Source organism: Rhopalosiphum maidis, chromosome 1 (assembly GCF_003676215.2).
Source record: "Rhopalosiphum maidis isolate BTI-1 chromosome 1, ASM367621v3, whole genome shotgun sequence".
NCBI lineage: Eukaryota > Metazoa > Arthropoda > Insecta > Hemiptera > Aphididae > Rhopalosiphum > Rhopalosiphum maidis.
Genome location: NC_040877.1, coordinates 7,880,015 through 8,107,354, shown reverse-complemented (window position 1 = coordinate 8,107,354; position 227,340 = coordinate 7,880,015). Strand labels below are relative to the sequence as shown.

Genomic DNA, 227,340 nt, shown 5'->3' with positions numbered 1-227,340 from the left:
TTAAAAAATTAACAGATATTTCTATGAACAAAATACTAATATACTAATAGTCCACAATACTCATGGAAAAAATTAAATAATTATTTTCCAAAATAGTCAAATTCGTATTAATATGTCTTGGCTTGACAAAAAAATACTATTACACCATTATAACAGATATAAAAACATCAATTAGTATTAAAATTGAAATATTTCTAAATAAGCAATTAACACATATGTATCCTTTATTCAATAAAATATTTAAATATACGATAATAAAAATTAAAAAATAAACTACAAAATTGTAATGCATTACATTTTTTATAAAATTGATGTTTCATAAAAATTATTTATGTCATTAGTAGGAAAAATAAAATTATATGGTTCATTAATTACACATCATGTTCTACTCTTAATCCAGCACAATAATTTAATAACAGTTGGCTATTTGAATCTTTATTAAAAAAATCTTTTAGACCTGAAACATTTCAATTCGGCAATATTAAAATCAATCATTTATTAAGGAGTTATTATGATTTGAATTTATAAATGCACAGTAATATAATTTACCTAGCAAAATACTAATAATCTCTTGAGTTTTTTTTGGAAATAACTTGTCTAGATTTTCAATTAATTCATTACAATTTTTTTCTGTCATATATTTTTTAACAATACTGACAAACTTTGTGTATGTATCATTTTCTTTTAGTACAGTTCGAACCTATATGTAACAAAAAATAAAAATAACACAATTATATAATCTGTTAAATTAAAATTTGGTTTAAAAAGTTGTTAACTAAAAACAAATACTTACTTTTGTCATAAAATTAATAGTTTTATTTTTTGAGTCCACTATTGTTTTGGGATACTCAATTTTATTGGGTATTATTTTTAATTTACGCTTTTTAACTACAGGTTTTAAATCAGATGTTACATCAATTTTTAAAGGCTGACTTTCTGAAATGGTGTTGATTATTGTTTGCTCTTCAAAGATATCAACAAACTCTAAAATGCTATTAGAACTACTAGAGATGATCGATGTACTTTTTTTTTCTATTTTTTTATTATCTTTACTACAGTAACTTTCATAAAGTTTTATAGTGTCATCTTCCAATGCTTTTCGTTTAACTGATTCAATCGATCTCAATACAGTAGCTTGAGCAGGCTCATCGAATGTAGCATTTGAAAATAAAACTGCAGAAGGCATCTAAAACATTATTCACAGATTATCAACTATTCTTACATAGTTATCTATTATAATATTAAAGTATATAAATAATTACTGTTGCACCAGAGTTTTTGAAAAATTTCATGTTTTCTCTGTAAGCCATTGAAAACTGATCATATATTTTTAGATGAGGTTGTAACCAGGCAGAGAGTTGTGATTTAATATTAAAACTCGCATAACGTTCGTCACAAAATATAATAGAACCCCAATCACCAATATGTCTAATTACACGTCCCATTGCTTGATTCACAGCTTTAATAGCTTCCAACTTGTACCATTCTTGACCAGATAAACACTAAAATAATTATAACAAAGATAAAAAAAAAAACATAATAAATATTAAATAAATAAATAACAATAAAACTCATTTTTAATTTTTACCTGTGCATTTTCTTTTCTCATTTCATCCAAATATTCTCTTTTCATCACTACCCGTGGATCTTGGTAAGGAGGATAAGGTAGTCCTAATATAATTACAGCTCTAGCTTTCCAATCAGAAAAGTCAAGACCTTCGGAAACTTTTCCTCTATAAACTGCTAACAACATAGCACCCTTGTTTTCTTGAATAGCTTTATAATAATCTTCAATTACAATGTTTAACACATCTTTATTTTTTGGTTCAACAAATATAGACTAGAATAAAATAATATTAATGACAACACTTTATTTCAAATATATATATTTATATTACTTTATTCTTAGTGATTGATGCCCATATATTACAACCCTGCCAATGATTAACACACTGGTCTAAAAATGGGTATGAAGGGAAAAAAACCAAAGTACCTCCAGGTATAATGCGTGAAAAATTTACTAGAGTTTGGCCCAAACTTACAAGAAAATCAGAATTATTCCTAAAAAAAAAAGTAATAATGCCATTAACTAATTAGTAGATCAAAATTAATTTTATTTTATTAAAAACAAATTTAAAAGATTGATTTGATAAACTTTAATAAACAATAATTTTCGATAATTTAAAAATATTTTATTTACCGGCTACTGTAGTTGCATATAAGTGGTTTGTTACTTGGTCCAGATTTTATGACTGATACACATACCTTAAATACAAACAATGTATAAAATAATATTATGATAAATTAATAGTTATTAGTTTAACTAACTTGAGTATTTTTAATGACATGAGCATTTTGCAATTGTACTTTAACTGGAATTCCAATTTCAGAAATAGTTGCAGCTAAAGGAGACAATGTACCACTTGTAAGTATTATACAATGAACATTTCGATTCAATAAGTCTCTCATCCTGTGGAAGTCAACAATTAATTATTCAGAAATTATGCATATTATTATTAAAAATATATACTTTTTTTCCAAAATTTATTAAATCTATCAAAAAACCAATAATTCATTAAATTAATTAAATTTATAACACATTCATATACACATAACAAATACAATAAATTAAGCAATTAGTTACATGACTATTATTCTGAAAACATTTTTTGAGGCATGAAAAACTTTAATGAACACTTTTCTAAAAGTTCTAAGATTATGGACATAATAAGAAGGATAAGCACAATATTTTCAAATTTACATGTAAAGCTAACAGATTTATAAAAATAAAATTATTACATTTTTAAACATAAATATGAATTATTAATTAATTATTTGTATTTTTTTTAAAGCTAGGAATAATTATGTGTGGTGTGTGATATAATTATAATACTATAATAGCCTTTCAAATAAAGTTAGGAAATAAGGGCTGTGTAATGTCTTTATGCAATTACCACTTTTTATTTCATATAATATTTTAAAGATCCTGTAGTAGAACCTACTGCACTTTGCTATACTGAATATAAAGAAAATGCATACCCAAATCCAGGACTAAAGCACCAAAAATTCAAAGTCTTGCCTTTTTTGAGATCTTTTAATTTAACTGTATCATTCTTTGGCTTATATTTACTCTGCTCCAATTGTATGTATGTCTACAAATATAGTTTAAAATGTATTGTAAAAAATATTCGAAACATATTATATAACATAAATAATTAAAAACAAATCAATTATTAAACAATGAATAATAAAAATAAATATAAACAATTTAGATAAATTCTATAATAATTCTTACTCTAAAATATTTGTCTGTATTCTTAGAGTCTCCATTAGTTCCTAAACTTTGTAAAACACATTCTAAAAATTGTTGAAATTTATATAAACATGCTTCTTTAGCTTGATGAGGAGCATTGCTATTAGATGACGACAAATATAACGAAACAGAACTTAAAAAGCTAATAAATTTAGACATGTTTGAAGGTGTTATCTAAAAAAAAAAAAATGACTAGATCAGATTTTAGTTTTCAGAATAGTTACATATTTATATATATATATATGGTAAATACTAACGTCCGCGCCTTGAAGCAGTTTAAATATATACGATCCTTCCATTTTCTTATCGTTGGTACTGTTTGTAAGCTCAATACCATCAATAACTTTTTCTATTTCTAAAAATAATGCTTTTAAAACACATATAGTCATCATCAGAAAATTCTCTAGGTTTTAACTGTATTGGTTCTGTAGAAAATTCTGTATTTTTTTCATCATACAATTGTTTCATAATCTAAATGGATAATAGAAGCTAAATTATATTATAGGGTAGTTCTTAATTCCAATTAATTAATTATTAGGTATGATAATTTATCTTATATTAGTTATAAACAATTACAATTAAGAATATATCTTACATCAGTCACAGCATCAATGCAAAGAGCAATGTCAGTGCTGCTTATTTCTACGGAACAAGATTCTTCACACATCTTTTCAACATTATGTCCTTCGTCAAGAATGATAACATCATCCTAATATAATTACTATTATTAACTTTGGTTAATTCTATGATAAATTGCTTAATAAATAAAAGTGATGAAAGTAATGAATACCTACACTAAATTGGATGTCTTGGGCTTTTCTTGTCCTTGGATCAATAATGTAATTGTATGGAGTGAATAGTATGTCAACATCTTTTTGTAATTCTCTAGACCCATAATATGGACAGCAGTTAAATTTTTTGCCTTTGTTTACTAAATCTTCTATATCTGCAATTCCGTTTTCTACAAATGCTTCTTGAGATTTAAGCTCAACATTATTGTAAAATTGGCATGTGCGAGTGCTTACTTTAGCACGGCATAATGCAATTTTAACAGAAGAAGTTGCTTCTTTCATAACTTCTGGATGAATACACAACTGGTCTCTTGAACCAATTATACCGACTTTCATGTGTTTGTAATTAGTCCGACGAAGTTCTTTCATCACTTGATTAAGCTGAGTGTGAGTTCGTGAGCCATAAATAATACGTGGCGGTCGAATCACTCCATCTAACAAAGGTTAAAGAAAAATAATGGATATTTAAATTTAAAATGTTGGATAAGTTGCTCTTCTATATATTATAGTAGTTGTTGAGTGTATTCAGTCATTGAGACTACTAAAATAAATACATTCAATTCAAATTCAATGGTGACTGATAAATGATTGCAATTAAAAAGCGATTCTGAACAGTCTGTCTAGTGGCGTTTATTTCTAAAAATATTTTAAATATTGTAATTAATTTAAATTTCCTACTAAAGGACTACTACTTATAAGTAATATGGTAAGTTGAACTTATTTTTGTCAAATCAATCACATAGTTCATACCTGCATGTTATATAAATTACTATTAATTTTTATTTCTTTTTTTCGAGTTTATCCCGATTATTTTATAGTGTGTGATTTTAATCCAAAATTGAAGATTGCAACATATTACTCCTGTAAGACTAACACATTTATAGCACTGTTCAAAACCTAAAATACCTAAACTACTACTAAAAAATTTGAAAGCTTACTCCAAGCACTGCCTGGATTCTTGTCAACGCCAGCTGCTGTATTGACCGACATAGATATGCTACTCTCCGTCGGACACATTCGATTGGCTTGAATCGCTGCTTTTTTGGCCATCAGCCAGGCCAAAGACGAACACAACAAAGACAGAGTTTTTCCAGTCCCAGTGGGTGACTCCAGAACACCATTGTGTCCCTGAAAACGTAAAACTCAACGTACACACACTGATTAAATAAACGAAACCAATAACGATGCACTGCTTACGTTTTGCAAACATTCCAGAACCTTTTCGATGTATTGTTTCTGAACTTCGTACGGTTCGTAGGGAAAATCTACCAACACTCCTTTGCATTCAAACGACGTCATTTTTTACTCGTACCCGAAAAATACGCTTAGGAAACTCTCAAATACATTATGCGTATGACAATCAATAGACGGTGGTGCCACAAACCTTAAACGGTTACGGCTGAAAAATTCAATTTACTTAATGCGAAAATCCGGTACTCAGTAATAGCACTCGTCAAAAACTCTGAAACGAGTTAAGTACTATAGGTAGAAATATATAGGTATAATTCTAAATTATTAAATCGAATGACTTCGACGTTATCAACTATGATTGAATTATTCAAAAACCATTATCGCTCTTTTTGTGCTATAAAAGCGCGGGATTTTTATCGATAATACAGACATCTTTGTTATCTATTAATCTTGTACGATAAGGGGGTGAAAGGGTTAAGCTTAAGATTTTCGTACTCTCGTCAGTAGTAGTGTTCTTAGTTCTAGCCGTTCTAGGTCAGTGGTTCCAAATTGGCAGTGGTCCGCGGACCCCCTGGGGTCTTCGTGTTGATGTTGGAGGGGGGGGGTCCGTGGTTGTGTAGATATATAATAGGATTTAATCGTGTGTAGTACTGAAGTGATATTTTTATTTTATTTTAGTAGAATTATTAAATTCGTAATGGTTTGAAATTCCAGGTATTTTGAAAAGTTTTGAACTATCTCTATTCTCTATTGAAACTCTATTATCGCGAAAAAGGTCGACAATACATTTATTATAAATGTATATCATTTTCATAATTAAACAAAATTGAAAAATAAGTACTTAAAATATGTAGAAATAAGGGTCATTGGCGGAAATCGGGGGAGCTTACCAAGCCCCCTCAAACATTCTTGTAAACATAAAAATTTTGTAGTTTCATTTTCATATATTATATTCTTAAAAAACAAGAAATATAACACATAATAATTTTTATATTTTGTTAGTATAATATTTTACATAATATTTTATACGAAAATTAAAATTATAAGTTGGAACACTGTTCTATAGTGATTTGTTTCATCATCGTCTGCCGAATAAAACAAAATATATAAAATTATATTAATTTAGAAATACAATATACAGTGATTTTTTTTATCATAAAACACTCATTATTTCAATAAGTATTCATGTTTTTGAAAACATTTTTTTACATAGTTTCAAGTTGTTAAAAAAACAACGTTTTTATTAAAAAATTACATTTTTAAATATTTTTTTAAACATGAATGTGTTGTCATCTTTTTGAATGACAACATAGAGTTTTAATTTCATAATCCAAATCAGAATAATTTTCTGAGTATTTTGATACATAAAAATCGAATATAAGGCGAGTAGTTAATGAGTTAAACGTATTTAAAGTTTAGACAAGCGGAGTAGTGCACAAACATTTTGCAGGGTAACCCCATACAAATCTAAACTTTAAATCTATCTCACTAAATGAAAACGAAAATAAAATCCATTAGGTATACATACGTAATGCATACAATTAATAAATTTCTAACGGTTTTGGTTTATGAGAAAAATCGTAGCCCCCTCTCCCAACTTTTTCAATGGATTTCCGCCTATGATAAGGGGTCCGTGACATCATACTAAATGGGAAGCACTGTTCTAGGTAAATGCTAAACAAGCCTCGGGAAAAAAAAAGGCTAGGAATAAAATACTTGGAACCCACCTCGGGGAAACCATTATTAACGTCGCTTGAAAAATAAATTTAAATATCTTATCGATGGCAATAAATTTACTTATTTTATGATAAAAAAAAAGTTAACGAAAGACAGTTCACAATGTTCCCATTTAATGGTTTGGGTAAAAAAAAATGGCGGTATCGGGTCTTTTTCCAGGGCGGGCTAAAAGGAGGCCGACATCAATTAGGGCAGGCACAGTCACACGATTGTGACACAAATGATGACCGGCGTGGTGGGGCCATGGGGGGAACAGCAATGCCATAATGGACCTACGGTCTCCCCGACCTCGACCTTCTCGATGTTGACGCTGTTGGCTGACTATTATACACAGCCAATTTAATAATACCAATCGTTCTGTATACACGTAATTCCGGACCATCCAATAACAAACTTACCTACTGTCCACGTTAAACACGCGTGTATAGATGTACGTTGTACAGCGTAAGGTATACGAATAGAGTTCTACCCAACGTAAACGAAAAACAAACTTAGCTAAACGTATTTATTATACCAATAATATACGTATGACGTATGTCGTTACGATGAACCTCATTGGTTACGATATCACCACTTCGCAAAGCTAATAATTTAGTTCTTATTGTGCATATTTTTGCACTTTTTAAAAAATTTTACTTTGAATGCACTTTTTACTGTTCTGAGGACGTTCCTCTAGTTTTTAGACAATTATTCATATTTATTCATTAACTCTTATCTTAAATAGGTATTAGGCGATTTGCTCACGCGTTTCGGTAAAATCCACTAAAGTTTTTAAATATCAAACCATTTTGTTATTTATTAGATTCGTTTATGGATGTGCCATGAGCCGATAACGTTTACGATGCTAGCCGCTAGGTATTGAACTCGACTATATGAACAACTCGTGAACTGTTCATAATCAATATCTATGGAGTCGAGCCTCGCAAGTTGAATAGAACTCACAAATCGGGAGTTGGTGGGTCGACCCATTATAGTGAGCCGAGTTGAATGATTCAGTTCACCAGAGTAAGTCGAAATTCCCATCCCTAAATTGTCGTATACTCTGTCCACGGCTGTCCAGCGATAGAACGCCCCGCAGACCGACCAAAATCAGTTTTTCTGCGCATACCCAGCCATAAGTGAACAATGGACCAGTTCTTATGGCATAATGGTGACGCAGGGGGTTGCGCAGGATCGGCGCGTTCTCTCGCTGGACAGATTATGGGACATAGGTAGGTATATTAACAAAGTATATGCATGTACTAAAAGTACCCTTATTTTAAACGTAGATTATACGTATTATTATCATGTTTACTGGGATATGGTAATTTTTCAGAATCGTCTAAAATTAGATTTATATTATGATAACCATATAACCATTTCCGTGAACAACACAAAACAACGTAATTCGTAAATAACCTACAGTTATGTTTGTGTAACTGTACGTGTGAAATAGAAAGACCAGACCCCGGAATTACACATTTATTTTTATAACTATAGCTACGTAACAACTAATAATATTTGAGAAAATACAAATTCAAATTTGTGTGTAAAATCAGAGCCGTGCCGTGGGGGGGGGCACAAGGGGCACGGTCTAAAGGTACGCCAAAAAAATTGAAATGCATAATGATAAGAAATCGTTAGAAAATAAGGCACGGCTCTGTGTAAAATCAAGAATAATTTCGAGGTGGGGTCCGTCTTTGACGCCGCAATTGCTACGAGTGTATAAAACGAGTTCTAAAGATATTCTAAGATAAATTGCGTGTGTATAAGATATAACGCATGTAACCTATTGATTGCATTTTTTTCTTCTTGTTATTGCTGAATGCATTATCTGCCAAGCTCATTGAAAGCCAATTGTATGTGGTCTGCTGCCGAGTGCTACAGCAAAATTTCGTATCTAATTTTAGTGTGGAACATAAATAATAATTTCCAATTTTACGAATTATTCAAGTTGAGATTTTATACATTTTTCGCGACTTTGTATCTGTTCTCCAAAATATTGTACATCGCGAGTCGATAAAGCCTTATATTATAGGTATCAATGCACTATAATAAATTGTATCATGTTGTAATCGATGACATAATGAATATCGAATTGTTGATCACTGATGTCAGATTAATGGTTGTCTATTGCGTCATAAATTCTACTATTTTAAGAATTTTAATATAAACCACAAGTCGGTACAAGGCATAGCTAAATATATATTTAGCCATGAGTACAACCTTTATAGCATAGTATAGTACACTGTATATATGATGTAGCCCATAATTTTTAAACTTTTAATTGAGTGTCACATTAAAACACTAATCAGATACGTGTTAAATTGCATCTTAGTTATCCCATAGAACTCATAGAAGACATTTACAGGAAAAAATAATATTACAAATTCCAAATACCACTAACATCATATGCCTATGCATAACTAGTCTTTTAAGTTATGGGGGGAGGGGGCTGGATTCTTATTAAAGTTTTATAGCAAAGTTTTTCTAATTAGATTATTATTTATTGTTTCTAACGTTTATATTGGTGTTCACAGCCGATTTGAATGATTATTCGTTAATATGAAAACATTATACATATTTTACACTGTGGGCCAAAATAAAGTCAATACTAATATGCCTATAAGCACATTGCACATACATTTACCCAAAAATTCCGGAGGTGCTGAAACCCTCCTTGGTTACACCTATGAATTCATATGAGTGACCACACTGTCCAGACTTATTTTTATTCAATACCAGAATCAAAAATATAATAACATACTTCAAACTCTGAAATACAAAAGCATGATTTTAAATAAATGGCATGCTGAACTGCCATAGTAAAAATTAGTAGGAAAAAAGGTTGCAAATACCTGATATAAGTCATTCAAATTGTAGACTGAGGACATAAATCTTACGTTTAAATAGTTCAATGCAATTATCATGGGTTAATATCCTTATTTAAATAATTCATATTTTTAAATTTGTTGATATGTTCAGGGATTATGGATATGTGATATTGGTTTAACATACTATCAATCTAGGAAACCATATTTTTATTTCAAATACTAGTAGTTAACTATAATGACATGTTTTTTTTTTAAGTTATATAACTCTTAAAACTATTAAAAATATAATATTAATTGATATTACTCAATCATTTAACAAATACAAGTTGTACTATTATTTTATTAATATTCATTCACAAAAATTATAATACGGCCAGTCCTTTGGGTGCTAAAAACTAAACGTCTGATTGTACAAATATTTTGTTTAAAATTACATAACATTTAACGCACTATGTTTCGTATTAAAATATTTATGTATAATTTTGTTTCATTTTCAACTCATGCTCTAAAAATTAACATCATCCTCTAAAGTACTGGATGGACTAGTGTGTTACATGAAATTGTTATTTACATCATTAGTGTTCCAATTATGTATTAGACATTAGTATATCATAGCATATTATATATATATAAAAAAAAACTTATATAAATACAAAAATGACTTGGGATTTATATAGGGAAATTATATTACTTTTTATCTACAAGAGATAATTATAAAAAGGAAAAAAAATGTTAAGTAAAATATAATATTATGACACAAACAATTTAAAATATTTTCCCAGTGCTATTATGTACACAATTATTATTATTATTAATATTAATTTATTGCCAAAAAACAAATGATGTGTGAGAACCAAAGTAAAATAAAGTATAAATAAAACAATGCTCAAGAAAATACTAGTGCTTGGATTTGGGACTTAATGGTGGGGAGCCACTACTTGGGTAGTTTATTGATTTTGCAGCTGAAGGTTTAGAACATTGTACTTGTAATTCTTTCCAAGTACGGTCTTCGCCTAGGAAACAAACTATTACAACTGTCATATTGTCACACCCAAGACCTCCCATTTGACCATTGGGTGCTAGACACCTTGTCATTAAATCTTCACATATATCCTCAGGCTCCATGCCATTGCTGACACGGAAACGTACAAACTCTACAACTTCCTAAAACATAAAAAAAAAAATGTAAAAAGAATATTTTATGATATTATACAAAGATTAAGTGATATTATAGTACATTAAATTAAAACATTTACACTACCATAAATATTATAATCCATTATATTTTTAACAATATAATTCTTAATATTTAATATTATTTTAACTGTTTATAAATTAAATGAACAAATATCAGAATTAAATTTCATTAAAAGATAAAAAAAAAAAAAAGAAGACAAGTAGCTATCACTTTGCTGTAAATTAGTTGTCAAATGGGTCACTACATGGGTGTGTTAAATTTGAATTCAATGATATATCATTGTACATGGAAAAGTACTTTGATTGGGGACGGTCTTTCAGTCTATATAACTAAGTATATTATGTTATATGTTTTTTTGATATAGCTATTAACCCTTCATTGGTCACGTGGAGAGAGAATCTCTCACCACGATCATATTTTTGTCACCACTGCCTTTGACCTCAGTTTATTGACTATTAGTTATACTATTACCTTATCAGATACTCCTCATAATATTAGAACTCTACAAAGAATTTTGTAATACTAAAACATGGTGTAAAAATGTAGCAAAAAAATGCTAAACTGCGATTCCTGTATATGTAATACGCAAATTCAAGAATAAAACATTTTTTCCTTTTTTTTTTTATATTAACAATAATATGTTAATGCACGATTATTTAAATTGTAATGTGTAATGTATATATTTTTAAGTAGCTTATTTACATAATAAATGTGTTTTGGTAGTTTAAAACATTATATGACATTTAAAGAAGGTGAGAGAACCTCTCACCATGCGACCAAAGAAGTAAAACAAAAAAGACACGACCAACGATGGGTTAATGTCATTTATTTCACTTGATATAATTTTTTCTTGGATAACGTAGTACTTGATTAAATATTATTTAAATAATAAACATTTATACCACCATATTAAAACAATTTATAAAAATTAAATTTTATGTTTCTATAAATACCCTGTAAAACAGCAAAACTAGATGATTCATGACATAAATAAACATTAAATATATAAGATTTTAAAGTAAATCAAGTCATTGTAAACAATAAAAATTTCATAATAATAAAAGATACATACAAGTTACATATCCTAACCTTCTGTTACCACAAAAATTTTTAAAATTATAACAAAGTAAAATTAACATCGTTATTTATTATTTAAATAGATAATTTCGTCAAAATTTGAACTTAAGATGTTTATAAAAAATTCTTAATAAGATTTTTAAATATTTTGGTTCTAGTATACTTCTACTTTTGTAGGATCTTGTTATAAATGTTTAAGAATTTTTACCCAGTGTATAAGAAAAAAATATTCATAAAATATAAAAAAAAACTAAAAGAAATTGAAAATGTCACATTTCTAAAAATAGCTCAAAAAAGTTAAAAACTTTAAAATTGTATCATTAAATGAAAATGATAATATTGGTAAAAGTTTCAAGGATCGATAGTAATTTTTATTTTGATCTTTCTAAAGTATAAACTAGATACAACTTTTCTATCCAAGACCAACTCTATTTTTGAAAATAAATAACACATTGTAAAATCTTGTCACATCAATACAATCACTTCATCAATTTAAAATATATTATTTTATAATATTATGATTATATATATCACACTATTACACTTTACTTAAAATATGTCTTACTTCATTAGTCATTACATCCCAAATGCCATCACATGCTAAGACAATGAATTCTAAGTCCTTTGTAACTGATTTTACTTCGATATCAGGCCAGGCTAGAAATTAAATTTAATGATGTATTTAAAACATTTTATTTCATTACATATTTTATATTATATAAGTACAATTATATATTTTTACTTTTCGAATGTTATGAAAGTTTAACAGAATTATATTTAATAAAATCATAGTAAATAACTCACCAATAACAATTTGTTCATCTAATTTCTTTTGGTCATTTTTTTTGAATATGTAATCACCTAGAGCTCTGGATAGAGCTAAGTTGCCATTCACCCTGTTAAACATGACCCAACCACCAGCTGCTTCAATCCTTTTAGTTTCTAACTCATTATTTGGTTTGTGGTCATATGATAATGGTTCAACTTTACCACATACTGATGCAATCGCTCTTGAATCTCCAACATTTGCCTAGATATTAAGAAAAATATGAATTAGAAAGCATCAGATAAATAAATTAACCATTATTTTTCCTTACACAATACATTTTTTTATCTTTAACTAAAACAACTACAGCAGTTGACCCAGCGAGCTCGTCTTTTAACACTTCGTCTTCAGCCATAGCAGTATCCATATCCATAAAACCCTAAAATGATAATTCAAGGTACTATAAATGCTATATTGGAACATTTAATAGTACTGTATTACCAATTGTAAGGCATCACTAATTTTATTTTCTTCATATTCTGGCCTCTTGGTAATAAATTTATGTAAATTCTTGCCAGCATACTGCGCTATTCTTGCTCCTAAAATAAAATAGTGATAAGAATAGAATAATTAAAATTTAAAAGGACATAATTTTTATCTTGTTAGTTTTATAGATAAAATTATGCCCTTAAAAGCATGTTTAATTTTGAGAAACTTAACTTAGAAAGGCAATAAATAAAGTTTTAAGGTGTTGGATTATTAATAATATAAATAAAAATAAAAAATAACATTATAAAAACTTTGAAACTCATTATTAAATTGTAATTAATATTACTTTTTTTATGTAATTTATCATATTCCAATAGCTACAAATTCAATAGTACAACTGATAAAGGATTAATTTCAATATTTAATTAAGAATGAGTAAATATATCTATGATACCTAAAATTGGTCTTACACAAATCAAGTAAGTATAAATAGCACAATAACCAAATTGTAAAACTAATAAAAAAATTAAGTAAATAATAGGTATTGCGGATTCAACATTGAAAAACATATAATAAGAAAGAACTATTACAGGTCAGCAAAAAATAAACCCTAAAAAAATACTATGTAAAAAAAAAAAATCAATTATTGGAAAAAAGTTGCTTCAAGTTTTTAAGGCATAAAACCACTTATAGGGTTTATAGTTAGAGGGTACTAAACAAATAATGTGACTAAAGGGTGGAATAATTGTTTTGCATAACTATTTGGACTTAAGTATCTAATTAATTATAAAAATGAAAATATCTATGGATGAAATAAAATTGATATTAAATGTTGAAGGAGATTAAGTAGAAAAAAGCAAAGACAAACTTGTATCGTAGAAAAATGTTTACAAATTGTAAATAAGTATATTAAAGATATACAACCAGACAAAATTGGTATGTATTAGGTTTTTTAACACCTGAAAGTCATAGACAATGTTTTTAATTGTATAAGCTATGGACTGTATTCTACAGGTATTTCTTCATTTAACAATATGCATTTAATATGTGTTTCTAATTTTTAAAAGCTAAATTCTATTGTTATTTTATTATTTATATAATGGATTAAGTATTATGATCATATACTATACCTATATATTAACCATTGACCTTTTTTTTTCTAGATTCATTATAATGTGCATCAACGATTTTTTAAAATAAAAACCGGTGCAAGTGTTTTTTTTTATGACATGTTAAATTTGTAGTTTCTATTCTCTTAAAATAATTATTACCACCATGACCATCATAAACTCCAAAAAATGCAGCTTTCGGATCATCCGGAAGTGCCAGTATATGAGTGTGGGAATCTTCCATGTTGATTCTCCATCCTTGCATAGAGCTGGAACCAACTTTTAAATACTGATTCTGACAACTTTCCGTATGTTTTGTAGTCACCGGTTCTGATAATGTCTGACCCATAGTAGTGCTCTGATAAACTAAAACAATCACAATATGTATAAGCTAGCATAGTAGCATCACTTTGGAAACGGGTAGACGACGACCGACATTGTCACTCAAGCTACATGGTGGTGGCTGATGACAGTCGTCGAGCAGTGGAACAATGGATTGGCGAATCATTTATTTTTGACTTTCCCATTACTTCACCAAAGGGATCAGCAGTTGGGCGAATTTTGTTCATGAAAATTACTACAACCAGTCTAAAAATGACCTACTTACACTTTTATTAATTTTACGATTCAATAAAAACGACAAACTGTGTGTCTAATCTTCCATCTCATGGCGCATATCATCGGGATCGGATATAATTGGTTTTACGTTGCTCGTTCGATTAAGTTTCCTATCGGACTTTGACAAAACCTGTAATGAACAACGGACAGAGACGGCGACGACGATGATGTGACGGGTGGACGTGAAGACGATATTATCGTGTTGTACGAACGACGGTGATGTGCGACGTGCGACGATATCGGATATTGTTTCAGCGAAATTACAATGTAGATTTTTGCTTTTTATTTTTATTTTTATTTTATTTTATTTACTCGTTCAGTCATTCAGATAATACAATACGAGAAAATGTACAACTGAAGTTGGGAACGCGGTTACGTGGTATACGGTAATGCCGCATAATATTTATGTAGCGCAGATTTGGACGAGAAAAACAAAATGCGACTTCACTCATTCGCCCCCTCAAACACTCGATCGGTGTAAATTCATCAGATTCAGAATTAAACGCATTAATAATATCTCAGGATTTACACTCACAAACGAAGTATAGCGAGCAATAATTATAGTTCGATGCTGTCGGGGGGAACACCGCGCTCAAAAAGTTTTGATAACAAATAACAATAATCGTTGTCAATAATTATTTTTAGTGTTCATCTACGACACTATCAGATATCCTTTCTAGTTTCGACCGCCACCGCCTTGTTGAGGTTAGGAAACGGTTTCGTTTCGCGATCAAAACACAACACATCGCACCACCGCCGACGTCGTCTAGTTCTAGTGTCCACGGTCCACTGTCCGTCGCGACAACGACCACTAAAAGTAATAAAATAAATTCGTGTTCACTGTTGCAAGCCCTACACACGATGGCAGGTCCTCCAACGTTTATCGAGCTGACGCGCGAAGAACAGGTAAGCGAAACAATTTAAGTGTTCAGATCCGCCTAAACGGTATCGAAAGGAATTTAAAACGAAAAGAATTACTTTCACATACATACTGGTCAGGCTTTCTGCAGTTACGTTAGGAATTCTCGGATTCAAATAATGCCTACCTGCGATCGGAGTCAATCAGGCTCGTGTCAATTTTCTTAGTTAGCGTTAGGTTTGGTTTAAAAAATACAAGACTGTTCAGATAGACCCTACCTACAACAGTCAACAATTATTGAGAAGTTTAATTGTTTCAATACATCTGCGCGATATCGTAATCACTATGGCGTATTGTGTGTGTATATTACTTTCAGTGTTGGATTTCTTTGCGGATAGAAATTTGCTCATCGTTTTAATGAAATACCAGCACTTCTTCATTTGTCGCCAGACATCCCCCAAAAAGCATGATTTAATTAAACAAATTTTGGAAAAGTTAAAATGTTTTTTAATTTTATTTATAGTTTGCCTTAGCAACGACCAATCTCCCTAACTTAAATAGATTATTTAGGTATAGTTGTTATTAAGCCAAATTCAAGAATCAATATTTGTCCATAAATTTAAGAAACTGAAAGTATCAAATATTGCAGTGGCTTACAATTTTATAAAAAATATCTAATAAATACACACATGCATGTATAATATAATAATCTAAATTGATAACAACCTAATTTAACTGTTGTAACAATTGTTGATTTGGTATTAATTATAACTTGTGAGTAATAATATTTGTTGATTTTATACTTAAGCAAAACCGTTTTTTATGAGAGGTTTCTCTTTTGTTTTGGCTCTCACTCTAATCTCTTAATCCAAAGCATATTAACTAATACAATTCTTGTTTTTCTTCCCATGACCCATGAATATTAAATTGTGTAGACTTACTAAACTAATTTATTGCTTCTTTCATTAAGATATTCTTGTAAATTTTTACTTAGTTATACTAGTATTGTTTCTACAGATATAAATTGTGGAGGTATTTATATAAAAAATAAATGTAAGTCTTTATGGACTTTATAAAATTTTATAATTTATTATCACTGATTGAGAATATATTATTATTAGCCATAGGTATTAATTATCTACTATTAAGGTATGATTTTTATAGCGTTTATTCATTGATTTTGATTTTTCATCCATTAGAATCAATTGAAATACAAATAATATCTAATAATATGCTATTTTGTTTGTAGGCTTTAGAGTTAAGGTCATATCTGCGCAGCATTGGCGCTACTTTACAAGAGAAGGCAACAGATAACATTGAAGAAGATATGAAAGAAATCATATCTAAGTGTGATGCTTGTTTAAAAACAGACTTGTCAGATGCTGATATTGAAAGCTTTTTATGTTCTATTGTATCAGTGATTATTGGAATTGGTACTTTAGATGTGGAGAGCAACCTTGTTACTGCATTTAGTCAAAAACTTTCTAAGTATGAAGAAGAACGTTTCAGCAATACCATACTTAAGACGTAAGTGAGATTACATAATAAATTCAAATAATTTTTTTTTTTAAATCTACTAATATATATTTTTTATCTCAGTTTATGGCTATTGCACGGTACAGTTGACCCAAAACTACCAGCTCGTTTTCAGTTGTATTCTGATATAATTGATGTAGCGAAACGAAACAAGCAGCTTTTATTGGTGTATGGAGGAATAGATAGTTTAAACAAATCATTACTTTCAATCAGTCATTCCAAAAAACAAAAGCAGTCTCTCCTAAGACAGTTGCATGGTGCACTGATTGAAAATGGACACAGGTTAGATTTCTCTGTTGGTTATTTGTATAAATATTTTTTATTAATTTTGAAACCAAAATAAAATATATCTACTTTTTTTTTTTTAGTGAATTGGCTGCAGAAGTTATGATTGAACTTCTCCGCAATTACACAGCTGATGATGGAAAACAGGCTAAAGATGATGCGAAGAGGTGTATTATCTCTGCTATTGCTGATCCTAAGACATTCTTGTTCGAACCGTTGTTGAGTTTGACTCCTGTTATATCTCTACAAAACTCACCTTTGCACGAGCTCTTGGTTATATTTGTCTCTGGAAATCTTACCAACTATTTAGATTTCTACAAAGGTCACAAGGATTTAATCAAATCTTTAGGTACTAAATTATTATTTATAAAATCTTACATTAATGGTTAAATGTCGGCTACATTTTTCTTTATTCAAAATTAAGAAAGTTAATTAAGAAGATGTCATCCTTATGTGTTGTCTCCGTTTTACAAATATATAACATAGCAAATGTACGTTCAGCAAAATAAATGTTATGCTGTTAGCATCAATGATAGAGTCAATTTGCTTATTAACAAACTTAAAAGTAATACTATTATCTTGAGCATTTATTTTCATAGGCTTTTATTGAGATTTTAATTTTAAAGTGAGTTACAAGCATTTTTAAGTTATAATGTTTTACATAATTATAACTAACTATAATATTATAATATCAATTAAAGCTTATAGCATATAATTGATTCCACTGAACACAAATTGACTATGTTTTACGTTTGTGTTAGACAAAGACAACACGTGCGGATATGTCATCTTATAAAAATAAGTAAATATAGTTAACTGTATATTTTATCCAACATAAGAAGATTTCATTGAAAGATAAATATTGATTTGGAAATTTAATAAAGTTACATTTAGTAAAAACAAAATGATTGTATTATAATATTATCGATTAATATTATATTGTAATTATTAAGCTGTAATGCTAAATTATTCATATTATATTAATAATAAAAAATTATGTTAAATTAGAGGGAGGATTGAACCCTTAAACCCTTGGCACTAATATAGCCTTATATTTTAGTATACTGTATTAAAAACTAGACTTCATTATGATAACAATATCACTGAATAAATTTAAATGATTCCATACTACCACTAAGTTATTAACAAAAACAATATTTCAGTAGTTGAAGCGTATTTTTAAATAGGATAAAATAAATTATAATTGATAGCTTATTTTTTAGCAAATTGTTTAGAAATATACCATGATCTATAATTTCTTAAATGTAACTACATTTCATACTTAATTTTCTTAATTTATATCTTAAATCTCTCTTAGTAAATATTTACTATGTATTATTATTTAGTAAGAATATGTTAACAAAAGTTTGTTCCATTTATAAACAAAATCTCTAGGATTTTAGATATAAATATTAAACATGTAACATTAAATATATAATATAATGTGTCATTTATATTTATTTATCAGCATTAGATCATCAAGCAAATATACACAAGATGAAACTACTGACAGTCATGAGTTTGGCTGAGGACTCTAGCATCATAACATTTGAAACGATACAGCAACAAGTGCAAATAACCGCTGATCAAGTGGAACCATTTTTACTTGAACGTAAGATGATCTGAATTGATTTTTCACTATTTACTAAATTTTTTTATTTTTGTAGTTTTTGGTACTAAATTTGTACGTGGCCGTATGGACCAGGCAGCAAAAAAAGTGAACATTTCAAGCACAATGTACAGGACATTCAGCAAACAGCGCTGGCAAATGTTGAGAAACTCGTTCTTCAGTTGGCGATCATGTCTTAGTGTTATCGAAGAAGGAATGAAAACTGTTGTGTCGAATACTCAAACATCAATTTAAAAATATATATATGTAAGACATGTCAATTAAATCGACATATTTATTAAAACATTTTTTGGAATAAAGAAAGTTTACTTAGTAAAAACCATTGAAAATATTTGTGTTTCAGTCACAATACAATACACATAGTAATATAATTATAGTAATAAAAATTTCCATTATGAATTATACACCAATGATATGAAGTGATATAAATTTATCACAAAAATAAAATTTTAAACTTAGATAATTAAATATTTGAAAAGATTATCTAATAATAATAATAATAATAATAAAAAAGTATTTATAAAATAATGGGCCAAACATTTAGGGGGGATCAAATGAAACTAAATTTATCTGGAAATTTAAGGAAAAATTTGTACTCAAATTAAATTCATGATAATATTGAGATCACATAAACTTCAGTGATGTGAATGTATTGAAGTTAGCATACTGGTTTACGGAAACAAGTATGCATGTATGTTCTTTGGTAACTCTGCTTTTTTTTATATGTGCGCATTAACAAATGATCTTTAGGCCCAATTACATAACAAAAAGCAATAACAAATATAAATTAAAAACAAAATGCACTTGTCCTAGTAAGTAGGATAAAGTTTTTATCTAGTCAAAACTATCATGGTAATAGTTCAACGTAGTTTTCTGGTACCAGGCCAGTCTTGCCGTTCAGCGTGCCCTCCAACCAGCCAGGTTCACACGAAGATCGCACTGTGAACAAATAGAGATTCTTCATAATTAACAATACACAATATAATAATGAACAAATTTCACTGAAATATCCAATAGGTAACAGTATTATTTAAACAAAAACAATTAGAAGTACCGTTTGTAATTATTTGGTTTGGCTCAAATGACAGTTCGCCATCATTTTCTCCGAGACATGCATACAAAGTACGAACTCTTCTACAAACATAAAACAAGCACAATGTTGCAGTGTAAAAATTAGAAATACAAAATAAGTAGATACTTTGGTGGTATAAAAATTGTCACATATTAGTAAGCTTTGTACAAGGAATGAAAAAAGAAAAGCAAATAGAATGTGGAAAAAAAGCTATTGTTAACATTTGTCAAATTTTTAAAGATATGTTCAAACCATTGGAAATTTATATTTCCAAAGCATACTTATGCAATTCAGCGTGTATTTCTAATTATTATAACATTATAAAATTGTTAGTGGGTTAGTTTGTTAGTTTACAATGATTTAGTTATTAATATGAAAAACACAATGATAGCATGACTGAAGTTCATTTACGGCGATGAGGGGCAGATTAATGATAATATTCCACAAGAACATCACAAAGTTCAATTTTACTATTTGCTTGAAATAACTTGATATACAAGGTGATTTTTTAAGCATCCTTACCCCATTATTAAGCTTAAATTATGCATATATTCAAATTTTGATTTTAACAGTTTCAAGTTGTTAAAAAAGAACGTTTTTATTAAAAAATTATATTTTTTTAAATTTTTGAATGATTACATAATTTTAATTTCATATTCCAAAGCAGAATAATTTTTTTAGTATTTTGATACATAAAAATCGAATTTAGGGCGATTAGTTTATGAATTATAATTATTTAAAGTTTAGATGCGCAAAGTGGAGTGGTAGGGGGTTATCCGGCAAAATGTTTGTCTACTATAATTATGTATAACTCATAAACTAATCGCCCTAAATTCGATTTTTATGTATCAAAATACTGAGAAAAATATTTTGCTTTGGAATATAAAATTAAAATTATGTTATTCAAAAAAGTAAAAAACTTAAAAAAATATAAGGATAAAAATATTTAAAAATACAATTTTTTAATAAAAACATTCTTTTTTAACAACTTGAAACTATGTAAAAATCAGAATTTGAATATATACCTAATTTAAGTATAAAATAGGGTTAGCATGTTTAAAAAATCACCTTGTATATTATGATAAATGATAAATGATACAACACAACAGTTTCCTTAATCCCTTGCAAAGCAATGCTAAATAGTTGAGTATAATTTACAGCCACCAAAGATGTTAATGTATGTAAAAAAAAACAAATTAAACATAGTGTTAACCTTAATGTTAAGTGTGACGGAGGACTAATACGACAACCAACTAATGACGCCAGGTATGAGCCACTTATTCCAACACCAAAAAAAAAAAATACATAGTAATGCGATTATTGTTATATTAGTGATTTAAAATAAAGTGTTAGTGCTTAAATACATTGTTATTGATGCATACATAATATAATATTGAGACACTTATAAAAAGAAGGGCCAGACTTTGTTATTTTAAAAATACATTTGATAAGAACAAATCTTATGAACAAAATTTGTTTTTAAATCGATCATGCTAGCTCATTCTGAGTTACTAAATTATTAATAAGTATTAGTATTAGAAATGCAAGAGATAACGAGGAATATTTATTAGAGAATTGTCCTCGTTGGAAAAGACATTATGAATACATATTTTGGATTAAAGTCAAGAGGTCGTTATACCGGTTTCTGTTTTACCAATACACGACAGACAATTTTATTGTTCAGAAGAATCTGCTATTAAAAAATATTCTTGCCTCTAAATTATATAATGATCAAGTCACTAATATTAAAACTACAACAGTAATTACAATACTATAAATACAACAGTATTTTTCTTAAGATAAAACTTGATTTTATGCATTAATAAAAAAACAAGCTAGTATAACGTTCTCTTAATGAATATTATAATCATACATTATTTATGCACGATCATAGTAAACATAGCAGAGTATAAAAAAAAGCATCCTAAAAATTACAGACGGACCTCAGCTAGAAATATGATCAACATCATGTTTAATTATCTTAAGTTTTTTCTGAGCCCTAAAAAAAGTGAAAATTAGAATTGAACCCTTGTTCTCATAACTGTCTCAATAATATTATGACAAGTGAGATGATGAAATTAGTTTAGTCTAAATTAATTATTACATTTGAATAAAAAAATAATATTTGTTTCATGTTTTATCATTTCAATAAACTGTAACTATTGATGAAATGAAACAAAAAAATAATAAACAAATATTATTTTCATTGTTAGTAGAAACATTTAGACATTATTGCAGTTAGTTTACCCAACAACCTCTGTAATATTATTTTGTGATCAAAATACATGCAACCAAGCTGTTGTTCCCCCAAAAAAAACCTACACAGTATCTTGAGGCCTGTAACTTGTTGCATAATGTACACCCATTTTAATACTTCTTTTGGTTTTCTGTGGTGCCCTAGACGGTTGCATTTGTGGATTTTCTAACGAAAATACCGAACAAACAGATTCGTTTGAACTACTAGAACTAGTGTTAGTAGCATTCTGTGAGGAGTCCACAGAATAGTAATAACTTTTATTGGGACTTGCTGCATGCGTCGAAGGTTTACTGTATGCGTTCAAATTATGGAGATTCGATTCTGATAGTGCACTTGAAGTAGACGATGTGAGACTCAACTAAAAAAAGACAAAATGTATGCATTTGAGTGATTTAAAATTGGCATCAACTTATACAAATTACATAAGCTTGATCTTTATTAATCAAACTATTAAAAACAATATTATTAAATGATTTACATAGATTAGTATTATAATTATTTATACTTTTGTACTATATTGTTACTAAAAAAAGTTATTAAAAAATGTAATTCTATTTAATACAAATAATTTAAATTTACCCTGTTTGAATTTGCAATGGGTATTGAATGTGACGGAATATTAGGAGGTATTGCACCTACATTATGCAAACTAGTACTTAGCATTGGTCCATCATAGTATGACTTTATAATTGCCTGAACAAAACAAAGATTATAAATTCACTGATGGAAGATTAAACTCAAATTTAATTGGCATACATGGGTTACAGCTGGAGTAACGGGCGAATATTTCATTTTTTGTGATGAGGTAGTAGGCTGTTGCGGTCCTGGAGTGGGTTCATATTCTACTTCTAGGTCAGGCTCAGTTTTGAAAACCTAAGTGAAATTGCTTATTCAGTGAAATGAATAAAATAGTTTAATATTATCATAAATATTACTTTTGTATAGTTCTCAATTAATATTTCAACCACTACATTACAAAATTTAATATCCATTATAGCCGCAACTGTTTCACGTTCAGGTCTCATAAGTGTTGGGCCAAAACATACGGCTATATTGCTAACTGTCATGAGATTCTGTTCACTATGAGTCACAACACTACAACACAACATTTAAAGAGAGTCAGTTTGATATACATTGAAAAAAAAAGTCATCACATACTTGCATAAGTGTTTGACTAACAGTTCCAACATATTGAAATTTTGTTTAGGAATTTTGTGTAGAAGAATGTGTACGTCATTTATACGCCTCAATCTTATTTCTTGTTCTAAAATGGAATATACAAATAAGATGGATAAGATTAGCAATGATAAAAATAAACATTATGTAAATAATAAATCAGGTCTTACTGGCAGCTGATATAAAAGCATTATGATACTTAAATGTCATTAACGGTTCAGGCAAGTTTCTTAAATATAACTTTAAAGCACTAGTAATTGTTTTAGTCTCCCATTCAATACAGTCGTCAAGAAAGCTTAGCGAGTTTAGCCCATTAGTTGTTTTTCGACGATCCAAACCCATCGCTAAGAGTTTAGTTATTTTAGAACTTACACCTCCAACTCGGTACAACCCTTGTTCATCTAAACCTGTTAATAATAAAAAAATATTCAACATATTAAACTTTTTTATAGTAAAACAATTGTTGTATTGATAAATACCTCGCGATTCAACTGTTTGAATACATTTAGTCACAAAATTGAAACCAGCATCATCCAGAAATATATTATTATCATTATTTAATGTTGGTGCAGATGGTACACCATACTCCTATTAAAAAAAAATCAATATTAAAAATGGAACACGGAAAATTTGAATATGTTCAATTACTGGTTCTTTGCCATCCATAACATCCATCCAAAGTTTACGATCTTCTTCAGATAATGCTTGAAAAGTATATATAACTCCAGGCCTTAGAAACAAAATAAAAATAAATTAACTTACACATAAAGCAGAATTACCTCAATAATAAATTAATAATTATACCTATCATCACTAGTGAGATCGAAACAAAATCGTTTGTCAATCGAATCAGACATTCGACGAATACATGATGAAATTATCATTTTTTCGGAAGTATTCTAAAAAAAAAATCAATTGAATAATAATAACTTTTTTTTTAAAAATAAAGGTATAACACAATAAACAACATCAAAAACTTACAAATTTTCCAATCATTTGATTAAAAGTAATCATTTCAAATTCTTTAGTCTCTCTTCTATATATACAATAGTGTTTAGTCCATGTAGTTGTACTAAGTGCATCTGAAATCATGAAGAAAATGATTATCATAGAAACAATACTCTATAAAAAAAGCTTTATACCTCCTAATGATTTATTTTGTAACCATTTGGTTGCTTGTCCAGTATTTTTAAATCCTGGAAGTTCTAAAAAAATAATAATAATAATATTATAAACATATGAATAATAGTATTTTTGAGTTAATTTAATGATTATACTTCTTTCTAGAAGAAATAGATATCCTTCTCTTGTAACTTTCTGATTATTGATGTTAGTTTCCAAAGATTTCTAAAAAGAAAACATTAATAAGCCAATATTAATGCCAAAACAAGCAAATAATGGTGTAATTAACTATACAATATCCTACCGACTGTCTCATTTCCAGCATTTTTCTCATTAAAGATTCTGTTTTGTCACGAGTCTCGTTAAAATTGTCTCTAGTCTAACATTAGCATTAACATATACACAAGCAAACATGTTAATATATTATGTCAAATTCCAAAGACAACATTGTCAATGCTATTAAATACTTACTTTTTGTATTCTAAATTGTAATTCACGCATATAAGGTTTGAAGTCTTCATTAACTTCATGTCCTTGATGGTAAAATGTCAACCAACTGAACATAAAACCTAACATCTAAAAACAAAAATTATTATCACTTAAATCCATACACAAAAATCATATTCGTATAAATCATAACTACCCTCCTGATGTATTGTAGCTGAATAAATACAGTTTATTTTATATCATTGAAAAATGTATTATCATAAACTCATAAGTAGATAAAGTTTTAATATCCCTCATGACAGATAATGGCGTAATATATAATAATTTCGTGTGTGGACAGGTTTCAAATTTTAATATTAAAATGATTTTTCTACCGTGTTTAAAGGAGTGTGTGAATAAGGAAATGTTTACTACTCAAATTATTTATTAATTATAAATCTATTCATTTAAATATTATATAACAATTTTTGGAGTTGTTTAGATATGTAAAATTATTAACAATTTTTATCATTAAATTAATATTATTCATAATACAACAAGCATAACTTTAAGTGTAACTATACAATATAAATATTTTAAAGACTAATTAGTAATTACATATAAACATTAAACAGACAAAGTAAAATTGTGTTAAATAAGCTCAAGCCGAGTCAAGCCTAATAGTTTTAAAAACAGTGTGTTGTAATAATTAACAATAAAGAGCTTAAACCAGGTGGGGGAATGAAATAATATCTACCATACCTACAAATTAAATAGGTACCACACAAAAGAAGAACTACTGTACCTAAATTGAAGTTTTTTTATCCCTACATAGAACTAAATAATATATTAATTTTAAACTTTCATTGACATTATATAATAATATAATAGCTTATTCTTTAATGATATTTCTTAGATAAAAAAAAAATACTGTTTTATTTTTTTTTCAAACTAGTTAATTTAATTGAACTAGATATATCAAACTCTAAATACTAAAAATTAAATAACTTACAGTTTCAACAAACTCAAATTTTTTTCTTTCTTGAACTTCTTGTAGTAAAAACACATACTCAAGACTAGCTTGACAAAAATGCCGTTGTTCCATTTCCAAAGTTGCATCAGCCTAGAAATATCAAATTATACATTAAATCAGTAAAAAAAAAAGAATAAAATATATCTCTATCGACATAAAGTAATAGTAAAAACAAACTTCTTGAAGTACTGAATCTTGTTTTTTAGTTGACAGATTTAAATAACGTTCTTGGCTCTGACAAAATTTAGTAGTCTGTTTTTCAAATTTCTTTTTTCCTTCCTAGAATACAATATATAGCATATAATAAATAAATAACCTACATAAATTTAAATTCTGTATTTTTAAAAAAAAATAATTAAGTTAAAATATAAAAATTAAATTTAAAGGAATTTCAAAAAATATGTTATTCCTTGGAATACATTGTTATTCTAATTTTAAATTTCTGGAATATGTTGATGAACTAATCAACTAAATATCTATATAAGTCTCTTTAATTAAGTGCAATAGTTGAAATAATAATAATGGATAGTATATGTTTAACCTTGAATTATAGGTATGTAGCTATTTTAAAAATAAAAATTTAAAGTTTTTTTTGAACTGGACAAACAATAACAAAAATTTACATTTTTAACAAAAATATTTTTTTTTCTATTCAACAGAAAAACTAGGTTACCTATTTAGTTTAGGTCATTAGTATATCCAATTATGATAGGTCTAACCAGTTAGTAGTGGCGCCGAACTTATAAATTAAAATACAACGGTTCTTAGCCCCCTAACCGATGTACTCAATACTCACTAACCACAAATCTACACATTTCTATTTCATATAGAAAAGCCATTAGTAAAAGTCTTATTTATTCAATTTTCAAAGGAAACATCAATAATATTATGCATCGTAATTTATTATACGTAATTTAATTCACTTAGACAAATAAGCCGATGGTAATAATTTTAATAATAATTATTAGTTTATCACTATTTCTGTGGTGAATTTTAAGCAATAGCCGAGCCGTTTGATCAAATCCCGGCCACCGACTATACTTAAAAAAAAAAATCACCCCTAATCTAAAACATAGGATTTAGTGCCACTGACCTGAATCCCCAAAACTTTGTTATCAGTCAAACCCAAACATTACGCATCAATCATATCAACAGCGATTAACGGCAATAGGAAACCGAATGGCGAATACCGATGACTATACGACGTACGACGGAACAATAATGTCAACAAGGAAAAAATAAGCAAAGCACGTACTTTCCTTGTACTAGTCGGGATATATATTATATATCTAAAATAGGCAGTAAAGACTTAGCTAGTTGCCTCTATTTGGTCCGTCTTGCGTACATTGTAATATAGTTGCTGGCAAAACTGTTAACTATGCTTTCTTTATTAGGTCAAGTATCTGATAATTTGTTACATTCTATGTATTCTGTATATTTTGAAAAAAAAATGGTCTTTATTTTGACAGGCATTTAATGTAAATAACCCAAAAAAAGGCATGCCAATTAATCAATGATCATTAGATTTTTTTACAAAATAGAAACACTGTATTCGGTTACCACTGTTCATCAACCTTTATATTTAGTTAAATTGTGTGTACTAGATTAGATATATTGAAAAAATAGGCAGTAAAAGTAAAGATTATAATACGTTTTATAAAGGTAAAAGAATAATTAAATTTAAAAAAAGTGGAGTGTGTGCTTCACTAAAGACTACAAAAATTCTAATAAGAGATATTGGTTGAAAGAAGAATTAAATGTTCTTAGGTATAGTAAAAGAATGTATTTAATAAGGATAAAATTTAGTCTGGAAAAGATGCGTAAAACACATGACTTAAGTTAAATGATTTTAATAGGGATTATATAATCAGAAACCAACTTGACTATAAAAGTGAGAAAGTTTTGGAAGATTCGTTTAGGAAATTCAGCGGTAAAATATTCTATTAAACGGTGCTGATGCTCTAAATTAGTAGGTGATCGGGGTTAAGAAATTGAGAAAGGAAATAAAAAACTGTTAGACAAAATTGTCTTATTGTGTTTTTACTATTTAAATCGTTACTGCGACGTTACTATATTTGCTTTATAGTTATCAACTTATTACTATATAAGCAGTATTAATCTATCAATTAATATATTATAATATGACGAAATTAATAGGTACGAATGGTATGATCACAAATTAATGATACGCAATATTGGGAAAAGGTATGAGTCTTCCACTACGTTTTATGGATATTTGAATGCTATGATAATATATTATTAAAATAATACCTAAGCCGATCAATAGGTGCAGAAGTCTCCTACCCTTTTTGCGCGCAACTGAACAAAATTCATTTAAAATTGTGATCACACCTATTTGTTTCGTCATGTAATAAAAGTTATAACGAAAATATATTACAACATTATTATGATCGTTCTAAGGTTTGGTTGGTCGTGTTTTTTTTTGTCAGTAAAATATTTACTACTACACATACATCTTCTCTCAATCACTGAACAATTACAATTATTATATTTATCACAAATATTATAGTTTTTCGACGACACGCACATTTAAGTAGGTATACTTTAAAATAAAAATAAAAATTCGTGAATCGACGACCGTTAGACATCATCAATCATTATTATAGTTATTGTGTTATTACACGTACTTGATAATTATTCCGGTACATTGAATAATAAAACATCATAATCTAAAATCGTTTTCCTAATTTCATTGTTATTAATATATTCATGTACATATTTTAATAAGCCATTGGTTACATTTTATTAGACCTGCCTAATTGCCAACCCGCAGCTATATCCGCAAAACGAATACATCATGTTCTGCACGCATATGATTATGATATAAGTTTAGATGTTTAGGTGTATAATTTAGTAGTTGTAGGTATGATGGCGGCGTGTGTGATCGACAAAATCTTTAGGATAAGATAGGTATCTATAGATACATGTCTAACATATTATATTTTTAATTCAATACTAGACTAATTTATACACGCTAATGGCTAATATAATAGAAACTAATAAAGGTTAGAATTATTTTGCGTACTACGTGCTTGTCGGCAGTACTTTTTTCATAACGCTATTCTATGTAATATGCATAATAATATATATTAAATAGATATTATTTTTGTATGATGATGCAAAATTGTGCGAATAATTTATAGTAGTATGGTAGTATATATATACATAACAAATAAGATAAAATAATAGTATACCTATAGGTAACAAAAAACTATCCTAATGACAAAAATGTATTAAATTACAAAAGGTACACATTATTAATAAAAATAAAATGGTAGTTTTTCCTTGTTATGAACTCGCTTACTCCAAGCACAAACTTCTCTTTTTAGAGAGGTTTTTATCATATATAAAATTAATTTGTATATTTATTAATTTATTATATTTATTGTTGTATGATGATAACATATAGATTATCATCATCTAAGTTAAAACGTGTGTTAAATTATTCATGACGAGTTCAACTTACAATATAAATACATTTATATGCAATACTTAGGGCTGTTCTTACCAAGTGAGAGTTAATTTTTTTAACCTGATGGTTACCCTAACCTATAGGTTGGGTCAACTAGAGTATAAACCTACCACTTAAACTAATATCTTTCTCACAAACTTTTTAAACCTTCATGTTTGGGCAACCTCTAGATTAACACCGAAATTTTAGTATTGATGTTAATAACTATGTTTGTTATCATTTATTTATTTATAAAATTTCGAGTATTTATTAGATATTCGAGGATACTTAAAAACTGTTTTTAATTTTAATATTGACAATATAGTTCAAATTTATTTTCATTTAATTAAATAAAAAGAAAAAATATTTATTTTAATTTAAATTCTAAAATATATATTATTTAAATTATGAATAAAAGAACAAGAGGACCTAAGTATGACGAAAGTCATCTGGTGAGCCATCATTTGGTCCGGTACCTATATAATAACCGGTGATCATTAATCCGCGACATTTGATCTGGTTCAAAATAATCGGTACCAAAAATATCCTGCTAAAAAAAGGTGCGGTAACAAATAAATATAAAATACAAATATATAGAAATTATAATTATAATTTTAGAAAAATAATCTGTAATATTGTAGAATATTAAAGAATGTAATAAGCGGATAGTTCACCTTACATAAACATTACTTTATATACAGAAAACGGTCGAAAAAGCCACGAATAAACGAATCTAATCAGCTCTCAACAGTTTATCAGATATAAATTATTATTATAATGAAGATAGTGTAATATCCATTTTTTCGATTTTAGTACAGGTGTACCTAGCTGTATGCGAACGTGTATATTGTATAAGTAACGTTAACGCCACATAATTATGTATATAATAATGCCACATACATTCATAAAAAGCCAAAATGTCATTAATATATTTATAAATAGAGGATTTTTTATATAATATTCATGATGACTATACGAAACAAAAGTAGTATGGTGTTGTATCGAGTATTAAAAGTTGTCATGTAAAAGTTGATGTCACACAACAACAAAATATGAAACGAGTATGTGCTTAAATCAGTATAACAAATTAATAGAAGCAGGAACAGGGTCTCCAAGAAGCAAAACTCGAAATTAATATTCTGGGTGAAAATAACCATATAAAAAAGAAAATATAAAAACATAGACCAACGTCTAAAAGATAAAGCAGAAAACTATGAAACTAAAAATATCAATACATATTTGAAAGGTATCGCTCATAATTATAATATCTAAATATTTGTATTCTATATTACTTTTATAATTCCACTACATTATTTTATATTATTACTCCTTAAACAATAATTCATAATTTATTTATTAATAACTGATTATTATTATTTTTACCTGACGTTTTTATAAATTATGAAAATAAAATAATAATTCTAATTTCTAAATATTTTTATTTTATATTTATTTGTTATCTGACGTTTTTTAGCGGGATATTTTTGGTACAGGTTCTTTTTGAACCGGATCAAATATTGCGGATCAACTGCCACCAGATATGATTTACCAGACGAAATGACGTGCAACCGTCAGTACTACCAGTTGAAGAAATAAGGTCGACAATATTTTGAATTTCCGTGTTAATTTTAAGAAAGTTTGTAGGTAAACGAATATACAACACAACAAAAAATATGAAAATAAAATGTGATTACTTATACAAAACGTATTACAATAGTTATAATAATAATTAACCATGTAGTTTGCAACTAAACGGTAGGAACAACTAGCTGTTAAAATAACCTGGAGGATTAGACAAAAAACCTATAGGTTTATTATACATCAACCTAAGGGTATATTTTAACCGTGAAATGGTAAAAACGGCCCTTAACCATTTTTAATTTGTTGATTGAATTGCATTGTATTTTTATATAATTATTTGTTTGTTAATATCTAATCATAGTATTTATATGAGAATAATTATTGAGTAAGTAAAATAAAATCCAATTTATTTTTACCCTTAAAACATTGTTCAAGTTTTTTTTACACGAACGAAACAACAATATTTAAATATTTAAAAAATGGTGGTATTAACATTTTGACAACGTTGGGTCCTGTGTAGCGCGCATTCATTTGTGTTGTAATTGAGGAACACTCTTTTGTTATTAATATACCTATTATACGTATTCGTATTTCTAAAACAGTAAATCATAAGGTGCATGTATTTAATATTGGATATTCGTATTACCTTAACGCCACCAATGTGTTCTTTTCTGAAGTTTTCCAAAGGGATTATGAACTGGTCGTAAGCTCTGGCTAACTGTAAAGATAAAAATAAAGTGAGTTTTTATTTTTTTAAATTTATTATTACACGTACTAATCATTATCTTAAATGGTAAGTAATTGCTAATACAAATTAGGATTTATGAAGAAAAAACAACATTTAGATATTTAATATTGTTGATAATAATCAAAATATTATTATATAGTAATTAGCAAATTGTAATTACTTATTGATAATATATTTTTGAATAAGTTCACCTATAATAAGTTAACTGCACCAGAATATATCATAGTATTAAATATAATTGTATAATCTGGTGTTGGTATCTTATATAACATTTAACTCATGTTTAAAGTAATAATAAACAAATAAAGCTTAAGAGGATGCCAGCGTAGTATTTGTTATCTCTCTCTAACCCACGCGCAACACATGGACAACTTTACATTCACAAAAATTACTATAACCATATTAATTTTTCAAATTTGAGAAAATGACCTTAAATTACATTAATATGGTTATATTAATTTTTGTGAATGTAAAAATTTCTATGTTGCGCGTGGGTTAGAGAGAGAGATAACAAATACTACGCTGGCATTTTCCCTTAACCTTTTGAAACAATTATTAAGTTTTTTTACCTATATATTTATAGGTAGTTATTACCTATATATTATATAAATTTATTTATATGAAGTTGGACAGAACGACTATGTAATTACCTATTCATAAAATCAAAAATCAAATAAATGACAGAATAAAAGAATTGAACAAAATATAATATTAAATAGTTAGGAATAATCTTAACGAAGGAAAATTACGTCATAACCCGTTAAAAAATATTACTTTTTAATTACATAAATCTTTATAATATTTTATATTTATACATTTTGTAATCATGATAAATTATTTTTATTGAAAACGCTATGGTATGTAGTCTATAGAAATTATCAACAAAGAAAAAATATTTTAAATAAAAAATATTGTAAAGCAGATATACCAATTAAGTTTTACGATTGCGTTGTTTAAAAAAATACTTTTTTATTAAAACCTAAAGAAACTAGGTACATGTACAATTGTTTAAGAGCCGAGAAATTTGAAAACCAAAATTACAGTTTTATATGGACCAACTAGGAATATAAACTTTGAAATTCAACTTCGGAAAAAAAGTATAGATTATTTTACGAAGGTACATATAGTATCAAAAACTATAATGCAATTATTAATACGTCATAATATTATCTTTTACTAGTATTGGTGGTATATATAATTTAATTTTTTTTTTCAAAAATAATTCGATAGAACGCAATATTATATTGTATACGGCGTACGTTAAACTCTATCGGACTGCCGATTTGTCATGCTCCTCGTCACACTTTCACTGACACACAAGGTTAGTAACTGGGCCTACAGAGCATACGCGTATACAACCTGCAGAGAAAAATGTGTATGTATAAGTACGTCTTCTTGGGTACGATATTTTATATACACATAATATACGTCAACGCGTTCGTCGATAGGTATAATATACTTACTATAAACACATTTATATTATATAAACTAAGACTAACCATTCTGTCTCTTTCATCTTCAATGGATGAGATGAGGCGACCGAATTCGGCTAACGATCGAGTTATCACCAACTCGTCATCCGTCTGCGTTGTACCGATGCATTCGAAATCGAATTGCTGCAATGAACTGGACACCATGCGCTGGGCTCGAGACAGATCTTTAACAAATTCGTAAAAATAAGACGATAATTACTTTCGTAAAACATATATATATATATTATACGTTTGGTTAAACAAATTGTCAACAACTCGTCATTAAAAAATGATTTTAGCTGTAATCATCACTATAATAAATATTTATATTACCTAAATAAAATCCATATTATTTATACATATACTATATACATATGTAGGTATATAAAATAATATTATATTATATAATGAATGTATGAGTAAATATGACGAATAACGAAAAAAAAACAAATATTATAATATTTTATTCATAATAATATTTAGGTATAGGTACTATGTAATTGTAATACATAGTATGTATATTACATAAGGTGTATCAGTTAAATCATGACAATTTTACTCTGAAATCACATTTGAATATGTCAAATTATCGAACTACACCCTGTATAAGATAATGCGCACTTATTTTAATATTATTGAACGACAACAAAATTCTTGTATTATAATTTATAACCATATAAGTATAAAACATTTATTTTTTATGAGTTATGACTTACGACTGTCATTACATACTAATACTTCCAATTTTTTTTTACACAATATATAATGAAGCCAATTGGTACGTCACATTTTTATGTGATGAGTAATTTTTTAAAACGTACGAATAAAGAGTAATCAGATATTGAGAAGTCATATAAAAAAAAAGTAAGTAGTTTCAATAATGTTGAAGCCACGACTTCTTACATTTTTGCTGGCGCCAGCGTCGTACTCCAATATATAAATCCAAGTCTACTTATGGGTATTTTAATGATAAGTAACCTTAAAATTTAATCGGTGATAGTTTAAACTTACCAGTTTTCTTATGAATGATAAATTATTACGGTCATATTATTATCATACATTTACAGTCATCGATGTTATGTCGGAATTAATAACGTTATAGCACTATATCATTAACAATTATACAAGATACAATAAAATAATAAATAATAATCTATTTATTTGTTAATAATATTTTTTAACGTATTTATGAAACCGGAAGTACTTATAGAGTTGTATATAATTAATAGCTATAATAGGTATACCCATATATACCCATTGACCATTACTCATACTCGCATTACAATTAAGAACGGTATTCCTGCGATACTACAATATTGAAATAGGTGCAACGTGCATGTATATAAAACTTGCATACTCTCATTTACGGTATATTATGTATATAATGGATAAACATAGTGAAAATTAATAGGCCTAGGACAATGGACGCATAATAAATGTAAAGAAAAGATCAACGGACCATCTAGCTTTGCTCTATAGTATATATTATATTATTATATAGTTGTCAAATTTCAGCGATTAATACTTTTGGATAGAAACAAAATAATTAAATCACTTTAGCACAAATCGTTATTATGAGTTTGAATAACCAACATTATGGTAAAAAGTTAAATTTTAATTACTGATAAAAAATGATGTGGCTATACGTAAAACCTTTTGATTTAACTACTAATAATAAAAATTTATCAGGAATTTTGTATTAAATTGTTAAAAGTTATGTGTTGAAGTTAAATATTTTATACAATAGTTTTATAAAGATTTAAAGTTTAAGCGTAAAAAAAAACTGCAACTTAATTTGTGATATTTTTAATTAAGGTATGAGCAACTATAAGAATTTAAAAATATTAAAATGGGAGTGAACGTGTCTGGTAATTGCTAGATACCAGAAAAGCCAAAATATTTTGAAAATTATTCAAATAAGGTTCCCACAAAGATGTATTAAATAAATTTGAATTCTAGTTGTCTAATAATATAATATTTTCTTATGTCTATTATTTACGGAAATGTAAATAATAACAACTAGGTACAAAATATTAATTACCGATAGAATTAAAATAAAAATGAAATGCACTAACATTTTCAATTATATATATATCTACCTAGTAAATATATATGGTCCATATAAAGCGTATATAAAATATGAAAATACAAATAGTATTAAAAATTAAAATCTAGGTGCTAATTAGGTCATGCTAGCATATAGGTATACTTCTTGAAATAATCAGGAATCGGTAACTAATAGGTACCTATACTGTATAGCATAGGCGCAATTTGGATAAAATTTATGGGGGTTCTAGATTTAAGTTCATAGTTATATAGAATATAGATCATAATTCATATAAAGTAGTTTATAATTAATAACCAATAAAAATTGATGAGGTTATTCAAAATTTGGATGCGCTAATATGAAATTTGAGGGTGTCATGCACCCCACCCTAAATTGCGCCTATGCTTTTTGGATGGAACACAAATACTATACTGTCTATAGTTAATATCACACAATTAAATTAATATATAAACTATTAATTTATTTAAAAATAGCAACTGTTCACAAAATGGTGTAGAATTCTCAAAAAATAAAAATGACTATTGTAAAAAAAAAACAACCGGATAGGTTTATATAGGTACACAATGACAATATCTAGTTTTTACTATGGACTAGTTCATACATAAATTCTAAACAAATCACTAATAATAGTGCTGAATATGCTTAATAGCAATTAGCCAACCAAGTGTCTATTATCAAGAGATGGCTACCAAAACTAATAAATATTGAAAAAAAATTATTAATAATGCGTAAATTATAAAAATAAATTTTAAATAGTATTATAATAATAATCATCTATATAATTTACTTTCAATATTGTCGATGTATTGCAAACACGTGTCATGTACACAATTTTTTCTAAATTCAATTTGTTTAATTTGTATAATTATAAATTCAATGTTGATTTTACAATATAATATATATATATGTTTATTTCTGACTAATAAACCATAAATGTTTTTAGTCAAAATTGCGTATTAAATTATTCATAACGATAACATACACAATAATTGTTAAGTTAGACTATCTGAAAGTATACAACTAATATTAATTCGACCTCTATAGTTTAAAATCTGACTAAAACATAGTCTGAATTATACGAACAACAATCATCTGCAGTCTTCGGACACTTAATCATTAAGCACACATAATAAGTTTGAATACGCGTAACTATATAAATCAAAACTATTTTCATAAATTAAGTAAAATTTAAAACGATAACTCATGTAATAATACAACAATTTAGGTTAACCCCAAATTTAAATTGTTCATTGTTAGCAATAATATTAAATTATTCAAAATTAAACTATAATAACGAAATTTAATTTCAATGTGAATAGCTAAAATTCATATCATACAATACAAAGGTGACAACGCCTATAGTGTCTTGAAGCGTAGACAATATTATTTAACTAAAATAAATACTCTAAAAAAATATAGGTATTTGTACTCAAAGAAACGAGCCGCGCGATTCAGTCTTACAATAAGTAACATATCTAAGGCGATCTTTAAACGACACGGTAAATAATCCGTGACGTGCATAATGTAATTAACATAAGAAGAATTGAACTTAGATTGACAATAATGCAATTTGTACGAATTGCAGAGACACTAGATACTTGATTATGCATTTTAAATGAGTATGCTAGGTACGTGCTGATAGCATTCTTTTTCACAGTTATTACGAGGATTCATGCCAATAGGTAAAAAAGTGACTATAGCGTACCTAGTTGGCAAAATAACAATATATATATTGCTACTAAAATCTATGTAGGTACTTATTTTGTGCCAAAAGTATAAAACGATATGCTCGGACATGTTTAACAATAAAATTTGTAAAAGCATATACATAATATAATAATTTTAGAAAAAAATATTTAAATTATATAGATGTAAATGTAACATTAAATATATAATCATAATAGATTTAGAACCAAAATTAGTACATAGGTATGTAATACCCAAAACAATATTCTCAATTATTGTTATAAATAGTATATTTTTTGTTTATGTTTTGACACATATAATTTAATTTTTATTTGAGTCATTCAACTATGTGTATAATATTCTTAGTAAAATTAACCAAAAAGATAGAAATTGAAATTAACAGTCTTCAGCAACTTTAGTGGAGAGACTATTCAGTAATGGAACTCTGGTAGATAGAATTTATGTAAGACATACAAGTTGTAGGTTTAGAAATAATATTATTACAAAGTCAAAAAGTATTTAAAAGATTTAACATGGTAGCTACACTTTACGAGTAGTTTTTAATTATATAAATTAAATATAATAATAATATTAATAAATTACATATTAATAGTTTTAATTATTGTAAAAAGTAAAGATCTTTCTAATTATTTAAAATTTTTAACTGAAATTGCTTTTTTATATTAAACATGTTAATTGAATGATAAATTTAAATAAAAATATATTAAAATTGATAATTATGATTAATGTTTTAAGTTGTATTTATAATAACAAATTCTGTTTAATGATATTAAAAACTCCTATAATAGGTTTTGTTGGATTTGGATATATTATAATGTTTATCAAGAAAACTAAATAGAATGCCTGGAATTTAATAAAATTCTTTTAGTTTTTCTTAAACATTGATCATAATTTTTCCAAACATAATACATTTCAAAAATTGGCTGCCACTGTTTCTGAAATAATTTATTATAGTGATAATAAAATAAAACTGTTTAAAGTATAAACTATAATGTGAAAATGCGATTGTTATTGCACAAAATATATTACCTAAAGACTAATATAATTTATGCACACTTACTGAATTTATTGTTTAAAAACATAAATTGTTATCTCAATATTTTATTTAAATGATATATTTATGACTATATACTTAAACATTTAGAATTAATACAGAATTATTATATAAACATATAAATTATATACATGTACAATCCATATGTCAACTATTTATGAATACATAGAATGTTAGATGGAATTAATCAAAAATCAATAATTTATAAAATACTGTTATAATATTTAATTAAAAATTGTCCCTTGACAATAGATAAAGGTACCATCTATCGCAAAAGTATGTAGGTTACTTATCTGTGTTGTTTATAATTTTATACATTAAAAAAGTTTTCAATACACCCAGTGAATTAAACATGAATAGGATATAAAACAATATAATTATAACACTGTTTTTAAATTAAAACTTGAAAAATATCATATTATATTTGAAATAAAACAGTTTATGTAAAACAACCAAAATTAAAAATAAAATTATTATCCAAGAAGATAATATGATTCATGTAAGTTAAATACTTTTACATATATTAAATTATTTAGTATGAAATTCAGTAATTTCCACATAATATATTATATTAGTTTTCTAAGATTTTATTTAATGTGTTCCTGAAACACTGAATTACACAAAATATGAAATTTAAATGCTTTGTAATATATTTAATAGAATATTTACATTGAATTGTTAGTATTTTACATGATATATAAAAAGTAAAATCATCTTATTAAAAATAAGTACCTATACTACTTTATTTAATTTAATGTTACATGGTACATTTTAATCTTTAGATAATATCCAGTGGAACATTCATTCATACGGTAGACAGGATAGTTATAACTATTGTTTTTATGAGCTGAGATTACAAAAATAATACTAAAATAAATGAACATTATACTGGTAACCATTAACTAATGTTTAAACTGAAAATATCAATAGACAGTTGCACCAACATCCCTGACAATATAAAAATAACTATATAGTAAGCTCAAAACATAAGTTGAAAAAATTTAAGAATTTCTAAACTCATAACTCTTGATACAGCACATACATGATCCCAAAACACAGACCAAATCAATTTTATATGCTTTTTAGTTTTGAAATATATTATAAATTAGTTTTATTTTTCTGCCTAATTACATTTTAATGTATTAAGAAATAATAGATCACTTATTAACATTTATTTATGTGTTTTGATATATTATCAAATAAATGAATAGAATATTAATTTGTCCTAAATGACAAACAATTGCGTATAACTGTACCATAGTTATGAATTAATCATTAAAACCAAATACAAATAATATTCATTAATCAACATTTAACTATTTAATTTTAAAAACATACCTATCAATACCCATTTAAACCTACCTATAGAATAAAATAAATATTTATTTTTGGATATTGTAACTGAAATAAAAAATAGATGCCTACCTAGGTAATTGATTTTAAGACATAATTTTTTTTTTTGTATGTAATTTAATGAATTTGTTTTAATCTATAATTATATTAATTATTCATTGATTAACTCACTTTTAGCAGCATTTAGCAAATCTTTTAGTTCCTTTATTAATCGCTTGATTTGTTGATTAGTTTTTTGCAATTCTTTTTCATGATCATGAAGTTTTTGACGGAAATGTGGGCTGTCTGTAATACAGTCAGAAAATTCTAAAGGCTGTAATCCAATCACCATTTTTGTCGATAAAAATCATCCTAAAATAAATAAAACAAATATAATTAATATGATTACAATGGAAAATAAACAAGTAATTTAATAATCATTAATTATTGTTTATATTTACCAACTTACCAATTGTAAAATAATATAAAAATAAGATAAACAATATTAGGAACTTGGATACGAAATTTGTTATATTTTTTTATTTTTAAATACAATATACAAATGTAAAAACTTTTTAGGAAACTAGCAAAGCAAACAACTTCTTGGCGTTATCGTGTCCAAATAGGAATTAAAAACAAGAGAGACTGATAACCTATTAACCTAAAATGCATATTAGTGTTGGTACAATCGGTATCAACGGTTACCTTATTGTGAATAATGAATGATAAATAAACACGGATACCAGTGCTGCAACTGCAACTGAATTGATTAAATTTCTGTTTTCTGTGTAATGTTGCTAGCAAATGTGATAGTAATATAGTTAGATAACTCTTAACAGATATTTCATTATTTATCATTTGTACCACGATACTATCTTTATTCGTGATTTGTACACATCATAATTTGACAATTTAAATTTTTTTTAATAAATACATTAAATTCCTGTGATTATGAGTTACCCGAAGACATAATTTTAAGAATATTGTGCAATTATAAGTTTCAAAAAATAAATAAACAGTATGTTTATAGAAAATATACTACTAATACATCTTAATTTTACCAAATAACAAAACAATACTGATTTCAGCTATGGATTTTCGTACATTAGAAAACGAAAATCTGCCGCCTCTGTCGAATACACCTACTGAAGTACCATTGCCCAAGTACCCAATCTGGACCGTTGAGTATTTTCAAAAGTATTTTGATGTCACTTCGGAAGATGTATTCGAACGTATTAAAGGAGCATTGATCCCTACTTACGGAGTCAACTACTTACAACGGTACATCAGAGCAAAACCAGATGTATATGGTCCGTTTTGGATATGTTTGACTCTAGTGTTTTCTATAGCTATCAGTGGAAATGTTGCAAATTACATACAAGTAGCTGCTGATCATGACTATCATTGGAAATATAATTTCCACGCTGTATCCTCAGCAGCCACAGCAATATTTTTATATGCTTGGTTATTACCTCTAATGCTATGGGCTTTTGTCAAATATAAAGAACCACAGGTAAGGATGACAATCATACAATTGAACTGTTTATTTAATGTTGTGATAGCATAATGATAGCTCAAAGAAAAGATCATAAAAGTATACAAAATAAGTTTTAATTTTTATGTTGTATAATATTATGATTATTATGTATTACCTTCATAAATATTTTTTATAATTTATATTGTTAACTATATTTATTAAGTATTTATATATTTATTTGTTTAGTTTAATCTAAGCTATTTGGAACTGCTGTGTTTGTATGGATACTCGCTATCAATATTTGTGCCAATTTCAATTCTGTGGGTAATTCAAATCAGTTGGTTGCAGTGGCTTTTGGTCGCAGCTGGCACACTAGTGTCCGGTTATGTAATTGTATTTTCACTCATGCCTTCATTAGGACAGAAACCATTTGCATTTATATTCTTGATAACTATTTTACACTTGTTTATGGGAATGGGATTCATGCTATATTTTTTTCATGTCCCACCAATACAGAAGTCTTGAAAAAAAACTAATCATATTTTTATGTTCATGTATAATATAATAATAATAATAATAGTAATAATAATTATGTATAAATATTTAAAATACTTATATAATATATAAATGATAAATTGAAATACATATTACAAAATAGTATGTGCCCATTTCAAAATGGAACAACTAAATCACCCTTGTGTTCCACACTCATCATAGATAAGTGTCTTTGTATATCATTTACACAAACCATTATGTGGCGATAGTTTTCTGGTAGTCCTATATTTCTTGACAATACCTTCTCTGGACCAGGAACATCTTTCAGTAGGCACACAGGCATTTGTCTTAAACTAACAATAGTATTAGCTACAGATGAAAGGGGTACAATTTGCAGTTTAGCACAATAAAGGTTTTGACGTTCTATCACCTCTTGTTGGTCAATACAATTGTGTAATTGACCAACATCAATGACATTTCTGAAAAAAAAAATTATATAAGTGACTGACAAATAATGATAATTGATGGTAATAATTAAAATAAGATTCCTATATTATTATGATTATTGTTAAATTTGATTAGTATTTGTCAACCTCATTCTTAATATTTTTGCTCCATTATCTTTATATTTTATAATAAATATATTATCTTTCAATAACTATTATCATCCAACGTATCTAATAAAAGATGACACTATTTTGGTAACATTTATTATTTCTGTTTTTCCGAAAGGCTACATAAAAAAAGTTTTATTTATAAGTAGATGTTTTCACTGTAGTGGAAATGGAGTTAAAAATAGTTTTTAATTCACTTAGTATTCGTTCAAAAATAAAAAACTTAATCCATAATCGTATGATAGTTACATTTTAAACCCAAGTAAGTATAAGAAACTTTGTGATATTTATTATATTTTACAATTCTCTTTCAACTTGATTGTAAGTGATCTAATTTAAATCAAATTTGAAGAAAAACTACAGAGCAACATTTGTTAAATATTGGCTATTATATAATAAGCATGTCTTCATAGCATTATAAAATTACACATATTAAGTACAAGTAGGTTATGATAGTAAATAAAAAAAATATTTTAAGAATAAAGTTAGGTTGAAGCTGTGACATTAAAGGTGTTATATCTAAAACATAAAGTAGGCATAATTATGCCAAAAAATGAAAGACTCACGATGATATCTCTTCTAATATGCGATTTAATCCAGCTTGCTCTTCAGATTCTTTGGGTAGTGATCCATAATGATAGTCTTCTGGAATACCACCACGTTGAACGCTTGTATTGCTACAATCTGGATCAATCAGCAAATGAGTTCGTTCTTGATCGACAGCCTATGTAAAATAATAATAATAACTCAAATTCTCATGGTTTTGCTGTGTAAAATTAACAATTCTCATGAACTCTTACAGCGTACGCATCTTCTTCCTTGCACCAACTACAGCACGCTCCCATGGCCAATGGGTGTGAGCACAACAAACTCCAACGACAAAGCAAATGGAACGTTATACTTTAGCACTGCACAACAATCGTATTGGACATATTCGTACAATCAGATGTGAGAAGCGGAACGGTACAAATATTATTTCACGGAAAACATAATATTACTAGTTATTACACCGGGAAAGTTAAGATTATTTACGAAGATGATGTACGTACTTTTCAAGTAAAGAGACATTAAAATAATTCGACTAATGAACATTGATAATCAAAGTTTAAACATTGGGATATAACATGACGACGACGGTTGATAAGAAAATGTGATAAATGATAACTGATTAGGTACTTCGTGTCACAACAATGGAGTATGAACAGAGTTTAGTTCGAAATTCAAATTTAAATTGATTTTTTTTCAAAGTCGATACGAATCATAATTGTTAATGTTTCATATTTTTTTTATTTAACTGCATGATGGTCGTGTGAAATACGCAATTTTTCGTACGAATTGAGGCGTAAAAGGTAGTGGTCGTGCGATTATATAATTTATACACCATAATAACTAAAATATGTTGAACCGGTGTGATTAAGACGGAACTATTATGTATACGTTGCTTCACGGGTTCTACAAGTACTTGACGCAGAAAGATGAATTTTGGGTTCTCATACTCGGTTTGGACAATGCTGGTAAAACGGTAACAAACTCTCCAATTGTTAACTCAAGCACGTTACCGTTAATTGCTGATATTGTTTTTTTTCCAGACATATTTAGAATGTTCAAAAACGAAATTCAAGAAAAACTACAAGGGTATCAACCCTAGTAAAATCACTACTACTGTTGGTTTGAACATTGGTAACATCGACATAAACAGAGTGAGCTTGAACTTCTGGGATTTAGGTGGTCAGTCAGAACTACAGTCACTTTGGGACAAAGTATGAGTTTAGATGTATTTTATATTCTTATACGCGATTTATTTGCATTAAAATGATTTTGTTTCCGTGACACGGAGTAACATGACTACAACTTATCCTTAAAAAATTCATTGTATTTTTTATACCTGTTTATTTTTAGTATTATGCTGAATGCCATGCAATTATATATATTGTGGATTCATCTGACCGAGAGCGTATGGATGAATCAAAAAAAACATTTGGTATGCATTTAAAATATACCTTCATCAGTTTAAGTTAGATTTTGGATTATTATATTTTTAATATAACTGTTAAAATTGACTAATCTATATTTTCCATTCTGTTTTAATACTAAAAATCCACAAAATACAATTAAAATATTTATTATAAATATTATGGTATAATATTTTATTTGCATTCTGAAACAAAAATTTGAATATAGTATTAATATTATTTATAAACTTGTTTCATATTTTTATAATATTTTATGTTAGTCTCAATGTTTCAAATTTTTAATTTATTTTATTAAATTTAAATAGAAAAGATGATATGCAACGAAAACCTAGGGGGCATACCACTTTTGATATTAGCAAATAAACAAGATATACCTGACTGTATGGGTGTCCGAGAAGTAAAACCAATTTTTAATCAGAATGCTCATTTGATTGGAAGAAGAGATTTTATGGTTATGCCAATATCTGCATTGACTGGGTATTTATTTATTAATTTTTTGTTAAGAACTTTGTTTTTTTTTTTTTTAATATTTCTGATACAATCTGTTACAGCGATGGTATTGATGAAGGAATACAGTGGTTAGTACAATCAATTCAAAGAAATATAGAAGTTCGGCCACCAAAGAATGCTGAAGATTATTAAGCCTGTGATTAAAATATTTAAACTATAAATCTTAAGTTAGTGATTAAGTTATTTTTTTGTAAAACAAAATTTAATGTTTTTTTTAATAAATTGTATTATTTAATTATAATAATATTAGGTATTTGTATTGTTATGTATTTGATAATATTTAATTTTGTTGAGGAGAAAAATAATTATTGGTTCTTAGAAGATTATTTTACATATTTAGGTGTATATTGGAGATTAAAAAACATTCAGCCTAAAATCCATGCTGATGAATATAATAATGTATTGTCCATTAAAAAAGTCATATTTGATCATTTCTCACAATATTTAAAATGTGACTGAATTTAAATAATTTATCAAAGTAAAGGTGTGCAACTATTATTTTGAATGTTAAACAGTAAATTACTACATGATGGATTTTAAATAGTAAACATTTATTAAGTGTATTGTAAGCTTAAACTATTATGCATAGATTTGTTTCTTAATTCTTATTGTAATTTGTGTATACATTTTTAAATTATTTGAAGTAAAGATAAACATTTTTTATCAGTTTAAAGGTTATTAAGGGAATATAAGTTTTTTTTTAGTATATTATAAATTAAATTTTAAACTTTTAAAAACATGGGAATCTGCTTTGTGAAGATTGATCTGTGCACCTTTTTAATACAATAATTAATAATGGTTTTAAAATATTTTTCAAATAGTCATTACTCATTTATTTAATAAAAATCCAAGTATTTTTATATTCAATTAAATATTTAATTATTTTTAATTTTTATTGTTTGCATCAATCATTAATAAACAGAAAATATATAAATTAATATGGGGATATATAGGTGACAAAAATTTCAATGCCTGCTTATTTTCCATTTTTTTATTTTAATGTTGGGCCCCATTTAAAAATAGACACTAGTCAAGAAAATGTAATACACACCATCTTACGAAGTTACGTCCTCTAATGTCACGACGTAGATTACAATAAATTATATTGCCCAATATGGTATATGATTTTAATTTGAGAATATTAGTCACCTAATAATAAAAGAAAATTAATTTTTTTTTTAATAATGTTTATGTCTTAAGTGGGACGGCTGTATGAATATTTTATATTAATGAAAACAAATTGTTTTTATTTGTAAGTATTATGCATTGTAGATTATAATTTGTTATGAGAAAATTCCGGATATCTCATTTTATCAATCGGATAAAAATTATTGTTATGTTAAAATATACAAACTTAACATGTACGAAATATCGATAAAAAAAAAAAACTTTCTAAAAATATTAAATTTATTAGCGTTTAAAAGTTAAAAGTCATCATGATATTATAATGTAATTGTTTAAATTTTGAATTGATACCTAGTATAAAAAATTATAATTACTATATTTATTTGGCTACAATACGATTGAGCGTTCTCAATTGCAATATTCAAAAGGGTTTAAAAAAGGTATCCACTACCGCAATGACCGTTCTCAATCGTATTTTTGAGTTGTTGAAATTATTTTAATGACAATAGTTGTATAATTATCAAGTTTAAAAGTCTTTATTTAATTCATTACAACTGTATAATACAATTTTTTAATTATTATATGTAATAGAAAACAAATTTTGCCCTGTTCACCACTGCAGGGGTAGACTTCTTATTGATGTTACAGGAGAAACTAATTAGAACTTTTAGCAAACAAAATTTTCTTTTAAACTAATAATATAATATGTAAAACTGAGTGAAAAAAATCAATTAGACGTTAGTGTATACATATTTTTTTAGACGTGTACTTACTCGAATTCTTTTTCCATCTAAATAACTAATTTTTAACTTTAAACTCGCTTCCGGCGAGTAATAATACAAAGTACCTATTATAGGTACCAGCTGAGAATTCGGCGCTTCCGCATAGTCTCATTAGCCTCCGAGATAATCATTGTAGTGTCGTACCGTATTCGCAAACTAAGGATAATATGGATTAAAGCTTTCGAGGAGTCTTCCACAGTGAACGCAGGCGACCTCGTCATGTATATTATATGCAAAGTTTATGCGTCACTGCCGATTTCGTAGGTCAATATAAGTTTAGATTGACATCTTCTGTGGTGTAACGAGACGCGCATGTATAGCTATAGCCTATCGGATTACTTGCAAATCTGGAAGTTAACAAAACCACCGGCCCGTCGGCCGTCACTTGACCGCCCGTAATATCACGATTTAACGATGAATGAAACAGTCGTTTAGGTATACTCGGCAAACGACGCTATAGGGTGGAAATGTAAAATTGATAGCAGAATATCTGAATATGGCTGTGTGTAAGATTTGAAATCAATTAAAGAACGTGAACGTAACGATTTTGAACATTTATAAACTTTTATCGAATGTACATACCTAATTTTAAATAACGTTTGCAGTTTCTTTTTAACTCTGTTCTTTTATGTTTAGATATGAACCTCCTATTCACAGTTAAAAATTCAATTGGATTTCAAGTATGACAATGGCATATTATATTGTGCAGGTGTTATTAAATATTGTAATTTACCAGTATATTTATATATTATATAATTACTTACGCATATTAATGTATAATCAGACCCGGATTAAGGCGTAATTTGAGTTTTAAATTACAATTATTATAATTTGCATGAATACTGTGTATATGCTCCTCGAGATATATAAAGGTGGAAGAGGATATAAACAAACCATTTGGGGGGGGATATGATTGATTTTGAGGGGCTTAGCTCCCCCCCCAAAACCCCTCAAATTACGCTTATGCAAAGTACATATTCACGAATTATTAGGAGTACCACATACTGTCCTGATATATTATTTTTTTTATGAAAATTTATGAAATTTGAAATATTAAATCAAATATACCGGATATTGGGCGGCGTCACTTGTAGAGGAGTGTATTCTTTTCCACGGATACAAATGTAAAATCTGTTCTCTCTATGTGTACGTTTATCAGTATCAAAACCAAAGAACTAGAATGTATGTTTCCAAATTTAGAAATAATTATGTGTACGTATCTTATACTTAGTATACCTACAACAATTTCAAACTGCTCAGTTGAGAGGGCTTTTTCCGTTCTTAAGAGTAAAATTCTAAAAGAGGTCAACCATAAAGGAAGAAAGGTTGAATAATGCATTAGCAATATTTATTCTATTTAGTATTGAACAGACATAATTGGTTAAAAATTAGATTTTAATGATACTATTTTAACACAAAAATCAAGAAAAAGAAAAAGGAAAAGTATAAATAATAGTTGGTGTTTTTATTAATTATTTTATAATAATATGCTTGTTTTATATTTTTTATATATCTAAAATAAACATATATTGTTCAAAAGACGTTGACTGCCACGTGCCCGCCGGAGGGCATTTGACAATCTTTCTCTGATGCACACAGCCTTTTTAGAGAGTTATTCTTAGTATGTTTATTCAATATTTCCAAAACTAATCATCAGAAATTAATGATACCGATACCAGATTCTTATTTTGGTCTAGCCAATAAGATTATGGTATTAGATTAAATAAGTGTAAATCGGCGGTCATTTGGCGTAGTTTTTATATCTTAAAAATATTCAATCGAGGTGAAAAATATACCTTTCGATGCGAAATCGTTCTCTATGCAATGGCTATATCAAACGTATCATTACTTCAGACTTCGGTACCAGCACAACCAGTGGCGTCATTTGTGGGATGCAAGGGTGCACAAATGCATCCCACGAACAAGACTATTGTTATTTGTTTTATGTTATAATTTCTATAAAATGATCTATATTTACAGAAAAAAGTGTGTTGAAAAAAAATCATGGGATGACTCGACCATGCGAGTGACTGGTATTGCTTTGATAAATTTTCAATATTGGTTTTGCGTCCCATGAAAAAATGTGAAATGACGCCCCTGAGCACAACAAAGCTTGTTTGAAAATACATGGGAATATAACAGCCCTCGGTGACTTCTTATTGGCGTACCTGCAGTAGCCTATAGGTAATATAATGGTAGCGAGACAGCCGGCGACCACATTGTCAGTGTTATCACCGCAGCAACCAGATGCCCGCCGACGGGCACTTGGCGGTCAACGTGTTTGTGTTTTTACTTATTCGCTCGGACGTGTTGATATGGTCAATAAAGCCAAAGCCTTTTTTTTTTTATTATCTATTCAATAATCAACTAATCAAGTATATATACTTACTCTATAGAGCAGCAGTGGCGGATTAAGCATATTTGTCGCCTACAAGCAGGACATTTGCCGCCGTCTCAAATTGTAATATAATAATATTATAAATACATTTTATTTTTCAAGTGCATCAAATTTGCCGCTCCAATCACCTGATTATCTTGCCTGTTTAGGGTAACCCAACGCTGTAGGGGTGGCCAAATTGCGGCTCTCTTCATCGACGCATGCGGCTCGTGGTCTTATTTACAAAAACCAAAATTTTAATTTTTTTTGCATACATTTATAAAAAAAAAATTATTAAGTATTATTATTATTTTATAATTTCATATTTCGCATTTTGATATGTTTATCGGACGTTAGCTATCTTTGTTATTTTTGTGGTATAAAAGTACAGATTAGATATAATTCGACTCTTGATATAATTGCATTAATATATGTGGCTCGCGTACATAGTCATGTTGCTACAGAGTAATGATGAGTTATTAATTGAAAAATTTAAAAAATATCTATAATATATTCTTACAAAAGCCAAAGGGTTAGTAAAATAGGGACACCAAACTTTTTACAGCCTGCGGCCACTGCATATTGATCTTAATCTGGGCTTGTGTACATTGTTATATGAATTCGTAGCGCATAAGAACCAATTTCGAATACACTAGAACTACCTGGCGACACCTACGTCTATTACCTATAACACGCGCGTCCACGTTTCAGTCAAGACAAATACGAATTATATATAGTGAAGAAAAATGTTTATACATTATATAATATAATTAAATGATGCGGGCTGCCATCGTCTGTATAGCTAGTATATTATATAGAAATATGTACAGTATAACACGCCGCAGTAAAATAAATCATACTCATAATGAAAATAAAATATTTCTTGATTTGTTATTATAAACATTTGGTGCTCACAAAGAAATCCTATCTACTATATTTCTTCGCCCTTCAGTCACAACTATGTATGGCCATGTGGGGTAGGTCACCCTATTCTTATATACCTTCATAGGGATCCGTCAAAGCAATCCTTTAATACCGTACTGATAAATATTATATGTGTTTTGTTTTGATAAACAATCATCATCACATTCGTATACACTGACAAGAACAGCAGATGTGTTTCTCACGAAGTTACTATAAAAGCCGACGATTTCTAACTATCCGTCGATGTCGCCGCGTAGTAGTGTATGATTATATGTGCAATAAAAAATATTCATGATGTATACGGTATACCTCAAGCGCGGCCGGGGATGTATAGTGGTTATAGATCCCCACACCACGATGGCCATTTTTCATTTTTTTTTTTTAATATACGTATTTTATAAAATAATGTTTTTTTGAAAAACCTTAAAGATATGACATATTGTAGTTTTTATACTCAAAAAGTTTTAGTAAAATTTGATTGTTTTATTGCTATACACAGGTATATGTATAGCCGCGCTGATCTTACCATCGTTATTGTTAAGCTTATAGTCCATTGCGCAAAATGCGATAATAAAATATATTATATAATATTGCATATTCAATCGTGACAGCTAAAATAACCTGTTATAGAATTATACACTTACAAATTAAACATATAAGCCTAACTATGTATAATAACCCTATACTATGAACAGGGTCGGCGCTACATTTCGCGAGGTCCTGGGAAAAACTTAATTAACCAATAACCATAGTCACCTATAGCCTATAGAACGTATAGGTTATATGTGTAATTAAAGTCACGGAATCCTGGACAAATGTCCCGCTTTGCCTCCTGGCCCTGATTATATATGAACTGCTTTTGGCTGCAAGATAGGTTACATACAAATATATAATATGTGCAATAACCCGATTAATCGTAGATATATATAATATAATATAAAGGGCCACTAAATATCCATTTAAAACGATATTGTGAAACCAACAGTGCACAAAAAAGTACAATGTAATATAGCAGCAGGTACCACATTATAATATATGCATATATAATATTTACCTTTATCTACGGATATATCATACAAAATGATCAATATAAATGTCTATGTAAATAAATATTCATTAACAGTTAACAATTTTCGAAAATATAATTTTTACATGTCATTGTAAAAACAATATTTTTGAATTTTTTTTTACCTTATTTTCACTTACTTTTTACAGGTTAAAAATAGAAACTGCAAAGCACTGATTACTGCTGCAGAAATGTTTGATGACACGACTGAACACGCAAGTTGTGATATAATATGGTGTTTTTTTTTTGTGGTTTAAATATGTGTAATATATTTATATTTGAAAAAGGACACGTGTCTTCGCGTTCATTATAGACTATATAGTACGGAAGATTTTGAATTGGAAATGTTGGATGCTGAGTTGAAAATTATTGGTGTTCTCTTTGTATATATCTATAAGTGCAGTTATATATGAATGCCTTTGATATAAGTCCAGCAAAAATTGATTAACCTTCACATACATTACTGAACAATAATGTACACATATGTATATACTATACATTAATTATACATGTATATATACGCAGGATACGCAAAAATCAAGATGCTTATACAATAAAGTATAAATCTTGTGATACATATTATTAATGATGCACATAATTTGAATGTTCCATAAGTATATAATATATACATAGGTAAGCGAAATCCCGGGAAAAGGTCTGAATGAAATTATATATTATAATGAATAAACAACAAATAAATGTAAGTTATTAAATTTTAGCCATTTATGTATACACATTACATATTTATAATTTTTCCATGTATAATACATTATGCATATATTATTATAACATAAACCTATTTATAAATCCGAACATATATATTATGTACGGGTAACTACATTAAATTATATATTTATTATGTATAAATTGTATTGTATATACATTGAAATATATATATATAAATTTTTTTTAAATAAAATATTAAAAATCATATTAATTTTATAATAGGTATATAGGTATTTGCCTATATACGTTAAATTGAAAAATCTTTGAAAAATGTAAAATAAAATTATCGAAAAAAAATCACAATAACCAAAATAAACTAAATAACCAAAAAACATAGAAGATACCGTAAAAAAAGCGTACATCATAAAATATCATATATTAACTTAAAAAAAAAAGAAAATATATATAATAATAAAACACATTGCACAAAATAAAAGTCGAAAAAAAAATTTACGGAAAACGCGTACTTATTACACGAATTAAGTTATATAATGTAAAACAATTTTACGAATGCTTAAGATTAAACATATATTTCCTTAATTATCTTTGGTCACTCTAGCCCAATTTTTAAAACTAAAAAAAAAATTGTATTTTCTACACACAAACCTTAAATGTATATATATAATTATATAATTTTATTTACAACTTTTTTTTTTCGCTCACGGCGTATTTTATAAATATTTATATCATATAATAAATTAATAAAATACTGAAAAATATAATTATTTAGGCACGTTGAATTCACATAATTTGTCGGTTAAAAAAAAAATGAATCATTTTTCTCACCGATCAAATATAATAATAATTCTAATAATAATAATAATAATAATAATAATCATCGACCCTTAGCAAAAAAAAAAATAGTCCCACAAAACTCGCATTAAAATGGCGTAAAATACATGCATATATATATATATATATATATAAGCACAGGCTTTAGCAGAAATGAATGTGTGTGTGCATATACATAACAACACAATATCCAATACTGCCGCCGTCGTTGTTTGAAATGGATAATATAATACTGTAGCTTATAGTGTATATATATGATATCATAATAATAATAGTAATAATGTAACGCGGGACTGCATGTAAGTACAAACGAAAATTTCGGAAAACGATCGAAATACGCGTGGTGTATATACAATGTGTGATAGGTAATATGTTTATAAACAGATTGTTATGCGTCCATCGACATTCGAAAAAAAAAATCATAATAATTGTACATAATTTGAAATCAGCGAGGAGGGGGTGTCGTGAGTGATTGGTGTTTTTTATATATTGTATATATACGCGATAAATAAAACCTTTTATATATTATTAAAACATTATAACTATAGAGGGGATTAAGTCGATCCAACAAATTTATAATACTATTTATATACCTATACAATAATAATATAATATATGTAGGTACTACACTTTTAATACCAATGAATAAATATCGAACAAAATGTAACGGACGATTGCTAACGATACTATATAATATAATATGTATATATATATATATGTAAGCGGGAAATGTTAAATGTTATTTTTTTGTTTTTTGTTTTTTTTTTGTGTTTTTTGCTTTTGACAAACGATTTACAAATCTAATAATAAGGTGTATAGTAAAAATCGGCGCTGATTCTTTTAGCTCGCGTATATATAAATATTTGAATCAATAACAATATACTGCATTGTACGTGATCGAGAATCGAAAGTCAGTTATTATTATACATAATATATACATTATACATAACACATATAGAAGAATATGTTTTGTAGAATATGCAATATATATATATATTATAAATCGATTTTTTTTTCAAAATTTTTTTGTTATTAATTATTTGTATATTATATGATTTTTATAGTAATAATAATAAGATTTTTTTATACATAAATATATTAATATTTCATGGAAAAACACACACACTAGAAAACGGGCTTATTTACAAAGTTGAAAAATTATTTCATTATTTTACTTTAGTTATTGTCTCTCATGGTATCATTAATTATTATACATATTATATATACTTATTTATAATTTATTTTTTTTTGGCAAACTTTATACAATATTTATACTATATAATTAACATTTATATAAAAATATAAATTCAGAATGATAACGGCTAAAACACATCACTTTATATAATACATATATTAATGTGTATATATATACATATATATATATCAGTGCGGAGTGTGTCGAACAACCCGAAAAATTATTGTCTCGATTATTATATACATATATATATATATATATATTCATTTATATTTTTCACATTTTATATATATATATATATATACATTGACCCTTTTTAAATACATATTGCGTTAAAGTTTTTTTTCTTTTTTTTACAATGTTTTTTTATTGTTTTCAAAACGAATAAAAAAGGGGATGGGCGTTACAAAAAAAAACCTAAGAATATTGGAAAAAAAAACGAAAAACAAAAACCATCAAAAATCGAGGCGAATGGTAGAAATAGTAATAATAATAAAATAGTAGTAGTAGTAGTAGTAGTAGTAGTAGTAGTAATATAGTAGTTATTATTATATTATAATTATATTAGATAATAATAAAGCGGTATAGAGACGGTGACAATATATACACCATACACATATTATATATACTGTCGGTTTTGAGTAGATCTATCGAATTTACTCTCTGTACGGTTTGCAGTACGAGAATCGGTGGTTCATGTGCTGGCTGTACGAACCCGAATGCGAGAACCGTTTCATGCATTTGGAACACTGGAACGGCTTCTCACCACTGTGCAGCCTCTTGTGTTCGGTCAGATGGTGTTTGTGTTTGAACGCTTTTGGGCAAACGTCGCACTTGTGCGGTCTTTGATCTGCAACGACAAAATTATTGATCAATATATATATATATTACCTAGGTATATAATATGTTTATTATGATTTATGACTGTGGCAGGTGCCTCTAAACATGCGCTAAAGTAATACTGTTTTCGCGTTATTATATGCATAGTGAAATTGATATAGTTTAGGTGAGTGTATGATGTGGTCATATAAGTTTCAGGCAATGGGAGTTATATCCAAGACTTGTAGAATAAGTGGGGGTGTGAATAGTTTAAAATCCACATGTTTATTTAGTACTTACATAGGGGATAAAATTATTGGTTCAACATCCCTTCTCACAACACCATCATTATCAGTGTTGAAAGTACCAATTAATAATACTGAATTATACTCAAATTTTGAATGGTTAAAATTGAAAAATTGTCTTTGTTTTATTGAATATTTCTGAACACCGGCATCCTGGTCAATCCCTCCTTTTTCTCACCAGTTAATGGAACCAATATTTAAATTTAAATATATTTACCATCAGTGTAAATAACAACATACTATTTTCTCACATTATTTTGTATATATACGGTATACTACGTAAAACAATTAGGCGTACGCTCGAAGTCTGCATGGCGCTATTGTTAGTGGCGTCGTTTAACGTCGTACTGCGATTAAATTTATTTTGCAGTTACATGTATATATATATATATTGATTACAGCAAACAATTTAATAATAATGTATCTCCTACAAACATGGATCTCACAGATATAGTAATGAATTATTGAAGCATTAAAATCGAATATAAACATCATCAGCTGCATAGAGCCGGTTAGGGAAGTATAGCAAATATTATTTATATAAAAGTAGAGAGTAAAAGAAATAACTAATAAACACAAATAACTAATCATAATACCTATTAATATAACTTTCGTAAAGCTTCCATTAAATAAATGTTTTTTTTTTAAATATAATTTACCATTTATGTATATACATAAATTATTACATTTTGAAAATAATAATTAGAATAAAAGTTGTTATATTGTTAGTTGATTACATATGTCATCAGTTATTTTTTTTAAATCTTGTATTTATAAAAATATATCTTAACATGTATAGTTATTATAAATGCATTGCAGCATACCTGGTACTTCAGTAGATTCCACGGATGAAGGCTTTGATTTTTTGCTGGGCGAACCAACCGCGGCCGCCATTGCGCTATTACTAGTGTTGTGGTTGTTGTTTTTGTTGTTGTTATTGTTGTTGTTGTGCAAAGCGCCTGCACCGGCTCCAGTGGACACCGCATCGTCAGGGTCTTGAGAAGTACACCCCGAGTCTTCGGCTTCGTCCGTCATGTCGCTCCAGTCTCCGTATTCCTATAAATTTACAGGGAAAAAAGAAATTGTTAGTAAATATAACTCGGTCGCACGTATAGCGATGTCTAAATTTAGCGTTGACGATACGCGAGTACATCGCAAAGCGAATTTTATTACTACCGCAGCAGGCAGAAATATAATATATATATAGGATAACGCGCACCGTCAAAACGTTAATTAAGTTAACGAGGTAAAATTGAGTGCAATTATGAGAGGTATGTCACACATGCGAATGTATATAATATAAACAATATTTAAAAACACGTCACACCGTTAAATGATATACGTAGGTAGAGGTATATATAATATTATACTACGCATATAATCATGTTGCAAACCGATCTATGCAGTTTTTTTACTCCGATCAACCGTGACAGTTTTTGAAAAATAATTAAAAAATTGTAAATGAAAAATACTGAGCAGCATACACTACAATATATATATATATATATTAAACTGCAAGCAAATAGTATTATAATAACATAAAAAAGCAATCGCACGATGATGTCATGCTGATATACAGCATAGTTTTCGTGTACGTGTAGATACTATTGGAGCCTATATAACTTAACACAACATGTGTTAAATACGTATTTATGCAGTCTATCGATATCAGATTTTTTTAAGCTAAGGGTAAAGTCGATGTAGGTTATATAATATAATTCGAAAATTTCTTAAAGAAACATGCCTTTTTTAAATTCCATAGTAGAAAATTTATAATAATCAATTCACTCAAATACAAGCCATTTTATATACATGTCACATCAGTTATATCGCGAAGAGTGGAGAGTGTGTATAACATATATGCGTATAATTATGTCGGGTTTCGGTATAGGTTTTTCGATATCGCGGTACACGGATCTGACGAAATAAAATATCGACAAAATACCGGAAGCGATGTCGGCACAACACTAAAATCGCGTATTATAATATTATATAGTTGTAAATAGTACTCACTCTCTTCCACGAACGTTTCTCGGACGCAGGGCTCAAGCTGCCGTTGTGCCGGAGCGCGACGGCCGGTATGGGCGAATGAGACGCTGGATGGTGCAGTTGGGACGAAGGCGGCGGCGGGGGCGGTGCCGCGCAGGCAGGTGACGGCGGCGGGTACGCGCCTCCCAGAAACGTCTTGCGGCAATGCTGTTGCATCGGCTGCAACATGGACGCGGGCGGCGATGAACTGCAATCATCTCGGTTGTTGGCGGTCCAACACTTGAACTGTATGGTACACTTGTTGGTCAGCGTAACGTTGCAGACGGAACTGCGGCCGCTGTTGCACTCGTCGTCGCGGCGTCCCCGCTTCGTGGACAGGTCGAGCGGCTGTTCGGCGCTCGACGCGGGTGCGGCGTGGGCGGCGGCGGACGCGGGCGAGTACGGCATGTGCACCAGGCGGCCCTCGCGCCTGTCGCGGGCCCGGTTGTTCTGGAACCACACCTGGACGACGCGCACGTTGAAGCCGATCCGGTCGGCGATCCGGCTCAGTTCCTCGCGCTTTGGCCGCGGGTTGGCCGCGTAGCACTCTTTGAGCACGGCCAGCTGGTCGTCGGCTATCTGCGACCGGACGCGTATCTTCCGGCCGTCCTGGTCTACGGAGTCTTCCTCTTCGGTGGTGCACGGCCTGTGCTCGTCGTCGGTGTAACAGTCGCTGCCCGCGTCGTAACCGTTGTTTATATTGTTGTTGTTGATGGTCGTCTTGCAGGCCCCGGAACTACCGCCCGCCGAGTATTCCGCCTTGACGACCAGCCCTTCGGCTCTGTGATGGTTGTTGAGGAGGTGGTGATGGTTGTTGTGATTGGGGTACAAGCTGTAGCCGTGGTGATACGGCGGCGAATCGCTCGTCACGCTGGGGCAACCGCCCGACGAGCCGCAAGACGGCGGCGGCTGGTGCTGCTGGTGGTGCAGGGCAGCCGCTGCGACGGCCGCGGCGTTGGCCATCATCAGCTGTTTGGTGACCGCTGACACGTTGACCGTCTCCAAGAGTTTCTTGACAGCAGCGTCTGTTTCGCCAGCTGTGTCCTCGTCCGCACCACCGCCGTCTTCACATTCCTTCTTCACCACGCTCACTACGTCTATCACGTTGTCGTACTTGTCGTCGTCATCGTCATCGGCCTCTTCATCTTCGTTGAAGTCTTCACCGCCACTCTCGCGCTCCTTCTGGTCGTCGTCTGTCGTCTTATTCTTGTCGTCACCATTACAGCAATCGTCTTGCTGTTGTTTTTGATCTTCTTGTTCTTGTTCCTGTTCCTGTTCTTGGGCTTGCTTAACCATCGCCGACTGCATCAACGACGGCTGCAGGAGATCGTGTATGTTGAACTTGCTCTGAGTGTTGAACAGTCCTGGGAAATAAATTGCGGCCGCGGAGGCTTTTGGTTGTGTGTGATAGAATGACTGTGGTGTAAGCGATTGCGCTTGTGTTGGACTCGGCTGTGCCACTTGCATGTCGTACTTGGACGCTGAAGACGGCAATAGGGGCGAGAACGTATTGCCACCGGCACCAATGCTGTTGTTGTTGTGGTTGCTGCTGTTGTTGTTGGTTATATTGTTGTTGTTGTTAGGGACTGGACGCTTGCTTGGATAACCGTTGTTCGGTTGATGGTGAGCGGCGTTACGGTTGTTGGCTTGCGACCCACGGCCTCCCATTTTTAGATTTATGATCAGACATTTCTTAGAGGTCATGTGACTAGAATATGAACCGGAATGCGAGAACCGTTTACCGCAGTTGGAACACTCGAACGGTTTTTCTCCACTATGGATGCGAATGTGTTCCTATGAAAATAAATTCCAACATTTGTTTAGTTTCAAAAATCAAATATAATGACACATTTAAATTGGAATTATTATTATGTACAACCAAAAAAATAACTCTTATTATATTACGCCGAGAAAATCAGAAAACAAATAATATAAATAATATATATGCAGATACTATAGTACATTATTATTATTTTTATTTGATATACATAATTTAAATGAGAGTAGTTACCTTGAGATGATGTTTAAACTTGAACGCTTTTTCGCACTCGGGACATTTGAACTTGCGCAGCACTGCGCTCTCATCGTGACTTATCATGTGCCTTTGGAGACGGTAAACATTGGCGAACGTCTTGTTGCACACCTTACAAGACTACAGGCGAGACAAAACAAAAAAAAACACGTGCGTGTTATTAAGAAGAGTAGCTATTATTTTATGAAGGTTAACGGGATACACATCGTATGGGCTGCAGGGATATAAGTATATAACGTATAAGGACAGGGTCGGGCTGCGTATAGGTAGACGAAAGAAAGAAAGACCATATAAATAAGGAAAGAAAAAACCGTGGCGCGTAAAATCTCACGACCAAAAAAATCTTCGTAGGAGTCCTAAAAATCCCATGCCCGGCGACGACGACGCCTTATTAAAAATAATAATCAAACGAAAAAAGCGCCGTTTAGAGAGAGACCGTCGACTTGCGGTTATAGTATAGACAAAAAAAACTAGAGAGTATATTATTATATAGAATGAAATACGACGAACGTCGTAAAGGTATGACGTCAACAACGTGTCACCATGTGTTAGAACGTGTAGTGTATGTGTGTGTGTGTGTGTGTGTGTATATATATTATAATGTTATGTTTTTACACATACATACATGTATGTGTGCGCGTGTGTGTGTACCGTGTTGTATAATATACAGGCACACAGTGCATTGCAGTAATCGTGAGAAACCCTAATGGCGACAGGTTATACGAAAATCGTTATATAATTCCATGTGCCGCCGCCACACCATGATAACATGACGATCGGTTAATTTAACTGCGCCTCCCACACATGTACATATAATATTAAACATACATGTATGTATAATAGCAGTCGGCATCGTCTTTACCTCATCTCTCGTCCTCCCTTGCAGCCATTATCCCGTTGGTATACCTATATGTTAGACTGTACATATTCGAGATACGTATATGGTCTATTATATTATACATATATATTTTTATTAAGTGTAATAATTATTACATTTCGGGTCACACACACACACACACACAAGCGCGCGCGCCCGCATTTTCTGGCAACACCTCTTTTTTATGTCTTTTATCAAACACAGGCGGAAAAAAATAACCGACAAAACATAAAATAATAATTGTTATCAGCTGAGGCAGACGTGACAACGCGATTATCAGTGGATGGATTGTATTATAATATTTTATGTACCTAATGGTTCAAGCCGCAGTGCGGGACCGGACTTAATTTTATGCGATGATAGTATATTATATTATTGTACAGCACATAAATATTAATATTATCTCTCTATCGACATGTTGTACAGATGATAATAATGCACGACTGTATGTGGTTTTATATATATATACATAATCTTTTTTTTGTAAAGGCCATGTGGTCCTGCATGTGTTTTGCACTGCCGTGTGTAAAATATAATAATAATGAAATAATAATATATGGATGTTATATATATATAGTACACGTCCGACTCGTACATTATAGCTGATATCCGGTGAGGCTGTGTCTCCGCCCCCGAACGAGCGATAATCCATTATACAAACGTGTCAAGCATATATATATAGTACCTGTTAGTATACGATTGCAATAACATTTATTGTGCATGGAGTATAAGAAGAGAGGTCGATCGACTATATAGGGGTAGGTATACATACCATATACGTGATCATGTGGGTGATTCGTTTCGGAGGAAAGGAAATGAAGAAGAAAAAACGACCGTCATGGCGAGATTTTAATGGCCATCGTCGGTCTTCGTCGGGTAGGTAATATATATATGAAATAAGTACCAACGCGTTATAGGTATACATAATATGGTGACGGTGATGCAGGCGAGAAGGACGTTTCGTCGTGGCCCGGCGTGCACGTCGAATCCCTTTGTGAACGGGTCGGGTTTTAAGTATATATGCACGTTTCCACGAACGGCGGGAGGTAACAATAATATATATATTATACATGACGAGGGACCGGAGACCTGCACATCTGGACGAACCCCGAAGAGTTGCATCTCGCAAGTATAGACTGTGCGAGGCGTGGTGGTTGAGGGATGGGTTTTTTTTTCGAGATTATATAGAAAATAACACCTTGCGGTGGATCCTCCCGAGTCAAGGTCGGGTTTACTGCTGCATCAGCACCATTACATGATTATATTATGATTATTATATTACTATGCTGCAAGACGCGCTCGTATTTTTCTTTTGACCCCCCAAAAATATTTTCTGTTCTTTTGTCCGAAAATATATTTTATACGAACTTACGTTGAAACCCGTCACCGGACCACACACACGCGCGATGGCCCCGAAAAACACACGGAGAATGTGTTCAATTGTGTACGAGTCGGTCACACATATAATACTCGCACGCACGCGCACCGGATTTTAGGTGTGTTTATTTTATTTTTTGTATATATGTGCGTGTGTGTGAAGATATGTACGTTCTCAGAGACGGGTCGTTTAAAGTATATTATATTAAACACACAAATACATATATAAAGGTTATTCGGGCCCGCAGAGCTACTTTCATGGCGTTCTATAGTCATCGCGCATGTACGGAGGTGCGCCAGGGCGAGGTCACCACGAGCGTACATGTATATATAATATAAGATAAATAAATCATTCGGAATATAATGGAAATAAATAAATAAAATATACCTCCGCGGAGGCCAACCAAACCATGCGGCGTAATTATATGTGGCACGGTGCATGTCGATTATATTATTACTGCTTGCTTTTACAGAATTCTGTTAAATCGTAAAAAACGTTGTATCTATATGTAATATAATACGCGTGTTATTCACCTGCAGCTTAATACGACGCATAACAATTTAGAATTTTAATTATATTCTATAATGTATTTATATTTTATAATATTTATTATATATTTTTTATTATTCAAAAGGATTGCGTGTTAATAAATATTTATTAAATATTATATATGTATCTATATTGTAAATTTAATAGCAGGTAATTATTGAGAATGGTATAGAATAATAAATTATAAGTGCTTACCACTTGGGCGTTGGGCGAGTGGAGCAGTTCGTGTTTCTCGAGGAGATCACGATTGCCAAAAGCAGCGTTACACTGCAAGCACCCATATTGGCCGGCGATTGCAACCGTGGTTGAAGGCGGCGAAGACGGCCGGGCTCGGCATCCGCCATCTAAGTGTTCTTTTAGCGATCCCAAGTCAAACGATTCCCGACAAAACGGGCAGTACTGTAAATGTTGTTGCTGCTGCTGTTGCTGTTGGTGATGTAAGTCTTGATAGTCCTTGAGAAGACCCTCCAGACTCATCCCGGGCAACGGAACTGTGTGCAAAAAAATGTCAAAAATGAAAATACATAAAAACCGATCGGAATACACAAAAAATATAACATTAAATATGCAGGAAGGTATACCGAATATAATAAAATTCGAGCCTATATACTATTTATAATAATAAAATGTAATATAATATTTATAATATACAATTGTATATTGCGGCCATTTATGTGCCGTAAATTCGGTCAACGAGTGGTTGCAGGTATACAATATATGTATGTACCTGTTGTTCGTGAATACGCATTGTTCGTCGCACCAATGACACGAGGCGGCGCGAGGAAAGGGCGTGATAATCGCACCTGCCCAGCGGTCCGTGGGGGGTCCTGCGCGCAGGTAACGTAACCTCCTATAAACCAATCAAGTGTGTTCACCGACCTATCTATTGTTATACATATTGTCGTCCATCTTCTTATTTATATCCTTATTTTCAAAAATTTTAAATTTTTCAATTATTGCACAAACAAATGCTAGAGTCCGGACAACTATATTATCTATATCTCTCCCGAAATGTACAATATATATATAATTGCACGCACAGTAGAATATATAAAATTATATTTTATACATCGAATTTTCAACAGATACTCACAGATCAACATGCATATATATATTTATATATATATACATCGATACATCTTATACTCGTATAATATATATATAATACATTAGGTATAATATGAAAGCGTGTACTGCGGGTGGTTAATGTGTTTTAGGTTCGACCGGATGGAATCCGGTCACGGCGTTTTAACGATCTTTCGGAGATGTGTATATATATATATATATACAAAAGTGTATATTTATGATCATTGGGCTAAATCGTTCGCGGGTTTGTTGTATATTTTTCTGTTATACACGTGTAAAAAAGTGACTATATGTATATACATCGTACGACTGTACGAGTTGAATTCTTAGTTTTAGTATTATATAGTAATAATGTAAAGCAATGAAGTATATAGGTACCTAAGTATATACTATATACATAGTACAGCTGATCAAATCAAACGGTGTGTGTGCTGATGTGTGTATAGTATTATATATATACACACACACACACACACAGAAATACGTTTAATATATTTCTACTATTAAATTATTTATGTATATATAATTTAATATGCCACAGTGGTGAGTGAACGTCGTTTTCTCAACGCACATACACACACATATTATATTTATATATATATATAATATATATATTATTTAGTTCTCGGACACGTTTATTGCGTGGCATCTGGCAAATCGTGTGGTCCACAAACACACGTCATATCATTATAACGCACAATATATACCTATACCATTAGGTATAATATTATTTTAATATACCATGTATAATACCTATTACCTAATATAGCCAATATAGGTACATAATATTATATATTAAATACGTTTATATTACATGTGTTTAGCTAAATTATTTATGTGTGTTAAATATGATATATTATAATGTCAATTATTCGCCAATTTTATAGTCACGTATTTAATTGTATAGATAATATATTTTTAGGTTATATTATAATATATACAGTCTATGTAGATTATAGGTATACGCACTTTCGTACGCAGTCATTTATACGTGAATCATACTTACATATTACAATACGTTGATATGTGCGAATAATTTATACCAAATATTTTATTTTACAACCTTTAACAGATGTACTTTATGTAGACGGTATGTATATTTTGAGTGCAAAACACGTTAAGTTGAAATAAATAAAAACAGGAAAATTTGTTAGAAAATAATACAAAATAATAAGGTCCATTATTCCATATTATTTATACCTAATAAATAATATAATAAGAGTCCATATATTAAGTTTCTACACTCATTATAATATATTACAAAAATATTATTTTTACATAACTGACTCAAAGTACTCATAAAGTATCTATTAAAATTTGATGAGCGGATGAGTATACCGATCAAAATAAGATGCTGATCCACTATATATATAATATCTATACACCACTTTCCATCTAAACTTTAAATACTTATAACTTATTGACTATATAGCTAGTTCAAAATTTGATTTTTATATATTAAAATATACTACTAAATATATTTTGTAGCGAAATATAAAATTAAAAAAGTAATTAATTTAGCGATAAAAAATATAAGTAAAACCTAATAAAGTTAAAAATGATAAAAACAAACTGTATTTTTTTTTCAATAATATTGAGAAATGATGTGAAAATAATTATTTCAAATAAGTTAAAACATCAAAATATTTAGTGTGAAATTAAATGGAACACAATATTATATTGAAATCAATCTATATTGACGTTAATTTTTTTATGTATAAACGCCGGTGAGGGCAATATATCTATATGTAAAATAAATCATGTATTTTATCAGTTCGAAGAATTCATAATTTTATATAACGATGATGATATTCCAAGGAATCTGCACGTAAAAGTTTCCAGTTAATCGTGTACAGAAAAAAAGACTATACGAAGGTCTTATTGCATGTAAATTGTTCATTATCGGTAGTACATATATACGTATTATATTAATTTATTTTTTATTTGTACTATGTATATTATTAATTTCTTATAGGTATTTATATAAGTATAAATTATTTGCATACATTATTATATTAAGTAAGTATCAAGCTATACTCTATAAGGCCTATACATAGTCGTAAGGACTCTATTTCTAACAATGTATATGCTGCAGATGACGACAAAAATCATGTAATATCGTCGTCCTACATATATAAGTATACATATTTATATAGTGTTCATCGAAAAAATATTATTTTTAGTTTACTGCACGTTACAATAAATAGTATTACACGCGCGGAGAATATATGTGTATAATATTGCGTGGAACTCGAGTGTATGCCAATATGTGTTTAAACCATTACTAAACAGTATCATTACTTGGGTAATTTTATTCTAAAAATGAAAACGTGCAAATAGCTAAATTTATTTAAAAGTATAATTTACTATTCGTTTTAAATAATATTTTCCACATTTAAATATCTACAGACTTTTGACGTTAACGATTCCAATATACATAATACATATATTACACCTAACTTGAAATATACCTATACTCTATATACATAGTGCATATGTATACTGCAGCTACTACTAACAGTACTATGATGTAAATTAAATTTATATCCACTAGCGGTTTGCTGCTACAGCAGTTCGACGCACGTATGCATATCTGTATACGTAAAAGTTTTTACGAGGTACAAGTATATAGTTTTAATTAAAAATATGTGCGTTCAAAAAGTGTATAAATTTAGATTACATGATTTACGAGGACGCGTCGGCGATTAAAATTTTAGCGTCGTCGGATAAACGTCAACAAAACAATATTGAAAAGTAAATGTATACATTAAAATAAATATAACATCGATATTGAGAGTATATATATAGTATAATACACCGATAAAAAAAATTAAAAACTTGAATTTAATGACGATCTATAATAATATACAAACGACCCATCGCGGCATATATAGAGATACGTATTCTACGTAGAAAATGTAATAACAATTATTATGATATGATAATAATCTTCCTATAATAGGTATATGAAATCTGTAGTACAATATTATTACATATTATATTATAATACGATTTAGTTGTATGATAACTTACGTGCATAGTTTCCGTAGGGAAAGGCGTTTTGGAACAGACCGATGACTTGTGCGGCCGTATACATGACGACGAATTTTACGAGTACCAGGCCGAGCAGTGCAATATAGATAGTCGAGAGCGCGCACGAGAAAAAAATTCCAAATGGACACGATCTAAAATTGTTTTTTCATATAAAAAAATTAACTCGACCATGCACGGGCTGGCTGCAGGTGTACAAACGAAATTATAACGACAGTCGAACTCGACGACTACCCGATGACTGACTGCTGTGCATATACGTTCCGGTCCTGAGCGCGGTGCATAGGTATACAATACGGAAAGGGACGTGCGCACCGGACGGTCGGCAGGTACAAAATGATGATCCTAGGAGCGCAGTGCCGGCACACCGCGCACGCACACACACGCACACGCACCAGCACACGTACACTTACACGCACACGCACGATAGCGACCGGGTGGTTAGGTACATATATATATATAAAAAATGTAATATGTATTTTTTCCCGTATAGTTTCCTCCGCCTCCTTTTATATTATAATATATATGTATATATATATATATATATATACCATTGCCGTCGCCCGACACTTGGTGATTACGTGGGGGTCGGTGGGGGGTCGAGTATCGGTGGGGGAGCAGAGGGCCGAAAATCGATCGGTGGCCGTCGCCGCCGCCGTCGGTGCCTCGACAGAGATAATATATCTATCGCTATATATATGGGTTAATGTGGGTGGTAGCGGGTGCACAGACGGGCTTTGCGAGCAATCTCGCGTCGTAGTCGTCGTCAACGCCCGACCGTATTTTCCATGGTATAGGTGTATAATATACAACATATTATATACCTATACGCTACAACGATTGCGACCGAAGACGAAAGGTCGATATTGCAAATATCGTGATATAATAAATATATTACTCACGCCTATACCTAAATATACCAGCTGCAGTCACGATGTAGAGAAGATCTTCTCTATACACATCATGACTACAGCATCTACCAAGTGCGTCTATAGGTATTTTTCTAAGCATAATTCTTAAACAAAAAACATATGTACATAAATATTTCGAAATTATGCGAATTATGCGATATCAAAAATATACTTATAAATTAAAATACACCTATATGAAAAATTCTTGTTCGAGTTTTTCGATCGATATTACGTGAAATAAAAATAATTTCGACGCCCGTTTGATCGAGTATTATTTCGATCAACTTACACACGTATACACATTGTAGGTTCAATAAAAATTCCAATTTTCTAGGGGCGGGGCTGCGATAAACAAGGACGTGCGAGTTTTTTCGACGGCATATATAATATTATATAAGCGGACTTTCGATGGTGTTGGGGGGAGGGGGATTGGAAAGGGGAAACGGACGACAAGAATGTATTCGCGCCGAGCGGTGCGCAGGTGTGCGCGTTGCAGCACCGCCAACACAGGTGGGCGTGTACAATGGAGCGCCCGCGTTGAGTGTCTACCTGCCCGCGGCGCCCAGGTGGGACGTTCCCGAGCCGCCTATTGGACGGCTCACCTGTGCCGAATACATTTTCGCCAGCGCGCGCGCAAAATACGCTACCGACGCGGTCGATGTGACGCCGCGGCAGTAACTGCACGCACGCGAAATACATTTTATTTATGCCACGCACACGCGTTATGAATAGAACATAAACGCATACATAATAATATATATTACATGATAAATGTAATACAAATGTAGGTACCGTACGTTATACATATAAATAGGTAGGTACGCTTGAATCTACCGTTCATCTCAAGTCAAGAAAAAGAATTTTTTGAAAAAAAGGTACAAATATGGGACATTTATACGTATAAATAAAGCATGTGTCAAAATTATCACTGTGGAAAATAATTCTTTCAGTCACAGTGTTATTTGATATGAATTACTTTTAATTTTTAAGTTTATATTTACTTTGGAAATAATGAGCTAAATCGTAATAATTGTTTATAATATATTAGAACACTTTTCCCAAAAATTATGATGTACACCAATAAAAAATATATAAATATTATCTAAAAATATCTGATAAAATCGATTTGAAATTCTGAGCGGAGCGATATAAATGTAGGTATAGATTTTATGATGATGGGTATTTATTTTTATATTTTTATGTCTGAAAACACTTTTTGTAGAAGACAAATAAAATTCCCAGTAATTGTAACTTAACCGAGTAATTCAGAATTATAAAAAGAAAACATCGGAACATTTGTTAAAAAATTAATATTATTATTGAAATACTTAATTCTTTAATAATAATGGCTATCCGTATTTGCTCGACGGCTCAGAATCATTTTTTGTACACGGTGATTCATTAAATTCATATATTTTAACACATCCATTTCAGAGACTCAATCAATGACGAGGTTCACTCGACACCTACTATAGGTCTGTAGTATACCTATACCTTTATACAGAGACGTGCCGTTAAGATTTGGCGCCCAGGGCAAAATTAAAAATATTCGTCCCCTATTTTATTTATCATTAAGCATTTCAATTTTTTTGGCGCCCCTTTAAACCATGCGCCCGGAGCGCATGCCCCCAGCCCCCCCCCCACGGCACGGCTCTGCCCATATAACTATAGAGTAGTTAGTTTTTACTTTCTCGCTTTTTTTATTTATAAATATAGGTATATACTTATATATATATGTATTTATATAATACATCTATCTACTTGTGAGGTACGTATTGCATCTTCTTCACAGATAATATGTATAATATATTATTTTAATATACGCTATTATAATTTATTTATGTGTATTGTCGTAGTCGACGTCGAGCGCGTGTGCGTATGTGAGTAATGATAAATAATCGTTTCGCGCCAGCGGGTCAATTGAACGTCTCGGCCGCCGTTCCCGCATCAATTAACCTTTGCGGGCCGCACGGTTAATTGGCCAAGTCGCGTTATACGCATACACAAAGTACATTTACATACACGTTATACACAGTAAACTCCATCATTATTACTATCATTATTAATACCAAACATTAGTTACTCCGCGCGAGCGCGCGTGTGTTTATAATTGTTTATGATAATCAGCGTTTTAATTTTCGTCGTCGCGTCCGTACGTATACAACAATATTTATAGTCGGACCGAAGAAAGTCAAATATCAATTGACCTCCCCTGGTGGCAATGTAGCCATATATATGTATGGGGAAAAAAATTATACTATTCTTATGAAATACGCGCGCCGCCCGTATTATACGATATTTACATATTATTTTAAAGTATACTCGAGTACGTACGTACATGTATGTCGAGAGACCCTTTTCAATAAAAAGAAATAAAAATATCGAAAAACATTAGGGTCGACGCAGACCAATTGCGCGACAATTATTATTATTACATGCGCGACGATCACGAGCTCGCATCGTAATATATTGTTATAGTATACTTAATTTATACATCATAATATTAAATTCTTTATATATAGGCCTACTTGCAGATAATGTTATAATAGTTTAATGGTTCTGGGGGACTACCTGCTGTGTATATTATCAGCAAGGATTTATTTTTATTCTTCATTTCATAATTTTATTATATGTGTATAATACTTATAGCGTGTATTGTGTTTTATTAATAGATATTCTATATTTTGTAAATTATGAGTGTTATGACATTTTTCAATATACATCTTATCTATAAATATTTTTATACATGTATACGACAATTTTATAGTTCATAGTTTGTATACATTTTATTTTAAGTGTTTTTAATTTTTATAAAATATACCGCATAATTCTTATACCTACAAAATATTATATTTTTTAATAGTAGTCATGTGATTCTAATTAAATTCGTATTCTAATTTTAACTTCTAACATACATGTTTTATTTTGTTTTAAATTTGAAATATATTAATTTAATGTTTTTGCTCGGATAGAAAATGTGGAAATTTTTCTAAATGGTAAAGCACAACGCTAGTTACTTTCGCAGACTACATAATTTATAATGATATTTTACTTATATATTATTATAACATTTATAACAGTTTTATGTAAAAAGATAACGCCCAAAAATACATTGAAAACAATAATACATCAAAACGTGCGCTAACCCATAATAATAATAATAAAATATCAATAAGTATTACCTATCTAAAAAAAAAATTCGATGTCAGTATGAGTATACCGAGGCGTATACGATGAAATATTAAAATACGTATTTTGTTATTTTGGAGGACTATAAAACATGATATACATTAACATGGTCATATGATTTGATGGCTATGAACTATTGTAATGCAATACATACGCTTTATATATATATATATATATATTAAATGGCGATATACTAAGATTGATATTAGTAGTTATACTATATTTATTATCAAATAATACTCATATATATATGCTATACTGTGTACTATATAGTATATATATTATCTATGTAAACGCACAATGATGTGAGTATGATATAAACATTTGTTTCCAAATTAAACCCGACGAAAAATGGTGAATTGATATGATATGAAGTTAATATCGGCCATCAAACACAGTTATTTAAAATACATATATTATAATGGAATCTATGCGATATAATGATCGTTATTATCATTGGTTTTGAACACATTTATATTGTCCTAAAGGTTAATGCATCAATTATTATGATTAAAAAAAAACATCCTGTTGTCAACCATGTATATTATATTAATTTCTCAATCTATAATTTTCGAAACATTTTTATATATACTATTATACCTATCTAGTATCTATATTATATACGAGGTGATCGACATAACGTAAGACTTCCACGTCACAAATGTGCAGTCACTCTCGATTTGATGAGTATATCTTACTTTAAATCAATCACTGAATCACTCCATATTATTTAGTTAACACTATTAGTATAGTAGGTACTAATATAGTTATTACTAAAAACTATACCGTATAATATACTAAAGAAGTAATTGGTGTGGGTGAATATATACCATATACTATAATATATATGTAGGTATTAGATTTGCGAAGATCCGACGATGCCCATATCAATATACATTACTATATAACATTTAACGAAGCGTCCATAGTTTTTTTTTTATATTCTGTATCGACCGCAATTTGTTTATAATTCATATACTAATATAAAACGTTATAAAAGTGTGTACTCTCGACCGCGGCGCTTTTCAGAAGAAATAACACACAACAGTGGGTTTTATTTTTTTTTAGGAGAAAAAAAAACAACTATACCACACAATAATTGACCATTGTGCAAGAGAAATAATAATATTATAATATAGAATAATAACAACGGAGCTCAATGGAATAATCCAATAGCCGCTAATATATACGGTGGCGGTGGTCCGACCAAAAGGAAATCATCACGGGACGCGTGGTGTTATATACACGGATGATAGAAACACATAATGACTATACAATATATATAATAATATAATGTGTTATGTGTAACATTATTATAATATAATATATATTGTTTACTAACAGAATTTGTATACACATAATATTGTAGATATTAAAATGGAACATGCATTGAAAAACTACGGTTTTGTGTGTGTGTTATGTGATGTGTATGTGCACCTAAATAAGATCTATACGGCATAATATACTATATTATGTATACACAATCTTAGAAATCAGCTGATATATTATAATGTTATTTAGTCATATTTACGTTATCTAATTATAAGACGCAGTCATTGTTCTCTGTCACGTCGATTTATAATATATATATATATATATATATTATATTATGTACGTATACTCCGACGGTGATTTTTTTTCACCACAATATTATATTAAATGTACACATTTTCTATAATGTCGACAATAATTTTAAACGTGAGTATAATGTAAAATAATGTTTGGACCACGTGTGTGGCGAAAAAGGGATGACGGCGTCCAACGCAGTCTGTTTATTGTATATAAATAAATGAGAACGAATGTTATAAGGATCATTCCTCGCTGAAGAACTAACGATAAGATTAGAACGTTGTATTAAATTTTATTAAGTACTACATATGTATTCAACATATCTACATTTAATTAGACATAGATCGCATTTTTAATAAGGTAAACGGGACACGATATAATACCAGGTATTGTTGATTTTTTTCTTTCAGAGAAAACGTGAACATGTAATAAACTCATCTATAGACAACTTATATATATATATATATACGTGTACGTATTAATTTTTATGTTCTGATTAAATTGATTAGTTCGTTTTTGCGATAAAAGCAATGTCGTATTTAAAGAAAGGTCCCATAACCTTTTGATTGTGCGGGTGCTCTTTTACTATGTATAATACATATATATTATATATTATACGTAACGTAATTTTATTGTTATACATGTATTTATATAAATTTACGTGTACACGCAGACCCAAAGTATAGAATCGTTTATCAGTCATTATAATTTACCGACAATAATAATTATTTTTTTAATGATTTAGTTGACGATTTTTTCCCTATATACAACCTATCGGCGATGAAATACGTAAAATGTTATCAACAAAAAAAATAAATAATAATAATTAATAATGTTATAAAACGATAAAATTGTATTTTATTAAATTTATTTTCATTACTTCAGTATTAAAGTATGAACTTGTAAATAATTTACAGTAAATAAATCAATTAAAAAATATAAAAAATACACAAATTACCCATGACAAATTAGCATATTTTAATTATAATTATTGTTATAATAAATTCGTTTGGATATTATTATTTATTTATTTTAGTATTACACACTATTTTGATATATACACACTTTTACGTTTCGGTACCTTAAGCCTACTACGTTATAATAATATTATTATTTTGGAAAACGTCATTAATATAATAGAATAAACAAAAATATTATTATTATATTATTGTTTTAACTGCAGTTTTTGGAAGTAAGTATTACCTCGAACACCTAAACCGAAAAAAAATAATTATAGAAAAAAATGTTACTATAAAAAACTACATATACATAATATACGTATAGCATATAGTATAAAATACGGTAAACGTTATAAAATACGCGCGTATAAACGTGTTTATATTAAAAATAGGATATCAATTGACACACACCGACACGTTTGATTTGTGCGATGTCCGTGACAAATGTATATTTTATTGCATGGTACGTAAAAAATACCAAAGGGGAGCAAACATCAAACGTGAAAAACGATAATTGTTTTATGCATTTATTTGTTGTAAAAAGAATTATTTCTAAAATAAAGATTTTTTATGAATAAAATATATTTATATATATATTATTATGTACATCATCTTTTTTATAAATATTTTATTTTGTAAATGTTTATTATAGGATTTACCTATATAGTAATAATTGGATAGCAGGTTACCACTTCAACGAAGTAAAATTGTTTTTTATTTTACATTCATTCAATTTTGTGAATATAGATAACCGTTGAGTGTCCATTTAAAACAACTCTAAAAGTTGATACTATTAAATAGCATCTCCAAAAATTAAGGATTTCCCATTTTGATTTCTTATTTATTAGATAACAGTATACCCTATCTCGCTATAGAAGGGGAATTAACTTTTTTCACATGAAATAGGTATTATTTTATCATACTTGTGATAAAAATAAACATCGCGTATAAATATATACATAAATTCATGCAATTGTAATAGCAACTCATAATATATTTAGAAGTTTAATTTTCATAATCTTTACATTACAATTATGATTTATGATTTAATAATAATAATATTGCATGTACACACTTTATTTTTGAACCCAATTAATCAAGACGTGTAAGTACAGGAAGATTCGTAAATTATTGAATCGCTGCAAGTAATTTTAAGAAAATTTAATACGATATAATTTCGAATAAAAAATAACTGCAGTTTGTGTGTACAAGGTCGTGTGTATGTATTTTAAGATAGTGAGACTAATCCCAAGTGCTAACGATGGCACGAACGTATACAATAAGATGCATAATATACGTATTACGAATAAGAGGTAAAACAATCACTATAGATTTTTTTTTTCTGAAAATACATTGGACATTAACTAGGCGAATACACCATAGGATTATAGGCAAAGGATTTTAGGATTTCAAAAAATGTACATACAGCTAACAAGACTGAATCATACAACCACCGAATGGTTGCTATTCGAAAGAAATATATAAGTAAGTACAATATAATAGAACCATAACCATACGGGTATAATAGGTATATATCGTATATATTATAAATAGTATTAAAATTATAGAGTGGATATTTTAATATATTATTATTCAGACTTACGATTGCAGCTCCACACGTTGGCCAAACACCACAGACGGTACGAGTAGCTACTGTCGAAAAGTGATCCGTTGGCCCCGCCGGTGGCCGCTGCAGCTGCGGCCGCGGCGGCGGCGGCTCCAGCGGAATACATGATCGGGTGCAGCGTGCGCGCGCGAGAGTGACAGATAACGAGCAAGCCGATATAGTGTAATTACGAATAACGTCGCCGATGTGATGGGAAAAAAGCGAATTATTTTAGGTAGGACACCGAATCGACGTGTTGAACGGTATTATATACGCGCGGGCGGCTGCTGGTGATGTGATAGTGGCGGACAAACGACGCAAGTGCGACTGTTGCAGGAGTGGAGTCGTCGGCTTGGCGTGACGGCTGCGTCCGGACTACTGCTGGTCGCGGGCGTCAAGCGCAAAGCATGGCGGCATACTGGCGGGCAAAATTCGACGAGCCCGCGCCTACGCCCGCCGCCGCCGCCACCGTCGGCGATCCGTGCCACCGCACGCACGCGTCACCGGCGGCAGCGGCCGCCTGGCCCCGAGCCCCGCCGACCGACGCCGATCACTCTTGAAGCGCGGGGCGGCGGCGGTAGCGGTAAGTACGGTGCGCGGCGCTTTTGGGGCGGCCGCCTCCCATATAACATCCCGGCCGCCGCCTCCTGTCCGTCGGCGACGGATCTTCTTCTTCGCTGGCGACGGTGGCCGCCCGCAGACGCGGATAATTATAATTATTATTATCATCATCATCGTCGTCGTCGTTGTTATCATTATATTGTCGTCTGCCGTGATCGACGTGATCGTCATATTATTCGCGGGCGCGCGAGTCTTATAACAAGTGGCCGCGCGACTTACTGTACTAAGACGGCGGACGTGGTCACGCAGAGAACATAATGCAATTTTGATTTTTACCCCAGGTATTATTTACCTATAGGTACGTTTTACGTTTGTATGACATGTGCCGAGCTCTGGCAAAACGGAGCCAACTCTTATTAAAATGATCCGACGAATAGTGCAGCTGTAATGGTATATGATAGTGGGCCAATTAGTTCGTGACAAGATTGCAGACCTTTTAATAGCTATATAAATATATAAATTGTACACATTATACAAATGTATAACATACATGTACTGTACTACCGAATGAGCGGCGTTGTTAATAATCACATACGTACACTCAGCTGTTAAAAAACGGTAAAAACGTAATGTTTATTTCGCGCCATGCATAGAAACAGGAGTTTTTTAAATGGTTTTTATTCTATATTCACCGTATGCGTTAGAAATGTGAATATAAGAATATTATTCGGTAAACAAGCGAATTGACGTCATATTTACTATTTATGATGCCATCTTAAATTTAGGTACTCGTTAACGTTGCGTTTTAGATGATTTTTAACACAAAATGCACGCAAATAAAAACAACGCTGTTTTATATTATAGTTCTATACGTTTATATATTTTACGCGAATAAAAAAACGTTATGACTATGTTATAGACATTTAAGTGCGTGAAAAAAGTTTAAATCGGTCAACAGCCGACACACGTTCGTTATTGCAGTGTATAGGTAAAATAAACAGTTATGAATCAGAATAATCTAAATTCTAAATATAAATAAATTTATAAGAGAATAACTAATGGATAATATAATGTTAATGAGAGATGACTCATACAAACTACAGTTCTGATTTTTGATTATTTAGGTATTCGTAGAAGAACCTCATTGTAAAAAACATTCCGACGTCGACATATAGGTTGTATATTTTTTTTAATGGGTACATTTTGTCATCGTCGCCGTAGTGATTAAATTTGATAAGATTATTACAATCAGCGGAATGATTATCTTATTGTCATAGACCCGATTCCCGTTCGCGTCGAATACCTATTATATAGAATACAGTACATTTTATTAATCTTATAAAACACTGAGTAATCTACGTTCAATTTCTCAATTTAATAATGATTAATAACATTAAATATATATACTCGTATTATACATACATGATCGTCTCAATTGCGTCTTGTTTAGCAGACGAACTATATAGAGGTGTGTTTGAAAAATGAAAAATGTTTTTACATACATACGAGTATATTACATAAATATATCGCATGGATAATATTATATACACACACGTATATATAATGTATATATTTATATGTCTATTCGGTTTTTGTCCCTCGGGCTAGTAACTGCACAATATAATGACGACGATCATAATAATAATAAATACGTGTATATACCGTCGGCTTAGGTCCGGGAAATATAATAATTTGATCCGGTGCGGACATTATATACGTATTATATATTAATAATAATATGTATAAGTATAAATATTATAATACTTTTACTGACACGCGTGTGCAGGAGAGGAGACGCGGTGACGACTTTTTTCCTCGTAATATAATGTCGGTTAATGCAATTATATTAAAAACCTTCAACCGATATATATATATAAAAATATATATTATTTAATACGTTTTTGTACGAAAAGAAGACTCGCGTGTTTGCGTTCGTGTATGTGAGCGTGCAAGCGGGTGGTGTGTACGGGAAAAATCCCTTTTTACATATTATTATTTTGCGAGATCGTTGTCGTGGACCGCGGTATCTGTCGCGGTGATCTCTAGGACGATTTCACTCCGCGTACATGTATACGACACCGCCACAGTAATATACACGAAAGAGCGCGATCGGAGATAAAAACCGGATGTAAAAACTGTACGGCGTATATGTATATATATATATATATATATATATACGCACACAAATGCACGTACAATATACCGCACAATGGGCGCGCACGACAATCATTCGGAAAATTGGACCTCTTTTATATGTGCAGTGTATGTACGTCGTACACACATATATCTGTATATATGCGCTAGGAGCACGGCGGCGATAGATATCTTTTTTGGTTTCCTTTTTCTTTATTCAAAGTCTATACATAAATATATATATATATTTGAAGAATGTAAAAAATAAAACCACCCCGTAGAATCTATTAAATTAATTATATTATTATCGTCCGGGATACTGTATAATATGTATATAATATACATCATATACCGGACGACGATGCGACGACAGAATTTGAAAAAATTAAACCCATCTGCTGCAACATAATATTATATTATAGTTGAAATTATTTTAAAATACAATATTGGTTTATACATGGATATGCAGGTATACTACAGGAAGTCAAGTCTAAATTAATGGTGGCTAAACCACCACCTATCAGTAATATATATTTGATTCATAGTTAATTTGTTTTAATTGGAATTGGAAACTCAAAAATATTTTAATTAATAGTGTTGCGTAGTTGCATAAAGTACATAAATTAATTTAGAAAGATAGCGTGAATGCGTGATGATGTGGTGATAGTGAATATAAGTGACCCACATAAATGTAATAAACGATTATTTAAATAAGTGCCTAAATTATTAATATGCGGATAATTAAAACATTTTTTGTAATTACATAGAATTTTTTGTCAACATCCTTTTTTGTACTTTTTACGAAAATGAATAATGTAAAATAAATAAGAGATATTGTCTTCTCTGACGTATAAAATAACAAGATATATTAAATCGTACTTTTCATATAGTATAGTTAGATTGATAAAATTTTAATCGATTTCGGTATAATAAATTTACCGGTTGTGTTTGCGATGTATATTTTCGATATAATTATAATATCATCGATTTCTATAATGTATACAATAACGACGACCGCAGTGAAAAAAATCCTATCCCTTTGGCCATTTACTTCTCGTTAACGTACCCTATAGCTTTATAACATATACATATATAATGTGCGCGCACCTATATAATATATTATATTTGTTATAATGTCCGTGGCGGCAGTGAACTTAAAAAAATACGACCGCGGCCAATAACCCTTCCTCTTTTCGGAGGGTCTCCTCGTCGTCCGCTCGTACACATATAATAATAATAATAATAATAATAATATATTATAATACTCGCGTATACACGTATATACGCACGGTTGTCCCCCTCCTACCGTTTTGCATGCGTGCGTGAGTGCGCGTGTGTGTCTATATAAACGATTAATCGTTTTGTCAACCGTAAAACAAAATTATGCCGGTGTCGCGGGAGGGGTCGGCGGATGGCCGGGCGGAAAGTACGGACGGGGCGATGATTCATGCGCGCGCGTATATAATAATACCGTTGCCGTCGCCGCTGCACCCTTCTTTCGGCGGGACACGGCGACGTGCAGGAAACGTCGCCGTCGTCTCGTCATCGTCACTGACCCGGCCGTCACGAGGCGTAGTTTTTCTCCGGCCGCCGCGAGGTGAAAAGAATGAGCGAAGTGACTCGATGACGACGGATCGAGCTCCGGCCGAACCGCCGATGACGCTCTCGAAAAGAGAGAGAGAACAGCATTGAATGGCAGCGGTGGCGGTTAAAATGGGTTGGTGGGGGGGGGGGGCGGCGATTAATTGTCGGAAAAGGTGCGCGTTATTAATCACGACGACGACGACGACGATGACGACGGTGACGGAGTTGGTGGCGCGCGGTGACAGTGGTGACGGAGAGCCGACGAACGAGCGCGCGTGAAAAAGGATAATACAATAATTCCTTGTCGTCATACGGCAACGGTACAACTGTCGTATATATTATATTATAAAAGAAAACTGTGCGGCGAAAAACTGGCTATACGAAACACGACGATGATCATGTCGGGTGATATTAATTCGACGCGAAGCGCGGTGCGGGCGAACAACAAAAACCGTCTCTCTCACCTCTCGTGTCGACATCATAATATTATATATACGTAATAAATATTATTACTCGTCACCATTCATCATCGTCGGTCGCGACCGCAACAATCACACAATAATAATGACGATAATAATAATATTTCGAACCGTCGCGCCGACGCCGCGATGTGTCGTGTAATAATATAGTGTATACACAATTTTATTATTATTATTATAAATTATAATATTCAAAACGACTCGAAGGAAAGGCGGCGGCGTACAGGCCGAGAGAGGTGGTGCAGAATAGGTTTATATTCGCGTGAAAGGAAAACACCGCGAAATAAATGCAGATTAAAACGTATAATATACATAAAACACACGGTGTTATTATGAGGTGGGATCTGATGAGTGGTGAGGTGGAGGTATCGCCACCGGAAGTGGTTTTCGTTAATAAAAGATGGATATTTATGCGCTGAAACACCGCCATATATATATATATATATGCGCGTGCCGTTTTGCGTCAGCCCATTGCGAAGAAGGTTAGGTATATATACCATATAGTAATAATATTGTACCACACAGATAGATGGTAAGCGCGGAAACAATAATGTAAATAAAGGTCGAACCGAGTGGCGTGTATATGTATATATTAAATTATATATATATAATATGTACCATCATGCCGCGTGCTTTTTGTTATGTATATATTATATGGGCAAAATAAACACGCGGCGGCAAAAACTTTGTTGTTTTATTACTGCCGGATTTATTACGATGTATAATATATATATATATATATATACTACATGCGAGATATCCAATTGCGCTGATATTATAATAATAATAATTATTATGTCTGCGCGAGACCTGCTCCGCGCGAGCGTATCTATCCCTCGGGGATTTTAAGCCCCCGCGGATGTAGGTATACGTGTCCGCGCTTTCCACCGGACTTTCTCTTAGTATTCCAAGCACGCTGCAGCTTGCAGGTCGAGTCACTATGTATAAATGTATTATTATATGATACAGTCCAGTAACGACTCGGCTGTCTCTGCGATGCTTGTACTCTTATTCTAGAAAAAAATTTTTTAGGTGCAAAAGTCGACGAGTATATTATTATATTGTTGTAAACACTACATCACAGCAAAGGCTCGCAAATATTTTTTTGACGGGAGAGTGGGTATACCGTGTTATTGTTACAATTAATTGGCCAGAATATCGTGTATAATATGTTACACCAACTCGCAACAGTTATGAAACCACGTACGTTTTTCTGTAGTCCGGACTACAGACAGCCGTCGTTAAAAATATAAAACGGCTTGCGGCGGTATATTCGTTCGAATTTAAAACAAACGATAACGAACTACTTAAAAAATAGTAAAAAATACATAATATACATTATACATGCATATCTCGACCGCGGTTGAAATCAAATATAAACCGCACGGACAGAAACGAAATCTTCCAACGCACTAATAACACGCACTTAAATATAAATACGTTTTTTTATACAATTTTTGATTGAAATTATATATTTCTCGTCACATTTTGATTCGTGAAATCCTTTGATCATATAGTTTTCTAGTACAGCCATATAATTCTCAGCAAAATGTTATGTGCGGAAAAATATTTTTAAAAGAAATAAGAGAGCTGCAAGACATATACAATACGTAAAAAATAGGGAAAAAATGAAAAAGAAACGAGCGCTTCATTTAGTCGTATTTTTTTTTTTTTTTTGAATAGGTAAAACAAAGGCGTCAAAGCTATGGTTGAGATTTGGCGGACATTGCACAAAAGACACCTTGATTGCACAACCCTCGGGCGATCGCTTCTCGGTATAAATATACATTTTTTTTAATCCCGCACTTCGCCTTTTGCCGCGTATATACATTATACACGTTGCTGTCGTCGTCGTATCCACGTTTATTAATTTCGCGAACATATTATAATAAAAGAAAAATGTACGCAAGAAAACAAGAATATCGGAGAAGAGAAAAGAAGAGAACTAAACCACCTCGATCGATAAAATTAATAATTATAATAATATATACGCTCTTTCATTCGGTGTTCGCGCGGCGGCAGATGAACTGTTTTAATTTTTCGACTGGCGTGGTATGCAAATGTTGTATCAACGTGCCGTTGAGGAAATCCTTTGAATAAACCAAAGACCCCTTTTTACTTCTTACAATTCGTTTACCTTTATATATATATATATATATTTAAAAATATACAAAACGAACAAGATGGACGGTGTGTGCGATCGTTAAATTATTATATTGTGTAATAATAATAATAATAATAATATAATATGCATACATGTATATATAAGGAGACGTGCCACCCTGGCAAGGAGATAAGGTGTATTGGCCCATAGTCATTTCCGCGGCAAAAGACCATATTATATATGATATATATATATATATATATAATACAAGGCGGGCATCTCTTCTTAGGTTTTTTATTATTATTATTTTGCCCCGCACATAACGTGCACTATGTTGTTTTTTCGATGGCTCTCCTCTGCTGCAGCTCCCGCATGTCATCCCTACAACGCGCGCGCACCTCCCCCGCCGTTACGACGTGTGTTGTATATCTGACCTAAAACAACGGTTTTTTTCCTGTTCCTGCTTTCTTCGCCCGCGCCTGCTACCGCCGCCGCCAGGGGACGTTTGCCGATATACGCACAGATTCACGTCCCACGAGACTTTATAGCCCGTGGCCGTCACGTCTAACACGGTTATTTTTATCGTCCGATTTCACCAGCGGACCATTTTTCTTCATTTTATCTCAACGGACGTTCAATTTTGAACTTTGCTATTTTTTTTTTGTTTTCATCCGTTCCATTTTTATTTATGTGAACGGTCGCTGCTGTACACACACACGCACTCATACGAAGACGCCACTGCAGTGCGCTATCGGCTTTGCCGCCGCTATAACGGTTATACGACAATATATACGCGGCAGTGACGCTTTATAGCGTACCGCACCGTAAACCGTTTTCCCGGAGGCGTTAAAATCGTCGACATTCACCTCCTTTCCCTTCCATCACTAACTATACCACATGAATTGCGCCACTGCCTTTTCCTGCGCCGAAGACACCCGGCAATTGCGTAACTACATTGTTATGATATAGTATTAATTTTCACAGAATTTAGTTTTTGAATTTGACTACATAGACATGCACAGAAAGGATATGAGGTATTCGAGAACAATAATTATATTATAACATATAAAGAGTATAAGCCAGACCAAATGAACAAGTAACTAAGGACAGTATATATAGCTATTCTATATTAGTATTTATAATAGATATATAATATAATATAATATATAAAAAAAATAATACATTTTTTTATAGTTACAATAGAAGAGGAAAGATCAAGAAAAATACTAATAATTGGACAACGTATATACATAGATATTAAATATTTATGTATTATATATTATTATTTATTAGTTGACGAAGATTAAAGGATATAAATCAGTATGAGCACATAGAGGGGATCGTCAATTATATGTTATATAAGTATAAAAGGTGTATAGCTCCTACACTGCACATACGTGTGCAACCGTCAACCGTCATATATGTATATAATAGATACACTATACCCAAGAGCCGTATTGCAGGACACTAACAATGCCAGGGCAAAATAAATATACACACCACGTGATAGCAGCGGTGGCGAAGAGAGAGTTTTTAAAAGTGTCGTCTTTTCTGGGGTAAACAGCAGGTCCGAAAGGAAAACTAAAGTGTTTTTACTTTTATACGTTACCCGCCACCACCGCATAGCGCCCACCGAAAAAGCCTCTGCCGGACTCAGCGGCGACAGCGATGGCAGCAGCTTCTGTCCTGAAGCATACTGCGCTGCTATTGTTCCCCTCCGGAAAACACGGAATGTCAATATACCTTTTATTCTGTGTACACACCCCCGCAGTCGCCGGCAAAGCCACCGGGCCTGGAGACTTTATCAAAACAATATTTTCTTAATAAACAATATTTTTTTCTCTACTCTCATTGTATATATTATTATATACCCTTATTCTTTGTCTGTGCCAAAAACGACGATGAAGACCACCAATACCAAAAATAAAAACAAAAATCCAACTATCAGTGATGTTAAAAACTGCATTGGCATTTTTGTTTTTATGTATGCAAAGCAACCGCTGTCAAATTGCCGTAAACGAAGAGTTTTTCTGGATTTTTGTTTTTATATTTATTTTGAAAAATTATACAAAATGATTCACCAACCATGCTCACTCTTAATTTTTCTTTTATATGATTTATATTCATATACTCAAGTTCGGATCCATGGAATTTTCAAATTTAAGGCCATATTTTAAAATACTTGAAATTGTTTGTACTACTTAAAGAGTGTCCATTGATAAAACTTTATTAAAACTTACTTTCTCGTAGTCCAAAACGATCAAAATAAATATTTTTATTTATTATCATATTATAAAAGCTAAAAACTAAATTGTATTGAATAATTTTTTCGAACATTTTAAGGTTCCTTATTCAAAATAGTTTTTCAGTTATTGCAATTTTTATACTGAGTCCTTAAAAATATGAAAATAGATTTAATTTTATATTTAGTATTTATTATACATGGAACATTTAAAAATTACAAATGTCAATATATTAATTTTTATTATTAACATTTTTAAATTATCATAACATATTTATTTCTTCAAAGCCCAATATCTAAGAACCTGTGTGGCTGTGTTATCTTTATATATACACAAAGTTAAATAAATTAAAATCACTGGTTTGAATTTTGATTTATTTGATACGTCAACTTTTTTCCACTAATTAATTTACAATAGAAGTGGGGGTGGGTAAATTTAAAAACATACATTTTTATCTATACGTGGTATTCCTTATAAGTTAATATAATATCTTAACAATTTTAAAATACAGTTATTACGTAAATTTCAAAATAAAAAAAAATGAGGTAATCATACCAGATTAATCCACTCCGTATAAAATAAGGAAAAATCAATTATTGTTTATTATGTGAAAATTTAATGTTACATGATTATTGATTAATGATTACTGTTTAAAAAATCGCATAATAAACCAGTAGTCATTATTATCATTAATCCATCACCACTGCAGGCTATCGTGTTACATATACGAGTATATATGAACTCATATGGTTTTTTTGTCAAAAAATGTAATCTTTAAAATTGTAATTATTATTGACTCACTGCGGTGTTTGATGTTATTTTTTTTATTATCATATTAACATATTAATTTATTTTAATTGGATTTTCTTAAAAGAGATTACGACCAATGACTCAACGGCCAAAGCTGCAAACCTACTATTTAACCTACAATAGGTAGTATGATCCACATTCTTTGTCTGAAAAAAAACTTTCTGTTAAAAAATGCTGTATATTTATGGTCGTTATCGTATATAGATTACAAATTAATTAATCATAATACACATCTAATGAAAAATAAGCAAATAACCATATAATATTGTTATGCATATATGTATATGCATAACAATAGGAATTCAAAATACGACACATAAAAGAATGATAACGAGTGTATAAATTAATGTATATTTGAACAGCTACAAAGATTATAGATAATTAATTAATGATCGATTGTCATAATAATTATAGTTTATAATATAATATTAATTAACGATTAATAAAGTATAACAACTGTAGGAGAAAAATTTACTTTTAAACGACACATTTATTTTATTTCAACTATATGAATTATTAAACCGTAGTTAAAAGCTGTAATATCTAATATTTTTTAAACAAATATTCAAAAAGCTCTAAAATGTTTTTCACGATTTTTATAGACCTATATATAATTTAGTTAAAAAATAGTACAACATGATAAATTATATTTAAATATATTTATAATTAATATAGTATATTTATGTAAATTTTAATTATTATTATATAGTTATGTATAATATACTGTATATATTTTACATTTGTAACTTTTTACGAAAAAATAACAAACACTGTTTTTAGCAGCATTGACTACAGAAACACCCTTTTCACAACATTGTACCTATACATACTTTGATGTGACGCTTTCGCGAGGGCTCTCAAAATAAATCATGCATATAATAATATATTTAACACCGAGATAACGACTGCAGCGGCGGCATATATATCACCCGTATAGCCGCCGCCCTCTTGTTTGTCATCAGGTGAACAGTTGGCGTTTCCTACAGCGATGTACTGCTCCGCACCTATAGGACCACGCCAAAAGGTATATATCCAACGGTGGTGTTGTTTTTAATGTCCCCCTTAAAGAAAAAGAAAGTAGCGGAGGTGGTTGTATTATACGCGCGTGCAGCGGGGTGCAGACAGCTGTGTCAACAGCAGAATTTTCCGGAAACAGCAAATTAAGACTAAAATAAATTTTCCTCGTTTCAACGTCACTACAAGATATAATGTTGCAAACTAAAAGCAAAATATAGAGTTTTACAGTTTTTAATTCTTGTCCAACGACCCCAATGTAAATACACAAATTAATCGCGATGTATACTAATATTATACAAATGTGCAGTAATGATATTATCGGACAATCCGGCAGTGTGTGTGGTAACTGGAAAACGAACAAGTGAGGGTGGTAGATGAGGTTAAAAACGCGCTGCGATGGATTTACGGCAAATGTTGGCGCAATATTTTTATATAATATAATATGTGTGTATATATATATATATGTAATGTGAATGAGAGACAAGCGAACTGTCCTGTGACAAACACATTGCCACTGTATTGGTGTGGTGGCAGCAAAATGGGTGTATTTTTTGGTGTGCGGCCTCGGTGAGGGCAGACACCGGTATGTGTGGTATAGTAATCATAACTCAGACCGCTACTGCGGGACAGCGAGCCGGTCTGCTTTTTGCCCGATGCCGTTATGTGATATGAAATATATCAGTAACAGATTTTTACACCCACTGGGACTCCATAAATTATGTGATGTGTACACGTACAAAAAGCGGGCGGTCGCGTTGTTTTTTCAGCGGCGGCGGCGTGAGTGAAAAAAAACGAAAAAAGATTACCGGTGATGTTGGTATAGGAAAAAAAATCCTTTTTTAATTTATATATAATTTTTTACACAACAGCAGCCGTGTGCTGCGTGAATACAAAATACAAATAATGATAATAAAAAAAAGTGTTTTGCCGGCGGTTTTTTTTTCACATTTTTAACACCGGCAATAGTAGTCCCGAAGGACTGTTTGCAAAACAATTTAATAACATTTGTATTTTCGCCCTCCGCTCGATCGCCGCAACGAAACAATAGAAAGACGCGCGACGAGTAGCATCGTCGTTTCCCACCGTTTGTAACTATACATATTACATATAATAGGTAGGTACATGAAACGTAGTACACAGAACTCACAAAATATGCTTTTTTATGTTCAGTTTTTAACGGAATAAATTTCTACTTAATATAATATATTATGTACATATTATACCCTAGTTGTTTGGTGTACGTTTATTTTTTTTAATTTACGGAGTTTTTTTATTGGTCATTCTTTTAACATTTCAATCACTGCAATATGTATACATATATTATGTTTACCCTTCTCGGTAAAGAATTTTTCCCTATCGCACAACTCAATTATAATCTTAATAATAATAGTAATAATAATTATTATATTACCCGTCAATATTAGGTATACTCAACACACGCGCGTGGCAGTCGGTCGTCTCGGAAACAATTTTCCGGGAGCGGACTGATGCCATCACCAAGGATATTTGATTAATTTTACCCTATTATTATTATTATTTTTTTTAAACTTTCGAGTAATACCTTGGAGCCAATGAAAATCACGTCTCATAGCTACTGAGGAATGTTGTACAATATTAATATTGTGTCCACCCCTATCCCCGCACCATCATATTCTCTTGTTGAAGGATTTTCTTTCAAATTAAAAAAAAAAGAAGAGTATATACACTATCAGAAAATCTCGGGGCGCTCTGACATGCCAAAGATACTTACGTGCGTATTTATTATCAAACTTATTGCAAAAACTACAGTACATAATATTATTTTATTTTATATACATTATAAAATGACGGTATACAGATGCATTGTATATTATATAAAAAGAATAGTTTCTTACAGTGGAATAAAACTGCATTAGAATGGTCTGTTTTTTTTAATTAAAATGTCCCGATTTTTATTTACCGAAATTAATTATTAATTTATTTTTTGTTCATTTTTTTGTCCTATTGTTATTTATGGTTATTTATCATCGGATATTTTTTCAAAATAATATACGATGTCGCCGCATATTTGGCTCTACTGCTGCGACCGCCATCACCGCCGGCGCCACCACCGCCTCCAAATTCTCACGCGCGCGTTTGTGGATCTCAATTAGCGCGGAAAATTCAAATTTTTTTTCTTGGTTCGTATAATAATTAACAGCCCCTCACGACCATTATGTTATTATTATAATGCCTATACGGGCAGCGTGATGATGGTACAACGGTCGTATAGTTGTCGTTGTCGTCGTCGTATATATAATACTGTCGCCACGCCAATTATACACGGATCGGTGTGCATTCTGCGGGATTTTATTTCCGATCGTTAATACAATGTGTACGACGACGACGATGACGGTAAGCATATACACACGACTAAAAATATAATGATAATCATAATAATATACACTGTAGTAACAATAATAACAATAATAATAATAATAATAATCGGTGCGGGGGATGGCGAAAAGTTCCTTCGGGGAATATTATTCACTGTACATTATACGCGGCGCATTTTCTCAAGCAGTTTTTAACTACACTCCGCGCTAGCTATGTATATACTTATTATTAAAATGTATACATAACCATTACGCGTCATTTAATCGAATGGGCTAAATCCCGCGCGCGCCCCTTCGTCGACCGACAACGTAATTAATACGCGCGCGACATCAGCAGCCGCCGCCGTCGCGGGCCCACTTTTATTATTCGAATCCCCGAGTGCTATATGGGGGTCGATTTTTACCGATTTTCACTGCGTATAGTAAATATATACATATAATGTATAAATATATTTTAGTAGTAGTAATATAGTGTACAGCAGTCGTTAAAAGTTATCGCACTTATTTTCTCGTTGAAATTGTAGAATCGATAGAGTTTCAATGTGCAATAATATATATATTTATGTAGATTATATACCATATAATTTTTTGAACCTTCAAACATTTATTTAAAAATTTCTTATTTTTCGTTCGATTGAACTATATTGCATCGTCGAATATCGATTACAAAAATTGTATTAGTCAGAAACATGACCTATAAGTATATATTTTTAGCCTACAACAATATTTCGAAAACATGAGACCAAAAATCGATCAAGTTTAAACCTCATAGGTATATAAAATACTAAACAGTAATCTAATAGTTTAATGCTATACAATTTTATAAGTTATCAAAAAATATAAATATTTCGCACTTTTTTAACGACAAAAATTTCCCTTTTGTAGTACAACAGTTACGTTATCCTTAATTTTTAACACAGCAGAGGAAAAGTGTCATTTTTTGAATAAATACTAATTTATATATACATTTTTTTTACTATTAGATTTTTTATCATTTTATACTTACAATTTTAGTCTAGTAGTCTAGTTCCGTATACTTTAAATTATTGAAAATTGCATAGGTAGTCAGTTAGTACAATAAAATTAAAATTTATTTGTAGGTTGCATATGGGATCGTCGCTAAATTTCTAATTCAAATACATACGTGGTTTTTGTTTTGATTTAACACTACAGACTAATTTACAACGAATTAAATTAATAACAAAATGTCACTAACACGTCATTACTAGCATTTAATATATCAAAATCAAAAATACTATGCTACAGCTGCAGCAGTGTTCGCACAACCACTCTTATAATATAAGTATATTATTTTACACATTAAAGAAATCGAATTTCGAACGCCAACCAACAAAACCCACAAATCCAATATCTATATATAATACTATACAGATATAGTACTAACTGCCGGTGGTTTCGGAACCGAGTTTTCATCGTGTATATATATATATATTTATATATATATATACGTGCTCAGCATCACTCCCTGTATCGCCATGCATAACGCCGGCGACGTAAACCTTTTAATAATCTCTTTCTTCCGAACCGATTTCCTTATTTTCTTTTATTGTTACGATTATGTCCGAACTTCTGGCCACAGTTTGAAGCGCACATATTATATTATTATATACCCTCCCGCGGCGGCAACCGTACCTATATATAATATACACAGCCGCGAATCCTGCGCAACCTTCGGCATACAAACGACGGTAAATTCGGACTATATATATATACACACAAATACACACGTTTTGGCGATAAAAACCGTCGTCACGGTGGAAAATGGGTATATCTTCTATATGTATCATAGCATGTAGGGGGTGAGTAGGTAAAATTTTTTGCAAGACGAAAAACGTCGAATTTATTCTTAGATAAAAATACATACACACACACATATATATATATACATAGCACGTTTAGGTATAATACAATATCGTTTCGCGTATTTCATTGCCAATAAATAATTAAATCCGCTACCAGCTAGACCGTGTATAATATATTATATAGAATAATATTATACGTCATGCACGTACAAAAACACACACTCTTGTATATATGTTGTTGTTGTTTCTTTTCTATACACATATATGTGTAAATAAATATTCCCTCCGGTTTATATGTGTACACGTATTTTACTATCTTTCACAATATTATATCGTTTTTCTCTTATAACTGCCGCGACCGAGCTCGTGAGTGCTGTGTGTTCGCATTGGGTGGGGTTCAGGTGTGCTGACCATTGCTGACCAAGCGTCCCTTCACGTACGTTCGACACATGTGTTACGCTCTTACCCGGGGCCCTTTTATTACATTTTTTTTTACCGCCTGTCATCCCCTATATTTCCGCAACCGCGCGCCGTCGACGCCACTGCCGCTTTTCTCCTCCGAGCCAAGTCAATTAAGTCCCCGGGACGTGGTTGTCTTTTTTTTCCCGTTCCTTTTATTCCGGGGCGTGGCCTTAGGTAAACCACACGACTGTGAAAAGCCCGAAGTAAATATAATATATATATATACACGGGAAAAAAATAAATGTTTAAAAAAAAAAACCCACTTTATTACACGACAAACGAATTAAAAAGGCGGCGAACCATGACAGATGGCGAGGGAAAAAGTTCATTTTTTTGCCCTCGCGGAATCAGGAATTGTTCTTTATTTTTTAATTTTTTCGGACTTAAAATATCGTGTCCGCCGGCCGCCATTCCACCGCAACGGTTTGTTTTTAAAAGCATTTCTGCAGTTATACTACACTACTTAAAACAAATAACAATTTCTTGGGGTACGTATATTTTTTATTTATTATTATTATTATTATTACTATTATTATCATATCTCTTTTATTATGCTGCATTTTTTTGGGCCGTCCCGACAACCACGATTGTCGCCGTAGGAAAGGGGTGAATTTCATATGCATACGTGCTGGTCTGGTTGTAATTGTGGTTGGGGAATTTCCCAGGACCCATAAACGAGCGTTTTCGGTTTCAATTATCTCCTTATTTATTTTATTACCGTTCACGTATATATAAAGAGGTCGTTTTCAGACACTATAGTACCTTTATAATTTGCATACGCACCCTCTTAAAATGCCGTCGTCTCTGTTGTCACTAACGACAGTATTTTCCTTTTTTTCTACATACCACCGATTACGACCTAGTGTACACGTACGCTATTCTTTTATATTACAACAATAATTGCAGACGGAATCATTGATAAAGATGAAATATATAAACGCATTAAATAGTGCTATCCAAAAATAATCATATCCATTTACATTTCAAGTATTTTTAAGTATTTTTAATATATTAAAATGGTATTTGAAATATATTTTATAAGAAATTATAATATGTATTACAGTTTACATTTATACTCAGACGTATACTTAAAATATGAAATAACGAAATGTTTGGATTGTTAATGTATATATAATTTATAATACATGATTATTTATAACAATATTATAATAGTATAATTAGTATGACAAAGATAGATTGTACAAAGTATACATATCGATAAATTATTATGAGTGACAATTACCTATATTTTATAGATATTGTCGTATATTAATTTATTCAAGGACTTTATTGAATAGAATTCATGTCAAACGTGTATTAATTTCAATAAACATTAAATTGTAAATCATTTGTTAGTATATCGGAGTTCATAAATGTCAACAAATATACAAATTTGTTAATTTGTGTACATAATATATTAGATATTAAATTGATAAATCAAAAATAAAATTAAAAATGTCTTATAGTAATTGGAATTATATTTCATTTCAATAATGCAAATAAAAATATATAATATATTATGTAGGTATTATATATATTATATAATACAAATTTGTAAAAATATACATCTATATATATTATCATAAAAATTTAATTACATTGGAAAATATTAATATTGGTTGAATATTTAGAAGCTAATAGAATACAAAATAATTATTTCTTTCTAATTATGAATATGAAGATAAGTGAATATATTTTATTTTGAGAATATATTATTACAATTATTGATTACTCTAATCGTAAGATTTCAATTTTACAATAAACTAATAAAGTACCGCCTTATCAGTTTTCATGTTTATGTTGTTTAAATAACCCAACATTATATGGTTATTTGTATGACCTATATCTAATATAATGTCGATTTATAATGATATTTCAGAAAATTATACTGTAATATTAGTTTGACTTTGATTAGGTTCATTTTTAATTAAACAAACAATTTTGTTTGATTTTACTCATAATGTAAATACTATAGAAAATAATTTAGTAAATGATTACTAGTATAAAAACACAAAGTAAAATAATATGTTAAACGTAATAAATAATTGTGTATACATGTCCGTTGTTTATGGTAGAATAGTGAAATGCTCGTATTCGGTATTACACTATTACCTGCATATATTTTGAAATATGATCCGATGAATAATTTGCTCAGTTGCACAATAGTACGCATATTAGTAAAGTATTTAGCGTTAAATGATAATATGTGACTGTTAATACATCTGCACTTATGAGTATATAATATCATAATAAATAGGTTTCGAAGGACGAGTTTTATCTCGATAACACAACAGAAACGACGGAGAGTGTGTATATAACTGTGTGTATATATATATATACACACACACATCATATAATATAGTATAATAGTGTGATGGGACGACGAAGTCGTACGAAAATGAATTCAATTATTAAAAGAAGAAGACGTACCACCGACCGTGTATATATGTTATACAGTATATTATACTGTATATACTACATGTATACGTAATAATATATACACACGCCGAAAAGTCAAATAATATATTTCCGAGAGGAAGGGAAAAAAGTACGCGTACGCATATACAGCGCATATGCGTATGTATAATAATACACATCTATCTATGTTATACTCTTCTTTTGGTCGGCGTCCACCAATGAATCGTGTCGCGACGATGCGATGGGTGTGTAGGTACCCCGGGGCCATACACGCACACACACAACCGCGCAGAGTTAAGGGTAAAACGTCATTTGCATATCTTAAATTTCTATTGTATCTCATCCGAGGAACTATACACACACACACACACACACACACACATATCATTGTATATAAAGTGGTACGTGTGTATATAAAATACACGGATATATATATACGGGCACCGTGGTGTGTGTGTGTGTATGTGGTGTTGAGGTCATCTCGTCTATACACTATTCTTCTGCAGCTCGCCACCGCCCCGGCCGTACATACACACGTATACGCGCGCGGTGTTTTCGGCAGTTTTCCCGATTCTGGAAGAAGACTGCGCGGCCCGGGCCGCAAAACTACAATGAAAAGGCGTGCACCGTAGAGAGACCGTCTCTCTGTTTTATAGCGTTTTGCCGGCTATACAGATATAGCATTATATTATATGCGTATAGTTTTATACGCGCTCGCGCGCGCGCCATTATATTATTATGCATAACTGTTTTCTGCCGCAGCCGATTGTCCGTTCATATACACATATACGCGCACACCCGCTCACACGTACAAACGTATTATACGGATATATGTATATATGCACCTAAGGAACATAAAAACCCCTTTTGGAATTCCTTTATTTTTCCCATCTCCTGCGGGCCCCCAAGTGTACGCGCGCAGATATGTGTGTGTGTGTGTGTATAATATACCGCACGTTATATCGAAAAAAAAACACCACGGAATTCGTCCACACACTACATACGCGCGGCATATTTTCTCTTGGCGCACTATATTTAATAAACATTATATATATTATTATATTATTGTGTTCATATATATATATATGCATTATTATATAGCCGTACAAATTGTTTCGCTTAATTTAACATTTTCGATGTCGTTAATATTCTGTACAACCAAGACACACCGTGCATATAGCATTATATATAGGTACCTTTATCTGTCTGAAAATCTCTCGTGTGTTCGGGTCATTAAGTGTGCCGGCGGTGATATAGGGATACAATAGTGTGCGTAGGACCCCCGAAATTGCAGAAGAAATCCTTGGACTTAATTTATTATGCAAATTTTCGACTGAGACCCCGAGAGGTATATATAGCATAGTTCGTGTAACCCCCACGAGTAATCAATGACCCAGGGCTCAGACCTAACCTCTAATCCCTAATTGCTTCCTGGCCGGAACGACCTTTAGCGTGTCCTTTTTTTGCTAACCCACCCATTCGTTTTTTCTTTTTTTTGTCCTCGATCTCACCGTGATCTAATTGGTTTCTCCCCCTAGCCAAAGGCTGTCGTATATTAATTACCAGGCCGACGAATTCGATGGCTGCTGGACAGCGGTGCAAGGGGCTATATTTATATTGTGCTAGAGGAAGAACCAAAGAAAAAAAAACGATTTTCCATCAGTAGTTCAACCAATGTTAACGGTTAAGACTGGTGGCTGCAGTAGACCAAAAAGTAGCAGTGGTTATAAAAAGCTCCTCGAAGACATGAACCGATTTTTCTTCCTGCCCTTCTTTCGTTGTTGTTGGTTTCTTTTTCTATGTATATATATATATATTATACTGGTGTCCTTATTTAAATCACTGGTTAGGTTTCCGGAATTAATGGTCAGGAACGGAGGGCCGGAAGAGATAAAAAAAATATATATAAAGACAAAAGACAAAGTATAAAAAACAAAGTTTGCAAAATTTCCGCCCACTGGTAAAAAGTAATTAATTCGTACTTAGGGTGCTCGGGAAATTTTCTTTAATTAACTACAATTATAGATGGCAAGAAGCTTTTCCTTGATATTTAACAAAACCGAAAAACTTTTTCTTCTCTTTTTGCTATCCCTCCTCCTTGGGAAACTTTAATTCGCCGGTGTTATCGCGTATATACCTCCCCAAAATTAAGCTGGCCGCCGCTTGACAAATTACTTTTCATTCACCATCTGTACACCCTTTTTATAATTTTAATACGCATATTAATATATATATATTTATAATCAAGAGCATTTAAAAACGAAAATCAATTTTCTGAGCAAAAAGTTTTCACAACCCTTTCGCCGACCATTAATCCCGATTAACACTGATTAACTTTTAGACAACAAACGTCATTATATAATTATATAAACGTCTCGCGGCCCGATGAATTCGTATTTTTGCCTTTTTTCCTTCTTTTTCGTCGTATATTATTATATTATAGTTTCTTTATTTTTTTGTTCTTCCTTTCTCGTCTCTCTATTACTCCCCTCCCACAACTTCCTCCATGCATGGTTTTCCCGTCACCACCGGTCGTGTCGTCTTTTTCAAAAGTTTATTATAAGCCGGCAATTAAAACGTCTCCGGAGGCCCCAGCTAAAACGTGCGTGTAATGTGATAATGGTCTCATAAAAACCGCTTTTTCCGTCCCAAGGTGGGCTCGCGCGCACGCGCTCGCGTATAAACCGACAATTTATTCGGCCCACATTGAACTTAAAACAAGCGATAAGAAAACCGCAATACACTTAAATCACGCAAAAGGGTGGCGGCAGCATAGACGACTGGAGGCGAGGAAACAGCGGCGGCAAAGACACCCGACGAATTTTAATTAAAATTGTCGCGCCTGTGCTAGCCATATTTATTGGAGAAAATCTCTCTCTCTCTTTCTCTATATAACTCGAATATATCGTAAACGTACAAAGTACAACACACAAGTGCATACAACCTCTGTAAGCAATAGTTTTGTTCCAAACCGATTTATCGGCTTATATAATATTTATGTATATGCCCGTATATATATTTATATTATATATCGAGTGTAACACAGGAAACTCTGTATCGCCACATTATCTAACCGCGTTCAAAACCGATGTCCTGTTTACGTGTTCACACGTTCAACACGCCTGTTATCATATATATATAAATTACATACATAATTATATACCCTCTGTCCAAAATTATGTGTGTGTGTGTTTTTTTTAACGTCTTATCAACGGTTTTTGATGTTTCGTGTGGGACGTTCCTATATGGGTTTGTTTTTGTTTTTTTTTTGTCGTCAGAAGGGAAGTATTTTTCAAAACTCATCTGTGCTCGTGACTGCGTATTGTCCGGACTGCAGCAGTGTAGTAAAAGACAAAGACGACGGCAGAAAAAAAAAACACGTGTTTGGATTTTTCATACAATACTATATTATAATATAATACGTCTTGTATATAACATATTATATACTACCCAAGTCGTTTCCATTGGTAATTTTATGTCGTTGCGTACAACCCGAGTATTATTATCATATTATAAATTATTCACTATTTGGTCTCGGACACACGCACGGTGGTCATTTGACGAATTCACGACGTATTATCAACATTCTACGAAAATATTGTATACGAAATGTTTTTAAATTCTAACGAATAAAGAAAAAACATATTCACGAAATAATATTATATTATGTATATAAAATTTAACATATTTGATAAGTATTAGGTCAACGTACCCACAACAAATAATGAATACGCATTATGCACATTGTACATCATCATAAGGTAGTATACTATACATTATTACAGTTAACTGTACACGGGATATTATTAATTTGTTTTGTTTGTGAATATTATGTAAAATAAACTTCCAATTTGCAGCAGAGAGATAAAATATCTAAAAATCAACTAAGGCCATAACATATTTGTTTACAAAGTGTCGTGTAAAAATAAGAATTATTTCTATCACGAATATAAGATATGTAATAGGTACGCATGTGATCTAGTCATTCATAAGACATTGTATATTATTTAATTTTACAACAAATTTAATTCAATCGTTTTATTATCTATATCGGTATAAAAATAGATTAAATTATTGATACAATTTTTGCAATGTTTTCGAATTTGGTGTCGTCCGTTTCGAAGGCGACGGGTTAACTGAGATATTATTATATCATATAAAATTACCTACGACCTAATCGTTTTTTTCTTCATACGAATCCAAGAATGTAATCGTCTGTTTTCGTGAAAAAAAAATGTCAAGGGCAGTGATTTTCTGATGAAAAAATATATGTATAACATAATGAACTTCACATTGTACGCGCGCGTGGTAAATAATATACAGTGCAGCGTTATTTTGTTAGTCGAGCACAAATCAACATTTCACTCGGATTAATCAATTATGTTTTGGACGTTTTTAATCGGTGTGTTGTTGTTCTCGTTACACATATTATACTGATTCATCGCTTTTCGGTGACGATAATATTATTAATGCGTGATATACACTGCAGCCGCATGTATAAATGTGTCGTAATAATCGAGCGCGCGTACACTCATACACATGCATTAACCGGCACCTTTGTGCCAGTCCTGGAAATATTATACAATATACTATAACACAATATTTAGGGTGTTACTGTGTGATGCTTATACAGAAAACAGAACGTCGTTGTACACTGCAATACTATAGTAATCTAATCATGGAGAGCATATTATAATAAGCCTCAGCGTCCGGTCCGGGGAAAGATCGGATGATAAGGGATTTTAACGACGACACATGTATACAGGGTGAATCACTGCAGATCACAATCAACCCATTTTCACCTTATTTAACATTTTAACAAATTTATTCAAATTACGATTTTTAAAAATTATTAGTTCAATAGATATATTTGAAGAACACATTACCAATTATTTAGATTTGTATACTATTTAATAATAGAGTGTCTTTTTTAAACTTATTTTTTCAAATGGAAAGTAACAATTATTCCTTTTCACCAGGTAATTATTTTTTTTTGAAAAATTAGATGTTTCTAAATAATAAAATGCCATATCTATATATTACCACGTCCAAGTTTATTACAACATAATATGACTATTGCCCTTGCCCCAGAATACACAAATATAAATATCTTAAAAGTACTAGTTTAAATTCAAATTTAGATACATCAAAATTTTCAAAAATTTAAACTACTCAATAAAGGGTAGTTTTTATTTGAAAATAATAAGTCTATATCATCATCAAAAGACACTTCTTATAAATTATGTAAAAATTGAAATGTTTTGAAATATGATCTTTAAATATCAATAAGTATAGGTTTTAAAAATTAGTATTTTAATTCATTATTAAAGGAAAAAATCATGGTGAGTATTCTTTGTGAATCATCTCGTATATTAAATAGTTATCTATTACATATTATATATATATATATATATATATATACTAGTGATTTGAGCCCCACGAGTATAGTATACGTAATATATTATTATTATACATACAAACGTCCCCCACACTATGTTATTATTATAAATTCTGAATTTTTCTACTACATATTTTATATACAATAACATAATATATAAACTAATACGGTGTATATATACGTACCACTGCTCAATTTAAAACAATTTTACCTCGTCGACAGATTGTTCGAAGAAATTTCAATTGACCACCACTTCACGGTGGCAGCAAAACGAAAGTCCTATATACATCTCACTCTCTCGCGTCTTATAGTTTTTCTGTTTTTGCTCTACCATTTTTTTTTTAAATTTTCATTATCATTGTTATTATTCACTTTCTCGTCTCCGTCGTCAGGATTTTACCCCTTTTTGGCTACAGAGGTCAACAAAACATTGGCGGAAACACTAAGTAGTAGAATTAATTCGGAATCTTGGACGGTCACCGCGTGTTTACGTTTGTCATTAATGTTTAAAAGTCGCGTGGGTCCGTGGGATGTTGGCGGTGGGGTGGCGATGGTAGAGTGCAAAGAGCCCTTTCCCAAGTTTTAATCTATAAAGTGACCAAGTTAAGCAGCTTCTGTGGTCTCTCTCGATGGCGGCACACGAAATCCTTTGGCCGTCCGTGTTTGTGTTTCCGAATCGTACTTTGGCGCGGCGGCCTGACCGCTGGGGATAGGTGTGTATGTGTGTGAGTGTGAGTGTGTATGAGTATGTGTGTGATCGTGTGCTGGACAAGAGCCTCGAAGATTAAACTCGAAAATAGGACCAGCGGCAGTGGATATAGAAAAAATAATACTGCCGCACGTGCATCTGTGATGGTGTACGGTGAGGATGTGACACTGGCGGTAGGGGTAGTGGTGGTGAACACTGAGGCGACCAGCAGTCTGGGGAAACGAAATACGTGATAAGACAATGTGCTAGACATAGTGACGACACCGAGTGCGTTTAGGGATAAAAAGGTGAGATGAGGCTATTGAAAACGTCTTCGGATTTTTGAAATCCCATGATTTATGTCATACATGAAACTATACACATTGTGTACGGGTCAAAGAAGAAAAAACCGGTGCAATACTTACATATTATATTATTATTATTGTACACGCGCGTTATTTTCATAGACTAACCTATTATTAAGAAGGGTCCTGGCTATACAACATTTGGGTAATACTTTTCCTTTCTCTATTATATGTTTATTGTGCGTATTATATTATATTATGTCTTTTCCTTTTTAGAAATCTTCGCAATATTACGGTCCATCGCCGCCTTCATGTCATATACCTACCTACAAACAATAATTCCAGATAATCCGGTACTAGCACTTCCTGTAATAATATATATTTATATACATATATACGGTCTGTATGGGGTATACAACATGCACTTGGTCATAGGTTTTGTTAATGGACAATGATTGTTACGTAGGGTAGGTACCTATATGTATATATACATATATTCACACAAACATAGAACCCAAAACCGAAGTGAAACAATTATTTTGAGGTGTTAAAATGTTAACTCGAATTTCAGTATTTTTAATGATTATGACAACACCGAAAAATGACTATTAAACTGGCATGCGGCATAACGATTAATATATACAAAAACCTGTGGTAATTTAATTATGCAAGAATAGCCAGACTGTTATTTTGAATTTTAGAAGCATCATATCATTATTATATCATAAAATAGCGTGCAGAGTGCGTAACCGTAACCGACATCGGCTACGCTGCGCCGATTCCGTATGTTAGCAGCGACGACGAGGTTAATGAGTTTCATCGCAGGGACGGCATAAAAACTTGGCGCGGAGAGTTCGAAGTGTAGTGTAGTGAGCAAAAAAAAAACGGGTAGTGGTGGTGGAGCAGCGGAAGTGGTAGAGAGGTTAAGTGATAACGTGTTCCGGCGGATATTAGGGGATTGGATAGTTTGTTGACACATGGCGAGGGAGAGCTCGGAAACAACTTGAAGAAGCAATCAAGATTAATCGAACAAGCAATCCATCACGGAGGCGTCTGGACCAGGTTAAAACAAGATACGTTTTGAGAAGGGCTATATAGTGATGAGACGAGCTTGCGGTGGCGGAGAGAAACGTTGTGTATAGAGACGCGGCGGTCACCACCGCCCTTTACACGCACGCGTAGTTTATTTACGCTACCGACTTGCGTACACCATAATATATATATATATATATAAATATATACTATTCGACGTCAAACGTCACAACACTCACAGCACATAACCGTGTAAAAATGTACATAGTGTAATGACGGTCAGTGTAATTTGTAATAGAGGATGAATCTGGTTTTGTTTACATTTTTTTTTTGTGTAAATAAATAGGTATAATATATACATTATATATATAACTATTATAAATATCGAAAAATAAAGTCATGCAAGGATTATTCTCCTTTGTACCCTATACTATTAAACCACCACTTATCGATTAAAATTTGTATTTTAGCCAAGTATAATATATAATATTACTGTCATTTTTAATATGTATATTTTATATGAGTATATTGTATGAATATGTTTTTTATTTAATTTATAAAAATAATAATAACAATAATATACGATAAAAGATATACCAAACTTTAAAATCGGTCATCAACGCACTAGTACCGCGAAAACAAACTTAACGAGCATAAAAACATGTAAATAGAACATATTTCTAATTAGTCATTTTGTTTTTGTTTTTACATAGTATATGAGATTTAAAAAAATAAAACTCGTAAAAAAATGGCAATAATATATGAAATATACGACTTCCTGTCAGGGACAAAGAAACACGTGTCCCTTACAGACCACAATCACTATACATACTAATATTATAGTATAAACGTTTAATGGACTAATAGCCGAGGTATATTTAAATTTAATTTAACGGTTTCTGTTTAAAAAAAATTTCCGTTTTGCTTACAGTGGTGTTGTTATGTCTCAACACAGTACTGTATTATAAGTTTCTGAAATCAAATCCGACGAAAGATAATAATAATTGTAGTCATATAGTTTTATCACTATTTAAAAAAATACTGATATCTTTGTTACAATATATACTAATATTACTTTGATAGTTTGATGCACATAAAAGAGGTATCGGTGTGTTGTTATAATGTACATACGTAGGATATAAAAACCATAGACATATAACAAAATTATGATGCTCGGGATGACCGGAAATGACCGTTTTGATAATCTCGGTTGGGTTCCGTCATTCGCGCGTATATATTGTACAATACGTTATGTCGTTATGTGTCATTGTAGCCTATAGGTTAATGTTAAAAACGCGCGCTGTATGCACTGCGGTAATATAATATAACGATATCACAGGTCGTGCCAATAGTTATGAAGTTGGGGGATAAGGCAATCGTTACCCCCTACCATTTTGGTATTAATTCATCACATCAATAAAAATAAGTAAAAATATACTGCAAAACATAATTATAAAAATATATTTTTATTAATATTTTACTATTGTTTAAGCATAAATCTAAAAAAAAATCATCCAGTAACTATATAACCGTTCTACTATAAAGTATATATGTCAAATGTACTTCGTAATTGAGTTGGTAACTGTAATGAATGTGTTAAATTTGAATTTAATAATAAGTCATAGTTCATATACGGTAAAAAACGATTCTTAGTAAAGACAGTGAATATTTTTTTTGATAATAACCAAGATTATCAAACATTTATTTAAATAATTTTCTTAAAATATGAGTATTTCTTTATCCAAATTATTTTAAAGAGTACTTAAAATTGTATATTTTGACCAACTAGATCCAATTTGTTACCAGAAACTTCCCTTAAAGTTAATGATCGGAGCATTTTAAATACAAAAAAATATATAAAAAAACACACATCATTGTAAAACAATGCATTCTTCGCTCGATTCAGAATTTAAAATTTTATTTGATAAGTAGAAATAAAATTCTACAACAAACATTTTCTAATGCTCCCTGCTACACAAATCGGTTTGCCCCTCCGCCCGAACAATAGATCTGGCTATTACGGACCGCTATATCGTTTCGTCCGATTTACTATTTACTCATATTTATAATGCGATGTTATTGCGATGAACATGTTTGGCGTCAGCCATGTGATTTGTGCGGTTTTCGTGTCGTATGTGTGTTAAATAAATACTCAGTTGATATTTGCAAAAATCGAGTCCGACTGACGATTTTGCAGGGACTTTTGGTGCGCGCGCGTTTAAATTTCGTTTTGTTATACGAACCTCTGCAGCGGACAACCGGCGGTGGCGGTAGCGACAGATACGCGTGGACAAAACGCCGTGAAATTTATATTAAATTTATTCATCACACGCGTTATTATATATATGTATTATTTGTTATTATCTCGACGCGTTAGTCGTCATCACACAAGCACATATATACACTCGACACCGTATTTTATAATGTATATAATATGATAATAACACATACTATATATGTATATATAAGTATATGATATCATGTACACTAAATCAATCGGATCGGAACAATGTTCGGTGGTGTTTGTTTTACCATGTAGCACGCGGGATTCGATTATTCCACAAAGGTTCTTGTTTGCGCCCGCCGCCTGAGCACCACCAATTTTGTGTCTGGTCCAATTGTTGTTTTCGCCCGGTTAATGTTTATTTACATTCTTGCACCAGTGTATAGCCTGCCCGCGCTCGCAAAATATACGCATCGATACCCCTCTTTCATCCCTAGCTACTTCCTACCACCCAAAAAACCACCCCCACTACCATCATCGAGACGGAACATATTATCGTGTCGCGTATATATTATATAATAATAATACTCGCGCATACAAATAATAATATAATATCGACGTTCATTGGAAAATCGATGTTTTTATCGCAATCAGGTACACAATAATAATATAATAGTACTATTGTACACACAACCTAACACTCGCAGAACAATACGCGTCGCATACGTATCGTATAATATTATGAACGAGAACGACGACCGTATATACATACACGCACATACCTATTATATTATATTATACTGCACACACTGCGCGTGATGGAAACTCAAACACTCGCCGCAGTTTGATTTCCAACCCTCTACTGTCGGGTCCTCGCAAACGTGTCCTGCGCGCGGTATATAATATACGGTATTAACGACCAGTCCACCGTCCCGTAGTTTCGTATTTATAATAGTACATATATTATACAGGACCTATGTCATATTATGTTCTATAATAATATGATTATTTATCTAACAAATAAAACATGTCGTGCCCGAATCCGCGGCATATTGTACATAAAACACACGTTTTGAAAATCATATCCTACTCGGCGCTCTATGTGGGTATAATATATGTGTAAGGACTTGCATCAGTACCTACCAATTATTTTTATAATATAACGATTAGAATGGTGTTGTGTTTCGCGTCGAAATCTTTTCTCAGATTAATTGTGTAAGAGGAGTGAATTCAATACATTATGATACACGCATATAATGTGCTTTATTCAAATTAATAAACGAAAAAAGTACTTACAAAAATTGACAAAAATTGTTTTCATTCACTTTTCGAGGACTGTCTAATAGTTTTTGTCTTATTCTTGTAAATTTTATATTAATTGTCAGACAGTGTTCTTGAAAAAGGTCATGTTGATTGTCCCATTGCCATACTCAAAACCACAATTGCGTGTCAGTATATTGTAAAAATATTTAATTAAGTTGCATTATATTTTAAAAATAAATTAATCGTCAATAAGTTACTTTACGAACGATTACTATACTCCTAAAGACACAAACCACATAATATAATAACCCATTAAAAACTAGAACATTCAAATAAATACGTTAAATTAAACTTAGTACTTTGATCATGTAATTTTGAGAATTTCTATGGATATTGTGTGTAAAAAATTCGTTGTTTCCTATTGAAAAATTACTATTCGGTTTCAAACGTACAATATGTTTAACAACAATTAGAAAGTGCGCACGTCGGCAAACTGCCATAGTACCTATCACGATATAATATGAACAGGTATACCACGTCTCTGATTTTCTGTTATTATACACGCATAGGTAGTATAAGCCAAGATACTATTCATATTATATACTAGGTATCTATAAACGTTCTATAATATGTATAGGTATATTAAATACAATTTATCATTTGGTTTTATACATTGTACAGGTAGAGGTAGGTATCGTCATATAAGGTTGACGGTTTTTTCTTCAAATCTATTGTCGCATGATTTTAATTGTGTTAGAAAAAAAAAATACATATTCTTGAAAACGTAAAAACTACGTGCCGACACTAAAGAATTAATTCCCGACATGCACTCTCACCAATATATTATACACGAATAATAATACCGTTCAAAATAAAAATCATCCGTAATCTGTATTTATTTACCTGAAAGGATCGTAACGAAGTATTTTTCCACCAGAAACATTTAAAGGTATTTTAATGTTGTATGGTATGTATTTTTATTATTATATGTATACAGAAAAATCGATTTTGATTCGAACTCATTCCTAGAAAACAGAATATTTCGAGTATTCGATGCGGAAGATATATGATGCAAATTCGCGTACATAAATTGTTCGAACGCTTTTAAAGTGCATTGCAAATAATAATCGACAAACTGTTGTTGAACATTTTCCATAATTACCGTCTTAGTATACGAAATACAAAAACTAATAATGAATCAATATCACATATTTATAAACACATACAAATTAAAGAACATTTAAACAAATATACTGCAAAACAAATGTTTAATAATTTGTACTATAATAATACGCACCCAGTTGTTTAAACTTTATGATCCTCATCCAAAGTATTCATTGATACTGGTAAAATATACCTTTTATTATAATATTTTTATTTTCTATACTGCAGAATGTGATAGAAATAATTTGTTATACGAATTGAATTGGCGTGCAACGATGACAACTATATCGTTTGGCAGTTAAAAAGCGGAAGTGCAAAATAGCAATGAGCATATAAAACGCAAACGTGCGCTATATAGATGTATTTTATATTGACAGTTTAACGCATTACGGCTATACATGTCTATTGTCTACGTATATTATATACGTCCACGCGGTTACCAACAAGTAAAACCCCATCGGTATTAGCACACTATGGCAACTAATTATATAAATGGTGTAATCCCGTAAATGGACTCGACAATAATAATATAAATACATACTCAATTTCAGGCCGTTAATATTTAAATATAATTTTTTCGTCAGTTTTTTCTTTTAATTGACTCCGGGCCAGTAAAAAAATCAATTAACTCGAAGAATGAGAATTCCACAAAGAATTTAATATAATAATATACACTTGCACTGCACGCGTGCTCTTTAATCTGTAGTATGAAATTAATTATGAAAAAAAACTTAGAAATATTTTTGTGAACTACCGATGTTTGACTATACATTACACCGGACACCAGCCCGCTGTTATGTAAAATTCAGCATTTATGGTACAACACGGTTTTCAGCGAAAACTACGAAATAGGAATGTTGCTCAGTCGTCGCACGTAAATGTGTATCACTCCATACATACTTGCGTATATACATATTATCTCGCAGCGAGATCTATTCTATGCGTACATCGAGTATAATAATAATAATGTAATAAGAAAACGACTGTGATGGGCAGAGAGGGAATATCTCTTTAGGTATAGATTTGTTCCCGAGGAAATTGATACAAGTTTATTTCCATAAACTTAGAAACTAAATTACTATAATACTTGCGCGCGTGGCGTGTGTAAAATATAACATTGAGGGTCGTGTACGCGTTGAGAAATATAATAATAGTGTGTATTTTGTAAGACACAAAACGATTGTGCAGTTGTTCTATATAATATACAGAAACAATATAAGCGTCGCATATAGTGTTATAATATATTATATTATATTTACAGAGTTAGTGCAATGCGTTTGACTTACGAACACTACTCAGAGTGTGTAACTGCGTGAGTTAAATATTTATATGATGATAATATTATTATATGTACAGATATACAATTGTATCTAAACATTTTCATAAGAGAAACGTTCCGACGAACGGCGGTGTTCGAAGACTGGCCATTTTTGATGTAAGGATTATATTATTATATACGTACCTATATATACACAAACAATAGTATATGACGACTGGACGACTATACGATAACACGTATTTACGTCAATGCTGGGTGACACATGTATGAGTATATATCAATGTACACGGCACTGGACAATGACTATTCAATGAATAAAGATTATCCCATCCGATACGTTATTATTATATAGCTGCGGTGTACCTGACATCGTAACCTATTTTGTTAACAAGCGTATAACGGGTCGCGTCCTATAGGCACCACGCAGTCTGGCGATACTTCGTATAATATTATGTATACGCCCGTCTGGGACGTGTTCGGCACACACAGCACAACAAATTAATGGTTTTTGGTTCTGTCAGGTGCCCATTGTTGTTGCGCACAAGCTAGGCTCCACGATGTCTGTGCAAGGTCTTGGGATAAAACGGATGTATACAAAATAAATAATCTTCCTTTATTTTTTTTCTATGCCCTGGTTTGGGTCAAAAACGGATCGCGTCAATAATAATAATTATTATTATATTTACCGGCGGCAAGCCCCAAAAAAAAGAAACACCTTATAATTACGTGTATGAAGTCATTGAGTATAGATAATAAATCCGGTGCAGGTTCGTGCGGTTTTAACATGGATCGGATTTAGTGACCCAATAGGTATTATTTTTCCGTTTTCAAAAAAAAAAAAAAAAAATGGAAATCATACACAATAAGTGTGTATAATAGTAACACATGCGCACTCAATCTATACCTACGTGTTTTTAACGCTTTGACGAGATTTCCAGACTTGTTGGCGTGTTTGTTTTTTAAACTATATTGACCTCACCCCCTCATACTCTCTCACACTCACACCCTCTCTTACTTATACCTATAATCATAATATATTGTGTATATATACTCTAGGTATATTCGAACTCATATATACACATGTGTATTGACAACGTTATAAATAATTATGATGGAAAAATATATAGGGGTTAAAGCGGCGGCGGCGGCGTTTAATCCATGTATAGATTTTGAAATTTACACACGTCATTGCCATCGCTACCCCTGCCCCCCGCCCAACACTCGTCGGCGATTAATTGCTGTTAAGTTTATCCATATAATTTCGCCCTCGCAAATAGACACGTACCCCCCACCCCTTACGTACTGACACACACAAACACATACACACCAGCGCGAGTTCCTGCCGGGGCTTTATTTATTATCCCTCCAGTTTTATTAGGCCGACAAAATATCGTCCCCTGACGTTTATGAGTTTACGAGAGAAGAGTATACACGCGTGTTTTTAGATAAAAAAAAATTAACAGCCATAGTCGGTCGCGCGCGTAATAAACAACCTCCCCATGTATATGGTTAACGTTTAATTATTATTATATATTATACTCACGGATATGGCGACGACAACGACAACGACGAAAACTATGACTTTCGGGGGTGTAATGACGATTTTGCTTTTATATCACATTAATAATATATAGTCCGAAGAATATCTCTAGTGTGTATTTGCTGAAATTATGATGTGTCTCTCGAGGCCAATTAGACAAAGGCGTTATAATCACACAGTAATATATACATAACATAATTACAGTTAGTTGACAAAAAAATAAAACGCACAAATATATAGTTATAACATAATATTCATGCTTATTTTATTACGGTCAGTTAATAGTAATAATCTACGCATAATAACGATACGTAATATTTTGCACATACGATTCTGAGTTGTACCGAAGTCGTTATACATTATGTCAATTTTTCCAGATATTTTCTTCCCTACATATTGTGTGCGTACACTGACACACGCACACACAAACATATATAAATGAGGATGTATATAGTTGAAGGTGACAAGTAATCAATGGGGACCAGTGGTAGCGTCATGATGGTACTATCTCGTTCGGATTACGCTTGGCGGCCGAAGGGAAGATGATATAATGACGAGAGGAAAGGTCAACGGGTAAAAATTATTATTAAAAGTCGGACGGAGTTAACTTCGGTTTTCATAATATGTCCGGGTTTCGGAAAAGGGTTGACAGGTCCTTCCTGTGCCCGGAGAAACCTCCCTCACGCGCGTACACTTCGCAATATTGGAAATGAAAATGTTCTTCGTTTCGGTTACGTATGGGACGTGGTTAGCTATGGCGGATAGTGGTAACAGTGGTGGTCACTTCGATTACTTAACGCGACCGGCGTCTAACGCTAAAATTGTCTGTGTTTGTGAAAAATATCAAAATGTTTTTCTATCCTAAAATACGTGAGTATGAATATCGTTTGACTTGATTAAATACAATTCAATTTTGAAGTATCAATTCAAAACTGTCAACAACTTATAAAATATGAACTGTGAATTTGTTTGTATGTATATTTTTAAACCTAAGAACAGCAATAACTATTCAAATGATATAAATGCATAAATGGCTTTAAATTAATTTAATTATTTAAAAAAGGTTATCATCTATTTAGAAACATAATAAATAATATATAGACCTAAGAAATTAAAAAAAATCACACAAACATCATTGTGAAGCCAATATATTTATCGTACCGCTCAGAATCTATTACTATAGATACATAATATATTGCTTTTATAAGAAATTTTAATTTTTTGGTTCCCTGAATCAGTTGTTAATTGATAGACGAATTAATCGGTAGTCAGCACATTGAGCATAGTGAATTATAACATTGATTTAATATATTATAGTAATAGAAGTAATTAAGGTAAACAGATTTAAAATGTACTTAAATTTTCATTTTCTAACAAAGCCAGTTCAATAGGTTTTTAATTTTTAAAATACTTATGACATTATCATTGATGTTAATAAAAAAATAATACATACATATATATATATATATATATATATTTAATACATATTTATCCGAATTTATATTTTATTACGACTTTTATCTAAGCAGAATTATAATTATGATATTATTTGGTAAATATATAAAAATTCGCTTATTATTATGTATAATTATAAATACAATGGTTAAACTTAACTTTGTTTTACAAACAATTTTAATTATGTAAACGAAGTTTATTTTTAAACTTTTTTGAATTTTCAAGTTTTTTTTAATTTTTATAACAATTTTTGTGATTTTTTAGTGATTCATAGCTATTTTATAAATCTTAGAAAATCATTTTTTTTATGTTTTTTTATAACATATATGTTATTATTATATTATATATCATATGCATATATTGAGCCATATTAATTTATGGAGGTATATAGACAGCTAGGACGTATAGGTTATAGTATATATTTTTGCATATAAGTTTTGTACCATTACCAAGATTATAGTAATTGCGTAGTACATAGACATTTTGATGTCAATTGTGGCATAGAGCTATTATGTTACTTTTTAACCCTTCGTCCAAATTATAGGTACCGTGGTCGGTTACTAATATTAATAATATTATATCAATATCATTGAAGATATTTTTGTATACGAGTTATAGGATCATAATATGACAATCATATTACGCGACAATTTCATCATTGATTTACTTGGGTTTTGCAACCCTCTCTACAAATTAAATATATTATGGAAAAATTGCAAAAAATGAAATAACCTGTGATAATGCACAGTAAAATATTTCAAAATTATAATTTATATATTGAATTTAGTTTTTAAAGAACTATTTAATTTGATGACATATTATGTGTGATATAATATTACACTATATGCACACGTAGAATCAACACCTAAGCAAAATATAAAAACAACAACCCTAAAAGTAAATTTTAAATATCCTTTCAAATAATAAAAATATAAAAATATAATATATAAATATTTAATATAGGTTGTAAGAAAATTTCGTAAAATAAATATTTTTAATTAAATTTTAAATTCTGGTTAAATCTAGTGTATAATATACACTATATATAATATAAACCTTTGTATATAATATAAAAACATTACGTATAACAAATTTAAATATAATATTATTTAATAATTTTATTACGCTTGTTTTGATGATTTTTTTTTTACCGATTCACGAGGTTATTCTGTCTTTCATGGTATTATCCGCATGACTGGTTTTACACGATGAGAAATAAACACAACTACAATCGAATAAAAAATCCACTGTAATACCGAAAATGATCTGATATTGCGATCCATTAATTTAATAATACGATTTTTCCTCGTTCGTACATATTGGACATACCTAAATTATACTTACTATAAAATAATACTAAAATTTCAAAACGAAACAAACGTTTACATTGTGTAATATGCAGATATTTAATAAGAATAAAAATTAATTTTGTTGATTGCACAGCAAAAATATTAAGCTTAATTGGAATTTCAGCTTTCTCACCAATGAATTTCCTACACGTTACCATTTGTCTACAAACTAACTCTTTTAATGATTTAAATACAAAAATGAAGAATTTCTCTTGGTTTTTCTCTTTTATACATTCTTTCAAAATCATAATAATCCCCAAATAAACGATTTATCTATTTATCTTAACACTGCCAAATAATCCTCGATGAAGAATAAAAAAGAAGTAGAGTCGTGACCTTTTGATAAACTATTAATATTTATAACATTTATTGTTTTAAACTTTAACAGAAATTAACTTATAAATTTATAACAATAAACACATTAATGGCAACAAAAAAAAATTAAGTGGCGCTAATGAGTGTTAATAATTCATTCACATCCGTATGATACTGTTATAACTTATAAACTTACTTTATGCTATATTATATAGATTTTTTATTTCAAATGTAATTTTAAAAAAAAATTATGTTATTTAAATATTAATGTTGGTTTAAATTTATATATTTTATTATAAGTCACTTAAAAACATATACATAATATATAGGGTACACTTAATATAGGGTTATGAGAAATCGTTCTTATAGATTAATAAAGAAAAATATGAGGGTTACGGCCCCATAAAAATTTAGTGTTATTAGCGCCTATATATTTTCCACCAACTTTTTTCGAACTGATGTTTGCAAATTATTATATTATAGTGTTGAACTCAATGCAATTTGTAGACAATTCGCGTTATTTTCTCAATTTTAAATCGATTCAGTTAACTGAGAGGTACCTATTTTTGGAAAAAAAAAACCTTTGTATATAACAGCTGTACGTGGAACTCGAGATTTACACGTGTTACGACGAACGCAATTGTGTATTATATATACGAAAAACAAACTGGAACAAATCCCGTGACAATTCCACACGCGTCCTCGATAAACGATTTATTGTGTTTAATGAAAACGAATGGATCTATATATATATATGTGTGTGTGTGTGTTTTAGATTTTCGTTAAAGACAAATTCGACCTATGGACTAAAGTACGCACGTCGCAAGAATACGGAGAGGTTAGAATAATGAATCACTCAGTACATTCAAAAGTTGTATTTGTAGTATATCACAATTATTATTGTGAGCATTTTGAGTCTTTTGAAAATTCAGTTTGGACGGACTGAAATAAATATGTATCTATGGTGACAAAGAAAAAAATATTTCGCTATAGCTTAACACACAACTACACAAAAATATCAGTAAACTTATAATATACCATTAATTCCCATAACAAATTACAGAATATCTCAGCATGTTTCTTCTTGTTAAACACTGATGATTTATACTGTAACCACTCGCCTACTGCTTATTAATTATATATTTTATACTCGAATAAGGATGAGACTGGAGACTAAGGTTTCTTACAAGTAGTTGAATGTCACGAAAAAAAAAATAATCAAAAATTGTACCACAAAATTAAAATAATTTAAACACCAAAAATGTATATTATATTTGCGTCTATGATTAGGTATTAAATTATATACTCTTATGGAGTACAAAATATGTGGTAATTATTTGCCTGCACAATTATTTAAGCCTCATTTTTATTTTTATGCGCATAAAATAATACTATGAACTATAATTATAATTGTGTCTCTCAAATAATATAGGTAATTAGAGTAAAAATAAATATCTGTATAAGAAAGTAATTATTTTACAACGCACCTAAATTTACCGCAGAGAGGCGACTGCAGATGTGTGGCTGCACTCGTATAAAAATAACGTAGTCTCCAGTATTATATTGAGCCAGACGAACGAGTAATATCATTAATTATCGTTTATATAGATCTACAATATCCATCTTGTGTGTATATATATATATACTTATATATTTGCATTTTTTACACGCCAAGTGACGTGCGATTTTCGGCTGAGTAGAACGCACGCGCTTATTTGTCTTGACGTCGTCGTCGTCGACGCACATTATTACTATTATACCGAGTCTCTGGTGCTTGGTTGACGGACGGTTAGAATAAAATCGTCATTGTCTCTATTTGTACGTGATCACTCTCTAGGTTTGGCACGTCAGCCGAAGGAGAATAAAGAGAGAGAGAGAAAACGCACACAGAAAGTGTATAATACAACACTATGACATATAATAATGTATATATGATATTGAATTGGTGTTTAAAAATGGCCTATGCTGTTATTATACGCTATAGATATAAACTACATAATATGTGCTGGCGCGATGTGGTGTATATATATATATATATATATAATGTATATACAGTTTGTCGCAGTGGCAAAAGTGTCATCAGTTAATAACCTGTCACGACGTCGACGAGATTTTTTTTTTCGGGACCGATTTGTCATCGGACGTGTTAATCGCGCGGCTAGCGGGAACAGGAAAACTAAAAATACATACAACAGCGGCAGAAGACAAATACTATAGACGAAAAGGAAAACGAAAAAAATCTCTCGTCGCTCGAGGACGATAAGTGCAGTACACGGCGGACCGAATCTAGTGCCATATACGTATACGATATACGCGTCGTCGTTGTCTTGGCGTTGGCGTGGGTGTGAGGTGAAACACGATTATTGTATCGCGTAAAGGTTTAGCATATACCTATCTATGTACACGTCCGTCGTCTACGCCGAACGCTCGCGCCCACTGCACCAACTGCTGCGGTAGCTACGCGTTACCGTGCGTAAACGATCGACTTAGTCGGCGGCGGCGGCAACGGCGGCGGCGTCCCGGCAAGCTCTATATCGGCGTCTCGGTGACGCCAACGTCTGTTAACGTAGACCGCCACTACCCTCCCGGCCGCCGCCGCCACCGCCCTCGACGTGTACATAGTCCGAGAACCCCATATAGAGCGGCACTCTCGCTCTCCCCGTGCGCGCACACGCAACGCAGCAGTGAGCGTGAGCGCCCGCGGGGAGGCTGCACACAACGACTCACGCATTCACCTTGTGACAATACCCGACGAACGGAACGAACACACGCACCACATGTATATACACGGCGTACACACATATACTCGCTGTTCAGCGGGGGAGAGGTACGACGCCAAAACGATCCCTCCGCCGCCGTCCCCGCGTATACATTTTACAAGTTTTCACATGATTTTTCCGGTTTTCCCGGGCCGTGAGCGCACTTCCCGGCGCCAAACACACGGCCGCCACCGCACCTCCCTCCCACCTGTCTGCACCGTCGACGCCAGGACCAGAAGAAAAACCAAAAGTCTATACGTATACACACTGCACATAAACGTACACTCTCTTTCTCACTCCCTCTCCATTATTCCGTCTCACCATCAAAGTGCGTGTATATATATATATATATATATATATATATGTTTATAGATATGAATTATTCATGGAGGTAGCGATGAGAGGAGATTTTTTAGATTTTTTTTTTTTTGTACAGAGAAATTTTAACGATTTTGTGATATGCGTGCGATGTATTTTTAAGAAGAAAACTGCTGTACTAACCGCGGTTAAACACAACACTCGCATGTACTGTAGTATATAGGAACAACATTATAATATTATGACATTTATAACGTAGGTATGTGCAATCTCAATATATATATATATGTTTGTAAAAAGATGCTCGTCTTCAGTTTGAAAATTTCCAAGAATCAGCAGCTATGATGATGAGTATATATTATATTATAATTTCACGTTTTCACAAGCTCATTGCTAATATTTATAAACGTGGATTTTTGGAATAATATATATTATAATACATGAATATGATTATTCTATATAATATACTAATATTGTGGTTTTGTATTTTCATTTTTTTTTTTTGACACATGTACATTCTTTATTTATTATAAAAATATAATTATTTGAACGTGAAAGAAAAACAAGTGTAGGTCTTGTTTACGTCGAAAGAAACTCGAATGGATCGTTAGAGATATTGTATACCTATTATAAAACCGTATTTTATTTTATTTATTTTTTAATATTCTGATGTTTGATACAATAACGTATAAAATATTTATCGAAAATTTAAACAATATCAATATTACTCATTTGAATATTTCGCAATACGTAGATTATTAATTCATCCCTATAATGTTCTTTCACCCTCTTTATAAAAGACAAGATGGTCACAGATGTGAACATCACGGCCGGATGACTACCTGGCACCAATCAGTTTTGAAACCCCCTAACAAAGTAAGAAGGAATTTTCTTGGATGATTACCCATCCATTAACTATACCCATTTCAATAGGATGACAACTTTGATACTCCATAATATTATAGTTATGTCTATTCACTGCTGCGTTGACAGTATTTAATAAAATATTATTTAAATCTTTAAGAAACACGTATAACGTGTTTATTATTAAATGTTTAATTCAAGAAAAATTGGCAATTCTTTAGAATCTTTCTGTGTATTATAAATTATTTAGCTACCAAAAAATAGGTGGTAAAAATTATTACAAAAAACTGAGATATTAAGAATAAGTAAAATATATTACAGTGACAGACGACAACAAATAGATGATGTCAAGAAATAAAAAAAAGAGGGCAATGCAAAGGAGACTGGCACTTTTGTTGTTACCGTTGCAGTGTCGTCTCACCAAGTAATTCGCTCGTAAGAGTTAAGTGGATTTTTGGATATTATGATTCTTTTGGCAGAAATCCATCATCTTAGAACGATAAATCCACAAGAACTCCATGTAATACAAATATATTCCACCGCCAAACCAACGACGAGTTTTGTTATGAATATTTTTTCTCGGAACAGTTTTTATACACTAAAGTACATATTACAAGTTACATCATAGCGTGAATCGTATTTCCATCGTCGATGTTTCTCAAAATAATATTACCTTACAACTGTTTTCGTTTTTAAAATATAAATAACATTTATAACATTTATATCCACAAGATATTTTAATTTTTTAATGTTTGAAAACATAAAGAAAATGTAAAATAATAATAGAACAAATATACTTTATATAGGTATAGTAACTACATTAAATAATTAATAATGCTTAAAATTAAGATTATAATTTAAAGGTTTCTACATATGGTTAACTAGCCAACATAACCTCATAGGTTTTTAATTTAAAATACATTAATAGACAAAGTATGTTAATATAAATTATACAACATTAATTTTTTCAATAGAAATTGTTATAAATTTAAAGTTAAAACGAATAACGTATTTACAATTTACAATTTTCAGTAATTTATCATAATATAATACATACACGTATAGTGTATACTTATATAGATTATAATAGATTATTATACAAGTATACATAAATAGATCATATATATATATATATAATAATGTAATGCACATTGCAATTTACTTAAATTGACTTTTTAAATATAATTTATTGTTAAGAGTGTAGGTAAAAAAAATTATATATAAATGGAAAGTCATCTAAAAGCTTTGGCGTAACTAAATCGCAAAACATTTGTCTCAATACACCGCAAAGACGTGTGGGGGTGTGTCCCGGGTTAACTCGACTTTAATCACGACTTATGACCCGTTTACAATCAACGTGGATTTTCCGGGCACACCAGCCAGTATATGTACACCTCTGTGTTTTTACCGAAAATCGAGTTTTCCATTCAGCTATACAATTTGTCCCCTTAACAAAATAGAAGGAAAGAAAAAGAGAAAAAACAACTAGGGAGAAAAAGGAAAGGTTTTCCCGCAATTTATCACGCAATTTACTTCTTTTTTCCACCTCTGCAGGGACATCTAAGTCGTATATCAAACCCGAGGTGCCCGCCTACGGTACGATTAATACTTTTAGACCTCTTGAAATAAGGTTAGGACTTTGTCTCTTAGACGCCATGTACTTAACTGAGGTTTTTCACCATCTATGTTTTTTTCGTCCTTCCACACCCTTACCACTCTTACTACCACCACCACTAGCATCACCGTGATCTCTACCACTCATGTTCATCACCCGTCTTGTCTAAAACCCACCCATTCTTGTTTTAAATGCATTATCTACACAGTTGCGTCCTATCACCGCTGATGAGCAACCCCATCAATCAATCACATGATTCTCCTGATGCCCGCGTTAATTACTCATTCTGTACCTTCGAAAAACAAAAATTCTCCAGCCCTTAGTCTTAGATCCTTAGGGACAGTGCACTAATTAGTGTGAACTCTCCCCATTTGATAATATTCTTTGGGATCACACAAAGAACTTAGAAATCACTACCATTTTTAGCAGTTACAAATATCCAATTTAATAAACATAATTATATGAGATACTTAATTTTTTTTACGTATGAAATAAATAGGATTATATTTTAAAATTACTAATGTATGTTGTAGATCATAGAAAACATGTATAACTATATTTCTAAAATAATAAAAATAGATAGTATTCTGTACAAATTTTAATTTACATAATCCTCATTTACCTTTCATCAATTTATTAATTAAAAAACAATTAAATCCTTATAAAAAATTAATAAACCATTTCAATTATTTATACATTTTGTTTAGAATATGTTTCAGTAAACAATTTAAATAATCGTTGCGTTTACAATAATTGTTTTAAAAAAAATTAATAATAAATAAATAAATATTGTAATATTTAATTGTAAAGAATTTATTAATCACACATATATTAGCTCACTCATATTTAAGTTCACTAAACAGAACTTTATATTATAATATAACCTATTGATAATAATAGTTACTACAGAATATTGTATAAGTTATATGTAAGTACCATGGGATTCCATACGCGTTCATAAAGGTGAAACAGGTTTTCAATATTTCCTTCTATCTGCATTCCTTGACCAAACTAACAGTGTTTTAGGTGGAAACTCCACCTAAGGGTGGAGAAACATTCAAAGAAACTTAGGCGTCGAACAGCACAATCTCCTACAAGTTTAATTTCGTGTATCTAATAACCGAAATACCTTAATGCAGGAATCCTGTTCGCTCTCTCACTCTGCATTACACACTTAATAGCCGTTGTACTTCAAAACTCTTGACCGTCTTTCAGGATAAAGAAGGGGGAGAGATGTGCCCGAGGATCGTTTAATTTAATTAAACTGGACCCTTAAAAGGACTTGTTCTTGTGAGCCCTGAATTCCTGAAGAGGTTTCCCGGATAAAGGGGATTCTTATTTTTTGTTCGCTTCCCCATCCCGCTGCGCATAAACGCAATTTTGTATAATACTTTTTTTAAATCCCGCAACAATAATTTCAATAATGAATGTATTTTAAAAATATGCTTCACTGAAGTTTTAAAACGACTTAGTCAATCAGTCAAATTAGTCACACTTTCGTATAATCAACACTACTGATTGGCTAAGTTATTATTATAATTTTTTTTTATTCCTATAAAAATAACATTAAATCTCTTCGAACTGTGTTTTCCCACGTAGAAATCTACTATTTTACGCTCTTCTCGCAAGAATAATAATTATATTTCTTTTGTTTTGAAATTAGATTTGCTGGAGTGGAATTAATTAGACGGCCGCCGCTACTACCACTGCCGCACCCTTCCAATGTATTTTTCAAAACAACCCTTTCCTTGACCTTACCGCTCATGCCCAAAATCCGGCTCAACTTTCTGGGAAGCTCAATTAAGTCTTTCCGTAAATAAAACACGCCGTATTTCCATTTCTATTAAGTTTTCTCTTATTAAATATTCGAGATAATTTATCAACGCAACCCTCCTCCCCTTCACGTTCCACAGGAGCCCGCGAAATTAATTAACGATTGCTATATTTTGACTTTTAAATATAAAACTCGAACCACCGCTGTGCACATCGTGAAATACTCGAACGTTCAGAAAAAAATGTTGGTCTCCTTATTTGTGTATACATATATTTTATTATTATTATTCACAACATTTCTAGTGTCGCGCGCAAAAGTAAATGACTCGTACATTTTTGACAATGAATTATTCATAAATTGCTCAATGCTCGCCCTAGACAAAGGTAAAAAGCAGACGAATCACAAGAATCTGCGTAAAATATTTCGTCACGATAGAGGCGATGGAAGAAAAGAGCAGTGGTGGTGGTGGTGGTGATGATGATGATGATGATGATGATGATGATGATAGTGAAAAATAATAACGACCCCTGAAGAAAATCCGGACGACCAAAAGAAGAAATGGCCCATGACTTTCACCGAGGCTTAAAGACCCGGAATATTATTATTTACCCTGTGGAGCTTAATGTTTTTCCACTTCGTCCCTCGTAACGGAGATCCATTGTTAAGTACTCGAGGCGTGTCTCATAAAAAAGAAATCACCCCGACAAGTGTAAAGATTTGTTTGACACGAAGAAGATCGCTATTTGTAACCGGTAAAAAAAGCCACACCAACCACGTACACCATGGTTTTCTCTATGGTTATTTAAAATTATTATTTTTTATCATAACTCCCCCCCCCCAAAAAAAATAAAAATATAAAAATTATTTAGTATTAATTTTCATGAAAAAAAAATATATTTACATTATTATTTAAATGCAAATAATAATAAATGTGTAAAATTTCTTGCTTATTGAATTAATATATACTTATAGGAACACGTATAGATTCATTAAATAATTATTATAATTTAAATAATGTTTAAATCTATTAAGAACAAAATTTTTAATTGATTAACTTGTATAATATGATACAGTCACGTATACCAATTACTAACTTAGAACGTAAATAATGTAAATACAAATATAAATACGCAAAAAATTTGTAATTTTGGAAAATCACTTGGTGCTACAAGAATATGAGGAACGTGAACCAATCTGTTGTGGATTTCTGTAATCGTGAAGTGCTGTACACACGCACAAATATCATCCCGGTTTTGGCTCGGTGGCAGCGACCACGGTGGTAGCGGAAAACGTCTTTTGAAAAGCTCTCTTTGCCGGAAATGTAAACGCGACGCAAAGGACCACGTACACAAAAAGGTCGTCCGCCAACCAACCAACCCTTCGTCTTCTTATTCGTTTCCACACCACAGCATGGTGGCCCGGAGGTATAAAGTTGTGCGTACAGAGCCGAAAAGGCCACCGGGCATCCGTTACGCGTTCATAAGACGGGCACTGCGGCAGTGGCGGGGGTAGAACGCGTATAAGGTTAACCGCAAACGGAAGTTTACGTCTTGGCGGCGGACGACAAGTTCTGCGCGTGTATGTATATAATGTATACGTGTATACGTGCGTATATGTGCATGTGGGTGTGTGTGTACGAGTGGGTGTACGCGCGCGCCTTTTCCCGTTTGATTTACGGATTCAAGTTTAAATTGCGATTGTATTCCATTCCGCCAAGACCGTATAGCCGCCGCCGGACCTTATACCCCTTCTCCTCCGGTATTGAGATAGACCGAAAGAGCAAGAGGGGACACGTGCTTTGTTTTGGGAGACCAAGACTGAGACGACGACAACGACGACGACGACAACGTTAATGGTTTCACCCGCTTCTCTCTGACCGACCTAAACTCTTGCTGTAGCTGCTCTACGCATACATACACACACACACACACACACACACACTACTTCTGCCCACTCCGTCGCCACCACTCGTGGATCTTTATTTGAAACTTCGGTCCACCGCATGGTCCACCGGGTAGTAAGCTGCTGAGGTGGAGGCGCGCATGAGGTGGATGTCGACGACGACGACTTTCGGGTTAATTTGATAACGGCACATTAAAACTACATTTCCTGACCGACGGCTGGAAGAGACTGTGCGCATACTTCCTCCCCCAGTCATTGGTGGATGTGGTTAAAGAGTGATAGGAGGTGAGGAATGCAAGGGTTTCCTTTGGTATAATATGCGACGACGACGACGTCGTGCACGCCCGAAGAGATTACAATAATTGAAAACGTGTATATAATACGGTTTACCGTATACATATATACATATGCAGAGAAGTTCTTACTACTTTACGGCCGGCCGTACCATTACAATATAATACCGTCGCGGTAGAGTATAAATTATACATAAATATATTATATATATATATAATACATACAACGGTGTAATAATCGTTAACTGATGTTCACGTTCGCATATAATATTGCTATGACGTTATTATACACAGACTAGGTCGACTTCACAGCCACGGCATTCCCCTCGTGATCTTTATTTATTTTATTTAAAATATATGTAATATTTAATTTTCTTTCACACCTCCACAAGATATTTATCTAATAACTAATTTATATTTAATTATTAGTTATGTATATAACATTTAAATAAACATAAAGAATAATTAATTAGGTATCAATAACTTTTTTATGCTTATATTTTAATATTAATTTATAATAATCACTAAATAAAATTTCTGCCTACTTTACTTCTATTAAAAACCATATTAGTTAGATACTATTATATTGCCTTATCGATCATAAATTAACTACCTATATGATATAATACCATATAAAGGTGATCTTAAAATATTATAGTACCTATGTATTGATCAATTAAAAAAATTCACGTGTACCCATTTCCGAAGTTAATATGATAACCGTTTGTCTCGATGTATTCATAACATTCGTTTAATGCGTTTTTAACAGTTAGTCATTGAAAAATAGAAGCTTTTCACTACGTGACACTTTTTAAGTAGTATAAAAATATAATTTGCTCATTAAGTATTTTTAAAAATTTCCAAAATCAGAATTTGTAAAAATTAATTACTAAAGAAAAAATGGTATAATTTGTGAATTGTCCTATTAGTACGAGTACATGAAAAATTCAATGCGATTATTTTACTAACGATTTTAATTAGAATTTACAAAATATATATATGTAGGTATAGCTATTAAAATTATATGACGTGATATTACTGATATTATGATAAACGGATCCGTGCGCAATAATATTGAATACCTAGGTATATTTTATATGTTCTATCAAAAATTTTCATACGCGTAATGCAACGAAACTATTTTAATAAGTAGTACTAGTTTACATGAACTATCAATTCTATCAACAAAGCACATTGATAATCACATTAACATAAATAATTCTAAATAACGGTTATAGAGAAACGTATAAAACTTATACTATTTTATACCTGTTTATATCTGTAACAGCGACATTTAGAATTGATGTAATTGTAACGAATTGTGAATATTATGCGTAGTATGATAAATAGTGATATTAATGGTGTTATGGTGATAGTATAATGGTAAAAGTCTTTTATATGCTATGTATGTAAAATATTGACACTCGTTTAACGTCGATCGGACGAGTTAATCTTGGTATCATAGGATGTATTAGTTACTTTTGAAATACACATTATTTTTAAGACGTCATAACTAAAAATATTTTTGTTTCGTTAATGATGTGTATGTAATAAAATCCGACGAATGCGTATAATATACATTTGGGAATTGGGGTCCCTATCAGGCACCGCACCTATACGGGAGTTCCGGCACTGATTCGGATGTATAGCAGGAGCGTTGTATACTTAAGGTCTCGACCCTCGTCGTCGGCAACGTTGTAGTGTAGAAGGGAACACGTGAAAGTCGAAGGGATCATTAATAATAATAATAATAGGTAGGTTTTCGTCGTGTACGTACTCGGCGGCCGTCGAGATTACATCTGTGTCCGATTTGTGGAATTATTATTATATTTTCGCGTTCAGGATTCGCGGATGGAGAGATTGAAAATAACCCGCGCCGGACGTTTACGACGACGGCTTCGCACACGCACCGCAGCCGTATAATATATAATATTATACTCCATTATCGCCGCCGCCGTACAGATTGGCTTGTACGGTGCGCGCGGGGCGTTTAACCGCGTAACGCGCATAAAACACAAAGTACACGGTATTACGTTTCTGAGAAACATTGCGCGTTGGAAGGTTACCAAAATGAAAAATAAAAACCACATGTACACCACGGCACACAATATAATATAATTTAGATATATTATACCGTATGAGAATATCGGATCAGCTGCCTCCGCACCCATATACGTGACCGCGCGCTCGCTGTTATTAATAATACTAATTATTATTATTATAATTCTATGCCATATAGTGGTGCATGATGATATTTATGTTATTTTACTATATTGTTATTTAGTGTTATCATATTTAATCGTCCATTGGTCTGCAATCGACGGATCGGCGATGGCTGCAGGATTGTGCATAATAATAACGAAATAATAATATTATAAAAATTAACGATTAACGATAATCAATGCGACAAGGACAACGACGTCGACAACAACGACAGTGACGCGGTGGGGGGGAGAATTTTGTAATTTTTCTGAAACAAAAGTCAATTAAAAACGTCCTCGGCGTAACGGCCGCCCGCGCGTCATCTCAATCGTACAACAACGGCATCAGCGGTGCGTGTATTATATTGTAGCCCGTGACTGTGAGCGGTGTGGTCGTGTGGTACATGAATATAATATATATATATATATATTATATACATATACATGTACACGGGGACGACGCCCGCCGCCGCGCGTGGAATAGCGTCGGAATTACTGAAGGCGCCGGACCGGCGGCGCACTTTGGCCTCAGCCGGATTACTTTTCTTTTCTTATTTATACATGTATATATATATATATATATATATCACAGTTTTTTGTTACCCTTACATTTTCTTCTCTATACTCTTCACTTATTATTTTCTCTCCTTTCAAACGGAAAAAGGTTCTCTCGCTTTCCTCTTTATTTTCTTTTTCTTTCTCTTTTTTTCTATCTCTTTTTTACTGTGCAAGAAACGCAAAAAGTATTATTTGGCGCATAAACTTGTTGGATTCACACCCACACACACGCGCACATCCAACAACAACAACATCGCCGATATATCCAAAGCTATACATATATATATTACATTATATTTTGCGCTGGCCAACTTTTGATTAAAAACTTTTGGGATCTTTTTTTTTATCGCCGTAAAATACGGACAGGAAGGAGAGCTGTCGTATATGTGGTCAACGAAACGCCTTGAGAAAGTATTACTCCAGTGGGATGCACTGGCGTCATATAGTATGGCGTGATAAGGTGTATAAGGTGTATAACAACTTACGAGGCGGAAAAACTACGGGTGTAATATGCTAATTGTACACTCAATTACAACCTATAAATAATATATACATATATATTTTCAGTCTGAAAAGTCATATAGAGAGGTAAACGTATTGAATTTGTTTAATCGGTATGAATACCAATTATTTGTTTCAAATAAATAATATTTTATAATGATTATATACACATATTACATATATATTTATATAATAAAAACTACTTATTTAATTCATATAAATAACAGATTCCAACTTAAGTATTATAGTCGTAATAGTAAATTAGGATATTTTATTAGAAAATCACATTTTTGAGAAAATTGATTAATTTTAGTATAGGATTTCAACCGCAACAGAATTATAGAACCGTAAATGCATGGATAACAGCCTGTATTTTAATAATATGATTTATTATAAATTAAAAAAAAAATAATAAAACAGAATAAACCATGCAACAAAAATTGTTTTGAAATAATGTATTTGAACAAGCGCTTGTTTCTTATAACATGTTTTTTAATACCACCTACTTAAATAAATTATTTCGTAACGACTATAACGACCAAAGCAGATTTTTTACGGCCAAATTTATTGCCCCTAATAGACGCGCACGACGGGATCATTAAAAAAATTATTTAATTACTAAAGTCATCATTGTCAACATAACAACCAGTCAAGCTCAATTTGCTTGTTAAAATTTAAATGAATTACGGCCGACGAGGATGATGAAGAAAACGATCGCCGCCGAAGCGTACACGGCTGTGCGCGGCGTCATGTTGTATAACGTCGAATATAATCACACGCAGTCATTATAACAAGACTATTGCTGCAGTTCCGTAATTATACAAATATCTATATTATCCGGTCAATCAAAGGTTAGGAAAGACATTTTTTTTTTTAAATCCTCTACTCTAGGTACAAAAATATTCATAACGGACTTTTTGTCACCATCATATCAGCCACGCCTTATCCCTATACACATCATCAATGATAGATAGACTCTATAGGCTTTTGCGCGTGCATTACAAACTATCCCGCGACCACCACGATGAAACGCGTATAATATAACTAACTAATAATAGTGGACGCTCGCGTAGAAGAAGGGCATTTGGCACGATCACAAAAACCGTAAAAAAAATCAAAAAAAAATCAGCGAACGTTTTGCAGTACCTTATTAGAGCAGCGGGAGAAAAATTGCAGTGAACACGGAGAGCAGAAAGACAGAGACGGAGAAACTTGCCAGAATGTCCTCCTATTAAGGATCGCTCGTAAATCTCCAACAGGCCCGCCGTTCTACATAATACCGTCACCGTGCTGGACGTGAAATATTCAAATATATAACCAGTTGCGATATATTACACATATATTGTACGATATCCGTATAATATATATACTATTATGTACTGCTATATACTACGTGGTACTTGCAGGGTAGAGTACATGATGTATAATATACATGTATTATATGTGAACATCCCGCGCTGATATTGCAGCACACATATAATCACTCAATCTTAACTGCAAATGGAATATAGGCACGCCATTCTATTACAACCATTTGTTTAACGTTTTTATCGTTGTCTACTGCTACGCGCAGCTATATAATAATAATGTACGTCGTGTCTTCGGTGCGCTCAAAATTATTGGCCCGGTCATGCCAAAAACCGGAACGATATTATTGTTCCGATGTGGAGGGATTGGTGGAGGCGATAAAGGCGCGACGCGGGTGAAGAAAAAAAAGATACGCCTACCCATCGAGCGTTTGGCGTTTGGCAAAGGCTGACGCGACGACGACCGTTGTGTTGTCACAGCTATATGCAGCAATAGCAGCGACGGCCGGACTCGTTCGGACCAATAAAAATGATTTACGAAATCGCGGAACGGACGACCGGAATAATATGCGCTCTCTTGGCAGCGCTCTCTTGATCCGGAAACTCTCGACTAAAAGCCCTGTCGCGACGGGGGGTCCTAAAAATTAATTTTTTCCCCGTACAGAATGTATACAAGGCGATCATTGAAACCTTGACTTCCAACAGCACACAAACGCGTACATATATATTTTAGGTGTGCATATATATATACACGGTATATATTACATCAGATTGTCGCGACGAAGACGATGATGACGGAAGAAGGGTCTTATCTGCCGATTCACCTCCGGTTACCGTTCCTCGCATATTATACATACATATATACACCATAGAATAGTGTAGTACTCGCGAGAGATGGTCGTTAAGCGAGCACGGAAGCTAACAGACCCCTACGTGATATATATTATACTCACAAATATACACACAAGTGTTCCGCTTTGATTGTTTTGGTCGAGATTGACCGGCCCCACCGTAACGCGAGAATCGACTACGCTGATAGAGGTGTGCGGTGGTGGTGTTAATGATCCTATTTTACACGCTCTCACCTTACCCGCAGGAAACGTTTACGCGACTACCGTCTTGAAGTATTTCTCCGATAAAGGCATAGAGGGATGGTGTCGTGATGACCGCAACAACAGGACCCGAAAACGGTTTCGATCGCGCGCCGTGTGTAACGAATGTGTCCCTGGAGACATGGCGCACGCGAAGGTTTGAGTCCGTACCGCAGAGAGATTTTGATTAAAAGTATGTGCGACGGGGGAGTATACGGTATATATATATACAGAGTATGATATATAAAAATCTTCCAGCCCGCCGTCGCAGTCGTTTATATATATATATATCTACTCAAAGAGAAAATTAAATAATAAAAAGAAAGCGATACTGCGAAAATGTTTAGCGGCAGGCGATTCTCAGAGTTCGCGCCCGTAAAAGAAAAAAGAGCGTATTTTTACTTATTTCTTTTTTGTTTATACATTTTTTTTTTTTTATTATCGGCAATAAAAGTGTGTCGGACGCGATAATCCTGCCGGAGAAGTCGAATCGCCGTGCGGTCGCGCGCGTTTATTTTTATGACGTCATCTTTGTCATTGGGGCCTAATGGAAAATTGGGCGTGGTTGGTTTTTTTCCCGATGGTATATCATATAATATATAATATAATAATATCGTGTATTATACACGACGACAATGACAATAATCATAATAATAATAACAACAACGGGCACGAAATATACGACGCCAAAGGCGATACTACGGTTAGGGGTGGATCCACCGCTGCCGAGTATACTCGCACGAGCGGAGTAATATATATTTTGTAATTGTTCACCTCAGTTTGTGGAGATAATATATAATATTATAATATTTTATTCTAGTGATAATTTTATTGTTTAAAACGAATGATGAAATTGTTTTTATTAGGTCCCAAAAATAAATTAAATTATAAACATAACTATTAATATCAACTACGTATCTATACATATGTAGGTGCGTTTTATTATAATTATATACATAAATAGTTTTGACTCGTACAATAAGTTAAACTTCACAATGCGAATGCGTACACACATCCTATCAAAATTTGACATTTTTAGTATTTTACGGCAAAAAAAAATGTTTAGTTTTGTTTTTACTAATTTCTACATCAACTTTGTCGTCATATAAACTTCAAATAAACATTCAAGGAACTCTAGGAAGATTTCGTTGAGGGACCAGAGAGAGTTTTTGAGTGGTTTTGATAAAACAAAATAAAACAAAATAAAAAACGTTAATCGCTCCGGAACTGTGTTGCCCTTTGTCCTTCGAAACGTCTAAGTACTTCAGTCATTTTATTAATCGCTGCTCATTTAAACGCCGACTTTTAATTAGCCGTAAACTTAGGATAAAATGATCCACCTATACAGAGTATATAAGAGACAGAGAACACCCGCCTGGGTCTTAAACTTTCTGAAGTATACACTTTGACTTCTGGAGATAATAATTCACTTGAAGAGCACTGACTTTTCCAGTGGGGTAAAGAGGCTAAAAAACCTTTCACCCGCCACTTAATTGCCGAGCATTAATATCGAAAGGAGTTTTTTGGAACTATAATTTATAAATTATACGGAATTATTAAACGGTAAAAGCACAGTTCCTTACCTTTGTCACAGTCCTTGATCGCCATTTCCCCTTCGTCATCGTCTTTAACAGCAGCTGTGCCATCGCCTTCGTCATTTACCGTCATGTCCTCTTCATCGTCTCTACTTGTACAATCTTCGTTTGCCGACTATAAAAATCAAAAACAACGTTTAGTTTTGAACATTACGATTTACCACTTTTTCAGATGAATAATAATGAAGTTTCTTTATAACAATAATTATAACATCAAAATACCTGGTATTGATAATTGATAAAATAAAATACGTTTATTTTAAACAAACAAGTAGATAATACAAATATTTTCAAATAGATATAGGTAATTCATAATAAGGACATTTAACAAACATATTTTATTTGATTTGTGGAAATTCGCATACAAACCTAATGTGCACCTATATAATAAAACTACTTGAACGAAAACTGTTAAGTAAAAATGTATCGTTAATTTACCCTACACACTCGATTTCAATTTATTTGGCTGTAATAAATATATATTTTATTACTGTTTACTTATTTAAGAACATTATATTACTTGGGGTCTTTAAGAGGGTTAGGGTGTAATTTCCTGGTTCTTAATAGAAATATTAACTTTACGAGTGTCGAGTATAGTGTAAATATTTAAATGTTTACAGTTGTGTTTTCAAAAACTATAGCATTTTACAGAACAAACTAGATTAATTCATGCCAATAATTATATTTGAGTATTAACGTCAGGTTAGGTTAGGTTCGTTTTCACGACTTGAACAAAATATACTTATTTTAATAAATAAAAAGATAATAAATACTGAATCCTTTTAATGTAGAATTATTAACTATAAATGCTTAATTATAATTAAATTATAAATGTTTATGATGGATAATATTATACCTTATACACAGTTCATATTATAACTATACACACTACTATCTATAACTATAATTATACAATAGGTATATTGTATATATAATGTAAATGTTTTGACTATAGAAAATAATTTATTTTTTGCTAAATACTCTTTAATATATTATCAATTATATAATAATTAAATTATCAATCGTAACTGCAGTTATAATAAAATTTTTAATTATTTAAATACTTAAAATATTTTATGAATTTTACCGTAGAAGAATCTTTAGTATCCTCAGCCGTCTGACTACGATTTTTGATGAATTGTCGTTTGGTATTGGTACCCGTCGACAGCAGCGGCTGATGGTTGTGATTAGTGTCCGGATTGATAATAATTTCGTCATCTTGTTCCACACACAAAGTCATATCCTGTTGGCGGTCTACAATGTCACAGTCTGCACTTTCCACTGGGGAAAAATAATGAGAAAAATTGCGTAAGTATATACAATATACATATATAATATATCATGTGTATATTGTGTATATATATATATATATTATATGGAGAAGAGCATAGAAAAACGAAAAGGAAAACTAATCTTTAATCATCTCGAAACACTTTTATAGGTTATTACTCGAAAACGGTTCAGATAAATAGCTCCGATACCCGGTTAGAGGGGTGGCGGTGCATTGGCGGCGGACGCAATAAAAAGGAAAAGCGAAATCGTCGTTCAGTATAGTCGTCGTCGTCGTCGTCGTGCTTTAACTATATACTACGGACATAAATCATATTTTAAATTAGTAACGGAGACGAATGGAGAGGGACGGGAATTTATGAGCCTTTTCATCGCGAGGTCCACCTTGGACGTATATCCCTCCGCACCCCCGGATAGCTGCCGTTTGGAACGGCCCGAAAAACTCTTTTGGTACATTAAGTTAAGTGACCCTCACCGCGACGACTGCTATAATACTATATACTGTACACAGAGCTCGTCCGTCGTTTTGGCGACGATATTTCATACACTTTAGTGTGTTTCCTCGTTATAATAATATATATATATGTCGTGCGTCGACGAAACGACATATTATGTTACGGCGAGAAGAGGGGTACATTTATCGACGAGCCGTCGGGTAGTTGCACAGTGCGTACATAACCTTATCACCGTATATACATATAATATTGCATATATTGTGTACACATTATATACCATGCAGTATACACACCCTCCGACTATAATATGTTTGCACCGTCGATATCACTGCACGTCGTTGTTCGCCGTATACTAAATAATACAGTATAAATGTATAATATTATTATATATAGGTACCACTTTGATTGTTTTCGACTCTATATGGCTTTTTTGTTCATAATATAATATATGTATTATTACTATTATTTCACTGCGCTGCGCGGCGAAGGCAAATGTCGTCGTTTCGTGCGCGACATGTGCCGCTGATGAGCATAGTAATTAAGTCCGGTAGGTATTGAAAGGGTTCCCCTTTATTCCGCGCGCGCTCTCCCGCGAGCGCAGTTCGAAGCGGTGGCCGTGGCGATCGAAGAGGTGGGGGGGAGTTCCCGTCGAATTAGCAATCATGTCAATCCATCCGAAACCAATCAACCCCATGCGCTGTTGTTTTTCTTCTCCACCCGCGTGCGCACACACGCGCACTAATGACACTGCACGACACGCCAGATGGCTTCCCCCTGGTTTGCGCCCCACCATCACCGCCTCCACAATACAGCTACTCATCATCATCTGGCGATCATTTTTATCTAAACGCAATCCATATCATACGTGCCCAATACCTTACAAAAGGTCACCTTTTCGGCTACGTCTATAGGCATCTAGAGCGACACGACGACTACACGTGACCCAACATGAATATTATATACAATATTGTCGTGTCACGGATATAATAAAACAACTTTTTCTGCGTGTTTTGTGTGTATGTAACGTAATATTGTATGGTATTATTATTATACGCACACTAGGAGGTGACAACTATGGAAGTGGTCAGTGGTGGGAAGGAACTGAAAAAACGAATTCGAAAATAAAAAAGTTCCCGATTTGACATAATTTGACGCGATTTCCGTACACGCTCAAAAGTTGTTCTGCAGAGTATTTTGACATTAGGTTGGCATTGTGTGCGAGTTAGATTCGGACGTGAATTTATAATAATATATAAATAATATAATAAATATACATGTGTGACAGAGTTATATATATTATGTATGTATGTGCTACAGTGTCGTATAAGGCAGGCGTGATTGTCGGCTGGGCAATGGGGCAAGAGAGGGTCGACTGCAAAAACTTTCCTTTAGAATATAATATATAAATACAAAAAAGTGGTTGAAGGGGGGAGTTGGTACATCGTTTGTTGTGTTGTATTTTTTTTAGTTTTACGCCCTCCACGCCGATCGAACAGTGCGTATATTATATACGTACATATGATATGCAGTATACGGTAAAATAAAATAGTAAAAAGAACAATGCGCTCGACGTACATGCATAACACAATATATCATCTCATTTGTAAATATATATATATATCTACCTCTACGTGTAAAAATCCAAATTTCGACCACGGACAATGGCCAGTCCGGTATTATAATATTATTGTTTTGGATATATATACATTGTATACTTAAAAATTAAAATACACATTATATATATGTGCACGTTTTCGGAAAACATATAGTTGTCGTAAAACTATACATAATACCGACTGCTCCTCGCCTGTATGACGACAAAACAAAATAACGTGTGACACCACTCGCTAATCGGACGGGATGAGTGCGTAAAAAAAAAAATAATAAAAACAGAGCACAAATTAAGTCTCATTCTACTATCCCTTCATCCCCCATCCATAACCAATGAAAAATGGCTCCACCGGGTCAAAACACGCGTGTACAATAACGTATAACGTTCGTCCGTCCGTCCACTGCCGTTTGTTTCGGTTTTTTTTTTCGAAATTTATTCGTTCACCGCCGCGCTGCACACACACATACTTTATATAAATAATTACACGTGATATTTACGTGCACGAGCTTGTTGTTGTAATAACATTATTGTGTCACTGTACATAGTTGTGCATATACGTGTGCCGTATATAATGATGATAATAAATTTTAAATAAAAAACCGCACCCTTTATATTCAGATGAACGTTTCGCGACGATATCGCCGGCACGCCGTAAAACGTTCGAAACGCGCACAAAAATTAAAACGAATACGTGTGGAGAATATGTAAAGCAGGGAAAACATGAACGGATAGACGCGCGTGGCAATATAGATTTGAATTATCGCGATCGGTTGTACGCCGGTCTGCCGTCACTTGCGAATGCTACACATTGTATGTTAAATATATATATAAGTATGTATAAGTGTATACATTGTAGCCTGACGAAATGATAAAAATATAAAATTGTAAAATTTCACTTCATAATTGTGTAAATTACAGGAAATAAAAATAATACCTATCGTACATTGTAATATAGAAATGTTAACATTAAATTTAAGTAGGTATATATTATGCCTAATGAAAAGCTTTAACAAGCTATTTAGCATTTATGACCAAAAGAATAAGTACTACGCGATAAAGTTGTATATTTCACTTTCCTCCAAAAAATATTTGACTTGATAAACATCTGCATATTATAATAATAAATTTACTTACCTAATACAAAATTATCTTGTGATTATATATATAAATATGATATTTCATCTAAATATTTTTAGATTTTTTTACATCAGTATTTTTTTGGTTGCTTAAGTACCTATTTAAAACATAATTATCAACTATGAAAATGTATTATAATAATTAATTATGAGCTTTAGAATTGTATTAATGAAAAATGCTGTTTCAACAGGGGGGCCTAATCCACGACATTATATAATTACCTCGATGTATGCACCGCGTAATAGTTATATATATGTTGTACCTAAATAAGAAATAATATTATACACCGACGCTTGTACACATAAATATATAAACTGTACAAAGATAAACACTACTGAAATCGAAATCAACTGTAGAAATATAAAAGGCAATTCCAAAAGAATTTTAGATATTTGTTTGGACTCTGTGCGTGTCTTGGTGTATCCCACACTTATAAAACTAATACACTATTATTATTATTATACCAATAAGAATTATAGTGAAAACAATAATAATAATAATTATTATTATTATTATTATTATTATACGCATTTATGGCGATGAAAGCGGAGTACAATTCACGATAAATCCTATTTTTTCTCTTTCTTATCTCGGTTTATACGTATAAAACGGTGGGTCTACAACACTTATAATAATCGCCACAACAGATTTAGGCTTTCAGCGGAATGAAAAGCGAATCGGCGAAAAATCGTATGAGTGTGAGGGGAGGGGGCAGTGCGTGTATCATTTCGGTAGGAAGGAAAAAAATGTCACGTGGACCGATGGTAGTAATAACAATTTCGCGAGACGAATAGTGTGCGGCGAGGACTCGTCCCCGTGGCCTACATGTGAACGTGTGTTATATAAACGAAGAGAACAAGCGTGCCGACGCATCAGACCTAAAGATTTTCCCTGAACCAATATCGTTATTGCAGCTCACACGTTATTATCCGTCGTCGCCGTTTTACGCACATAATAATAATAAATTATACTATATTATACACATATATACTTTGGAAATATCTTGCAAAAGAAAAACCAATTTGAGATTGAACGCGCTAGCGTATATGGTCAGGTGCTTAGCGTTCGTGACGACGTAATACGCTATAACAAGTGACACCGGATTCGGAATTTAATAATATAGTATATTTCAAAAATTGTATTATCATGTGGACGATGACTGATGATATCAATGAAATATTGAAATCATTATCCTTGTGAAAGTCGTAAACAAACTGACAGAACCGTTTTACGATAGAACCGCTTTTCATCACGCTAATACCTATATTATAATATATATATATAAATAAATTACGAACCTAAAATCAACTTTCCTAGATGAAATGTATAATGGTGGTACATACTAACTTTCGTTTTTTTATTATTTTTTTTTTTTTATGTAACCTATACGTTATGCAAATTTATCGAAAGTCTGTGATATCAGTGACGGATTTAAACTGAGTAATTTTTTTCGTTTTAAATATCATAATCATCGCACATTATAAAAAGATAATATTTTATAACCATTGATATAAGACGTCTACAGTATTGAGAAACTTTAAAATTAGGTATACACAAGATAAGCTAATCGAATTTTCCGAAACTCTCTGATTTGTTATTCAAGGTACTTAATAATTTATCCAGCAGGAGAACACTTAAATTTAATCAAATACTTAACATTTATAGCAATTAAGAGAGCTGCTACAGCAACAGGAGGCGCGCCTTGAGGGAGAAGAATGAGCGGTATGTGTGTGTGTGTGTGTTGGAATACATATATATAGGTATACACAAAGCCGCCGTCGTTTTTCCGTAACGTTCACTTGGCGTAGAGTATATATATATATATATATATACAACAGCAGCTACACGGAATAACCGAGTTAATATCTCTACATATTTTGACTAACTGTAACAAAAATATTAATGCATTTATGTTGGATTTTCTACTTGCAAGTATTTAATTAATTTGAATTACGCATTATATTTTTCGAGCACGAGTCCGTCGCCGTATGGTCTCAGTACTTCTCGGCAAAAAATAGCAAGCGCGGATTCCGTCAAGTCTTGAGAAATTCATTTTTCGAAAACGAGTTTATTACTGGCATTCCCCTTAAAACAATGAGCTAGTTCATATTTTAACGTCGGAAAACGGAATTATAATCATTTGTTACACGTGCGTACATGGCGCCAAGACTGCAAGTCCTTAATAACAATATTATAATTATAAATCAAATAAGTGCATCTCGTGTAGTGGCAAGAAATAGACTAGGTTCAAACTGTCAAGAAAAAAAAATCAGTGAATTCGATTTTGAGGGACGACGACAGATTTGTCCACGAAGACGTTCTCGGTCCCACGTACTTAAACGACACAAGAGGAGAGTCGATGACGAGTGAAATCACTCGACGAGTACAGTCCGGTTCCGGAGGACGCATGTCGTGCAGACGTAGAGCTACGGCAGGGGACGGGTTTCCGGACGTGTGTATATAATTCGCAGCGGGACGCACGGGGAAGAAACGAATAAAAATGTATTATTTTTCAAAAGGAACGCGTGGACGGATCGGTATCGTTGGGTCGGCCCCCGGTTCAATCCTGGGAGGGCATCCGGGGGGAGGGGGTAGAGAGAGAAGAAGAGTGGTAGTACGCGAGACACGCGTATATACGCGCGGCCGACAGGAGGTCGTTTTTAAGTGGATTACTGTTCCCGCCGACGACTCTGCCGGGGAAAAGCGAGCGTGCGATAATTTGACGGACGGCGTCGGGGATTATCCAGCGATGCGAAATATCCGGATGAAAAAAACGGCAGCGGCGGGAAAAGTCAAAAAGAGACCGCGCGCGTGCATTAACGTGATTAACAACAACAGCAGCGATGGTGGAAAGAGAAAAACCTGCGCCAGACCGTCTCCCCGCGACCGACACTGCCTAGTCATATATAAACGTATATTATAATAATAATATACAATATACGAGAAATCGTATTCAGAATGTATCAAGTGTAATATATATACGGTAATTCAATTGTGTATATACGATGTGTGTGCAGTGTAAACGTTACGTTTTTACGGGAGAATAAAGTGTGTGTACCATTTTTTACTTGTCAAATTTCCGATATTCTGGAGAATATATCATAATTGTGCCCGCCATATATGTGTATACAATACAGATGCATGCAGTATACACTTCATAATATATATCGCGCGGATACGATCATTTTATGACCGGGCGATAGTATGAGCATAATATATAATGATGACGGAGAAAAGAAACAGGATTGAGATGGAGTGAGATAGAAAAAAATCTATTACCGAGCCACGTGGCCGCCGGGTGACGGAAATCCGACGAAAATCGAAGGTTAATTATCATAACAATGGAATTGTACGGCGATTCAGCTCCGGCACGAGGGCGTGTCATATTGTCATTGTGTATAATAGTAAGAAACGCACACAAGCAAATATATATATATAAGTATATTTATACACCGTAAGCGACGTGTCATTGTATGTGTATGCTCTTCTTTTTTCGGGTGGAAACATCATATACATGTATTGTGACGGCGGTGACCATGGAAAGGGCGGAAAAAGGTATGGTTATATATATATATATATATTATATGTGAAATTCGGGCGGGATGTGTCATCCGGATACCGGAAACGCGCCGAAAGTCCTGCGGATTTTGGCTCGGGACAATATGCGCGTAGACCGAAGAAGAAAAAGAAAGCGTAGGGCCTTTTTTCTCCTTTATATCATATATATCGTACTTTCGCGCGCCCGTACTCACAAACTCACGCTCACATCACACAACTGGCCGGATACAACAATAACACAAGAGCTTCCATGACTAGCGTATGTACGTATATATACGTTCAGGCGCAAAGGATTTCAAACTCGATATATATGTATAATATAATAATAAGACCGACGACAACTGCAATGACGGATATAATATACGATTTTTTTGACCGCCTGTATATATCTCTGCGAACGCTCATTGTACAGTGCTTTCAATTTTTAGAAAGAAAAACTCGTGACGACCGGCAAAATCGGCATTAAATTTATGAAGCTAATCCTTATTTTTTTTTCAAAATCCGTCGTTATAATATTATTATTATTATTATTACTATGGTATTATACTTTATATCATACAGCACGCGAGTGCGTATCGAGAAACGATGCGAAAAGTAAAAATATATGTAATATGTATATATTGCGACAAACGGAAAAAAGCAAAAAAAATACATATTATGGTAATACAGAACGGAAAGCGTCGACGGTACGCTGCATATAGTCAGGCTGGGACGAAGAAATAATAAATCGACGAAATCTTCGCCGCGCGCAAACATTCAACCGTGAGATATTGAAACGAGTATAATTTCTATCGCTCCGTCTCCCCTCGGCCACCTCTGCGCCTACGCCCAGTCCGCCCCACGTTCACTGTATTCCGTAAATTATTTTAATAATATCAAATGTAGCGTGTGCGCGTATACTCCTTTCGGAAGTCATTCGAACGTGAATAAATTCGTAAAAGAGGAAGTTAACGCCGTTTTATAGTACCGTTATTATTATTATTATTGTTATTAGCTGCACTTTGTGAGCGTTGATGTATATACGTGGGTTTGACGATATAGAAAAAGGATGAACGTAATTTTTTCAAAAAAAAAAAATTGTCTTGTACAAGAGGTAAGCACCACACACATCACACTATGTAATACATATATATATATATATATATTATAGCGAGAGCAGTGTACACCACTTGAGTACGTGCGTATAATATAAGTCTATACACTATATTATATACATTATCAAGACGGCGCACCGCGGGAGGAGGACAAAAATCCGAATTTTATTACTCCGTCGACGGCGATGAAGGCGGGTTATTCTTTTCTTTTTTTTTTTTTTTTAATGTTCGGCACTCGAGAAAACAAATCGTTTCGGATTCCGGAAAAGTGCCCTTTTAACCGGGGACCGGATGAGTAATGATGTCTAGGAGGGACAAAAACGCGCTATAGGTCGTGTATATGCGCGCGGACGAGTTGTGTTTTTTTCTCTTCCTTAGTTTTTTATTTTTTTTTTTTAGCGAACAAAATAATAATGTGTATATACGAAGAAAGAATACAATTTTCTAGAGCATTACACCTGTCCGTCAACGGGAAGGACAGCTATATATATACATATATCGTGAATAAATGGTGTGGTGCGCGCATTAAACTTGCTCTTTGTATATGCTAATGAACTATTCGCGAGCGTATATACACAGTGGCTACAGCATATACAGGCTCCGCGAACACGTGTAAACGAAAATCAGTCAGCGAAAAATATATACGACAAAACGACGACGACGCGTTATACATATATTATATATGCTAACTCATAATATATTGAATAGTTCGCATGAATTTATATATTATGTTTTTCAAGCGTAAGAACGTACAACGGTGACGTGTATAATACACGGACAGACTTGGTATTTTATATCTACATACAGAAGTAGCTCTAGTCAATAACTCATAATAGGCCAACGCCATCCCCCTCACTATCGTATTTAAGCACACAATATATTATTTACTAATGCTACAGATTTTTACAAATATTTTGTCATTTATTTCATATTTTATATTATTAAAAATTATTTCATTGAAGAAAAGTGTGTAATGTATCCTCCTCACAGATTATATTTAAATATAAACTCTTATACCCTATGTACCAAAAATGTAAAAAAAAATGTGACGTAAATATTCATCTAACTCGGTTCGTCGTCTTGACTAATAATTATAAACACATTTTTCAAAAAAAAATCGATAGGTATTAAAAAATAAATAAAACTGTTTTGTTTTATTCATTTGTACAATATTTATGACAAGATAAGAAATAAAGAACGATTATAACACGGAAATAACTACATCGTCAACCTGTCGTGCGACACGTGATGGTTGAAGTCAGCATTTTCAGTTATTACTCCACCGGACACGTCCCGAAATTATTACAGAGAAGCGTTATTATAATAATAATATACGATCGTATATAATATTATTACTAGTATTACGCGTGTATGATAATTTCGCACGTTATCTGCATATGGCTTGCGGCGGCTTCCTGTCTGCCGCCCACGACGACGTCACCTCTTCTATACTTATGGTATTATACGTTTAAACAACAACACGCGCGCGACAACCGGTATGCGATTACCAGCCCGGTGCACAGGTCCCAATCACACACGTAAGTCACCGTGTGTCGACGGACGATTGTCACACGTGTGGACAGTATAATATTATAAATTATAATGTATGGTAGGCGTTGGTTTGACGGTATACATACATAATATCTAACGAATATAATTTATAGCGGTGATGCGATAATATGTACAATATCATAACATATTGTATAATGAATCAGTATTACAATATGATACAGTCAAACAGACACAGTAGGAAATTCGTGCATTGCAGTGAAAATTATCGTTTTAAAACACAAAAGTTTCCTGTATTTCACCGAACATCATAATATTATTATATTGAACTGCATAGAATTATTATAAAAATTTACACAGGTCCACTATAATATAAAATCTAACCATATATTTTTCTTTAATGCGTTTGTTTGGGTTTTTGAAATCTGTTTAATTTTAAATGTTTCAATGGTTAAATTCAAATTATAATTAATTCTAGTTAACGAAATTTTAATAGCTTTTTATATTTATTTTACATCATATTATAATTGTTTGCAGAGCGATCGTGTTTAACTCTGTATAATAATATGTTGACTAATTGCAATTATTTCAACTGATTTGTGATATAATATTAAAGTATTATATAGGTTGTTAAACTATTGGTCACGTTTCATCTATACTCCGCCGTCCACCCGCTTTGATTTGATCTTGTATTACTATGTATGTTAGATTTTCTGTATTTTCACCGGTAACATAATATTATACAATAACAAACTGTAGTCCGGTGATTATACGACACCGGTGCACGGTCGGGTGGTCGAGCTCGAATTATATTAAACGTATACACATTATGATATTACTATTATATTAAAACCACGCGTTAACCGAATCGTATGATAATATTATATAGTGGTACATTGTACGCGCGTAAATACAGAACGAGGTCACAACTGCAGAGGTGTATTAATTAATTATTATACACGTCGCCGCCGCCATGATAATATAATGTATATGCGTATGGTGCCCATACGGAAACGCGTGATATACGCGGAGAGCACAACATACCTAATATTCACGTGTACGTTATATATTATATTATATTATATGCACACCAACTGTCCCATCCCATTTGCGACCCTCTTGTTGCGTGCAGTTGTCGCCGCCGCAAAGGATTATAACACGTCGCCGACCGGGTGTGCCCTAAAAGTCACCGCCGTCGTCGTGTTAGTCGTTATTATTATTATACATTATATCTTACTATAAATGTGCGCTCGGTACAATGATAGTCGTAATAATACCATGACGTGACGTCGCTGCCACCGTGTTTAAACGTTTTAATAAATTTTTACTTTACACGCACGTGCTTATATTAATCAAAAAATCTTGTTAGCATGTATGTAGACGATAAGACGAAAATCTTTTATAACTATGATTTATAAATCATCCGGAATAATCCCATTACAAGTATGCATAGATTGCGGATGTTAATTGTTCCATGATTTTTATTTTTATTATAGGTACTTATAACATATATTATTAGTTATCGTAGCACAAAAACCTCTTTATAACCAATCGTGACCCAATTCTATTATTTTTGTAAAGATAGAGATAGAGATACAACGCATCACGCACGCACCCATGCACACACATAGCTCACACGCGTTCGCCGCATTTGTAGATATATATATAAAAACAATTTGATACGAATCAGTTTACCGTTAATTCACAATGTTATACTTGCCGAAAACGTGGGTTGAAACAACCCTGATTTAAAGGGTCGTGTATCGGGAATTCAGATAATGCCTTTTGTAGAGGGGCTGATCAATTGTAATTTATCAGTGATGGTAAATAAATTTCATACTCATGAAAAGTGTACGTTTTGATATTCGATATTCTCAATCAAATATTTTAATTGGATTTAGTCTTAACTATACGTCATGTTATATCATATAAAATGTAAAAATATATAATATAACCTATATAGGATAGTAATAATTTATATCTAACGGCTAACACAACATGACACTATGGCGGTAATGATATTATATAAGCATATAATACAATTATTTTAAAGGTATGTTTCTATCAAATATACAAGTAATACAATAATTACATATACAATTATTTTTAGTGTCACATAAATATATATGTATTTTATTCATAACTTGATGCCCAAACTAAAGTTTTAAGTTTAAAAACCAATCAAATATTGTTGCAACTTTAGCCATTCGATCGAAACAGTTACTGTGTGTGTATATGTATTATAGTTTTTGAGTTTTAGGAAACTAAACAAATAGGTTTCCTCCTATTTGTATCATAAAACTTTTAAAAGTGTATAAAGCAGAAAGACTTTCGACAGCAAGGTTACTCGAAAAGAACCAAAAACAATGAAAAAGTGTATACTTTTCTATCCAAACATATTATAAACTATATGAAGTAACCATCAAAAGTCATATTTATAAAGAAATAACCAGCAGCAGCAGTCAGTCGATTAACATAAATTTCATAAGCTAATGTATGTATATACTATGCCAATAACGTGGTAAAATAAAACGGTATTCAATTCATTTTGTATACATATTATACGGGTACACAAAGTAGGGAAACAAAAAAAAGAAGAATATATACAAGAGAGTAATTTAAAATCAACAAATAAAAAATCAATCGAATCCCTGGAACTATATAAGCTCGCAGTAGGTAATTATTCAAAAAGAATAAACAATACGTTTTGAAGTTAAATTTAATTTTAGTATTATTAAAAACTAGAAAACGTTTTCTAACAGACGACGGGACATCCTCCCTTTTATGTAATATTATAACGGTTTATTGTTATATTCCCTACTCTCGATAAGCTTTCTTTTTTTTTTATTCACCGCTTCAATAACTTTATATCAATCTCCGCTTGCCATTGCGGTCGTCGTCGTTTTCGTCATCGTATCCATTAGCAAAGCACACAATATTGAATAATAATATAATAATAACAATAATAATAAAAATATAAAATGTAAAAATGTAAAATTGCACACCGCGAGCTCGTGATGGTGACGAGTCAGTAACATACCCTTTTCAATGTTTATCGTACCGTGTACAAATTATACGGCAGAGGTATTACGTAGTCATCCGTGGGGGAAACTTTAAGAGGGCGGCACGGGGACGTCGTCCTTGTTGTTTTCTTACATTAACCACCGTGTCACTGCCGATGACATCTCTACTAATGGAATATAACGATTTAGTCTTTGTCGCGAGTACTTTTTTTTAGATTCTTTATTTCTTTCGTTGTTATTTTTTACTATATACGTATACTGCACTGACTTCGTATTGAGTACGAAGCGGCAGAGATAGACGTACGTGAGTATGTGCTTGGAATAAATACGCGGTAAAAAATTACGTCCAAAGAAACATATAATAATACAACAGTGTATATTATATATATAGAGAGAGAACAGTGTGAGTGAACGGGGTCGCGACGCAGTGATTGTGGGTGACTGGGTTATTAAAATCTGGTGTAATTAGACCGTTAAAAGTTGCACGTTTATAGGATATTATATTGTTTTTACGAAAATATTCCATTAAAATCCGGACGAGGAGATTTGGATCTCACACGCATCTGACACAGCTTCCACCGTCGCCCGACGTCCGGTACAGTAGTGGTATATAGCGCTATCGCACTAGTATTATAGTGGTACAGTGAGAGCCAGAAATATTAAAATAATTAAGAAATATGGAGAGAGAATAGGATAACGGGGACAGAGCAAGTAGAGGGAAATTTCAAAAACCCCTAAAGAAAAGTTTTCTCAAAAGGGAAATTATTATTAATATTTCGGAATCGAAAACCGTGTACTTTTCGTCCGGGATATAATAATTATAAAGTTTTTCAACCGTGGCCGGAATGTAACCAGCTTGCGCGTCCTAAAAACGAATGATTTTCGTCCGTTTCGTTCTTCGAGCAATTAGTATATGTGTGGGTGGGTGAGAGTGTGTAAGCGTGTATGTCTGTAAACGTAAAGATGTGGAAAACTTTAGTTTTACTCGGCTGACATGAGATTTTACGATATTTCTCATATAGTTTTTTTTTATTGCCTCCCCCCTCTTTTTAACTCTTCGCTATCACCTCTTTGCACTCGTAATAATTATTTATTACATTCATCACGCCCGCGTTCAACACACATATATACGCGTCACACGAACATCGTTCGCGCGCACGTTCATGGCTATTTGGAATGTGCAATGACTATATATATACGACATACGTATTCTATATACATGGCCTACATAATGAAACTGTGGTAAAAAAAAAAAATGACGTGGTATAAACGACAAAGATGAGTGTAGGTGTAAATTATATTTATGTGTGCACAATTATTGCTCAATTAAATAAAAATACATTTTAAAGATTACCTATGGCAATGCACATAATAAAACAACAAAATAAATAACTATACACCTACATTATCACATAAATTAAATTGAATTAAATTCTATAAAGAAATTTTTCTCGTTCTATCCGGTTGATTTCAAACCAATAAAACGGAGATAGAAAAATTTCAAATTTTAAACTCAAATCTCTCTAGTGAAAATACGTTAAATTAAATTGTCCAGTCCTACACAATTATTTCAATACATATATGCTTTTTGTTCAAATGATTTTATATTCAATTATCAAAAATTAAGTTTTATATAAATGAAAAAAAACTTTAGGTTTATACCTATATTAAATACAGGTAATACAGCGGTATCAAAATGTCAATGTGATCTAAACCACTGCCAATACATAAAGTCGTGAAAACGTTTTGTTTTTATATATATCTTAAGAAAGTGGTTATTGTTTATAATATAAAATATTAATTACAAATATATGGGTTAATAAACATAATATATTGTTTACTTCATTTCTTTTGTAGACAAACGCACAAAATTTCTTTGAGAAAAAAATTACTTAAAGTTATTAGTTTTTTTGTTTTGTTTATTATTTAATTTTAATGTTTTTATTCATAGCATTTACAGTATCGTAAATAATATAATATAGACAATAGGGAGCACAAGTACCTACTATTCTGAATTTTAAAAATACATACAAAACATTCCCGTTATAATTTAATTCAAGCTACAATAACACGTACTATTTTGAGGGTAAAATATAAATTTTAACTTTAAAACAATGCCATAATTAAAATATTCTCACATTTTAATATTTCATAAATTAATATAGCTCGAGTAATAAAATTATAATTTAAAAATATTTATTCAATTTTAACAAAATATTAAATAAGTAACGTTTAAAATCAATAAATAATAAATTTCAATAATATTATAATTTAATTAATAATTATGTAATTACTAATTATGTATCATTTTGTCTTTTTACTAGCGAAATATATCGTATAATGTTAATAATATTAAAATTAAAAAAACGATTGAAAGAAATAGCAATTCCATAGAAATAAAAAAACAGGTAATTATAGAACTTTGAATATTACTCTGTTTATTTTTACGTGTAATACAAAAACAGTTGATGAATACATATTTTGGTAAATGTCCAACCTAACACTAGAATAATATAAGAAAAACAATAATATTTATGCCATATACTGATTGGAGACCAACAAAAATACAGAAACAGCATTAAGATGACATCACATACATTAAACCATGTAAAACAGCGTTTTTGCATTAATTAAAAATGAACCTTCTCTGACACTATAAAATACATACATTTCTGTTAACAAAAAGTATTTTCATATAAATTTTAAGTGAAGTTTGAAATACTAAAAAATCAAAATAATTTAACGGAACAGAAGTTAAAATTATTACATTCATTCAAGGCCTATTTATAATACTTTTAATAAATTATTTGTACGTTAATCTACAATTTAAATAATAGTTTGGACATTTTTTAACCATACGAGATGAACAAATAATTAAATCAATTTTTATAATCAAAATAATATTGATATATGAACAACGAATATGTATATTGTATATTATGTATATTACATGTTGAAATACATATTATTACTATTTCTAAGCCAGGTTATTTCCCATTCTTACATAAACATATTATTACACTTTTTCGATGTCAATAATAAATAAAAATTTACCCTCATAGGATGTGAATAGAACTTGATATATTTAAAATGTCGATACACTAAACGACGTACCTCATTATAATAATCATTAAATAATTCATAATTATTTTCTGTTGTAACCTACATTGCGACCTTGGTACTTCTTTTTTTTTTCATCCCACCATCACAACCCTAGTGGATGAATGCGCACATGAAATAGCCAAACCCATCCGATGGTAGATCGGGGTGTGGTTTACAGTGTTCGCGTCACCTGACTCAGGTGAAAACACCTGCGCGGAGACGCCTCTCGTCGCCCAAGCCCGGCCAATAGTGGTGTGAAGGGGTTGAGTCTATTTACACCCCACACTTTATAATATTCGCTATGGTGTGTATATTGATACCGAAAATATTTAAAGACAAAAAATAAATATTAAATTTCTTCACCCTGTGCCATAATATTATACGATGCGGCTCATCATGTGTATATGTGAAACGCTATGGAATTTGAGTTCATTTTCTATATACATGATGCATAAAAGAGCAATATCGTTGTATATATGTGACGATACTATGATATATACATATATACATTATACTGCACCCCGCGGGGGAAATTTGAATATTATGTGAGAGAGACCGTGCAGTGCAAACGACTTCGTTGTATAACGACAATATTGTTTGACCCTTTGGGCCGTGTACAATTATTCAATTATTTAGTCTACTCGAACGGGAGCGAGCTGCAGAGGACAAACTTGCGCGCGATAGTTTTTCCTCCTTATATACGCCACCACCGTCATCGTACACATATTATTGTTATTATTATTATTATTATTATTATTATTATATAATACGTTATCCCATTATGTAAATGTGGTTGTATATAATATAATATACGGCGGGATCACATGGCATAATAATAACCAGCTAGTCTACGACGGGGGAGTGGGAGTAGATGTGTGTCGAGAAAGAATTGGCTTATTTTTCTACTCTTCCACGCGTGCTCGTCTTTCCAATAATAAAAGGGTCGTTTCGCCGTGTGGCCTTTCGCGGTCGCTCTTGTAATATACACGAACGACGCACGCATGGATCGCGAAGAGGACAATGAATTGCCGTTTAAACCTCAAAATGATCAGGGTTTCGGAGCTTATACACACACACACACACACGCAAGTACATATATGTAACATACAGGCAATTAATTCGCGTATAGAGATAAAAACACAATTTACTCGACCAGGATTCCCGAGGGTATTTAAAAACGTTTGGTCTGTATATATGTTAACAGTGCAGGCGCACGACGGTGGCGGTGACGACTACGACGACGATGAAATGAGGCCTCACTCCTATGTAGTATGTATATTTTATATATACTATATAGTATAATCTATAACTGTTATATATATATATATATATTATGTACGCTCTACGTATATCGGAGTAGTTCGGTAGCAGTGATATATGTATATACGTTCGTCTTGTAAATTGGACGACCAGGCAACGGTTCCGTCGTTTGGATCGTAAAAACTCGGACGTATCAATAGGTCGATCTTGTTTTATAGGCATTCGAACAGAAACCAGAAATTGGCCCAACTCTATTGAATTACTTTTGCCTTTTCCTCTTCGCTTATACGATTTTTTTTTTTTTAGATTAACCAAACCAGATAGTGATAGTGAATTACTTTGTGCAAAAGAATTTTTCACGATAATTATGCTTTTTCTTGGTTTAGGAATATAGGAATATAACCCCTGTGCTATTGCTATCACATAAACTAAACGTCTGAAAAGTTTCGGATGCTTTGTTTTTTCTCTTTCTCTTTTCGTTTAGTTATTTTACGAATTTCCAAAAGAAAACTAACGACTAGACTATGAGCGGAGCCTGTTATTTTGTCTCTTATATATATATATTATTTTCACAGGTCATTTATTCAAAATTGAAAAACTTAATTTATACGTCCATACTAATAGTCCATATTTTATATACATGATATATAATATTATATATGTTAGTAAATGAGATAGTGTGTTGGCTTAAGAAAATAAGTCAATTTTTTCATTTTTCGATTATTATACGTTAAATTTTGTAGAAAAAATGTTTCGAGTACTTTTAAATATTTAATTTTTATAATTTTTTTACCTTAAGCTATTTGTAAAAATTTAATACCCCATTAGAATCAATTTAGAAACGTGTAAACGTTTTATTCATTTTTTTTAAAACCATGATTTTGATTTTTTCCCTATTTTATATGTGTGCGCACAGTCTATAATTTATTAATAAATTTATGTTGTAGGTACGTACAACGTACGTTTACAAAACTATTAATATATTTAGTTGCATTAGTAATCATCAAATAAATGTAATACTTATTATCATAAGTTCTTTTCTTTTTGCATAAATACTGTTGATATACTATAAGATTCACAAAACAAAATATATAGGTATATCTATCAATACTCAGTTGTGATACCACAAGAAAAAAACAAGGTATCTACCAATAGTAAAGATATTAAATACCAATACGATATATAATATATAATAATTAAACATTTATACATTATGTACTACATAGTACATAGTACTTAACTATGTACAAATTAAAATTATATTAATTATTAATTACGCAAATATTATAGTAACGTGGTTTTTAATTTAATAATTGCAGTTTTAAAAGACGCAGAAAAGTTTTTTTTTTTATATGACTATATTATAAATAACCATTTCGAAACTACTCAAGGTGACATTTTTGATTTAACTCTAAATATCTGTATCCAGACCCAAGCAAGGAAGTTAAAAGAATTGCAGAAATATAACACTTGTAATTTTCGAAATAAGCGAATTACATGTGTTATATACCTATATAATATATAAATGCGTTATATATATATTATTAGATTTGACCTAAAAGCGGACCCTTGGAGCAATAAAATAAAAACATGTCTTACAGAAATATCTATTGATCCAACCACCTAATATGGTGTTTTATATAATTTGTTACATGTTATAGATAATTTACAATAATAAAGAGTAAGGTATTATCGAAATTTGAAACAAAATATCTTATTGGCTACTTGTCCTACTTCAATGTGTATGTCAAATTATTATATTTAGTTAAAATTGGTGTTTAATTTTAGAAAAATAATCAATTAGCTATATTGTAATGTAATATTTTAATATTTAACTGTAAAATTACCGTCTTAATAATTTACAATATACATTTTATTTTACTTGCGAGATTTATAGATTTATAGATTAAAATATTAATATTTTTTTGATTGCTACAAATATTTACTTTTCTATTTTTTTAAATTGAAACTTGAATTCGATAACATTTTTAAGGATATTTATTACAAATTAACTTATTTTATAATTATGAATATAGTTGATATTTAATAACATTTTTTAGAATACCTAGTTATAAAAAATTATGAATATCAAAACTACAGGAATTGATCTTATAATACTTAATAAAAAATTCAAAATTAAATATTTAATCTGATATAGTTGTTATTAATTAACCAATTCAATATAAAAAGATTAAACCTTTTTTTTATTTTATTTTTCAAACTAAATATTGCTAAATAATTTTTAAATTTAATATATTTTATTTATAAATGAACCATTATTTTTAACAAATATATTAATGTTATAAAATATAATCAATTAGTTTAGAAATCCTACTGTTATAGATATAAATGTACCGATTTCCGACCGAGTAACATATATACAATAACTATTGCGGCTTGAATGTGTGGATTAAATGACACCACTCCCCGCCAATTCGTTTTACTGTAACCACACAGTAGTAACCTCATCTGCGTTTTATTGAGTACCCAAAATACATATACACATATACTTTATAATTTTTACTTTTTTTTTTAAATAATAAAATATAATGCCAAAGTTTATCGCAGGCATGGACTATCCTTTTAACGATCTCCTGGATTAATATTAATCATCAATTAAAAAAATATATACAATCGACGTCAGAAATAATAAAAAAGGCTAAATACAGGCTATTAATTGGATGGAGATTAAATAAGCCCTCTGGTTTTGACTGTTGAAAATATTATTCCCGACAGATATCTCTCCGCATTTGATTTGTTTAGGTAATTTTTTCAAATGAAGACATATATCTTTCACCTCTTCAAAACATTAAAAACGAAAAACCTCATTCCAAACGATTTTTCGCATCTGTCTCAATCTCTCCCCTTTTTATTAGATTTCTAAATGAAATTGTAAGTGGCTCTGAGCATTTAATGAAAAAAAAAGAGAGAAAGAACGACAGAAAACAGGTGGTGAAATGTTCACAGACAGAAACAAAATACACGCACACGCACACACAGACACCTCCTCTATGGTAAAAACTACCCTTAGAGATTGGGTGCCAAGTGTTGCCTGTTTCAAGAACGAAACCGAGGATGCTACTAATTACTCTCTTGACCTAAAAGGGAGGTTTAGGGGGAAGGGTTATTTCTGGAGCCCAGAGTTTTACTTTGATAGGAAATTAATGACCGCAGAAACCAAGAAAAAAATATTTCGCTCAATAATGTAAAGGTTATTGCAAAAACCTTTCATAGTTTCATAGCTATAGAAACTAAACTCCCAAGCATCAGTTGTTGAAGACGAAGTAAAGATATCAAATGAGGTTAAAATTATATAATGTTTATTGTTTAAAGTTTAACGATCACTTTTCTTATTGGAATATATTTATATTCTATATTTGATCTTTTAATAAAACTACAGATTTTTTTATTATAGATAATATAAAGTATAATATAAAATACACCTATATAAAATACCTCTATGACAAGTATTAAAAAATTATTTAAATTATATACCAAAGTAATCAACATATCAAAATAAGATTGTTTTTAATTAATGCGGGTATTATTCCAAGCAATTTATTGATCATATCTGTTTTTTTTTATTTTTAATATATTCTATATAATATAAATATATATTTTTATATATGTTTATATATTAGTTGATCATACAATTTAACCACTTATCTATAATCAGTAAAACAGAATGAACTTTACTAATATGTTTAATGTTTATACATTTGTAATAATAAATATGAATTTGTACTTAACCGTTAAATACCGTAACACCAAATTCTGTTGTTTTTGAGTATAACTTGAACTCATATATAAAAGGTCACGATTCTAATATGAATCAAGATATTATACGTACCTGCAACAATAGACACATTATGAGTAATTAATTTAAAGTCAAGTAGCGAGCGGGCTACACTACACACAATGTGATTTTGATTAATGTAGAATTTCTTAAGCAGACGATACAACGTGTCACGGACTGTTCACCTAGACGCGATTAATAACATGGTGACAAAAGAAAAGACGGACTGAAACACATGTATACACATCGCTGTTGGTGCGGACGACATAGAAAAACAATACCATAACATATCACACGGAAATACGTGGAATATAATGTGTGCACTGTATATATATATATTCACGCATACGTGATATTTATACATTTTATGAACGCATTTTTTATACTTACTATAATATACAATACGACGCGAGCGATAATTTTTTTTTTTTTTTGACAATTGGAGTTAAAAAAACAAACAAAAAATATCGGTGGTTTATTTTTGGCTACCCAAATCCCCTGGGGTAGACATTAGACGCCACTTAATACCTATCTAGTCACCCCTTGTAGAGCGTATACACGCCGGCAGAATCATCAATTTATCATGTCTTAGTAAATTAATGAATAATAATAAAACACGACAAAAACAATAGGCCGCACGAAGGGTGGAAAAACAAGACAAGAGGAGGTTTTCTTAGTTTTCCAAAAGCGTCGAAGGGGTGGGATTTTCTGACGCGAAAACGAATTCTCCGTTCTCCGGGCCCGCCGCCGCACAACTACGTAGTCATACAACAATGGAAAAGACACGGTTAAGTAACACACGGTACGTTGAGCTTTAATCCTGAACCCGGTATTGTAAAAATAAAATTAAGAGCTGCATTCCTGACGCCTTCTTAAGTTTTTCATTAAAGATGGCCGTTTTCCTTTTGTGTGTGTGACCGGGGGGATTAGACCTCCCCCCTCTATTCTCTATCCAACCAATACTATATATACATTGCTGTATACCGGTTAAAGACATCTCACTCACTCTCCTCCTCCTTCCTTTCTGTATACCGCAAAAGCCTCTCTCTAGCCCGGAGAACCGTAACATTTATTCCGGCAGGCCTAAATAATCCCCAGAGGCAAAAATGTTCTTTTAATTCTCCCTCTCTACCGCGCATACCCAAACACTATACACTCTGGTTCACGTTATGTCACACGCTACGGTATGTGTACCCGCCGCACGTTGAAGATCACTTAAACCTTCCCGCTACGGATAAGCCCCCAATAATTAATACTAACCCTTAAAATAAGAAGAGCAAATAAGGTTAATAATTGAACTTAAGAATACAACTGAAAAGCATTTGGCTGTAAAGTATATTGTACTTTTGTGTTTCACTATTAAGTTCTCAAGATGACCATTTCGAAATATTCGAAGTTCGAACTGATGGATATTAAACAAAATAAACAAACTGAAATTATTGCTAAACATCCCTGAAACTGCACATCATCTGCTAACAAATAAATCAAACACTTTCTCTTGTGGCTTTCTCTTACTCATATAACAATACGATATGGAAACATAATTGGTCATTTGAACTTGCAATACAAAACCATTACTGTTCTAATTTAGATAATAATGATTATTTGTAATACTGTCTTTATTGTCAAAGTGTAAACTTTAAAACATATACATATAGGTTAGGTTATTAGTTATTTCTATAGATAGGTACACTATTTTACAATAAGTCATTTAATTATAATACCCACTTAAAATATTAAATGTTTCTTATCAAGTATATGTAATTCAACTATTTAAATATATTATGCAATTATACAATGTAATTTTTTTTTATTTCTATAAATTGGAGTGTTGAAAATTTCGTTAAGCTCTTTAAATTAGATTTATCTACTTAAAATGTTTTGATTAATTTTAATTCGAGATTCACTATGAAAATATTGATTAAATTATATGTAAGCCTAGATACTAGGTACTTATATTTCTGATATCATGATAGTTAATTATCTATTGGCTATATCTGACGTATTGATGTAATAAATATTATAAAAAATATTTTTACAATGACCGCATCGTCTTAAGCCAATAATCTAAGGATTTAATTGATTTTAAACAGTTATTAAAAATTAATATAAATATAAACTTAATTGTTGTTATTGCTTTGAATTTTTATAATAATTGAACCAATAACTATACCTACTTATTTAACTAATATTTTTATATAACTTTATTAATTTATTTAATAAATCCAATCACCCCATACACACTGTCAGATTAGGTTGTATTATAGATTTTCTGCATTGTACTATTTTGAATTTTCAATTATTAATATATACTTAGATATTGTTATATATTTGATAAACTATTACGTTTCACTATAGAAAAGTGGGCAAATGCTTTATCAATGAGGTGAACATTAAATTCATTAAAATAGTAGAAATTACATAATACATAATATTAGGAATTATATTTTATGTAATTTAAACTAAAACATATTTTTATTGTAATAAAGCACGATCAATTAAATAAAATAAAATATATAAAATAGTTAAGTGGTAAATTTTAAAAACTAAATTTTCGTATCACCTTTTAGAACAACTACCCAGCTCACAATGATTGATTATACATTGTACATAAAATACGGAGGTTAACTCAAACTATTGACACCCAAACCTATTACTAAGCACAATATAATTACAATCAGAATATAATAATTACACTTTTCGGTGAATATAACGCTTTAAACATCATTATTTTAGGTTGGCATATGTCCAACAGACCCATTAAAACAACGTCACAAAGAAAATAAGTAATAACACTTATTTTGTTACGTTAACTCATTACAACTCTAACTTAAAATTACAAACGATATTTGACTATTTGAGAAAATTTTTAACAAGTCAAGAAATCTTACAAATATTTTAATAGTAATTAAAAAATACAATACACTAGTACACTTGTTATACTATAAGTGTAATAATTAATAAATACCTATGATTAATTTTGCACCATAGGATCTATAATTACAATTTTATTGAATAATATAACATAATCAAAATGTTATTCATCAGAACATTCAAACTTTTAAAAGTGTAAATGATAGAACCTATTTTTTTATGTTTTTGTTTTATTAGTCATACAATTACAAACATTATAATAATACCTATTTTTGAATTTTACAGCATTTAAAAAAATATTATTACAACTATTAAAATTAAAATGTCTATTATAATTTAATATGTGCATAAAATTTGTCAGACATCTTTTCAGAATTAAACAAATTATATGTTTTGACATATAATTACATTATCATTATAACTATTTCGATAAGGTACCATATAAATCATAAATAAATAATTATATTAACTATTTACTCATTAAAAAATAACGTTAACATACATTATATGACATTTATATATCTTGTATATTGTATGTTATGTATATAAGAAACATTTTAATTTGTTTTGTTTTAACTGTAAATACTAATTTATCATTTAGAAATTATAGCAAATAAAAATTGTTATAATTATAAAAAACAAAAATCATGAATTATATTTATAAATAAACTATCAATATACTATTAGAAAACATTATAAATACCTTAAGTTACGAATAATAAAACACCAACAAAATTATAATATTTAGTGCGGTTTTATCACATCAAATATCCAAATATTTTATGCATTGTTCAATTATATTGACATAGGTAGTTATATTATATACTATCATTGATTTCATACGTCACGTAAAATGTACAAAGGATTGTTACTTTGGTTTTGTGTTTTTTAATAAAGATAATTGAATCCTCTTCCACCCTACCCGATAACAGAAATACTTTATTACAAGAACAATGTAAAAGAAAGACCCACCGAACCGACGCCATAGTACTCACGAAAAGCAATGGTAATATTGGCAAACGCGGTAGTATTTGGTTGTATCTTATATGAGTGGGGGGGATTCATCGGATTAAGGAAATCTGCCAATTGTAATTTAATGAAATTGAAACGACTTGAAAACAAGTACATGTACGTTATGTATATTATATATACTACTACAATATAAATTCAACGATAAAGTCCGTTAAATATCAACTGCCACGTGTCCCCCATGTATTTATCAGTAACAATGCGGTATCGTTTTTATTTGATTAAACTCAACATCAAAATTTGAGTGCACAAAAACCATGGTTTCAACGAATACAAAATGTTAAAAGTTTTACGATAATAATACACTTCTCCCGCGGAGACGCCAATAACAGCGCGCATAGCGAGTTCGCGTAGGATTAAAAGCGAAGTGAAAATAAATATTTTCCTTTTGCCTCCAGATTTAATAATAATCCAAAGGAAAAACTTCTTTTTTTCCCATCCCGTCCCAGTTTTTGTTTCATATCGAGTAGTCTTTTATAAAGAGCAGGTCTTATTATTGTTATTATTTCTGGTACTTATATAAACTCCCAATGGAATTCATTAGCCGCAACAATAATAAACGGAAATCTGAACCTGAAGAAATTGACGATAAAACTGCTGTGCACGGCGATACGTACTTTGAGTTGAGTACATGGAGGGGAAATAGAATAAGGTCAATACACAGATTTTAATTAATCGAGCTTGTAAGAATACTTACAAACAACAGAAAAAAATCATTTGGTTTACAGCTGCAATCAAAAGCTCGTATACAAATATATAATACATACACATATATGTACTAGAGTTATTACTATAAATTTGTAATTTTAACATTAAATGAGTAATGAGTATTTGATATTGATTATTAAATTAAACAACATACTGATAATAATTACTTATATATCCATTCTCAAATACATTAGAATATTTTATTTTTTTCTTAAAAACAAATTTTAATAAACTACTATGTCTATAAACTAAGACTGCATTAAAAACGCGCCAATATGCGTATATTACAATTTTAAAATTTCAATAATACTTTATTGGCATCGAGTTAATTTTTTTAAATACAATATCATTTAATATGATAATATAATGGTACTTAAAATAAGAATATAAAAACCTTTTTTATTATAAATACAATCCATATGTATAATATAAGCACTAACTAGTAATTAGTAAAACTATTCACTATTGTTAATCTTAATCGATACCACATGGTCTACGACCAATGTGACCTACAAGTATAGTTTTGAACTACTATTATATATATATATATATATATATATGTGTGTGTGTGTGTGTGTGTGTGTGTGTGTGTGTGTGTGTGTGTGTGTGTGTGTAATACTTCTGGTAGTTTCGATTAGGGTTCTACCGTCACCACTGTGACAATAGATCGCACAATCGCACACTGTTAAGTGAATCTCGAGACTTTTACTGAACGACGTATAGCTGCGAAGGGTGGGTGCACTCTGTATTATATTATGGGCGCAAACTGAACAAATCACCCTCTCGCATATACAGAGTTTTCTATATAATATGGAGTAATTTTAGAAGGTAAAACAAACATTGAACACTTGAACAAACGACGATATGAGACACTATAGAAATAATACAAAAATAGCCGGTGTATAGTGTGACAATTAATGTATTTTTCAAAAAATCAGAATCGTAACCAATTCAACCATAGCGGATTGACATGGTCGCATAAATTCAGTGAGCTTAAGGCGCATCAACCCAAAAGGAAGTTCAATGACAAGTACTCAATGTAATCCGGGCCACTTAATAAAAGACCGTATATACGATAATTTATATATATAAACCCCCGCACACGCAACGAGGTCCCCTATAAAGGTTGAAGAAATCTGCCAGCCACCGCGCTACGGTTGGAGCCCTATTTTAACGCGGAACAGTATTTACGATTTTAACAGGTCGAAATGGTAGAGAGGGGGAGAGTAAAACGGTTTCGCGGTTTTCACATTTCGAGCCCTTGCCATACCCTCTCGCTCTCGTCTCAGCTACCACCACCACTGTAGCTACCACCGTCACCAACCGGAACCGTACAAAGTAAGTGTCCGATTTAAATTGAAACTTTTACCCGAATTAATGGGACCAAATTTAACAATCCTAATTCACCTAGACGCCTTATAACCCTTATAAATCCCTTATACCCTTTGATAATTCGTTTTGTATTTAATTGTCGGATCCAATGCGGAGAGTAAGAGAGAGAGAGAGAGATAAAATAAAAAAGCGTTTTAAAGAACGATTATTTAGTCGGTTCGACCCACCAACTATACATGGCATATATTATTTAATTGAATGCGGTTATTCGTATCGTTTGATTAATTTATTTTAACCCGTGTTAATTGTTAATTGTCTAGTAACAAATTTTGCTTCATAATATGAAATCGTTAAATTTTCAGTTCGATAAAGGTATATTGTTATATAAATAAGGGGAGACGAACACTCTTGTTAAGATACCCGGATCGTATATATGAAACAAGGACTTTTTGTTGCATACAATTGAAGACTTTATAATAGTTGGCAGTTGAATCGCAGAGAAAGGATCAAAAGAGGAAAACTTTTCCACTTTATCGACAGGTTTAAACTAGGGAGCTATAGTCAATGGTCCATACAAAAAGGAGTAACCTTCTCATGCTCTGCATTTTTCTCCAATAATCAATGGTCAACAAAGAGACTAAACAACTAATCTTTATATCGTTAATAATTGTACATACAAGATACAAAAATAATAATTGTGATTACTATTAAACAAATAAAATGTATTTGAATTAAACATTTATTTTATTAATTAACGTACATATTATATATTTAATGTTTATTCATTTATAATATTGAATAGATACTAAAAAAATAATTTAAATCATAAATATAAATTAAATATAAAATACGTTTATTCAAAATTATTAACTTGCATAGACTTATTATCCATATGCAGATCCATGTATTGTAAGTACATATTATTAATATTACATTTTTCAACAAGTTTACGTTAAAATATTTTTTAAATAATAATGTCACTGTAATGGATGTGTTAAATTTTAATTCTTTGATAATCCATTCACGATTGCATGTGGAATACGATTCTTGGCAGAGGGTGTATTAGCCTATATTTCTAAAATTATTTTGTAACTTATTTAAAATAAGTTATTTATAATACTGTTAGTAATTAATTTTCTTGTTAATAATACGTAGGTTAAACTATTTTTTTTTTAAATAAATCATAATATTATATTGTATTATAAATATAGTAATTATTATATTTTTTGATTAATTTTATTTAATACTACTAGAATACTATGCATAGCTGATTTTGAAAATATCATTGTATAATTACATATAAAATAATAATATATACGTACGTAATAGAAAAAAGTTTAAAATCCCCATTTCGAATTTCAACAAAATGAATAAAATCATTAAAGCAAAACACGATATTTTTCGTTTAAAATAAGATTTATAAAAATTTTTTAAAATTTTAATTTGATAATCATACAATAAAAATTATAATTATGAATTTTTTAATTACTGATAGAATATATAGCTATGAAAATTTAAAAATGTATATATTTTTAATTACAAAATAATGTGCACATTTTTGTATTTTCTATAAATAGCTCAAAATATTGTAAAAGTTATATCTTATGTTTATAAAAAGCAATTATAAATATTTGGTGACAATTTCATGTATTAATGAGATCACACATTTTAAGGTTATTTATTAAATTCAACCAAAAAAAAAAATCATTTCAATTTTGTCTAGTGTAGCATAAATCGATAAATATTCTCATTTTCCCCAATAATTTAAAATAAATTTTCAACTTTTGAACCATCAAAATACCTACAATTTTTTACCAACTAATTCGCATCTTGCAATCAGGAACTACAATTTAATGATTAAAGCATTTTTCTGATCAAAAATGTGATAAATTATCATTGATAACAAAAAAAAACATAAATAACCTTTTAAAACCAATATATTCATTGAGCCATAAAAATATATCTATATGTTGTAACTTTTAATTGGGAAATTGTACTCTTTAAAATTATATTAAGGATATCATAAACACTACATATTGATACGAGCCATATACATTTAATACTTTAAAGTCAAAACGCGTGTAAACTGCATACATCAATCGTTTAAATGTATAGGCCAAGCCAGCACAGCAGACTATATTGTCGTAATTGAACATAAATAAAATTTCTCTTTGGCATCTATTCTACGTCTATGGACGACAACAATAAAGGAAAAACATATTGAATTACGAAATGGTTTTGATTCTGTAGGCTCGACGTTCGAATTTACATTAATGGCGGTAAAAGTCGACAATAAAAATAAAAATAAAACAAAACAACGAAAATAATATGTGTTAACTATCTCCAAATAAAGGTGAAAGAAAAAGAGCACATGTTGTTATTATTATTATCAAGCTCCTCTAAACAGTCTAAACCCTCTGCGCTCTGTCATCAATACACTATATATATTATACATATACCAGTAAAAACGGTACACGTCTAGCTGATTTTATGAGACATTGCATGTGTCTCGGTACTGTCTGCACTATTTTTCCAATTCGATTCGCCCGAAGACCCCAACCATAATAATATGCGCGTCTACGGCGCCCGCGCTTGTGTGTGTGTGTGTGTGTGTGTGTGTGTGTGTGTGTGTGTGTGTGTGTGTGTGTGTGTGTGTGTGTGTGTGTGTGTGTATTATGTATGTGTGCACGAGGTGTGTATAAGATCCAATAACGTCAAACGGCGAAGATTTAAACCCCTGTGTGTTTGAGTATGCGCGTGTATGTGGATGTAGTTCGCCATCAACATATATAAGCAAAACACCTCGGGCCTGAAAATCGAATGGAATTCGAATAAAAACGTTAAATGTCTCCTGCGAACAAGTGACACACACGCACACGTGACCGTCGCCACCGCCTCGTGCAAAGGAAAAAACAATAAAAATTCTGATCCCGATTTATTCCATGTCCTACACATACATACGCACCCGTATACATAGGAACATCGTTTTACTTGAAATTGAACTCTTTTTGTTTTTCACGCTGCCAATAGCAGCCTTTCTCCCTCGCCGCCTACGTGCCTTTTCACAAGGTACCGTTATTGTTGTGTGCGTGTACGCGTGATTTTTACGACGACAGCGACAAATTAACGACCCCGACAAACAAACATAAACCTTATATAACCACCTCCACCTCTGCTTCCTGTAATCAGGTATTTTGTATTCACTTCTGAAAACTTCATATTTCTAAAAGCCCTCTCGTAACTCAATTCTATCCGGCGACACGGGATTTTTATTTTTTATAAGTTTGCATTCATTCTTTTTTCATAAAAGGAAAAAAAATATACATAATCTCGCGGATTATCTTAATGTCGGCGGCCACGTCGACGGTAAACTTTATGACGCATATTAAGACCACCGCCGACGGTACTCTCCTCAGTTTTCACCCTCACCTAATAATATGTACGTGTAGACATATAAAAAAAAGTCCGACAAAGGCACGTGTTCGACTCTAACACCCTTTAAAACAAAACAAAAACCACCTGAAAATGTTAAAATATAATTGCGTTTATGGCAGGATAAACACTTACCTACTTATATAGATATATATTATAGCCATAATTATAAGTAGACGAATTAGAGTAAAAATATGAATAGTGAAAAGGAGTAATACGATGAATATAGGCACCTCTTTGTATTTAAAAATCTTTTAACGTATCCCTTATAATTTTTTTGAAGTACCTACAAGTCAATAAGATTAAAAATGGATATAATATATGTATAATAATTATATATATATATATATATACATACATACTAAGTAGTAATTTTAATCACTTTGTGTTACCAATTCAATATACAAAAAATATACACGTTTATAGGAAAAATTAAAACAGTTTAAGACAGTTAAAACATGTTTCAATAGATGACATTTTATCCATATATATCTTTTTTTAAATTAATAATAAACTTGTTGTCAACAGTTAAATTAATACCACCATTGCCAGGCATTACGTTGTTATTGTTTTCACTACAGTGAAAATTAACGTTTAATCGATTAATATAAAGTAGGGAAAAGCCGGGAGTTTTATTTTATTATGCAAGCAAACGAGTTCTCCTGAGCAATATTGTAGTTTTTTAAACATCATTAATTTATTTTACTAGAAAATACGGGCACGTTATACATCGAATTTATAATCACAATTAAAACGGTTGTGCAAAAAAAGGAATTTTATTACTTATAAAATGAAAATCGTTGTATTTATTTCTGTTTTACCGCCACCAACATCCGTGGTTTTAATATACGTCCTGAACCATTATTATGACGGTATCCCAATAACAATAATTTTCGGTACGCCTTTCCTAAGTCATTTTTTTTATTATTATTAGGAACAAAAATAATATACCTTACGCGAACATATGCTGCAACTATATTATGTAATTAAGTATATTATATACTATATATATATAATATATATGGGCATTACAGAAATATTTTTCATTTTTATAACGATCCCTGTATATAATCCTTTAAATACCTAACATTATTGACTTTGATAATGACCAAAGTTCATTTTTTCGATACAATGCGATATTGTGAGAGCTTAGGGATAATCTGGAAATTGCATTCGAAGTACATAACGAACATTACTTACTAAGCTACTGCATAAAAATTACATATTGTATAAATTAAAAATATTAAAATAATAAATTACAATTGTTATTCGTTTAATGGAAATATAAACTATATATATATACTTAACTAATTGTTTTACTGCGAACTTTGAAATATATAAGCAAGGTTGTACGTGAATACAGCATTTAATTTAATTGAAGTTATTGAAGTTATCAAAAGAAAACCTATACACAAAACTTTTCGATATGTTTATAACTCATAATAAACAACAAAACATGAAAACTAAATAATTGTAGGTTTCTAAATTACACTTTATAACTTTCAAACCGGTTCGAACCTCTATAATAAAATCAATAAAAATTATGTCATTTTTACAAGTGGTACTTTTTATTTTTTTTTTTTTACTGATATACAGTAAATATGAACTGTTGGGGGTCCCATTAAAAATTGAGTATAGTAATAAACTGAAAGTTTGTCGATATAATTTCCTATTGTCTATTACTTTCGTTGGTCTTGGGATGTCTACAGTCTGGACTGCGCGTCCGATAAAACGTGGTGAAATAAAAAAACCTAATAAATTACAAAAGTTTAAGTATGAAAAAAAATAACAAATAAAAAACAAGAGAGAAATAGTAAATTGGATTTTACACATAATAAAAGAGTAAAAATTAAGTGTTGTCCGTTGATGCTCATTGCACACAATTGTCTCGGTCGAATTCAGTTTACAGAAAAAAACGAAACGAAAATATTTCCTCAGAAATATAATTTTACATCGTAAATTATACCTATTTCTTAAATACTTTCACATAATAAACACGATCAAATCAAGAAAAAAGTACTGCCCGGAAACTGAAAAATATTAAGGTACCTATAATTAGTTTAAAAAACGTATAGTAACAATTTTGTACTTTTTTTTTAATTTGGTAAAAACACTGTGTTAACGCCAATAAATACGTGCAAACAAAAACAAATATCCAGATGTTTTTATTGTTGATTTATAATTTATTATACAAAATAATGTGTATATTTTGTTATTTTTTTTTCTTAAAACTTTTAACTGTTAAATAACCAAATGATTTTGAATAACTAATTTTTTTTTATTATTGCTGTCTTAAAATATTATATTAATGTAGTCTATATAAAAATATCAAAACAATTTCGAAATCGCGCTGTAAGATAATATAAATATGCGTAATATTAATGTTTAGAAACAACATAACCGTACATAATATATTAATATGTATGTGTATATGTGTACCTATTATACATGCAGTAGCGGAGACCATAACCTTCGGCCACATAATTTTTACAGAATATGACAATATTGTATAGAAAAAGAAATATTGACCACTCTTTTAAAAAATCTCCTTAAAGAATGAAATTTGTATATTAGACTTGGACACAATAATAATGTAATATTATAACTCAAAAGTACCTCATTAAGGTGAAAGTTGGTTGTAATAAATTAATATAAATAAAAATCTGTTAAAAATAGTATTCTTCTCAGTAGGATGTATTTAATATTAAATAACTGATCATAAAATAATAATCATATATTTTATAAGTAAAAAAAGTCCATCTCCAATCCAAACGTTACAAACTTAATTTTTGTATAGGGTTTTATTACCCCTCCCTCTACTCAAACATTTAAAAACACTGGCTACGCCATTGCCTACATATAATTTAAAGTAGGCATTAGGTAGGACTGCAGTATAGTTTAATGCACACAATAAGTCCGCCCAACCGGTATAGACTTCGCCCGACTCGGGTGCAGTCCACCAATTGAAATGTGGTGGTGGCACTTTAGGTAAGCGGCTGGCAACCCTGGCATATTATAACACATCTTATACACATCATTGCAATAATACACTGGAAAAACGAACGGTGTCTGCGCGCTGCGGATTCGGCCGTCGGCGGACATTCGGCGGGTCGCGCGTTATAGCACCTCAACGTCGTATAATATAATATTATATTATATTATTATATATAATGTGCGCCTGACGGACGCGTTAGCGGGCGCCGCGCTGCCGGTGCGAGGGCGTCATGCGGTTCACATAATGAAACGCAATGTGCGGCGATAACACCCAACAGTCAGTGGTCTCCAAGCGCGCATAGGTGATCGGAGGGCAGGTGCGACGGGGTAAACGGTGGGCGCGACACGCGGCACGCTGCGCGCCCGTGGCGGCGGCCCCGCCGCGAACAGTGGTCGTTTTATTAAAGTAAATTGACAGAAATTGTGTATGTGCGCGTACTATACAGCTCGACCGTTATGTCGCTATATATGGTATACATATATATGATATGCATGGCGGGAAGAGGTGCTGCAGCGGAAGAATCCCGGAGCAGGAGACGCAGTGCGATGACGGTGAGATCAATTATTATTATTGTGCCCTAACCTGAACGCCACATGTTTACTATAAATATATAGTCCTCTATTTCTATACATACAAATTTATTGTAATACCATATTACCAAGCATGCGGTCATCGGCCCAACTACGATTCTATTGAGGGTTGAGAGGTCAGCCACCGCATAGTAGGATCATCTTTGTGATACCACGATTTTTTTGTTCCATTGCGCGAGGCATGCCTGTAACTATTCAAAATTCTAATTACCTGTAGGTATTGGTGTCATTAACGTCACAGTCGATGACAAGAGCTGCAGACAATCGTGAAAAGCCAATATTTTCTATGAAAACAGTTTGAAAAGTACCCAGACACCCAGGTAAGAAAGAAAAAACGTAGTTGTCATGTCGAATGTCGGTATACACTCAGCATTTCGTGGCCGTCGTAACGGAAAAACACCATGCAAACCACACTTGGTGAATGGCTCTACGAAATTTATCACTAAAACAGCGCGACGATAATAAAAATTTATTATACAACACAAAAAATAAATAAAAATTAGATACCAGGATGGCACCCACAAAGATTCATAACGACGAAAATGACAATATCGAATATAATATACCTATATTAAAAATATCGACCAGTATGACAATAACGACACTATAACATAAACCGATCGGTTAGTTTCGATATTAAATTATTATCTTTTGCAGAATAAACGTTATTTCGTGCAAATAAACTCGCTGGTAAGAGACTATTGATATTATGTAGTGAATGTGCACGTAAAATGTGTATAATATGTATGTGGAAGTATAAAATACATACGTACCTTTATCATACCATCGGTAAAGCTAAAAACATAATAATATGATATTTTACGTTACATTTACACAGATCATAACTTTCAAATTTCTGTAAATAACAAGATATTATGTATAATTACAAATTTGCATCAAAGACAATATCACCAAAACACACTGTACGATAAGACATTATGTTATATGAATTCAGGTGTTTCGCCAGTATTGGCTATATGCCTGTATAATATTACATTCTATTCATATCTAATCTACCAAAATACAATTTGTGTTAATATTATCCTTAAAATAATCATAATAAAAATTATTATCAAAGTTGAAAAAAGTCACTATATGAACATACTAATCTCCTGGTTTTTATGTATATATTTTATTTTATTAATTCTTGTGTCTTTTGATTAGTAAATTACAAAAGTATAAATATCAATTTACAATTTATGAAAATGAATGCCATATATTTACGTTATAACTTATATCATATTATGTTTTAAACAACAGAGTAAAGATATATACATGAGGCGAGTCAAAATAAAGGTAGGTATGTTTCAAAATTTTACCAATTCCATTATACATTTAATATAATTATAATAAAATAAAAACATAAACGTATTAATTACTATAATAATATACTCGTCATATTTTTGTATTGATTATTTATGCATGAACAAATCAAAGTTTTTTATATAATAGTTATATTTTTAATTTATCCTACAACTGTCAGTATGTATTTATATTAAAATTTCTTTGAATATTTAATAATTTTAATTATTTTTGTTAAATCGTTTATCGACTTTTTATTTAAATTTTCTACATTATAATAATAAAAGTAGTTTACGGGTTTTTTTTTAGTTATTATTTTAATATTAAAATTGGAATAAGTAATTTGTTTATGAGTTTATGACTTACCTACAATATGGTCATAAAAAAGGAACCGTGAGTATTAATGAAAAATGTTAAAAAATAAACTGTACCTAACTAAAACAGCAAATCAATAGCCACTATAGAACATAGGACAGAAAGACGGGTTCCGACGGATACAATAGGAACATAAGTAGGTATTCTATATATACATTAATAGTACGTATAAAATGTAAAACAGTTTTATTGTTATTAATTTATTACGTTTGATGGCAGATTACAAACAATTGAACATTTGGACCACACATATAGTCTGAAACGTTTCTATTAGTAAATACTTAGACCAATAAAACCTATTTGTTAAATATTAGGCACATTTCTCTGTTAGCTAATATTAGTAACAAGTAACAACTATATTATTTTAGTCTATAATGTTATAAGTTCATATTAAAATATATAATTAAATCAAGAATAATTAACAGATGTTTAGGTTAAATTACTTAAATTATAAATACAACTTTTTTTTTTTTTGAGCAAGACGAATTAACAGATATATTATATAATACATTTTAATTAAATATTAGGTTTAGTATTTCAATTTGATATTTTATCCAAACAATGTCTAAAACATATTTTCAACAATCGTGGATTGTATATACAAAATAAATGGCGCAATGAATTATGAATGTATACAATTTGAGATTTCTAAGAATAAGGCCAATAGTTCAAGATTTATTTTACGGATTACAACAACTGCAATCGTTGTTTTTTTGGCACTAGTGTGCATTAGTGCTAAAATCAATAAAAATAGTTTTAATAATTGAACATACATATTTTTCACACTATACTCTAAAATTTACGACCCAGGGATATTGTTGATTTTTAACGAAACCACACATTCCAAAAGCTGACTGGGCTCAATATAGAAATGACCCCACGTGTGGGATATCGTCCCTCGTTTTACCTGCTACACATATCCGGTGTATTAAAATGATTACGGTCTTCGTTGGAACGGATTAGGGGGTATAACATAATATTCATCACGGCTGTCGGGTAATATTTCGACAAGTCCCACAAATCCCTTTCAGGTAGACATACACCGGCTCCCTATACATAGTGTCCAGTCACCCAAAACCCAGCTAATGACTCGTGACAGTATACAACGATAATCACTACAAACATTATTTAATAACACTCGGGATTAATAATACTACATCTACATAAATTGTTTAAAAAACACGTACAAGCAATATATAGATAAACAAGCTACATGTATCCGTGAACAACCATAATGTATAAATGTATTACAGTGTAGTACAAAACGTTAGGTGGAGATATATACAAAATAAAGAAGTAAAAAGTCGTTAAAAAAAAAAAAAAAAAACAGTAACGTTGTCAACCCTCGTTTTTGGTTCAGTTAACTAAAGTTTGATTTTTTTTCTTGTTATTTAGCAAGTGAAACAAGTTGTATAAAACAGCATTATTTTTAAATTTTTTGTGTTTGTCCCCCTTCTAAGTAGCCAACCGTAAAAAAACATTACTTTAACGTCCTTGAAGTACTTAACTCGTAATAAAATCATACTTATTTTTCATGAAATATAGGTACGCTTTCTAAGATTTTACAACAGCTATTTTACATATTCATAACAATTTAGCAACATTATGCATAAATATATTTTAACTTGTCGATTAAACGATTATTCTAACATGAATTTTTTTTTATGAATAAAAATAATATACAGTATAGATGTAATGCTGATATTATCTTTAAACGTAGGTATTTATTAGCCGGGTTGCATAAGAAATTAAGAAATTTAGAAATATATTAATCTGATAGTTCACTAAAATTTAATGAACCAATCATGAGTCACTAAACATTGGTTAAAAAGACCATTAAAATTTAGCTCACTAAATTGATTCGTACAATTTTTAGTTATTGTTCGTGTTTTTTAACCAATTAGACAAATTTAGTGTTTTTGTCATGATTAAAAAATGAGTTATTATCCCCGAAAATCACATGATTGATATATTTTAATCAATAGTGTACAGTGTGATTATGTTAAACGATTTTTTGTCGAGTCTTCGTCTTGACTTCAAGGGTTTAACCGACAATCCTAAACATTCAACGCTATCTAGTGTCGATGACAATAGCGAAAATATCCCGTTGGCGGGACAGACCAGAGGGCGATTCTAGTTACGCATACTTAATCAACTAGATGGCGTTATAAATACCGCCACCAATACTGTGGGTATTTAAAAAAATTCGACGAGTTTGGATAACGTGACATGACCCTCTATCCCTTATTCCCTTCGCTACACAAAACCATACTTACGGTGCATTAAAAACTGTAAACATTCTTGGTATTGTGGGGTGTGTAAAAATCCGTTTTTGTTTACATACGTATTTTGGAAACGATAGAAGAACACTGCTGCTGCTGCAGCCGCACCGTTGAAAAGGATCCATTTGCATTATATATGTAGTCCGGCAATCAGTGTGTAAAAACTACCCCTTTGTGATCGACTGCGCACACACATCCGTTATTAGTTTCATGATTCAGATAGGTTACAAAACAAAGAACGGGTCGAGCAAACATGTGCCTATAACGCCCGGAGCTAAATTATACAGCCCCCAGTTATGGATTTTAAAGGGCTGCACGCGTTCTCAAGCTACACCATTGTATGTAGGTAGATCTGCAAGGTACACACACACACGCGCGTGGGGAAAATTAGCTTGATGACCACGTCACCTATGTTGACATTGGGTGATATCGTCTCTAAATAGGGTCCACAAATTGACAACTCTCCCTCTTGCCGAGTCACAACGATATTTTAGGTCTAAATCAATTTCCAAACGTTACAATAATGTTTATTTATACATTGTAATATTGTGTAATATAATTATATAAAACGAACCATGACTGTATAATAACTAATATATTATATAAAGATCATATTATCAATTGTATGTAGGTATATATTATGTTGTCTTAGTAGATATATAGACACTTAGTATAATATGCAAATATTTATGACCAAATTATAAAACTTTTGAAATTATAATATTTTAAATGATTATTTAAATTATTGACTCAATGGATCATGTTTAAAAAATCATAATTGTAGATATAATAATTATAACTCGTAAATAGCTAATCATAATATATAATATAAGTACATTATAATTTTAATATTGTGATTTAGTAAAGAAATTCTTAAAAAATAATATCCTGTTTAGTGATAACCATTATTCGGAATATTACACAACAGCTATAAGATCACAAAGAAAAATTGTAGGTGACTATTATACTAAAATAACTGTGTAACGGAAGCAACATGTTAAAAAGTGATATAATTAATACCTATGTACCCAGACAAACAAACCGACATCGTTATTTCAATTAGCTCAATATAAACCTGCAGCTAAATTAAAGCGAAAGTGAAATATATACTTAATTGTCACTACGAGTTGAAACGTATACGGTATAATATAGTTTATAAATGATTTAGACGACTTATTCCTTTCATAAAATGTATATAAATCAAAAACTACACGTTTCATTCTGACATGTAGGTGCATAATATCATATCATGCATTATACTATAATATTTATATTGTATCAACTATCGAGTAAGAATCAACTGACAAAATAAATCTAATTTATTTCGTCATCAACCAATTACACATTTATACTGTATAGGTTAATTAATATCTATACATATATATAATCGGATCAAATGAATATCTTAAAAATGTAAATAAGTTCAAATTATATTATTTATATTAGTACATTACCTATTTAATTATAATAATTGCCATTTAAAAGCCTTTTTTATTCCAAGGATCTATATTGTATTATAATATTAAATACTATATAAGTGTGTTTCATATGAATGTACCAGGTACCTAGTATATGCATATTAATATATTATACATTTATATACTACTATACAGATGTACTTAGAATTAAATTTAAACACGCGCCATTCGTATGGCACTCCGAGTCTTTTCGTGAAATAAAGGTCAATACGAATAATTTAAAATTATAAAACTAACGTTGTTATTTTTATTCGAACTCCCCTCGAAACTGTTTACCATCTACCCTTTATAACTGTATCTATATTCATTCTCCAATAAAATTATCTACCCGAGCCGAAACATAATCTACTTTATATTCCCTTACGCAAACGCAAGCTCTTCTTGCACAAAATTAACATAAGAGCTCATTAGATATCTGAAATCGCCCCTCCTCGTGCATAAGTCGTGCCATAGTGATTAAAAACTATGTATAGGTATCTACTCGTATACTCGTAATATACTGATCCACCCACGAACATCCGTAGACCATAACCATAGACGATACATCGTAACACAATAATAAAGATGATAACAATATACGTTTTAGGCTATATTATCCCTCCCAAAAATTAAATCAGCAGCGTTATATCGATATAAATAGAATCTATACAGTAATTGACAATCGTCATGGCTCATGGCGAACACAGGATCTTATCACTATCTTAGTATTGCCTAAAAGTATATAGATGTACGGTAAACGTATACCATACACATACCTATCTATTCGATAAACTTATAATTAAGGCATTATGTATACATACATAATACATACACTACTCAAATTCTCTACCTTTCTCTAAACATTGATGTAGAGTAGCACTTGAATAAACGAAATTATTATTGTATTATAATTAATTAGAGCTGACTAAAATACCGAATTACTATATTTTTGTTAGATTATAACATCCTATATTGTTAAACTATGTTCAATACCTTTCTTCATTTTTCAAGTTATTACAGATATTTGATTATTTGAAACAAATATCACGACAAATTTTAAGACATAATTTCAATTTACATTGAAGTTTATAAAAATTGCCACTAAACACAATTACCATATAAGTACACAGTATACACTGTAAATTCAAATAAAAATTTAACAACTCAATCCTATATTATTATGAAATACGATTATCTTCTCTTTTCACAATAAAATTAATCTAATAGTACAAGTTGAATTCAGGTAGGTGCCTAATTTTGATATTGGAAATTTAGACTAACTAAAATATTAATTCTATAATTCGTTTATTATTTCAATGAATACGTTCCGATAATCCTATGATTTCAATACATTACTTTTAAAAAAATAAATCTAATACACAGATAACCGATCGACTGCATAATACATAAAGCATATGCTTTACAATTTAATATTATAATATATTTATAAGTTATTTTATAAGAATATATCATTCGTTAATCGTTTATCGCAGAACAGGTTTATAAGATTTTATATATAATATATATGGTGTCTGCATCACTGAGACCGTGGTGTCGTGGTGACCGTAGTGACGTCGTGTTTTTATTTTTCACCCCTTCGTAACCACACTTTAACCCGCACCCGCATGGTAATTGAACCTGCGCTGTTGACTACCAATGTGTATTATTATAATGCTGCTGCAGATCAAATGCATGAGTATACCGCTGTGACGGCTGCAGTATACACCACAATATAAATTATCGAATCAATATAAATAATACAATAATTTAACCTTGGATTTACAAACTATATATTTTTTGTATAATTGCACATTGGTATATTGTTATAATAGTATACACATAAATGCCATCATATATTTTAATAAATAACGGTTGCAGAGCCGCATAGTGCGTATGCAACTGACTATATAATCATACAAATAACTAATAAGATGTGAATGATATATACAAGTAGGTAATGAGTATATGTATTAATACATAAATAATCATGTAGATGACTGATGCAAAGTGCGTCTTACCTCAACCCCGACACCATATAATCTTCGCGGAAAACGCAATCGAAGCGTTAGGTTGGGCGGCGGGTGCGGCCGGTATAACGTAAAAATTACCAAAATTCCATTGCACTGCTGCAGCACTCCATTCTTTTAAAAATAATATATTCATGTACGCGCATTCACCACTATAGCGGACGGTAACATCGAAATAGTTCGATCAGCAACAGTCGCTGCGAGAGACCGACACGAAGAAAACGGTGACAAATAGCATTTTTTCAAAACTGACCGACACAAAATATCCCGGTTACCGTGCGAATACAAATATATTATATTATCGTAAACAGACGGTGGACCGCCAGGAGTTTATATATACAAAATGTCTTTGTTGTATTTCGACGACTGGCGCGCGCGTCCGCGTAAACTGCAAAGTTGCCGCTGAAACTTACTGCTATCAGAATATTTATCATACCGGGGACGTTATAGGTATACTGCATTGCGATTGTATGTTATATATATATTATTTAATCATGTTTCCTTTATTATAGACATTTTTGCAAAGCTCCCGGAGGAATGACATAATATAACATGGTATAATATGTATTATTTATTTGAATACCACGGTCACCGAAAATAACTCAGGGCCCTGCGACCGTTCGCGGTTGTATAATGGCGTCTAAATTTAAAAGCGATTGGACCTTTCATCCGGACCGTTATAATAAGGCTGTACGCTGTTTGTTACACACGCGCGCAATAACGGTTATCGCCACGTGTTGACGCGTCGAATCGCCCAATAAAAACCAGTGACTGACGGCGACGAAGGTTTTAAATTAAAATTTTCCGCTCGTCACGCAGTCCAGAAAAATTCTAAACGTTCTACATTATATTACACTTGTGCGAGGCAGTTCGAACCTTCACAAAAACACGCGTGTACACACTACACCGTGATGTATAATACAAGCCGCCTCCGCAGAAGAACAGGACGATTCGCGCGCGTCTCGCATGCAAATAATAATAAAACTATAAAAATAATAATTTCCTCAGCCTCCCCGCTACAGTATAATAACAATAATAATACATAATACATAATGTACTCGACGACGAAAGAGTGGTCGGAGGCGGCGGTTGTTGGCAATAGGTGAAATGAGTAAACGAAACTACACCGCGTGTACTATATGATATTATGTTATTATTATTATTATTATTTATTATATATACCGCTAATAACGTCCGCGGCGGAGTCACGTATAACCACCACACGCAGCACTCACTTCGCACGTCACTCTTTTCCGCTCGTCGAACCGCGCGCGGGTTTTTTTTTTTTTAAACACAGTTTTTTTGTCCTCCCCGTCTACCCGTCCGTTCGTTTCTTCTGAACACCGTTGTCGCAGTAGCAGTCTCGTCGACGTGTGTGGCGGACGACCGGGTGAACCCGCCAAGGCCAATACAAATATTACTAATTGACCGACCGTGGCGACGAGATGATTATTATCATTACGGTTACGATTTAATACCGCGCGCGGAAAAACTCGAAATAAAAACATTCGAGAGCCGCGGCAGAGGTGTCGGACTTCTAGGTGTTCCGGGATGACTGTGCGCGTGCGCGCGCGCGCGTGGGACGACGATACATTACATTACATTATATTATGGTACCGCAGTACGACGCAGCCGAGTAGAAGCCGCGTAGTATAGTGTTGTACGTACCTATGTCGGACACATAATATAAGGTTATATAGTTATTATTACGACCGTTATATTATTATATAGTACACAACTGCGACGACGGCGGTGATGACGATGATGACGATGATGACGATGATGCGGGAGTTCCAATTAGTTCGATTAAAAAATAACAATAATAACACCATCGCGCACGCCCAACGTACTCGTGTATATATATATATCATAATTATTATACGTTCCACGAAAACGTTATTGACAGTAATAAATCGTATTGGACTGCGCGCGGTAAACGATAACTCGACAATATAGTCCGTGTACGGTTTCCAACACGCGTTATTTAATCTACTATCGAATTTGTTAGAAATCTGCGTTCGTCATATTGATATGTCATAATAAATTTATATTATAAAATGAGTATGTGTGTGTTTGTACAGGGTACCGTGTATTACGTGTAGTAGGTATAAGTATTTCGTTTGTATACATATATATATATGTGTGTGTGTGTGTGTATACAATATAATGTGTACGAGAGGCGAACCAAAAAAGGGACAGTAGGCAACGACATTAGGTTATTCGTTGAACGTAAATAAAACCATAAAACATCTGTAAAAACACCAGATACTGACACGAAACGGCCGAGATGTGCCGTACAATAATAATAAAATAGATGTAAAAAAAAATTAGATGCCTACACATAAAAAAACAACGAGAATACGGGCGGGCGTGCGTTGAGCGTAACGAACACGGGATTTTAACACGCAATTTTTAAATGCAAATTTAATAAACGATAAAACCTTGAAACGTAACTCTCTGTAGTATTTAATAAGTAATTACCGTCAAAAATTGTCTATAGTAATTATAACAAAACATAATAATTTTAAACATATTATAGAATGTAAATAGAAACCACTTAAGTTTCAATTTTAATTGAATACGACTATTGGTAATTTTAATATCATATTTCTTGAAATTTTAAGGTAGTATAAAAAAAGCATACCCGACGAAGAGTATCATATTCACAGGTGCCTAATATTTATAAATTGGTTTCAAATAAAACAAATCAATTAAAGCGTTCAAGTGATTTTAACATCGAGAAAATCATCTCGTACAACTATATTAATAATAACGTTTATTAATTTTTAACGATGAAATGTATAAGTAGGTAGTGGGTAAACACAGTATATGTAATAGGTATACGATCTGCAGTAATAATATACTCGTATTTTAAAAATAATATATTTTTACTTATTACCCATTTTTGAATCCAGGGAATATATGATATTTTAGAAATTTATGAAAGGAATTAGATAAGAACAATAACGCTGTTATTCGTTATTCATATGTAGAGTATGAAAATAATATTTACATATGTTGCGCGTATAGCAGTATCTATAAGAAATGCACAATCCAAAATTCCAAATCCTAAATGTATAGCTGCAGATTTTTTCTACCTTAAAACAATACAGAAACATTGTATCAAGCGACAATAGAATTATAATTAAGAGTTTTTGATGACAATAAAAAAATTATCACGGGAATACGAGAAATGACCAAGAACATATATATTATAATATAGTGTAATATGACATATTTCCTTATAAATCTTCATTCCTATACGATTTTATATGCACGCGTCGTGGAATAATAGTATATACATTATAGGTACAAGGTACATTATATAATCGTTGCTAGAGAGTCGACGGACAGACATTTTTTTATCTTAACATACAGAATGCGACTTGTCAATTTGATATAAATATATAATATATACATATAGAGGAAATGAGGTACTCAGTATACTTACTGTTCCATCAAGGCACACGTATTATTATCATTAATGTGAAAATTGTATACCTACGTCCTACGACGCGACTATACACTACCGCTATATAATACCATTAGTACCTCCAACGGTTCCAATCATAGATACGACCACGAAGATAAGATGGCAGGACAAGTATGGAGATGACCGCGTAAAACGTTTTAGATGATACGTCGCCGCACCGCTCAACCCGTCCGCACAGAACGACGCCGACGTGCGTACATTTACGTCGCTATCGTTTACGCAGTTGACAGCCACTGTAGTAGACTAGTAGATGCATACAAAGATAAAGGGAGATAGAAAATTTGAAAGAGAGAGGCAGTCGCAGAGAGAAAGAAAATGAGCGTGTGAGGGAAAGACGACAAGTAAGATATACACACATATTTTATATATGTATATAATAAATACGAGAGAAGAGCATAGTGCCGAATATATGTATAATTTAATTGGGAAGTCGGCTACACGTCAAGTCGGTTTTATAATTATCGAGGTCGTTTATTATAAAAACTCGGACGAAAAAAAACTGAACACGTTAAGAAATCGTGGTAATGGCCGGACTGACGGCAGCGGCGACGAAGAGATTCAAGTGGTGCGTGTCACTCAACAGTGACCGTGGATGGGTGGGTGGAAGGAGTGGGGAGGGGTCACGTCGTCCTATATTGCCAGGTTTCCGCCAATTATCCCTCGGGGGGCCAATGGTCGTCAAAATGCGACCGATCGCAGGTAAACACGGTAAAGGCGGAGGCCGAGCGGCGTTTTGGGCTCCCTGCAGCGACAGACCGACCGCCGTTAATTACCACGCCGCCGCCGGTAAGCCACTGATGTAGCTATATATGCACTATATTATTAATATTATCATTATATATACGGAGATGCGCACCTACGTGTATTTTTTCCCCGACGGTTTTTGTGGGGCCCACCGCCACGGTTGTATATATATATAACACGTATAATATACGTACGTGTGGCCTGCACATTCGAGCTGACGTTCCTCTCTTCACCGAAATCTATTTAAAAACGACGACGCGCCGCGCACACGGTTTTTAGGTAAACAGGAGATGACGATGATGCTGCAGGCGCGCACTGCGCGTGATGGTGTATAGTAAATGTTATAGATGAGGACCGGACCTGAGTTTTATATATATGTGTGCGCGCGCGTGGAATCCAATATACTATTTTTATATGAAGTTTATTGTTTTTCCCCTCCGCTGCACGGTTTAACCACGACGCGGACGGCGAGAGTATTTATGTGAGAGACAGAGACACAATGCGTGAGTGAGCGAGCGAGCGGAAGGACGGAGACTCGAGTAGGTAGAGTGAAAAATACATATACATGTAATGTACAATATATACGTTTGAATAGGCGGTGATAATACTGCAGTATAGTATATTATACCTATGACTATGTGTAAAATTATGTATAATTAGCTAGGCATTTATTGATAATGAGCGAACTGCAGTCCGGCCCTGCGCGTTTGACATTGAACCCGAATGATGATAATATTATTATTATTAATACAGTATATATAGGTACCTATAGGCCATGTTATACTATAATAGGCTATAACAAACAGCAACGAGACGAGCGTCAAAATAATAATATTACGACCGACATCGAAATACAACGACAACGGACGTCGAAAAGCAAACGCCCGTCCTAATAGGATAATATAGATCTCGTGTATATAATATTATGCGAGCAATAATGCGCGGAAGAACGCCAACGATGATGGGTCGGTACAGGTGTCGGCCATTATCATTCGTTTTGTAACCAATCGTCGGGACACCCACCTCTATCTCACCTGGCAGGACGCCCACCGTGTCCGCCGCCGACGCTTCCACTACCACCACCACCGCCACCGCTGCCGCGCTGTCGAGTCGTAACCTCGTTTCCGTTAAAATGCACTTACGACGATGATGGCAGACGCTCATACAAAAGAAAAGGAACTAACTGCGCTTGGTCCCGAAACGGCATCATATAATATAGCGGCGTCGTTTATCAGTGCGGTCGTCGACGCGGTAGCTGTACAGGCGGTGGCGGCGTCGTCGTTCGACTACCGGACGGACGTGCGAGGGGGACGCGCACACGGTTAAGTAGTCGTGGCGATACGGGCGGTAACGGAGGTGACATAATAATAATAATATATAATACAATAATAATAATAATCGTAAAAAATAAATATGTATTTTGTTGGCACTTACATCCCCCCCGCCGTTCGTTTTAACGAACCGACATTATACTGCAGTGTATAGGTACGTTCACCTATTTAGAGTCTATACATTAAAATGCCTGCTGCGTACTATGAAAACTATTCGAATTAAAAGGATTACTGACTCCTCGTCTATCTTCTAAAAAGATTTTTATAAAAAATATTGTTAACATTTAAATAGATTCTTATTGTAATAATCGACACTGCGACTAATCAATCTCCAATTATAATACATATGCGGATATTGAAATAACTCATAATATATTATATGTAAGTATGTAAAAGTTGTTTGTTTATAACTCCTATAGTGAAAAAATAAATTTTTAAATACTGTTATAGTGATAATAACGAACATTACCTACCTATAATACAATATTCAAATATTGTAGTTCTATTAGAAGAACAAAAATTGAAATTATTTTTTCTTACACTAAAATTATGAATATTTAAGAATACTAAAATTTACTTCAAGCAGTAAAAGTGGAACCAGACAAAAAATATTTTTTTAGTATGCGAGCATGTGTTTAAATGTTGTGTCAACTGTATACCTACATGTACCATTGTACCGTAACAAGCAGAAAAAAGAACTCTTAAACGGGTATGATGGGGAACAATGGGGAGGAATGCTATAGCAGTGAAGAGAAAAACAATTAAAAAAATAAATGTCCAGGGGGGTGAGCACCCCTCAAACAACGCCTCGGTTAGGCATAGCCGGTATGGTCGGTTGAGCTGATAGTATTGATCAAATACCAGCTATTTAAACGATGCGAATTTAATATAATTTTTTAAACTCTGATATGAAAGAGAAGTGCACTGAAGTTGATTTATAAAGTTAAATATGACGACCCCTCCTTTAAAATGTCAAAGTAAATATATTGTAAATTGTAATTATTAAAAAACATAAATGATAATAAGTTATAAAATTATTCACTGATTCTTTTCCTAATATCTAACATAATTTTTGCTCAATTATTATCAAATAACATATATTCATGTTTATAATATTTATTATTTCATTATATATAAAGCTAAGTCAAAGCAAGGTGGATATATATGTATATATATATATATATTCACCTTGGTTATAACTAATTTAAAAATGTATACATTATTCACAATTCTCTATGTTCATATAATAAAATAAATGCTAAAATAGTATATATTATATAAAAGCTATAAATTGTCTATAATATATTTTATTGAAATGACAAACTCGACCATTATCAGTGCATAATAGAAATGTAGTAGTTATGGATGTTTCTTTATGCATATAAGACATAACTATATTTAAGTAATATGTGACCATGACCTAACTACTAATAAAAGTAAGCTTATATTAACGTCAAAGAAAAACCTATTATATATTTGCAGATCATTATTTTAACGGTATTACGTGTTTGAATGTCTGTATCATGTATGATGTGTAAGTATATTTGAATAGTAACACAGTTTTGTATTCTGAGCTAAGCCGAAAAAAATTCTGTATAAAAGACTAAATTATGTCTATTTATCAATGGGATACATACATTTTATAATTTTATAAGCGTATATTCCGTGGCGCCAGACCACCAAAAAAATGTGTGACACGCCATTTAATAATTATACCTATCTACCAAAAATAAAAAAATAAAATACAAATATAAATGTTGTATATAAGATAAATACATCTATGATTTTTTATAGCGTATTCGGCACCAATGGAAACTGGACTATATAATTAAATATTTATAACACTAAATATTATAACATTAGTTTTAGTAATATTATCATCATATAAGTTATATTAGATCTTATTCATTAAATGTAGCAAATTAAGTAAAACAAAACAGTAACTATATATAAATTGAACTCACGTGCAATTAATCAATGTTAGTTATACTATTTATAATCTATATTTTATAAATCTATTTGCGGATGGTCAAATGCTGAGCTTAATAGAAATGTAAAGTAGGTAGGTACTTGTACGTAAAAAAACAATTTCCAGTGAGAGAAACTAACAGGTGTATTCTTATCAAACATGTATGAGTATTTAGTTTATTCGCTCTTTCAAAGAAAATCACTCGAGGAACTCGGTGTGAAACAAACAATGGCAATCGTTTTATGTGAAATCGTATTACACACTTGTTTTGTTTTAACAATACGTATCCCAACTATTTCGGGTAAATACAAGCAAAACAATTTAATGACATAATATATAAATACAATTTTGATCCTAGGTGGTCTGATAGAAAAAATTGTGTTAATCGTTTTAATTTAAACATTTTAAACCCAACGTTTATTATGTACCTATTATAAATAATGAAATAATATGAACAATATAGGTACGCTGCAATACAATTTAAAATAAATAATAATTATATTATCCATATAATTAATATGTTACTACCCAATTTGTTTTGTATGGCTGTTAACAGTATAGTTAATAAAATAAAACTTTTTACTATGTATCATATTTTTTATTATAGTTTATTTTATATAACGTTCATACCCCTGTTTGTCTATAATTTATAAAACCTACACCTCACAAGAGGCTGGGTTAATATCCAATCTTTTCGTAGTTTTTAAAAGTTCAATTGTTAGAATATATTTAATATTTTCTTTATCAAGTGAATAACTGTAGTGATCACAATTTTACTGGGACAAACGTATATTGTTCAAAGCTTCAAACGTCAATTGTTATTTATTTTTTTTATTTATTGTACGACACTGATGAAAAATAATAACTGATGTGTCACAATAATGTAATGATAAATCCAGTTTTTATATTTTCAAATTAAGAGTGTTTGCTCATTAAAGTCGTATCTTTTATTAAACTCGTCTTAATTTAAAATGTCAATAAACAAGATGTATTATTATTGTTGAAAAATAATATTTTTTACCCGGATCAAAATATTACTAAGAAAATAACCAACGGTTTAATAACATATGAGTCCAAATTCAGAGACTGTGAACATTTAGTTTTAAATTATCAATTATTATACAGCGTAACTGAACTAAAAATGTTGGCATTAGCGTGCGTGTTTCACTTTGTCAGCCGTCAAGTTTCAAAATAATTCAGAAAATGTTTCCAACAAGCATAATAATTATTGCATTTACGGTTAAAAGTTTACAAGATGCGCCTGGCCGGTAAAACGGATCTTTTTATAAACTTCTCATATATAGTGGCCATCTATTGCCGTTGGCACTGAGACGCAGAATAATCTCCGGGGTGTATGATTAATTAGCGTATAAAGACCTGTCGCGTGCGCAATTTCGATTATTGTACGCCGCTGCAGCAGTCCCTTTATCTTATATGTACGCGTATTTTAATGACCACTATACGAATGTATATATTTTTTTTGCGTTTCGTTTTACGTCCGGACCGCGAAATGTTTTATTTTTTTCGTGCCGCCAGTAGTATAGTTTTTACGATGCCTTTCGGACTCGCCATACACCTATATTCACCGGGTTGGCGTAAATTCTATTTTCGTAACGGATCGTTAAAAAAACGCATACACAGAGCACTTTAAAAAAAAAAAAAAAAATGTTTTCGTGTCTATAGTTTAGTATACAACTTATATTATAATATGGCTAATACTACTAATATTTCTTTTTCGCCGGTGTTTAAAATCAAAGGAGTGCTCAGTATGTTATGTATACGCGCACGATGATGAGAGCGCTGACCGGAGGCCGGGCAGAACATGCGTATATAATATAGTGAATAAGAGAAACGCGTAATAGAGAATTGCAGGAGAGGGAGAATTCAAGTGTGTATAGGAACAGAACAGACATGTACACGCATACACACACACACACACACACACACACATATACATTATATACATTCTACGTATACGATAGAGCACAAGTCGACAGATGGTTTATCCGAAAGGTAAATTACCGACTGGCTTTGTATGGGGTGAGGATTCGGGAAACGGGGTTAACGATCAGCCCGACATCAACAATACAAAACCTCTATCGGTTATACAACTGCTACGATTTGCATATTATACCGTATAAAAGATAATTTATGTGAGCATTACCTCTTTTAAAAAACACCGAACAATGTCTGACGAGTTTAAATGTCGAATGAAAAATAAATTAATAAACGACCAGCGATTAGTTGTTGTGCATACGAGGAAACATTATATTATATAATATATTATAATGTTTTTTGTTTAATGAACGATTAAATACTTAAACATACCTAACATACATATCTACTACAATAAAATGTATTGATGTACATTATCGGAATAACTTATAATCTTTATAAGTATAATTTTAATAATTGTAAGTTCACATATATATATATATATAATTATATATTGGCACGATAAAATATATTTATATACCTGGGTATTATTTGTATCATGACGAAATTGTTCAAGCTTGATATTTTGTTAACTTACCTGAAAAAAAAATAACGTCATTAGTGTTAACAAATATAATATCTTATGTTTTTTAATGGTAAAAATCAATAATATTATAGGTATCAATATCACACAATATAATACATAGGTCTTAAAATATTTAGTACTGTAATATAATTAATTGTATTCATAACTATAAAATATATTTTAAATTGACTTGATGTTAGATTACACGTTTAATATAGTTCAGATAGAGAGCTTAAAAAAGAATGTAAGTAGTATATAATAGTAATTTAGGTTTATACTTAATAGAGAATGTCAGCACACTATATTTATTTTCTTCTCTGACCCACGTATATAGTATTATAAGTAATACAACACTACAAGTTTGCGTTTAGCAAAACCAATAAATATATAATGTTCTCAGCTTTGATACTAAAACGAATAACCTATCATGTAATTTATATTTAAGAATATCATCTGTGTTTGTAAAATCAAGTTTAGCTTTTTTACTGTTTTTAAATTTTTCTGCATTCTATGAACATTTTTAAATCATAATATTTTATTCACACTCATATAACATGCGTGTAGATTTAAATATCCGACAACATTAAACGCACAAACATAGATAATGTTCTTTTAACTTTAAGTATGCAGATAATAGGTCGATTTATTCTAATACAAAATACATCACATTGGTTCTACTGAACGCATAAAAGGGTCAGAGAGAGAAAGAGAAAGAGAGAAAAAAAAAAGAAAAAATAGTGCACTGTCAATACCTCTTAATTTCAACCTTTTAATCAAAATAATTAAAATATTGAACATGTTGCAATTTTAAAAACAAATATAAATTATTATACAAATCTAAAACTAAATTAATTTACTTTTGGCTTAATTCATGCACAGTTCTGGTCTATTCACTATCATGGTAACATGACGGATGACAGTTAATTCGCAATATGTCAAACACAATTTCCCTTTATGCATGTCTTCATTATATAATATGATTGTAATTAATTTGCATAATATCTCAGTAGAAATAAAAATTATGAGAAGAGATGTATTACAATAAACCTAATGTTGGGTGAGATTTTTTACTACGCCCATTTTCAAGTTTACTTTTCTCGTTATTCGTAACATAGCATTTTCTGCGTGTTTTACGATCCGGAAAATTTAGTTAATTAATTCATGGAAAAAATCGTCTGTATTCTCTAAGCTGTGGTCGGGCAACTGGCCAAATTATATCTTTTACGTATCAAACAAAATTTAAAACGAAACAATGTCCTGCAGTTCAAAATTATATTTATCCAAATAAATAGCGTTAATTCAATTGTATATATAGGTAATAGGTTTAACGTGTATACTATATAACGCGTCGGAAATATATATCGTTCGCAGCAGCAGTTCAAATACAAATCGTCGCGCATTTCGATGAAACAATTATGAAATATTGTGGAACACGCCAATTTGCCGTATAAATTCATACCTACATAATATACGATGTACAATATATTATTATGATAATGTATATATACGTATATAGGTGCCTATAGTGCGCATACCTCCTATTTATATTATGTTACATTAATATTCGGTTTAACAAATAACCTGTTTTTATACGGTGGATATATTACACGTGTGAATTTTGTATACTGCTAGTGCATATTATATAAATTTTATACGTAGGTATATATATACATGTATGATATAGCACACACGCCGCGTATAGTTAGAATGTAATTAATGGACGATAAATTATCACGCGCGAGGGTTTATTAGCGATGATATCTATAGTACAACGGTTTTACAGGCGACTCTTGCTACACGCTGCGAACACGCGGTACAAACGACATTCGAACGCTTCGCACATCATATAATCTCATCCCTCCACGGTACAAACATTTTTAAACTTTTAAAATATTTCTCGTAAACGTTTTATATAATAGGTGATATAATATATACCTTTATTTACGAGTATATACACATCGCATATAACCCGTTAAAGTACATACATAGTTTATGTATATATATATATATATTGACGTGAATACCCGTATACGTATATTGTATATAAACTCGATTGTTTTTTTTCTAAATGACGTGTATTATTTACGCGGTGTTCCTTCAAGGGCTGAAAGACGAAAGTATTAAACACTATATAATGTGTGTTAAAGTTTTGAATTTCAATTAAGTTTAATCGCAATCGCAACTATCGGTAACTTCTTTACGCAAAACAAATACCTGCTATACATAAAATATAAATAAGATCCTGTTATTCTTACTACATCCTTATTTATTTTTAATTATAATAATATATTATGTAAAACGTATTCATCATTATTATGTATATATCACTACCAGATTGAGTAAAATGGATATGCATTTAAAATGCATATATTTTTACATTTTATTAAAGTACTATATTACTATATAATAATGAAATTATATATTTTAATTAATATTGTCAATATCTTTACCTTACATTTTTTATTTTAAATATATTGGTATTTTTTAATATAAAATGCATTCAGTCAAATATTTAAATGTATACTGCTATATACTCATCCCTTGTATTAGTCTCTGGTCAGAAAATACTTTTCATACATATAGTATATAACTATATAAGTACTGTATATAACTTTACATTCTATATTGACTATACTAGAATATATTTGAATGGCGTATAATGTATATTAATAATGATGTATTTACTCCCGAATTTGGATTTCATTTTAGCTATATAAGCACTACGTACCTATACACAATCGACAACGGTTACCTTTGATAAGTTGAAAATCAAATATTTTTCGTGTTATATTGCTTAGTGTATACCCAAATTCGTATTATTTATTTGATGTTTTGTGAATAAACCGTGAGTAGGTTTCTGCAATATACAGCATCTACGTTAAGTTATACCGGATGGCTACTATATTTCATATAGTTACCACACGGAATAATGTTTTTATACATAAATACATCTATTTCAGGTGTTTTAAATATATATTTCCAAAAAAAATTTCTTGATTTCGTATTTTATACATTGAAATAGTTTATGCGCGACTACTTTGCCCAACCCTGCACATTCCGCACAAATAATATGCAAACACGGTGGCGCGTGCGGTAGGTCGTCATCGTCGACTCCGGTAGCGACATCAGCAGCAGTTAGACTTTGTATGTTCGGCACCCGGACGCGGCGGGTATAATGTACTAGGCCGGTCGGCTCGGCGGCGCGCACAGATTTCTCACGGCGCGGTAACTCCGGTAGCGCAGGGAGTGCACAACTCGCGCGCGCGTATAAATACATACATACGGGCACGTATATTTATATTTAGGTACGCGGCGCGGCGACGGCGGGCCTATTGCCTCGGGGGTAAGTTTTCGATGGGGTGCAGCACGTATATACGCCACGTATACGCGTGTATAATATATATATGTGTGTGTGTGTGTATGTGTGTGCGCGCGTACAACGCTCGTGCTATAATATACGGCGGCGGCGGCGGCGGCGGCGGTAGCGCATTGAAGGAGTTACCCCGCGCGCGCGGCGAGTGGTGAGCCGCCCGCGAGTATATAGTGTGACAGCCGCACAATGGGTACTTGTTATTGCAACGGTTCCCGCGCGAGCGGGCGGCGAACAAAACGCACGTAGGCGAAAAAAATAAAAATCGTAGTGTGGAAAAAAAAAGGGGCGGCACGCGCGCGCGTCTAATCCACCGCGTCCGATGCGATACACACGCGGCCGCGGCGCGTATAATATATTATTTTATAATGTATGTACGTAAAGCGCGCGCGGTCGAAGAGAAGTCCGCCGACGTGTGTGTATGTGTATATATATATCGTATACGCGTTCACGCTATATACGTATGTATCATAATATATGTGTATATGATTTTATAATAATTTATTTCGTCCCCTAACGGCCGCCGAGCTGTTTTGTTGTCCGACCCCTATACGCGCGCGTATTATTATGTGGACGCGCTATATACGTATATGTGTATTATATATGATAATTATTAAAAGCTCTCCCCGACCCCGTGCGGGCCGCCGCCGACACCCAGTCACCTGAGACGCGCCGAATGTTACTTTTATCGAAACCTTAATCCGGATTATTATTATGCAATTTAACAGCGATTCATGTATTATTATTATTATTACTATGTGCAGTGCACATGGTGGCGGTGTGTGCGAACGAGTGTGTGTGTGTGTGTTGTACGCCGTGCCCAGATGACGGACGCGCGCGGTAGAGGCGCCCGCGACGATGAAGAATGTGTAAGGACGATGAACGGGCGGGCGGGAAAATCGATCGGGAAAACGACGAAAAATTTTTATTTTCCGTTTACGTCTCTCTCTTTTTTTTTCTATTCTTTCTTTCTTTCATTCTTTCTTTCTATCTATCTTTTTTTCTCCGTCCACAACCCCTCCCCCGCCCCGACAAACACTGTATAACGTCATAAATCTCGCGTTTTGGCGCCACCGTACACTTTTCTCTCGTCTCGGCCCGCGCGGGTCGTCGCCGCCACCGTCGCCGCCGTCGCCGACGAGAATATTTCCTACCCCGTCTGCAGCGGCGATAGTTTTTTTCTCGGTTTTTTCCGTTGTTACCGGCTCGTAAAACAATAAAAAACCACGCGGCGTACCGCCATTTAAGTCGACTTCTGTCTGTATATACACGTTCAGTATACATATATATATATATATAGGTATATACATCCGTGTATATCTCGGGTGCGCACTTTGCACTGCAAATAGTATATACGCGATGGACGACGCCGCCAAGAGCATAAAGTCAAAACTCCTCCACTCCCGGAAACGACACTTGGCTTTTGACGTGATGGTGCAACGCAGCCACAAGTGAAACCAGTGAAAAATTGAATTCGTCGTTAAATACGATTTAAAACAATGACTTTTAACTTTGAACCAAATTTATATCTAAAACAACATTATGTTTTCTATATAACGCATTATTTTATGCGCATATACGATGTGCTTATGTGGAGTTCGGTATATTCTTTCGAAATTAAAAGTGTGGGGCGGATTTTTCAAGCTCAAAGAACGATGACGTTTTTTATTTTAACTATTATATATATTATATTATAATACAAGATATAGTGTACGTAATACTTTGACACGTCGGGATCAGTTATATGGATATATACATATATTTTCTCACTTCATTTTCAATACAATACAAGTCAGATATTTTATTTTCTCAATAATATGTAAATATTCAAACCATCGAATTCGTAAATAAAATGAAAACAATCGATATACAGATATACACCTAAACAGATTTTTCGATGTGTTAAAGCTTGTTCAAAAATTAATTCGTATTCATTTATATTCCTCACTATTAATTCTGTATAATAATACAATACATTACCAAAAAAGAATTCTGAAAATGATTTTGAATTTGTCTTTAAGTATACTTGAGATTTATTTTCCTATACATTTTTATTTATTTTTCAAATATTGAAATACATGACAAATTCTTTCATTTTTTTAATTTAACTTATTATTTGAGATTATTTAGAGAAATAATATCAAAAATGTGGGGATTTCAACGAATTTTGTTTTCAAAATTTGTATTGCTCCGCTAAATCTATCAGTACGTAGTACGTAAGTTAGAAATAGAATAAATCTAAATGTTCATATTGCACGTGTGTTATATATAAGGACAGAAAATAACCACCTTTCATCCCCAAAAACAGTATATGTATTATTAAATAATTAATTGTTTTAGTTTTTGTATCCATTATTGTAATATTACATACCTATATAAGCAAGTCTGATTTATTCGTTTCGAATATATTATTACTTGTGTTTATATTCAGTTCCATAGTCAAGTTATACGAGGCAAGTCGATTAGCAAGGCAAATTATAATTAATAATTACCCCTGTTCTATTTTTCAGGTCACTTACCTTCCCCCATCATGTAAACTATCGTGGACAATTACTTACCCCGATAATAATTTAGTGTCTACTTGATTAAAAGAGTTTGATCGTTGTGAATAGTATTTACCAACTTATTTGCCGTGTGAATCTGCATCAAAACTGCGGGTACCGATGAATGCATTTTATGACGTATAGGTTTTTTTAGCCCAATCAGAAAAATGAATCAACCGTGGTGAATAGAAAATAAAATGTCATTATTTTGTGAAAACTTAGCTTTGATACTACGCATTTCACAAGCTGATGAGTGTTATTTTTCATCGGTCAGTCGTAGTCCTCTAGGAATTACTCCTTAACGAGGGAAAATATAGTGATTGCTAACTGCGTCTTGGTGTGCCGTTTAGTTCTCAATCAAACCGTTTTCACGAGTAGATCATCTTTATACGTTGTTCAGTATTACGATAAGGTAATTTTGTATACCATATACGATGTCATATATTTACGAACCTCGTAACTTCTGGTCCGACAAAACGCGTCACCCATTTTCGGATAATTACAAGCCGAAAACGATGCGTCAAAAGAAGACACATAAAACAATTATTTAAGTAACTGCAGCGATAGCTGCCGAACACTGATCGTACAAAATTTAAAAACAGTTGTCAACATTAATACAAATCTCATACTAAATTATGGTGTAGTTAAACCTATTGATATATAATTTTTAAATATAAAAAAAATGAAATCGTATCACCTCAACCCCACCCACTATTTTTCTTTAATGGTTGTAAAACTAAGATCGTACAAATTTTGAAAATGTTCGCACAAATTCATACAAATTGTATACTAAATATTTGTGAAAAATTTTTTTGAAAATTCTGAACGAATGAGGCTGAGGTAATATACGTGACGCACATTCAAGAATCTCTAGAATCTAGTCTAGATCTAATCATCATTTGCAATTCAATATTGATTAGTTACACGTAACAATATCAATATATTATATATATATAATGTAGCGTTTATTCATGTATAAAGATTTTTAAAATTAAAGCGGATTATCGAAATTAATATGAGTAAATGATCTATTTTAGATTACGGAAAGTTATACATTGTTACCACGAATTCGAACTAACTACTAATAAACAAGCATCGTGATTAAATATAATATATAGAGTAAATGAAACATAATATATTATTTTAGTCTGCTATTGACTATCTAGAGGGTGCAATATGTTACAACCACGCGTGTCAGCTACTTTTGGAGACGACACAGCATCGTTTGAAATCAACAATGAGTATCGAATCAGTATATTTTATTATGCCATCCAGGCACGTATATAAAGTTGACCGACCCCCACGCCATCGAAAATGTTTATTTTTACGTGGCCACGTAAGATAAATTTAAGAAAATAATAATACTTATACTATTTTGCTATAACAATTGTTGGTTAGTACATATGATGGCTGTAACTGCTATATATAAAATTATAAAATAATTTTCGGCATTTCTTAATAATTTAATGTATACAATATTTTAACAAATTCTTTTGTTATTTTATATTTAATTAAATTTATTGTATCCTCAATATTCTATTTTATTTAAATATTTTTATCAATACTGTTATAAAAGCCGATTGACAATAATATTATTATTAATAAAAAAAATTAATTAATTAAAAATGAACATACTGTGTGTGTATTACACACGCATGTATGAAATATTCAAGTTTATTGTCATGTTTTCATTAAATAAAATTAAAATACAATATTGTCAATATTATACTAGCTTCCTTTATATATAGTATAATAGCACAAACCAAAATACTTTGAAATTAAAAACTGTATACATTTCCATTAAATTATTGTGGATTTCGGATTTAATGATACTATAAAACTCATTATACATATTATATTTAAATTCATAATAATAATTTTAAATAAGACAATAAGTAATTCAAAATGTAACTCATTTATATTTATTATGTGACCCAATAATATGAAAACGTTATTTCAACAAGTCTAAATGAAAAAAACATATTTTTATTAAAAAATTCAATAACAATGTTACTTTATAATTAGTATATAAAATTAAACTTTAATTTTACTAATTAAATATAATTAATCACTTATATTCGCATTCATACAAGTAAAAACTGAATTATTTTAACTCTATTCTACTTATATTTATCGTATGAAATCCTAACCACAAATAAATGGTTATATCAAAGTAAATACAAAATTATAACATTAGGAATTAGAATATTATTATTATATTATTTATATTTATTTCTTATAAAAAAAAATATTTATATATATAAGTATATTTGTAACAAGGATATGTATTTGTATTACATATATAAATACTTAATGAAATAAAAGTATAAAAAACTATATAAAAAGTTTCAATTTAGTTTATTTAACATTGGACATCATAACTTATTAATTTTGTATTAAAAGTTGGCTTGATACTTATTTTGTATTATTAAAATAATAATAATAACTCGTCACCAAGTTATTCTTCGTCTTGAAGCCGAATGTAGGATATAAAAAATAGACCAAAAAAAAAAAAAAAAAATAAGCCATGTAGGTGACGAAACGCGAGGTGACGAGATAAATTATTATTATGAACGCGCTTGTAAAAAAATATAGTCATTCGATGCCAAAAATTCAGGTGAAAAATTACACTCAGTCGAAATATTCCTGTCCACGAGTCATTTAAAAATAAACGTAAATATTCTCTATTTCGGATCCAGCATTATTTTGCTTTTTATAAAAAACTAATAAGCGATACGAACACAAAACAAAAACAGCATAATGTGTCATCGTGAATGAGATTATTATATGTGAAGCTCCCCTATGAAGATTAATATTTTGTGAGCCCGCATGGGTGTGTAATGAGATCGGGCCCGCATTGCGTCTCTTTATAATATTGTATTAAGTAACTTCAGGTGAAAAAAATTTAATCTCAGTGTTAGAATTAAGCATAATAAAACCCTAGTGGTACGTTAATAGCGTTTTCATTAAACGCGCTTAATTGGGACCACAAGGTAAATTGTGTGAGCCATAAGGGAAATTAATAACAATAACATTAGTTTTTATTGCAACTAATGAATTTATGACAAAGTAAAAAATACTTTGGATATTATGTAAGATATAAATATTATTTAATTTTAATTTTTTTTTTTTTTTTTGTTTCAACACTCAAGGTTAAAAATTATGTAATTCTTTACGGCTTATAAATATTATTATAATTGTGAAAACAATATAAAATAATACCCGTAATATTTTTTTAGGTATTACTAAAATTTTCTTTCAACAAAATATATTTTAATGCATTTTTACAAGTCATTAATTTCTTCTTGAAATTATGTATTTTCAAATGTTTAATTGGATTACGTACATAATATAAAAAATAATTACAGTACCAAAGAATAACTGTAGTAAACTACAATATTCAACTAGGTAAATATTTGTCAAATTGTTGGTAGATAATAGGAAAAAGCAATGCTATTCAGAAAAAAATACATTAAGGTAAATTTCCTTAGTTCCGTGATATTTGAAAATGTAAACAGTGAATAACAGAAGTCTTTAATCAATAATAGGGGCTCAATTGGATTACCTGGTTTACATTATTTTTTCTGCTCTAAAAAACTGGAAAAGATTTTCAAAAACCTGGTGAATTTCCCAACAGTAGTTGTCCCGTGATTTATTTACGGGTATATTTCCAGCTAGCCATTTCCCTCGGCTTTCCGCAAAAGGCGACTATTAATCTCTAGACGGTTTTTTTCCCCTCTCTTTCCTCGACCTCTTACACCGTTGCCATCGTCGTCATCGCGATGTTAAAAAAAAAACTTTTGTGTCCCAGTACAAGTATTGTTACTTAGAGTCTCTTTTGTGGTAAACACAAAACTGATGAGTTCTTATTATTCGAAAATGTTCGATACTCGAAACGGCTCTCTAAATTATCACGGCCTTACAGAACAGTGAGCAAGGCCCATCAAAGGTGCGAGTCGTTCGCTTTAAATCACTCTGACCCAGCTATCACGGATAAAGATGGAGAGGTGTAAAAATTGAAAAAAAAACAAATATATTATTATACATAAAATTAACGCCCTTATGACGTTTACACATATTATATGGTTATTTATACGTTATATTAATGTGTGGGCATCGGCGGGGTCGAGACGCTTTCCTCGCGATTAATACGCCTTGTCAGTCGTCCGGTGCAACCTCAATTTGTCAAAAGTTGAAATATCCACGACGGATCTCTGATACGTGCTCTCAAAGTAGTAAACCAAAATGCGAGTAGTTCATTAAAACGTCAAAGAAAAATATAAGCATATTATTTTCTAATTCTACAAGAGTAAATTATCGTTGTAATATGTTTTACACTGTTTTAATAAAAAATTATATTTGTCACGAAAAATATTTTAAGGTGTGTGGTTAAAAGTTTTAATAATAATTAAAATTAATTTGATTGATTTAAATGCTATAAAATATAATTTATTAACATATTTGTGATTTGAGAGAATAAAACAGTTTTTAAATTGAACAAAATTTAATGTTATATACAGAGTGATTTAATAAGTATGCTCTTTTATCATAATTTTTTTTATAATAAATTTAATCAGTTTGATTTTTGAAATTTTTTAGTATACTTGAAAAGTTGAAAATCATATTTTTAAATTATTAATGATTTCTATACTACATAAGGAATGTTTTGTGACGAAAAAAACTTCTGTTTTTTATACGAGAACCATTTTTACTTTAAATTATTAAGTGGATAATCTTTTTTAAAATATGCATATACTTAATTTAAAATTTAAGCGAGTAGTTTTTCAGTAGTCAAAATGTTTATATTACTGATAATAATAAAGTCTTTAAAAATGGTTTTAAAAAAATATAAAATAGACGTCATATCAGATCTGGTATTTATTATTCTTATTTATTACACTATTAGTTAATATTTATTGAGTTATAATATTATATATTATTATTAGTTTATAATTTACAGTAAAAACGAGAAGTCATCATTTTAAAAATTAACATTTTATAATTTTATCTCCATATCGGTTAGACACTTCATATTAGTTCTTAAGTTGAACAAAAATCTCAATAATTTTAAAATATAATCATCAAGTATATTTAAGAAAAATTCGAAAATCAGATTTTGAATAACTTCATTATTGAATAGAAAAAGGTAGCGATATGTTTTGTGAATCACTCTGTTTATACACTTCTATAATAATTGTTCTAAACGTTAATATTAAATATAAAAGTATATAAGTGCTTTATAAAATATGCTAAACTACCATGTTACTATTAATGTGTTATACGATTTTATTAATATTTTAGATAATTGAGACAGTTCTTAAAAATAATTTATTTTATACACGATGAATATTTACTATCAGTAATCATGAACTTACAGCAGATCGAAATAAATAAGGTCGTGTATTGGATTTCACTTGAACCATAATGCACACTGCACTAGCTATTATACATTTCTTTTTGTACGGTTCATAATTATTATCATCGAACAATGCCACACTAATATAAAGTTCTAGTATGTACTTTTATAACTGTGGCACTTCAAAATTGTCTCAAAGGTACTTTTATACATATATAGCTCAATAAAATATGAGTATTTTCCGCAGTTAAAAATGTACAAATATATTTCTATCAACTTTATATAATGTAATTTTGAAAATAATAACGTAGGTACCTAATCATTTGTATAGAAATTAACATTTCGAAAAACTTTCATTATTTCATTAAGAAATAATGAAATAAAATAAAATTAAATAATTAAAATTAATTGATTCACAGAATAATATTATGTCAATAGTAAGTATAAATGTCAGTTACAATACAATTATGTTCTATAAAAGATGATTTCTATTCGAGAGTATGCACTAACACACCACGGTGTATAAAAAGTATATAAATTCAATTGAATTATGTTTTAGAAGAAAAAACAGTAAAATATGTAAAATTATACCAAATAATTAAATATCTGTCATTACTAACAGCAGTTTTAATTTTTAGTATTGTAAAATTGTCCAAGTAAAATATTTTTAATTTAGTAGGTATGGCGTGTGTATAATATATATATATATAGACATATAGTAATACATTATTATAATATTTACGACAATTCGTAACCATATGTGCTCCAAACGTGCAGTCAATTCCGTTTAAAAGCAGCAGTAGACCACCTCCTATCGATGTATTTATAGGTTACAAATAGAAGCTGCAGTTAAGCAGTTTACGATCCAGGTGTGTCCGAATATCGGTGTATTTTCGCCTCAAGTCAGGATTACTCAATACGTATACGAATAACTAATTTTATATATATATATATATATATATATATATGAGTTGGTACAATAATTGGCCCTGTGCGTTGTATATGCCACACGTACTGCATGCGCCGGGTCCATTGGGTATCCGGGATTTATTTTTAGACCGCCTTAAAAACCACCACATGGGAACACCTGAAAATCTGTTATACGAGATACCGCCAGATCCACATCCTGTACGCTGCAGTCTCACCTTCCCCGCCAACACACGATGCAACCCCGCGATGAAATATAATTTTACATTTGGTAATTATTATTATATAATATAGTCACCTACAGAATCAAACGTGTCAGCTACCGATAGAAGTACCTAGTATATACATATCGCATTATTTCAATATTAACTAAAAATGATATATAAGTATTATTAAGAATATATAAAACATAACAACTTAAGTCCTAACGTAACTTAGATAATAACAATTATTGTCAGTAATGTTAAAAAAAAAATTAAAACAGTTACCTACTATAGTTTTGATAATCTCTCCCAATAAAATTATCCCGTTATTTATTTAAAAAAAAAAGTTTTGGATTACATTTTAACTTTCAATAAAAACATTAAAAATATAGAATTTAATACTTAAAGTTTTGATTTTATGAATAAATAAATGTTTTCATCTTCATGAATATTTTATTTAATCACGATTATTTTAAAAGTTACTTCGTACACTTCACCCACTATCTATTAGATTAACATTCAGTGGTGTTGGCATTCGGTGTTTAAACGTTCCGTGATGATCCAAAACAATTTTTGTTTACGTTTCATCGCAACTGATTATATATATAGGCGTAGCTAATAAACGTACACTTGAAACCCCTCGAGATGACAAAAACGATTATAATACGTTTCTTTGTATACATTTAAACCAGCTGGAATACTTTTGTTGTTTCGTTTGAAATTTTATGTTTGTGTAAAGGTAATATTTTATTAAAAATATACATTTGCTTTGATATACATTACAAAGTATAAGCTTATACAAATGTTTATATCCGGCTTGTATATTCACATTTTATTTTGTATTCTTAATTACAATTACACACATTTACTCCAAACGGCAAATTAAACATACGCTTTAGTTATACGTTTCAAACTACATAATGCATACATAAATTATAACTATAGTTATTGTAAAGTAGATAAAAATTAAACTTTGTAAGTATTCAATTAATAACCCTTTATTTTGGATAATAAAAATGTAAAAAAAAATGTATTTCTAGTTTCTGTCATAAATTAGAGTTTAAAACAGGTACTAAATAAGATAATAAGGACGACTTAATTATGATAAAAACACAACGATATTAATTTTATGATTCTTTCTTTGTGTATCTTAAACAATTTAATTAATGTAATAACTTTTCAAAACTATATGACAGAATTTATTCCAAAACTCAAAGATGCGTTTCACATTAAAACTAATTATATTGTAAGCGTCGAGCGTAATCGTAATAATAATAATTATTATTATTATTAATGGATATTTTTTTTATGTCACAGCCAGTAACGCCAAAACAGTCAACATTCTGATTCGATTAAACATAGAAGGGATATATAAAAAAAAAATAAAAATTCTGATAGTTGGGAACAACATTTTTTTTTTTTTTGTCACCTTATAATATAATTGATACACCTAAACACGGTCATATTATATTATGGATATATTTAACATCCGGCTAAACGATTCAGAACGTTCAATAATACTGTGCGATGACTGCAGCAGACTCGCTCATATATACTCTGTCCCTCTCTCACACTCTCTCTTTTTCGCTCTCTCTCTTTCGCTCTCTTCCTCATTCTCGCCGTTACCATACTACCGGTCGCCTGCCGTCGCACCGGTCACGTACACGTGTTGTCGATATGTGTGTGACTGTTTTATAATACATATATTACATATATATATATATATATATAAACGCATTACCGCGCAGCAAAGCCGAGTGAATAGCAGACGGCGCCTCAGGATCGGCTGCGATGATGAAGGGGAAAACAGTAGTAGTGGTGGGGACGGTAGTGAAAAGGAGTGGGCGACACAGGCGGCGGCGGCGGCGGCGGCGACGGTGGCGGTGTTTACCTGGCGGCTGTAATACCTTTCCCGACGCCGGAGCGTCGGAAGCCGATGGCGTGGGCGGCGGCGGGTAGCATTCAAGGGGGCGCCGTACAGGTCGAATCGATACCGAGGCCGGACCTTACCGGTGTGCGTGTATATATGGAGGGAGGACACACGGCCGCCCGCCTCAGGTGTGCCCGTGAATTCATCATCGCCGCCGCCGCCGCCGCCGCCGTCGCCGCCACCTCCACCACTACCACACAGCCAATGCGCCGCCATTACGACGTCGACGACCCTCGGAATCATTACGGATGCTGCGAACCGAATTTGGTCGAGGATTTAGGTATCTGCAGTGGTATATAATATGTATAATATTTTCAGCAGAGGCGTTCGGTAAAAAATAATAACATATAGTATCTATATACGTTTGACATTTTCTTCAGAGGTTTTTATTTTCGAAATATAATTCATAATATTATACCTTTCATCGATAGCGTTATTAATAATTAATATGATATATGTATACCTATAGTTTTATAACACGATGTGTGTATAATTACAGGCTATGCATATAATTAAGGCTATACGTATATATCATAGATTATCGCTGCTGATTGTTTCGTGTATACTATAAATGTCCAAGTACATAAAATGAAAAGATATTTTTTCGAAAATTATCATCTACAATAAGTTAGTCTTTTGACTAGCTATAAGAAATTTTAGAAGTTTAGCAAATTACTTACAAGATTAGCAAACAAATTGCTATCATAATATATAGGAACTACATGTTTGATGTTAGGTATATATACTAACTGTATATGGTCTTCAAATGCAAGTATATCGTGAATATGTGAGTAAATAATTTGATAAATACCGTTTTTACCCTATAATTAATCTGCAATTTAGATATAATATATATAATACAGTTCGTATTCATGCAAATTAAAAAATAAATAATAATTTAAGCCATTTAGGCACTGAAAGTCCAATTATAAAAGGGACGCACAAATCATTTAAAATCCTACGAATTTAAACAAAATATAAATCAACAAATATTATTCAAATATATGAAATATAAAATTGTGTTATCTTCACGAACAAACAAACGTTAAGGAAACGGCATTTTCTTTGCAAAGAGTAAATAAGACATAAATGTGTTATGAACAATGTATTCACGAAATAGTAAATAGGTACACAAACGAAACTTAAAGAGTTTTTAATAAAAAAAGTTTGACTGTTTATGTTCATAATACATTATATAGTTTATATATACACATAAACTGTTAATTGGTGATTTTTAAAATTGAGAACATATAAAATGTTAGTAACTTTTAGTACTTACAGTTATTTTTGAATTTCCATAAAAAAGTTTATTAAATACAAATAATAAGTTGTAATTTATCTATGGATTTATTATTTTATTTTGGCATGGAACTATGATAATGTTCTATGATATAATGGGCAAACCATCCAAATTTATGAATACTTAACTATTTTATTTTATTGTACAAATAAACAAAAATAACTTAACCGTCAAGTGACGATATCTTTTTATTTAATAGCGACACAGCGTATTTATTTATTATTTATAACTTCTCTAGTATAATGACTACAATAAATTCAAAATGTTTAGTAATGTTAAGTTATATAGGTAAATATGAATCAACATAAAGCATAACTACATTTTATTAAGTATAAAGATATAATTAAATACGTATCTATATGTTTACATATGCTGAATAATGAAAAAATATGATATCAAAAACAAACAATAGAAACAAATAGACACACTTAAAATATGAAATGTTTCATTACATTTTTATAATTTTATTAACGGTCTTCAATGAAAAAACTATGTAAAATTTGTAATTGTTTTAAACGATAGTTTTTCAATTTTAAAGCTCGTTGATTCAAAAAAAAAAAAAAAAAAAAATGCTTAAGAAGATTTCATCCATTACAATATTAATACCAAAATGGTATTAATTACTGTGCTCAGAATCGAAAAAAAATAAAAATATTTCTTGAAGATATAAAACAGATGTTCAAATAAAATCGAATAAAAACGGCATGTTAAAAAAATACAAATAAAACTATGATTAAAACATGCTGCCTATAAGTATTCACGTGTTTTTCATTCGTAGTAACATAATGATATATTATATTAGGTCACTTATATTTAAATCTCTCCTATAATAATGTTATTATTATTCATTTTTTGTTTCTGTGCCCACAGTGTCCACGTGAATGTTACTGGACTATGGGCCAACATTCAAAATGAATGAAAGAAAATAAACAACAATTCTCGTAAGTATAATATAGCTAGTAAAATTATGTGTACAATTCGTCATTAAAACAAACTTTAGCCTTAACATATTGTATAATTGTGTAAGTATTATAACTTGTAAGTATAAAAAAAAAAAATACAACATTTTTTTAATTTTGTATCAATGTATACAAATGTAAAACAATGTATGTATTATTATGTTAAAAACTCAAAATCGTATATTTTTTCCCCGTACTATAATGTATCAAACTACTTAAAATGAATGCAATTTTATGTAAAACGTATATTAAATTTACGAACATTGTTGAAGAAAATATTTTTCTATAAAACTTCATTATAAACATAATTTATGTAAATGAAATCAAATTCAAATCGAATAATGAAACGTATAAATAAAAACGAATTTCTTGATTAGATAATTAATTTAAATTTTTATACTTTGATCAAATTAACCGGAAGTCTAAATCACTCCATCATATACCTTCTTGATAAAACTTGAAACATCCGTATGTAAAGTTGTTCATCACCGGTGCATCAAAAAAACGTTAGAACTTGACTTTTCATAATTTGACTAATAAGCGTAATAAAGGATATATTTCAATGTTCATGGAACTCTGCCAAAAGTGTTTAAAAAAATCTTAAAAATCGTTTTGAAGTATACACTGACGCTCGTTGAAAATCCTTCACCGCGGACAGTGGTCGGAAAATTAATTCTGCGGACATTATGGCTACTGCGATCCAATATGCAAATCAACATAATATTATATTTTAATAAATACTAAATTATTATCATAGCTCCAGTGTGTCACACTTTTAAGTTTTAAAAATTGGTTCAATATTAAGCCATACGATTAGTTAGTCGTGGAAAGAATTTCCGCAATTACGCGTTTAAAACAGAGACAGCTCTGGCGATGGCCCCCTCCCCTCCGCTAGCGATCGCTCACGCCCCCCCCTGCCACTACCGGCCAAATCGAATATTATTTTTAGCGTATACATAATATACGTCCTCTCACCACACACACTCACACACACACACACACATGGTCGACACCGTCTAATAAAATATATCGCGTGGTAATTAATAGAAGGCGTCACACGTGAAGGATTTAACCTGTCCGCTACACGGGACGTCACTTATAAAACAGGCACTCAGACACTGGCCGCCGCGCCGGGCGAGGGGGTCTATTAAAACCACGCAATCGACGGTGGGCAAGGGCAGGGGGATTAAAACCGCGCCATTTTCCACATGCATCAGAGTGCGAGAAGGAATATTATTAAGAGAAAAAAACCGCACGTGCGTCTATTTATAATTACATATACACATATAACGAGATTTACCGTCGGGTTGTAGTCCGTCTTTTTAGGTGAAAAAATAAAAATATTCATAATCGGCGAGATGCGCCGGAGGAAAAAGAAATCCAACCTCGGTAAAACACGTTTTTTTATAATTGACATTTTAGTAGGTGCGTGATGTTAAAAAGGTTTAAAACAATTAAGTATACAATATTTTCATCCCTGAATACCATCTACATCTGTGTAGAGTGATTTTTAATAAAAACATTTATCTTATTTCATAATATTTATTTAACTAAAAAAATAATAATAATAAAACGTATAAATTTAAACTCAATCAATTACATAGGTAGTCAAATTAAAAAACAAAATAATAAAATTCAATCTCAGCATTTTGAGTTGTTTTTTTTAGCAAATCAGTAAGTCATTAGTTAATATACGAATCAAAATGACAATAGCAATATAAATAATTTTAAAATAATACTTTTTAATCAACAAATGTTACCTTTAGCTCGGAAATGTAATTTGTCAAAACGGAAAAAGTTAATACTTACAAAAAATACTATTTCCCTTATCGTCTTATAAGCCCCTGGTTGTTTTTGTAGTGTAGAATTTTTTACGCAATGTTTATAAAAAGGTTCCTGTATTGTCTAATTTTTAGTTGTTTACTGGTTTAGTTCTACGACATTTATTTTAAATAACTTATTGACCGTGTATTGCTTTAAGGCTCACAATATTGATATGTTATTTAGAAATAAGTTAATTCAATAGATATGATAGCTTATTATTATTATTATTATTATTATGTGTTATCACTGATATCGTGATGATATTTTGACTGAAATCAATATAGGTCTTAAGGGAAATAAATAAATATCGTGCTAAACATTAAAGATATAATATTATGTTGAAAATCGTTTATATAGCATTAATACGGCTGCACGGTTCAGTGCATATAATACACACATATATATGGACTACTCCCGCAAACGTCTACATAAAGTACTATTATATCGTATAATACATACTGTTTAAACACCGGGGTCTACGGTATAGGGTGCCGAGCTCCAGCTTTATATAGAGTTCTGTAAAAGCCGAATTGGAAATTTCAAACATTAGATATATCGTCATCGCGGCGTGCTGTGTCCGTCTGTGCGTGTAAATGACCATATGCGCCTAAATATACATGTATATAGAGAAACGTCGTATAAAATTTCCCAACGTAACCTTTTCCCCACGGTACGGCACATAATATGCAGTGGTAACAATGTCGGGGGGGGAAGTGGTAGGGGGGTCTTAGAAAGGCCGCGTACCCGGCGAGGATGAGTGGTGGTGGGGGGAGGGATGGAATAAATTTACCGAAATCGCAGCGATCTTATATTTAATCGATTGTACATCGCGCGAGTGTTTGTCAAGCCGTACATGACAGAATAACGGTTCGGCGGCGGCGTGGGTGTCGTCGGTAGGTATATAATATTATATATATATATATACGTATATACAGAAACGAAAAAATATAATAATATATACGCATAATAATACATATATATATATATATATTCTGAAGGTGTACGCGAAGCCGCCGCCGATGCCGCCGGCACCACCACCGCCGCCGCCTCCTAACGTATCATATCGATTTTTGACAAATCCAAATCTCATTATCATATACGCGCGTACGTGTGCCGCACGCCGTGTACAAAATATACACACGGCACACAAGTCGACGAGGCGGCGAGGAGGGGGTTGCTGCAGGACGACGGTTTTTGGCCGGCACAACCCTTCGGTATTATATTATATAGATATTATAATATTGTATTATTGTTGTGCGTGTGCGGGGACGGGGTGTCGGTACAACGACAACAGTTATTGCTGTATATTATACACGCCGGCTGGACCCATTGTGCGCGCGTGCGGCGGGGGAGCCGCGCGCCGCCGTCGGTCGGGTCGGACGGCGGCACACCTGGACAATTGTCACCCGACGACGACTATGCGACCACTGTACGACGACTACACTACGACGACGACGACGTCACCGCCACACGTGTGACACTCTGCCACCGCCGCGCACCGGACTCCCCCGAAAACGCGACCGGGGGCCCTGGTGACAATGGCACACCACGCTGGGGTGGACTTTACAATAAATTACGCGTCACCCTTCTCGTCCCTCAAACACACACACACACACACACATATCGCGCGTATATGCATATATATATATATATGTGTGTGTGTGTGTATGGTCCTGCTCACACACTCTCTCTCTCTCTCTCTGTCACTCTGGTGATGTGTGTACGATATTATATTATATTATTATTATTATTATTATATGCACTCGCGTGCGCGCTGCTGCTGCAGAGCCTGCAACTGAACCGCTTTGTGTATGTAAATCCGTCCGTCGGGTCCGCGCGAACGTTATTTTTATTTATAATTTTTTTTTTTTTTTTTTGTTTTTTTCCCCCCCATACACACTGTGCGGTACGCGCACCTAATCGCAACGCGAAACCGTCGAGACGTAAAATGAATGAACGAACAGGAGGAGAAGAAAAAAAGTCACTAATTATCAACGGAATCGAATCGACGTATGCGCGTGCATTATACATGATTTACATTGTATTAATAATAATAATAATAATAATATGCTACACGCGCGACCGGTTTTTATAATACTATAATATTATGATAGCGCTGCAGCAGAACATATTATATACTATACAGCAGACGTTGTCGAACGTTCGAGCGCCTTATAATAAATTAAATAATATATCGCGTGTGATGTTTAACAATAATATCATAATATAATATAGTCGTTTGTACTGCGATAAACCAGATGCGACATCGGTGACTGAAACGAGTGCAAATATTGTACTAATTTTTTTTTTTCATTCATATTTGTAATTAAACAAATTAAAACTGAACAGGTATACTTGCTAACGTATTATGTTCTTAAATAGATAAAAGTAAAAAATACGTGTCGCTTAAAATAAATTTCAATACGCCTATTTTATTGCATTATATAGAAAAAATGTATATAATATAAATACAAATTTAATTCATAAACTTTTTAACATCTCGAATAATTTATTTTAAAGTACCGGTTACTAAAAAAATAGTCGGAATAGACTTTAAACTTCTACATAAATATAACTGCGTAAATAATAATATACCACTTTATTTATTAGTTTAAGAGCTTTATTTAAGTTTTATGAAGAAAAAAATGAGTATTTAAGAAATAATAGTTTAACTATCTATTATCAATACTATGTAAAGTATTACTATGATTAACTTTTAATAAAAACTAATAATTATCCAAAATTATATATGTTATGGTAGTTGGTATTTTCTATTACTTATTACTTATTAATTATTAAAATTATTGCTATCTATAGTTTATTGGATTTCTAGACATTTTTAATATTATATATTTGATGCTCCAATGTAGGACGAAATAAAACATTAGCCTAAGTTTACAAGCATAATGTTTTATCGTCATTATGGATTTCATAACACCCGACTTTGCATCCGATCGATGTGTTAAGAGTAAATGTTTATTTTTACGTTTTTTTTTTCTAAATTTGTTTAATGTCTTAACTCTCTTTTTGTAAGTTCTAAGACGCATATATAACAGGAAAAATATTACGTAAGAATAATATGTACGAGTATTAAGTCGTATAATCATCATATAAAAAAAATATTTTTCATATTACCTTCGCGATGACAGACGTCTAGATTCCGCGTATTTCAAGATACTCTCTAGCTGAGGCTTTAGAGTACAGGTAAAAAAAAAAATAAGAAAAGAAGGGGTCGTCGTACCGGCGCCCGACAAATGTCGAGATCAATAAAACCCACATTAAAAACTATATCTATACCTATATATACTTATACACGTGTACCACACGGAATGGTTCCTTCAGCCGAACACCAATGACACCGACCCGTTTCTTCTTTTTTTTTTTTATTCACTCACCTGCTCGCGTATGCGGAACCATGACGACGGTATAATAATGTACGTATTTTTTTCAAATTAGAAACATAGTTAAAAATTAATAAACAATATTATTTATTATTTTATTTTGATGAAAACTTGACAGTACCATGAAATATGTATTAAAAAATAAAACATTTTGTTTAAAAATACTCAAACTCAAGGTACATTTTAATATTAATTTACACGATATGAAATAATATTTAAATGATAATCATAAATTATGACTATTATTATTAACCATGACTAAAGAAAGTTAACTTAATTTATACGCGTTATACTATTCCTTTTTTTAACTATAAAAATGTATGAACTTAATTATGAAATATAATAGCTATATAGATAGGTGCTAATAGTAGAGATGTATAATCTGTCATATATTATTATAAGCCAGTTTACTAGGCTTTAATATTAAAATGACTCAACAAAATATATTCACAGCAATATCAGTTTCACTAAAAATTAATTTTTGTATCAATATTCTAAATGTACCTACACCAAAAAAAATGTCACAAGTTAAAATACTAAAAACATTTTCAATCATTATTATGTCAATACATCGTTTAGTACCTTAACCGTGTATATTTACAAGACGTGTGTGGTCAATTATAAGCTGAAGTCAGCGTTTTCCAAAAAGAGTTTCATTACAGAATCAAGAAAACATGTTTATTAAATAGTTAATTTAAAATAAATTCGTTATAAAAAAAAGATTTTATTAAGTATAGGTATATACTTTTGTACTAAAAACATAACAAATTATGGTTAATTTTAATTATCATTAAATATGTAAAATAATGAATTAAAAAAATTGAATAGAGTATAGTTAAATGTATATAAAATTGATTATAACATCATAACACAATTTTTATTTCGTAAAACTTTTATAAAAATTCAAACTATACACTTCAACACTTAGCAATGAATAAAACGTATATTAACTAATGGTAAAAAGATAAAAATTAAAAATATATTAAAATGTTTTAAAATACATTAAATTATGTATATGATCATCAAAATTTTCACCATTTTCATAGTTTTGTAAATGAAAACATTCATACACATACAGACACACATAACTCTCTCACACACACACACACACACACACACACACACACACACACACACACACACATATACATATAATTAAATATAAAAGACGTATTTAACTTTGTTAATGATCCATAATGGCCAAAAAAAAAACAGAGGGATACGCGTCGTCCTCGTTCTTAATACCCAGTTCGAAGATCATGAAGAAAAGAGTAATTCAAACGAAAAATGTGTTTCTTCAGAAAACAAGGGAAAACGTACATATTAATAATAGCAATGGCAGGTGGCCTGTATACCCATTAAGTGGCCGTATGTCAGTCTGTCACTCAACGGCTCTTTTGAGAAGGCGCCGGTCGCGGTGCGTATGTGCGAGTGTTTTTTCTTCTACAGTAAAATTGTTCACGGAGCGCCAGGTTGGGCGGCAACAAAAATAACTCGACCGCCTATCGATCATTATTTGGAGGTGTCGAGAGAAATTAACAAAAATCTTCGACCCCTCCCAAGTCCTCAGCACACATTTTTATATATACATTATACATTCATGTGTAGGGACTAGGGAGTCATTTATCACGATTTCGGTGACAATAATAATTATCTGACTCGTCATCGTTATTATCACATACCATCATGAACGAAGGTTAAGAAATTAATTTTGTTTCTCTAATGTACATTTGCAGAGTAAAATTTTACAAACGCGTTGAAAACAATGAAGACTCAAAATACTACAAAAAAACTTTATTAGTTCATTAAATGAATAAATAATTTTATTTTCACAAAGATACGTCCGGGTAAGAAGCTAGAAATAAATATTTATTTATTAATATCACGTTTTGTAAAAAAAAAAAAATCGGCTTTTCGAATGGTCAATAACTAATTTAATTAGATTTTTTAAAGATAAATGTTTTCCTAAAATCTCGTTTTACTTTTTTGATTTCTCAGAAGATCATTTAGATTATATATGTATTATGTCTTTATCGATAGTAAAGAACGTGGAAATAAGAAGTTAAAAAAACAATGAACATTAAAGAAATAATTTCAAGAGCTTAAAATACGTTGAAATTATTTTCAACGATTATGTATAAACAAATAATTTTAAAAGAAAAAGTAAACCAAAGCAGGTACCTATATTATTAATATGTGAGAAAATACTTACGAAAGCATAAAAACCATCAGATATCAACAAGTTTATTACACACGCTAGAAAAACGTTTTCACAATCTACACTCACGAAAAAAAAGAAAGAAAACACGAATATATTGACAATTGAATTGTATACTGTTTAATATTATAGTGCCTACTTATTGTTTATCATACAGACCATACAATACATTATGAATATTTCATACGTGTTACACGTATTAAACTATTATATGTTTAATTAATTCTTCAACTAACATAATACAATGTATTTCTACACATTGCATGTATTTCACCTGATTTTTAATTTTATAAATGTTTTAATTTACGTTCTAATTTTATATTTTACGATAGCGTCTATATAATATAATATTTAATTATTGTACAATTTATATTCGTAATTTTATCTTTTTACTCATTAACCTGCAACTACAATTTTTCATAAGTTTCGCTTATTAATTTATTATGATATATCATTCAGATATTTTAATGTAAGATTACGTTAAGCTATATCAATATATTACATAATCTAACATTAAACGTCATTACTAATTAGGTGTATTTATTAATATTATATGGAATTGCATATAATACTCTGCAGTCTGAATATATACTCTTTTGGTTATATTTACATTAGGGTGCCTATACGGCTATACCTACTGAATACAGTTAGAAAAATTAAACAAAAAATAAAGTATCTATGTCAAATAAGTTCAAATGTAGACATGCCTATTATTATAGGTAGTTAAAATGGTGTATAGTGTATTATTATTTAGTTATAGATAGAAATACGAACGTATTTTAAATATATTTATTGATAAATTAAATAAATAGATACGAGTACATTAACTGACAATACTATATTACACTATCTTTAGCTGAACAGAACTATTTCTGTATAGTTATTACCCAGAAGACCAGGTTCTCGTACAATTTCAGCTTTGTATTGCGTAAAACCTTTAAAATGAGTAATAAATCTGGATCAAGTAAAGTAAATTCAATTAAACTAAGTTTTATTTTATATAAAATTTCACATTTAAAAGATTTCGGATAAAAAAATGCTCGTTTTTGTACGATTACCTAATTATTATAAGTTATTTAAAAATAATTCATATTTTTGTTATTTTATCAAAGTCATCGGATTTGAATATGATTTAATAAAGTTAATATAAGGACGTGACAACCATACGATCGATATACGGGGATGGCTAGGTATTAGTAGGTATATACTTAAAGTCTAGTCGTTGCGACTGAAAGAAAAAAACTTATTTCATTTCACTCACTGAAAAAAAACTAAGAAATTTACACAATAATATATTTTAATAAATGTTTGTAAACAAGATTAAATTGTACACGTTTTATTTAATTGGTTTATATATTCACTATAGGTATAGTGTATACATACACTGTATACAAATATTATAATTGTAATAATAAATAATAATGAAAATTTAATTGTAATAGTACCTATAATTTTACACTATACATATTATTGTACTCCAATTCCTAATAAACCAAAAATTTAATTTTACACGTTTCTCAGATGTTTCTGCATAAAAAAATGGTCTTTATAATTATTACTGTTATTACTTACTAACTTTATCATAATATGCTTATTTTTCAATTGAATTATTAACGAGCCACGGCAAACATACATAATGTTTACGAGGATGACAGTATATATATTAAATTATATAGTGTTATTTGTTTTCATTCACGTTAAATTTATCACGAAAAATGACGTAATTATCTGAAATGACACTTGGGAGTTCGATAGTTGTTTTTTTCGTTCTCTTTAATTATTATTATTATTATTATTATTTTTTTTTTTTTGTCAAAGAGCTAGTCGGGCATTCCGAGAAAGGTATACGGCTCCGCGGCTCCGCAGAAGGATCGTAGGAGTGCGTCGCAGCACAAGGCTGATCGGGCAGTAATTCGATTCCCGAGCGATTTCAAAAGCCACGTAGACAATCAAGGTGAGGGCTATGTACGTTTTTTTTTTTCAACAAACCATCGTGTATCAGGTGTGTTTTGTCTAAAAGATTCTCACATACCCACGTAAACGGTTCCTTACGTATAACAAAAAGAAAAAACCTTATTGTTTTAGTTGTTTTTTTCCTCAATGTTTATTTTATCGGACAGGTTGATAATAATATGAAACATATACAGGTAGAGGTATATAATACACTAATAGACACCGATGAAAAGAATTTAAATAAACCAACGTCTGTATACTTCTAGTATATTATATATATATATACATATATATAATATTATAACTACAATTATGTCGAGTTTGGTCGATCCAAATGACCGGTCTTTGTTCATTGTTCACGCGACAGTTGTATACAAACATTACAAACTTGGAATATTATATAGGCTATATAGCTTTTAAAATTAACAATGTAAACACAAAAAAACTCACATAGTTTCGTGCAATTCACGTTAAATGTACTCATCAAACATTTACATAAATTATTCACAATTTATTTTGCGTAGACAAGTAATAGGTTGGATTAAATATATTGCGATGGTAGACTGAATGGTTGGAGATTAACAAATGACTCAGATAACTTATATCGTTGTGGTCCGAATGCCAAAACCGTGTAACGCTCTCGAGATAATATTTTCGAAACTGTCGATTATACATGGTAGTTTAAAAATTTGACTTTTTTCCCTAATCAAATAATATATAATCAATCATAGACTTAATTAAGATAAGCTAACAATTTATTAATTCTAAGTCTAACACTTATTATTAGGTATCTAGCTACTATAATCTATGTAAATGATTTAATAAGAAATACTCATGAAAGATAATACAACTTCAAAATCGCCCTTTTACAATACCATCTGATAGTCAATTTCCTATTTTTGTCTGGGCTACGGAAAACCTATGGAAAACTCCTAATTTTTACTGCTGGAAAAAAATACAATTACATACAAAATAAATAAAATGCATTGTAAAACTATTGGTTTAACACTTCGTTGGAAAATTTTTTCTTGTTGTTTAAAATGTATACTTTTTTAAACATAAATCCAATACGATTCAAAATTAAGATTTATATCTAAATAATGTATAACAAATAATAAACGAAAATGTATAAAAGCCAATTGTTAATATGTAACTAAAACAACTTTTAAACTTCATATTAAAGAGTTGATTTTACCTCTACACTTGAACATTATAACAATGCTTATCGTATATCATTAGAAATGATAATATTTACTTCAACAATTACAATAATTTCAACCTTTATTCCGACTATAGGCATTATTGAACATTAACACTATTATTGTTTAATCATAATTTATACCTTGACCAAACGAACATCATATTACCTGAACGAAAAACAAAATTAAAATTAAATATGCAAATTCAATGTGTACAGGGTTTACTGTTTCCACTTTACCTATACTCGTTGATAATAATTATTAATGAATAAAGTTTCATGAATCAAAATATATATATTACACATATTTACCTATAGATGCATTTACTGGCGTTTGGCAATATGAATCCAGTATATGCACTTTTAAGCATTTTGTCATTTCTCACAATAATAAATCGTATGTATATCTATAATATATAATTTAAAAAATAAATTGCACACAAACATTTTAGAAATTTACCTGTACCGTTGAATTTTTGTTTAATCTAAGTGTAAAATCAAGAAATAAGTCAACCATCAGATAACATATTTTACGCCTTGTTCTATTCTTATAGCCCGCGTACGACGTTGGTAGGTATGTATGGAAGTGTATAAACGGAGTTTCATAGTAAATGTGCGCATTTTTTTCCTTGTGATCATTATAATACAATTTTTTAAATGTTTGCAGTTGCACTTATTAAAATAATAACAATTTATAAATAACAACACCTGGTCGGACGGACAATGGCATAATGGAGCGACCAGAATCGCCAACTAATCACGAACTCTCGTTGAATCGAGACAGAGCAATAATTTTGTGCGTACGAATAATGTAGATAAGTCACATAATATTATATTATTAATTGTTATTATTATTATGATAATTATTATTTTTTAAAAACATTTTCTCCGGATTGCGATGATCGAAAAAACTCTTAGGTGTTATGTATAATAAGTAGGTGCGCACTACAAAAAAATCAACACGCGTCACCTGCTGCTACCACAAAAGCCGTGTCATCGGATCTCGCCAATTCCCCGTGCGGTGTAACTGATAAGCGGTTTTCTTTCGCTTCTTGTTTTCGACTGCGGTGGACGGCGGCGTCCATCCATCTTATACAATGTCGAAACGTGTTGTTAAATATTTTACGCGCCGTTTCGTTAAATTATTACATTGGATTATAAAAGCCGACGGCGGTGGACTCTTCTCGGCGCAGCCGGAAAGTTTGGCCCGAAAGTTTTGACGTAAAATAATAATGTTAAAAACAACTTTCGCAAATGATTGCAGAAACTTTCCGTATTTCCATTAAGATACGATAAAGACTACCCACCACTAGCTCGCGTGATAGCGACGGTGCTGGTGGTCGGCTGGTTATTCGTGTCGTTGATAATCAAGTTTGCCTCCCGTATATATATATATATATAAATATAATATATGTATATATATATATATATACGTTTTACGCGTTAACCAATGTGCATTGCCCACCAGACGAGACGACGACTAACCACAATTGGGTGGCAAGTAGCAACTACTGTTCGATGTTACGTAGGTCCGAAACCTAACAAAACCTGATAATGATACCTACCTATATAGTACTGTGTACTGATAAAATAATAACTATCGGTAGGTAGTAAGAAAATAGAAATTCATAGGATTGCAAAATATCCGTTATGCGTAAGAGTTTGTGCCTGCATAATCGACTTTTTAAAACAAAAGATTTAATCAACAAAAAAAATAAATTAATGAATACTTTTGATTAAGATTTTTGATTTTATTAAAGGAAAAAAAATATTAAAGAAATTATTAAATTAAGTAGTTTTATGATAATCTTGATAGTATCTATATGTATATATACACACGTTTTATATTATACTGGAAATTGACATGCTCTTATTTTCCACTAAAAAGTTGTGAAATTTCTTACTTTGTTTTTTTTTTTTTACTCATTTTACTGAACGATAAAAATATATACTTATTACATATTTCTTGTTTCGACAAATTCGACAACTCTTTATAAGTTCTTAAATATACTTAAGCATTTTGATGACTGAAGGTACTTTTGAACACACATATTATTTTAGAAAAAACGTATGGTAAAAAATCAAAATCAAAATCCGAGTAAGAAATAAATTAATATAGATAAATAGTTAATTGTTCAATAACAATTTATATTAAATTATAAGTATATTATAGGTTTTTATAAACTAAGCAATTTTCTTTTTTATTTTATCATTTCTATTTAATGCGTGTTGATGTTTATTACCTACTGTTATTCTTTTTTAAGTTGTTATATTAATGTTTATAATATTTGTATCATGAATCGTAATAATACTCCAGTATGTCGTTTTCATTAACTTAATAAATGTCAACTATTTTAAACTTAAAGTTAATTAGGTATATAAATATTATTGAGCTATTGTAAACTTACCACCAACAAATGGCTATGAGTATTTATATAGTTTTATAATTACAGATATTTCAAAGATTTCACTGATAAAACCAAAACCTTATAATAAATTAATCAAGTTATTATATCAATTTATGGACATTTTTGATAGTACCATTATTCGTATTATAGTCATTCAAATATAAACAAAACTTAAAATGTAAAAACATATCTCAACAGATATTGTACCTATAATATGTATAAAGGTATTTCTAATCAGCTACCTAATTTATGTTTACTTTCATGTTTAATCAACTATATGTATAACCTTTAGACAGTTAATTTTAATTGTGCATTACCTATTAACCTGTATAGGTATTACTACGCATATAAGCAGGTTCCAGTCCTTGCGTGAACATTGTTCATATTTTTTTCTTGTATTCTCATTAAAATATAATATAAATATAAAATAGTGTAATCATTGTAATCCATTCATAGTATTATTAATACATAACTAATATTTTTGTTAGTTAGTAATTTTACATTTGTCACTTATAAGTTCATGAGATACGTCATCTGAATGTCCCATCAGAATTATTTTATGATAATAATTATTCATTTAAAAAAATTATACAATAACTTTTGTAGGTAATAATTATGATATAAAATTATTTATTATAATCGATTTATTATAATGTAACTCGCTGTAATAAGGAAATAATATTATCAAAACTGTTTAGTTTTATTCCCCTCGTCTTTTTTTTTAATAGGTACCGATTTTTTGGGCCAAGATAACATATTAACATTGAATGCACTTATATTAAGTCATTAATTCATTATCAATCGGATTACAACTAGATTTTCAAACGGCATATTATATATTATAATATAAAATTAGATTAAACTACATATGTCGCATCAATTATTATTATTTTTATTACAATTACTGCAATAATATTAAAAACAAGTCGATTTATTGATTCTAAAACATCATGTAGATTATGTGAATACAAAATAACTACTCATCACAATCTCATGATATTTGATTCAATATTTCATGAGACCATAATAAATACCACTATATAGTGGAGAAGATATATAGATTGTTGTTGCATAATATTTTATAGGTATAAATATATGTATAAATAATGTATATATATATATTATATACGATATGTCGATATACCTATAACTGTAGAAATAAATTAAACCAATTGTAGCAATTATGTAATTTCAAAGACATAGAATAAAACAACCTGTTTGAAAATAACCACGGTATAGAACACATTTTATTTTACACACTCAAGATGAAATTTTAACGCTCTTTTGAATTTAATAATTTTTCAACGCCAACTCTTTAATTTTTACGTTGCTCTTTTGGCTCGAAACACTCGGCCGGAAAAAATCTCAAATTATCGTGTTTTATCGCAAAATCCTTTATATATATTTATAAATATATACATATGTATTATATATAGTAAAAGTACCGAGCGGTAACAGCAGCCACCGTAGTCATCCGGAACCGTCATTGTCATTTTCGCCGGAGGATCTAGATTTGGATAGGGTGTTTGGGGTCAGGGGAGCGAAGAACAAGGGGAAGTATACAAGACGTGCCGTCGTTCGGAAATCGTATTGTTCCAAGCCAAATTCGACACGGACCGCCTGGAATGTCCGCTATTTTTAAATAAGCAAAATGCATATATATGCATATATACACGCATGCAAGCCACACGCTGTTTTCTTCGCCTGCCTTCGTCTCCTCCCCACGAGTTAATAAGGACCACGGACGCCGTCGAATCGATTTTGGTCTAATTTAACGGCGGAATAAAATATAAAAATAAAACCCAGTGATTTAAAGGTGTCATTGGCCCGCGCCCAAAACAGTGTATGTTACACGCACAAAATGGGAAATTCTCAGCCCGGAAACGATATATCCAATAAAACACGGGCTAGACATTTTACACGCGGCTATATGTCGACTATTATTTCAAGATTTTAATTAGAAGAAATAATAATAATCATAGTTCTGTATTTTTGACATACACATAAACATAATTTATTGTAGATACATAAGCCACACATTTCTGTAGATGAATATAAGCATCGCGCATCGTAATAATAATACACTCAAACTCACTAATATCTAAATAAAAATACTTATAATTATATAATATTTATTAGTATGTTATCTAAGATTATAGTTGTGGCATTTAGAAATAAAATCAATACTAAAAAAAAAAAAAACAGTAACCGATGTAATATTATCTTGTATCTTGAATGTTTTTAATTTTTTCAAACTATTAATCGATAAAGTTCAAACGATACAATTATTAATAAAGTATACAGCCTATGAAAAAGTATGGTCTTAACATTTTTATAGTAGCCGAAATAACATGTCCAAGTAATGATTAGTAATGATTAATAATACGAGTACACATATACATGTATACATACACAATATTTTATTAATTATTTCGTAATAATTTGCATTTATAGTAATTACATAAACAATAAAAAATTTAAAAATTTGTAAGTATATTAACATTTTTAAAACGCTTTAATATACATTTATAAAGAATAAAGAAAAAATATTTATTTTTAATGAAGCAAATTAACAGTTCATTAGTTAAATTTTCTCCAACATTTTATTTAGTTAAAATATATTAGTATTCTTGTTAAAAACTAATTTAAAATGTTACGTCTTTTATATCGTCAATACAAAACGCTAGTTAATCAAGTTAATCAGTAATAGTAATTATAGCAATAATCAATTTATTATAAATTATACGAACATTTGTCTCCGAAGACATATATTTCAATCTTCGATGCCTACAGGTAGGGTATGTGTGCGGTAAGGCGTGATAATAAAATAGATGACCAATTATAATAAGTTTTTCAAAACCAATTACGTCTTTATACTTATAATAATAATTCGTTTATAGACTCGAATATTGTTTGTTAATATTATATAAATCTCATAGACGTCCAAGTCCTAAGATATCACTTTATCAAATCCTAGTGATTTACGAGACATTTACGACCGCATAATATAACTTGTTACTTGTATATAATAATATTACGTCTTAAGATATTATATACGTGATTATTGTGATTCACTGATGTGACTATCATCGTAGTCATCGTCGTGCCTCAACCGAGGTTATCGGTGACCTGACGGCGAGGTGTGTGTGTGTGTGTGTGTGTGGTATATAATAAATCCATATTATAATAAGGTACACGATTGGTAATTAATAATTATCAAAAATAAAAATTGTCAACCATATATACACCACGTCAATTAACACGGATGAACTTATTATTTATTAGTATGCGCAGATAAACCCGCTCTCCGACCCGAACAACGATAAGATACGATTCAGTGTCCACGTGCAAACACGAATTAAATACTATTACGTTTATTATTTTTATTATTATTATATTCAATATTGTTAATAAAAATACCAACCGTGTGACAACGAGCGTGAGGTGTATAGTAGTTATCGTGAACGACGGGGAAAAAGAGAAGAACGCACATAATAAATAATATAATAATATAAAAGAATCAGGTGAGGCTATCTCGGGGGACCGTGAACTCTCTCGCCGTATCCCAATATACGACGCGCCGCACTCCTCCATAACCGCCGACGACCCCCTCTCCACTTATATCTCACAAGTCGGGTCTCCGGTTTTTACCTCTTGCCGACCGTCGTCAACACGAGCTCTCGTAAAAATCGACACGTACAAAACAAAACCATTTATTATTTTTATATAATATACACTAGCGCGCGCACACACATACACACACGTTGGTGTCACACACTATATGCGCACTATATAGCTGCGTTTGACAGCGGTGTGTGAGTGCTATATATAATATATATATATGTAACACGCGTATGTGTCGCGAGCATACAGAGTGTATTTGGAAGTATTTCAGGTGAAATATTACATTAGTGTTTGCTCTCTCCCATTCGCCTCTCCCAGGGACCACAGCATATATACCCGCCGCAACATCGGCACCGACTTATTATTATTTGCCGCGCGTCTATTGACAGTTTAACCCCACTCGCCGCCAGTGTCACAACTGCCGTCTAGTGCGTATAATATAGGTACACATTACAATCATTACATATGATACGGTGTAGGTCGTTGTCATCATTCATGCATTAAGTATAACTAATAACGTACACATGATGTATAAATATGTTGTCGTAAAATTAAAAATAAATGTATTATATATCTAACGTCCAAACTGGCTTTCAGTTTTTTTTTTAATAAAAACGATTACGTGCACATCTCTTTACAGTAAAATTGATTTTATTCGATCTACAAAAAATACAATACGTTTCGTGAATGTGGTTTAAAAAAAATGTGTATTGTTTCGATCGGTCCCGTAAATTGTGCGGCTGAGATGTATACAAGTATAATACATATACGACCGTAGGGTAGGGGCAGTAATAATGAAAAATAATACAATATTTTAGACCCACCTGGCATAAAAACGTGTACACGAAAAGAAACTGGCCGGATGCACTAAATCAATCAAGGCACTCAAGTGTATGACGTCACGCACGTCTCCATTCTCCACCGCGTGCGAAGCACCAATGAGTATACAGCGATCGCAGTGACTGAAGTGTATTTTATTTTAGTAAAGGATTTTTAAGAACATAATAATATATGTAAGTATATGATATGTAGAATGTATACAATATACACACTTACTAAATTCCCACAAACACACACACACACACACGTCACATACATAAATATATATATAGTAATTAACACGATATTTCTTACAAAAAGTGTATGGTGCGTAACGATTTCCTAAATATTTGAGCTACTCTTGACAAGTAACTAAATACCTCTGCAATTAATTAATCCAATAGTGACTAAAGTTTATAATCACTAAAAACGATCAGTTGAAAGAGCCAAAAGTTTGAACATAGAAGTTCGGTTCAAAATTCAAAATCGTTTTAACATAAATAATATTGATGAACATGATATTATTATATTAGCTATATTATTATCCAACTAAACTAACTATCTTAACAAGATACAATTAAAACTTTATTTTATATTAACAGTTTACTTTAATACATTTTTGTCAAAGCTGTAATCCATAAATATTGTTGCTTGTTCATCAAATTTTACAATTTAACTAAAAATATATTAGATTCAATAAAAAATATGAAATCTATCATTTCTAATAGCGCTTAAAACAATTAAATAGAAGTAACGAAATTAATTATTTATATTTTGATTATAAATGTTAATTATTAAATAATACAAAAAGTACCAACAACAAAAAACTATATAGTAATAAAAAACTTTCATTCTACATGCAAATTTCAAAATGTACAAATAAATACGTCAAATAAGCAATCATTTTTTTTATTTTACAAAGCTAAACTTGATTTAAAATATTCATTTCAAAATGTGTATCATTATAATTAATAATTATATTTATTCATATAATGTTTATATACTAATAAAATTAAATACAATTTTACTTAAAAATATATATTTTGAAATTTTACACATACGTAATAAAAGTTAAACACTTGTTTTCTTTTCTTTACACGTATATATATATATATATATATATATAACAATGAAATATTTTTTTTTATTGATAATAATAAAATTGAGTTAAAAATATATCTTATACAAGATGCAGTAATACAAAAATTAGAAATTAGAACTCATATATTATTTAAGTATTATTCCTATAATAGTGACTATATAGCTTACTATACTCATAAACGTATTTTCCATAATAGTTTATTGTTAAGAATAACTTTGTTTCTTTATCATTCTCCTATATATATTTGTAAATGTTTTGAAAACGCAAATACATGTGTTTTCTGTTTATTAATCCAAGAGATGGAATGAAAAGGGTAATACAAACCCTTTTTTACAAACAATACAATAAATAAGTTTATAGAGAAGCTTACTTAATTTACAACTTTAACTAAATATTTATATTCAAATTTATCGGAATAATGCAAAACTAATTTAAGTTACACACTTTTATATACAATTTAAATTTTAAAATTTACACCACAAAACAAGTAAAGTAAGAATTATCTAATAATTACAATTAAATGTAACTATAGTATTGATTGATATACTTACCTGACATCTTACTTCTATAAATATTTAATATTTCTACATCAAAACTAATCATTTATACACATTATTTATACTTTTCCACTTTTCTTTTTTTTAGTAACTACATACACATTATTTATTTTTATCTTACTTTACATATTATAATATGTAACTATACTATACATTACTTTTGTCTACCTGAGAGTATCTCTATTTTACAAATACTACATTGTTTTCGTTTTTAAATTTCCCTAGTCTATACTAAATAGGTATATGTAATAAAAATTGTTTTTAAATTATTAACCCTGAAAACACTTGAGCCGCATACAATTTTATTGAGGTAGTAAAATATTTTTAAATATTTTAAATCGCTAACAAGACGTGAACAAAACGATTTTCCGCTGTCAACATAACCACAAATAACCAGAATATAGGTGTAATACAAGTTGTTTGATATTAAGATTATTTATAGAATCACACATCACGTATTTGCATAATATACACGAACACATAACTTATAAGATACGATAATGTACCGATTTAATTGACTGTACGGTCTCATATTATTTTGTTTTTGTTATAAGCCGGCGGCGACGACCGTTGGAACACGGGTCTCACCTGGCCTAAAGGCCGTTCAGGTTTATCGCTACCGGTTCATAATGAAAAAAGCGCGCGTGCGCCAGCTATTATAGCCTACCAACGCCGGTTGCACGCGTTGACGACCCTTTTCTTTCTTTTTGTTGTTTCCCCCAAACGATATTTAAAAACGGATTCGCCCCGGAGCTGTCGATAATCCACCGCTTTAAAAATGACCCTTGATACAAATTCTATTCCTCTCCAACCTCCTCCTCCATATCGCAAACAGGGGGAGGAAATAGTCGGGGCTTGTGTTATTGTAAGGTTTACAATAGTAAAACGAAAAAAAAACAAGTATTTTTATTTCACCTGGTGTGGAGGGCGCGTGGCAAAAATCTGTGGACCCACAGACGATGGTAGGGAGGGTTGACGTCCCCCGGATGATTAATTTCGCACGGTTGATCATCATGGATGCGCAAGCTAAATTAAACGTCACCCCCTTGGCCTTACTGATACTGGACAAATTTACATTGAAACATAATTTGTATTATGACGTGTTGCTTTTACGAAAACCGATAAAAAATTAAAAAATTAAATAACTTTTGTTTTGGTTAATTTGAGTTTTTCTGATGGTAAGAAACTATAATCATTTAAATTATTTTGTGTGATCAATTATATTATGCGTATAATAATATTATTGTAATATTTATAAATTATAACTTTTAAGTATACTTATTTATAATAGTTAAAAAAAGTAGATTAAAATAATTTTTATATGACTATAGTATTTTCAAACAACTTTTTAAAAATATCTTAATGATAAAATAATTTTAAAACAAAGAGCGAGAAAGGACGAATAAATATAAATGATTTGAATATAATACAATAATATATACCTAATTTAAAAAAAAAATCACTAATAATTTATAATTCAGAAATTTTAATATTATGCCTTAAAGCTATTATAATTAAGAATGGTTGTCAATATATATAGCAAGAAGGATAGATTAAAATCAACTATATAAATATGATTAATATATTATACTAAAGTAAATATTATGGAAACTGTACCTATATATACGTGTAAGTAGTATGTGTACTCAATATACCTAATATCGTACAAAAAAAATTAAACACAAAAATATATATTACATTATATTGGAATTTTTTAATTTTTATTTTTAAATTATCTTATAGGTATATTATAATGATTATTAGTAAAAATATTAATTCTATCTAAATATACGGAACAACATTTTGTCATTCTAAAATTATAAGTTTACAGATGTAATTTGATCAATTTATGATAAAACAATAAATAATGATGCAGTGACGTGCGTATTTACGTGGATAGATAAAACAGATAAATCTGTCCTCGTGCATAATCTCTGTACGGCATATTAAATGTTTACAAAAACAATAGTTTTAAAAATGTATTGGTAAAATAAGTGATCCGATATCTTTTAGTAACATTAAAATTGTTCAACTCTTATAACTTATAGTAAATTGTAGTTAAATTATATATATATATATATATATAGGTAATACGCGATGCTACTACAATATAATATGTCGTATGACCTTAATAATTTGTTATCGTAGTATTTAAAATGTTAATATAATTCAAATTTACAATTATATCGTTAATATATCATAAAACATATATAAAAACCTTATCAGATAAATTGATTATTTGTGATTTTATAGGACTAAAATTTATAAAAAAAAAAAAAATCTAAAACGTATAAAAATATAACAGGACATATAATTTATACCTATAAATAATAAACAGAATAAAATAATGATTAATATGAAAAGCTATATACTATTGTGTTACGTTTTTTAACTTTAAGATTAGCGAAAATTGTATAGTATATAATTTAGATAAATAGATAATAGACAAAATAATATTTATAGGAATTATTTATCAGTTATAACTAAAATAAATAAATAAATAGTTTATATATGAAGAATCAATTCATCGATAAACTGCATTCACGGATAAACAAAAGTTCACCATTAAAAATAACTATTAAAACATGCAACGAAGGCCCAATATTATAAACGTAAATACTCGTTTACCACGGAATATGATATTATAAGTATTACTTATAATATACATTATATTATCTTATTAGAGTAAAAGATAAAAACATAAAATTATGTATAGATATATTTTGTTTATGTATGACTATTGTATAATGTCACATGTGTGTAACTTTAATAATGTCAAAACGATTAAATTTAATTATATATAATAATATATTTATATATGCACAGATAGAAATCTGTACTGGTCGGATTAACAAATAACTATTTTTATTTTAACTCATTTTAATTTTAAAAAATTATTCAAAATTTTATAAAATACATTTTTTTATTTATTTACTTATTATTTTACTTTGATAAATTATATCTGATTAGTATAATACGAGAGGGTAAATGTGAAATTCGAAAAAAAAATTATTAGCTTTATTGATATATAAGTACATACACAGTGAATATTGTTTACAGAGTATAAGTACGTATATATATTATAATATAATATATATAGGCTATAGTAGTATACGTATACCAGTATACCTCCTATAATCTTACTACATACGAGTATAATAAAATACTCTACATGGTGATCATGATATACGTGGTTGTAAGGTGACAAAATTAAAAAACCGGTTTATTTTTTATTTTAATGTCGTTTTAGATAATAATGAAAAAATTAAAAAAAACTCCATAGACTAAGGGGATACCATAGGGGATGCTGATCTAATTTCGAGCTTTAAAAAAAACCGTTATGAATCAGCAACACTCATTGTCGTTACAATCCTAAATGTATATAACACCCTTAAAATCGCAAATGTCATTTGTTATATTATATGATATAGTAGGGTGAACAAAAAAAAAACAGGTGAACCCTTAGGGGTAAGAGGGTGACGTCACACGTGGGTGGCGGCGGCGGCAGCCATGTTGCCCGGTAGTATAGTAGCACGTGCCAGCGGCGACCGTGTGACCGCCCTCGCGGCATCAAAGAGGGTTAAAAAAACACAATGGCTCCAAAAATCTTCGGCCGATCTACCGTGATCTACATAAGAATATTCGAGACACACCGCTGGGTCGACTACTGAAGGATCGATGAAATACAAAAAATTCTATGACTATAAAATTATGCAAACAAAAAACTTACCATTTTTCCGCTGAGGTTTCGCTTGTTTCCTCCTTCCTCTGGACGGTGACAAAAGTTCTACAGATCTGTTCTGGTCCTCTGTTAGTGATTCCATTTCTCATTGAAACGGTCGTACCATCCACGACAGCGGGTCCCATCAATTTCCTATGGCTGCCGGTTGAATATACGCGCCGCACTAAGGATGGTGTATATGTGTATATATAATATATAATATGTATAATATATAATATATTGAAACGATTTATATAAATTAATTTGATCTGATTTTTTCGTACAAAAGATAGAATAATAAATATAACGACGGTATAATATGTGTGTGTTTGTTTTTCAAGAGATAGAAAAATAATATGATAAAAACGAGAAGCGCACTTTTGATGAGGTATTATTTGTCGAAGGATCAAAAGTTGTATGGGTTTGGATGTCTGAGGGGAATTTAGAGGGGAGGAAAAGGGTTAAGTCCGAGTGGGAAAAAAATGTCGCACGGATGAGGTGTCGTCGGACCGCGAACGGGCCGTCGGGATGAAAGACGGGCGAAAAGACGTGAAGGAGGAAGAATAGAAGAAGAGCATAGTACGCGCGGAGAGCGGGTGAAAAGTGCGTGGCGCGGACGTCAAACCACCGGCATTGCTAGTCCGGACTGCTGATATTGCCGCTGCCGCCGTGGACGCGCGCACCGTTTCCAGGGGGACCGTCTGAGTGCAGCACACGGCGTACACACGTTGCGTTGTGCAGTGGTGTTGTTCCCGCGCGCCCGGTTGACGATCGGCGGTGGCGAGGGGAGACGACGACGGCGATGCGTCGAGACGGCTGGTCGTCGGCGGCGGCAGAGCGGCAATTTATTGTGAACGGTGAATCAGTGATCGCACCGCGGCGTGGGGGTAAGTGGGCGTGTTGTAATCCTTTCACACGATAAAATTGATCTCCGCCGTAACTGATGTCACATTACCCTAGATTCGCGCTGCAAACGGTGACGGGTTCCGATGGTTTTCTGTTTTTTTTTTTTTTTTTTTAGTATATTTTGATTATATTTATTGTTGTACGTATTTATTTGTCATTTAATTTACCCGAGGTGATGAAATATCTATTATTCAGCCATTTACATACCTATTGCCGAAAGCTAAAATTAATACGGGCACTGCATCGCATCATATCTTATTTATCGTAATGCGTATGATTCTCAAAATAAAACTTATAGTGTAACAAATCCCATCCCAGCAATCGTCAAACATTATTAATATATAAAAAGTAAAAACAGTTAATGGGAAAGATCTAAAATTGTTATACAAGAATTGTAGCGTTCCTCGAAAAGTCCCGGTTGAACAGATAAATTATAAATGACATGATACATTTTTATCGTGTTAATTATAAGTATTAGTATTTACCAATTTAAATTTTTAAACTAATATCATTATACTATGTATTTATTATTTAAAATCAGTTAAAAAGATAATTTAATTCAATTTTATTGACAAGTAGATATATCATATATAATATAGCCTATATTTAGGCAATGTTGAGATACATTTACGAGTATAAGTATTTGAATAATACTTTTTAAATACTTTCAACATGATGTATTTTTAACGTATTTTAAATACCTACCTACTTTATCTGTTTGAATACTTTTTATCTTTTTTTTTTGTTTTGAAAAATTTAGTTGAAAAATATTATTTATTCCACTCCAATAATGGCTTTATTTAACGTAGTCCCATCGACTTGTGCGAGGGCCCCACAGAACAGAAAATTTACTATTACGATATACACTTTATCTCTATAAAATAAACATAATAATAATTTCCCCGTAGATAGTAATACAGAAATGACCGTCCCGGTGTTTTTTTGTCTATGTAGAATTATTAAAATAATTCTATCTAAATTTAAAAACAAGACTGATAAGTAGTATTTTTTCACAGGCATTTATTTACAAAAACAATACTTTGTAGTTCGTATATACTTCGTATCGTATCATCTTGAGATCGGGATAAGTTTAGAAGTTATCCGTCAGGAAATTAAAAAGGGAAAATGTTTAAATAAACTGCGTCAATCTTTCGACAAATTTGTTACATTATCTTTAAATTCTACCCAATCGTTTCAAAATTCTCCGACAAAGAATAGTTAAAATAGTAAGAAAACAATCTATCACAGCATTATGAATTTGGCCCTTATCATCATCAAACATAGTATTGCCGATTCTTTGAGCTACGATGAGACAATTGATCTGTTTGCATCAAAAAAAGCACGGAAAAAAATATTTAAATTATATTATATTATGTTATTTTTTTTATTCTAAGTAAATGTATACTCATTGCATCATGATTATAATTTATGTTCAATATAATAAAAATATTTATTAATAAAACATTGTTTGTTCACTGAACCTAAGTACATTAAACCTACTCATTTTGTGTCTTATATAATATGCAAAATGCAAATTGGATTTTATTATAGTTTATACATAAAAATTTAGGTTTCTAACATAAATTAAAGTTAAAGTTTACAAAATTATATAAAATTAAAGTAATTCCCTAGAAAATAAAAAAATGTAGATGTGTATATTGTATAATGTATATATAAATAACTAATAAATTAATATATATGGGGCCCCGCAAAATTCTGCACCGGGCCCCCAAAACCATCGGGCCGGCACTGCTAAGCAGCTACCTAGTTTGCCTAGGTGAAAGTTCGACACTGGCACTAATGTGAGTGTTCGATTATAATGAATAGTGAATTATTATGCTATAAAAATTAACTAATGCAATAATAAATATTATAAAAATAAGTAATAACTCGTATTTAGTGTTTAAGTTTGTTTATTATTTGTATACCATTTAATTATTAGAACTTATTGTTTAGAATGCCTATTTATATATATATATATATACTTTCACCTTACAATAAGTTTTGAAATAGCAACCAAACGCTTTTTATTAAAAGTATAATAATAGTCGGATCGTTGTTGACAATAATGACGGTTGACGGAATTTTACGATTTACAATACGAATTGTTTTCAATCACAGCGCCGGCACTAGGGGAGAACAAATGGGACAAATGTCCAGGTCCCCACTCATGTTAAAGGGCCCCACGATTTTTAATTATCACCTTAATACCGTGAGACACGTTGACATTTTACATAATTACAATTTAAATTAACAAATTATAAGTCTATAAATGTATTATTCTATACTACACATCACACATGTATAATATTAGAATGGGGTACTCTGGGGCACCTAATGGCTAATACCTTGTCCAGGGCCCCGCAATACCTAGCGCCGGCACTGTTCAATCATATACATATTTAACAGTAAGTCGTGTATTAACTACGCCATCAACCATAATATTTCCAAATTTTTAAAATTTCAATATTATAATAAAATGTAGCGTTTTCAATAATTTTATTCTGTATTTCTGTAATATATGTACGACATTATTAAACCTATCAAGTAAAAAAAAGACCAATGGGGGGGATCTATCCCCCATATCCCTCCCCCCGTAAATACGCCACTGTGGCTACTGGCATGTATCTCTTCTTTTCATTTACTGTTCACTGTTCACTCCCGACTACTTAGAATCGGCCTACACCCCCATAGAGCTCTGCCCTTACAGGAGCGTATTTACAGGAGAAGAATGATATAGAGAATAAAACCCCTTTTGGATTTTTTTTTTTTTTTTGATATGAATATAATATCGTTTGTGTATTTTTGGTATTATAAGATAAAATTATAGAAATACAGAAAACATTTATCAAAAATACTACACTTTATAATGATATATTGAATATTGATACATAAAGCATTTGCGAATTGTATGGTCAAATTGTTTAATGCCCATTAATTATACATCACTACTTATTACCAAATAGCTAAATATAATTTAAAACGTTTCATTTCGTAAAATATCGTCGGTCGTCAATCGCCATTATTAATGTCAATAACTATCCGACTATAGGTAAAGGTACCTTAACCAATAACCATGCTTTTAATAATAAGCGTTTGATTGCTATTTTAAGGCAAATAGTTTGTGGAACCTTAGTAAATGATAAACATGATACAATATTTGAATATTCAGCAACTCGTTATAATGCATCAAAAACTCAAAACGTATTGCAGCCTGCAGGGCGACGCCGCGAAGGCATGTAATATTAATGGGTATGACTGTATGTATATTTTATAAATTGTAAAAAATATTGTGATAAAATAACTAAATAATATATATTATACAAACAAAGTATAAGAGTATATTATTACCTATACATGAATATATATTTTCGTCCAACGTTCTGGATAATTCCAATAACAGAACACATATCACAATTAAACTAAAATACTAAATTGCCCACTATAGTTATTTAAATTATTTTTGTCATTTATTGTTACATTACTTTATTTTTTTATTACTTCATTGCTTTACTTTGTTTAAACTTAAAAATGAACTGATTTAATGATTTAATTATAGTTATTTATGTGTTTATAATTTTAACCCTCAACATTTTCGAGAAACAGCTAGTAGTGATGGTGATACTAAATGTAAATTCCCTCAGGGAAACTATATATTTTCCAACGTATCTCCCGCTTGGTCCTTGCCAAAATTCTATATACGCCACGGCCACTGGTTTCATATCACTTAATTACTTACATCAGATACCTACTTTCGTCTTATTATTTATTTCGGGGGTCCGGAACCTTTTCTTATAAATGATCCATTTTTTTCAAATAACTACAAAATCATGATTTTCACAGTCACTCTGGTTAAGATAAAAAAAAATATGCCATCTTGGAACAATAAATAACTAATATTATGTTTTACACAACAATTACATTGGGAATTGGTAAAATCATAATAATAAGTCTCAAATTTAAAAAAAAACTTTATTTCATTAATACATTATAATTACTACGCATTACATTATTACGAATATTGTCTATTGTCAGTACAGATATAAAAATAACATATATTATTTAATTTAATTATACCTACCTACAATTATAAAATACGATAATAAAAAAAAACTTATCTATTTAATTAGCGTTAATTATTTTTTATTTTACGGGTCTCGATATTGATGCATACTCCAAAGATCCGCAGATTGCATAATTCTAAGAAGCCGCAGTTTCCCGACCCCTGTACTCTATTCTATCTATTAATTTCGCTTTGATCTTCCTCTACCTCTTTTCTTCTACATTTCTACGTGCCTATTACATACTTTTCATCTCGTTTTTCTTCATTTTTCGCTCTATGGCTCATTGAAAAGCTTTGTGGCTATAACAAAACCCTTCCACAATTGACACAATTATCCATCTATAAGTGCATTCTTTCCAATTTGTTGCACTCATATAGTCATATATAGTTATTCCATGTACGCCATCACTAATAATATGATTATACCTCTATAGACTGTAACTATAACATTTTAGCTTTTCGCCTTATTCGTACAATATTAATAATGTTATAATGATCGCACTACTCTAAGTTTCCAGTTATTTATTATTTTGCATGTCTCCCTAATACCTATAGATTATAGTTCCCCAACACCATATTCTATCAATTCTGTATTTATTCCGTCACCGCCAGGAAGTTTCCAGTTTTTACGCTTTGAATTGCCTACTTATAACTCGAAGGTTTCCATACTTAGCAGGTCATCGAAATACTCTTCCTTTTTTCTATCTGTCGGTAATTTTTCTTGGTTTCATTTGAACAATATATCAATGTGTCATTTCTATCTCTGATTATTCATTATGCTGAACTAAACTACCTATCTATCCTACTATTGTAACGTTTTAAGTAGCTGGTACCAAACTTTTTTCCAATATGGTCATTGCCCATTGTGCTAGGTAAGGTTAGGTTAAAACTTAAAATTCTCCATTTTCTTTGCCTTCTCTACGTTTATAAATGTAACTCGTAATAAGAAATTTGGTTTATTGGGTTTCAGTTTCTTAAATAATTTAGTCGTGTACTCGTGTCTATTTCTATTCATTATCATGTAATAATTATTATTCATCATCAGACCATTTTTGTTTCCTGAATTTGACTATAACATGATCTCTTTCACTGCTTGGTATTAAGTTGGGATACTAAAAGAACAAGGTTAAGCCTTATTTAAATATCATATTTTAAAATTGTGCTTATTAAAAAATATATATATAATATATTATTATACACGTATATGTTATAAACGGACGTCGTATCCCCATGTGTGGTTGACGTCTAAAGTTATATAATATATACTTAAATCTTTAAGTAAATACTAAATAATGAGTAGCTTAAAATTTAAAGACAATTTATAACCTTAAAATACTCATAAGCTTGTTTTAAAATTAAACTATAAAAAAATATTACATGGAACCTTAAAATACTTATGTTCTTATCTTTAAATTAGATAACAAACAGGTCAAACTAGGCGGTGTTTTACGGTAGTTCACCGTAATTCATTACGGCCCAATCTCTAAAAAAAGTATTAATAAAGTATGAATTACAGGCAGAGTTTATATAAATATGTACATCGTCTATACACAATATCACAATATATATTATAGGTATTGAAAAGTATTTAAAATAATTTACTAAATTAATGATTATATTATAACCTACATATTTTCCAAAAATACGATAAATATTCAAATCAAATTAATCAATTTTGTTAGATATCAAATTAATAATAATAATAAAATATGAACCATTTTTTTTTTAGTTGTAGAGTATAATAATAATGCTAAAAAAATAATAAAAGTACCTATTCTTTTAAATAATATTATTTTGTCAGGTTTAGAATATAATATAGTAATGTTAGAAAAATTAAAGTATTGGTATACAATATAATATTGTTATGTCGTTTTATTTTAGATTTTGTACAGAGTGATGAATGTATTGATTTTACAATGATGTGTGTTTTTTTATTTTTATGTCTGTCATCACGTTTTGGAGTAATAATAGTGCTTTGATTTTTTGACTTCAGCCCATATTTAAAAAGAAAATTGTACTTTGGGGGGTCAAACGTAAAAAACTTCCAGTAGTTTTCAAAAGTGTCAGAAAAAACCCCGAAAAAATAATGGAAAAATGGGAATTTTCACGCATAACCACTTTTCGACAAAATCGATTTTTTTATTGTGCTGTAACTCAAAAACGAATCATTGTAAATATTTGAAATTTGCATCAAATGTTTATATTAGCGTTATCTATTTACAATTAACTTTTTAAAATATTTAGAATTTGTTTAAGCTATTTATAGACAATTGAAATTTTCGATTTTTCTTAGTTTTTTTTTTTTGAAGTACCTATAAAAAAAATTTGGCTTACCAAAAAACCTTTAAAATTTAATACAAGGTTTATTATAAGTTATACTTATCGTAGTAAAAAAAAATCAAAAATCGTTACTCACAATTTTGTTGATAAGCACTTAAAGTTCAAATATTTATAAAATATGTCAAAATCGCGAAAATTTGCAAAGAATTTTGAAGTTGAAAATTCATAAAATTTTTGTGAATTATATCTAAGGTTAAAAAACCCAATACAAAGTTCTCCATAACTTTTTCTTCAAATAACTGTAAAAAAATACTCCAGCGTCAATATAAAAAAAAATTTATGAGCGTATAAAATTTATTTTTTTACGAAATCGAGTAAAATAACGATATATTACAATTTAAATATAGGTAATAATATAATATATCCTACTAATTAACCTAGACTGACAAATCATCTCCGTTCAGAATCATTTTTCGTATACAATGATGATACCTGTCATTGTATTCAAATTTAACATATCCATTATAGTGACCTACTCATCTCCATCTCTACTATACAGCAGAGCGATATCCACTTGATGCCCACCTTTTTTATCTTTACTTCTGCATTTTATGTTTTTATGCATGTTTTAGATTGAACTTCTAATGACACATTAACGAAGTTATAGGTATATATTAGGTGGTTAAAATAGCTAGTGTAGAACGATACATAGGTAGAGATGATAGAACATAGGTATATCGTTAACACAGTTATATAGGTACATTTTTTTTTCAACCCCAAGGTTCAGTGGCGCAACCAGTGGTGGTGGTATGTTTGTGTGTGTGCGTGGGGGGGTTAAGGGGTTGTAAGTTCCCCCCGAAATTTCTGTGTAGCCTGGTATAATAACCTATATGTACTTATATTATGTATATATATATATATATTATATTGTAATAATGTAACCCCCTCCCCATAATTTGTTTTCTAATTGTACCACTGCCAAGGTAGGTCTACAACTCCAATTCTCCATTCTGACCGATTGCTCGCTTTTTCTTTAAGTTCCTTAAAGGTTTTGATTCTTGCATTACATTTAATAATTTGTCCTATATAAGAGTTTCGTGGACATCCTGCAGTTTTCTTTCCTTCTATTATACATTCATACCCTCTATAATATTATATTATACATCTATTCGGGCGTCTCAGGACGTCATGTCCAACCATTTTCCAACACCGTGTTTTAATCGTATCTATGAGTGTACGTTATTCTTTCACAGTGC

The 227,340-nt window shown here is 31.2% G+C and overlaps 8 protein-coding genes across 15 annotated transcripts; 3 read left to right on the top strand and 5 right to left on the bottom strand.

The window, feature by feature from the left end:
* Positions 1–320: 320 nt before the first annotated feature.
* Positions 321–5,633, bottom strand: LOC113547977 (regulator of telomere elongation helicase 1 homolog). Its single transcript, XM_026948583.1, is given in 16 exon segments — positions 321–457; positions 550–700; positions 794–1,186; positions 1,263–1,502; positions 1,589–1,840; positions 1,899–2,061; positions 2,201–2,265; positions 2,329–2,470; positions 3,040–3,152; positions 3,296–3,487; positions 3,571–3,696; positions 3,698–3,784; positions 3,909–4,022; positions 4,108–4,538; positions 5,043–5,232; positions 5,302–5,633. Coding segments are annotated over 16 exon segments (2,847 nt in total). The 5' UTR covers positions 5,404–5,633; the 3' UTR covers positions 321–371.
* A 4,532-nt stretch (positions 5,634–10,165) lies between these two features.
* LOC113549911 (probable protein phosphatase 2C T23F11.1) lies at positions 10,166–15,435 on the bottom strand. 2 transcript variants are annotated; one of them, XM_026951425.1, is made up of 7 exons: positions 15,092–15,435; positions 14,647–14,850; positions 13,388–13,485; positions 13,218–13,325; positions 12,925–13,150; positions 12,686–12,777; positions 10,743–11,009 (listed from the first exon to the last, which is right to left on the bottom strand). In XM_026951425.1, exons 2-7 carry the CDS (start codon positions 14,831–14,833, stop codon positions 10,743–10,745), a joined length of 978 nt encoding a protein of 325 aa, XP_026807226.1. In that variant the 5' UTR covers positions 14,834–14,850; positions 15,092–15,435. The 2 variants fall into 2 exon arrangements, with proteins under 2 accessions (XP_026807228.1, XP_026807226.1); XM_026951427.1 differs by lacking the exon at positions 15,092–15,435 and having other exon boundaries at positions 10,166–11,009; positions 14,647–14,833.
* A 218-nt stretch (positions 15,436–15,653) lies between these two features.
* Positions 15,654–19,741, top strand: LOC113549910 (eukaryotic translation initiation factor 3 subunit M). The gene is made up of 6 exons (XM_026951424.1): positions 15,654–16,008; positions 17,211–17,488; positions 17,561–17,779; positions 17,866–18,131; positions 19,251–19,394; positions 19,450–19,741. Exons 1-6 carry the CDS (start codon positions 15,964–15,966, stop codon positions 19,644–19,646), a joined length of 1,149 nt encoding a protein of 382 aa, XP_026807225.1. The 5' UTR covers positions 15,654–15,963; the 3' UTR covers positions 19,647–19,741.
* A 312-nt stretch (positions 19,742–20,053) lies between these two features.
* LOC113549908 (rho GTPase-activating protein 26) lies at positions 20,054–40,543 on the bottom strand. Of its 4 annotated transcripts, XM_026951421.1 has the most exons (23): positions 40,402–40,543; positions 40,125–40,304; positions 33,799–33,956; positions 32,198–32,269; positions 26,676–26,777; positions 26,478–26,588; positions 25,511–25,615; positions 25,344–25,418; positions 25,195–25,264; positions 25,060–25,122; positions 24,899–24,999; positions 24,722–24,816; positions 24,566–24,647; positions 24,397–24,505; positions 24,088–24,324; positions 23,900–24,005; positions 23,677–23,836; positions 23,498–23,614; positions 23,321–23,434; positions 22,807–23,099; positions 21,698–21,760; positions 20,467–20,546; positions 20,260–20,351 (listed from the first exon to the last, which is right to left on the bottom strand). In XM_026951421.1, exons 2-23 carry the CDS (start codon positions 40,282–40,284, stop codon positions 20,260–20,262), a joined length of 2,565 nt encoding a protein of 854 aa, XP_026807222.1. In that variant the 5' UTR covers positions 40,285–40,304; positions 40,402–40,543. The 4 variants fall into 4 exon arrangements, with proteins under 4 accessions (XP_026807223.1, XP_026807221.1, XP_026807224.1 ...); XM_026951422.1 differs by lacking the exon at positions 21,698–21,760 and having other exon boundaries at positions 20,054–20,351; XM_026951420.1 differs by lacking the exon at positions 40,402–40,543 and having other exon boundaries at positions 20,054–20,351; positions 40,125–40,284.
* Positions 40,544–40,804: 261 nt separating this feature from the next.
* LOC113548586 (protein YIPF1) lies at positions 40,805–41,998 on the top strand. The gene is made up of 3 exons (XM_026949541.1): positions 40,805–40,950; positions 41,021–41,445; positions 41,656–41,998. Exons 2-3 carry the CDS (start codon positions 41,023–41,025, stop codon positions 41,932–41,934), a joined length of 702 nt encoding a protein of 233 aa, XP_026805342.1. The 5' UTR covers positions 40,805–40,950; positions 41,021–41,022; the 3' UTR covers positions 41,935–41,998.
* LOC113548588 lies at positions 41,949–43,582 on the bottom strand. Its single transcript, XM_026949543.1, has 3 exons — positions 43,319–43,582; positions 43,085–43,242; positions 41,949–42,383 (listed from the first exon to the last, which is right to left on the bottom strand). The coding sequence occupies exons 1-3, from the start codon at positions 43,361–43,363 to the stop codon at positions 42,080–42,082; spliced, it is 507 nt and encodes a 168-aa protein (XP_026805344.1). The 5' UTR covers positions 43,364–43,582; the 3' UTR covers positions 41,949–42,079.
* An 11-nt stretch (positions 43,583–43,593) lies between these two features.
* LOC113548587 (ADP-ribosylation factor-related protein 1-like) lies at positions 43,594–45,242 on the top strand. The gene is made up of 5 exons (XM_026949542.1): positions 43,594–44,040; positions 44,108–44,278; positions 44,418–44,499; positions 44,797–44,968; positions 45,043–45,242. Exons 1-5 carry the CDS (start codon positions 43,948–43,950, stop codon positions 45,131–45,133), a joined length of 609 nt encoding a protein of 202 aa, XP_026805343.1. The 5' UTR covers positions 43,594–43,947; the 3' UTR covers positions 45,134–45,242.
* A 9,208-nt stretch (positions 45,243–54,450) lies between these two features.
* LOC113549071 (zinc finger protein 1) lies at positions 54,451–219,498 on the bottom strand. Of its 4 annotated transcripts, XM_026950224.1 has the most exons (9): positions 218,845–218,946; positions 162,695–162,716; positions 128,213–128,406; positions 127,114–127,240; positions 62,172–62,467; positions 59,152–59,292; positions 57,126–58,934; positions 55,937–56,168; positions 54,451–54,838 (listed from the first exon to the last, which is right to left on the bottom strand). In XM_026950224.1, the coding sequence occupies exons 1-9, from the start codon at positions 218,845–218,847 to the stop codon at positions 54,645–54,647; spliced, it is 3,018 nt and encodes a 1,005-aa protein (XP_026806025.1). In that variant the 5' UTR covers positions 218,848–218,946; the 3' UTR covers positions 54,451–54,644. The 4 variants fall into 4 exon arrangements, with proteins under 4 accessions (XP_026806025.1, XP_026806024.1, XP_026806026.1 ...); XM_026950223.1 differs by lacking the exon at positions 162,695–162,716 and having other exon boundaries at positions 218,845–219,498; XM_026950225.1 differs by lacking the exons at positions 127,114–127,240; positions 128,213–128,406; positions 162,695–162,716; positions 218,845–218,946 and adding an exon at positions 74,345–74,749.
* Between the last annotated feature and the right edge of the window lie 7,842 nt (positions 219,499–227,340).

What these genes read in the sequence shown, in the direction of transcription:
- LOC113549911 (XM_026951425.1), bottom strand. Translation starts at nt 14,833, where the DNA reads ATGGGTCAGACATTATCAGAACCGGTGACTACAAAACATACGGAAAGT. An exon ending in AAGATAAAAAAATGTATTGT is followed by an intron (nt 13,151 to 13,217) that starts GTAAGGAAAAAT and finishes CTTAATATCTAG; the next exon opens with GCAAATGTTGGAGATTCAAG. An exon ending in AGATGAACAAATTGTTATTG is followed by an intron (nt 12,778 to 12,924) that starts GTGAGTTATTTA and finishes TTTAATTTCTAG; the next exon opens with CCTGGCCTGATATCGAAGTA.
- LOC113549910 (XM_026951424.1), top strand. Translation starts at nt 15,964, where the DNA reads ATGGCAGGTCCTCCAACGTTTATCGAGCTGACGCGCGAAGAACAG. An exon ending in AGCAATACCATACTTAAGAC is followed by an intron (nt 17,489 to 17,560) that starts GTAAGTGAGATT and finishes TTTTTATCTCAG; the next exon opens with TTTATGGCTATTGCACGGTA. An exon ending in GGATTTAATCAAATCTTTAG is followed by an intron (nt 18,132 to 19,250) that starts GTACTAAATTAT and finishes TTTATTTATCAG; the next exon opens with CATTAGATCATCAAGCAAAT.
- LOC113549908 (XM_026951421.1), bottom strand. Translation starts at nt 40,284, where the DNA reads ATGGTGATTGGATTACAGCCTTTAGAATTTTCTGACTGTATTACAGAC. An exon ending in TCAAACAGTTGAATCGCGAG is followed by an intron (nt 24,325 to 24,396) that starts GTATTTATCAAT and finishes TATTATTAACAG; the next exon opens with GTTTAGATGAACAAGGGTTG. An exon ending in TACAGGCCTCAAGATACTGT is followed by an intron (nt 21,761 to 22,806) that starts GTAGGTTTTTTT and finishes TGTTGGAATAAG; the next exon opens with TGGCTCATACCTGGCGTCAT.
- LOC113548586 (XM_026949541.1), top strand. Translation starts at nt 41,023, where the DNA reads ATGGATTTTCGTACATTAGAAAACGAAAATCTGCCGCCTCTGTCGAAT. An exon ending in TCAAATATAAAGAACCACAG is followed by an intron (nt 41,446 to 41,655) that starts GTAAGGATGACA and finishes TTATTTGTTTAG; the next exon opens with TTTAATCTAAGCTATTTGGA.
- LOC113548588 (XM_026949543.1), bottom strand. Translation starts at nt 43,363, where the DNA reads ATGGGAGCGTGCTGTAGTTGGTGCAAGGAAGAAGATGCGTACGCT. An exon ending in AGGAAGAAGATGCGTACGCT is followed by an intron (nt 43,243 to 43,318) that starts GTAAGAGTTCAT and finishes TATTTTACATAG; the next exon opens with GCTGTCGATCAAGAACGAAC. An exon ending in ATATTAGAAGAGATATCATC is followed by an intron (nt 42,384 to 43,084) that starts GTGAGTCTTTCA and finishes TTTTTTTTTCAG; the next exon opens with AAATGTCATTGATGTTGGTC.
- LOC113548587 (XM_026949542.1), top strand. Translation starts at nt 43,948, where the DNA reads ATGTATACGTTGCTTCACGGGTTCTACAAGTACTTGACGCAGAAAGAT. An exon ending in TGGACAATGCTGGTAAAACG is followed by an intron (nt 44,041 to 44,107) that starts GTAACAAACTCT and finishes TTTTTTTTCCAG; the next exon opens with ACATATTTAGAATGTTCAAA. An exon ending in TACAGTCACTTTGGGACAAA is followed by an intron (nt 44,279 to 44,417) that starts GTATGAGTTTAG and finishes GTTTATTTTTAG; the next exon opens with TATTATGCTGAATGCCATGC.
- LOC113549071 (XM_026950223.1), bottom strand. Translation starts at nt 218,938, where the DNA reads ATGGAATCACTAACAGAGGACCAGAACAGATCTGTAGAACTTTTGTCA. An exon ending in ATACTAAAGATTCTTCTACG is followed by an intron (nt 127,241 to 128,212) that starts GTAAAATTCATA and finishes TGATTTTTATAG; the next exon opens with TCGGCAAACGAAGATTGTAC. An exon ending in AGAAACGTTCGTGGAAGAGA is followed by an intron (nt 56,169 to 57,125) that starts GTGAGTACTATT and finishes GTAAATTTATAG; the next exon opens with GAATACGGAGACTGGAGCGA.